Below are 286,394 nucleotides of genomic sequence, written 5' to 3'. Positions count from 1 at the left end.
GGGAAAAAAACCCATAAAAATGTTGTGTAGCTACACAGAAAAAAAAAAAAAGAAAAAAGCATCAGAAGAGGGGACTTTAGTACCTTACTCTACATAGATGATGCTATCACTAGAAAGGGCAATGCAAATGAACTCTCCAAGCTGTGCTCCTTCAGGGAACAGCCCCCACACTGCCTCCAAAGGGGCCTCCACGGAGGCTCCAGGGTTCATGCAGGATTTGTTGTGGGAATACCTATTTGAATTCCTGCGGGGCAGGGGCTGCCGGGGGCCGCGGGAGGAGGGTCGGGCCCTGCTGCCGCCAGCTGTGGGAGGCGGTGCCCTGCGGGAGCAGCCGAGGCGCAGAGCCTGGATCAGTCTGCTCCAGGAGTGTGATGGCTCCCGGAGTGACTAAGGCATCATCGTGACAAACCAGGCACTGCTTTGGGAAAGACTCTGCCCAACGGGAATGTACTTTTTCCAGATATTTTTCACACTGACCATCTTTTGTTTCACAAGCAGTTTAGAGATTACCAGGATTACATCTTGGCTGACTGCATGTTGGGGATTACAATGTTAGAAATTAATTGTCTAGGGTTAAGTTTAATCGTAACTTGCTTTCAGTTTAGCATGAGTGGGTCCTGCTGGAGAGCTAAGCAGGGGAGTAAACAGAGAAAGACTGGGTATCTTCAGATAAGAGCTGAGATCTTGAAGGGCCCCAGGATGGAAGATAAGAACAATTATGGCTTGCCCACGTGGACATGGAGAAAGAATTCCATGAGGTGTTAGAAGACTCCAGACCATAAACCACCATTGGGCACAGGAAGATCAGGTGCACAGACTGTGGGATATAAGGGCCCAGGAATTTCTTGGTTTGGGATTCTTCTCCAGAGGCACCACCTCAAGCTGAAAGAAACCAATTCTGGCTCAGAACCCAGGGTCAAAACTCTTCCTTAACATTGCAAATCTTTGGAGGTGACGCAGTTCACAGCTGAGCACCTGGACAAAGTCTTTGCACCTGTGGACAGCAGGAGATCTGGCATACAGATGTGTTTTAGATTCTTGTTGGTGTGGCTGGCGTGGAGTACTCAATTCTGAAAGCAGAAGCTCCTTGAAGCTTAAGGGACACCAGATACCAGTGTGGGAGCTGTGGGTTGTGTACAATGACTCAGGAGAGTTTTACCAAACAGTACAAGCTGTAGAGCACATCAGGCTCTTCCACCAGTGCATGTGGAGGACTGGGACAGGGAGGAGGAGGAGGGTAACTTGGATTACTTTGTGTTACTTTGCCTTGACTGAGGCTGCATTCTAACATCGGAGAACATGGTGTGATTCTGGGCTTGTAGCTGATTGTGGTAAAGACCTAGAAATACAGTTTCACCATAATCCACTGACAGCTGGAAATGCCTGTTATGAAGGAGACACAGCCATCATCTGTCCTGGTCACTGAGTTCTAGAGGGCCTGTTCTGCAGTGCTGATTCAGTTGAACTCAAAGGCTTTTATGCCTTAGTGCCTTTTATGTTGACAAAAGAAAGGAGACCTCTTTCTTGACTGTATAGAATCCAGTAAAAGGACCTCCAGTTTGAATTGAGTGTCACATGAAGTTGTGAAGGGGATTTTAAATGTCCATCATGGGAAAACCACCCTGGAGAACTGTGTGTTAGAGTGTGAAACCAGAGGCGTAACAGCGCAGACATCAGCCAAGCTATTAATGAAAAACTCAGATCTGTGTGATTCCAGGGGTGCTGGTATGGAAATACATCCAGGTAGTGCATGCACTCTGTTGAGCAATGCCGCAAGAAGGGAATACTTATAGACAACTTCTTAGATGAGTATTATGACATTTTCCAAGGTAACCATGGTCAACAATGCAATCCACAATAATAAAGGATATAGCGTGTTCCTGGTCAGATCAGTGATGGTCTCTGACATAAAGGATGTTTCAAGCAGCCAGAACAAAAGGGATCACAGCCCACCCAGTCGGGGGATGGCCAACCTGTGTAGAGGCTTCAGGCATGAACAACTACCTGAATGCACAGGAGAGAGCTGACATTTCTGAGCAAACTGAAAGCAACTACGAAGTTGCAAATTAACTTGGGGCTACTTCTACAAAGAAGAGCCAGAAGAAGTGAAAAGAGATGACTGAGTCTTCTCCCAAAAAGCAGATCTTGTTGTGCTATGGAAATATTATTTCTTCCTGCTTTACTGTATGCCGCTCCAGCTCTGCTGTTTCCCAGCCTTTCCTACAGAACCTCAGCCGCAATCCTCCAGCTCCGGCTGCCTATCCCACCCTTTCTCCAGCTCCTTCCCCTCCCCGTCCCGCCGCGCCCGGGGGCGGGAGGCAGCAGCTGCCGCCTGTGCGGCGCTCGGCAGCCCGGGCCAGCCGCCCCTCCTTCCCCCGGGCTGCTCCGGAGCAGCCGGCACGTAGCGGCTCGGCCGGGAGAGCGACCGAGAGACGCTGCGGCGGCCTAAGTGCTTGCAGATGTGCAACTGCATCGGGCTGGGGTCACGGCGGCCAGCAGGGTTTGGGGAGGGGGTTTTGCTCAGCAGGGCGGCGGCAGCTTTAGGACAGAATGAGTTAGGTTGGAAAAGACTTCTGAGATCGAGCCCTGTCAAACAGGACCTTGTCAACTAGACCACGGCACTAAGTGCCATGTACAGTCTTCCTTCAGCACCTCCAGGGATGGTGACTCCACCACCTCCCTGGGCAGTCCATTCCAGTGCCTAATCACCTTTTCTGTGAGGAAATTCTTCCTAATGTGCAGCCTAAACTCCCTACAGCACAGCTTAAGGCCATGTTCTCGCTTGCGCTGTCACTGGTTCCCTGGGAGCAGAGCCCGAAGCCCAGCTAGCTGCACCCTCCTGTCAAAAAATTGTAGAGTGATAAGTCCCCCCTAAGCCTCATCTTCTCCAGGCTAAACACCCATAAGCTGCCTCAGCTGTTTCTCATAAAACTTGTGCTCCAGACCCTTCACCAGCTCTGGTCTCTTCTTTGACCCTCTAGCCACCGTAATAGCCTTCCCGAACTGAGGGGCCCAGAACTGGGCACAGCACTCCAGGTGTGCTCAGCACAGGGGGACGATCCCTGGTCCTGCTGGCCACACGATTCCTGACAGAGGCCAGAATGCCCCCGGCCTTCTCGCCCACCTGGGCACTCCCTGCTGACTCGTGCTCAGACGGCCGCTCCCCGCGGGCTGTGAGGCATCACCCCGCCCCCAGCACGCGGGTTCCTGGCTCTGGCTGCGAGACCCGGGGCTGGCGGCCGGGCCCGAACAGGAAATGCCACAGGCCTTGCTAATGGAGTGCTGAGGCCTCCTGTCACCCCGCGGGGCGCAGCTCCGGGGCTCCCTGGCCCTGAAGGAAGTGGCGCCTGACGGCAGGGAGAGCCTGGACCGAGGCGGCCAACGCTCGCTCTCCCCTCCCCCGCCAGGGCTCCCCGCGGGCTGCAGCGCGGCCAGGTCTGAACCTGTTCCCGCCGGAACCCGTGGCCGGGAGCCCAGACACACCGCGGCGTCTTGGCTGCGATTTGAAATCGGGGCGGCCCCGCCTCGCCCCCGCCCCCGCCTCCCTCAGCCTCTCACGGCCGAGGGGCAGGGCCAGGCTGCCATGGCAACCCCACAGCCTTCGGGGGCGGAGCCCGAGGGCGGGACAGGCGGGCGCTGTAGCCAATCGCAGCGGCGAATGGCGCCTGCAGCGCCTGGCGGCAGCCAATAGCAGCCGCCGTCGCTCCCTGGTGGGCGCGGTCTCCGGGAAGGCCCGCCCCCGGCGGACGCGGGTCCCTTTGTGGCCTTTGACAATAAGATGGCGGGCGGGGGGAGGCGGGGCCAGTTGGCCCCGCCCGTTCTTCAGGCTCGGAGTGGACGGTGAGGCGGGAGCCGAGCGGGAGATCGTGCGCGGGCGTGCGCCGGCGACAGCAGTGACAAGGCGGTGAGTACGATGGGCTGGGTCGGGCTGGGCTGGGTCGGATCCGCGGGAAGCCGGTGCCGGCGGAACCCGTGGAAGGGACGGGATCGATTCAAAATGGCGGCGAGAGCGCGGGGGATGAGTAACCGCCGGGAGCGCTGAGGGGGCCGGGGCGGCGGGACTGGGGACCCGTTCCGCACCTCGGTCCCTCCCGCAGCCGCGCTCCCTCAGCGTCCGCGCCTTTCCCGGGCGCTCCGCTGCCCTCCCACTGCCGGGGAGCTCCCCCTCGCTCCCCGCCCCGGTCCCGCCTCTCCCCCCGGCTCTGCGGGCTCCCCCTGCCCAGCGCTCCCGGCCCCCACCTGCGTGTCCCGGAGCTCCTGCCCCATCTGCTCAGCCTGCCGCCCTTCCTTCCCCGGGTGCTGGGACCCCTTCCCAAATCTCTCGGATGCCGGAGAGGTGCCTGCCAGCCCCCTACGCCCTGGGGGTGGGCAGACCTCAGTGCTTCACAGGGCCCTTTGTTCCAGTGTGAATAGCGATGCTTCTGGCCTTACCATCCCTGTGCTGCGACTGCATCCCACCTTGTACCTCGACACCACCACATGGGCAAACGTGCATGGCTAAAGAGGAGGAGTAGCTCTCTTCCCGTCTTTTTCTCCGCTGTTACACAGAGCTATGGTTCCTTCCCACGGTTCTTAGAAAAGCCAGTGTTGGAGTGGAGAGGATTAGTGTTAGTAGAGGGGAGATACGGCCCCTTCTTGCCTTCCCGTGCTTGCCATCATCACTGTACTTACGGCTGTACAAAAAGCAGCACCGTGCTTCACTGAACCTCCAGCACTGGCCTAGGTACGTCTTGTCTGCTTTCTCCTAAAGATAAGCACTGCTGAAATTCCCTATCTTCTCTGTTAGCCCAGTTAGTGGGAAGCAGCTTTTTTCCCTTAAGTACTTAACTATATCTTTGGTGGGATATCACTACGAGTGTAAATTGAGTATGAACCTGGAATGTCTTAAGTTGATGCTCTAATAAGAATTGGATCAAATTTCAAGCACCTTTTTTGTAAAGCAGACTGGGAATTTGTTGATCCTACAAGCAAAACTTGTGATAAATTACATAATCTGTGCTATTATTTATTTAAAAAAGCAAAATAACAAAACCCACAAAGCTCCTTTTCCCTGAGTGCACTGTGCTGCAGCTAGCTGCTGTCTCCTTGACAACTTTTCTTTTTGCATAGCTGTTTCAAACAGCAGTTTAGTTGAATACACGAAGTTTGGGCTCATGACACTGAGGTAGCAGAGGAAGAAAGGAGATGATGTAGCTCATCCAGATGCTGCCTCTTGGATGGAGAAAGGTGCTGCTTGAAATTATCAGGGGATTTTGAACACCTTGACTCTGAAGCACCAAAAAAGGTTTTGCACAATGGCTAATGCATTATACTAGCAGAGGTCCACGTGGTTTGGTTATTGACCTAGGGAAGAACCTGGAATCACATGCAGCAGGTTTTGCACATTATTATATTGCATGGGAAAACTTTCCCTCTGTAGTATGTAAATAGATAATAGATTACAGACTGGCTTGGCCTGCCACCATCCCCTATCATTTAGGCTGTGGATGTGATAATGGCTCTTTCACCAACAGCGACGGTCCCCTCCTGTATTGTCCAATGTCTTGGCAGGCAAACAGCCACAGCCTCTCCTTCTAAAATTGTCAGATGTACCAAATATCAATTTGTTTTTCTCATGACTGCACCATCTTTACCTGTAGTTCTTGGCAGGGGGTTGGGGGGGGATGTTTGGTGTTGGATGTTTGTTTATGCCCTTGTCACCTACCCTTCAATAAAGTAGAAATTTTGGGATTCAAATAGTTACCAGACACAGGCTCTCAAAGAGATTACTTTTCATTTACAGAATATGTTCAATGTGTACCTGGGGAGCAAAAACTTCTGAACTTTTACAGTGTCATAAAGTGTTTGCCAGAAATAAGAGATAGTTTATTGACTTGATAGGGAGTCTGACTGAAGTTGTAGTTCAGATGCCTTGAGACGCTGTTTCTAAAGCTGCTGTGAGCTCAGTCCATTAAAAAGAGACTATGAGTTGTTTGAAATACAGTTTCCATGACATAACATCATTTAGTTTGGATATCTGGGATCAAGTCAAAAGCTTTTGGCTTGAGAATGTTAAAGGTGTTTTTTTTCTCCCATTGTAGTATTTTAACGAGTATGCAGCTTCTTGAGGAAAAACATGTTTTCTGCTGTCCCACCCCCAAGTGCTTTGTCATCCACCTTCTTCTCCCTTCATTTGAGAACAAGCAATCTTGAAAAATTGTTTATCACTACACAAAACCAAAAATAAGATCAGATGTCCATGTGCATCCTCTTAATTTGTTTCTTTTCCAGGTATGCATTTCAGTTGCAGACACAGAACTGTCTTGTACTGCACAGACATGTCTAGAAAAGTATCTGAATTGTTTCCATAGTTTATTATAAAAGTTTTTATAGCCTGTTGGAACAACATTCTTTTTCATTTCAGTAGTTAAGGGAATTGTTGCATGTGATGGGAATTTGTATTTGAGATACCAAATCTTATTATGATTTAAATGGGTTTTAAAAACTCAGCCTTTATTGTTAAAGCAGTTTAATTACTGTCATTACTTTCATTATTGTCATCTTGCTAAGTAAAAATTAGTCATAAAGTTTCTATGCTGGTAAAGGAAAATTCTCTCTCATGTTTTGCTGTGTTAGAGTTTTGTGTTTGTGCCACCTCATTTTCTCTAGATGCTACAGAGATATACATGGGTTTGTACAAAAAGTGAAAACTATAGTTTTGTAATAAAATTGCTTTCATTACCTTTTGTTTGTGTACACTTTAATGCTCATATGAAAGATTTTTGTTTGCTCTTTAAGTGGCAGAGCTGTAGCCATAAGGCAAATGCTGGTCCAAAGGTCAGGGCAGTAGCCTAGGACCTGGAATTAAACTGGCATTTTCCTCCTGCTGCAGATTCTGGGGGTATTGTTGGCCAAATCACATTTGTGCTCTAACTGTGCATTGGGTTTAATGGTACTATTCATGTTTGTGGGAATGATGCTCACATCCTACAGGACAGAGATACTGAAGGAAAACTGCCTTGTTCTGCATGTCCTGTCCCTGCCTGACATCCTGCTTGCTTCCCTGTGCTTGGCAGGTGGTGCTGTCACTTGTACTGCATGGACTCTTGCTCAGTAGCATGGGAGAAGAGGCAGGACTGCATCAGACACCATTCCTGGTATGTCACTTTTTGCTTCTTAAATGAAACCCTGACCTGGTACTCTGTGCAAGAACAGGATGGCAAAAAACTGGACTGGCTTTATGATGTAAGATACTAATTGAAAGCAAGTGTTAGAAAAAAATCCAGTGAATGCTGTGAAAGGTTTATCTTTAAGAGTAGATAAATGTTTTTCCTCTGCTTCTAGGGGCCCAAGTGTGTGTGATGTATTCTTTTTTCTTCTTATTTTCAAGTTTTCTCCTGTGCTCTGTTCTCTTGGTGTGCCTTAGAAATGCCAAATTATAGATGTATGAAAACCAGGTTAACATTTAATTGAAGTTTTAATTACTCTTCACAAGAATGTAAGTTGAAATAAAAGAAGCTTCAAACTCTGCACAGTGTTTAATGTTTGATGATGTAATCATACATGATTTGTAAACAGTCCCAAAAGTTTCTAGAGGTTGTTTCACAAGGGGGAGGAAGGGTATGTCCAGAAATTACTGCACATAGAAGTGTAGGAAAGATTAAATAGGATATCCTCTGATAGGAAGTTTGCAGGAATGTCTGAAAATCTGGGAAAGGAACTATAGAGCAACAACAATATCAAGTATTTAAAAGGAGTAATGGAAATATGTTGGGTTTCAGGATAAAATTTCAGAAGCAACATCCAAAGTATTTAATACATAGCTAATCCATGGATAGCTTTTAAGAAGTTATGAAAAATGACTGCAAGACCAGGTTTATTCTGTATTGTAGTCTCTGCACATTATGATTTCTAAAGAGTTTTGTACCTTCACTGCAAAGAAATCTTTTAAGAGTTGGCAAATCCCACTGAAGGTTATTTCATGGATATATACAGCAATGTTACAAGTGTTGTTCAGTGTCAGACCAAGTGTTTATCTAGCTACTGTGCTATCCCCAGGTTTTCACAGTAGATAAGCATGTAATGTATTTTGAAAGGAACAGTGTTGTTGCCCTTTGGTGGATTTTTGGTGTCTCTGAAAAAGCTGAGAGAAAATTCCTTGAAAATACGTGGAATGTACCGTAGCAACCAGGAAAGCAAGGCAGAGTTTAAGGCTTATCAAGGAAGATGGGAGATTATATAGAAAGACACTGCAATAGTATTTTGGTTTTATTAACTTGTAGTTGAAAAACTGTTTTGTTTGGGTCACTACCTTGAAAAAAAGCCCCAAATATTGGGCAAACAGAAATTCTAAGGACAGAAGACTTAGAAGGAAAACAAGGAAGATGCATAAATGTAAAGATCAGGTATCAGCTTTCATTTGCAGCCCACTTTTTATAAGACTTAAAGAGGTGCTATATACTGCATTAAAAAATACTTTGTATTCCAAGAGACCACCTGCAATATTTGCATGGGGCACTGTTGTCAAAATTAGTGCAGTTCAGAAGAGCTGAGGCTGGTACTTGAGAGGGTACCCCTTGTGTAATTCAGCAAGTGATTTTAGGTGTGAATACTGAATATCCTGCATGCACTCTGTGGATTTTTAGCTGGTGAACCCAAGCTATGAATACAGGAATTTTCCTGTCTTACAGTCAGTGGGAAAGGAGTACAGAAGCCCATACAGAGGATGACTGGGACTGTCCTTACTGCACTTGCCCAGTTCTTATTGGAATTACTCATTTCACTTACTCACCTAAGGAAGGGAACCAGAAGGACTGCCTTGGGCACCTCTGCTCAATGGCTCAAGTTACATGGAACAAATCTAGATATTGCTGTCTTTGTAGCCAAATAAGCTAATCTTTTCACATGTGCTGCCCATGGTTTTTTTTTCATGTTACTGTGTTAGGCATATTAATGTTCTGGAGGGATGAAATCTTTTAAAGATGGTGTGCCAGGTTGTATTTTTATTTCCAAAATCAGAGGTTAAGCATGCCAGTAGAAACTCTACTGGCAGAGAGGAATGAGGAGAAACTGCCTGTGTAGTAGAGTAGGGGAAATGCAGCAGGTGAGATGTTTGCTTCTGTGCGAGGCAGCAGCTCCTGGGTTGCCTCAAGTGTGGAGCTCAATGGGAGCTTTCTCCAGTGCCATGCCTTGTGGGAGCCAGGAGCTGGGAGCCCCTGCCCTCTCTGATGCCTTGTGGGAGCCAGGAGCTCCAGCCCTCTCTGATACCTTGTGGACCTGCTCACCCCTGGTTCCTGACCCCTGTTGTACCACACTGGCCATTCTAGAACATGGTATGACAATTCTGATGTTTCTTTTTAATAAAAGATTAAAGTTCACTGTTCTCTTTTTTTAGTACCATTTTTTTCCTCCTCCCTCTTGAACTGTTTATATTGTACATGATTTTTTTTTATTTGTTTCGGTTTTATGACAGGACACAATGTTTGTGCGAGGATTAAAGAGAAAATGTTTTGATGGTGAAGAAGATATTGAAGGCACTCTGGCTGGTATTAAGGCTATTCCTTCCTACAATCTGCAGCGGCAGTCACTCCTAGACATGTCCTTGGTTAAACTTCAGCTGTGTCACATGCTGGTGGAACCCAACCTTTGTCGTTCGGTGCTCATCGCCAACACGGTACGGCAGATCCAGGAGGAGATGACTCAAGATGGGACTTGGCAGATGATAAATACACAGAGCACAGGGCAGGCGTCCCTGGATCGTCTCATTTCCACAGATATCCTCTGTCGTTCATCTAGGGATCACCAAGCTGAGGGAAAGCACGGGCCAGCCTATGGTACCTTCAATAAAGACTTTGAGAATGACCAGGCACATGATCATTCAGAAACTATGTCAACAGCCCCTGCAGTGCAGACACCAAGAAACCTGCAGAGCAACGTGTGGGAAATGGAGAGTCCACAAGAAAATAAAGGAAACTTTCAAAAATCTTTAGATCAAATATTTGAGACACTGGAGAATAAAAGTCCTAATACTGTTGAAGATCTGTTTTCAGAAGTTGACAATTCTTATTATGATCTTGATACTATGTTAACTGGCATGATGAGCAACACAAAAACGGGACACTGTGATAGTCTTGAAACATTTTCTTCTCCAACAAATACAGCTTCTAATAATTGTAAATCTGATCTTAATGACCTTGATCATATTGTGGAAATCCTTGTTGAATCCTGAAACTCCTTGTGTGGAGGTAAAGATCTGTTAATGGGAAGAAAAGACTGGAGAGAGCAATTTCCACAGTTGGTTCTATCAAATCTGCACGAGTATTTTACAAATATCTATATATTATATAGATACATATATTAAGAAGCACTTCATATTGCAAAATAGTGTTAACTCTTAAAGTTAACCTGCAACTTGTAGTGTAATAATCTGATTTATTGTCCACTGAACTGTAAGTACATATGGTAAATGTTTCTATGTTGGGGGTCACAGGCTCTTGAAATTGGATTCCTTTTACCAATTTGTTTTAGCCTTTGATGGAGGATATCCTCAGGGAGAGGGATTCTCTTATCTTCTTACACTTCTCCCATAAAAATGGTAATAAACAGAAGAGAGAATAAGTTGGATAACTGGTTTCCTGTTCCCTCCAGTTTCCACTTTGTTACATGACAAAACTCCTACCACACCTGCTGCTTCTGTGTTAAGTCCCTACATGGCTCTTAAAGAGCAGTATGCAATAGTTCTTGTTATCCTTGCTAGCTTCTTCTGGGTTTTGCTACAATTTTTACTTCAAAAATAGTTTTAAAGTGTTTATTGGTGTTTAGATTTTTCCAGGTATTTTCCTAAAATATATTTTTTACTACAGATGTTATGTCAGCTGCTAACTTAGTAACTTTTGATCATATCTGCAGTTGATGTATTTTTTGCAAGATTTTCAAAAAGGGATGTTTTTTTACCATGAGCTACTCAATGTAGTTCAGTAAAGTGTATGTAAATGTAAATATGCAATTTTATACTTTGCATTAAAATGTAAGAGCTGTTTTCATGATTCTGTTTTATAGAGTAGTACTTTACTAAATTGAGAATTGTACATCTATGCTTTTCATACTCCACATATTTGAGTATCATTATAGGAAGATCTTTGATCTAGCTAGACACAATTACATTTAATTCATTTCAGACCATACTTTTTTGTTAACTACAAACCTAAATGATGCAGGTTTTTATTTATGTGTATTTATATGTAAATGTCATCAAGTGAATTGTTTATCATTGAAGTCTACCATCAAATATTTGTTTATATGGGATAACTATCTTGCACTAATTACTACAAAAAGTGTTATTAGTGGCCTTTAAGTCTCACTGGTTGGTATGTCATGATGTCTTGTCATAATTAATATGCTCCACTCTTACCAAGGGTTTCCTCTTGGCTTTTTTAATAACAAAAAATGTAATACAACATGGGATGGTGGTCTTTTCTTCCAGCACATTTGGTTTAGAGTGTATCTAACTAATCTTCTTTCTAGGAGACTTTTTTTGGGGGAAAGGGATAATTTGAGTATAGCCTGTGATTTCATTATAAAACAACAAATGTTTCCCATCAGAAGCTGCTACTGGGGAAAAGCCCCAAGCTAGCAGGGTGTAGGGAAGGGGGGAAAGATGGATTGGTTTCTAGAATATGTGGGCCATGGCTGTGCCAGGGGAAGACATCTGTCAGTAACAAGTTGTTTTCTGTAGATCTGAGCCAAGCCAGCTGCTGAAGAAGAAAAGAGAACCTTGCTGTGTGTGACAGGCTCTGCCTTGCCATGAGTGACCTCACCTACAATGCCGATTCTCAAACCTGAAAGGGGATTGGAGGTGCCAAAGGGGTGTTAGAACATCTGAGTATCACTTCAAGAATAAGGAGACCACTGAGCTTACCTGCTCTAGAATCATCTGCTTTGAGGAAAGATATCATTTAGCTAAATTTTGCAAACTCAACAGTTGAATGTGTATTGGCTCCATCTTCTGAAACCATGCACTTAGTGTGAGTCTTCAGTGAACTAGATGTTTCCTTGTATTAAATTTGGCATAAGGTAACTTGTAGTTGCTGTAATTAAACTTTGATTAATAACTTCATATTAAAGGAAGAAATAGCAAATAGGCACTTGCAAGTTCAGTCTGTAGGATACAGCTGGACCACAGAGAAGCCCATGCCTTAACTGAGAGATCACTTATAGGCAATAAATGCTGATTCAGCGGGATCCAAATACAGATAAAAACTGTCATATCTCACAGTGAAAAAAAAGCTGGCTTATGGGGTAGTGTTTGTTGTAGTACAGAAATTCTTACAAAAATTATAAATCTGCAGGTAATTTTTCTTGATGCTTTTCTGTGTGTGAACCACAGAAGTGGAAAGCAGATGCCTTAGGGTAAAACAAAACCAGTTTCAGTTTTATAAAGGGAACATCAGCATTGATTGGAATAATTAAATATCTTCTGTTCCTCTGGGAAACTTTTCCAAAACTGCTCTGAACTGTGTTGAAAACCCACAAGTTTGAGCAACTCTGTGTGTTCCACCCTGCCCTCATACCCTCTATTTTCATTAAATGTGCATTTTCATGTTAAGATATTTTAAAAATGCTCTTCCCCACCTCCTTAGTGTGCATCAGTCTACAAGTTACAGACAGGAATCAGAATAAGTTGTTCATAACTGTTAAACTGTGTATGTCAAGTGCACATGTGTGTATTTATAACCTGGGAGCATTCCTTTACTGAGGAAGCTGTGCCTACTAAAAACAATTTATAGAGTCCACTTGGCTTAACAGGAAAGCTGTTAGGTAAGCAGGCGTTTGTGGAGTTAAGCATTTAAACAGAAATATATATCCTGTTTTATTACATTCTTAAAACTTATGCCAAATCTTATGTCAAATCAGGCTCTTACAAGCCTGATACCTTGGCTCAGCAGGGTTAAGAATTGGTATTGCTGAAACTTGCACAGTCACCATGCAGAACTGTTGGGTGCCTGCAACTGGTCTGACTTTGCAGAGACCAGTCTGTAAAATCAGCTTGTCTCCCTATTGCTTTAATAATGTGTCTCACTCTAATTCAGCTTCTCCTGGTTAATAAAAAAAAAAAAAAAAAAGAAGCTTTATTTTTTTAACTGCTATTCTCATTTCTTTAGTGAGCTGTTACAACAAATGGTGAGAGACAATATTTGCTGCTGGGGATTTTCTTAATTTCTACATGTAAATGGGAAATTTAAAGGACATAGCTTCTGTAATTAGGAAGGGCTTCTGACAGATTTTGCTACCACTCCCAGCAGCCTTTTTCCTCTCGTGCTCTTAGGGAAGAGTTGTGGAGCTTGCACAGCATCAGGGCCATGTCAGACAGGGCTGTTGGTGTGCTGATGGCACTGGGCTGTGGAGCTGCAGCACAGCAAGCACTGTCAGGCACACAGCTCATATCCAATCTGCTTCCTTTGCAGCTAGCACTGAGTATCTGTGCCCTTCTTCTGTGCCTGGGGTTTTATTTCTCCTTTTCCCTTGCCAGAAAATCAGAGGTCAGGCACAAGAAGTGCAAGGATCCAGGCTGCTGTAACAATGGCTTGTCTGCTTATTGCTTCTCTGTTCCTGTGGTGTTTGTTAGTTTCTTTTAACCCCCTCTCTCTGTGCAGCTCTGGAAGTTTGCCTAGCAGAAAACATCACCTGTCTCTACAACCAGAGCTGTATTTGCCTAAAGAACAAATTTGGTCAGTAAAGAGAGAATCAGTGTTTGAATTTAAAAAGCACCTTTCCTGAGCAGACTGCCTTGGAGGCACAGCAGTGAAGGGTTTCAGCCTGGAGCAGGTGAGAGATTCACACACGAGCTGAGCCTTCAGACTCACCAGGAATTACCTGTTCTCAAAGCTGTCCTTAGACTTTTTTGAAGTCTTGGGTATGTCTGGGCTACTTTAGTAAGCATTTTAAAAGGCATTATTGTAAATTGACTGAGAGTATAGTTTAATATTGTAATTATCAGACCATCATGGATTTTTTTGTGTCTCAGAATATTGATTTGTGTGACTGCTTTACAGTCTTGCAGCTTATTCCATATTCCCTTATAGGTAAATGAACTGTCAAAAGCTAGAATGAAAAAAAAAACCCAAGACTTTTGCTTTCTGACATCCATAAGACAAATAAAAATGCTTTCAAAAATTACTTTTGTTCAAAGTGAAAATATGCTTGTGTTTCAAGCCTGGGATGTGGTCCCATATGCAAAAAAAACCCCATGACTGATGATGACAAATTTTGTTTGCTCATCAGTTCTTATATGAGTGTTATTTCACACTCTGACTAATACTAAGAGTACAAAGCCACCAAGTTTCAAAGAAATTAAATAAACATCTTGGGAACATGCACATTTTTGTCAATCTGGCTTATTAAATACAAGGTTTTGCAAGGATTGTCTGAACTTATTTTGGTGTCTCTTGCAAAGCTGACAGCTAAGATAAGTTTTCCTACTTTTTTCCCAAGGAGTTTTCATGGAGAGATGAAATCCCATTGAATAATTTGTCAGGAAAGAGACTTATTTGAGATGTTTGTAAAAAATCTTTTGTTTTGAAAAAAAAACTAGTGAAAAATACAAAAACTTCATTACTTGACATGATTTTCTTAAGTTTGTATGGCAGCTCTTAAAAAACCCAATAATTATTCATTTGCTTAGCCAACATTGCCCCAAAAGGAGTGGTTTATGACCTGAAGAATTATTGAGGTAAATGTCCATGCATGACAAACATGTCAACAGGAAAACCTAATGCCAGCAGCTGCTTTGCATTGCTAGGGAAACATTTGAGTAATTTCAACTGGCATCTTTTTAGGGAAGAGTAATTGAAGGTACAGGTGATTACATGACTGCTTGCAAAACCAGAATTAAACAGAAATTGTGTCCCCATGTATGCTGTGTTTGGAAGTCCCCATGGAGCTCCCCATGGAGTGGGAAGTGCAAGGATGTACTGCAGTAGTAAAATGCTGCAGCAAAGGAAATAGTATATACTAGTTTTCATGTTCCATTCACAGACAAGATTTGGAGAGGAAATCAAGAAAAAGTAACTTCAGCCTGGAGTTGTACAAGCTGACAAAACAGGACTTCCAAAGGAAAGAGTGGGTATGTTGATAAAAAAACTCTAAACTCAAAAGAGTTTAACATGTAAAAGAAAAAAAACCCAGTACTTGTAACAAATTCACTTTTCTGTGTTTGAAATCATTACTGAGAAAAAGGCTAGACATGGAAAGCACTGGGTGTTTGCATTATTTTGTGTCCAGTGAACTGACTGAAGTTTAAGACAAAATTGTTGAATGGTTAATTATTTAAATTGAAGCTTGGTACCACCATTTGCTTTTTTGCCTCTGCTTTGTTTGAAGGGTATAGGGGGAAAGTGCTTTTTCTTGTAAATTGTGATTCTTTTGACAACAGAGAACACTGGCTAATTTCCTATCTAAGAAATATTCAATAAGGTGTTGTTAGGTTTTGTAATAAGCATCTTGTGTCATGGCCTTTCTAATAAACTTGAGTAGGTGTAGGAATAGTTTGCTCACAGAGGCTTTACACCAAGAAGAGGTGGTAAAACTAACCAGGGTTTGGTGCAGTGTGCTCTGCCTTTCTCACTCCCCTGTGGAAGGCTGGCATTACAGGATCATTCTGCCATTCAGCTTTAGAACAGCTCTTTCATTTCGATCAAATCCATCAGATCTCACAGTCACTACATTTTTAGAATGTTTCCAAGCGTGGAGATATCAGAAGAAAACAGCATTCTGTACTGATAACCAGTAATCCAGATAAGGGAGAGATAAGCTTCCAGGCATGAGACCAGCTTCAATTAGAGCTCATACCTTAGACACAGAGTAATTAATTACAGGCATAAATCCATAGGAAAGCAGACTTCATTAGTTCTTGTGTTCCTGAACTGTGTTTTGGAATAGATGCCGAGTGTGAAGGTAAGAAGCAGTAGCAAACCCCCAGCATTCCTTTCAGATGAGTTATATGGAGATCTTGATTGGTTTGGGGGTTGTGTTTTTCCCTGGTTTATGTGAAATTTGCTGCAAAAGCAAATATGCTGCTCGTGAGAATGGCATCCTGGCCTGCTGCAGTGAGTATAGTCATACTGAAAGGCCGTGTTTAAAGCTCTAAAAAATCATATGCAATCCTTGGTTTGCCTCAAGGTTAGTTCAATTCAAAATGGGAGAGCATTAGACTCCTAGAACATGACCTCATTTGAGAATGTAAGCACTTTTTAAAGGAAGATTTTTGTAAAGAAAGACCTTGTATGTGAGCTCAGCCCTCTGAATTCTTCACTGTGTGAGACAAGCATGGCTCCTCTAGCACAGGAGACATTAAATATTGCCAAGCTAAACGAGGTTCCAGTTCTTTTATGTGAATCCCACTGTTTACACAAGCAAAAAGTGACCAAACCCTTTGCAAATAATCACCATATTTTGTGTCACTTATATTAACTTCTTCAGCTCTTAAGCCATGAATCCAAAGTTCTGATGCATGCATTGAAACAACTCCGGGTTCTTTTTTTCTGTAGCTCTTGTCAGATCATGCTTGAAACAACTGACCTTTCTAGAAACTCCCACTGTAGAAGGCACATTCAGTCTTTTCTATTGCACAGAACAAAAACTGCTTACAGAACAGCTGACCACCTCAGGTTAATCACTCAAGCAAGAGTGAGTAGAGCAGGGAGACCAGTGTTGGTGCTCTCTGGAAGGTCTGCTGGACTGGAGGAGAATTGCTGTACCAGAGGCTCAAGCACTGAGCTGGAGAGGGAGAATTGTCCAGGACTGTCCTGGTGCTGCAGGGATGCCCAGAGGTCACAGACTTTTGGCCAGCAGGCATCAAGTCTGCAAAACCTAATCTTGGTTCAAGGTCTGGGGACACTTTGGTGGTACTGCTAGTTAAACTATCCCTTTGTATTCTGCATTAGACATAATGATTCCAGATCCATCCCTTCTGCACCAGCTCCCTTTGTAGGCCTGTCCTGTGTCTATTCCTTGGAGATAATCCCCAGCAGATGGCAGGGGTCTGTCCTGGTGCCACACTCCTGGCTGTCCCTGGTTGACTTCAGCAGACAGAAGAATCCTGAACATCTCAGAGTTACTCCTCCACTTAAGCCACAGTGTGTGGTGGGAAGGAAGGGATCTGGGGGAGGTGTTTGGTCCACTCCACCCCCTCAGTGCTGACACTGGTCCTGCACTTACCCTTGGTGCAGCAGATGGACCATGGGGGTCGGGGTGTCACCCCCAGCTCCGGCAGCGTGTCAAGAAGGATTCATTAGTGCTCCTCATGGCAGCACTCGCTCCCTTCTGTGCTCCCTGACCCCCAGCAGCGAGGTCAGAGCACAGCTGTGCCTGGGGAATTGGGGACACCATGCTGCAGAAGAGAGGTGGCCTGGAGAGACGATGTCCCTGTCCTCAGCAAGGGACACCTCACCCGCGGGGGGTCACCCTGGCTTTCTGTCTCTCCACCCTTCGCCCTCATAGCACACTCCTACCCCGAGTGCCCATCAGGAGACACAAGGGTTAAAATCTGTAGGACCTGAGGGTTTAAAAGAAAAAAATCTCCTTTGCTGAATAATCACAAAAAGCAGCGGATCTTTCCTCGAAGTTGTAATGTATCTCCACCAGAAAACTGTAAATGTTTCTGCAGTATTTACGAGACCGACATGGAAGCTTGTGTGTGAGCTTGGTCTGTGCTCGCTGTCCATGTAGGAACCCGTCTGTGCAAATGTCCTCGAGTTTTGTTTGGTTTTAATGTCCTAGAGATTGCCTCTTCCAGAGATGGGTTTAGATCAAGCAGCTTTCAGAGGATGCATCAGGTAACCAACCCATGGCGGGTTCGACAAAGGACCAAAATCAATCTTTACAAATACTTCAGTGTCAGATTTTGAAATCTGGTTCGTACAAACGCTCGTGCCAATGTAACTTGATTACGCAAATGCCCGTGAAAAGCAAATATGAGGTTTGAGCACGGCTAAAACCACCTCCTCTTTGAAGGGAAAAAAAAAATCAAGTGAATATTCATAGGCGAATTGTGCAATGTTTGACGTAGCTCTAGGGCTGGTCGGAGACGTGTGCGCCTGGTTTCCCAACAGGCCTGGCACCGGGGCGTTGTAGGAACGCCGCTCGGTAGAGGCCCTGGGCGTGCCTTTCACTGAAATTCGGTAGTTTTGGTCACAGACGGACTGCGAGTTTATACAAAAAAAAAAAAGGAGGGGAGGAGCGGGGGTGGTTGTGGGCTTGGGTGCGGGCTGGCCGGTGGCTCCGCGGTGGTTTCACGGCGGCAGCGGCGGGCGGAGCAGCGCGGTGCGGGCCGAGCTGAGCCGAGCCCGGCGCGGCCGCTCCGCCATCCCCGGCAGCGCGGGCGGGGCCGCCTCCGGAGCGCCGCGCCGGGAACGCGGGACTCGGCGGCGCCCGCGCCCCCATTGGTCGAGCCCGCCGGGAGGCCCCGCCCTCCCGGCTCTTCCGGCTCTCTCATTGGGCGCCGCCGCGGGACCAGCCGTGGCCCCGCCCTCCCGGCTGGCCGGCCAGTCAGAAAATGGTTGCCGGGCAGGTTGAAAGGGCCGCCGGCCAATGGAAGGGCGGGCAGCTGGCGCGCGCGGCTCACGCAGCGCCCCCCCGCGGGAGCCGCGGGCGGAGGGAAGGGCGGAGCGGAGGCTGCCGGGGCCCGGCGGGGGTGGCGCTGCCTCCGCCTCCTCCCGGCCCGAGTCCCAGCCCCGGCGAAGGGAGGGAGCGCTGCCGGCCGCGAACGAACGGGGCTTCCTCCGCTCCCAGGTGGGGCGCCGGGCGGGAGGCGGCGGGAGGGCGCGGGGCTGGCAGCCGCGGGCAGGGGGAGGGCGGCAGCGGTCGCGGGGTGACGGCGGGGCACGGCGGGAGGCCGAGGCGGGGGCGGCGGGAGCCCCGACGGCGCGGGGGGGGGCCCTGCCGGTGAGGGGCGGAGGGGCAGCCGGCGGTGCGGAGGGAGAGGAGGGGACGGCGGGGACAGGTGGAGCGCACGGCGGGCCCCGGGGCGGTGCGGGGCGGACAGACGGCGGCCCCGGGGAGCCGGGCTGGGCGCGGGGGCAGAGCGGCGCCGGGTGCGGGTGCGGCCCCGGGGAGCCGGGCTGGGCGCGGGAGGAGCGGCCGGAGCGCGGGCGGCGGTGGAAGTTGTTCGCGCAGTTATAATTAGCCCGGCCGGGGTCCGAGCGAGCCGGGCGGAGGGAGGAAGGGGGAGGAGTGTAACTTTTCGCAGCTCGGGAAGCCCAAGGTTGTCTCTGGTTACCGCTGCCCACGGCCGCGGCGGGGGCGGGACGGCCGCAGGAAGCACCGACGCTCCTTCCACAAAGGCCAAATGGTGGCAGGAGCCGCGGGAGGGCGGCAGGAAAGCGCTCCCCCTGAATCCCGGGCGCTCCATCCTGGCTCTCCTGATCGCTGCCGCTCCGTGCTTGCGACTCATGGATAAGCTGCATTTTTAATAGCAGGTTTTGCTGGGTTTAATAAACGTGTGTTAGTCTGGGCTACGAGCAGGTGGATGGGACTGGAGGAGCGTAAGATTGGTCGCTGTGCATATTGCAGATTGAGCTCGCGAATAGGTGCAGTTAATAATTTCTGCCCTAGTTAGGCCTGGAATTTTTCGAACTGTGTTGGAATGCTCGTTTCTAAAAGCATAGGTGGGGGCCTTATGCAGTAGTTTTCCACTTTATTTTTTGATGTGGCTAAAATTCCATAGTTCGGGCAGTTAACTGTAATGTGGGAAATTCCATTAACATTTAAATGATGCTGTAATTTCAAAATTCTAAAGTGACCCCTAAACACGTACTAGAAAGGGAAGACAGAAAGTCATCCACTAGAGATATAATTCATAATGATTTGCAGCTACTCTGTCTTCTATAGTTGTTTTTTTTTTCCTAACAGATTGTAAAAATTACACCTAATAACCTTACATTTTGTACTTCTTCCTGACACTTAACCCAGTGTGCCTAGAAATCATACAGGGCAAAAGTCAAAACCTCCACAGTTACTTCTGCAGGAATCCTTTGAAGTATCTAATAAAGAAATTAAATTTGAAAACTTCTTGACTTCATCTCCTTCTAGCAAAATATTGGACTTCTAAACCACAAGTAACAGTTCTATTTTTTTTATCCAGTGCTTCTAATTCTGTTGGGTTTGGGGTTTTTTACCTAAGGTGCTGAAATCTAAAACTTTTCAAGATGTTGTCTTGCTTGTTAGCGTTGTGAAGTTGTTTTAGCATTAAAGAATCCTAAAACTCTAAAACATGTGTTTTTATATTTAGTGTATAGAAAATGCAGTGACTGCACACATCTCCCTGTGACCTAACAAGTACACTTAAATGAACGTCAATAGTGACCACCTGAAGTCCTGCTGTTTCAGAGCAAATAGGTTATGAATCTTCATTTATCTCCTTATTTGAGTTTCTTTATTTTGTAATTATTTACAGATAGCGTGGATATCATTATACTGGGAAAGAAGTCAGCTTCGAGGAGGAGGAGGAGGGAGATGTTAATGTGTTTGTTGCTGTGGGTTAGGTTTGGCTTGCTGAGGTCACGGGCGTTTTACTGCTGTTTTACTGCATTTTTACAGTTCCGAGGTTCTGTAAGCGGAGGAGCCCTTTGCTAGCATCAGGCTATGAGTTGCTATGTAAGATGAACTGTAGGCGTTTACTTGCCCGTCTGTCTGAATGTAAGACTGCCTTTCACTATGTATTATTTTAAGATTTGTGCAATAATGTGTGAACTCTGGGTTTTTGCTCACCAAGGGCTGTGTTGTGCAGCCAGTGCTGATCCTTGCTCCTGCGGTGCATTTGTGATTTGAGGTTTGCCGTAGCTGGGTCGGGTGTCTGTGTGTGTGATGTGCACAAACTGGCATGTCACATCCACTGCTGCCTGCAGGCTCTTAGCCCCTGCAAGGCCTTCCATCCTTGGAATTTGTACACTGTTTGGTGCTCCGGGTGGAGGTGAGACCTCAAGAGCATGGATCCTGCGATTCCCTCCACGTTTCCCAGCCTAGCCCACAGTTTACTGTCCCTTCAGCCTTTTCACGTTTCCCAGTTACCAATGCCTTGAGCTAATCATGATTTAATCCATGTAGTCTCTGGCCATACTGCAGATGTTGCTATGTCAGGGAGTTTGATGGAACTGCTGCCACATTGAACATTAGACACAATCACAGGACTCCTTGTCATCTGCCTCCTCATACTGGTTTTGTGTATGCTGAAAAAGAAGAAAGTTGGAGAATTAAATAAAAATCTAACTTCTTTTGCAGCCTGTAAGCATTACGGGATAATTGTGAAATGTAGTTCTTCACAATGCACGGTATTCTCTCTCCTGATTATGTAATTTTGGAGATGATTGCAGTTGTAAATTGGTGTTCAATAACCGTAGGAAGTAGCAGTGCAAGTCCTTATCCTAAAGCCTAATGCTCAGAGGATCAGCATTCTGCAATACTCATTTACAAAATATAATTTCCACATTTTATGTGTTCACAGGTAAAACTGTTAGGTCCTCTTATTTCAGTGTATTTGTGAATTTTAGGGGGTTTAACCCACATTTATCTGCTTTAATAGAATTTACCACAAATAATTTAAAAATTTGTATTGAATTGTGTGCTTAATGCTTCTAGTTAAAAAAATTAAAAACCACGACATGGTAATTAAATACTCTGATTTTGGTTTTTTTTTTTTTTTCCTCTTAAGTTGCCTCATCCTACCTCGGTGGATGGCTTGGCCTCTGGGATAGCTCAAAGCTCTTGGATGACCACGCTTTATGCAAAATCCAGAATCTTCCTGCCTGGACTCCTCTCTGTTTTCTAAGGGTAACTACTTTGTATGTTTTTATGAAATTGTATCTTATGCCTAGGACATGTTCTGGTAATGGGCTGCAGATGTTATATGTGGATTAGAATGGTAAACTGAAATATGTCTTTTAAAAATGAGATATATAATATAAAGTGAGGTAAAAACTTTGGTTTGAGTATTCTGAATTTCCTTTACTATTTTTTCCTTGATAAGGAGGGAATTATTACAATGCAATAAAACATTGCTTTAAGATCACATTCTTATTGGAAATTACTTAACTGAGATGTCACTCTTATGGTAAGATCCACTGTTCAGCTGCTAAAATTGAGTGTTGCAGTTCTGCCTTGTGAGAAGGTGGCACTTTGGATACTGAAGTAAAGTTGTATACTACAAGAGAAAATTCAATGATTTCTGATATGGTTATTGAAAGAATAAATGCACAGTCTTCTGTCAGGAAAAGAGCTTTTTTCTTGTTTGCTTTCACTGTTAGATCCAGTTTTTTCTGTTAAAAGTATGGGCATGCCAATTTTTAACATTTAATAAGCTGTAACTTCCTTTATTAGCAGATCTTTTAGATCACTGTAGCCCTAAAAGGTGTGTCAGTGTTATGTAGGGGAATGCATCTAGTATCTCTGTTGGAGGCAAATGTGGGATTGAGAACTGTTAGTTGACTAGAACAAGCTGTGAACAGGTCTGGCATTGCATTTACAGCTCGAATGATCCTTTGTTTCTCCAGTGAAATGCTTTGGTGGAACCATGGTGGTTTGGTTCTTCTTGTTTCCTTTATGAGTCTTAGGTTCTCATTTAATTATAGTTTAGTTTTACTATGGGAGTTTCTAGGTTTAGTAACCCTTGATTATGTATTAGCTTTTGCCAGCTACTATTGATTCTTAGTTTAAATTATTCCAGGCCTTTCTTCCACTTAAAAAAAAAAATCCACCCAGAATCCCTGAAAAAACCTTCCTAAACACACTCCCATTGAAAATATACACATGAGATTTATTAATAAATGTGGAACAAGATACACAAGTGACAGGCAAGAGTGATAGGGGTTTAGTTTGGGGTTTTTTATGGGTGGAAGTTTCTCTCTACTGAGCACTGGAACCCACTTGTTGTAGCTGTGGAAGGTACAGATCCTAACAGAGTTCCTTTTTCAGAGTGAAATGCCATGCTCTGAAACTCAGCTGCCACAGTTTGTAAACCAAAGCTCTTATCAGTGCTTTGTGAAATGAAATGAGAGTAAGGAACTTAGAAAGATGTCCTTAAGTGCAGGAATTTTCCAGATCCCAGTAGACATAACATAAACAGGTTGTTTTGGGGGTTTTCAGACTAACTTTTAAATCAAAGTAAAACGCCTTTCCAAGTGCTTCCTGAACATCATTTCAGCTCCTAAAATATTTGTGTATGATACAGGTTTATTTTCTACTTCCACACATAGTGAAGTAGCATTAAAGAATCCTAAAAACTCTAAAATGTGTGTTTTTATATTCAGTGTATAGAAAATGCAGTGAAAGACAGTGGGAACATTATTAATTCCAGAATAATTCTGTACTAAACTCAGTCTTCCTCTCATTCCTTTCCTGTACCTAATGAATGCTATTCAGGCCAGTCTGACTTTCAAAATGTGGGGAAATCCTTAGGTGTGGGGTTTTTTTCTGTTTTGTTTGCAGAGTTGTTGTGTGTGTGTTTGTTTTGGGGTTGTTTGTTATTTTTGCTGGGGTTTCTTGAGTCTGAACAGTAGCCTGTCTTGGTTCTGTGTTCCAGTTCTTTGTACCAGACTGTGGGTGTGTTACAGGTCAGGATTTGTTGACCAAAAAGTTGACATTAAGTCTTCTGTCTTTGAGCAGCCATTTTCTGGTGATTTGACTGCTGTGGAGAAGCTGTTGCATAGGAGTTTAGGTATGGGAGTGAGCTGGTAGGACTGCACTCCTCCCTGTATGCACACTTTTAGTCACTTGTGCCTTCTCCAGCAGTTACTCATCTTGGCTAAACTGGGGCAGGGCTGAGGGGGATGGGGAGGCAATGGATTTAAGCACACTTCTGGACGTTTGGAAGCATCTTCAGGTCTAAACTTTTTCCGTTTGGTGTTTCCTAAGGCATTTAGTCCTTCCCTCATTGCTCAGGGTAACAGGCAAGATGTAGTGTGGGGATCTCCAGCTCAGAGATGTTCTGTGTGCTCTGACAGCTTACACTGTTATGTAAGGCATGTCCAAGTGATCAGCACTAAGCCTGGATGGAAGGAAGGGATTTGTGCTGTGTCTGTTAACTGCACCTTCAGCCTTTCCATTTCCTTGTGCACTTTCTACTATGTAAAATACCAATAGCCAGTCCAGCACTTGATTAAAACTGCTTGTGAAGTTGTGTTGCCTAAAAATGTGTGTCAGGTAGGGGAAGGATTATCATTAAAAATAGTGTACAGCATACATCAAATAATTCTGGGGAACAGCTGTAACTGTTGGGGTGTTTGTCTTCCTTTGCACTTCTGCAGATGGATGTGTGCTTGTGAGATGTGTCCATGGAGAGAGGGGAAAGCAGAGCACCAGTTTGTCAGCCAGCCTTGGTCAGTCCCTAACACTGATCTACAGCCCAGAGAGTCTGTCTGTCTTTACCCTTACATGGTTTCTATAGTTACAAGACAAAGGAGACTTTGAAAGGGAATTGCCCAAATTACAATAGCAAGGAATCTCTTAATTTTGATTTTAATACCTAAGTTGCATTACTGCAAACTGGACAGGCAGCTTTCACTCATGAGGTGCTTACACACCTGCAGAGCTGGTAGTTTTGTCCTGTAAGAAAAAGTAGTATTTCAAAATTTGAGGCAGTCTTGTTCTGAAAAATACAGCAGTGTGGCTGTAGAGAAAGGATCAAGCAAGTTTGAATTTAGTAATACTCTAAAAAGAAAAGCCATAAGGTACCACTGTGAATTCAGTTATCTTTACCTGGATCGTAAAGGCCAGGTACAAGGCCAGATACTTTATTGATGATCTTGCTATTTAAACATATTTAGTGGTAAATAAATAACTGTTGTGTAGTTTAATACAGAGCATGAGAAGTTTGTGTTCAGACAATATTAACCGTGGCACTTGTGTTTCATACTCTCATTTTTAAGCTCTTCCCTACTGAAAAATAAAACTCTGTGAGGTCCTAAGTTCTAAACATTGTTTAACTTTTTAGTTCTCCTTCATATTCCAAAAAAGTTTTTTAAGTAGTAGTTTGCTCAGCTAGAAGTAATTGAGGGCTTTCACATTGCTTTATTCCTTGAGAGTGTTCCCAGCTGTACTTCAGCCGTGTGTCAGTGGCAGCTGCACTGTCAGGCCGTGTGACAGATGGAGCTGAAATGGTGGCACGGGCCCTGCATTGTCCACAACACGTTGCAATGTGAATTTTTCTTGGTAGCCTGGAATGTTTCTCCTGAGTAGCTGTGCCCTGACCAGGCCTGTTTGTTTGGTATGGTGTGGATTTACCAACCAGGGATGTGATTCCTCCCTCCCAAGTTTTTTCAAACCCTGGTATGGTGTAGGATTACAGTGCTTGGATGCTTCTTCCCATCCTAGCAGGGAGGAGTTGCAATGAAATGTCCTCCATGGAGGACTGGAAGGAACTGAGGAACATGCTGAATTTCTGTGTAGACTCCATTGTAGTTCAGTGATGTGAATAGATGGTTTGGTACTCCCAAATACTGAGTTCACTTGCTTCCTTTTCTCTCTATCTGAAAAATTATTTTCATTAAAAAAGCATTCTGCCATAAATGGGCTGTGGCTCAGTTTGCATTACTATAATGGGAGAGGATGAGAAGATGCCAGGAAAAAAGTTGAGATGTGTTGCTCCTTATTGTTTCTGTGTTTTTCATGACAAAAGATTTTAAAATAGATCATCTGAACAGAAAAAAAAATTGTTGTGGAACTTTTTCAAGTTCAAGAAGAGGGTGACTTAAGTTTGCTGCTTTTATAATTGAACAGCTATGTGAGGACCTTACATTTGAAGTTGGCATAAACTTTTCATTTTTATTTCGTTTATTTACTTACAAATCACAGAGTTATCAGATTGGCACATTCCAAAATCCTGTTAGTTGACCCAGTTTTGTGAGATGTGAGTAGGTTCCTGGAATTAAGCTGGAGTGAGGAGAGTGCAGTTTTTGAAGACTTTGCTTTGGTGTGCCCAGATTGTGCTGCTCTGAGCTGATGGAAGGGCTGACACTGCTCCTCTCTGATCAGCAACTGGAGGTTTGTGTGTGCACGGCTGCTTGTTTGCCTCACCACCAGAAATTGAAGTGGGATAAGCATTGCATAATTAAATAATGCCATCAGCATCTTCTGCTGCAAAGTAATGCTGTGAAAGAGAGCATCTGACTCTGAATTTTGGGTTTGGGATGAGGTGTCAATGGCAGTGCTACAGCAGAACAAGGTACTTAAAAATACACAGAAGTGTGTTAAGGATCTGATCCAATCAGAAATTCTTGTGTTAGAAAGTAAAGCAAAAGGCCTGATAAAATGTAGATTAGCTGCTAACAAAGGGGCTTTGTGTCTTTTGTAGGTCAGCAGCTGAGTGTGTTTGACAAGAACTGAAATTTAATGTCTCCTGTAGCAACCATGACACTAGTCATTTTAAAATCCACTGTACCACTGGTACTCTGGTTTTTATTAGCCTTTTACAAATTTTTGTGTAACCTCTGAAGTCATCTTGCTCCTGGAGGGGAGAGTAGAGGATCCTTACTGTTAGGCAATAAATCAGTGTTAGGCAGAATTTCTAAAATGTAAGGTAGTACTATGTTTGTTTATTTTAAAAACACATCTTGAGAGTGGGGAGTATGTTAAGTAGAAACATTTTAAAGTTGGGGCAAATAGTGTTTCTTGCACTTCGTTTTCATAGTCAAGTGCTGTTGTACTCAAGCATTTTTTCATGTTTGTAAAATGCTCTGGGACAAATTTTATGAAGGAAATTAATGGAATTAAAAAGGGGGTGTCTGCCTATAGGAGCATGAAGTATTTAGTCTAACAAGACTACTGTTTGAATTGAAAAGTAAAACACATGATATTAAGTTGTTTCTGTGAAATTATACATCCTTGCATATCATAGTCTGCTTGCTCTTTAAGCTTGCTTACAGAATTTAAATACTAGCACATTTTTGAGATGTTAGGAATTAACATCATTTTTATAATTCAAAGAGATAAGAATAGTATGTCCTGTGTGTCTAACAAAGTATAAATGTGTATTTTAAAAATATATTAAGAGCAGTAAATTATCAAAACCAAGCATTCTGAATGTGTGATATGTCAGAATTGCTGTTTCCTGTGTGGTCATATCTTCATTCCCTTATGGGTGTAAATTTTGGTCGGTTTAATTAATTGAGAGAAAAACAAACAAACCCCACTAGTGTGCAGTGTATGGGAATGATGGTGCTTAGTGAATGAAGAGCTGTTTTGTTGCATAACTTTTGTTCTTACAGTGATGCTGTGAGGTAATGCTTGAGGTAGTACACAACATTTAAGTGCTACTTGAATGGAGAGTTCTCAATTTTATTGTGAGTTTATGATTTGCATAAATTGTTTCCACTACGACAGTCAGTATATTTAGCTGTAGTCTACTTGTACCACATAAATGTGATTTTCCATAGATTGTGTCAAAAATTAGCAGTTACTGACATTATTGTGAATAGTTTGAGGATCCTTGACACACACACACACACACACACACATACACACACTGCCTCCCCAGAATGCTTTTATATTTTGTGCCTGAACTTTGTATCCATATTTGTTCTGATTTTGTTGTAATGGAGCGCTCAGTACTGGCTGAGTCTGTTTACTCTTAATGGGGTGCTGGAGTGGGAGAGGGATACATGATCAGTGTGGGATGATGACCCAGGTGAACAGGTACACCACTTCCAGACACCTTCTGGTTTTCAAAGAGATTCAGCTCGTGCTGTGGCACTTCAGCAGAAAACTTTGGAGAAAATCAGGGTTCCAAAGTTAAAAAGTTGCAGAGGTGGTAAGATTGCAAGTAATTAAAGTTTGTTGCTGTTTCAAGAGTGACTGTGCTGAAGATAGACCAGGCTACTCCCTACTAAGTAAAAATGCAGTCCTAGGACAAGTTGAATTTTATCCAGGTATGTCCTTAAAAGAGCAGAAAGTGTTTACTATTGAGAAGTGTGACACCTAAAGCCCTGCAGCAGCTGTTTTCTCTCATGTGTCTTGCTGAGGAGGATGCACTGCTTGCTTGCTTTCTGTTCCTCCAGAGGAGCAGAGTTCTCCAAAGCCTTGTCTGGGCAGATGGGCATAGCCATGGAGCCCTGCAGATCTGGAGAAACCCTGAAAGTAAAAGAGGCTTTCTCCTGCTGCCTCCTCCTTGTCCCCAAAAGTCCAGCAAGAGGCGAGCAGCTGGCAGCTGCAGCCATCAGCTGAGCTGTTGCTGGCAGCACCCAGTGCTCACATGAAAAGGAAGTTGGGAGGCCCTCAGCAGCATGCAGGGTCTGGATCATTGTGCATGAAGGATCTGCCCTTAATCTGCCACTGGTGTCTAATTTATGATTGCTTCATTTTTTTAATAGTTTAGGAACAAGGTGTCTGTATTCATGGACACTTTAGGATGTGTGTAACTAAGATTTTACCAGTGTTTTCTGTGCAGAGTACACTCCTTTTATGTGTTTATATGAGTGATTGCATAGGGCTTGTTGTCCCTAATAAAACTCTTTAGACTTGGGATGGTAATTGCAAAGTACCCAAGCAGGTATTTGTTTGGATTTTAGATCTGTGTGTCCAGTTTTTTTTTACCACATTGTTCTAGACCTACTGTATTTCAGTGCAAGAGCACACAAAGCAGAATGAAAGCAACTAAATTCTATTTTTTTTCCTTCCCAAATGCTGTTTGATAGCTTCCTGCCTGATGTTCTTAGTGTGAAGTCAGTGGCAGGTTGTGAACCCATTGTCTCTCTGTGAGCTCAGTGGCCCAGCCAGATTTCCTCCCACATTTAACCAAATTACCAAGATGTGGAATGGATATAAGGATCCCATGGAAGGCCCTGATGTTGGTCTTGCTGTAAAACAATTTTGGGTCACCAAAGAAAAAAAGAGAAGAATCAGCCCTACATAGTTCTGTGTGTATGTATGTTCTCAGAGATGTTAGAGCAAGACATTAGAATGGCTTAATGAGATCAAAATGGGTGTTGAAAACTAGCTTGAAATCTTACCTGCTGTACCCAAGAATGAACTTTAACATAGAAATTATGAAATATTCTGTAGTTTGATCCTTAATACAAGCATCTATTTTATTTCATGTGGACAGTCAGATATACTTAGAAGTATATAGCTTTATAAAAAAAGGGTTAGTATATTTCTTCCACGTTTTCTGTTTAGGAAGAAAGTTGCCATGAAACAATATAGCTGGAAAGTGCATGTTTTCAGTGGAAGTACTATTACCTCTTGATGTTCTGTGACATCAAAAGTCTGAGCTAACCAGTCCATTGTACACTAGAGACTTTTCAGAATTGTCTGTTGGGCCTGCCCAAGGTTAACTCAGGATTTTTGTCTTGCAGGTTCATGTTGGGGAGAGGCCTAAAGCGCAAGCTGAGTGACTATGAGGAGAGCATGGCTGGTCTCTCGAGTGCCTTTGACTCCAGTCGAGGTCTGTCCTACCCCCTCAAGAGGCAGCTGGTGCTCAACATGTGCCTCACCAAGCTGCAGACGTACAAAATGCTGGTGGAGCCCAACCTGCACCGCTCCGTGCTCATCGCCAACACCGTGCGCCAGATCCAGGAGGAGATGAGGCAGGAGAGCAGCCAGCAGCCAGTGAGCATCTGCCCTGGCATTGCTCCTGCTGCTCACAGCTACCCAGGGATGGAGGCCCCTGGCATCTCCCTGCAGCTGCCTGCAGGGGTTGGTCAGCAGGAGTCCCACTGCTGTGAGCTGCGCTCCGTGGAGGACCCCATTGAGAGCAGCCTGCTGATCGTGTCAGATGATGACATGTCATCTGCTATTTCATCTATTCTGAAGGATTTAGACTTTGTAGAAGATATCAGCCCACCTACTTGTCTGGTTCCTACTGGAGATGACCAGCCAAAGTTTCCAGAAAATACTGGTCTGAAACTAGAAGATGACAGACAGGATTTGAAGGGAGCTGAATGTGTGTTTGGTTCCTTTGAGATTTCAAATTCAACCAGTTACTTGAAGGATTTGGCAATAGATGACATTTTTGAAGATATTGACACTTCAATGTATGATTCAGACTTCTGTTGCCCTCCCCTGATGCCGCCCAGATCACCATCTCTTGCTACAGAAGAACCATTGAAAACCTTCCCATCTTGTAATTCTTCTTCAGCAAACAACATTCAGATATGCAGAACAGATCTGAGTGAGTTGGACCACATCATGGAAATTCTCGTTGGATCCTGATACTTGTTTTACCCAAAGATACTTTTAGACTGCCACTTGCATTTGGTTTCAGGATAAAAGCCACTGGAATAGTTGTAAAGAATTCTTTTAAAAGCAAACTAAATAATAATTTGTCCATAGTAGAATTTTCTAAATAATTCCAAAACTCATAAACCAAAAAAGTGGCAGATTTTAAAAAAGAAAAAAATTATTTATCAGAACTGTGCAATCATCATTTTCCTTCCAGGGTGTATGTGGAACAATGGGCACATACCCTCATCACCCCTCATGCCTCTTTCAATAAACTTTTTTATGTGCAATTTTTAATTTGACAGAAGAATTTACATGCAAAGCAAATTTCATATGAGGTGATCTTTTACAAAGCCTCCACTTTATTTTTAATATCAGAGTCTATGCCAAGCTGGCATCTGTCAAGTTGCAGAGTTAGATTGCGTGGATTGCAGACACGTTCTTAGAGATGGGTATATTTTAAAAATGAGACACGCTTTGCTTTCTTTTGGTCAGAAAAACAGATCAAGACACTTACCAACAAAGTCTCTTGCATTTTCTAAAGCATTCAGAACTATTTATTTTTGTAAATTTTATAGTCTTTCTACATTTTACTACGTTATTTCATCATAGTTCAAATATAATGGACTTCTAGTTGGATGTGTTTAGCACTACCTCTGAGCTGAAATGCTTTAACTCTTTCCAGTGCTTCATCTGAGACTGCAAATCTTTTTGTTTCTGTTTCTGTCTGGGGGAAAGTACTTCTAACTCATTAAGTTGATCCTTTGACAGTGACCTAGCTGATTTGTGAAATCAAGGGTATTCAATGTTTAAAAACTTTTAAGTATTTACAAATTAATTTATATGTAGATTGTGCAATTTAACATTTTTCTGTCAGTATTATGTGCTTAGATTTTGAATAATCTTGGCGTTCTTTAAATTAAAATTTACTGTGTACAGGTAGCTTTTTATTCTCTTTTGGAAAACACTGTCCTTCAACCCTGCTTTCACTACAGATTTTAAGATGATTTTTTTTATGTGCAATATTATTTAAAGAGATACACATTTTTATACCTGGCATTGGTGAGAAGAAACGCTTCAAACTTAAAACCTCTAGCACCTTTGGAGGATACTCACTCGGCCAACATTTCTGCATCCTTTGAGAAGCCAAGCTGAGAGCACTGAGAACACATCACCCTGTGCTGGGACAGCCCTGGGGACCCACCCAGTGCTGGGGGCTCTGGGCTTTATCTGGTTTTCCATCAGGCAGGTTGGGTTCTGTGTTTCAGCCTGGACTGAGGTCTAGATCGATCCCTGCTGTCGTCTTCTGAGTTTCACACTTGCACATTGCTTTTCAGTTTGGATTTTGTTTTTATTTTTTCCTTCTTTTTTTTTTTTAATTATAAAACTTTTACTTTGTTCTTGAAAGCTGCAGCACCTATCTTGGAAACTTGCAGTTGTAAAACCTTATCTATGGTTTGTTGTATTTTTTGGGGTTTTGTTGTTCTGCTGAGACTTTTTATGAGTGGAGTGTCGGCAGAGGGGAAAAAATGTTGCCAGTGTGTTGCATCTCACAGAAGTTGAAATCCTGGCCCTGTTGAAGGGGCTAGGGTGTCACCTGGTATTTCTAGTCTTAACTGATGCTGTGGCACACCTGCCTTGTGCAGAGATCTCCATTTTTTACTGTGACTCTCTTGGTTAACAGTTAGCTGCCGACAGAATTTGGTATCCCAGGCCAATGGAGAACCATTTCAGGTCACATCCTCGCAGCCATCTGGGTTGTTCAGCAACTGAAGGGTATAAATGTATTTATATGCATATATTGTATTGATTCTAATATAAAACTTCTGATCTAAAGCATTTTGAATTGCTGGATAAAGGGATTTGTTTGAAGAGTGTATAACTAGTTGTTGAAGAGGTACAGCTTCAGAATGTACACAGATTGTGCATTGTGTATAGACTACTCTGGCTTTTCCTCAGCCTCTACTTTTGTATTAAAAATATGACTGAATAAATCCTTGAAATATTAAGGGCCTTCTGCACTGTGATGAAACAGAGATGCGGTTAAAAATGTCTTTAAATTCAGTGGTGAGGGATAAAATAAAAAGACTGCATCTAATCTCTTTTTGCATTTGAAAATATGGAATGTTACTATGCAGTAAAGATATTTTGGTATGAAAATTGTATCATATAGCAAATAGTGAACACTTAATAAATCCACTTACCTTGCAGTCTCTACAGAAACGGAAGAGAAGACAACTTGCTTTTCAACATTTATGTACTAAAGTTTTTTGTATACTGCAGCAAAAGATTTAATTGTTGGTAGATCTTTTATCAACAATTCAAAATGCAATTTTTGTACAAGTCCTGGCTACAGAGCTCTGTTTCTAATTGGTTGCTTGTGTCACAGTGCCAAGACCATGAGCTGGTGTGTAATGCAGTTCGGTTATGTTTGGAATTATGTGCAAAGGGAAGTTTAATTTTTAAATATGCACAAATTAATTTTAAAATCCTTCCATGTAAAATGAAGTTAGAGGCTAGTTGTGGTGGACCTATTTATTGTATGTTTGGAAATAAAAGCCACAGTTTTGCATTTAAACCAGTTATATTTTGGAGCCTTTGGTGTGTGACTGTTTTAAAAACAAAGCATAAAAAAATCTATGGCACCCTGCCACCTTTTCTTTGGTCTTTCACTCACAAAGATATAGCATTTTTCCAAGGCATTTGAATCTTTTTTCCTTCTCCATATTCCTCCTCTCCCCCATCCTTTGTCCCTAGAAATAATAAACACCTTACAAACCTGTACAGAAATAATTACCCATCCCAGGCCCCATAACAGGGTTCCACATGAGGTTTCCGCGTACCCTCAAGGATGGATTCCTTTAGGGAAGCACCACAGCTTGAGCTGGGTGCCTCCAAAGAGGGACTGTGAACACTGCAATTCCTGGGCAGTTATGCCTATAACAATAATAATTCAGATTTTTAATAAGGTCTGGGGGTCTTCATGGTGTTTGCTCCTCCATTGCTTGGTGGTCATTGCCTTACACAGCATCTCATCCTCCCAGTTTGGTGTGGGATCTCAGCACCTCAGGACGGAGGTGCAGAGTGGCCAAGACCACCCTTGGGGGGCTCGGGAGTCCTGGAATGTTGCCAGAAGTGTCTGGTGGCTGCACTTTGATCCTACACAGGATATGACGCCTGTATGAGGATGGGAGGATTTCACTGGGTAAATGGTGAAGGGATAAGTTAATTAGAGTGTAAGACACAGGGTTTAGGATTTACAGGGGGGTCTAAAGAAGTAAGATGGAGGAATTGGGGCGTGTCCTGTTCTTCTTCTTCTTCTTCTTGGCCTCCACCTTCTGTGGTGATGGTGGCACTTTGGGATTGGTTATTACTAAAAGTGCACTGGTTAATAAGGGTAAAAGGTATTGGGGAAAAATTATAAATATTGTATATGTAACTTGGAGTATAAAGATAGGTGACCGCCCCGGGGGCTCGCAGTGTGCTCATGGCTGGCTGCTGTGCAGACCTCTGTCGGGCCAAGAGAAAATCTTTTAGATAAACAATTAATAAACACCGAGACCGAGAAAAGATCTGGAGCCTCTTCTCATCCTTTGAAGCGCGGGCTGTCCAAGGCCACCCCGGGCCTTTCCAGGTCACCCAAACAGAAAAAAACGGGCAGTTTGGAATTTGGAATCTTCTAATAATGTTACACTCATTTACCACAATCCATAGGTTCTTTCTACTTCAGCTATTAATACCTAAGCTGCAGCTTTGCTCTGGTTCTAAGTTTTCACTGAAAAGCACTACACCCTCACAAAGGGGTTTGTCATCAAAGCAGGGATGGCCCACAGGGCGTTTTCCAGCTGGTGGGGCAGGGGCATTCCTGCTGGGAACAGGTGACACAGGGTTTTGGCACTGAGCTGTCCTCTGGGCTCTGTCTCCAGTGCCCTGTGAGGGTCCCCAGCCCCTGCAGCTCTTGTGTCCCTTCAGGGGCTGCTGTGCCTCAGAGCAAGTGTCACATTCAGGTGTCCTTGACACATACAGTGGTGGCTCTTCAGACCTGTGTGCTTCTCAGGCTGGACCAAAGCCCTGCCTCTCTGGGCTGGTGAAGGGCTGCTTGTAAAATCAAACCAGCAGCTCCAGGTTTAGACTTTTCCTCTAAAAAACTCCTCCTCTATCCTCTTCCTGTTGCAGACCTCTAAAATGAGATCCTGACCCTTCTGCAATGAACTTTTAAGGTTTGAACTGAAGCAGAATCACCACTTCCCCTCATTTTTAAGTGTTTACAGACGAACCTCTTTATGTGCCATGCCAAGAATTACATCAAGTTCCCTCCATTTTAAGGGAATAAAGGTTTATATCATCATAGAGATTGAGGCATAACTTCCACTGATGAGACTGCCCTGGGTGCTGCTTACAGAATTGCCCTTCCCTTTGCCATGGAGCTGCTGACCACAGTGTGCAAAGCCCAGGTGTAGAAGGAGCTGCACGCAAATCCAGTGCTGTGCCCACCAGTGCCATCAGCTCCTGGAGTGACTCATTGCTGAGGAAGCTGCTGTGGATGCTGCAGCACAGAGCTGAGCCTGTGCCTGTGGAGCAGAAAACGCTGCCTTTAAGAAAAATATTTGTGGAGCTTTCAGTGGTGTAGGCTTTCATACATTGATTTTAGCCACGCTGAAAGGTCTGAACTTAAGGCATTCAGAGCAGCACAGCTCAGGGCAGAGCTGCCTCAAAGAGCTGCTGGGCAGGGCTGGGTGCTGCCCAGGTGCTCTGTCCAGTTCTGTGATCTGTCTGCTGGAAGGCACACTTTAAAAAACTAATTTTCCAGCACAATCAACAATAAAATACACAAAATTAAATAGCTTACCCATTAGTTCTGTTAGGAAGATGAGTTATAAATTAGCAGCAAAACTAATTTTGAGCTGCTCAAAATCAGTGTTAGAAGTGAGGCATTAAGCCCTGAAGTGTGTCTGTAGAAAAAGTAGAAGTTTGGGGAAGCTGGAGGACTTTTGGCATTTCAGGATTTGCCCAGCATTCACAGGAATCTCGCCTTGATTGAAAAAAGCAAAAAATGTTGCAACTTCATTCCATACATTTTTCCCTCATCAGGGCCTGCTTATCCCACCCAGCCGAGCTCCAAGCCAGGCCGGCTGTGCTCTGGCATCCAAGCTGTGCTGTGGGAGGCAACTTAGGAGCTTCTCAGACATATTTCAGTAGAAGGAGCAAAAAGTTTTTCTTTTTGAATCTTCCAGAGGGGATCTGGAAAGTTAAACTTGGATCCACAGGGAAATTTGGGAGTTCACAATTAATTTGCAGGTAGATCAGTTTTAGCCAAATTCCTTTTGCTGTCTTACCTGGAGTAGGCATATTCCAGGAAGTCCCATTTTTTAAACTATTAAAGATGATCTTCATTATTAAAAAATACCAGAGTGCTTTTAAGTTCTGCAATGACCTTGCATGTTGAAAAAAAATCTTTAGAATATTTATTTTTTTGTTTTTCACTCCATCTTCTGTATATGCAACTAATGGTGGGCTTATAGTATGGTTAGAAATCATCCTGGAGTCTGACTGTCCCCCCTCTTTTTCTTTACTCTTTTAAAAATTATTATAACTAATGAAATTCCACATTTTATAATGTGCACTGAGAAATTTTCAGTATTTGAACTACAATGAAGTTGGTTTGAGGGTTTTTTTTTCCTAAAGAATGTTTACAGCATTTCTTCCACAAAGGAATTTGTAATTTCAGTAATTACACTGCTGATTAGAACTTTGGAAAACTTTGTTCTGTGGGTATATTTTCTTTCTCATCCCAGCAGAAGAAGGAGGCATTCCTGTCCAAAACTCCTCTCATTGTCACCTTTTTAAAATCCTAAGTAAATGTCAGGAGCCTGCAGTGTTTGCTTTCCACAAACAGAGAGTACAGTGACACGTTCAGTTCATCAGAACTTGGGATGATGTCACAGCTGAGAGCTCAGAACTCAGGTTAGAAATGGTGAAAATTGGAGCTTTAAACATGCTGAGGTACAAAGTGATATTAACTCTGCGTGCCACTTCCAGAGCACAGACACTGGGTGCCCCTGGTGTCCCCTTTGGGGACACGGCGTGTGCTGGCACTTAGGGGACACAATGAGTGCTGGCACTCTGGGGACACGGTGTGTGTGCTGGGACCTTTGAGGACACAGCCTGAGCTGGCACTTTGGGGACACTGTGTGTGCTGGTATTTAGGGGACATGGTGTGTTCTGGCACTTTGAGGACACAGCTTGTGCTGGCACTCTGGGGACATGGAGTGTGCTGGCACTCTGGGGACATGGTGTGTGCTGGGACCTTTGAGGACATGAAGTGTGCTGGCACTTTGAGGACACAGCCTGAGCTGGCACTCTGGGGACACTGTGTGTGCTGGCCTTTGGTGACACAGGCAGTGCTGGCACTCTGGGGACACAGCCTGAGCTGGCACTCTGGGGACACAGGCAGTGCTGTCCCATTGGTGACACAGCCCGAGCTGTCCCTTAGGTGACACAGGCAGTTCTGGCCCTTGGTGACACAGGCAATGCTGCCCTTGGTGATACAGGCAGTGCTGTCCCTTAGGTGACACAGGCAGTGCTGGCACCCGGGCAGGCTGCCAGGCCAGCAGCAGGGACAGCGGCAGGGCCAGCAGAGGGACAGCAGCAGTGACAGCAGCAGTGACAGCAGCAATGACAGCAGCAGTGACAGCGGCAGGGCCAGCAGCAGTGACGGCAGGGACAGCGGCAGTGACAGCAGGGACAGCGGCAGGGACAGCAGTGACAGCGGCAGGGACAGCAGGGACAGCGGCAGGGACAGCAGTGACAGCAGGGACAGCAGGGACAGCGGCAGTGACAGCGGCAGGGACAGCAGTGACAGCAGGGACAGCAGGGACAGCGGTGACAGCAGTGACAGCGGCAGGGACAGCAGTGACAGCGGCAGGGACAGCAGGGACAGCGGCAGGGACAGCAGTGACAGCAGGGACAGCAGGGACAGCGGCAGGGACAGCGGCAGGGACAGCAGTGACAGCAGGGACAGCAGGGACAGCAGGAAGTGACTCAGGGCGTGAGCGGGCGCTGCTGGCTCAGAGGCGCTTCCGGCACCCCTCGTTTCCCCGGGAGCCGCGGGAGGCAGGGCTGTGTTTGTACCATGAATGTGCCTGAAAGTCTTGGCTACCCTTTGGTTTGTGTCCCTGATCTCTTGTCACTTGAGACAGTCCGGGTTTGTCTTTGTGGGTACCCCCAATGTGCCGGTCGTGTCCCAATTCCCACGGGGCCTGGAGGGTTGCCAGAACTGCCCAACCTTGAAGCTGAATTGAATTACTTTGCCATTCAAATTTTGCCAGTCTTTTCCCCAGGAACGGTGAATTTGTTCATCTCAGATTGGAAATGAGTTACAAAGCCCCTCGGTGGTCTAATGCAGCCAGTGCTGACAGGTAGTGAGGGCTCAGGTGGCCCAAAGCACCTGCCCAAAAGGAAAAGACCTGGAAAGTGGAGCCCAGCACCTTTGGAACCCCAGTAGTTCATTTCCCTGCTGAATCACAAGGGCTGAACCCTTTTTTTCCCCATTCTGTACCTTGGACAGGCTGTAAAATCTGCTAATCTGAGGGGAAGATGACGTATTCACCCTTCTCCCAGAGCAACAGTGCCCAACAGTTTTCCATCCATTCATCCAGTGCTCACAAAAGCAAAGGCAGAGTTGAAAGCCCAGAGAAAAGAGGGCTCTGATGCATCAGTGAATGTTTTACACACTACAAGTTGCCCCCTAAAGCCCCTCTGCATGCCCCTGCTTGTCTGAAGGCATAAAAATGGGATTTTAATCTTATAATTGATTTTAATAATGTTTATTACTAACCTCAACTATTCACTCACCATTTACTGGCAATTTAACATTTTGTGAGTTTATGACTACTAATTAAACCTATTTAATACATGTTTATGAGCTCTAAAAGAATATAAAGGAAACTGAAAATTAATTCAAATCTAGGGTTAACTGAAAAAGTTAATCCTGTTCTGGTATCCAGATGGAGTTTCTAGTTTGGCATTGCAGGACTCCCTCCAGGGCCAGGGGAGCTGCAGAGCCACTTTAAAGAGCATTTTTCCAAATGCCCTGCTCCATCTACTGAGTAAGCAGGACAGAGTTCACCCCATGCTAATAGCACTGAGGTATCATCAGCATTACTGAAGTTATTACAGCAACTGTGATGTCACTGCTGAACAGTTTACTAGATTAAGGGTTGAAGTCTGCCAGTGCTTTATAGCATTCTTAATTCTAAGAACTGAATATGCACATCATTAAATAATTAACTGACTTAGTTTTGGAACACCCAACTTTGTTCCCCGTTTTCAACACATAAAATATCAGCTGCCATGCTTAGCATCTCTTTAAAACAAAAAGCCATATAAAATCTCCATATTCAGAATGGCCAGAGCAGCAAATAGATCAGTAACTTGTGTAAAAGTTACTGCCAATGAATAAATAAAGCTGTTGCAGTTGGCAGGGAACCAGCAGGGATTCTCCTGAGTGACAGTGAAGCGCATCCCCTGCGGCACCAGGCATGCAGGAAGATGGGCAACACTTGAAAGTTTCCATAAAATCTTAAAAGGGCAGGAATTTACACCATTATTCACGTCCTGAACTGCACCACTGCTGAGCTTTTACAAGCAGGGTGTGCATGGTGTAAGTGTGGCTGGATGAATCCATGTCCTGTGACAATCAGCTTCAAAAAGCTTCAAAAGGTGATTTATTTCAGCCAGAAATCCATCCCAGAATGAAGCATTCTGCTGCCTCCAGCCCTATCACCACAGCAGGCTTCACCAGACAGAAATTAAAACGCTTTTATTCTAAACCCCACTGAAAGTCCCCAAATGAAGAACATTTCTCTCGTTGGCTCTTCTCGTTACAGCCAGCAGTGGCAAAGCCACAGCTCTCAGCTGATCCACACTGGAGCAATATGAGGAGAGATGGGGGAAAGGCACATTACAACACACCTGAGACTTGGGAAAGAAGGTTTTTGATTGAAGATTAAGGCCTGGAAGGTCAGTAGTTCAGGAGGGTCCACCAGAGTTATCTCCAACCCTGGCTGCAGCTGCAGCATTTACTGTAAGAAACACCACTCTGCAGCAAAACGTAGCAGGGCAAAATTACAAAATTTGACTTCTCAACTAAACAGGAGAAATATCTTCTAATAAGGTGGCCTTATGTCCCTCAAATACAGCAATATGTCACTTTGCTAAAGAGTGTCTGTAGTCTATAGTACCAAGTCAGTAACAAAATGAAGGCAAACTGCATTCAGTTCAAAAAAAAAAAAAGAAAAAAATGCATTTAGTTCAACAAACATCACTACTGAAAAATTTCATTTTTAGGTTGTGTGTAGAAAAAATCTGCTTTTTCCTTGGGATTGTTATATACTGTGTATTTTCATTTGATGATGTGGTCTTCAAAAAGAGATTACAGGTGAAAAGGTGACCATGTCTGGAGTCCGGTGACACAGAAAGCTGAGTGAAAAAGAAAAACTTAGTTAATTTTTTCCATCCTATAGGAGGTTAATCACTTTGCATATGCTAACCTAATTTTTATACATTTTCACTAAAATAATATTTTAAAATTTTATTTGAATTTTTTTAGAGGAAAAAAAGGACATAAATATGAAGATAAATGGAAAACATCCCATTGTAAGATTTGACTTTCTTTAAATTAGAAATAGCAACATATGGTTTTTAATGAATTTTTCTTTGAGACACCAAGCTGCAGGGTTTGTTCTTTCCTTTACAAGGCTATCCCAGAAAAATATTGTCCTTTTACCTTAACTTTGTACCACAATTCTTTATTCTTTTGTTCCTTCTTCATCTACCTCAAACCTCTTCTCCTTTGTCTAAACCCTGTTCCTGTATTTTACACATTTCCAATGTGATTCAGCCACTGTGATCCCCCCATCATGTACTCACTGAGGAAAGAAGAACTGAATTGTGAAGGAATGAGCTGGACAGTCCTTTTAAGTTTTATTTCTGAATTCTCCAGTCTATCATTTCCTATGTACCAGGTTCCCAGACCAGTTATACACCCTGACTGTCCAAGGCAGTAAATAGAATAAAACAGAGCAATGAAAATGTGTCTCAAACTATCTGTCTCCACAACAGCTGCTCAGTTTTATTCTGCACTGAGGAAGGGACCTTGGGTTGAGTATATTCCTCCAAAACACCTTGCTAAAAAACAAAGTGAGGTGACTGAGGTGTTTTGGAGAATGGCACAATTTTCCTTCCAGCTTGCATTGCTACAGCAAGAAACACACAAGTGCCAAGGTATCTTTTCTGAAAAAGTCAGAGAGGTTTCAAAGACCAAAATCCAACTCCACATCCAAAAGTTTTTCCAGCACCAAGCCATTCCATGAGAACAGGTGCTGGAAGAGCAGGGAGGAGCATGCTGAACACACTCTGTGGTTCTCTGGAGTTCTCACTTCCAGAGCAATCCTTACCTTGGTCTGGATCAATGCTTTGCAGTCATTAACACTGAATCCATCAAACCTAAAGTCCTCATTATCTTTGACATTTGATTCTTCAAAAATATCAGTCTGGTTCTCTGAAAAGTCCTAAAAAAACCATAATTTACATTTTATTTATTAATTTGTTTATGCATTTCTCTCTGATTTCAATGCATACAACTTAAAGAGGTTTCCCTCAAATAACAACTACTAAATTTTACTTTTTGAAGCTGTATTTTTTCATGTGTCTCCCTTTTCATTAAAACAACTTTATGCCAGAACCAGTTCTACAGATGATGCCTTACATTTCACCTTTTGTATTTTTCAGACTCTGTACTGCATTAGTGCATAACTCTGAACTCTGTATAGAATGCTAGCAAGCTTTCTTCACATTTTGGTCAGACTAAACAATCCTTTTAGGCCTGAGAAACAAGGTCATCAACACAGCCTCAGGCCCAAAAAATATAAACAAAAGTAAACCGGGGAGAGAAACAAACTGGGGGAATGTGACTTCATTACCTGAAGCCAAAATTGGAAAATTAACCTCTGATATGCAAACACACCAAACTTACATCCATCTGAGAAAACTGGTGACTGCTGTCCATCTTGGGTGCAGCCTCTGCAAGGCTTTGCACTGCCCAACGAGTATCTTTTGAAAGTATTTCAATAAATACCAACTTTATTCTCTAACTCTGTCTAGCCTCTGCTCCAGGTAGCTCCTCAAGGCATCACCTACACACATGAATTTGTGACTTCAATTAATAAAAAAGCCATTTCCAATTAGTATTAGCCTTAATTAGCACCAAAGCATTGCTGAGAAATGCCTCTTAATCAGTAATGTTAAAAGCAATACAGTTTTCCAGAAATAGATAAGAATGATGCAAGTTTAAGCTACCTGAAGAAAGGAACAGAATGGGAGTTTAGCTATGTTAGGGAAATGTCTCCAACTTTCTCCCTGTTAAATTACAATTCTACGAAGTGACTTTTTAAAAAGCAAAATAGGTGTCCACCTTCAGCACCCTCCTTCTGCTTGCATATAACTTGCATGAAAAGTCAAATACTCCCCTGAAATCATTACCTTGCCAACCCCATGCTTCAGCATTCAAATAATCAATTGAAATAGTTACTTCTGAAAATTACGTGTGACTAATGAATCCCAGCTAAAAAACTGAATTCCAAACCATCCCTGACACCTGTGCCTTCTCAAAACAAGAGATTGTCAAACAGAGACATTTCTATTTGAGATCTTTCAACACTGCTGGTTTGGTTTCAATCCAATTTGTAACACACTCTCCCTCAAGCCTCACAAAACCAGAGGAATAATGTGAGGAAAGGGGAAGCTGAACACACTTTCAGTTTCTTCACAGTAAATTCATCCAACAATTACTGTAACAGCCTCTCTAATTCAGACCTGATTTTCACTTAACAGAAAGTGAATACAGATATTAGAGGCTGACAGTTTTCTCACACTCTGAGCAAAAAAAGTAAACAATCCTGCTGCCCACACACCAGGGAGCTGATTCTCCATCTCTACCACCTGAAAGCTGCTTCTCCATCTCTACCAAAGCTAATAACAGGGAACTGTGCTGGGCAGACTTCACTAAAGACAATTAAAGTGTGATCCTGCACACTTTCATAGTTACTTACACATGAAGGTGAGAAAACCCTAAGCTATTGTCTTAAAAAGCTCCCTGATAAAAGAAAACAACCTTGTGACTCACCCAGATCTGGTCCCTCCTGCATCTGCATGTCCTGCTCACAGAAGATCAGATTCCCAGCCCAGTGTTTATGCTGGCAGAATGGAAAACCATTGTTCAATTACCTTTTGATTTGCATCTACTCCAAGAACGCTCAGGAGGTTTTCTTGGCAATGGGATTTACTCCAGGGATGTCTTGAGCTGGGGGTGTTATCAGAGTCCCTGAGTGCTCTCCATACATTTCCAGAATCCATGCTAGGGAACAAAACACACTTTGAGGTTTCCAGTGAACATATGCAACAGGTATTTTCACTACACACAGCTGTATACTAACCTTCATCTGACAAGCAAATTGTCTTAAAACTCTTTTGCACTTGTCGAAGCTGCCAGCCCAGGGCACTAATGAGCTGGCATGACAATTAGTGGGGGCAGTAAGTCAGCAGAAGTGTTTGTTTGTGCTCCTCAGATAAGAGGGGCAGGAGAAGCACATCCCAGAGACTGCCACATGCCAAGGGCTCACAGGCTTCAGCTGTTTCTGTGAAATGTGGGCAGGGTTCAGCCCTGTCAGCTCTGCACTTTGCCTTCTCTGTCTCTCGAGCCTTTCTCCATCCCACAGGTGACACTTCACCTGTCCCACTAAACAAGGCAAAGGCACTCACTGCTGAAACAGAGAGGAGAGAGCTCCCCTGACATGGTTCTTTGCATTCTTACACTGCATTCATCACATATAAAAATTCAGCTGGGCTTTACTTAGTTTGCAGTTGTCATTGGACTTAGTTACTCATCACAGTAGATTAGGAAATTTTTGGTTTTACCTGTTTTTACCTAATAGTGCAGTCCCCTTTACAATTATGTTTCTCCACAAGTTTGATGCTGATTAAAATATAACACATATGCAGGGAACTTGGCTGAAAGAGTGCCCACATTAAAAGTTTTACCTACATTTCTTCTGAGTCTTAGGACATTTCTCAAGTAGAGGCTGACACTCCTTTCTAGACACAAAGCCTCCAAGTTATGAAAAAATAACTGCAACCCTGTTCAGTAACTACAATACTGCTCTGAAGCTGCTGATCCTTAAAAAAACATGTAACAGAGCTAGAAGTGTTCCAGCTGGTGCTAGAGAAAGCTCAGCTAATGATACTAATTGCTATTAACATAGCCCAGGAAAAAGCCAGATGCAGCACAGATTCTGAAGCACATCTGGTTAAACATGAGAAGAAGTTACCAACTGGGAAAACTGAGAGGGGAGGAAAAGAAAAAGCAAGTTGTTAGTGGAAGCAGCAGCCTCCAGTGATGAAGAAATAAGTGGGATGTGCTGTAAAGAAAGGACAAGCAAACAGGAAGAACAGGCTGCCTGTTGGGTTCTGGCATTCCAGAGGCTTAGTCATAATGAGGCACACCAACAGCAGGAAAAGCCCTAAGCAGGAATTTGTAATTTTGATATATTCCCTTCATTGTTTTCCAATGGCTAAGACACCATCCACTTCCTTTAACAACGCTCCACAAAACTGGTGAGATCTATACACTGAAGGCACAGTACTAAAAAGATTTTTAAGTGCACCACTGATTTCTAAATTATGAAACAAACAGTGTAATTGATGAGGAACTTTTTCTTTCCTTTTTGTTTTAAACTGTTAATCTAAACTCATTACCAAAGCTGATTCTTCAAAAGTTCAGGAATCCAAACATCTTCATTACTTGCATCAAGAACTTGCTCTAAGCTTCTTATGCACTCTCTGGACTGTGGCACAAAGACTTCTGGAAAGCCCAACTTGAATATCTCCTCATAGCTGTGGTCTTCCTAGAAAAAAAAGAGATTTTTATTACATACATCATACAAGCCATCCCTATAGTTCATGAAGGACCTAGTCCAAAGACTACAATAATTCTAGAGATTGTCTTCTTGGTTTTAGAATTACTATTACTATTGCTATTACTATTAATAGTAGAGGGACTGAGCTTATATTTCAGTGTTTTGAGTATTTTGAGTACTTAGAATTAGAGGAAGCGAGAGTCCCAGAGTTTCTGATGAACCTTAGTCTTTAACTTCCCAACATTTTGGTCACAGACTTGCATATTTAACACTTGGGACTCCTCCTTCTGCTCATCTAATTCAGTCCAGGTCAAATCTGATGTATCAGTTCAACAGCTTCTTTTGCCAACTCAGTATTCAAACACTCCTAATGCAAATGTAACACACCTGCCAAATGCTACAGTTACCAATAAATACTTGTACTCTGCAAGTCTGCAAAAAAGATGGGGTGAGGGTGTTTCTATATCCTTGCATTTGCACCAAACCTTTTCCAGGCTATGTTAAAAAGCAGAGCCAGATTTAAACCCTTGTTCCTCCTCAAGCAGTGATGAGCAGGTTTGGAGGAATGGCCACAGAACAGGAGGGATCCAGACAGGCTGAGTGGAAGTAAGCACTAGTGAGTGGGGTTATCTGACAACCAAGAAATACATATACAAGGGAAAACATGCATAATTTACATCCTATCCTAGGGGCATGCCATCTGCTTTGGAAGCTGTATCCTTTTATTCCTTCAAGCAAGGAATTACTGCAATTTTCCAAATAGAAGCAAATTAATTGACTTCACCACCCTGCTCAGGGACTGCAATGCAGGAGCAGTAACACTGTGTGCAAACTCAAGAATGGAACCAGTCACTTTGGGGGTTTTGCGCAGCAATCAACAATTTAGTCTGAAAACCCTAAGCATGGATACTCCATATTTTTATAGTTTCATTTAATTGTAATTTGAACAGCTGAAATATTTCCACAGTGTCATTACACTGAACTCAGACAGGTGGGGTGAATACTGAGAGTGTATGGATTTAATCTAAGGATAAATGGGCAAAATCAACAGAGCTGGTAGAGCTTCTGCACCTCTGACCATGCTTCAAGGAACAGAATCTGTGCCCCACGCTGCTCCCTCCTAAGTAAGGCCTTGCTAAAATCCTTCCTGATGATTCACTGCTGGGACATTCAGACACTCCTGGGTAAATTCCTCTGAATCTTGCCCAAAGTGTCACAATGCTTTCAATCAAGTTGTAAATTATTTACAAACAGGGATACAACATGGAGGATCCTGATGGATGCTCAAGAAGCAGAGCTCTGTGAAGTAACACTTGCTAAAGCATGTATGGTGAAGGGAAAAAACCAAACAACTTCCAGGTAGGCACCAAAAGTGAAGTGGGATGGGAGGCAGGGAAAAGCCAGGCAGGTGCTCTTGGCTTTGGGATGGGGGGAGTTACAGCCCCAGGGAGGCACTGAGGGCAGCTCAGCTCTGCCTCAGTTTCAGCAGCTCCCTGGAGCCCTGGTGCTGCTCCAACACACATACAAGTCTCTGACTTATAGTTTAGCCAAGACAGATAAGAGATTTTTTTATCACCTTTATTACTGTCTATTTCAGTGAGTGTTTCTGCAACAAAGTTTGGGTATATTCCCATTTATCTTGTGGCTTTGTACTGATTATAAAAAAATCAATGTACAAAGTTCACATCGGTACTTTCTGAACAAATCCTCTATATCGTATTATATCAAAATGCCCCATGGCTTAAACACACGCACCAGTCCCTCTCTCTAAGGCCAGTGCTTAAAGAGCACATGAAAAATCCTCAAAGTGTTCAATCCTGTAGGGAAAATACTCAGCTACTGCAAGGAAATTAATGATTGTTTCCATCTTAAAGCACATGATTCTGATCCCAGATGATGTAATTTAATTAACTGAAGCAATAAATACTCAAGGTCAGACCTCTGACCTGAGATGATTTCCAGAGGTCCCTTCCAACCCACCTGGCCTTTTTTCTATTGATCATACAGAAGCCAGAGTCCCAGTCCAAAGATTTTATGATCTCAAACTAACAATGCAAAAAGCACAAGGATAAAGGACAAGCTACACATATATTCTACACTCCAAGGGATACCCAGCATCTCTGTGGTTCTTTCTCTACCTTGAGATGAGAAAAGACAACTTGAAACTCTAAGCATAGTTAACATATTTAACTCATACTGGACATTTCCTTCTGCCTTTAACAAATGCAAAGTAAAGAAAAGGCAAAAAAAAAAAGAAAAGTAAGATTAAGATCTACTGCTTTTGGAAAGAAACCAAGCAACCTGCTATATTCCATTTCAGCTGCAGTCATTACAATATTCTCTTTCTCCAACAGAAGGGTTCTTGTCTGCCCCTTCCAGCATTACAAAACATTTGAATTCTCTGTTTGTGCACACCAATAACCAGGTATTTTGTGTATCTACATTCAATCAGTGTGGGCAGTTTTTCCCACCTGCATCTTTGTGTTTTTACTAGTAACAGCTCTGCAACAAGTAAAATTCCTAGGCAAAGGGCATGAAATCCTGGCTCCAGGAAAGTCTCAGTTCCCTATGCACACTAAAATTCACCCAACAGACTACAAGCAGTAAGTTATTACAGCTACAGATTAACCCCATGGAAGTCTTAGCTGATTGTTCTCTCTTTTCAAATGCCGTCATTTAGGATGAAAGTAGTAAGAACAAGGAGATTTTGTTCTGTATTAATATGTTCTTTCTGCCCTTTTGTAACTTCCCTTCTCTTTGCTGATGCATGTTTGGTCCACATGGAAACACATTTAACTCCAACAATATATAACCCTTTACCTGAATTTTTTTTGTGCTGATAAGAATTCATTGCATTACCTACTCAAAATTTTAGCTCTAACATTGTAAGAGTGAATGTTATATCCTATGCTAAAATATGAATTATATTATTTCTACTAATAAGTCTTGTGTGTCACCATCAGACTAAAATTCCAGAAAAACTGTTGATATTGTTCAGGGAGTATACTAAATAACAAAAATGTATTGGTTTTGCCAGTTTCTGACTCAATGGTATGTGGGTTTACTTCAATAAGTAATACTTCAATTCTGTGAGACAACTCACAGAATTTCTGTCCACCCCGCTTTTGTCACCCACCTTCCCCATTTGTTGTTTCTTCTGCTCTTTCTTGTCTAAATTCTACACTGCATGTCCTTCAGGGCAAGGTTCATGGTGCCTACGTGCTTCCCTGCCTATGTGCCTACTTATTCCTGGTGCCTGGAAGCAAAATAGTGCATTACATTCTTTAAAGCAGCACAGCTTAAGTATTTGTCAAACACCGCACAGAAGTTGCTTTTGTTCCACTCGAGGTAGCTGGACAATTTCTCTGCATGTGCAGATTACCATGTACAGAGAAGACAGACACAGACCCGGAGGTGTGGGAAGCAGAAACACAAACACAAATTTCTGGTTTTTGGTTGACACGTACCTCACTGAGAGAGCCCGAAGCCTCCTGCTTGCCATGGCACAGAGATGGCTCCGCACACCCGTGGGCAGCAGAAATGGAAACGCTGCAGCCTCCTCTGCTCAGCCCCACATCGGCTCCCCGAGTTACTGCTGAATTCACCAAAACTTCAAGGTTATCACTGGATATCTCTGATTTGTCTAAGGGCTCTGTGAAGCCTTCAAAATCACCCCAGGAACCGCTGGGTTCTGAGGGACTAAAGCTGCTCTCGGGAAACTCCTCGCAACTTCTCCCTTCGCTGTTGGCTGCAGGGAGGCTTTGCTGCGTTGCTTCAAAATTAACAATTTCTTCATTGCTTGTCCTTTCATTCCAGCTACAGCCATTTTCATGGAGAGACACTCCACCTGCCCCAGCTGCCAGGTCTTTTGGAGGCTCACAGTGTGGTGTGTCTGCGTCACCAAGACTTTCTACCACCGACAAGTTCTGCATCTTTGTCCAAGAGGGGAAAAAAATAATTTGTTGAAATCTGTACTGCAAAAAGGTTACTGAAGTTCAGCTGCATCAGAAATATGAGTGTTTCCAAAACAAAATCAAATTCTTCATTTCACTCCAAAGAATAACAGCACTGCTGAAAGAAAACAGGATGTCCTTCAGCCTCTCCTCCAGCACTCGGCATGTGCAGTTATTCGGCCTCACTTTCTGTGCAGAGTATTAAGCCTGCAAAGAAAGGATTATAAATAAATACCTCTGTGATAAGGCCTGTGTAGGAATAAAGATAGCTGATAAGGTAGGAGAAAGAATGCCTGCGTTAAAACAAACACATTCCAGCATTATCCACTGAAAATTGCTGTAGGCAAAATTATTTAAAATTTACACAGAACTATCTGCCCAGACCACAAGAAAGCCATTAAATTAGTGAACAATACCCAGCCAATACATAACAGAAGTCGCTGGATTATTAACTCAGAACTGACTGAGCACACTGGAGACAAACTCAAATAACTACAGTCAGCATCCAACACTTTAAAAATATTTTCTGTGACTACTTCATCCACCTCGTGTAAACTCAAATAATGCAAACTCAAGTAATGCAAACTCAAATAATGCTATTTCTGCCGGCATGGGCTGCCCCATCCCAACAACTAGAATCCTGTAAAAATACAGTATTTCCAGCTATGTAGGTAACTAAGGCAGATCTAATAAATTCAGTTTGGCATCTGTAAACGATACAGACCGTGCTGCATTGGCCATGTTAGATTAACCCCATCTCCTCAAGCATTTTCCCGAGCTGGTTTGGGGGGCGGGTTAAAAAGCACTCACTAAGCGCTCCTCTCCCAACCTGCCGCGGTGTTTAACAGACCCGAATGCGTGGTTTTCACCCGGTTTCCTTCGGAGGCGGGCCGGGCACGGAGCAGGGGTGCGGCCGGTCCCTGGCCTGCCCCAGGGACACGCTGGAGTCCGGGAGCGACAGGGCGGGGGATGCGCGTCTGGCGGCGGCTGCTCCGCCCGCGGTGTCACCGGAGCGGGAAGGGAGGTGACACCTGTGCGGGCAGGGAGCTGTCACCTGTACAAGCAGGGAGGTGACACCTGTGCGGGCAGGGAGCTGTCACCTGTACAAGCAGGGAGGTGACACCTGTGCGGGCAGGGAGGTGTCACCGGTGCAGGTAGAGAGATGTCACCGGTGCGGGCAGGGAGATGTCGCCTGTGCAAGCCGGGGGGTGTCCCCTGTGCAGGCACGGAGCAGCCTCTCCCCGAGCAGCCTCTCCACAGCCGCCCGCAGGTCGCCAGGGGCGGGCCGAGGTGTGCGGGGCGGGCGGCGGGGCCGGCACCGCCCGGGGACAGCCGAGCCCTCCCTCGGTGCCTCCCTGCCCGTGGAGGAGGCTCAGCGCAACCTCCGCGCCCGCTGTCTGTCTGGCTGTCTGTCTGTCCGCCCTCGCTCCCCACCCACCGGCGCCTCTCCGCGCTCGTCCCGGGCCTCGCTCGCAGCCGCATCCTCGGGTTACAGCCCCGGAAGAGGCCGGGGGTCAAACTGGGCTGTGAAAAGCTGCCCTCAGCTTCTTGCTGCAGCCTGGCAGGCTAAGGAAGCGCCGTTTGATTGTAGTCGTTCCTGTAGGCCTTTCACTTGAGACTAGCTAAAATTCCCACGTAGCTGGAAAGTTCCAGGATTTTAAAATAGTGACAATCAGTCCACCCATTAACAGAACCTCAGGATTAAGCAGTAGGAGCTAACAACAACTCTCTTCCTCCCTCTCTTCTTTTGCTCCCCAAGGTATTTGGGTGTCTCTGCTGAGGCTTGATCTCTCCCGACAGGTAAAGCCAGAAGCTGTGGGCGCAGGGCTGTACACAGGTCACCTCACAGCCTGGTGACCATCCCATCCCATCCCATCCCATCCCATCCCATCCCATCCCATCCCATCCCATCCCATCCCATCCCATCCCATCCCATCCCACCCCATCCCATCCCATGCTGGCTGGCTGCTCCCAGGCCTGGGGCTCAGAGGGAATGACACCAACAAAACTCCCCAGCTCCCTGTCCTCAGGCTGGGTTAAATATCTGGGCAGTCCCAAGGAGCAGGGGACAGTTGTAAAAGCAAGGAAAGGGGTTTTCTGGAGCAAGGCCCAAAGTAAAAAGCTTTTTCGAGGCACTACAGTTCCTATGTTTTCCAGCCCGGACACAGACACATGCACTCCTCCCACGCATCTGACTCTCATTCCAGGCTCTGGTGCTTTATCCGAGGGCAAGAGGCCGCATTTGGGAGCCATGCCCAGACGCAGAGCCAAAGAAACTTTATTGGCAACTGTCTGAAAGGGTTTTTTAATGTGTTTTCTTTCTGCTCCGGAGCGGTTCCTGCCCTCCCGCGGCAGCTCAGGATGTCGGACCGGCCCGGCGGGGCTGACTCAGCCCGAGCGCCGACCCCGCCGGGGCCGCGGGCACTCAGGGCTCTCCCTCCCTGTTCCAGGGAAATCAACATTTTCTTGCAGGGACTGGGATTGTTTTGCTCGGCTTTACGCTTTCACCTGTGTCTTCTGGAAAGAAAGGCCACCAAGAGGCGGCACACAGGCTGAGGTGATGCTCTCCTCCACAGCGCTCAGCACCCGGGGGTGCGCTCACCTGTCCTGTGTCACCTGTCCTGTGTTACCTGTCCCATGGGGCTCCATCTCACCTGTCCTGTGTCACCTGTCCCATGGGGCCCCATCTCACCTGTCCTGTGTCACCTGTCCTGTGTCACCTGTCCCATGGGGCCCCATCTCACCTGTCCTGTGTCACCTGTCCCATATCACCTGTCCTGTGTCACCTGTCCCGTGGGGCCCCATCTCACCTGCCCTGTGTCACCTGTCCCATATCACCTGTCCCATATCACCTGTCCTGTGTCACCTGTCCTGTGTCACCTGTCCCTCTCACCTGTCCTGTGTCACCTGTCCCATGGAGATCCATTTCACCTGTTCTATTTCACCTGTCCCATCTTACCTGTCCCATCTTACCTGTCCCATGGAGCTCCATTTCACCTGTTCCATCTCACCTGTCTCATCTCACCTGTCTCACCTTTGCAGGGATCTTCAGGTGCTGATCGGCACCAGCACCCTGTGTGGGTTCTGCAAACCCTGCAGGTTCAAGGTGTGTCTGCAGCACAGCGAGGAGCTCTGGCAGAGCTGGGCATTTTCAGAAGCTGCCACAGGCCTCTGACATCAGAATGTGGGAATAGAAGGAAACGCCAGCTCCTTCTTGCCAGGGGAACATCAGGAACTCTGAAGGGCTGGCCAGGTAACGCTGCTGTCTGCTCTCCCCAGAACACCTCAGAACCCACCTGGGAAAACCCAGTTGCCAGCCCTGGGTCCCTGCAGGGAGCAATTGGCTGCAGCATCTGCTGGGTGTAACCATGCTGCCTCCTGCTCCCAGGCAAATGCTGCTGAAAGCGCACACAGACACAAGAAAAACCTGCACTGGTGTGGTCTGGGGAGGTTTTCACTTCAAAAGGGGTCGGTGTGAAGTAGAGATGTCCTGCAAAGGGGATCTCACCTGCCCTGGTCTGAGTTCAGCCTCTGGGCTCAGCTGAGTGTGTGACAGCTGCTCCTGGATCACCAGCTCCTGTTTAAATGACACTGGGTTAAGTTAAAAACATCAACACAGTTGGATTAAGAATTTTCCCCTCTGAAGTACAGTGGGATAAAATTCCTGTTATCTGTTTGGGGGAAAAAAAAGAATTTTACAGTTTTGTCAGACCAGGCCTTGTGCATAATTACTGTATTAAATCAATATTTTCTTTTTGAACTATCACCATGGGGGTTTGGTTTATTCTTTTTGGTTATTTTTGTTTTTAATAACTCAGTCCTTATTTAAAAGGTAAAGAGGTCAAAAGCTTCAGACATTGACTATAAGCTTATATTTAGCTTTATTTTCTTTTTATGCATCTACCAGAGCAGAACATCATTACTCAAAAATTCACCAATGCAAACAACTGAATTGACTGAACACTGGTCTTTAACTATTATTACTGCTCCTCTCAGCATTCCTGCTGGAAAATCATTAGAGTTTAGTACACATACTCTAGAATTACTCTATTTTTCTTTTTATCCTTTAGAAAAATACCAATTTGCAGTGGAAAAAACTCAACATAATAACTGAAAATTGTTTACTTTCTGGTCAAATCAGCACCATGCTGCTGTATTACAATTTTGTGTTTGCTTATGAAAGACCTGGTCCTGGATTACTGAATTGTGTGGCTCCCTTGTAAATGACCAGAATTGGTTTTTTATGGATTGCTTTTTCCTTCATTCATTTTTTCTTTTGGAAAAAAATATAAGCCAGAGATAGCTTTGTATGCAGAATTTTCAGATTTGTTTGGGTTTACTTCATTGAAGTTTTAAACAACATTAACTTGCTATTTAAAGGACTGAAATATTTTCTTTAATTTGTATTAAATACTTGGATGTCTTTTCTTGTAAAAAATAATACATTTAGCTGAACTGACATAAAATGTCACTTAGAAAATAGAAGCAAACCTGTTTTCAGAAGGAAATAAATTATTTTGAATTACTCAGAATGGCATTTCAGTAAATGAGCTGCCTTTTCAGTTAGTGATTGGGGTTTTTTTCATCCTGAGTACCCCAATTTTAGAATGTAGGGTGTCACCAATTCTTTTATTTCCATGATAATACAGAATGCTCCACTTATTGAAAATCCACTGCAGAGGTCAGGTCTAAATACTGATTTAATTGACTACCTGGGGCTTACATTTGAAGATGGGCTTAATTTTTCCACTGAAGTCCCTCCTGGAGGCACAGAGGGTTTGCCATACCTTCTCCCCTCTTTGCTTTGCTGCTGGTGCGGATGGTTGGAAAGGTTGGTGAATCCATCCTCTTCTTCCTGATTCTCACATGAGGAGAGCGGATCTTTGGGGCACACCTTTCCCCTCCCCAGTGCAGGGTTTGGATTCCCGTTTTCCCTGTGGAATACTGCCCTGTGTGCCATCCCAGTGTGGTGGGAGCCTCTGGCAGGATGGAGCCACCTGCAGCTCTCAGCAGTGCCTGGGCTGAGAGACGATCCAGGATTTTTCCAACAGCAGATGGCAGCTCTCCCTTGTCTCTCTCTCGTGCACACAGCACATCTGTCAGTGCTCCTGAGCAGGGGAAGTTATCAATCCCCTCCTCACCCCACTCTGTAAAGGCACTGGAGCACCTGCTTTGTGTGCTGACCACACACGATCCATCCCACAGGAGCCCTTCACTGATGGGCTGTCATGCAGAAGAGATAAAGAAAGTGACACCCTGCGTAGCAGGTGGAAGGTGTACTTTACATCCTTCTCTTTTTGTCTCAGATGTGAAGAATATGGGAGCTGTAGTCCACCTCTGATCAATCAGGGCCCACCTCTGAAAAAGCAAGATATCCAAGAGGCATCAGTGCCCTGTGTTCAGTGGCTGCCTTTCTGTGGATGTTTGCCCACACTGTGGCTCCAAAGCAAAGCTCACACTTGCTTTGACAGTTACCCTGGTTCTCAGAGTGATTTTGGGGAGCACAAACTGGAGAAAGGCAGTGAAAACCCTGTTCCACCCTGGCACTTAATGGAAACATCATCTGCCAAATCCAGTGGGCAGCACCACTTCAGGATCTTCCAGCAATTCATACAGCACATGTGCTGAAAGAAGACTCTCAAAGCAGTCTTGTGGGACTCTCAGAGCTCCCACAAGATCCCAAAGTGGGTTTTGTGCCTATATGAAAAAGGGAAGTGCCACAAGCACCTTCCTGTTGGCCAGCATTTGGCTGCCTTCCACTCTGCCACCAGTGACACTGCTGATTTGAAATTCTTTCCTCTCTTCAGCTGCTTTCCCTTCTGTTGTCAGTCCCACTTGCTGAACCTCTCAATTATTTTATCAGATTTTTTTTTTACTATCTATTTGCCAACTGTTCTCTCTTCTGCCTTCAGCCTCCTGCAAACCCAGAGAGCTGAGGCTTGGGCCCCTGATGGAAGTGCTGGTGCTTTTTATCCAGTGAGCAGGACATGAGAGGGACAAAGCTTCCTGGGTAGCAGGATAATGTGCTGGTAGAAGCAGGAGATTGCTGATGTTATGGCTGTATGAGAGCACTGGCCAGCAACAGATTTCAGAGAATAAAGGTGATCCTCTTGAAGTTCCATTACACTGCACTGAGGGCACAGCAGACACTCAGCTGCTATGAGAGCACAACACAGCTCACATGGACTCTGTCACCATGCTGGGGGACCTGGGGAAGTGACAGTGCTTTGATGTGGCTCCAGGGTGCTATTCCTGGATGCCACAGAAGATTCCTTCAAGGCCACACTGAAACCTCCAGCTCCTGCTTCTCTTAATGCTGTGTTCCTTTTCCTACTTCAATTTCTCTTGCTTTGAGTGTAGTCAAAGCAGAAAAACTAGGAGCATGTATTCTTCCATGGTCCCTTTTCTGGACACAGGAAAGTGGGCCCTACACACCCTGAACCTGCTACCTAAGCCACATCTCCAAGAAGGGGGTTGTTTAGGTGTAAGACAGTGGGGTGTGGTACCACACTTGGATTGTATTCAATGCTTCACACCCACCTACCTATACCTGCTCCTCTATTAAAATTTCCCACTAAGCTGCTCTTCTGTGCTGTTTTTTCTGCTGATCTTTCAAAATCACCACATTTCTATATGAAGTCTCTGCTGCCCACGGAGGTTTTTCAGGTACACAGACATTAATTCACTGGGAGCATGCTTGGCAATTTCTGCCAGTCCCCTGCATGCCCTGTAAGCCGAGCCGCGATCGCTGCGGCCTGCAGCTCACTAATCCTCTGTTTTAATGCCTGATTAGGTCCTAAATCCATCATTGTGAGAGAGATGTGGCTGTGGGGAGGGCAGGAGGATTTCATCCTCTCAGCTGAGAGTTAAGCTGCTGGAGGCTCACCAGCCTGGTGCTGTACCAGTGTATTAATTAGCTTGCCTGGAAATTTCGTCAGTGCTGCTCAGTGAGGTTGCGGGAAGGTCACACAATCCATTAGAAGTGCTGTGCTTCAACCTGAAGTCATTACATTTGACACTTAGCAAATCTCTAGGAAAAAAACGAGTCAAACAAAGCATTAGCATAAAAAAATATTTAAAAAACTCAAGTCCCCACTTCAAGCAGCATGTGAAAGAACACAAAATCATGATAATTAGCATCTTTGTAGCTCCTTAATTACAAGGATCTTGCTTCTTCATTCTGCAAGTGAGCTCTGAAGGGGCTGTAAGCTTGGTGCACTAGTGGCCATCACTGCACTTTGCATGGGGGAAACATCACCACTGCCTTGCATGGGGAAAACACCATTAAAGATGGTTTAAGTTATCTTCCCCTAAAAGAAGACACAAAGTCCCTGATGGATGTCTCCATGTCCCAAACCCTATGAAATTAAATTGCCAGTAAAGGTGTCATTTTATTGCTTAATATGCAGCACTGCAGTATGAATGAAAAATACATGCCATCCTCCCAGGCTGAGAGGAGTAGCCAATACCCCAGAGGGCTGTGCAGCCCTCCAGAAAGACCCCAACAGGTTGGAGAGATGGGCAGAGAAGAAATTCAACAAATGCTAATTTACTATTTTATGATACTATATTATATTAAAAAAAATACTAAACTAACTATACTGGAGAATACAGAAAGGATACTTACAGAATGCTAAAAAGATTAAAATGAAAACTTGTGACTCTTTCCAGAGCCCCAACACAGCTCGGCCCTGATTGGTCATTGAGTCAAAACAATTCACAGAAACCCAATGAAACAATCACCTGTTGGTAAACAATCTCCAAACACATTCCACATGTGAGCACAACACAGGAGAAGCAAATGAGATAAGAATTTGTTTTCCTTTTTCTCTGAGGCTTCTCTGCTTGCCAGGAGAAAATCCTGGGCAAAGGGATTTTTCAGAAAATATGATGTGACACTATGGATCAAGAATCAACATGCAAAACTGATGTATGGGAAACTCCACCCAAACATGAGGAAAAACTTCTTTACTTCCAGTGGCCATGCTCTGGAACAGATGCCCAGAGAAGGTGAGGAGTCTCTCTCAATGAAAATATTCAAGAACCATCTGGATGCAATCCTGTGCCATGTGCTCTGGGATGGTCTTGCTTGAGCAGGGAGGTTGGACCAAAATACCCTATGTGGTCTCTTCCAATCTTACCCATTTTGTGATTCTGTGATCCTTGCAAGAAAAAACAAAACAAAACAAAACAAAACAAAAACGTGGAATTAAATAGCAAAAAAGACAGAATTTGTTTGAATTTTCCATATATGTGTAAGACAGTCACCTGCCTGCCCTTCTTACCAGAGAGTGCCACCTCTCCAGTAAAGCAGTATGGCTGCAGTACAGACAGTGGGCAAGGGCTTAGCTGTCACATAAAACAGGTGACAATTTTTAATCTGAACTGCCTCCTGTACTCCCAAACCCCTGCTCTGCCTGCTTATGCCCCTGGGAGGTGGGAATGTGCCATCTGAAACAGAGCTGGGAGAGCTGGCATGCGTGTCCCGGGGCTGGGACAGGTGACAGATGGCAGCTGGTGAAGCTGCAGTAAGTCCATCACGTTGGAATGCAGGTGAGCCCAAAGCAGCCAGGCAGGCTGCCACAGAACCATCAAATCATAAAACATCCTGAAATAAATAGAACCACAATGATCACTGAGTCCAGCTCCTGTCCTGGGCACAGGACAACCCCAGGAATGAAATCCTGCGTGCCTGGGAATGCTGGAAGGGTCTGTGGGAACAAATCCTTCTCTCCCACCTTTGCTACAAACATTCTTCATGTCACCTTGTCCATCCCTTCCCCTCACAGCTGTGGTACACAGTGCGTACCACACCACAATCATTTTAGAGCTGTGCCTGCATCATATGGACTGCATTAAAAACTTACTCAAGCCCTTCCTTGAGCTGTGTTTCCAGATGCTCTTTGCAGCATGCAGTTCATAAGCAGTCAGGCTTTAGCCTTGTTTTGTCTGTATTGCACGTGGTAAAATGAAATACAATCAAACTGGATCACAAGGTAGCTGTTTTTGCAAAGAGAAAACTGTTTAAAGCTGTTTAAAACAGTTTAAAGCTCCAAGGCTGGAGCTGACAGTCAGGAGCTGGCTGGGGAAAAGCGGCTGCTCCCCACTCCTGTTGGGAACACCAGAAATGCAGGGCAGGACAATTCACAGCAAAATCAAAGGAGGGCAGAGGAGGGAGCACAGCCAGTCCCTCCTGCGCTGAGGAGCTATCACAGCTCCAGCTGGAAGAGGGCAGCACGTGTTTTATTTAATGTTTTGTATCACTCCACGCTGAGGCCGCATTTCTGAGAGCAAAACAAATGGGCAGCAAAAGCAGGGAACCTCTGCTGCAGCACCTGTGCCTGGCCTGGAAATTCAAAGTTTGGGTCTAGATCCAAACTCTCCCCAGGTGCCTACGGACCTGCATTTTAAGTTTTAGATTTTGTTCATTTCTATTTATGCTAAAAAAAAAACACCAAAGAGAAAAGGCTTAGCATGCATCTATTAGCAGCTGGCCTCAGCTTTTTATGCTATTGTAAATGAGGTCAGCAGGGCTCTGCAGAATATTATCATAAGGTTACAATTAGCAATGAGACTTATGCCACACACATTTTACATTAAAGGAAGCAGTTGCAGTAAAAGGCTGTTCAATTCAGACATCAAAGCACACGGTTCATGTCAATTAATAATACAGCAAAATATAAACTTGAGATGCACAGACACACCAATAGTTCATTTTTTAAAAGAAACAGCATTTGCTGAGAAGTTCAATCACACTTTATATTAATTTTCCATTTTTGAATATTGTATTAAAGTGCATACATTTATTATTAGCTTGAGTACAGATATGATTTACAAGGGTATGAATGTGTCAGGGAAAATCAGAAGTTATACATGTGTAAGAACATGTCAAGAAAAGGCATTTTGTTAAATAAAATGCTTTTTCAAAGTAAATCTAGTAAGCCATTAAATTTTATGAAATACTTAACCATAAACTAGCCTGTCAGTCTATTTACCAGTTGCTCTTTTCCTATAACCCATTTAGATGTGCTGTTTAGGAGTGGAACCTTGCAGAATAAGGTGACTAGAACACTTCAGATTTTTGAGTTTATTGCTAACACCTGGATGCTGTTCTCCCTACAGCCAGTGAGATCAGTTCACTAGCTATAAGTGGAAAAAAGATTGGGTCCTCTCTTTTAAAATAATGTCACCAAGGCTTCCATATTTAAATAAATTTATATGGAAGAGATGGCTGGCAAAAATATTGAGAATACAGGGAAGACTGAGCTGAATATATTGTGGTAAGGTTAGTATTTTAGATCTTTGCCTTGTTTAATTTTTAATGTATTCATTTTGCATTTCTATACAGCATCTTTCAACACTGGAAGAACTGGGCTAAATTTAGTTCCAGTTAATGGGAGCTCCTTACTGAGCAAGTGAGGGCTGTGAATTCATTTGACAAGATCTGCATGAAGGGCTGTGGCAGCACAAAGCAACTTCCAGAGAGCCCCAAGGAGAGGCTTGGAAGTCAGTGACATTAGATGAGAAATGCAGGCAGTCTGGATCAGGGGGGCTGCAGGGGCCCTTCCCAGCCACAGCCAGCTCCAGGCTGCTGTTTTCCAGGCTGGAGCCTCGTGGAGGACAGCAGTGCAATTTTCCTCAGCCCCCCCGTTGAGACTGATGGTGGATTTTGTGTGTGTGTGTTACAGCATCCTGTTTTCCACACTACCCCAGTGGGATGAATTGTGGCAAGAAAACCTCATTGCAGGACTGCTGAGTATTGGAAGTGCTATGGCAAGAGAAAAGCAGCAAAGAGGAGCCTGTAACATAGCAAAAAGCATCCCAGGTGGTTCCACAGGCTGAAAACAATCCTCAGACACGATTCTGTGAGGGAAATGTTGGCACTGCGAGGGAAATGCCAATGGTGCAAGGGAAATCCCAGCTTAACCATGGAGCCCTGGTGGTGGGAGCTCTTGGATCCTCTTGTCCTGTGAGCCACACGCCAAAATCTGCTGCTCTTAGGTGACAAGCATCCAAAGAGCTGGATCCAGCAGCCATCCCTCCATCCCTCCATCCTGCTGATACCCTGAACAAGGCTTGCTCACTGCTGGGCACACTGGTTGGCTCAGCTGGAGCCTGTTTTTGCTCTCCACACTGCGGATTTTGCTAACCCAGAAGAGCCTGATCTGCAGTTCTGGAGGGGGTCTGTGCTCCATCTGCTCAGCAGCAGCATGAGCTGCTGGGGGATCACCACTGGTGCAGATTGCTGTGATCTGCTGCCCAGGTGTCGCCCAGCTCTGCACAGGGACACAGCCCAGCCATGCCCTGTGTCCCTCAGTGTCATTCCACCCTGAGGATGGGCTGCAAGAGGGAGGCTCTTGCCCTTCTCACCCACTGGCATGAGGGTAAAAACATGAATTACCCATCACTTACCTCTCTTCTCAAACTTAACAGTCCATGAGATGGCTGTACAGCCACGGGCATAAATAAAAGCTTTGCACCTCACTCCTCAGACAGCCACAGCAGCAGCCTGACATTGGGAGTACTCTGTGTAAGGCACTTGTCTCTTTCTTGGTTTTGCTGTTATTTTTATCCTGTTCTTTTACTGCATCTCAAAACAATCTGCAGAGTCTTAGCTAATTTGGCTTCATTTACTGCAAGGATTTCGACAATCAGTAAACCAGACCAAAGTACTGTTCTAAATGTCTGGTGTATAACGTGGATAGTCTTGAATCAATTACAGTCAGCAGAAATTGTGTGTGTACAAAAGTGAAGCCTGGTTCTAGCACTAAACCCCTTTCTATCTCTATGTTTTTCCCAGGAACTTTCCAGGAAGTTTCCAGTTTCCAGGAAGAAACTTTCTCAACAAGACACAGAATCCATGATTTTACACTCTGCTTTCTAGAACCATAAAATCATACAATAACCACAGAAACTCCTGACACTATAAAAAACAAGGCTCAGCAAGAGCCTTGAGAATACTCTGTCTGCTCTGTAGCTACAGAGCTGTTCCTCATGTGTTTCAGTAAAACCCTTCCTTCATTTGCTCAGATTTTTCTACTAGCATAATCACAAGTTTGGAATAGTTTAAATCAGGAAAAAGATTTGCAAAGTCCATCCTAAAATATTCTTCCCTTCTCTTAGGCAGCAATTTGCTGTAATACAACATATGAAATAATTGCATTATAGGATAAATTCACATCAAACATCAGTTGTTCCAATTGATCCAACAGTTTTCCCCAATTAATCTTTCTGTAATATAAAAATTAATCAAGTAATTTTATAGATTTCCAAGGTGAGCTTCTGAATTAATTAATCCAGGTTTTTATATTTCTGAGGTGGATTTATAGTGCTAAAGAGTAGGTGTGTGTGTCAGTTTAAATAATCAGACTAAATTATTCACAGTGTATACATAAAGTTGCAAAATATTAATCCTAAAGAAAACACCTTAGAAGAATATTTAATGATTATTTTCCTATTATTTGAGCAGTTTTGAAAGGCATTTTTCATGGGTACAGGGTGTCAAGTAAGAAATATTATGGTGTTTTGCCTTTGGGAGGGATTGTGCTCTTATTTTCCAGCTTGTGAGAGGCCTGGGGTGAAATGTCCAAGCTGTTCTGGCTGTCACAGCCACAGAATTCCACTCTGAAGTGTGCAAAGATTCCCTCTGAGCTGTTCCTCCCATTACAAGTTCTCTTCAAATAACAGAAACAGCTTGAGGAACCCTCCAGCTGCAGGGCCATGCAATGCTGCCTTGGACAAGCTGCAGAAGAGGACAGGAGCAGAGGAGGAATGAAATCCAGCTGATGTGCTTGGACTGGGGAAATTCCGAATTCCGCGCCCCGAATTTCGCGGATTTGCTTTAATCAGTCCCGAGCTCTGCTCAGCTGAGCTGTCCTAAATCCTGGTGTAAGCAACGTGAGAGGTGTTTGGTAAGGCTGAGAAAAGGAAGGCTTGTTTGCCTGGGCTCTTTCCATAGGCAAGGCAGAGAGAAAAAGGCTTTTCCAGGAGGACAGCTGGGGCTGTGGGTGCACTGAATCGATCTCAGGAACAGATGCTGAAAGAGCAATGTCTCCTCCTCCAGTCTGTCTGCTCCCTCCAGCTTGCTCTCACACTCACCAGGCTCTCCCACCAGCCAGATCAGCTTTCTAACTCTGAAGAACAAGATTCCCTGTTTTTCTGCTGGGTTTGCTGCCAGGGTGTGGCTGAGCTGGCCATGGGGTGACCTGGCCTTCTCTAGGCAGGGCTCATATCTCAGGGTGATGAGCAGTGCTTTGAGTCACTGAGCATCTTCACAGAACTCTCACTTACAGGGCATCACCATAATTCTGCATTACATGTATGTACCTCTAGCTAGCAACATCTTTATTCACCATAATTCTGCAATACATGGATGTAATTTTAGTCAGCAATATCTTTATTCACCATAATTCTGCATAACATGTATGTACCTCTAGCTAGCAATATCTTTATTCACCATAATTCTGCATTACATGTATGTACCTCTAGTTAGCAATATCTTTATTCACCATAATTCTGCATTACATGTATGTACCTCTGCCCATCAATATCTTCATTCGCCATAATTCTGCATTACATGCATGTACCTCATCCATCAATATCTTTATATATTTATCAATGTGTATATATGTTTAAATTCTTACCATAAAGACACACACACCTCCCATATTTGCCTAAGAAGGGGTTACATAAATGCATAAAAAAACTACATTGAGGAGCAGTTTGTTTAAAAAGTGTTGCTATGGCTGCAGGGGCTTTTGTGTACAGCTACTTAAAACATGGGCTTGTGCAGGATGAAGTGACAGACAGATTTGTATTTTTGTGTGGTCAGACTGCCACTGGCTCAGCTCTGCTTGCTGGTTATAACCAGGGGCAGCATCCCTCTGATGTCCTGGGTGAGCAAGGCTGGAGCTCAGCACTCAGCTCTCTTCAGGCAGCTGTGAGTCAAGCAACTGCTCTGGAGCTGTTTGTTTGCTTGAGAAAGGAGGTGGATGTGTGTCATTTCCTTGCCTGGACACATGAGCATCATTTTCCTTTCTCTTTTTTTTTTTTTTTTTTCTGTTTTGTTGGGGGGTTTTTGTGTTTTGTTTTGTTTTGTTTTTTAATGAGACAGCAAATCACTTGCTGCAACACAAACTGCATCAGAGGGCTGAGGCTTCTGAGCATGAAAAGACTGAAGGGACTGAATTTTTAACGGGTCTTCATCTGAAATCCTAAAAATTCCAAGAAGCATCTGAAATGTCAGGGCACTTAAAATTGTTGTCCTTGGATTACACAAGGGTAAAGCAGTCAGAGAGCTTATCAAATCATGAAACTTAACTTGTGAAATGTGGGAGCAGAGTGTGGGGCTGAAGGAACTGCAGCAGAAGTGAGTTCAAGGAAGAGCAAGTGAGTGCTTGGCAGACCTGGAAGGAATATTGTCCATCTCTATGGATGGTTCAGCCTGAGCCATTCTGTGACTCTGTCCCTCAGCTTCCCCAGGAATCAACAGGCAAATGCTGTGTGCAGCAAACAGACCCCAATCCTGTGAGGCCCTCTCTGGTATTTCACATCAGATCTGCCAAAAATGTCTGCCAAAAGTCAATTTGCAATTGTTTCTATAGCTGTGTCTTTATAACGGGGCCATTAATTATCCTCCATGTTGTTTATGAAACAGTTGCAGTGATTTTCAGATTTGGCCTGTCCATGCTGACATCTGTGCTCCAGAGGTGCATGCACCGTCCTCTGCTGCCTCTGAGCTCCACCTGGGCACAGTCTTGCTCAGTTGAGCTCTCTGGAGCTGCAGATCCTCCCCCAGCAATCACAGCAGACCAGGGCCTGAAGGTTTTGCTCCAGGAATTTCAGACATGACACATGCCCAAGCTTCTCATTTAAGAGACAGGGATAGGGAGATCAGGATCATACTTGGCTGGTTTGGCTAGAAAGTACCTTTCTATCTACGAGAAAGATTCTGTCTGCCATCACAGCCTTTATAACCTGAAATGCTGATTACATTTCTATGGGAGAGAGCCTGTGCCCATAGCTGTGCCAGCACTGCCATACCTGCTATCCACCATCAGGTGGAAATACTCAAGAGAAATAAAGAAAATGCGTCAATCATTATCTGGGAGGAAGCGTAACAGAAACAGAACAACTCCCAAGGGGCCTTGGTACGCTGTGAGGTAAACACAGCACATCCTTAAAAAAATGTGTGAGTCTGTAGTCTGAGCTAAATGATCATTCTCTGTGAGCAAACAGGACAAGGCCTGGATCTGAGCACTGCATCAGGCCATCCTGTTCATTAGGCTGCTGATGGACACATGGCACACTTGTCTGCCCATGTTCAGAGTTTCCAGGGCCAGCATTTCTCCCTAGACCCTCCTTGGTCTAAGCCACCATGTCCTCAAAGGGAATGTCTCTCCCAGCTTCCCCCTGAGAGGTTTGTCAGGAAGAGAGCAAGTGAAAATGCTGATATTAAGGTAATGCCTTCAGAGTCAGGAATCCTGTAGTATAAACCTTGTTCCTGTTCACCTGCTCGTGCAGATGATTTTCAGATGTAGGGCATGAACAGTCCCAGAAAGGGTTAAAAATCAGGCTGGAAGTCACTCAGACTGTCCCAAACCTTAGTCACAGACTGGTGCTGGCTGCCCCCTGCCTTCAATGCTCTGAATATTCCTCATGCAAGAGTGCACACACCTCCTTCCTCAGCATGATGCTGTCACATATTTTGAAAGACAAGAGTGGATTTTATTCCTAAGAAAAAGCCCCAGAGGGGGCTGAGGCCCTCTCTTGACAGGGTGCAGAATATGGGTCCTAAATGGATAAAGGCCCAGGCTAACAGCTCCATAAGGTGCTTCATTACTGCATGGGGATGAAGTTTATGCAGTTATTTCTTCTCTTCCCCCAGCAACCTGGTGATCCTGAGCAGCACAGGGAGGACCTGCTCCTTGTCTGAGGAGCCCAAGCCCCCAGCACTGATGGTGGGTTTCTCTGTGAGCTGTGGGGTTACTCTGCTGTGGTAATGACACACTGCCACCAGCTCCTGAGCTTGCAGTGCTGCAGGGATGCTGACAGGGCTGGCTGGGTGCAGCCAACACAAACCACAGGTCTGCAGCCCAAACCAAAGTGTGTTGTGCAAACTTAGTGGGAAATGACACAATTTACACACAAAGCACTGTTTGAGCACAAGGAGGAGTTGTTGGGCACTGACTGAGCAAACACACCACTGCTGGCTCATCTCTGTGCTGGTGTTCACAGGGGTCCCAGGATGAGGGAAGAGATGAGGATCTGACTCCATGTTTCAGAAGGTTTGATTTATTATTTTATTATATATATTATATTAAAACTATACTAAAAGAATAGAAGAAAGGATTTCATCAGAAGGTTAGATGAGAATAGAAAAGGAATGATAACAAAGGCTTGTGTCTGACTGAGACAGTCTGGACAGCTGGGCTGTGATTGGCCATTAATTAGAAACAACCAACATGGAACAATCACAGATCCACCTGTTGCATTCCACAGCAGCAGATAATAATTGTTTACATTTTGTTCCTGAGGCTTCTTAGCTTCTCAGGAGAAAAAATCCTAAGGAAAGGATTTTTCATACAACATGTCTGTGACTCATCTCTTTGGCCCATCAGCTCCTCTGTTGGTTACTGAGATGTTAAATGCCCATTGGAAGAGCTGGAGCTCCTGAATATTGCCTTTGTTACCCTGAAGCCAGGGTAGGAAGAAGAAGATCACCAAGCACTTGCCTGTTTGTGTCTCACATGTGCCTGAGAAACACACACCAGGCTCTATGTTTATGGTTTATGTTGCATTATTGGTTTATGTTGCACTATTGTACCACTCACAGTGACATTACACTATTCCAAGCAGGCAGTATTTTGCAAAAATCAATAACCATGTTCATTAACAATGGCTAAAACCTTCACAGACATGTTTTGTCCCAGAGATATCAAAGTACTTGGCAAGCGTAGCATAGGAATAATTCATGCTCCTATATTCTTGTATTAACTTACTGGAAATATTTATGTAGAAGAAGGAATAGGAACATTTGCTTATTTCCTACCAATGGCAACAGAAAAGATGAGTGAACTTGTGTGGTTTCTTTTCAGTAAAGACCTAGCACTCCTGGCTTGACTGGATGCAATGCTGGCAATCCATTTAATTCTCTTCTTTGCTCTAATTTCTGTGAGACAAGGCTCCTCCTGGGTCTGTATTTCTGTGCTTTTGATACCCTGCTGGATTAGATTCACTGAGTTAAGGGAGGTGGCTCAAGATCCCTATCTTCACATTTGGCATTGTGCTAGAGCAATCAGAAGGAAGAACTGTACCAGTGTAGAGAGAAGTCTGTGTATAAAGGCAGAATTAATGAAACTGCTCCAGAATCTTCCACAAGTGTGTGACACCATCTCATTTCCTCTTACCCACCTGTGTAACCTTTAATTCTTTAATTTTACTCCACTGGTATCACAACAGGAGTTCTTAGAGATTGGAATGTCAATGAAACAAGCAGGCTATGATGTATAAGTGAGACATTTGTGATGGTGAAATATTGGCCACTTCTGCTGAATCCCCAAATCATCATTCAGTAGATCCTGAAATCTGGGCCAGACAAAATTGTTTCTTGTGCACGTTTCAGATAAAATGACTGGGCACAGCACACAGAACTATGAACACAGAAGAGAACTGAAAGGAATAATAGATGAGAAATCACAGAAACATTAAAAAATTCATTGGAAGGGACCCCTAGCTGTCATCTAGTTCAGGTTTTTCCTCAAAGCAGGGCCAACTATATGGGTTTCTGTGGACCTTGTCTAGGTTTTCACTGTCTTCCAGGATGGAGATTTCCCATCCTCTGCCTTGCCCAGTGCTTGTCAGTGCTCCTAGCAATTCTCATTAGCAGGTGAGCTTCTCACTCTCCTGCTTTTGTCCATTGTGTTTTTCCTATTGCTGTGCACCTCCAGGAAAAGCCTGACTGCATCTTCCAGTACCCTGCCACAAGGCAGCTGAAGAGAGCAGGAAAATCACCCTCAGCTTTTGCTTTTTAGGGCTGAACAAGCCCAGTTCCCTGAGTCCCTCCCTGTACATCATGTTCTCCAGATTCCCACCCATCCTCTCTGCTGAACCCTCTCATTTTTAGGCCTTTTTGAATCAAGGATAAACAAGTCCAGCTGGGCAGTGACCCACTGTCCAAATTGTGCCCTACTAGAGAGAAGAACAACAGCACTGAGGTTATCGGGGCATTGTCAGAGCTCTCTGGGCTCCAAAACATTCCTCCAGAACCAGCAATTTCTAAAACACAGCAGCCTCTGGATCCAAAGGGCTCGTGAGTGTGGCTGCCAAAGTAGTTCTTAATTTCTGCTCATTGCAGTTATTGCTACAGGAACATTGCTGGCAAAACATTTTCTCCTGGAGTCTTTCTGGAGCACCTGCTTCACTCCCCATGTGTGCAGGCAACAGCCAGGACAGATGCTCAGGGAGAGAAAGAGCTGAAACCCCAAAGCTCACAGAGCTGACGCCCTTTATCACAAAAGAGGCCACCCAAGTTCTTGTTTTAAGCGAGGAGGCAGGAAAAAGTCTTTGAAGAAGAAGCAGCTTCCTTAAAGTGTTTAATGAAACTCTTTCCACAGAGAATATTAAAAATGCATGGGTGGAGTGAGAGAGAAAGAATTCTTATTTATGTATAAAGTTACACATGGAGACAATGTCCAAAATTACTGAAAAAAAAAGGGGTCTGTGTGTCTCTGTTTTCCTGAGTTTTGACAGCATGTGTTTAGTATTATGGCTAGTCCATTATAGGAGCCAAAGTTAACATCTTCCAAAGCATAAGGGGTTTTTTAAAGCTCAGTTAAATTCTAGCACTTCAAACCTACTTAAACATGGCAAAATAAAAATCTCTGGAAAGTCTTTATTTAGTTTTCTGTAGTCGAAACAATTATGCAATTGGATAAGCAACCAAGTCAGTTCAAATTTGTGAAATGCTGCATTACAGGGCAGGATGAATTACATTTGATCCTGGAGAAAAAAGCAATATAAGAAATGTAGTGGGGTTTTTTTCCCCATTAAGAAAGGACAGACACACAGGTCTAGTCTAAAAGGGTTTTGCTGTAGCTTGAGGAAGCAAACCTAGAGATTTAATGGGATGATGCATCATGAGCATCTCCCAGCACAGAGCTGCCACAGGACAGCTGGTGGCTGCAGAGGGGAGCTTTGGAGGCTGTGCACAGCTCTGGCACCCCAGTGCACAACATTCCAGTCACTGAGGGTGCTCTCTCTGGGTTTTATGTGCCCACAGTGCACATATAATGCACTGTGTTGGAGTGAGCAGGCTCTGGAGGCAGCAAAGGGGAGACAGGAGAAGTTTGTGCCTCCCCATCCTCTTTTCAAGCAACTCAACCATCAGATCAGCAAGATGGTAAAGCACATATGTGCTTCCCAAATGGCTTAAGCCGCTTTACAAAAACCTCATTTTGTTTGCTGAATAAGTGTTTCCACTTTTAAGAAGATCTCTTTAAACCAAGCTGCTGGGAGCTGGGAGCTTCAACTCCCTGAAGGGTGGCTGTGGTGAGCTGGGGGTCGGTCTCTTTCTCCGGGCAACAACAGACAGAACAAGAGGACACAGTCTCAAGCTGCGCCAAGGGAGATACAGGCTAGAATTAAGGAGGAAGCTTTTCACAGAAAGAGTGGTCAAGTACTGGAATCATCTACCCAGGGAGGTGGTGGAGTCACTATCCCTCGATGTGTTTAAAAAAAGACTGGATGTGGCACTTGGTGCCATGATCTAGCTGAGGTGTTAGAACATGGGTTGGACTCGATGATCTTAAAGGTCTCTTCCAACCTAGAAATTCTGGCATTCTGTGATTCTGTGAGTGTGGATGTTCTGTCAGGGGCTTTCTGTGGAGCTGCTGGTAGGAACAGCGTAAAAAGGAAGGATGTAGAACTGTTGTTTTAAGGAGTATTTCTTATGTAGGAAAGGGCAGAAAGCTAAAAGGGATGATATTTCCCAAAAAGTAAGTCCTGTAGGGGGACACAGTATGGGTAAATGAAGGTGGTGTAGAATGTAATCTTGTCCCCCAACAAGCTGCAGCTGAACCAATTACCAAAGATTAGGAGCAGGCCTGATCTTAACAGGCCACACCTGTAGCAAATAAGAACAAGTGGTATAAAAGTGTGGATTGGTGGGATGTGGAGTCAGATGATTGCTGCAAGGACCAAGAAGAGTCAGCGCTCAGAGGAATTGCTTACAGAACACATTGAGGAGGTATGAAACTCTGGTGGTATGGAATCCTTCCACTATAATGATAGTAGAACTCTTGCTATATAAGATAACAAGTCCTCCCATGTGGTCTCCCTGCTGCTGGCCCCAGCTCTGAGCTGGCTGGCCATGGGACATCCTTGCTGTGGTGCTGTGCTGTCAGGGCTGCCCCTGAGGCACACTGGAACAGCAGGGCATGGGCAGGCTCATCTCCTGCTGCTTCTGCCAGGACCAGATTGTCTGCTATGGTCTTCAGTCCAGGATTAACAGATTTGGATTCTTTTTCAGGTAGTAATTGCCTAAGCAGATGTAATACTGCTATGTATTGTTGTCACTGGGTGCATCTTAAGCAATTTTCTTGTCTTAGGGTTTTAAAGACAGAGGTCAGGACAGTGCAGCACTTCATAATGCCCAGAGAAGGGGACCACTGAAAGCAAGAGCTGTGATCCCTTCCAGAAGTCAGCTCTGGCAGGACAAGAAAAGCACAAAGCTGGTGGAGTTTCTCACCTCGTTCCTCCCTCGTCCAAGGACAGTTAATTCCATATGGTTTAAAGCAGGGAAATTGAACAAGAAGCAAAAAAGCCCCTTAATTAAAACCTGAGAGATTCAGCACAGACTCCATGCCACCCGATGTCAGCCAGAGCTTCCATCCATCCTCAATTTCCTGCAATTTGTTTCATCTCACCAAAACAGTGAGTAACAAATCACCTTCTCAGATAGCACAGAGAGATGATAGCCATAATTCCAACAGCAATTGGAAACAAAATGTTATGGAGGGCTCCTTGGGTAAAGAGCAGCCCAAGCACAAAGATGAATTCTGGTGGTTTCTTACATGAGCAGAGCAGTTCAGTTTTTTAAGCCAGCAGAATGAGGAAAGCACTGAATTGCTAGCTTGATTGATAGTGGCATTGTCCAGGCTGCCAAGTATTTAGCAGCTGATAGCTACTTTGTACAGCTTCTTTTATCTGACTGATCCAGTATATTTTCCAGACTTTAAGGGGAAAACATGGCCCGATCCAATTTCTGTATTTTCAGAGAACTGACAGAAGAGACAAGCCCAATTAAACACGGGCACATCTTTTTTCTTCACCTAAGGCCAGGAGAACACAAATCACAGGAAAAGCCATGAATTTTCAGTGCTTTTAGGGCTGGATGGATCAGGTAATCCCCATCCAGCGAGCCAAGGAAAAGAAAGGAGAACAAGTTTTCCTGCAGATCATCCCTGCAATGGCACAGAGCCATTGTCACAGAGTCATGTCTTCTGTCACAGAGTCACCTCACTGGAGTGTTTGCTTGGTTCCCAGCTTTGGCCCCTGAGTTTTACTGGTTCACAGCTTCCTTGCCATTACAGTCTCTCCACCTCACTCTCTAAGTGAAACTCAGAAAGGAAATATTTTTGACAGCCTGCCTGCTCTGCAGGGGTGTTTGGGTTGGTACAATATTAGCTGCTTTCTCACTTTGAAGTATTATAATATTATTAATCTTGCTTTTACCTGGCCACCATTCTCCAGTGTTGCTCAAACTTTGCAGTAGGACCTTGGATACACTTAGGTGCAGTTCCCTTAGGAGGACAAAAGCAGCAGTTTTGTAATTGTCACTGTTTCTCCAGCCCTGTTACAAATCCCCCCATTCCCCAGGCAGGCAGACACAACCTCAGATTTAAAAGCCTTACAAGATACTGTAGATTTGATTAAGTAGGTTAAATAGACACAAAGATGAAATTTGCAGAGGCCTTCCTGAGAGGCTGCTCAGTGGATGGGAACAAGGGCCTCCTCACTAATTTCATCACTTGAACCTCTCTGTGTTTCATCAGGCAGAGATGCTGGAGGGAAACCAAGTTATCCAAAACTGCTGTGAGGGTCCTGTGAGTGCTCTCCAACACTGAGCTCCTACATGGATTTAGGTAACCTATTATAAATCACTTATTTAAGTTCCAAAACAACCTCTCCTTCCTTCACTGGCTTCTTAGAAGAGCACAAAGCAGCAAAACCAGCTGGACTCTGGCCCTTGGTTGAGTTCTCTGCCTTTCCCCGTCCCAGTAAAACCCCAAGGATGTGACAAAACCAGCACTCCTCACTGTGACTGTGCTCCCTAGAGCCTTTCTCAGCCTGGAAGCAAAGCAGATGAGCAGTGGATTTATTCCATACAAGAGGCACACACACATCTCTCACCCACAGCAGACCCCTCCCAGCAATCTCCCCCATAGGCAAGCCATCAATACAACCACAACTTCTTCCACAAATAAGCTTGTGTTGCTAAATATAAATGCCTGCTAGGTCAGGAAGTCCTCTGACAGTTCTCTCTGACGGAGACAAGAAGCAGATTCCTGGGGGAAGAGGTAGGAAATGCAGCACATACTGAGTTACCTGTTCCCTGCTTTACCATTCCAGCCTAGATCCCTGCAACCAGTGCTGTGGGGACTGGGAATTGCAGGGAACATCTGAATTATCTTATTCAAGAGCTCTCAATGGACTTCTTCTCCCTGAGTTTGTTGAAACCTGTGCAGGCTTTTGTCCTCCACAACATCCTGCAGCAATGAGTCACGACTCAGTTATGCATTGTGTGAACAAGTGCTTCCCCTTGTTTATTCTAAAATAAATCTGCTACTTGCTCTTTTCACTGGACACCCTTCAGTTCTCATGTATAACAAATAATGCCCTGTTGTTCCTCAACCACCTTCTCTTTGTGACTGTAAAACCCTCTTAATTTTCTCCCCTTTAATAATTCCTCATGTTCTTCTCATTTATTGCTATTTTTGCTTTATTGCTATTGAGTGCCCCAATGCCAGGAATCCAACAAGGCCAGTGTTCTCAAATGCAATCCAATATTTTCTGCCTGACCTAATAATGATCTTTATGAAGTGGATCAATTACTTCATGACCCAAAGGCAAAAGTACCCATGAAAAGTTTAAAAAATCCCCTTGTGCATCACTTTAGGATGATGTAACCTGCAGGAAGATACCACTCAGCTACTTCAAAATGCACCAATTCTTGTACCCAACCCATTTTGTTACAGTTAGTTTAGACAGCAAAACTGAGCTCAGCTGGGTGAATCTCTTGAGCATTGACAGAACTGTCTCCTGGCTAAAAAACCCCAACACCTTGATTTTGTTTTGTACAATAATATATCCTTGCCAATATTAGTCCAAAGTACAGCTCAGCAGCATTCAAAGGAGATAATTGATGCCCAGTTCTCACCAACTTGACTCTGCTTGTCTTTGAGTCACACAAATGTAAGATGTTGCATGTTTGAGGTGTGGAAATGCTGCTGAAAGCAGACATGCCTTCAGGTGGTAACAGGAGCATCCTTTGGCTCAAGGGTTTGCTGAAATAATGGAATGAACCTCAAACAACACCTAAAGTGGTTTTGGGCTGTACAAAATTAGCTAATTGTCCAACACAGGGCAAGGAATTTTTATTAGAACAAGCAAATGCTTGCCATTTTTATTGGCATCTTGTGACCACTAAATAAACTGGGACACTCTTCTTGCCAAACAGCTTGACAATGCAATCTGAAATGAGTATGAGACACAGGACTGACCCCATAGCATGATAAAAAGGAAGGTTATGCCAAAGAAATCTGACAGATGTGCAGAAGAACTGTCTGCCCACAATGCCCCCTATGAGGCAGCTGTTTTAACAAAACTGGTTTTGCACACTGATTAATGTTACAGCCAGGCAGATGAAATCACATGTGTGAAATATGAAAATATTAAAATGTTATGAATAGTGGTAGCTGTAGATGAGCCCTTAAATAGTGTCAGAGGTCAGGCAGTGTAAAGTAATCTCCTAACCCTGATGGCCAGAGACTGACAGACTCCAGGCTTGAAGTTTGGTAATGGAATGTATTCTACATAAGTGATGGATTGAGGTTACATTTCAGCAGCCAGGTCACAGCAGGAAGATAAGGAGATCCAAGGGAATCTGTTACTCATCATGGGTTTATCTCACTGAACCACAGTGTTTTACTCCTAATTTACACCAGTGCAGAGCTGAGCTGAAGGAGCTCACTGCTGCATGAGTGGCTCTGTGAAGAAAGTGTGATGTGCTCCACTAGCTAGGCCAACACTGAGTGTTTCTTATGCCAATGTGGGGATTCTCCATGGGGGAACATTTGATACAGGGCTGGAAGGAGGTGCCCAAACAGGTCTTGTGCTCCAAACAACATGAGCTGTAATATTAAAGTGTCACAGACTGACCTATGGCTATGAAAAAAAATCTGTGATGAACCTAGAACTCTAACTCTTCAGCAATGGAAAAAGATGCCATATTGATGTTCCTTCTGCCATAGAGAGATCCCTTAATTCACTGCCCTGGAAAACTGCTGCCATCAGGGGGTTTGGTTGTTATTTTCTCCCCCTACCTTCTTTGGTGGAGAAAGTAATTTTTCTTCTTTCTGAGTTTGGAAGTTTATGGCCTTTGAGCCCTGTCTGCACATGGAGCAGTTCAGGGTCAGCTCCTGGGTGAGGAAGGGGTCCAAGCAAGGGATGCCAGCAGGGTGGCTCTGGAGAGCATCACTGCAAACATTTCTGAAGGACACTGAAGATTGCTGCTGCTTTGTCTGGTGTAGAGTCCTGGCTGCCAATGCGGATGAGCTCTCCTGCAAGAACCAAGGGGATGGTAGGGAGCTGTCAGACAACCCTGCTCTACAGCTGCCAGCCCTTGTTCTTTCAGAGAAAAAATGGGGCCTTTCCCTTGTCACCGTCATATTTTCTGAAAAATCCCTTTGCCCAGCATCCTTCTCCTTGGAAGCTGAGAAGCCTCAGAGAAAAAGGAAAACAATTATCTGAGTTGCTTCTCCTGTGTTTTGCTGCTTTGGAATGTGTTTGGACATTGTTTACCCACAGGTGGTTGCTTCATTGGTTTCATGGGAATTGTTTTGACTCATTGACCAATCAGTGCCAAGCTGTGTCGAGGCTCTGGAAGGAGTCATGAGTTTTCATTATTATAGTTTTAGCCTTCTGTCTGTATCCTTTCTCTATTCTTTAGTATAGTTTTAGTATAGTATTCTTTAATATTATATCATATCATAAAATAATAAATTAGCCTTCTAAGAACAGGGAGTCAGAACCATTCCTTCCTGCCACAGGCCACCCCAGAAATATAACATTCCCTTAATTCCTTCTTTCCCTTCTCCTTGTCTGTCTCTCCTAATTCACCATGCTGGTGGGCAAACTTAGTTTGGTGTGGGTAGAGTTAATTTTCTCTGTAGTATCCTGTCTGCTTGTGTTCAACCCTGCTTGCCCGCCAGGGCTGAGACATGGGAAAGGGAAAACCTGCAGTTCCTCTGGCCTCTGCACCCCCACACCCCTTCCAGATCCTCTGGGAGGTTCTGACATCTCCATCTCACTGCTGGATGAAGGTCCTGCTGTGGGGTGGGATAAGGCATCCCATGCCTTCAACTTAATGGGATAAAGAGCAGGGATGCACGGAGAAGGCTTCAAGAGGCTCATTTTTAAGTTTTTTTTCTAGGACTTCCACTGGTATTCACATTCTCTGAACAGAGAGAAACATAATTCTCTCTCCCAGGATTTTTCCTGGGAAGGCAGTGAGAAGCACAGAGAGAAGAAGAGAAAACAATTCTTATCTCTATTCACTACGCCTGTTGTTTTGCACATGTGGAATGCGTTACGGAGATTGTTTATCCAAAGTGATTTATCAATTAGGATTGTTTTCTTTCCTTAGCCAATTGGGTCAAAGCTGAGTCCTGACTGTCTCAGACAGCCACGGGTTTTTCTTCAGTATCTCTTTAGTATAATTTTAGTACAGTATTAATGTAATACAGTATAGTGTTAATAAAGCAATTGTTCAGCCTTCTGAATCATGGAGTCAGAACACATTTTTCCCTAGCTAGAAGATCACCTGCTTCCACAATACTCTCCTAAATAAGGCAAGTGCTGGCTGAGAGCCCTGCTCCACATGGGAGCTGAGATCTTGTGCTAAAACGGGATGGGAAAGCTTTCACCAGGCTGCACTAAGAGTATTTTCTTCACTTTTGAAAAGCAACCGACCTGTGCAGTTTTGTCGCTGGTGGTGTGGGAAGAACAGCCCTCCAGGGGGAGAAAACTTGGACAAACTGGCCCCAAACAGTCAGCACAGGCTGATGGTCAGCTGAAGAGCAGCTCCACAGGGCTTTTTACCCCCCATAATTCTGCAGTGGGATGGAGGGGTGGCAGGGTAATGACCAACTTTGCCATTACACTTGCCAGCATTTCCCCAAGGGATCATGTGCTCCCTCATGGAGGCAGCTACACCCAAACCACCGCAGGGCTGCACTGGCCAGGATTTAGGTGCATCCTGGATATGATCAGTATTGGGATTGGGTGCACAGCCCCAGAGAGCCAGGGAGAAGGAGGGTGCTGCACCTCCAGCCAGGTCTGTGCAGACAAGGTGGCCCCACAAACAGCCCCAGTGGTACCCACACAGATTATGGTGAGCTCCCACAAGATCAGATTCCATCCCTGCAGCCTGACACTGTCATCCTGCTTGCTTGTTTACCCTTTCCCTATAAATCCCAAAGGCAGAGCAGGGAAACATACTTTTTTCTGGTATGGCCATGCCTGTGTGCTTTTTGAGTAAGCTGACACAGTTCCAGCCTGAGCTTTTTCCATTCTAATGGCTTCAGGTTTAATCATAAAGCACTGCTATAAATAATGGATTGTGAGAGACAACCTCTTCCAGTAAATCCTGCTGTGTCTGCTTGTGTTTGGATGCTGCATTATGCCAAAGTCAGTGCTCAGGAGCTGCTCATGTGGAGAGGGAGGGGGGGAGGCATTCAGCTCTTTGTTGGGTGATGATTGAGGGGCAGTGCTGGGGTGTCTGGTTTGATCCTCAGAGTGCTCTGGGATAAACCTTGGGCAAAACCAAGTCCAGTAGGAGCTGGATCAGACAGCTGTGTGCTTGATTCATAGTGTAAAGGGGATTTCAATTGTTGATGGATTCACCTGCAATCTCTGGCAAAGGGGTCATTTGACTGCCAGACAAGCAGGAATATTGCAGGGAACTTCAGTCATGGATCAAAGATATCTCCTTCCACTATTACAATGTATTCACAGGGATTTCAGGTGGGATCTGCTAAATGCACAGTGAAAATGTTCATAGTGCTTGTGCAGCTGGAGCACACCACTCCTCAGCACCAGGGTGCACAGGATCAACAGCTGGAGCTTGTCCTTGCTGGGAAATGTCTATTATTAAACCAGCTTCTCTCTGAACGCAGCATCATGATTAGATAAGACCTGAATCAAATTAAACACAACTCAGAAAATATAGATGGGATTTACATGGCCTCCTTTGAGCAGTACCCCGAGTTTTGATGGATTTAATGTCAAAACTCCTGTGCAATGGGGACACATCTTACCGTTCCCAGTAAGTATTACCAAAGAGCTGAAACAAGAGGAGCTCAGCTTGGCAAGACTTGTGTGATGCTGGTGACAAAGAGTGAACCCCAGACACTGTGCAGGGACCCAGAATGAGCACAGGGTGGGCAGGCTATAGGGCTGGGAGCTGCATAGCTGGGCTGTAGCAGTGCTGTTCCTGCAGGAGCATCTCCCAGGGAGGCTGGGCTGTGCAAAGGCAGTGCCTGTCCTGGGGCTCCCTGCTCCCTTCTCAGTGCTGTGTGCTGTTCTGTTCCACCCTGCCAGCCTGCCTGGCTCCCTCACACCCCACTGCACACAAATGCCCCCAATCTCCTCTCCAAAAGCAGCTCAGTGCAGGGCCTCACTCCAAAGGTTTGCTTTTACATCACCCCCACACAGCTAGCCATGGATAATTGGATAAAGTACTGGAATGCTCTTCCCAGGGAGGTGGTGGAATCATCATCTCTGGATGTGTTTAAAAAAGACTGGACATGGCACTTGGTGCTATAGGCTAGTTGAGGTGTTAGGGCCTAGGTTGGACTTGATCTTAGAGGTCTCTTCCAACCTCATCATTCTGTGATTCCGTGAATTACTGTCAGTGGGCACACAGCACTTTACAAGCCCACCCAGAAATGGATGTATTGGGAAGTCCTGCTGCTCACCAACCTGTTTTAATGACAGCAAATGGCTCTAATGAAATGGCTCTAATGTGAACAACCACACGCTGGCTCTGGGCTGATTCATCACAGCTCCTGAGCTCTCTGTGCCCTGCATGGCTGAGGGCAGCATCACCCCCAGCAGTTCACAGACCCTTTGTTAGTGGGAGGTGCAGCCTGGACCATCCTGCTACTCAGTATTGGATTATCCTGGACCATCCTGCTGCTCAGCATTGGACCATCCTGCTGCTATGTCCAGACTGGGCTGGAGCCACGGGCAATGCCCCAGCCCTGCAGGGCAAGGAATATCTTATATTTCCAAACATCCCATATCCCACCTCCTTGCGTCAGACCAGCCCACACCCAGGAACATTGTGTGTTACAGGAATCTGGATGGCAAATTATGGTCAGAACCTGAAGTGTTGTCAGTGAGAAGTGCTTTTGAAATAAGAGATTACTTTTCCAATACCACAAGAGCTATGGTTGTTCATTAACTTGCTCAGCATTCTCAATTTGCAAACAAATCCTTATTCCATTTTGATGCAGAATGAAACATTTCCTGATGTTTCACATTTCTCACTTGTTTAGATTTTTTGTGGCTGCTCCTCCTCCTCCTCTGCTTTTCCATCCTGAGTCCTCCAATCTGGCACTGATGGAACTTGGAGAGGAAGAAAATAAATAAAGAGAACCATTCTATTCTTGTGTTGAAACATGGTTTTACTAGAGATTCAAAGAATTCCTAGGAGAGTGGGAAGGCAAATTTTAAGTTTATAAGTTTTTAAGTTGTTGTAATCACCTTCTGACTAGGACTGCTCCTATTTCCCCCAGCTTCCAGAGCCAGAGCCTTGCTGATCCAGCACTCCTGAGCCTGCTGAGGCTGCTGCAGTGTCCCACACTCCTGCCTGCAGCATCTCAGCCTCCAGCCAAGACTGGGAGTGCTGCAGACCCCAGCATTGAACATTTCAAAGGGCTCCTCTTGCCTTGGAGACACACTGTGCAAATATTCTCCACTTAAAGCGAGTTCTTGGCCTGGCCCTGAAATATTGAGTGGTTGTGGCAGAGAAGGAGCCTGTGATGGGTGATCAATTAGAGATGCTAAACATGCTGTCAATGACTGTTCCAGGAAATAGAAATTTTTTTTTGAGTCATTTTTATGTGAGAACATGAGGAGGGTAATTAGAAAAGCTAACAAGTGTATTCACTTGGAATGAATAACATCTCACTGAGACACACAGGCTTCCCATTAGCAGTGGGACAGAGACATCCTGGAACCCAGATTTAAGAAATGGATGAAGAATAACAAATGCTGGTGATGTAACTGCTGAAAATCAGATTTTTCAAGACATCATTCACCTGTTAGGCTGCTCCTGAGGTGCACACATGTTTGGGATGGCATTTTATTCCCAAATCAAACTATTCTGGTCTCAGAGAGACTAGAGCCTCAGCTGGTTCAAATCAGCCATATCCCCATCTCCACCCAAAGCCAAGGGAGTGAAGGTATTTACACCTGTGGAGTATTCCTCAAGAGGTTTATGGAATGATCTTAGGGAGGGCAGAGAGCTGAGAAAGGGCTGTGCAAGAGGAAAGAGCTTCTGACCTGCTGTCCTGACCCTGAAAGTTGTAGTTTGAGAAAAACATTCGTATTAATTTTGTTTATCTCTGTCTATTTTCCCAGCACCAAGAAACAGCAGTTTCATAATGGGCCTCTGAGCCTCATTAAACTTTCCAGGGGTGTCTGTATCTCCCCTCATCCAATTTCAAGAGCCTCAGACCTTTCCTGAGGGCACAGCCACCTCCTGGAGGTACCTCCTTGCCAATCCCTCAGCCTCTGGAAAACAGGGTGTCCTCACTGCTGCAACCAGTGAGCCTGGGCTGGCAGCAGCATCCAGCAGCAAGGATAGAGTGGGACAGCATTGCCAGCAGCTCACTTGGTCCTAGGGGTGAGGAGAAAAGGCAGAGCCCACCCACCCAGGGCTGCCTGCAGGACACAATTGCCCCTGGGCTGCATCCCACAGGGCCTGGTGGGCTGCTCATCTGTGTATTTCTGTGTTAAGTAAGTTGGGGAATTTGTCAGTGATTGCCACAGTGAAAGCAAGTCAGAAATGATGTGATGTAATGCTCAGACAAATTAAATTATGTAATATTATCCCAGGGAGATTTTCTCTTCTGATTACCCCTAAACACTCTTGCCCTTATCCTGTCAGCCTCTCTCTGGATTCTTCTCTTGCCTCTAGGCCACGTTTTCCTTCAGTCCCTCATTGTGCCACGTGTGCTGCCTGTGTCCTTCACCCTGGCCCTGCTCTGTGCCATCTTCCACACCAGCCCTTCCCCAGGAGCATCATCTCCAAGGTGTGCTCTTCCATTAATCCATTTATCCAGACCCACGTGCCATTCCTCACTCTTGCTGTGCTTCTCACATGCTTTCCTTCCCTCACCTCTATCCCAGATGTCTTTTCTAACTTACAATTCTATGATTCCATGGTTCCTGTGCCCTTGGATGAGCTGAGTGCCCAACCCAACCTCTCCAAACTTTTCATCACAATTAGGCAGCAACAAAGCTCCAGAGATGGAAGTTCTGGATCTCTTTGGTGAGAACCAAGGCTCTTGTGGGCAGGAGCACAGGAGAAGCTGAGGGAGCTGCAGAGCTGCTCCTGGCCAGAGTGGGGCTGTGAGTGGAGCAGCAGGGAGGTTTTCTGCTTGGGGTCATGCCTGCAAAGTGTGCTTCACTCACCCTCCCACTTCCAGGCACTTTGGCTTTGAGGTAGTTGTGATAATTTCCTCTTTATTTTATTTTATTCATGCTGCCACACTTATAACATATATACCCCACTTGGATCAGAGCCTGCTGCCTGCTGGACATGATCCACCCATAGCACACACTCAGAAATGCTAGAGGAAGGTAATAACAACATAAATGTCTTTTTCATCAGTGGTGCTGGGAGTGCTCCATGGGACATGCCAGGACAGTATCCTCTCCATGAAGGGGAAGCTGAGACTGTTAAGGGTCTTGTCCAAAGTCAGGATTCCAGGGATCCTACACTCCTCCTTGTTGCAGGTCTTTAAACAAAGCGGTATGAAACACCTTTTCCTCAATTCTCACCTCCCCAGAATAACAAGAACCACTTTGAAGTGCCAGGGCACATTTCACACATTGCCTGCTGAGAGTCTGCAGCCACCCTCCCTTCTGGCCTGGGACCAGGGGATTGTTCCAGGCTGCAGAGAGACTGAGCACGGACAAAAGCCTCTGGCACGGACACACGAGGGTTATTGCAGTTTCAAAAGCCCATATGTGAGTTCTGTTGGCACAATCTGGGCAGGAAATTTCACTAACATGCCAACTTTTCTTTGTAACTTCATCTCTCCTGACAGTGTATGCATGACTCATTCAGACATATCTGTACTCCATACTTCTCCCATTCCTTTTTAATTTATTTGAACTATGTCTCACTCTACTTTCTTCCAGAGAATGCCCTGTCATCTCACCAGTACATGGGGAAAAAATGTGACTGTTTTTAAGAATAAAGGGAAAAAAATAGTATTTTATACTAGTATAATTTTATACTAGTGTATATATATTATATACTAGTATACTAATATATATAATATATAATAGTATATTATATGTATTATTATACTAATTATATATATTAGTATACCATTACTAATATATATAATATATATACTACTATACTAATATATACTATATATATAGTATTATATGTATATATATTATATGTAAATTATATGTATATGTATAACATATATGTTATATGACACTATACTAATATATACTATATATATAGTATTATATGTATAGTATATATAATATATATACTATATCTATTAGTATAATAATAGTATCAGTCCTTTTTTTATTGTATTATGATGACTGAAATCATCAACAACAACCTTCAAGTCAAGGATCACAAAACCAATCAGGTTGGAAAAGACTGACACAGTCAAGCCCTCTATCTCTTTTACATACAAATATACAGATATTCATATATACATATATATACACACCCAATTATTCATTACAGTCCCTTCTTTCATATCTTCCTTTTCCTAATAAACACATCTGTATTTTACACCTTTTGGTTCACACTGTGCTTTAGGCATGTATTTCTGTTCTCTTAGGCTCTGGAGCTGTACAGATGAGTGCTGGCTGTGGAGTGTGTTACAGCCAGGCAGTTATTAGCAGTAAATTAGGCAAGGATGAATTCTTCACCCACACATTTCTTGCAGCAATCCAGATCTGCTTATCTCCCTGGTATGATGATGTGGCAGAGCCCAGGGTGAGCCCTGGCTGTGTCTGTCTGCAGGGCTGAGAGCAGCGGCCCAAAGTGGCCAGGAGGGATCTCAGAATGTCCCAGATCACAAATGGGACATCAATTTGGACAGGGGAAGCCCCAAGAGGTCTCAGCAGGGACAGTCACTCCAGAGGTGTTTTATTTACAGCTAGAGAAGTGGCTAAAGGTGCACAAGCCTTCCATGGCAGTGTCTTGTCTGGCTGATTGCCAGAGACAGAAAGTTTTGCCATAATAGTAATTAGCATCTATTGCCTAATGGCATTTCTTTTGGAGGTGGATGTTGTCTAGGATTTTGCAGGGTTTGGAAAAAGGAATTACAGCTCCTAAATACCCAGCTTAGCCCCTGCTATCAGAAAGATACCAGATCATCTGACCAAGCCTGGGCATGGAGCTGGGCCAAGGGGATTGAGGTGCAGTACCTAGAGATAACTTTCTGCCTTCTTCTAGCCAAGACAGCTCCTGACTCAGTTTCCCCATCTGTAAAGCAGTGCTAATTATATGCTTACTCCCTTTGTGAAATGCTTTGAAGCCTACTCATAGTATGTGTTACCTACAGGGCTGGTAATAGCTATTATAATGAAGTTAAAATCAAATTATATATAAATATTAAATTGTATTTTTATACATATATATAATTTGCATATACATAATAATTAAATTATAATTAAAAATTATATTAATTTTTTTCATTACTTCAGACAACATACACAACAGTTCCCAGTAAGACAGAAGATTGTAAGTTTGTTCAGTATAGAGAAAAAATGCAATTAATTTCAAGATGGAGTTTTAGTGCAAGCAAACCAACAAAGAAAAGACTAAATTAAAGAAAAAGTATCAAGGGATTCCAGGGTTGTTTGTACTTTACAGAGCATTTAAGTAATTTAAGCAGAGGTGCTTTTCAATATTGTTTTGACAATTACATAAAAGTAGAAGTAACAGAGTTCCATTCTCTGCATCCAACCTGGAGATCCAGATCTGGTTTTGTCCATTTTTTGTCTGTTTTTTCTACTTAAGCTCAGCATTAGTAATTCATAATTCAGACAGATGTGTTGACATTTTGTGAAACTGGCAAAAGGTTTGATTCTTCCTTAATTTAAGTGGCTGTTGGCTGCCAGTCAGAGGGAGCATTGCTCTTTCCCACTGGTTTGCAGTATGAGACCAGTTCAAGCTTTGCATTAATTTGAAAGCTCTTTCCTAAAACTCTAAATTCCAGTAGTTGTTCAATTTAATAAGAAAAAGCTGAACTGACATGTAAGACAGGTTGATTTATTTGTGACTCAAATTGTCTGGGAACATGATCTCCAAAAAAGAAAAAGAAAAACATTAAAATAATGAAGCAATGTCAGATGCAGGACACAGTTCTCAGGCTGAAGATGGAGTGAGTTGCATTTCCAATTTACCAACACATCAGTCACCTCTGTTTCAGAGGAACTGTGACATTAAATGAGCTTTTCTTCCTAACAGGGCACTGGACGTATTACAAAAATTTGGGTTAGAACCAGAAATGCATTTATCTGCTTAATGCTTAATTTCCATTAGTTTCAGTCAGAATGCAACTTTTGCTTAAAATGTTCAACTCTCTTAATTTTTTTTTCTTTTTTTTTTTTTAATTGCTCTGGCAAGTTCACCAAATCCCACCCTCCAGTGGGCACCTTCACCAAATCCCACCCTCCAGTGGGCACCTTCCCTTCCAAGCCCAGCAAGCCAGTGAAGTGCCACAGTCAGTACTAACAGATTGTGGGACTCCCTTTTTGCAGTCACCCCCTAAATTATGTCCCTTAGCAGTGAGTTATCTAAACCCAGACCCCACCACGATGCCCCTCCAGCTCTGTGGGCCTGGGATTTGTGCAGGAATTGGGCACAGTGAACGCTGTGCTGACCATGCTGAGGTCTCTCTGAAATGAAAGCTCTGCAGTTTGTGCCACCCAGGCTCCAGGGCTGAGCCCTTCCCACCTGCTGGATGGCACCTAAAGGGCCTGGGCAGCGGCAGCAGTGCACAAAAAGCCTTCTCCAAGAGCAGACAGAGAGAGCTCAGCTGGGCTTAGCTGCAGCTCTCACGAGTTATTTGGAGAACACTTGCCATGTTTATAGAGATGCTCACCTGCCTTCCCATGCCTCTCATTTTGTGTTCAAGAGGTGCTGTGAAATCACACCAGGTCTGATCTCTCAATAAAGACAACACAGTTCCCACAGTCACAGCCTGGAGGTTGCTGCTCCTGCAGGAGAAGCTCCTGACATGTTTTGTCTGTTTGTGCTGAGCCAGCAATCCCCACTGCTCTGTGCTATGTGATTAAATAAATTACTGCTCTGTGGAAACTGTGCCTGCTGCACATCTCCAGCTCAGCAGCTGGGGGAAAACTGGGGCTGATTTAGGTTATCTGCTGCGAGGAGATAAAGCAGCCCCTGCACTTCTCCTGTAGGCATGAAAGCTTTGCCACCACCTGTAGTTTATTTCTACTGTGTTGTGGTTGAAGGTGTGTTAGCCCCAAATCAAAGCTGGAACTCTGCTGTGGATGCTGCAGAGAAAGCAGCAGTCCCAATGTATCTAAACAAGCAAGAAAGTCATCAGGAGCAAGGCAGGGCTGCACAGGCTGGGCCTTGAGGCTGCACTGCTGCAAGGTCCCTGGCAGGCACTGACCTAATTCAGTGGGAATCTGTACCTGCATGCGCAAGAGGAACCTCAGTCTGAGCAATGTCACAGACATCTTTTATAAAAAATCCTTTCCTTAGGATTTTTCCTCCTGAGAAGCTGAGAGGCCTCAGGAACAAAATGTAAACATTGATTATCTGCTGCTGTGGAATGCAACAGGTGCATCTGTGATTGGTCTCATGTGGTTGTTTCTAATTAATGGCCAATCACAGTCAGCTGGCTTGGACTGTCTGTCTGAGACAAGCTTTTGTTATCATTCTTTCTTTCCTATTCTATTCTTAGCTAGCCTTCTGATGAAACCTTTACTTCTATTCTTTTAGTATAGTTTTAATGTAATATATATCATAAAGTAATAAATCAAGCCTTCTGAAACATGGAGTCAGATCCTCGTCTCTTCCCCAATCCAAAAACCCCTGTGAAAACCGTCACAGAGCAACTTGCTGAAGATCACACAGGAAACCTGGGATGAAGCTAGGAACTGATAGAAAATGCCACATTGTTGGTCAGTGCCTGGACCACAGGGCAATTACCTGACAGTGTTCTTTATTGTGCTTTTAGAGCAATTTCACAGTCGCCCAAGAAAGAGGCAGAGGGTTTGGTCTGGCAACTTTGCTCTGCAAGAATTTTCCTTTTAAGACCTAAAGGTTCCTTCTTTCTCTTACCCCTGAGGGTATGTTGGTAGCCATTAAGCCCGAGTGCTTCCAAGCTGTAATTTCCAGAAATATAGGTAACTAATTTTGCCCTGAGTTGCTTTTTCCTAGCAATAGGTGCTGTTGGAGAGTTTTGAAATGGCTCAGGTCAGACCAACTTCACTGGGGGAGAAGGCAAGGAGCCTCTTGGGAGATCTGAAGAGCCTCTGGGTTGAGAGAGGACTTTTTGAAGAATAAGCAGAGATTTTTCTCCATAGAGAAAGAGAGTGAGCAGGCAGGAGTCATACTGCAGCAAGAGACAGTTGGTAATAACAACTGATGTTTGTGCTTTGTCCTGTTAAAACCTGGTTTATTTTGCTGAAACTCAGTAGGAAACATCACTTTGGAGTTTCTCAGCTCCAAGGGAGCCCTTCACAGTGCCACCAGGCCACTCAAGATGAGTCTTAGAGCTCACCAGGTGTTCCTTTAAGACAGAGAGAGGTTTTGCAAGAACTGGGAGAAATCAAGATTTAGCATGCGAGATAAAGGTGGAAGCTGCTTTAATTATAGATCCAGAGCACGTTGCATTAAGGATTGCTCAATGATGAGATGACCACTCAGTCCCCACATAACCTCATTAAAGACTGATAGGCTTGTCTCTTAAATTGTGCTTTTCCCTATGCCAGATCTTAAATGGTTCCCTCCCGGTAATGCAGCTGCACCTTTAGCAGACCTTCAGCTTTTTTTAGGGTATTGAAGATGCATGAAAAAATGGATCTGCAATGCTTCAAATCTTGGATCTTAAATGCTGACTGCTTGGCCTGGCCTGGGGAGCAGCTGCTGGGCTTCTAAAGGTGAAGTTAACCAAATGCCAGGATGTTTTTAGCAGCCAAGCCTGGTGAGTAACCAGCCTGGTGAGTGCCACACTGGCAGCTCTGTGTGCTCAAAGCTTGGATTGTGCCTCACGTCTGCATTGCAGCTTGCACTTATTTCCCTGGATCTCTCAAGATCTGCAGAGTCCTCTGTGGTGGCTGTGAAAGGACCACAGGGGATGTGAACCCACCAGGACACACAGAAAACTCCAGGGGATGCAGGAGAAGTGATGGAGACTCACCCCCAAACAGCGCCTGGGTGTTTCTGGCTAATTCTCACTCATTTTGAAATTAGTTTAGGATGTTTCCTATAGGAGGAAAACTGTCTTTCTGTTTTCCTCCTGTAGTTTCCTGTAGGAGGAAAACAGTCTTATGCATCCAGGACACTCTCCAGAGTCAATGCCACCTTTTCCATAGATTCCTCCTGTGACTTCAGACAGATAAACTACCCTTTCTCTGCCCTTTTCTCAGAAAAAATGAGAATAACAAAATTTGCCTATGATTTGTCTCCCTCCAAAGCTAAGCCAAGAACACCTCAGCTGAGGTCAATGGATTTGCAAGGATGTAAAAGCAGGATGTGAAACAAACAGTGTTCAGTCACAAGTCTACTGAGGTTTGAGGTGTCCCTGGCTGTTTCTACACCTCACTGCATGATGTGTATGTAATACTTGGTACACTGTGTCACAATCTCAGCTGGAGTCATTAGATGATTCTCTCCTGTAATTAATAAACACTGTTGTCTAAATATGACATGCAACATTTCTAACAGCAGAGTATTTTTCATCTGAGAGTCTTAAAACACTCAGAACAAACACTGATTTCTGCTTTAGAAATATGTGCTTTTCACTGATCTCATGGAAATAAAACAGCCCTTCCCCTTGTCTCTCAATCTAGAGAACACAGGGTAAAAAAGCATTTCTATGTCTTTGCATTCCTGCCAAAGTGATTATCAGCGTCTTTAACAATTACAGTATTCTGAAGTGAATCATCAGCCCACATCTCATCTGAGCATCTATTTTTTCCCCATAATCTGCTTTTAGAGGGGCTTTTAACTGCACCAGATTTTTCTTTCCCATTAAAATGCTGTCTGGATGACTAGAAAATAGAATAGCCAGTCCTCACTGCTTAGTTTCCATAGTGAATGTCTGGAGCAAAGGGCTGTGGGATTATTCAATTACTGCAATAATGGCCTTTGACCTGCTAAAAACAATCCAGAAGACAGAATTCATATATTGGATTATTTTTAACATTAATCATATTCTATTTAGAAATCACAGTAGAGCAGCTAGGCTTGAAGAGAAACTGTAAACTACTTGTGTATACTTTATTGAAGTGGTGAAAATTTTTATGCTGCATAGTTGTACCAGTGATGCCTCCAGGGATCTTCCTCCCCTCCCCACATTTCTGTACTTTGCTAAATGTGCTTCAGGCTGCAATGCCTCCTCCCTGAGCAGTGCATTAATATATACAGTGACTGGTGTGATGTGAGCACTCTGTGTCGACATTAAATTGCAGATAAAGAAATGTTCTTGATCCTGAAACTGCAGAAGAGAGGGAAAGCAACAACACCTAACCCTTGAGCCCAAACTGGGCATTTCCATCAGCTACAGGAAGAGAGAACAGACTGAAACAAGTGTCCCCCCCTTAACTGTGCCCCCTGTCCACGTGTCATAACCCTCCCCACAACTCCCCTTTTTGCAAGATATTACTTTGGAAAAGAGTGAATCTCTGCCCTGGACAAACTCCAGGGAAAACCAACACATGTGTGATCTCTAGACATGCTCCCTGATGTCCTGAGCCACTGACTGATGCCACAGCACAGCCATGGAAGGAGGAAACACACAGGGCTGGAAAAGGAGATCTATGGGGCCATAAATCAGGATTGGGTTTTAAATTCAAGTACCAGTTGAAAAACACTGATTATTCCTGCAACCCAACACAGGATCAGATGCCCTTGCTGAAATTTGGGGAGGTTTTCATTGGCACCAGAGCTACACCCATAGCAAGGACACACTGAGGACACTGGCAATACAAACAAACATCTGAAAAAGGAATTCACACAGCAGTAACACTGGCAACACACAGCTTCCCACCCACAAAACACATCTGCTTGGAAACCTGCTGGCTGCAAGGGAGAATCACTCCTTATCAGGAGCACCATGGCTGTTTCAAACAGCTTCATCCTCTGTGGGAAGCAGTAGATTTGTGTTTTGGCATGGAGGCAGTGGTGCCATGGGCACTAATCTCACAAGGGAGACACTCCCAGTTTGTGTGCTCCATGCTGAGGAGCTCCCACTGTGCTGTAACCATCCCACAGTGTGTTTATCACTGAGAAGGGACTGGTCCTGCTGGGCTGATGGAGATGAGGGGATGGGAGCCCCTTCCCTGCAGTGAGATCTCCCTCCTGCCAGGTCTGCTCATCCCACAGCACCAAACCCTCCCTGTGCCTCTGCTCCTGCACCACCAGGACTCTGCAGGGGCTGATGTGGAGCTGCTTCTGTCTCATACCAACAATATTCCCAGTGAAACCTCCCTTTCAGCAGCATGTTTACTGCAGACACACAGCAAAATGAAAACTTTGCTGGTACAAAGGGAGCTCAGCCATGGGGCTCCTGAACTACGAGGTGTGGGCAAACCCTGCAAATTGCCACTACAGAGCAGTGGCTGCTTTGTGATGTTGTGATTCTGTGCCTGTGCCTTTACACTGGGGCCAAGCACAGTCCATGCTCACTCTGTCCTGGCTCTGCCAGGGCTGGATGACTTTCAGAAATCCCTTTTTTTTTTGATGGTGCTGTGATAAAATTTGAGAGGATGAAGAAAAAAATATTACTTTTTTTCCCTACATGTAAACTAGTGATTTCCTAACATAGGCATGGTGAATAAATCAGGTATGTGCTCACTCTGACAGCAGGATTGTGGCACCCCGTGACAGTCAGTTATAAATGGCAGAAATTCACACTGGGCAAAAATCAGAAATAATTGTCAGAGCAGGTGGCATGAATGTGCTGAGGGGAAAATCAGATGTTACAAATAAACTGGTACCTGGAGGGAGAGGGGTTCTTAAAGGGGTTCTTTAAAGCTCAGTTCTTCTCTGAGAGCCCTCCAGGTCCCTTCCAGACCACTGGGAGCTTCACTGCTGCCTCCTGCTTGGCAGGAATGTGTGTGCACACACGTGTGCTTCTGTGTGTGGGGCCAAGGTGCACAGAACTGTTGTCATTATAGTGCAAGGGTTCTATTGTCATTACATTGCAACAGTTCCATATTGCTAGAGTTTTGCACATCCTTGATATTTTCTTGTAGGCAGCTCCTCCAGGCACTGACTCTTCCTCATCCTCACAGCAGTCAACTGACTCCAGCTCCCCCAAGCCAACCAATCCACTCTTTTATAACACTCTGCTTATTGGCTACAGGTGTGGCCTGTTAACATCAGGCCTGCTCCTAATATTTAATAATTAACACAGCTGCAACTCTTTAGGGGATAGGATTACTTTCTATACTACCTCTATTTACTTATGTTCTATCCCCCTACACATAACACTGCCCTGGCTTATCAGCCAGCCTCTGCTGATAAGGCTCTGTCTGAGAGCAAGGAGGTCTGTGTGGGGGAAAGATTCACCTGATCTGAGGCAACAGCTGCAACGATTTCAGGTTTTGCAAAAGCTGTTTAAGCTTTACCTCCCTGAAATGCAATGTAAAAGCAAATCTAAAGCCCACCACAGTGCACTGCAAGGACAGACTCCAGGGCAGGAAGCGTGAAAGGGAATCTGGAACTGCACATCCCTGCCTGAGGAACTGCCCCACGGGTGTCAGGGGTGCAAGGAATGAGAAAAGCAGCTGGCACTCAGTGCCACTGGCAGCTGGGACAAAGGGAGTGCTGCAGATCCCTGGCTCAGCTGGTGTTGCTCCTAAACACCTCCCTCTGCACAAGGGGTGATGGGGTTGGTGCAAACCAGGGCTGTGCTCCAAGGGGAGCAGACAACAATCACAAATTGGAGCCTTCCAGCCCTCCCCAATATTTACAAGCTGTCCCTCCATCCACATGCTGCTTTCCAAACTCAGCCTGAAAATGGGGCTTCTGTCTGCAGGCTGCCACAGGCCAGGCCTGAGCTGCTGAGCACCACCAACCTGATAGAAAACAGGTTCATGGCTGGCTGGATGTGTCCATTTAAAGGGATGGCAAACCACTGTGAGTTGCCATCACTTGATGGCAAAAAACTCTTTGTTTTGGGGCAGGGGAGTTCCAGAGCCCTGCCTTGGAGCAATGACCTTGCAGCAGCACTGCTGAGCTTTTGGCCATCCAGCTGCTGGAAATGGCACGCAGGAACCTGGAAAGAAATCCATGGGATTTCTTCAAGATGGGAGAGGTACAGACAGGTTATGAAAAAGCCAAGCAAGCACACACTAGCACAGGTTTCTGTAAAAGCAGGGAGAGCTAACCCGCTTCACTATGGAAGTGCTGCTTTTGGTAGGGCTCTAATTGGGGATTTTTATTCAGCGTTGACTCTCTTTTATCAACTCCTTGTCTGCATGAGGTTCTTTTAGACACGGTAAAATGAGATTCATATTACCACATTCCTGCTCCTCCAGGCATTTTCACATCCCTTTTCCCCTCTGCAGATGAAAAGCAGTGCAGCAATAAGTGGCATTTCTGTGGAATATGCTGCCTCCAGACACAGACTGCATGCACAATTACTTCTCCCTATGGGAAAAGCAAGGTGACTGAAGATGTAATGATAACAGCACCTTGCCTTTGCTAGGCTGCTTTGGTCCTGGAGGATCTCACAGATTTCCAGAAAACCTTATCCTGAAGCAATAAATCATGTGAACGAGGCAAAACATTTCTGAGATTATTTTTTTAAAACACAAACATCCGGTCATACATGGACAAAGCCCAAGAGGTTCTGTCAGATGTCTCCTGTGACAGCTCTGCATAAAAAGAGGGAGAGAGAGTGAAAAATACCCATGGGATAAGAATACACCCAAACATTCTGTATTTTCCTTAAAAACTGAATCTCTTACCTGTGTTTCCTGCAGGTAGGGATTACTTTACCCCCTCTGAGTGGAGCTGGGCACAACCCAGAGATTTGGAATAAAAATATTTTATTTCTTCAGTGGCTGCAAGGGATTGGAGTCATACCCATCTAGCTGTGGGAAGACCTGAATGCCCATCTCAGCTCCCAAAAACCCCTTATCCCAAGTATCCTATAGCCTGGAGATCAGGGAAATACTCTGTTAAGAGAGGTGTTTGCATTGTACCATGTTGAGAGGGGCTTAGGAATGTCTTCTCTATCCATAAGTACAAGATCTCTGAGATCAGCTGGAGCCACATCCCTCCAAGTTCACGTTCTCAGGGCACAGGCAGACCTGCAGCAGCCCAGAAAGAGAAATTACAGAAAGAGAAATACCTGACAGCAGGGATCATGTTAGGCAAGCCTTGAATGCAAGTGGCATTGCACTTTTGAATGTCTCCATTTCCTTTCCTGACTTAGCTTAAAGACAGGTGATGTCAAATGGGTGCTTTGCAGTCAAATAGCACATTTAGTGCCTGGGATATTCCATGTGAGCAGTTTTAGCTGCAATAATTCAGAAAACATCATAGGCCTGACCACCCAAGCCACTGACCCAATGTAGTTTTTTTAGGAGTGAGCTGTAAAGCACAGTAGGAGGATTTAAGAAAACTTTTGGTGATCTGGCTCTCTTTAAATAATACAATAAATGCAGAGGGCCTGTGAGGGACTATACTTCACAGGCAACTGGAGTTTCTGACCACTGGCTGGCAGTGACAGGACTCACTAACAGACATGCAGAGACACCACATGAAAATTCTGCCATTGACAGAGCTGCAGGTCTGAGAGTTTGATCTCACCCTGTGCTGGTGGGAAACTTTACTTCCATCACCTAGCTCTCAGCCAGATTTAAATTTCACTTGGTTTTAACCAGACCATTCCTGAGATGGGCTTTGGTTGGTGAAACGTCACTTCCTGAGACAATGTGAAGTGAGAAAGCAAAACTTAGAAGGTAAGGCAAGATGATTTTGCTTGTTTGCTGTAAGTAGATGGTTTTGCAGGCATGACTAGGAAAGTCTTCCCAAAATCTGCTTTCCTAAGCTCTCCAATGTGCTCTCTGCTGGCTGGCTCACAGACACTTTGCTGGCTCGGTAATGAGCTGTTATAAGTGAGACTCCTGTAAATCAGATGACTCTGGAGTCATTTGATGCTTATATTTGGCCTGCTGAGTCACAAGGACAGGGGTTACATCATGTCAAGCTAATCATGCAAAATAAATTACAGATAGAGCAGAGCTCTGGGGTGTGCTCAGGGTGGCCCTGGGATGGGGAGCTGGGCAGGCACCATCCTGCCCTTACCCCATTGTCACCATTGGAGGGGCTCTGTCCCTCACTTCTGCTCCTGGCACAAGTCTTCCTCCTCCTCCTCTGGTAGGAATATCTCCTTTGAACAGCATTCACAGCAGACCTCTAGAAGGCCCCACCAGATAAGCTCTGGTCACACACCCAGGTTCATTGCAAGGTCAGACAGGGCGTCCCAGCACAGCCTTACACAGAGGATAATTTTTCTTTAAAACAGAAAAGCCAAATAATTTTATTTTCCAGCATAGTGTTCCCTCTAACAGCCCATCCCTGACCCTGCCTGTTGGCTGTACACTGAGCCATGGTTCCTCCCTGAGCTTCCTCCTCTTCTGCACCTTCTTCTCCCAGAGTGGTCCCAGCCTTGCACCCTCTCCTCATCTTCACACCCATGCGCTGGCACTTACCCACTGATAGATGCTAGGCAAACTTAAGACTTCCTAAAGAAAACAGCCTTCATTGAAGGGATTAATGCAGGAGGGAGTATTGGAGCTGCTGTTAAATGCTGCCCTGTACCCACCTCTCCCATCTTTGTACCTTTGGCTGCTCAGAGCTCACACCAAAACCACAGAGACGGGCAGAGTGGTAAACAGACATATTAACACCTTTATTTTTTTTCATAGGGGTGCAGCAGTTCAGAAGAAAGAGCATTTCACTCCATTAGGCTTAGGGTAGTCCTGCATCATGAAACAACTCAAAAAACCTGCAAGCTGAACCAGTACAAAAATCCCATAAGCTCACCAAGAAGCAGTGTTTGGATAATGGTACTCTCCTATTCCCCAGTGAAATATTTTGCAAGTTACCTCTCACAGGTCACTCTTTTTCCTTCAGGTTGTAGAAAGCAAAAAAACCTCAGCACATGCATCAAGGAAAAAATGATGACTTTGATGGTTTAGCAGTCAAGGCACTCACCTAGAAGAAAGGGTACTCTGCTCCAGAAAACCACTTCCTTTTTTTTATGTGCTAAATATTTAATGCAAAATGTACAACAAGGTTTGGCAGCCACCTGCTTACCCTGACCACTAAATCACAGTTGGTGCCTCTCTATCTGATCAGAGTCTGAGCTTCTTGCTGCACAGCAGAGCCATTTTCAGGAAATGTGATGGGAATTCCCACAGCTCCCACTGGAATACCTGGTGAGCAAGTGTGGATTTGAATCCCATTACTCAGCAAATCTGGCTCCCCCAATTCCTGAACCACAGCTCCAGATTCTGTGTAGTCACTGAAAAGGAGGAATGGGTTAATTCAGATGGAAAAGATTCAGCTCTGGTGAGGTCTGGGCAAGGTGGTGTGTCTGCACCTGCCTTCAGGAGGGGGTCCTGGTGGTGGATCCCACCTGGCTGTTGGTGTCTCCTTGCAATCCTGGAAGGGACACTGGCCCCACTGAGGCACAAGTGCTCAGGTAACACCCTGGAATGGGTGGTGGCACTCCTGGGGCAATGCCAGCCACTGACAGTGAGAAGAAACCAGTGAATGTGCCACTGCAGGTGGGCAGCAGGAGCAGGCAGAGGGCAGGGGGCCAGCAGACCCTGCTGGCTGCTGGAGAGGGCTCTGCTCCAGCCCAGAGTCTCTGGCTGAGCATTCACCGTCTCTGCAAGGCACAGTGCTGTGCTGAGCCACCCCCAGCTCCCACAGAGCAGCAGGGGGTTGGTTATTCCTCAGGGAGTGCATTATCTCTGATGGAACTGCAGCTCCCCTCCCTCCCACCAGCTCTTAGCTCTCCTCCAGCCACACACATTTCAGTTATGTGACCATTTTCTGTTTGGGATCACATTTTTGTTCACACACAGAGTATTTTCCTAGGGAGACCAGTTCAAGAGCATCACACATTTGATTTTTGTCCCTGTTTTCTGGAAAACAGCACAGCCTGCTTGGCAGTGTCAGGCTATCCAGGGAGAACAGCCCTCCCTGTGAGCCCTCACAGCTGGCCTGTTTTCAGAGGTGATGCTGTGCAGATCATGGCCTCTGTTAACATGGGAATGATAACTGATCCCAAATTTTATGGCAGGTGAAGAGCAGTGGCTGCAGCTGAGTGAAAGCTTTTATATAGTTGAGCTTGATCTACCTCACTCAGAAATTTTCAGGTACATTTTAATGAAACTTTCAAAGTTATTTTAATAGAACCCTAACTAAGAGTAAGTCCTTGTGTTCTGGTGGCATGGCTGTCCCACCCCTGTGCCTGGCTGAAACTGGGAATCCCTGAGGCAGCAGCCTGAGTCACTCTCATGCTTTCCCTTCACAGAGGTGCCACACATATGAAATAAATAGCAGCAACTTCCTGCCTTGTTGAGGACCAGGTTGAAACCCCAGCAGGCAACTCAGAACTGGCTCCCTCCTCAGAACTTGCTCTTCCTGCCCTCCTCTGTGAGAAAAAAGGGCAAAAAATCCCACAGCCATGACCAGACCCCTCCATGGTGGAAGAGGGAGTACCTGGGGCACAGCTCTCACTGCCAGGAAGAGTAGAGTGAAACCTCCTTCAGGCTTTGTCCTCTTTTGAGCAGGGACAAAACCACTCCCTGCATCCCTTGGCTGCCCTGGGTTGGTGTGCAGCACAAGCAAGCAGGAGGGTGAAGCCCCTCACTCACAGAGAGCAGCCACAGCTCCTGCCTCACTCCCTGGGCTCTGGGTGTCGGGAGATCTATTTGGTCACAGTGACCCCTAGAAAAGTTGGAAAGTCTCTTTTCCCAGCCCAGCGCTTGAAGAAGGAGTCAGAGCTCTTCATTTCTCGGTCTCAAGATTGTTTATTGTTCCTTATGTATAAAATTCTTTCTCCTGCCCTGCCGAGGCCCATTCAGCAGGACAGTTCCAGGCACTCTGCCTGCCCCCAGGGAAGGGTTATGTCTTTATACTAAAAACTACATGTACAATGTTTACAATTACTTCCCAATACCTATCACCTATGTTAGACAGTGAGCTTCTACTCTAAATCAATCCAAAAGTGCCAACATCACAGCAGAAGATGGAGGCCAAGAAGAAAGGCTGGACACACCCAGTTCCCTCCATCTTGTCCCCTGAACCCCCATACCAAAAACCCCAAAATCTACTTTTCCACGCCGGGATAACTTCACTATTATTCTACCTAAACTGTTGTGACTTGCTGATCTTCATGTAAGGTTGGTAACTTGCTCCACGGGTCATAATCAAACCCACAGGTGTTTTGGGCTCTGTACCAGGGTCTCCGAGCTCCCTGGCAGGGGTCTTGGCCATCCTGGGCTGCCAGAGGGATGTTCTGGCTCCCCACATCTGGGAAGTTGAGCTTTGGTGTGCTCAGATGTCTGATCCTGCTGGAGTCACAGCCCTCTCCACTGTGACAGAGCCTGCTGAGCTGACAGCAAACAGCTCAGCTGGATGTGATGGAAGCTGCAACACCAATATGGTCCTGCAGCCTCCTGTGTGCCAGTGTGACAGCACTGTCCCTCCTCTGTCCCCAGGCAGAGCTACCGTGCAATGTGAAAGTGCTCTGGTCTTGGGAGGAGAACACCATGTACCCCTTGATCTCCCAAGGACAAGTAACTCTGTCTGCTGCTGCCTGTGGGGACCAGCAGGGCCTGTCTTGGCAGCCCTCACGTGTTGTTCAGGGCAGGTTTCCTGCACAGATCCAGGAGCTGGAGGACAGCCACAAGTAGGAAGGAGATGAACACGCCCTCTCAGGAAATGATAAAGGGACAGAGCAAATGCTTTTGTTTGTGAAACAGCATCATTTGGAGCACCATGAGAGCCTCCTTCCAGAGGCAAAGGCAAAGTGTGGAAATCACAAGCAGCTCCTAACCCCAGGTGTCACCGGGTGAGCTGTGCAAGTCAGCTAACACTAGAAAGGATCTTAGTGCATTCTCACTTCTGAATGATGGCCCCTTTGGAAATCCCACTGATAAGGAGGGTGGTCCACTTGTTATGAACTCATCTCTGTAAAAGGATTTTCTTTGTCAAAAAGCCAGCATTGAGGAAGCAGGGGAATGATCCTGGCATGGAGGAAGCTGAGAGAATGAGAGAGCAGATGCAACACAGGCTGATGGAGTGGGAGGCACTGCTCAGGTGACACACAAGTCTGCAGGAGACAGAGAAGACCCACAGCAAAGATGGACTGGGCAGATTTCAGCACTGGGACAACACATGGAACCCTAGAGTTAAAAAGGCCTCTTTCATGTGGGAGATTGTTTTGCAGGGATGAGTCATGAAAGACTCACATCAGGCAGCAAGCTCTGGAGCAGCTTCTGGCAACACAGAAAGGAGAGATGCCCACCAGCCAAAGCCTTCTGCCAGCCTGGCCAGAGCCCAGTTCACACACTTTGCTGCTGGGTTGAGGGGTGTTTTCATGCAGGGCACAGTGCCTCTTTCCTATTCCCTGGGGCAGCCAATGCTCCCAGGACTCTCACACAGCGAGAGGGCACCTTCAGGCACCTTCTCAGGACATAGAGGGAATTCCTCTTCATCTTCTCACCTTCCAGAAGTGTCCTGCAAACACGGAGCTACTCCATGCAAAGTCAGGTGGCCTCTCCTCAGCTTTGCTCTCTGACAAAAGGGTGGCTTGGACATGATCTCCAGGGAAGAGTCTATGGTTACAGATTCCAGGTGCTTCTGCAGCTCAGAGCCAAGTGTCTGCATCTCTTTGCTACTCTCCTTGCCATTTTCTTCAGGCTAACTTAGGGGATTTGCTCCTTGTTGGCCTTGGGGAATCCCACTTTTACATGCTGAGTTCTCCCAGAATCTGCACAGGATTCCAATCAGAACCGGATAGAGAAATGTAAGGGGTAAAGTCCTGAAATACTCAGCCCTGCAGCCTCTAAAATCCTTTCTATCTGGGCACTGCATCTCATCTGGGTGGTTTTTTCCCTGGTTAATGGAGGAGCACTGATCTGACCATTGTGCAGGAAAAGGCTTTCCTGCACTGGTATTTTCTCTTCATCTGGGAAGAGGAAATTGAGAAACAGAGTTATGGAAAATGAGCAGATTTTAGGCAACCAATACCTCTTCATAGCCCAAGGAATGTAATTTTGAAAAATGTGTCCTTGTAAAAGGGAAAAATTTTCTGTAATTGGTTTTCTGGTACTCAAATGGTTGAAACAGAAAGAGATAAATGAACTGTCCTCATAACTGGACAAATCAGGGTATGCAGATACTTTCTTGTAAAAATGAAAGCTTTTATATAGTTGAGGTTGATATATCTCAGAAATCTTCAGACACATTTGAATGAAACTTTCAAAGTTATTTTGATAGAATCTTAACTAAGAGTATTTTTGGGTAAAACACCGAGATATTACACCTGACTGTCTCAAACAGGAAGTGTGAAAGCAAGTGTGTTTTACTAGGAACATCTGTACTGCACTTTAGCATTGCTATAGTGTGATGAGAGTGCAGAAGACTTAATCTGGCCCAAGTTTTTCTCACTGAGAATCTCTTCTGCCCAAGCCTTGATCTCTGCCTAGAGACTTATCAGGAGGAGGCTAAAATCAGACAGCAGAGAGGCGACTCTTCTGGAAGGTACAAAGAGCATTAGTAGAAATTATCCAGGAAAAAAGAAAAAAGGGGAATTTAGGCAATTTGGGCACATAGGGTCCAGCAGCAAAAGCCAATGTCTTTACAAATAATGATCATGAATGGATCAGTCTCTACAGATCCTCACAGTCCTCAGTCAGCCTGAGACAGATGCTGACCTATATTGAGACATCCGGTGCCTAAATAGCTTTGAACAGCTGGTCAGTAGAGCTTGGCCAAAAGAACAGCTGAGTCAGGACAGCAAAACATGGCCCTACAGAAATTCACTGGGCACTGCATATTTTCCTCCTTCCCTGCCCCATGGGTGTACCAGTGCATGCTCACTTACATGCACCAAATACACATTTAAAAAAGAGAAGAAATGGCCATGACAAGATCCTTTACAGTCTCAGGAATTCCTGAGTCTGCCCTTAGTCCAGCAAAATGGTGTGGTCCCAAGTTACTAAAGGAAAAGATATCACAGACATATTTAAAAGGGAGGGATGGGCCTGGGAGGCTGAAGTTGAGAAGGGTATTATTATTTTTTATTTCAGGCAAAACATTTTAATATTTTTTATCTAATTTTTCCCATGTACAATTATTAGCTCTGCTTGCCTGTAGGAACAATTTCAGACAACTTCTAAACTTGCTTCTAAGTTCTCTGTTCTGTTCTTGCTGTACTGCTTAAAAGTACATGGCAGGACATGGCAGGAATGAGTGACACCCATTTGGCTCCAGGGAACCTTGCTGTCTGACTTTCCCACTTCATTTGTGCCAGAAAAGGTTTGTGCATCTGAGATGAGAGCAGATTTTTACCTTGGGGGAGTGATGAGCTGAATGTTACTGTTGGAGGAGATTGTGCAACTCAGCAGATACCAGATCACAAAAGTGAAGTGGGAAAAGTCACTGGAACTGGTCCATGTCACGTAGACTAAAACCTCCAATCATCTAAAGTTATGTAAAACACTCTAGGAAAAAAAGCACAGAGTCACATAAAGAAAACAAGAGACTTGGTAATTCAGGAGATGTTGCAGGACCTTGAAGATCTCAAATAGCTGAACTGGCCAGAGTATAAATCCAAGCAGAAGACATCTGGCAAATAAGAATGGGCACACTTCAGGAGGCCATGGAAGGGGAGAGGGAAGGCTGAGGAGGGACTAGCTGAGCCTCCTGTTGGACATGGAAATGTGAACATGTTTCCCAGGGCAATGCATCTCCCCTATGATCCCAACAGATCTCAGTGGGAAAACATCCTGCCACCCATTTTCCATAACTGCCCATGCAGTGGCAGCTCCACCTGACCAATAACCAACCACTGAGGGTCAATGGTAAAGAATATGAAGACACTGAGAGCAAGAAAGAAGGGAATGAAGAGAGAGGAATCTGGCCCCTCAAAACAGCAAGTGTATTAATTTGGATGTAGAGTGCACACGCTGGGATGCACGTAGGAATCGAGGCTGGGAGATTGATGCACAACCTGGAAAGTTCCAGTGCAGAGTGACAGCGACATCCATGCCCATGGGGACAAGGGGGCTGCTCCCAGCTCAGCAATGTGCTGCTGCAGAGCAGCTGAAGGGCTGGGCAGGCACTGCAGGCACACACAACCAGCCCCACTGGGAGCAGATGCCGGGGCTGAGCTGCCTTCCCCAGCTCCCAGCTTCAAAGGCACGAGCTCTGCTCCCCATGTTCTGTGCAAGAATTTGAGGATCAGGGAGGCATTCAGCCTCATTAACCTTTCAGTGGTATGGAAACTGCAGGGCAAAAGGACAGCTGGAATTCTCCCTCTTGTACACACTGACCCAGGGCACAGCCATCTGAACACGTGGGTGTGGTGGGACATGGTGAGGGCTGACATTCTGAGGAACTGCTCAGGATACAGCATCCTTCCAGAGAAGGCCACAGAACAGATTAGAGGGCTGGAGCACCTGTCCTACAAACTCAGGAGTTGCTCAGCCTGGAGAAGAGAAGGCTCCAGAGAGACCTTACAGAAACTTCCAGAGCTCCAAGAGAGCTGGAGAGTGACTTTTTACAAGGACATGGGACAAAGGGGAAAGGTTTCAAACTAAAAGATTAGATATTAAGAAGGGGTTTTTGCAATGAAGCTGGTGAAATACAGGTTGCCCAGAGAGACAGCAGGTGCCTCACCCCTGGAAGTGTTCAAGGTCAGGTTGGGAGGTGCTTTGAACAACCTGGTCTATTTGAAGATGTCCCTGCTTACTAAAGGGGGGTTGCACTATATGACCTTTAAAGAGCCTTTCCAACCCAAACTATTCTGTGATACCTGTAGGAAGTATATTGCTAGCCCCTTCTTTCTGGCAGTATTCATATTTTTGGCAAGTCTGTGGTGTTATTGTGAGAATCGAGGAGATGGGGTCTGTGCCCTGAGCCCACCCTGCCATTGTGCTCCTGCAAGGCTGCCCTCCTCCAGCACCACAGAGGGAACAAGGTGTGCCAGGCCAGAGCCATAAATCCCACTGGAGGAGTCCCACCTGTGAAATGAAATGGGTCACACGTCCAGAGGAGGGAGTTTCTAACAAGAAGCCCAGTGAGGTGTTGCTATCCAGGAAGGACAGACAGGACAGAAACACAAGGTCATTTGAAGAGCCATCTTCACTTGTGCTGCACTGTTTGGATGAGCTGAACTGCAAGGGAAACGAGTAATTAAAAAAAAACCAAGGAGGAATGAATGCAGAAAAAGAAATCTCTGAACAATTTTGGTATACCTATTATTTGAATTGTCAAGATCCAGAACAGATGTGTTGACTCAGCTTTAACAATGTCAAAGTGCAGGTTCAGCTGTCCAGAAATGTAGGCAAGTTGTGCTCTCTGAGACAACCAGGATATGCTGCCTTGCCTCTGCTGGCCTCTCTGGAAGGGGACAGGTTTGTCCTGGGTCCTGGGTCGGATCTGCCAGCCCTGTGCAGATGCCATGGGGCCCTAAGGTACCCAGGATGGGCATCAGGTACCTTTGTGTACAGAAGAAAATGGAGAAACTGGACAGAATTCATCCTCCAGGCTCCTTGAGCAGTAATGGAGAGGTGTGTGTGTCTGCAACACCCATCTCTAGAGGAGTCTCCCTTCAGAGTTACATTTCTCTTTCCAGACACTATTAAAAAATCCTTGAAAATAAACTTGCAATGGTAATGTCCCCCTTGAAAAGCTAAAGACATTTCAGTTACTCTCTTCCTTAGTCATGCAAACATATCTCACTTTTGGGTCTTTGTAGACTCAGCTGGAAACAAAGAGCCCAGAAATACCACACCACAACACTCTGGCAGCCAATGACTGCCTTGCTCTGGGACATTGCTGTATTGGTGGCCTGGTCCCACTCAGCCTGGTCCACTGAAGGGACACAGAGCAGCAAGGTGAACAGCACATGGAAAAAGGCTCTCAGACAGGCAGTGTTCCCAAAACCACTCGTACCAGGGACTGCTCCTCCCTCACCACAAATTTTCTGGGCTACGAAATGTCACAAGAAAGGTCTGGTATTGTCTTTTTATCTTATTTTTGTTCACAGCCCCTGAGGGAGCATTAGCACTTTGCAATTGCTTTGCCTGTTCTTCTGTCATCTGTGGATATTTCCATGACACACTTGCCCTGAGGCCATCAGACTCAGCTGCCAGCCCTGGGGGCATCTCCACCTGGCTGAACTAACGAGCAATGCAGGGAGGACATTTTCAGAGGACAAGAGGCTTGGATTTTACAGGGAAAGGGCGTGATCAGAAAACTGTAGCATTAGCCCCGTTCCCAGGTTGAAATGCTTGCAGAGGGCAGCAGGAAGGCTGGGAAGAGCCCAGGGAGCACAGGCTGAGCTGTGGCCGGCAGGTCTCTGTGGTTGCGCAGTTCTAAATCTTTGGTCCTTTCTGTCAGCACCCAAGACCTTGTTTCAGCACAGACTGTGGTGACATCTGGGCCATGGGCAAGCAGCTCCTGATTTATGGCCATTTCCTTCAGGAAGGGGCTCTCACTTTCCCTTCATCTGCATTTGTGAAGACTGATAGAATGCATTCAGCAAGCAAGAGACACAGAGCTTTCTTAATGGTGTCAAGAAAGGATGTTTTCCAGATCCAATGAAGCTCCATGTTTATGTCTCTGGTTCTTCTGTGGTGAATCCAAACCCTCACCCTTGCAGAGCAAGCTGAGAACTGAACCCAGACCACCTGCATGCCAGGAGGGTGCTCTATGGACTGGCGTGTTATGAGAAAAGTGGGCACCACCCAATAACCACGGCAGCTGGAGAAACCCAGACCTGCTACCGTGGATAAATTAAGCTCCAAGAATACCTAACAAAGCATCTCTGGAGATGCAGCAGCTCAGCAGGCTCAGGAATCCATTTGGACTGAATTTTTCCTGCAGAGCAGCCCCCTCTGGGCCTGTGTGGGAGAGATGCAATCTCTTGGGAAACAGAACCAAGGTCCATCCAGAGGATGTTTGTGTTTAGCACAAGGAGCAGCCCAAGCAGAGCTGGGGTGCCTGGCAGCACAGTGCTGGACTCATTTCTGCACATGTCATGCTTCAAGCTCTGAAACCTCATTTCAATCTAGTCCCCAGTTATGGATCTCCTCCATAGGCCCTGCCCTTCTGCTCCCTGTGCTGGACAGTGACACATTGGTGAATTCCTTATCCTGCCCACTTTCTGCATTCTGCAGGAATTCACTACTGATACCAGAAGCAAAAATAAAGCCAACCAAAAATATCTGCCCCAAGAGGTATTTTGGCTTTCTAGGTGCAAACATATGGCTGAAATGAGTAAATAGGGAGATCTTCCAGCTGAGTTGTTCTCTTGTGTGTGCGTGCACATGTGCTTGTGTCTGCATTTTTACTTGAACTGTTGTCATCTTCACTAAATATTTTACTATGCTCAAAAGCATGTCTTTAAAGGGCTTTCAGCAGCAGGGAAGAGCACATGGATTTTTTTTATTCCTCTACTGCACTAAGAATAATTCACTTGTCAGATACCACACTGCTCTCCTGATCAGCTGGTTCTGCAAATAGAGAGAAACCACATCCTATGCACACAGAGAATCCCTGAGTCACCACTCTGCCTTCTGATCCATCTTCTCCATGTTTGAGCCAGGACAAGCTGGGGCCTTGGACTGGCTCTGCTGCTCAAGGATTTATGCCATCAGGTACAGTTAGCACAATATAAAGGTTAGAGACACAATTAACAAAGTATGGTTGGATTACTACAGTCCTTTGGCTGCAACGGGACACAGCATGGAGCTTTTATTCTGTAGATATCTAAAGCTGTGGGAGCTGAACCCTGGCCTCAGAGGCCCACAGACCTGACTTCTGGTGGAGTCCCCTCTCCTGTGATCTTTGAGACACCAAATCTCCACAGAGCTGGTGGGGCCAAGCTAACTGGAGTCATGGGGATTGTGCTCCTCAGGACAAACCAATGGCTCGGCATAGTCTAAGCTGGATGCCAAGCAGTACAGCCACACTCTTGCCTTCCTTGCTCTAAATTCCAAGGAAGCCAACTCTGGCATGAAGCCTTGAAGTCCCTTCTCACCTTGTGCGCTTCACCAATACCACTGCAACACTCACAGCCAGAAAACAGGGATGATGGTACAGACACATTCACATTTAGCAGCACTGCTCTATTGGCTCACACTGGCTGCTCTCATCTCTCCTCAGCCTCCACTGGGATAGGGGAACTTTCCTGTTGATCTCAGTGGGCACTGGATCAGACCCAGTGCACATTCTTGCACAGCAGCTGGTTTTGGCCCCAGGCTGGTGATATGTGGAATGGGCAGCATGATTTTCCTGTTTTTTAAAGATTACTAATGAAATGTCTGAGCATTATAGTAAGTTCAACACAGGAAGTCTACGTATAATTCATATAATTTATATCTTGCTCTTTTTCTTTTTGGTGATGGTAAGTATCTGGCCGTGAATACAAGTTTGTTTCAAAGATGTGTCCCAAACCCCTTCTTCTGATGAGTGTCCAGGGTTTAAGAATGTAATTTTAAACAGATCAGTGGGATTCCCTTCTGCTGATTTTGGGGTGGGGGATGTGGTGAGGGGTTGCATCAGATCTTGCTCACAGGGAGAGGAAAATCCCAGGGTGTGCTCACCTTCCTTGCCTGCTCCCCTGCATCTCCTCAGGGAGGATGCAGAGCACTCCCAGCCCCATGCAGGGCTCTCCCAGCCCCATGCCCTGGCTCTCCCCGTGCCCAGGAGCCTGCTGGGCTCTCCTGGCAGCGTGGCCTCTCCGCTGGGGCCCGGGGAGTGCAGCAGCCAATCGGGCAGCCCTCATCAATCTCCCTGAGTGTGCTCAGACTCTGCGAGGAACATCCTCACTCACCACTCCTCTTCCCTCTCTGCAATGACCTGAACTCCAGCTCTGCAAGCAGTGAGGCATAATGCAATGCAGGGCAGCCCGGAATAATCTGGTTGGCATCCAAGGATGTATATTCACTGAGAGGCTGGGGAGTGTGTCAGCAGTCAGTTGCAGTCTAGCTGCACTTTTCCTGCAGCACAGAATCACAAAGTCTCCGTCTCCTCCTCTGGATTGGGACTGATTCTGCACCGGGATCCTCTGAAAAGACAAAGTTTTCCTCTCTTGTTATTGCTCTACCACCACAATCTACCAAGATGTGTGACTGCTTTCATCTAGTTCTTCCTAACTGGCAAGGATCTCCAGCCAGTGGTGGGCTTACGTTTTCTATACTTTTCTGTATTCTGCTTCTGCTTCCCTGCGCTCCGCTCGCTGCGGCTCAGCCTCCCCGGCAAGCCCTGCAGCTGCTGGGGTGTGGCTTTCCCTGATGCTGCATGAATCAGATAAGGAAAAATAGAGTTAAGAAAAGCCTGTCCTTACCTCCTCTAAACTTTCCTGCACATGTCGAAGCTATGCTTAAAGAAGCCTTTGACTTTGTAAACAAATTAAATTCAAGCTGTGTCTAAATGACCTCTTTCGGGTTGCATGCCTTAATTCACGAGCTTGCCCTTCATTTCTCAGAGTAGCAGGATTCCTGCATGATCCACCCGGCATTTACAATGGCTAAAGCTGTGCTGTGCAGTGTATGTTTGCAAATTCAACGTGTCCTGTGCTCTGTATTCGGCACTCTGGAAGAAGGGATTGTTTTCCTGGGTTTCCCTGCAGAGCAGGGGGAAATTAGCAATTTTTTTTTTTTTAAAGGGGAAAAGATACACATTTTAATATAAAATATTGCTGAAGCAGAACAGTGGTGACTGGAGGAATGAGTCTAAAGAGTAATGCAAAACAGTGCTTAGCTGGCAGAAGAGTATCAATAAATTACAAATCTGCTCTTTAGTTTATGCAGAGATTGACCTGTTTTAAAACAAGCAACTTGTAGTCCTAAAGTTGTGCCTACAAAAATGGCAGGAATCTGAAATTTCTACAGTATCTTTTTCTCCCTAAAATATACAAAAAACTATGTTTACCTTCATTCTGCAATAAATTTCCTCTATTTATTCTGGTAGAAGTTATAATCTACAAAACACAGTCTGTAAGATTTTGATAGTCTAAACGTGGAGCACTTTTTTTTTTCTTTAAATGCCTGATTATTTCTGTTCTCTTTTGTAAATAGTTTAGGATTATATTTTCCGTAACAATGGAAAGTCAGAAATTGCTTGTAAAACTCTGAGTCCTACTATTGCCTAAGTTGACTTGTTGGAATCAAGGAGACAAATCAAGGAATAACTCATATCTCTCCACCCAACAAGAGATACATTCTGACTCTCTGCTGGTTACCTGGTGATTAGATAAACCAACTGAATCACTAGAAAGTTATAGCAAATATTTTAGGACTACACTTTGACAGTGTTTAAATATGATTTATTCAAAATATATTTGACATAGTTTTGGTGAAAATATTGTCTTTTATAAATGTGACTTTTCCAGTAGTAGCATTTTCCTAATGTTTGTCTGCCTGCACAAATTTACTTGTTTAGCAAACAAACTAGTTTTGTGGTTCTTACTACTCTTTCTGTTTACCACATCAGAGACATTCTTGGGACTTCTAAGTGCTACCTAATAGAAACAAATACAACCAGAGCACTGACAGAGCACTCCACTAAGCCAGGCTTTCCTCACCGATTAATGTTTGGGTTGGTTTTTTTCAGGCTTTTTTTTTTTTGGCTAAGGAAATAAAATTCCCCCATGCTATGAACCTGGGTTGTTACGTCCATGGTGGCAGTTTTCTGATGGTGTGAAAGGATTCTGTTGGTGTGTAAGAGCAGCATCTCCTGCATGGGTTCATGCCATGGTACCAACCAGCTCCTGGTGCCCGGGAGGTGCCAAGCAGGATCAGGGCCATGGCACCTACAACAAGATCTGTGCAGGGAAGGGATGCAGCAGGGAAAGGTGGCTGGATGTGAAATCTTTCCAAACAGTTTTTTTTTGGAAATGCTTTCCAAACAGTTATTGCTGATGTTTCCCGACAATGGGTTATCGACAATGGGTTATCGACAATGGGTTATCGTCCGCAGAGCTCAGGGCGTGGCGGGGAGAAGCAGCTCTGTTTGTCTCAGACAGGTAGGCTGGCTGGCTGCCCAGGCATGTGATACGGGCTTGAGAAAGGAGTATCAGCGTGGCGATGAGGCAGGATCATCTGAGCAAGGGTGGGGGAAACCACACCATGAATCCCACATCAAGCAGAGCGTATTAAATGCCTCGTTTCCTCCCCAGCATGGAAGGGAGGCTGGCTAAAAATAGGCTGGTTTTGTAAGCTCCTGTCTCTGCTGGCTATATTCACTGCTCCTGCTTTAGCTGACTGTCATGATGACACAGGTGAGAAACAGATAAACACAAATGCGCCAGTTTTCTTTATTAGCCAGGCAAGAACAGGCATGCACTTGGATCTGACATCTGGAGGAGGCTGGGAGTGTTTTGCTGCTGTTGATGAACATGTTTTTCACAGATAATTTTTGAGTCATAACAACAAATAAGTAGGAGAAGAGAACATGTCTATCAGCAAACTGTGGCAATTGGCCAAATCCTAAAATATAGAGGTCCTTCTAACATAAATGTTTTCTAAACCTTTTCTTCACCTTGTTTTGGGGCATGATCTAAATCCCCAGGAACTAATGGCTGTAAAAGACTCCATTCACTAAGACACTGAAGCAAGAGTGTATGGCCTCCTAATTGCCACCAGACTGGAGCAAGGCTCAAAATAAAACACGTACCTTAGTCCTTTGCTGAATGGACACCTGGACCCCAACATTGCTGCTTCTCAGGTGCCATGCTGATCTTTGCACTGTGTGGGATAACACAGCTGAGATCCTGAGATCAGCTGGAGCAGTAGAAGTCCCTGGTCAGGGCTCCACTGCAAGCTGTGACATCCAGAGAAACACTACAAGTACATTGACATCCCTTCTCCTCTGTTCTTGTCTGCCATGCCAAAGGCTGTGTGTCCACTCCACCGTACGAGCTGCTGAATATGGTCCACAGATTTTGAGGATCTAAACCAAAATGCCAGCTCAGTTGCACTTTTTCTTAGAAATATTATCTCAAAATGTTTGACTATGAGCTGCAATAGCATCTATTCCAGGCCCATCAAGAGACAGAGATAAAAAAATCCTGTAGAAGCCAGACTCCCAGCTTGGGTGAGGAACACCCACCCTGGCTCTCAGGAGAAGATCTGACTTGACACACCAACCTATTTAATTTTCCCCCCTTTTACTTCATTCAGTGAGGACATTGCTAGAATGACAAGCAGTTTCAGTTTCAGCAGACACTCACTCTCTGCACAGTAATGCTTCCCAATATCTACTCTTGTTCTACCCATGGTGACACCAAAATAACTGTGGTGCCAGCACAGACTGAAAGGGAATCTGATTCATCTGGCTCTGGCAGAGAGCTCCCTGCCAGCATCATGAATCAGGCTCAGTAAATTGCATCCCTCTGGCTTCTCTCGGTCTTCCCTCCCTCCTGACTCATCTTCTTCCCTCCAGAGTTTATATTTTTAGTTATTAGTTTCACACTTCTATTTCCAATGGCTACGCACGGGCTTGTTGGTGACTTATGAGCACAAGTGGAAAAGAAACATCGGCATGACAGAGCCCCACAGGCAACAAGGCTTTCTTTGTCCATGCCCTGTGCAATGAAGGGTTTGCTGTTCTCCATCAAGCTGCAAGAAATGGGGATGGTATGTACCCGCCAGAGGCACAGCACATTGTGTTTGCCACAGCTCCTGATTCATGTGAGGAACGGACATACCCCAGCAGCAAACCAAAACCAGCTGAAAAATGTTGATTTTTCTTTACTGCTGCATTTCAAAACTTCAAGAAGGAAGATCAACAGGCATCTCAAGTCTGCTTTGGTAGTGTGCTCCTCCCTGGGCACTAAAGCGTGGTGCATTTCACCCAGCAGTTTGGGCACCATCTGTTTCTGTCCAAGGCTTCTGGCTGCAGCAGCCTCTTTTGCAGGGCTCTCGTTACTGTGTGAGAGGTGGAAGAATGTGAGCAAAGACCAGGGGAGAGCCCTCACGAGCCAGGGCCTCCAGGGCTGCTGCTATTGCTCCGTGTTCTGCCACCACCGGAGATAAATGACACCCTTGGTTTGAGGTGGGGGCTCGCTGCCAAGACAAACACTCAAACAATCAGCCAGGCTGGGCTTGTCTGCACAGAGGAGTGGCTGCAGAACAGCTCTGGATCCAAGCTTGCAGCACGCATGGTCGCCAGTGCCAGTGCCCTGTGCAGATGGACATTATGTTTTCCTCCTTTCCGTGTTCCCATGGCACAGGGCAGTGCACCCTTGTCCCAGCCACAATGCCATCCCCAGCACATCTGTCCTACAGTGTCTGCCAGAGCAGCCACCACGGGTAACCTGGGTGCCTGGGGCTGCATTACTGAGCAGTGAGATATCCCCATGGGGTTTTGGTTGGCAGTGAGGCTGTAGGAGGGTTATTTTTTATTTTCTCCCTGGTCTAACTAAGAGCACACCTTTGGGGTTGATGTGGCAGTGCAGGGGGTGCAGAGAAGGGATAATAAGGTTAATCAGGACCTCCTAGAGCCAGTGTTGATGTGTAAGAAAAGGCACATGGAGCCTGGCCAGCCCATGCTAGAGTGCATTCACTGTAGGAAACTCAGGGCCCCAAACTCTCAAACACCAAAGGAATAACTATTTCTCAAGGATACACCCCTGCCTTTATGGCAACACAGACAATTACATAACTGTGTCCAGTCATGAGACACAGATGAGTTTGAAAATGCCAATAAGGTTCCAATTTTTCTAGCCTTAAGCCTCTGTACTTATTAGTAGTAGATACTACAACTAAATAGTAGTGTCTGTGTACCAAAACTTGCTGGCATAATATTTTGTGTTGAAGCATCTTGAGGGCCATGAGAGTTGCACAAGTGTAACCTTTCATTCCTGTTTCTGCAGTAGTTTGTTCCCCTGCTAACCCTGCCAGCCCTGTGCTTGCACAGAGCCTCACCATGAGGAGAGCAGCCAGGTCTGAGGTTGCACTAATTAGTCCTGGCTGGCCTTCCAGTTTTCTTTAGTACATATTACCATTAGATTTCTATCAGTGTATCTTCCTCTGTCAGCACAGGCTGTACAAAAAAAAAAAAAAAATCTATCTAGTTGTTAGAATTAATGTGGGAGAAATATTAGTAAATTAATGCTAGCAAATTAATTGTAAATTACACAGGTGGATTACACATACACTCTTCTACCTGCATTTAGAATACATAGAATACATAAGAGACAAGAAACAAAAACTGTTTCATCTGTCTTTCAGTGTCATGGGGCTCTCCATCTCACCTCAATACAAACTTTTCTTAATGAAACACACAGCTGGGATGGACCAGCAGACTAATCCTGTGTGAGAACATGATGCATGCACGGGCCAAGAAAATTAAAGGAAACAGCCCTACCACCTTCACCCTTTTTTAGGGCACAAAAGGCAGATGCACTGCACGATCTGGGAAGTTTTCCAGGCTTCTATTTTTTTTTTAAGTTCATGACACACAGCATGAAGCAGAATCCTTTAAGCTACTGTGGCATCAGATGTGTTTCAGGAGAGGTGCTGGGAATGAGGGTGAATGCAGAACAGATCAGGTTCTCCACACTTTTGTTTTCAAGGTCTGGTTTGTGTTGTGGCTAAAGCTGTGTGTTTAGCTTGGACTGACAACCAACATCAGTAAATCCCTTTGGGACTCAGCAATAGCATGAAAGGGAAAATCTATCCCCAAATCCTGAGGGACTGGAAGCTTGCTGCCATGGGCTGGAAGGGGAAATGTGATAGCCCCAGTGAAGCCAGTGCCATATGGAGTGGCTTGTCACAGACATCTATATTTCCTCTGACCCTATTCAACAAAACATCAACCCCAAATTTGACACAAGTGTGGCATGGGAAAGATTCAGCACCCATTCTGTGGCACCCATTTCCCCAGTGGGATCAACATTCTGGTAAGACACAGACAAGAGACAAGGACTTTTTATTTTCTTCACTCCTATTGCTGATTTTAAGCCAGTAAAATCCATGTGCGGTTTCACCACAGAGCCAGGGGGAACTCTTCATGTGTGCCTCTGAGAACATTGCTGTCTTCTTAGTGCCTCACCCTGCAAATGATAACCCTTGTTTTTATTGGGCTCCTACAGTTAATTAATGGCTGAAAAGCATCCGGAGAAGGTTGAAGTAGGTAAATGATGCAACTTAACTCCCAGTCTGATGATTGGTATCACTGTTCCCAGACTACAGTCTCTCTTTGATATTGGAAACAACGGCGAGAAAGGTGCTGATGATGGTGACATTGGGTTTGGCTCTGGCTCCTGGAAGGTGCAGTCATCTCATATCTTATGATCCCAATTACACCAGCAGATTTACTCTGGATTCACACCAGTGTAACTGGAAAAGGGAGCTGGACCACAAAAAGCTTTAGTAAATGGGGATTGCAGCTATGATTAGAAAAACAAAAAGGATTACAAGAAGGTATGGAAAAAGATGGGAAAGGTGGGTCAGCATGGATCTGGATCTGAAGTTGTTGTAGAGAACAGAGAAATTTGTGATCTGGCCCAACAGTCAGCATATCTGAGCCTCCAACAGCTGTTCTCTGTATTACACAGAAGGGCCAACAATATCATGAGAAGAGAGAAGCACATGAGGAAGAGCAGGAGAAAATATGAGATCTGGAAAGAGCCACACAGATCCCACCCATCATCAGAAAGGCAGCAGTGACATTAAAGGGAGGAGGAAGAAAACAGCCTAAGAAAGCTTTGCCATGAATGATCATTAAATGATGTCAAGCAACCTATAAACAGTCTCAGGAAAAGCTAAATAGCAAAACTTTTTTCTTTCACTCCCTCTCCCTTTGTGTCCTCCCCTAATCCAGAGTGACCTTAGGAAAACAGCACAATAAGCTGGGCCCCACCTAATTTGGACTGAGGGTAACTCACCTCCTCCCTACCCTATTTCTAGTTCTTTGCTTGACTTGTGTCATGTTTGTCTCTTGCACTCTGATCTCTGGTATGTGCCACAGCAGGAGAAGTAGGAAAGGAGAGATGTTAACCTTTCCCTTGAGAAGCAAAACATGACTGGTGTGAGGGTGAACACAGTGCCTTTTCTTGGCCACTGAATAAGGCAAGCAGAGAAAAAAATGCCCTTTGCATGTGTCTATCCTGATTTCCAAAGGGGAAAAACAAATAATATTCTCTCATAAAGGAGAATATACTTCTCGCCACCATCAATCCTGCAATTAAACTGAACTTTAGCAAAATATTTGCTGGGTTATGTAATAGGGGCGGATTACAACAGGCTGCCACATGGAAACTGCAGCTTTAACCCCTGGACAAACTGCCTTGTGGTAGGTAAAGATAAGTGACATCATGGAGCTGTAGGAACAGTCAAGCTCAGACAAACCTTTAAAATACAATTTGATGGTCCATCTGATAGAACAACTCCAAATATCTCAGGCTGCTTTTCTTCCTGATTTTCTTGCCTATACACGGCCTTTCTGTCTTTCTGCTGTCTCTCCCTCTGAGCAGTGTCAGAGCAGCTCCCCCATTGCCCAGGTGCCTCTTTCTCAGGCTCCTCACTCTTTATGGCTGCTGAGGATGCCCTGGAGGTGTTCCTTTGCACCAGTGTGTTCATTTGTCATCCTTTCTATGTCACAGCCATCCCTCCTGCAGGTGTTGGTGGCTTCCCCTCTGTCACCTGAGCCCAGTGATGTGTGCCAGGACCAGGAGCACAGATGTGGCAGTTTTGGCTGCAGGGCACTGCAGATAACAAGGTACAAACCCTATTGTGATACAGACCCCAAGCCTCTGTGTCTTTTCTGATGTTCTGCGCATCAGCTGGATGAACCTGACACAGGCAGAGACCACCTTCCCTCCCCAGCACACCTCCAGCACAGGCTTTGAAGTCTCTCTAGGTCTGACCAGCTATTATTTGGGCAGCACTTACAAACTGGAGAAGCAGAGCATTGTAGCTAATTAGCCGAGCCAGAAAGGCACAAAGGACGCTTGAAACAGAAGAGAAAGCAAACAAAGCCTTGGCGAGGACTCAAAGGCGAGGCAGGCTGGCTGCAATTCCCGCTCAGCGCAGAGAGGCTCCTCAGGAGGGCTCACAGCGCCATGGGCCAGGGGAGCACCCTTTGGGCAGGGCTCACACCATGTGAGGCGGGGTTTGGAGCCAAAGCCGCCCCTGCTGGCCCCACCCAGGGGCCTGGGTGCATGAATGACCCAAAGCACCTCATCCATCCCAGCAGGGACACTGTCAGCAGGACACAGCACCAAAACCTGTCCGCGGCTTCCAGGTAGGAGCTCCCCTCTTGCAGCCCATCCTGCTTTGCCTCCCCTGCCTTGCTGCTCATGGGTGTGAGGAGAGGCACCTGGTGCCCTCAAGAAGATGAAGTTTCTGGCTTCTCTGAGCACACACACCACATCAAGACTTTCTACCTGCATGTTAAGGTTCTTCTCTCTCTTTTCCCCGGCTGCTGGGGTTTGAAAATCTTGTTGGATGTGTGCTAAGGTGATAAACTGGTTTTATTTCCTTTCTGCCTCGTATTGCTGTCATGACAAGCAGAGAAAAGTAGGATACCCCCTACCCTGACAGAGCAACCAACATGCTACTGGGGCATGTACATTTGCTTTCTTTACAAATGCCTGCAAAACAGAGAGTGGCAAGGAGCTTCTTGAAATGGTTATGCATCATTGAACTTAACTGGCACTGACCCAGACCCCCAGATGGGAGAAGAGGAGCTTTTTCTAAGCCCTTCCCACATTCTTGTGCAAATAGAAAGGATGAATGATCACCATCCCCTGTGCCAGACAGTTTTCTGGGCCAAATTCACACACAAGGGTAGGAAAGCCAAGGGGAACTGAAACTGGTGAAGCTCTCCTTTCCTTCCGCTGCTCACAGTGACTGCATTTCATATGTTCAAATCCTTCTGGGATTGCTTGGACTGACTTTGTGTAATTATTTTCATCCTTGGATTAAATAGGCCAAATATGTAAGCTGGATCTCAACTTGCTGAGATCTTACTTTACACCATATTTTGTCCCTCTGGCATATATATTACACAGCAGCAGATTGCATTTAAGTAGTTTTTTCAGAATAAAAGTCTGTCTTTGCTTGAGGGTGTAATTTTTCTTGTAATTCTTGCTGTTCTGTCTTGTATGGATACTTCAAAGGATCATGGAAAGGTCCTAAACCAGGCATCTACCCATACTGGCTTTCAGTGCACTCAGTCTGGCTGACACCTCTCCAGACTTGGAGCATGCACAGATTTCTCAGCCTAGAGGTTAGGGGGAAGGTGTGACTTGATGCAAAAACCTGCAACTACACCCTTATTTCTACCAACTGTGCTTGTCCTTCATTGCTTGTGATCACTGATGAGAAGGGCAAACTCATGGATGTGCCTAAACTTGAGGGGAGCCTTGTTTTCAGAATGAGTAGACAATGATGCTTTTTGAAATTAAAGACAAAAGGATCCAAGGGGCTATGGGACCCCCAGGCAGGAGCAGTGCCTTTGAAATCAGCTTTTAATTGCCTTGTGAGATGCCAGTAGGCACAGGAGAAAGAGTGGCCATTCAGTCTGTCATGCTATGGGAGGTCCTGAGTGCCTCCTGTCCAGATGGACAAAGTATTAATGCATTATAAAACATTCAGGGTGTTCCATCTGTCACCAGGTCAGGGTCAGCAGGTACAGCCAAAATTAAAACCAGCATTTTTGATGTGCACCACCTTTCTTTCTGCTGGCAAAGTGCCACCTTAAAAAAAGTTTAAATCTTTAATGAGTGAAAATTACTTGCTCAGCAGTCAGGGATTTCCAGGGAAATAACAATAGTTTTGAAATCAGCAGCTGTGGGTGGTGGTTTGTTCAGTCAGTCCTAACTTTTTCTTTGAACATTTGGGGTCTGAAATGGGAATTGTGGTGTTTGGCCATCACTGGATACACCTTGGCTAAAAATCTTACCACCCAATTACTTCATCTACTATTAGGGGATGCTCAAAATCTTCCTCTGGGCTCTTCCCCATGAACCTGTGTGCTAAAGGATTTGTGAAATGCAGTTGTGGTGAGCAGAAAATGCATGAGGAGCAAATCCTAGCTGTGAGGACTGTTTCCCACTAGACCCATCTCTCCAACACTCCCTTCCTCCCTGTTCCACACATTAAATTCCAGCTTCTTCTCTATTGCTGGCATCTGTCTCTAAGAGCTCTGGAGGTTTCCACCACACTTCTTGTTCAGTCCAGGTGAAGATGTGCTCTCCTTGGCTGAGCCTTGACCAGGTCCACCTTGTACCTGAGCTCAATCCCTCCAGCCTGCCACAGTTCTTGCCTGCTGTCTCCCCTTTCCACCTCCACCATCTGCAGGATTGATCCCAAGCAGAGGCTGATGTGCTGCCATCTCCCCTGCCCCAAGGGATGGGTGTTCCTGGCAAGGACATGTTCTGTCCAGAAACAGTGAAGTTTTTGGGGGCAAACAAGCAGGGCAATTGAGTTAAGAAAACACTGCCATGGTTGGGAAGGAAGGGCTGCCTCAGGCTCCTGTCTGTCTCGTGTTGGCTCTCTCTGAAGCACACACCCGGTGTTCTCTGCATCTTGGCCCTGCACTGTTCTGCTCTGCTGAGTTCCTGGTTGGTTTGTTCTTCATAAAGTGGCTGTTTCTTCATATTAATGGGTGGCCTTGCTGGAAGACTGTAGCTAACATCTGGCAGGGTGACTTTCCTTTTTGCAGCTCCCTGGATGACGACTGTGGGCCTTGAGCTGCAGATTCCCAAACCTGTTCTGGTTCATAGGCATCCCAGGGCTGCTCTGCAGTGCTGCTCTGTTCCAGCTTGCTCCCTACTAAAAAAGCCATAATCTCCTTGAGATTAAAAACGTGTGAACTAAGAAAATAGAAGATTCGTGCTGTACCTGATGTCTTTCCCAAGATGTCCTTAAGGTCTCACCAAGACTTCTCCTCTGTGCAGTTACTGAGAACCAGTTCATCCCTGCTCTCACTCCTTTGCCTCACAACCTTGGGTCCTCCCCTCTCCAGGTTTACTGGAGGGTTAGGTGGGTGCTAAGATAAATCTTCAAAGCTGTTGCTTGCATCTGCACCCTCCCTCCTGCCTCCATATCAGTGCAGGGAGGTTGGTTTGCAGCTTGGTTGAGATTTAGGCATTTCTGAGGCTGTAAATAAAACACTGTGTGCGATATCCAGGTCGTCTGGATTTGCTGAATTTGCACTGGGCTCATGCTGCTGTTTAACAGTGAATTGGCTGCCCTGCCTCATCTCTTCCTGAGTATCATGACTCACACTAGAAAACTCCTCTTGGGTTTCTAATGGCTTTATTATGGGGTATGCACATGCAACATCTTTTTGATGGTCTCAGAGTTTGTGAGATGTGGCCAGATTTTTACAGAGACCACACACAATATGATAATAAAACTGACTAATTGGGCATTTGGGATGTTTCACTCCTTCATTCCTTTACCAGTTTTAAAGTTTCATTTTGTTGATTGGGGACTTCGTGTTGCCTCCAAGGGCTTCTTGTTTTCTGTGGTGCATGTTCAGTTTGGAGATGGTTAATGGGTCCTTCATTTCTCACCAAAGGATCTGTAAGAAAGGAATAAGTTCAAAATCCAGGAGAGGAAATTAATTATTTTCCCAAGAGAAAAAAAATCTATTTTTCTTAGAGTGAGAATTTTATATCTGAATATAAACTGTGTTTCATTGGCTTTTCCCTGTTGAAATTTCAGCAGAACGATGAGAGAAACTTTTCAGCAAGTAGTGAGAGAATAATCAGAACACACAATCTGCAGCATTTCTGTTGTGATTCCTTGGCAAAATGGACTACAAAAATATTCTAATGCAGGGAAAGAATAGTCCTAGGCCACAGCATTATTCCATATATCCAGAATTAGTCTTGGAGCTGAAAATGATGGAAGCAAGGTGAGCAGAAAGGTGTTTCTGAGGGGGGAAAGCTGAGCACCCTTCTGCAATGTGCCCAGCCCTTGCAGCTCCTTGTGCAGCTCTGCAGGAAGCAGGGGAGTGCTGTTCATGTTTCTTACTGAAGTCCCCAATGAGAAGGGCTCAGAAAAGAGAGGGAATGAGAAACCCTCTGGACCCAGCATAGCTGCACATGAGAGGGAATACAAACCAAATCAAATCTGGTTTAATTGCTGTTATTTGGGTTTGCGTGCTAAGCAAAATCTGCTCTGCTCCCTTATCCCCCTGCTCACAAGGGAAGAACAGAATTCCACCTCCCTCTGCCATCTGTGGGAGCTGAAAAGCACCTGGGCAAGCAGACAGGGTGAAGGCTCACCCATGGTGCACGTGCTGTGCCCGGGCATTTTTCAGAACCAACAGAAAGACAAATGTTGTAAATGAGCTAAATTATGAGATAAATTATTATAATTCTGCAGAACTACAGGCCTAACCCAGTGAGGCTCGTTTTCCACGCAGCATGAATCACTTGCTGGGTATTTGTGCTCACCAGATTCACGTTTTGGTTTCACTCCTCTGGCTCTCCTCACACGGGTGGGTGATGGATTTTTTGTAACACACCTGTGGTATCAGTGATCTGTGACATCCCTTCAGACAGCTCTCAGAGCACCACAGCCTGTCCTGGGCAGCCACGTGGCATTTCCACAATGAAACAGGAGGGGATGGATGCCAGCCTGGCAGCCTCTCGCCTCTGCCACCCAAAATAGCGCTCAGAGCTGAGTCACCAGGGAGCTGGAGCAACAACGGGTGATTCCTTTATTCCTCTAACAGGGACAGCACTCAGCTGTGCTAACAATTACACATGGAAATGGGCTCCAGGCAGTAGTTTATCACTCTGAGCCCTGTCATTGCCCTAAGCAAAAGAAAAAGGCAGCCCGAGGACTGACCCTGTGCTGTTTTCCCTGCAGGACCTGTGCTGTCAAACTCAGCATCCTTCTCATTCATGGTGCTGCTTACAGGATAACTTGCTTCTCTTCTTGTATCCAAAAACCTTCAGTAAGGACTAACAAATCACACTTAAGCAGGTGACGCTTGCAGTTCTGCTTTTCTGTTTCCCTGTCACACCTTCTCCTTTGTCATGTATTTGTTGAATATTTGGAAAAGGAATCGTTTCCTGAAACCAGGATTTAGATTATGCAAATACGTAGAGCCAGTGCTGTTTAACTGAACTACTCTCTACATAGGAAGCCAGCAGCAGCAGCAGAAGGTGGTGAATCATGTGGCTGTGTAGTGGGAAATTGGAAGCCTCCACAGAGCTGCTTGTGAGGTGTCACATGTGTTTGTGTCCTGAGTCACTCGCGTTACTCAGAGTCACGGGCTGGGACCTGGCACATGGGTATGCCCGGGCAAGAGCCCAGGCCAGGCAGGATCCTGCAGCTGCCAGAGGGCCTTGCAGGGAGCTCAGGACCCTGTGGGCAGGAAGGATCACCTGAGTGATACCCTGAGGAAAACTACAGCCTCTGTTTGAGTTCCTTGAGCAAGAACTGAACAGTGGCTAAAAAAGGCATTTTAAAAATTCTTCACTCACTTCTGTCTTAACCATTCATCCACAGGAATACCCATTTCACATAAAGGAACTTCTAAGGACCCTTTTTCCTATTTTTTAAAAATGAAGGTGTTTAAACTAAGCTAACATAATTAAGCTGGCCAAGCATGAGGTAGAAAAGAGAAGAGCTACATCCCCTCTCCCTTCTTTTTTTCCTCTTCTATTTTGTCACTGGTCAATCCAGGTACTTCTTGGGATTCTTTTAATTAATAACATAACTTCTTATTTGAATCAAGACAAAGAAAAAGCTAAACTATCAGTAATTCTTTACTTAGATTTTCAAATCCTTTCATGAACACTGTATAAAAATCTTCAAGATTCAGTTCTACTCCTGCTCCCCAAATACATTCAATGCCTTTTTTAAAAGGAAAAATAAAACTAAAATACTTTCATTATTTATGAGCAAACAAAGACTGAAGACACAAGCACTTGTGTGAGATAACAGATTGTGGAAGAACAGGACTCACTGCTGGCAGTGTTCAGTTTGCTGTGATCTCAGAATAAATGCTCTTCTCTGCTCCTGACCCATTTTGGGCTCTTTCTTCTCAGCCTACATTTACAAGGTTTTCATCAGCAACTGAGAGCACTTCTGCTGCCAAAACTCCACAATATATATAATGTCTCCCTTTAAAAAAAAATGTGAGCTATTCTCTCTCTCTTCATTGATTTCTATCTATTGGCAACTGCAGCCAGAACCAATATAGCACTCTGTGCTGTGCAAGACTGAACAGTGACCTTGTTTACCATTAGCATCACTGAAAATTAGGAGGAATTAATTATTACACACTGGGTTTCTCCACCCAGCCAAGTGGCTGGCAGCTGAACCCAAAGGCACCAGTGCAGGGTGGGGAAAGGTCTCTTAGGGCTCCTTCCTCCCCCCAGAAGTGCTGCCTCATAGCTGAGGGCTTCAGCAGAACCCAAAGGAATCCTATCCATACTTATCAAACTGATTTTCTCTGCCAGGAGCATCAATCAATGTTTAAATTCAATTTCTGGATGCGTATTGAGGAGTCTGGCAGTTTCAGTAACATTTTACCTTTCTCTGGCAGTGACTGGTGAAAGAGATGACATGATGGATTTCTCACCCCCGTCTGAGGCAGGTTGCTTTTGTTTTCCTCTGCTCTTCAGAGGGAGAAAGTCAGGAATGAAGCATTAAAGGGCTCAACATTGCTGCCATTAAAAGCCACAGGCAATACTATAGCTGACTTCAATGACAGTAAATGAATGAAATAAAAATATACATGTGCCATGACCCTTAAAGCTCAAAGATTTCATTCCAGCTATAGGAACTGCACAGAACAAAGCCAGTGAATCACAAATGCATTGTGGAGGGAGCACTCCTTTCCTTACTCCCTCTTGGCTGCTGTTTCCGTGAGTTTTCCTTTCTGGGACACCAGTGAGCCAGTTCAGCTGAGTAAGCTGAAGTGCAGAAGTCAGATAACTGTGCTGATTATCTGATTTTACTTGCCTTGTACTTCTGGCATTCCCCTTTCCAAGGGAAGGCCTTTTTTGTGATGGGATGTAGGGCTTTGAGGTGAATTTTGTGTTGTTGGAAAATCAGTCTTAGCTCTGTGAGGAAGCAGGAGACTTACAAACCCCAGATGGAATTAACCTAATGTATTTCCATCTCTCACTGATGTTGTTTACACAGTGCAAGCCAGTCCAGAGTGGTGAATGGTATATTTAAAACGAGGCCCTCTAACATTTGGATCCACCCCATCACTCAACTTAACAGACACTTGATACCAATCGCGTGACTCACTTCATTAAGAAATAAACCCTGCTGTGTTGCTGACATCCTGCAGCAAACACTGAGCCCCATTGTCATCTGCTGAGTCCTCGCTGTGTCCCAGCCCACGCCCTGAAGATGCACACCGAGTCTCAGCAGCTCTGAGCCTGTTTTTCCACGGCGCTGTGTGCCAGCCACAGGCACACACAGCATCCCCTGTGTGTGTGAAATCCCCTCCCTTCATCCCCAGCCTCCCTCTGCGCCCCTGCAACACAGGGGCAAAACAGGGTGAGCATTCATCACCTGGAGGAAAACTGGTTGTTGTATTAGCGAGACAGGAGCTGGTGCTTGCTTGGTCCCCGTTTGAGGGAGTTTCTCCTGTTTTTCTCACTCACCTGGGCTTCTTGCTGCTTGTCAAAGGCAGCATCTGCCAGCTGGTGCGCACCTGGCAGGGCACAGAAACAGGTGCAGGTAACCCAGTAACAGGTGCTATTCCAGAGGGTTTAGGTTAAAACACTGCTAAAAAAGAAAAATCTGTAAGAAATACAGACGTCTAGAGCCACTGCCAGCAAACAGCTCTTTCCTGACTGGGGCTGTGTGGCACAGCCAGGTGCCCAGGTGAGCATTTACAACCTTCCATCGCCCAGAGCAGGGTTAGGGACCCAGAGCCAGAAAAAAGGGATTATTTCAGTGCAGATCCCAATTACTCCTTCCACAAACGTGCTAATCACTGGTGACCCCCTCTAAATGCCATGGAAACCCCAGGGCACAGAGTGAGATCATCTGCCAGGACTCCTTTATTTTAAGATCTTTGTTTAAGAACTGTTCTAAGGCTTTGGAGAGAAAGACAACAAGGGAGGGTTCACCGAAGCATTTCCTCGGCTGGGATTCCATAAACCACGCGGGCACCCACAGAATGAGGAGTTTATGCCATTCCATACAGGGACTGGTAAAAAGGAAAAGGGAAAAAACCCCAGCCTCTAGAGAAGCATCTGAAATGTGTTTTGCTATAGTAGATGAAAAGTTCTGCTCTTTTTTCTCTGATTTAATAATTATACTTGGCTTTTATTGATGTCTGGTTTTTATACGAGATCTTTTTATATTATTCCATATCGGTGGCAATATCCTTCAGCTTCCAATTTGATAGGGAAAAGTGTCTTGATCAAATATAACAAATGTCATACAGATGCTTAAAAGTACTTCAGAAATATCTAACTCAGTAAGGGATTGAAAACGGAGAGTTTGTGAATGTTGTATCCAGTCCTTTGACAGTCCTTAGGGCGTTTTCTTCCCTGGATTTCGAAACGACAAAATTTACTGACTTTGTAATATCCAGAAGTACCAAAACTGTGGAAATAAAAGTGCTTAAGGCAGCGTAATGACATTGCAGAAAGAGAAACAGTTTGTTTCAAATAGGTTTTTTTCCAGGTGCTTGAGCATAACCACCTAGCACAAACAGGTCATTCACGGCAAATTAACACCTATCTTTCCAGCTTGAAGAGCTGCTTTTGTTTTCCTCCTGTCGGCCATTTGTCACTAATATTCACTTTTCAAGGAGGAGCACAGGTCTGCTTTTAACACATGACAGGTTTTGAAATAGTAAAATAATAAAGGTTCATGCTCAGTCAGCTCTGAATTCCATTTGAGTGGGGAACTGAGAGCAGCAGAGTTGGGAACGAGATGATTGTGGGGAGCATGGAGTAATTATATATACTATATACAATATAGTATATATATTTATATATATTTATGAAACTATTACATATAGTATTATATATAATACTGACTTTTAATTAAAGCCCTCTGCAGCACAGGCTGGAGATGGATGTGCAGCTCAGGCCAGGGGGTGACAAGCCTGCAGGTGGTGGCTTTGTCCCCTCTGAATGATGTGACAGCCACTGGCAGGGCAGGAGGGCAGCGGCTCCAGGGATGCCCTGGGTTTTGTGTGATCTTTGCCAATTCCAGCAGTTTTCCCCCAGGTCTGCAGCCTCGGCTGCGTTGCCCCTTGCTCTGCCTGGCTCCTGCTTTTCTGTTTCGTTCTGTCCAAGCTATTTTGGCTGCAGAAGGTCAAAGCCAGCACTGTCAGGGCCAGTGGAAATGCACTTGGGGGACAAAGAGAGATGGAGCATATGCCTGAGGACAAAATAAATCAGTTTCCCCTTTCTTCTCCTCCTGGTAGTGAAAGGAGTGCTCTTGGAAATGTCTCATTTTGTTTCATTTCTAAATAATGCTTTCTCTGTGGTTGTTGTTGGGGTTTTTTGTTTATGCTGGTTGTAGATCTGCATTTTTAGGCTCCTTTTATTTTTATTTTTTCCCTATCAGCAACAATATTAACCACCAAGTGAAAAAAAACATGTATTTAGGATCCTGGAAGAGAATATTTGAATTTCTGAAAAGGTTCAACCCTTCCCTGGGTTTGTTTGGGCTATTTTGCCATGAATTTGGATTCAGCCAAACTCCAGCCCTGGATACCTGGAGTTGACATTTGTTTACCTTCACAAAGCAGAAACCTCTTTCTATACAAAATATTATCAGTTGCATCTTGGCGTCAGTGCAGGAAGCAGGTAGTGCTGGTAGAACTTGCCACAGGCAGGTAGACACTGGAGCTTCTTTTGAGTAAATTCTCAGATGAAAAGACCAAACTATTTGGAGGACAGACTTCAGTTAAGTTACAAGACACATGAATGACACCCATTCACTTTTTTGGGGGGGGAACTCATCTGAATTGAGTAACTTCAGAAAGAGGTCTTTGAGTCCAACCCTGAGGTTTCTTAAAAGAGGCAGTGATGGAACCTCATTTCCATACCTGGCTCTCTTTCTCTGTGAGGCTGCATGTCCATTTGCAAATGGAAGAGTTTTATGCAAAAAATGTTGAAGCAAATCAATCAAATTAATGTCTTATGTGTTGCAAAAGGGAAGAAATGCAGAGGAAGTTTGTGTGGCTGCCTTAAATACCTTTTCAGTTCAAACTAACTGACTGTGAAATAGATAAATATATGCATTCCTGTGTCCTAACAAAATGCAGTCATGGGAGACAAAGCATGGGAGATGTCTAAATTGATGATTAATGTTACATTTTTCTTCCTCTGGGCTAGAACTGAGAGTTGGTGGCCAGATGCTTCCCCCCATTCATTCTTCTCATTGCCAGTCTGATGTTCAGTTCCATCCACTCTTCTGCATCTTGAGTTCACATTGATCTTATCTCTCCCTTCCTTTTTCTTTTTCCTGTGGTTCATTCTCTTAGCAGCCTATCTTATCTCTCTCTTTCAGCTGGAGGTCCTCAATTTTTTAACTCCTTTCTGAATTGTGCAGACAAGTTTGCTTTCTCTAGCTGATCTCTGCAACCCAGTCTTATCTACTTATGGAAATTCATGGCTTCATAATTTTACCCCAAATATCTGAAGATTCATAATTGTTAAAAAGGAAAAACAATAGAAATTATCACCCTTGCATCCTCCACATTAAACGACAAGGATTTGTGTTCCAGAGCATGCTTTGCTACAATTTCATGGAACATGCTGCCTCTCTCTCTTTGGGTCAAAGAAAACACGTGAACATCCCCGTTGTTTTTAATCTCATTTCTCAACTACTATTAAAGCAGCACACCCTGATGGATAAATCTAACATGAGTCCATGCACAGGGCAGGGTGTGAGTAGCACTAATAAAATAAAGCTTGTGTCATTCAGCTGTGTGTTTGCAGATTTACCTGTGAGCAGAGTAGAGAAAACAACGTTGAGAAAACAAGAGGGAAGTTGAGAAATGGGGTTAGATACAGGACAGAGAAATGTGAGATACAATGGTGCTTCCTGGCAAGGCAGTTGAGCAGAAAGGAATATTTTTTAATATTGCTGCAGCATAACTCAAAGAGCTTTATCTTTTAATATTTAGATGTCTGTCAAGAAGAGTAAACACAAGGGCTGTTTGGAGTGTTCTCACTGAATAACTCATGCTGGAATCACTTGGTGAATTGGGAATTTATTGATCTGATAGCATTTTTTCAATGGCTCAGTAGACAAACAGTGGATTTGATAAATATTTAAAAATAAACCAAGTGAGCATTATGAATTCCTGTCAGTCAAATGATGTTGAAATAATTTGACAGTCCCAGAACAGCACCACATTGGCTGAAAAGAGGGGAGATTTGGGGTTTGAAGTTGTGTGGGGATAAATCTCTGACACGGCAGTTGTCTTCAGTGGAGTCACAGCTGCAGGGAGTGCTCAGACATCCAGACTTACACCTTCAGTTCCGAGATGAAACTGGAAAAAAGCCACTGACAGTGAACGTAGATTTCCCAATACCATGAAAACCAACAGAGTCATTTCTTCCAGGTTTATGGAAAAACAGTTGGCTTCTCTCAGCTTAGCCAGGGGTTTGTCTCATGTGGGCTTTAAAAATTCTTAAGAGATCGAAACAACGCCCATCCATATATTCAGCAAGGACAGCTGAAATGCAGCACGGGCTGGGGATGGAGCACACTGCAGCTGCTGCTGCCACCCCACAGCCTGTCCCTTTGTCCCTGCTGGAGCGCTGCTGCTGGCACCACCCGCCCTGGAGCTGGGAGTCACATTGCTGCATCTCCCCACATCAATCCGCGATGTAGGCTGGGCTTCTTGTTTGCGTGTCTGTTTCTAAAAATGTGTCTTGTTTGTTCGTCAGGATGTTGTAGAAAAGGCTGGACCTTGGTATGGTCCTAAAGACAGTGCACAGAAATAGGGATGGCAGCAGAGCCTGAGCCAGCTCTTAGCAAGGTCTTGTTCCCATTCTCAGCCGCCTCAGTTCTCTCTGCTGCTGTTGACTGCACCTCAGGAGGCCCTTATTGCTTCTGGCACCTCCATCCTGGAGGTAGTTCCAGGACATCTTGCTTGGAACACAGAACCATGGAATGGTTTGGGTTGGAAGGGACCTTAAAGTCCATCCAGTTCCAAGCCCCCACCATGGGCAGGGACACCTTCCACTAGATCAGGTTGCTCCAAACCCCACCCAGCCTGGCCTTCAACACTTTGGGATGCCACCTTCTCACTTCCCCTGTGCTAACACTGTCCCATTGCCTCATCTTCCTCCTTCCCAGCTTTACCACCCTGCCGTTTTTAAAACCTCTGCTTTTAACTCTTTATGTGGGTGCCACACTCACAAAATGACAGAGGTTGTGTATGAACTGCATACTGCTTCACAACATATTTATATTAATTATATATGATTATAGATATAGTATACAATCACACAGTATATGTGATTATATATTATTTATTTTGTATATACAATAGAATCCCATAATAGACACAATTTCTGAAGTGTTATTCAGTTCATGTGCTGAAAAACTGTGTATATTAATTAGATAAAATTGCATATAGTATTTCTAAATTAAGTTATGTCTGTGATCTGTAATTAATATATAATGTATAATTAGATGTAATAATATACTTTAATTGCACAAGTTAAATAATTGGCTTTACTATAAATACTGTAGATGTGTGACCCTGTTTTCATAAAATGCCTGTTCAGCACCCACATAGGATGGCATCAGAGATACACACTCAGTTCTCCCTCTCAGATTTTCAAATACCCTCTGTGGAAACCAAGTGAGCCCATTCCAAACTTGGGCCCAGAAACCCAAGATCTGCAGAATTTCAGGTGTCAAAACCTATCCAGAGCCAACAGCATAAAACCCCCCAGCACAGCATCTGCCTGGACACGAAACCAGGCTGCTCTGTAAGCACAGGGGTTCTCCTTCTCCTTTGGCTGGAGTGTTTTTCACCTGCTCTGGGGTGTTGGCAAAGCAGCCCGAGCAATTGCAGGGCACTCCCAGGGCTACTTACGTGTTGTTTGTATTTTACACCCTCTCTCACCTCACCCCTATTTGACAGAATGCAAACCAGCAGCCAGATGCTTCTGTGAAACACGGAAACCAGGGCTGAAATCTCTCGCTGTGACTTCTTAAAGCTCCAGGGAGGAGGAGTCAAAGGATCAGTGGAATTCCTGGGAGAGGGAGGAATCAGCTGTATTGCAAATTTCTTTCCTTTACATGGGATGTGTCATGGTTTGACGCTGGCGTATCTGTCTTCAGTAGCTACACCAGGTGCCAATATTCAAATATGAGTACCGATTAATTTGACCACAGCATCCCAAAAAACTCACTTCTTTTTCAAAGCAAGACACTGTGAAATAGAAGCAGGTGAGAGGAGGGGCTGGGGATTATAACAAACCTGGGTTTGCTGATTTTAAGCAGCTTCCCTCAAGTGTAGAGTATCAGCATACGTTGAACGCAGCACTAAGCACTGGCACTGCCACCTTGCCAGCCACCATAGTGCTTCTTCCCTTGGTCTAAGCACTGTCAGCTCAGCATTCTGGGGGCTTTCGGAAAGAACCAAACAGCTGATAAAAGTGACAAGAAAAAAAGAACTTAGAGAGGGCACTGGGAGAGCCTCGAAGCCCCTTTGAGCCGCGCTGTTGTGACAGGCTGCATCATGCGTGTGTGCACGCCTGCACGAGAATTTACTAATACGCACAACGCTAATTACCCAGCTATGTCCCGGAGCAAGGCTGGGAATGAATTTCAGGAAAAGAGATGTTTGTTTTGCGCGGGCGCCCACATCCCATATACTCCCAGCGCCGCGGAAATCGCCCCGCATCTCCGCCCTGCGAGCAGCAGAGCCGGGAGCGGACCCGGAGCTCACGGAGCCCCCTGTGCCCGCATCCCTCAGCACCCCCCGACATGGAAAGCCTGTCCAGCACCCAGCCCAGGCTCTGTGCCCTGCTCCCGCCCCGGCTGAAGGCGTACAGCTGTTGCCCGAGCAGAGAAAGGGATTGGGTTTCACAGGCTGTGTAATCCGCGACAGCGCGCTCCCTGCCCTGGGGAGAGCGGCGAGCCTCGCCCCGGCTCAGCCATCCCCTTTCTGCCCGTGAGCAACGCCCCGGTCGACATAGAAGGAAAATTGTTTGCTGAATTTCTGCACAGCCCTCCTTCCAATCGCTGGAGAGAGAGGGGGAGTGAGAAAGAGAGAGAGTTTAAGGCAGGCTCTGCACTGGTGTTCTGGGCTATTTCAACTTCAGGGCAACTTTAGAGAACTTCAGTTATTTTTGGTAAGTTTTTTTCTTTCAACCCAAACGTCTCTCTCTCTCTCTTTCTTTCTTTCTATGAAATCTCTCGTGCAGATTGCAAAAGTTTGCAGTAGATGATGGGTGTTTAAAAATGCAGAGAGATGTGGGTGTGAGCATTTCGTGTCCTTTGGTACAGAAACCGGACTTTACAGTTGTAAAGACACAGTGTTCCCAGCTGCTGTACTTGATAAGTGAAACCTGAAAATGTTGTGTGTTAAATGACACTGCTGGGGAAAAGTATGCCCAGAGCTTCCACCAAGGTGCATCTCACCTGGTGTAAACCTTTGCCCCTTTGCTGTGTATGGGAAGAGGTGAGATCAGGGATGAACACAGGGATGTGTTCACCCTGTTAAAAAGTTTCTGATCCACGTTTTCACACAGGGGGTTTCCAGCCTCTAAGCCTCCCAAAGCTTTCAGAGGGATGTTGGTTCTTAGTGTATACACACCCCTCCATTCAGTAATCTCGATTCCAGATCGTGCATGTTGTTTTTCTTACTTCCTCTGTCTGTGTACTTAACCCATCGGGACGATCTCAGAGATAGTGAAACTCTTTTGTAGTGCAAAGAGCCAATCCCAATAGTTGCAATGAATTTCAGGGTGCAAAGAGCCATGTTCTTACAGTGAGCTTGATTTCTGATGAATATGAGTTTTCTGTTATTTGTTCTTATCCTAAATAAGAGTTTGGATTTCATAGTATCTCTGCTCCTATAAGAGGAATACTATTTCTACTATATCGCAATAGATACTATTTGCACTACATAAATATACTGACTTGGCATTAGAATCTCTGAATGTTCGTGGAATTTGAGATTAAGATTAACCTTGAAGCATTCAAAAAGCAGATCCTTGTCAGTAGAAGTTGGGTACTGGAAGTGCTCACTGCAAGGCTGCTGAGGCTAGTTCATAAAGTGCTGGGAAATACACAGGGAAAAATGATTCTGTCCACCTGTCTAGGTTCATCCATGTACCCTGATACCTTTCTGCACATGTGAATACAGATGCTCAGAAGTAGAACTTGTATCTGTAACCACCTGTAGAGAAAATGAAAAGTCCGTTCTCTCAAAACTTTAATGAAAAGAGAGAAAGCATTACTCATATGAGACAAAAGACCAAAAGTCATTGCCAAAACAAAACAAAAGCATTATTCTTTATAATTTATGACACAAAGAGCACAGAAGTTTGGAAGATGACTTGTAAGAGACACTGTATGATCACCTGTTGCATGTATGAGGGAAAAGGTCTAAGTGTTGCCTCGCTCTTGCTTTTACTATAATAAAAATGACAAATTTTGCAGATCTAAGCAAATCAGAAGTAAACCAGCTTACAACAGCCAATTTACTTCCAAAATCTATCCTAACATAGGTCAAAAATCCAGCATTAAAAAAATGTCAGATGTCTAACGGCACGGGAAAACCTCTAACATCTCAGGATTTATTGGGTTTTATCAGCCATGTTTAAAAATGATAAGCGTGACTGGAACTTTTAATTGCAGAAAGTGTATAACAATGGAGTTAACAATAACTCTTCAGCAATAAACTGAAAACTATAAATCTGCTCCAGGCGCTCCGCGGTGCTGACACGCTCCGCGATGGCCGCAGCTTTTCTGTGCAAGCATGTAGATTTGTTAGCTAAAACTGCATTTTACTATCTTTGGTGTGGCACTCTCGTAAAGTAAACTCTACTATTAGATTATGAGGCTTGTGTAAATCTCTGACTGAAGTCAGTTTGACTCTAGTCAGTGCTCGTAAGCAATGCATTGGGGATGGCTGCCTTCCAAGCTGCTCTGCAGCGGGTGTTAATGGCTTTGCAGTCGGACGGGGCAGCGGGAACTTCTGGCAGTGGCTGGCCAGGGGTTTGGAGATGGCACGTAGTCCCTGCTTTTAATTGTCTTGGACTCTCCGTCTGTGTTCACAAAACTATGAGGTCAACGTGCCTCTATTTGCTTTTGGCTGTACTTGAAGCTCATCATTGAAACAAAATCCAGCAGTCTGTAACGCGTGGTTATTGGGAATAGCTGCAATCTGAGTTAACCTCCTGTTGACTTCAGGGGTGCAGTGCCCTGTGCTTGGACACACCTTTCTGCAGGAAGCCACACCATGAACTTCACAGGTGTTTCACTTAATGTTGTCACTGTGAGTGGAGGGACAATGTAAACCCCATCGGGGTCTGACTGAGATGTCACGAAGCCACAGGAATGTGGATTTGAAGGTTTGAATCTCCAGATATACTCAGAGATTTGGGTTGTTTTTATTCCTCAAGTTTTCTGCTTGGGCAAAGAAATAATTTCATCCTGTAAAACACTGAGGGATTAGAACAAGATTTTTTCCAGGATTCCTCACATTCAGAGACCTAAATAATTAGAATACAAGGCAGTGTATTTGAAAGGTGTGAAAGCTTTTAATCTGAGTAAATATTTGAGTAAATAGAGTCAATCTAATTTTTTACATCTAGCTGTTTTTGCGTTCCATAATGTTGCTTACATTTGGAAACAGGAAAATATGCCCTGAAAAAACCCAGCGTTTCCTTCTCTGGAGAAACATCTCACTGTGTTTGTGGGCTCTGTATTGCAGGTACAATGCTAGCTGCAATCTGGTTCCCATGAACCAGTAAGGCTGAGAAAAGCCTCACCCTTAACCTTGTTTGGAGTGAGGAGGGGACCTGGCCCTCTGCGCCAGCACAGGCAGACCCAGCAAGGCCAAGCACTTGCTCTCAGGCAGATTGCCACGTCCCTGACCCCCAGTGCACCAACAAACTGTTTTCCTGACAACACCAGCTAACAACTGCTGCCTTCTCTGCTTCCCTTAGGTGTAACATCCCAGCAGGCTTTTCCCCCCACAGCCAAGTGGCAGAGCAGGGCTGAGTGATGAAGGAGACTCAGCTCCCGGTGGAGCTAAGATTAAACCCAACCAAAACTAGTTTGCCATCTCTCCACATGCTGGAGGAATCCCTCCTTGTGTCAGGGAGGGTCTTTTGGGTGACCCACAGCTGTGCCTAGCCCCAGTGTGGGAGGGTTATGCCTGCTCCAAGGAAAATTTGCTAAATTCACGTGTTTGCTCGTTTCGCTCCGGATTTCAGAGTCAAGGCTGGAATTCATTATTTTGTATTGGAAAACAAAACCTCAGGCTAGGAGAGGACTGTGCTAAATACTTCCTACCAACATGTTTACTTCCTGAAAGGGGACTATAGGTAGCCAAATATCTGAAAGTAACCACTGACTTATTGTAGAGTAAGTCTGCAGTTTTCTGTCAGAGAAGGGGATGACCAAATGTGTAGTCCAGAAATGAAAATAGTGAGTCCAGAGTGAAACAAGTCAGAATATGCTACGGGTGCTATGGCATGTAAGTAATAAATAGGCCAGGATAATTGACAGAGGACCCATCAGTAAGGGACAGCAGCTCTGCAAGGGAGAGAGTCCCAGGCCATGGTAACTGCCCAAATCCCAGTAAAATTCCATGGAGCAGGAATGCAAGTGCCTGAAGAAGAGCAGGCACCAAGTCTTCTTCATCTGCCTAATAAAGATAGCAGTGTCTTCAGGGGACAGAATTATCTGTTTTTCAGAAACACAAACAAGGAGATAAGGTTTATATGATTTCCAAGCTTGCTGATAAATACTCGAGGCTCCAAAGCCACAGGAGCTGCTCTTCACTGCTGGGCAAATGTTGTTTCTTCTCTGTAGTTAAGAGAACAAACACTACTTGATTTTGATAGCAGTGCTCTGTACCTGACTTTCATAGAGTCAGAGGAGCAGCCCTCTGATTTTAAATACCTTTTACCTGCCCACTGACCTCCCAGGTCTCTCCCCTTGAGCAGTGGTGTGTTTGCAGCCCCAGCCAGCCAGCACTGAAAAGCAAAGGTTTCAAGCTGCACACACTTGTTCCCATTTCCACAAATCCTAGCTAAACAGTCTAATAAACTGTTACAGATATAAAATATTCCACCTTGAAGTGCATCCTGAAAGTTCCCATATTTTATTAGTGCAGGCATCCCCACTTTTCCCAGGATTCCCATACTCCATACCAGCCATAGGAAGCAAATGTCATCAGGTTTCCACAGGTCCTCTCTTCATTTACTTGCTGTGTGATTTACTCCAGTTCCTGGACCTTTGACTGTCAGCCAGGCACAGTGCTCTGCTTTTCCCTCAAGTAAACACATGCAGGAACTTTTCTTTCCTTTTCCTCACATCACTCTTTTTTTAATCCAAAGAATTTGTCTCAGCACTGCTACTTGGAGGAGTGAATTCCAAAATGGGAATTTTTGCCTGAGTAGAAGAAACTCAAAGGGCATGCAAGCAGGAGCAAAAATTATTAAAGTTAGCATATGGGATAGGAACTTTTCCACACAGCAGGAGTGGCTTTAACTGATGCTTGCATTGTATTCTGAAGGGGAAAATGGCTCGGTGGCACTAGGCATCATTATCTTGAAAATTAGTTAGAGGTTAGTTAGCTTTTGGTGAACCTCAAAGGAGTTAGCAGCTCTCCTCAGATCAGAAGATCAGATAAGCATCCAAAAGATTGGGTTTGATTTTTTTTTTTATTTGCTTGAAAACTGAGTATGGTGGTATTAGGTCAAAGATTGGGCTTTATGGTCTTGGAGGTCTTTTCCACATTTAAAGATCCTGTGATTCTGTGTGTGTGAGTTTATGGGAGGGTCTGTAAGAGATGAAGATCTGTGAAACTATCATGAGAAAGTTGGTGGTTTCAATTGCTGATGCTTCCTGATATGAGCTGAGCTTCCCCTATCCCTGCTTCTACAATCAGCTGAAAGCAAATAATTTACAAGAACACAAAAATGTCATTAAACATTCCCCAAATATTTTCATATATGTCAGAGCTGATCTGATTTATGCTTCAGTGAAAGGTTGCATTGATTTTTATATGAACTGTGTCCTCACACTCCTTAGGGCTGGCTTTTTCACATAATGGGCTTGATTATGAGAAAAAAAATTGTTTGCAGAATGAATAGCTCAGTGCCCAAAGAGTGAGTGAGAACTCATTTTGGAGGCAAACTGGGCATTTTCACATGAGAATGACTACATGCAGCACTTGGTGAAGCCATCTTGCTACTCAGGCTTCCCATGAACAGTGATGGGTGCTGTGTGCTTAGGTTTTGCTGTCAGGATCCTTTTGGGGGCATGTCTCAGACTAGAAAATGATTGACCATGTAAGAGGTGTAAAACAGACTCTTCACACACAGGTATTTATGAGGGGACATTCCAGTGATCCACAGAGCTGGATGGAGGCAGGGCCCCCACAGGTCTGCTGTGAAAGGAATAAATTCAGTAATGGCACTGTGATCTTATATCTGTATTTGGATTATATGTTCACAGGGGATTTAACCACTGCTTCAGTCAGTCTAAAAGCAATCTGTGAATGAAAGGGTTGGGATAGAGATAGCAGGAGAAATCATGTTTTTCTTCTTAAAATTATCCTTCCTCAGAGATTAAAAGGAAGCTTTTGGATAACTGTACTGGGTTATGCCAGGAAAGCTCATCACAGGGATTAGTGCATTAACTACATAATTATAATGTATACATTGCATGCTTCACCAACCAAATACATAAACCTTATTTAGTCTAAATAAACCTTAAAGCCCAAAGAATAAGTCTAGCACTTTCAGATAAGCTCAGGCATGAATGTAATCTCTCCTTAATATACCATCTTTTTTCTTAGAAAGAAAACAGTGTGCTCAGCGCATGTGACAGCAAATCATCTCTGGGTCTCATGGTGAGGAGATCAGAGCAGCCATCAGGAGTCCCTGAGGAGCCCAGGCAAACTGTCCACAGCAGCATTTTCCTGGGAGCTCTGCCCAGTGCTTCCCCCTCCTTCTCTCCCTTTCTCACTTTGTCTGCTTTTCTCCCATGGATAAACAGCCCCAGTCCTGCAGAACCCCTCGCACCCCAACCACATGGCCAGTCTCAGGCCCTGGGACCCTTCCCAGAGATCTGGATCATCATTTCCCTGCTGCTGCTGCTGCTGCTGAGCCCAGCAGGACTGGGAGTGTGCAGGGTGTGTGGGTGCCTGAGGTGTTCCTGTTCAGAAGTCAGGCTGCTCAGAGGGTTTCGGCAAATGCAGCATCCCAGACAGGCAGGATCTCTGCTGCAGCAGGTAGGGAGAATCTGGCAGCAGAAATGTATTTGGAGGGCAGCAGTGTGTTGTCATTCTGGGGCCAGCATGAGCACATATGTCAGCAGCCTTTACTGGAAGGTGATCTTGTAGTCAAGCCACAAGCTGCAGAGCATGTTGTCACACAAATTCAGAGCTGCCCGTCTCTTGATTAGGAAGGTGCTGCAGTCCCTCTCTGTCAGTAGAACCATGGCTTTTCCAGGAGAGCAGTGCCTGGTGCAGGGCAGGGAGGGCTGTGGCAGGCAGCTGGCAGAGCAGAGGGGTGGTGGCTCTGCAGGGTGGGTGGTTGCAGGCAGGCAAAAGGTGCAAGGCAGCAGGGGCATTGGGGGCACTCAGCACTGCAGGTGCTCTAAACAGAGAGGGTGAAGCACCTGAGTCAGATTAACTTGTTGGATGAGGACCATATTTGATAGCATGGCTTGGAAAAGAAAACCTGTGGAAAAAAATCTGATTTCTTACTTTCAGTTTTTAGAGCTTTTTTCCCCCACAAAGGAATGTTTAACTTCATACAGCACTCATGTAGGAAGACAGTGACAGGCCAAACTTGAAGTCCTTTGCAGCTGGTATCTCTGGGATCAGTCTGCTTGGCAGAGGCAATGTTAAGGGAAGATACCTTGGCACAAGGACAGGTCTGGGAGCAGGGGAGCCCCAGCACACCCCCTACCCCAGGCTGCTGCCTCAGCAAGGCTGCCCAAAGGTGCCTGTGATGGAGTCAAGGACAACCCCAGAGCAGGGACAGAAGCAAATGCCATGGAAAGAAAACCAGTGATGTTGGATTATTTTTCAAGAGCACTGAGACAGCAGCCAGCAGGGCCACACACAGACACATCCAGCCACAGGCCAGTGAAAACCAGTGTGGGTGAGACAGCCTCATGCAGCAAAATCCCATGTGGGCAACCACAGCATTTTCCAGCCCAGGAGAAAGACCTTGTAGGAGTTATATCAGATGCTGGTGCCCCAGAGCTGTGTTGCACATCAGCAACAAGACACACTGCAGTGTGTTTGGGGTGTCTCTGCTGACCACTGCCCCCATCATTCTCAGCTCTGCTTCATTAATTTATTTGCCCTCCTGTGTGTCTGGGGCTTGTTGCTGTTCACATTCAGTCCCTGGCCTGCTCTGAAGGAGGGGGATTGGAGTCAGCAGATCTCCACTCTGAAGGAGGGGGAATGGAGTCAGCAGATCTCCACCCTGGTGTTTGATAGGGAAGCGGCGCTTTTGCAATGATCCCCCAAGTTGTGACATGCACTGGAAACTGGTCCTCTGCCAGCTGTCCTCTGTGCAGGGAGCTGCAGCTGAGGTCAGGTGCTGCATGAACACCTCTGCACTATCACTCTGTTGTTTCATGGCCTGGGCTGACGAAGTTTGGGCTGACAACAGCACACACAGATACAGCCCATGGAGCTGGGGCTTTCATTTGCACCAGAACAGAGGGAGGGCAAAAGAGCCATGAAAACCCATCATGAATGTTTCCCCTCCCCACAAATCCTCCTCTTTCAAATGCCCAGTAAGGGATCTAGGGGGGAGGGAAAACCATCATCCTCTAATCCAGAACAGGAGCTGGCTGTCATACCACCACAAACAGGCCACGCCAACTCCTCCACTAACTCTGCTCTTGTGAGGAGACAGAGATGGACTGTGATAAGGTTTTGGCTCTCAGACACACTTGGAACCATGGGGAAGGCCAGCCAGAGCCTGTGCATCCAGGGGAATTGCTAAATCAGCACTGACAGATTGCAGCAAGGAGCAATGTCCTTGACCTGGCTGCAATAGCTCTGAGGAGCAGCAGTGAGAGCTTCCTGCTTCACAGGGACTTTGCAGGCAGCAGTGGCTCTGGCAGGAGCACAGGCTCAAATCTGTGAAACTAACTGTTGTTGCACAAAAATGGCACAACCCAGCCATGTTTGTCAAGACCTATTCTTCATTTGTTGCTGCTGCAGTCTCAGGGCAGGTTAAGGTCCCCACTGTGTTAGGTGATACACAGTGTCCTGCCCAGGTGTGCCTTGGAGGATTTGGAAGGTTTGTGTCACACAGGTTGAGCAAAATTGAGGTGAGAGTAATGAGGAAACAGCAGAAACAGTTCTACAGAGAAAGAAGGGAGGCTCTTTCAAGGTGCATTTTTGTGTGTTTCGTTGTCTAGAAGATCTCAGAAAATGTTGATGGCAGTAAACCCCTGCTGCTGGAGCAGAGCTGTGGATGCAGTTACCCAGCAGTGGCTTCATGCAGAGTGCTCATGGTGGAGGCTCCTGGTACAAAAGCATCTAAGAAGATCATGAGCTCTTTGACCTTGCCATGTGTGGGATCTCCAGCTGCTCTTCTGCAGAGGAGCAGGAGGCTGCTCCTCTCTGACAGGAGACCTGCATGCAGAATCTGGTTGGCATTTGTTTTCCAGTCAGGAGAAATGAGGGAGTTCAGTGTTTCAGGCAACCTGCAGCTGCTGGAGTTTTTGTTCCCACTGTCATGCCCCTTGAGTTTTTGGGTGAGAGGGGGATGCAACATGAAATGCTGCATTTCTTTTTCAGGATGCAACATGAAATGCTGCATTTCTTTTTAACTTCTGTCCAGCTCCCCTGAAGTTCCTTCAGTAGGCAGAGCAGCATGTTGGAAGTGGAGTTATAGCAACAGCAGCACAACACCTACAACCCCAGTTGGATTTGTATGATGACAGGTAGGAAAAATGGAATGGCATTCACCTTGAGGGTGAGAAAACAGGCAAGTGAGAGTGTGTTTAACTGCTCAGAGATGTGGACTTACCTTGGGCTGACAGCAGTGAGGATATTTTGCTGACAGGACATGACGTATTTGATGGAAATGAGATTTACATTGCTTTTGGAAAACGCATCAACATGGCCTACCATACAGACACCATAGATAGCTTAATGAGCAATTTTTAAATATTTGGACATTCTGTTCACAAAATAAATTGATGGGAACATTAATTAACATTAATTAGCTGTCAGTCTTTTGGCAGACCTGAGTGGCTTCAATGAAAGAAATATCCTGACAGACTTTACTACCTTTCAATGAAATAAAAAGATATGGAAGCTTGTCTTAAATTTATACTTAAAAAAAGCATCCTGTAGCTTTTTTGGGGATTTTTGTTTTGTTTAGTTTTGGTTTGTTTTGTTTTTTAATAGTAGTAGCTCAGTTTATTCACTGCTTGGTTAAGTTGCTGTCATGGTTTAACCCCAGATGTCAGCTCAGCCCCACAGAGCCATTCACTCACTCCCTCCCTCAGTGGAATGGGGAGAGAATAGGAAGAGTAAAAGTGAAAAAACTTGTGGGCTGAGATAGTAACAGTTTAATAGACAAAACAAAATCCACACACAAAAGCAAAACAAAACAAGGAATTAATTCACAGTTTCCCATTGGCAGGCAGGTGTTCAGCCATCCCCAGGAAATCAGGATTGTATCACAGGCACTGGGGAGGACAAATGCCAACTCTGAATGTGTCCTTCCTCCTCCTTCTTCTTCCCCCAGCTCTATATTCCGTATGGTCTGGAATATCCTTTGGGTCAGTTGGGGTCAGCTGTCCCAGCTGTGCCCCCTCCCAGCTCCTTTTGCACCCCCACTCTGCTCAATGGTGAGGAGCAGAAAAATCCTTGACTCTGTGGAAGCACTGCTCAGCAATAACAAAAACATCCCTGAATTATCAACACTGTTTCCAGCACAAATCCAAAACACAGCCCCATACCAGCTACTATGAAAAAAAATTAACTCTGCCTCAGCCAAAACCATCACAGTTAGAAAAACTGTGGTTTTGTAATTAGTGGTTCTTTGCAAAATCATGAAATATATATATGTATGCACAATGCCTATCTATATAAAAGTAGTATGTGCTTAAATGAGTTTTGCACTGATGGGCTCCTTGGCAAAGAAATCACTTTTAGTTGTCCATTAGGGCTGGATTCAATAGAAATTTTGGCTGACTTTACTGCAAGCCTTGGAAACCATTGGAATATTCAAGACTTAGGCAGTCAGATGCCTGCTTTAATTTCTATTGACAAAGGAAAAGGAGGGATGAGTAAATGTAAAACATTTCCTTCCAGCTAAGAGAGGCAGCATGGTGCAGGGAGGAGGTGGAATCCAGCACATCTGGGTTGAATTTATTGCTGGCTCTGCTGCCAACTTGCTTTGTGACTTTGAGCAAGTAATTTTTTATTTTTTTTTCACTTTGCTGTCTTACTTTCTGCAGTGTGGGGAGAGCTCACCAAGTTTCACGTGGTGCTTTGGGCAGGTGGAGGTGCTTCCTTGGTGACCGTGACCAAGGTGGGGCAGTTGCCAGGCTGGCAGATTAGTGAGTGCCAGGCAGTGCTGTCTGTGTGACAGAGGGTGCAAGGGGGAGCTGTGCCTTTTGAGGGAAAGATGTTCATGAAGTAGCACCCTGCCTGCACAAACGTGTCCGTAAGTGCCAGTAACCAGTGCCTCCTACATCACAGAGTAATTTGGAGCTGAAGCTGGGTTGGCAACCTCTGTCTGTGGGTCTCCTATTTCATTTTCTACAGCACTCCCAGGGAAGAGCAATTGCTTTGGGGCTAAATCACAGAGAATGAAGTGGCTGTTTTTAAATGGTCTCTGTATTTGTGCTTCCTGCACCCAAAGCTGTTTTCACGTTCTCAGTGTGGAGGAAAGAAGGCTGGCAGCTTCAATTTTTTTTTTCTTTTTCATAAGATGCATTTTGTGCCAAATGTGAAGAACTGAAAAAGCATGTGAAAGCCAAGAGAGAGTCATATATGGCCCTCTGTGTGCCACCACGACCGTGGTCCAGCAGTGATACTTGGGCTATTCCCAGAAAATTCCTGCCTATCTCTTATTTGCCTTTGTTTCTCATTTTATACAGCACTGATGTCTTAGTTCTGCTTGCTGCATCCACCAGTGGAGCTCATGGCTAATCTACAAAATCCTTGCATTTTTTTCTCTAAGCATTTACTCTTACAAGGTTGCAGGTGTGATTGCTATGAGCAGTGATGTGTGCTCTGCTGGATTTTGCAAGATGAAATCAAAGCTGACCTCAGCCCATATCACAATCTGAATTATAAGATTAATGCAATGCAACATGCCATGTATCAGTGGGGCCAAGTGATGTCTTGCTTGAGTAGGCAGAGAATGAAATAGCGGTACTTCAGGATTTGATTCTGTGGCATTAGATGATCAGCAGGTATTATGTAAGTCCTACTGATTTTTATAAACTTCCATTTATGGCTTATGATATGTCCTTATGTTCCCACTGGTGGGTCAAGATGTCTTTCATGAAACCTTTTGGAAATACCTGGAACATGAGAACTTGGGCAGATTTATCTCTCCACAAAGTTGTACAGGAACTCAAGACTCTGTTGAGTAGCATGCAGATGATGGAAGAACTTGTCAGGAATAGTGGTCATCATGTGCCTTTATGCACTGTACAAATCTGAGAATAAAGATGCGATATTCAAGTCTAGAGACAGAATGATTATTAAAATCAATAGAAAACATTGTTGGGAACTGATGTCATCTATGCACTCTACTGCAATATTCCCCTTTATTATTTTTAACCTACAAAGGAGAAAGGTTATTAAGAATAACATGGTAACACAAGTATAACATTTTCCTGACATACTGTAGCTTTGTTATAAGCTATCCTGGTTTAGGTGTCCCTTCAACTGCTCTGTTTTTCTCTCCTCTGCAGGGTACATAATGCATTCTTCTTCTCACAGTAACATACTTGGCAACTAGAATCAGTCAGTTGCAGTGGGGTGCAGGACACCTGGGTTCAGCCTCAGCCTGGGTGGGTGATGCAGCCACATCCCCTCTGTGTGTCCAGCCCCCTCCTCCTTTGCCTCTCTCTGTTAGTTTAACAGAAAGCCCTTTGGGGCCAGCACCGCTCTCCATTGTGTATTTGTACAGCATAATGAGGTGTCAGTCTTGGGGCAGGCTCTTGGAAACTACCAAAGCATAAATGCTAATAAAAATTAATTAAGTGAATACCCGTGTCCTAGGTGTCAAGGCAGGGTGTAAAAATGATCTCCAGTAAAGTGGTCTGAGTGTTTTAAAGTGTGATAGAAAGCTTCTCCAGATTTCAGAGGCTTAAATCCATCTCTTAGCATGCAGCCAGGACTTCCCGCAAAGTTCTCTAGTCCTGCACAGACAACTTTGTGAAGTGAAAGCTGGATATGAATTGCTGTGGGTTAAAGGCAGTTATTCCCACAGTTCCCATTCCCTAATGTTTTCCACTTATGATGTTCTTCTCCCTTAATGTTCATAGTAACTTGTGCCAAAAAAGGTGTTTCCTATCATGTTCTCCTCACATTGTGTGTTGTGGTTTAGGGATTTTTTTAATTCCATATTTTCAATCCCCAGAGAGCTAAGGTTAGTCATAAACATGCTTTTGGCTATCAGATTAATGTGTGGTTTGCTATAGCAACAAACAAAAGCATTAGTCAGAAACTGGCATGAAGCTATAAACACATATTTTTTTGTGATATTACCCAGAGTTAGCTGAATTTATCTGGTACACTGTTGCCACACAACTGCATTGTATTTAGACTATAATCCTGGTTGAATAGGAACATCGTAGAAAACCCAAATAATACATTATGGAGAAATAAGCAAATCTTTTAAGTGATGTTGTTAACTGTCTGAAGATCATGGCCAGATTCTGGTGTTGCACTGTTATAAATTCAGACGAACACCTTCAGGACACAAATTTAGATCAGAGGCTAAAATCTGAATCCGTATCTATGGAATAAAAGGAAAATTATAATTTAAAGAAAAATCTTGTTTTTCCTTTGCTGTTTTCACCTCCATAATTCTACAGCAGCAAAATGATTAGAGGTAGGTGTTACCAGATTGCAGTAGGTGGTGTAAATCCACTGGCAGCACTCCTGGAGCACACCGTGTGCAGCATGGCAGGGAGGGAGCCCTGCTGAGGACAGTGTCTGTCTGTCTGTCTGTGCCTGCACAGCGCTGGGAAGGTGCAGTCTGTGCAGAGCTGGTGTCTGTCCAGCCAGGCTGGGCACAGGAGGAGTGGCTGGTGCAGCAGCTCCTGGCTTCCCTGGGGAGCTGGTTGGGTTTGTAAGGCGAGCACTGAAATCCCACAGCTCCCAGTCCCCGAGCCAGCTGGTTTAAAGGTTGCCCTGGAGGCTCTACAGAAGTGGTGATTTTTGCCTAGGCAGAGTAGGCACATTCCTGCCTTATTCCAACCATTTCTCTTCTCATCCCTGCACCTTTTCAGGAACATGAGCCCTGCTCTGTTTTGACAGCTGCATTTAATAAAAAACATATGCATGAAAAATGTGTTTTCCAGTATTCCTGAGCTGGCACTGCTCTGCAAGGAGAACTTAAACTTCCCTAGAAATTGTTCAGATACATTTTCAGACCCCTCTCTTTGAAGGTGCATGTGTGAAGTGGTCATGACCTTCCCTGCTGCAGAGGTGTGCAGAGTGGCATAGCTGTAATATCCACACCTGCCCAAGTGATAAGAGCAGCAAACCCATCAGAACCTCCTTGTACCAACCACTCTAGAAGTTGTTCACAGGGCCAGTGGATAAACCTGCAGCAACATGTATTTTGCACATGTGTGCTTTAGCCCTCTGAGAACTGGCTTTAGAAGTTCAGGGATCAGGAACAAACCCAGCATTGGCTACGCTGCGTTCCATAAGCAAAGAGTTTTTTCCTTAACCAACCCCCTAGCAGAAGGGCATGCCCCAGTAGATCCTACATTTCAACCCTCACTCTGTGCTTTGCTTAGTGTTCTTGAATCTGGATCCTACACACTTGGGACCCTGGCCCAGGTGTATTTTCAGAATCTTTTGAGATAAGTTTTCCACAGTAGATTTCCCTGATGCAGAAGTGTAGAAGGACCTGTTTTTCAGTTAGCAGGACTTCAGAAGGCTTTGAGCAACCTGGTCTAGTGAAAGGTGCCTCTGTCCATGGCAGGGGGTAGGAATGAGATGATCTTTAAGGTCCTTTCTAAACCATTCAATTATTCCATGATTCTGTGACTTACTCTGGGCTTATGTGTGGGTTTGTCCTTGCCCTTTTCTCCTGTGTCTCCTTTTGCATCAAGCCCTGCGCTTGATTTCTCTGAAAAGAAGAGCTCTGGGTATTTTAAGGTCAGCAAAGTGCCTTTCTTATACTCTGTTTTGGTCAAATGGGGGCAGATCTTCTTCATAAGTGTTCAAAGGGGATTAAGTAGTGTTCAAAGTATTTGCAATGAAGAAAGAAACAAATTCTGCTCTCAGTGTAGTCGCAGAATTCTGTCAACACTGCCCCAACACCACTATATAAAGCAAATATTTCAGTCTCTGCTAAAACCCTCTAACATCTCAGTCCATGGAGGACTTTGGGACTGCAGCATTTAAAAATGTCACAGTAAGATGGTGGTGGAGCCTTTTGTTTTAGACGGGATAATTTCACGGTAGCAATCGTTTTCCTTTTCTGGCATTATTGACTGTAAGCTGTGCATAGTGCAAGGAATGCAAATCCACCTTCCTCAGGAGAGGGCGGTGGTCTCTGTGCTGCACACAGAGCTCACAGGGAGCTGAACCAGACAGCAGAGTCCTCATGGGGCCATAGGACCGGGCAGGGGGCAAGACAGCACAGGTAGTAAAACACCATTGGTTTAAAAATACTCTTTGCAAAGAAAAAAAAAAATACTTAAAAATACTTAATACTTAAAAAATATTAAAAATACTCTTTGCAGAAAACCCTACAGATGGACTGAAGGGCACCTCCAGGTGCCTCCCATTCTTTCCTTTTGCTCAAACTCTTCACAGTTCCACAAATCAAGGTGCTCATTGCTGTTTTTCAGAGTGGGGACAAGCCACTGGATTGTCCTTCTGTTGCACAGATTTAAATGACTGAAGAAGCCACCTTGCAGCAGATCTCAAAAACTGTAACTGAAGCTCCAGGATCTTCCTTTTCCTTATACTTTGTATTGGTACAAAGCTCTTTTATTTCAGTGGAGTTCTTGATCTGGCTGAAGAACAAAATGTAATTTACTCTCCCTTATGAATTAGTCTGAATTTAGCACAGCTGTTTATCAATAAAAACCTTACCATGTGCCTCCAAAAAGAATGCCTCCTGTTTTAACTGAGTTACAAGATGCTTAACCTGAGTGTGAACAGACCATTATGATAGAGCTGCTCATTTCCATTAGATATCATTATTTTTGTATTACAGAGAAGCTCTGGATGTTTGGAAATGCTATGAATCAATGTTAGGGCTGATAATCAAATCCAAATTCCTCTTAGTGCTTTCAAACAACTCCACCCATCTCAATTCATTCAGCAGTTACTACATGGATGACCCACAGTGCAGTTACTTTCTTGCTATTTTAGTCTTTACCCAGAAAGAAATCCAGAACTGCACTAATGAGTCTTGAAAGAAATGGTTTCTCCCTATCGTTTATACTTGCGCCTGTGAAACCTAAAACTGAAAGCTGCTTCCTTAATGAAACTGTGTTTCCCTCTAATCTATTAAGCAAGCATTTTGATTTGTTATTTTTGGGTGCTAGGAGGTACAGAAATGGAAAATCAGTACTGAACCATTTAAAAACCACATGCAAAGATTCAGTTTTATTTTTTTCAAAAATATAATGCAACAAAAGTTTGTCAGGGTCAGTTTTTCCTTCTGTAAATTAATTTGCACTTAAAATTCCAATACCTTTCAGTCTTACATAATTATTTTTAATTTCAAGCAATGAAGATTAAGGTAACAGATTTAATTTGTTAAAGAAGACATGTATCGAATGATATATTTAGAAAATGCTGGGGCAAGGTATACATCTATTAGGTAAAGGTGTTCCAAAAAGAGGTAAAAACCAATGGGCTGAAATCACCAGACAACATTTTCAAAAAGAATTTGGTATGTCACCAACTCAATTATTTTGAAATCTGACCTTTTGGTGACTGAAACCCAAGTTTATAGTCCATTTATTCAGGTTTGAATTACACTGATCTGGGCAGAACTAAGCTAATTTATTTATTTATCTGACTCAATGGATTAGTTTGTCTGTAAATGAGATTTTACGCTTTTGTAAACCCACAGTCTGCATCCAGAAATTCTCTCCACTTTTAAAGAGAATCTCCTACCACACAAAAACAAGGAAAAGTGAGCTGTGCCAAATGCTATTTTGCTACTGTCAGTGTTTATTGACAGAAAAGATTTTTATCTTAACAAAGTGAGGGAACTGTTAACTTTATCTTTGATGTAAAATATTTTCCCATAATAATTTTCTGTCACCTTTATCCTGTATCTCTTGTATTACATATACATTAAGGAATTTAAAAGCTTAAAAAATATTTTCTTCTGTAGTGATATACATCCAAACAAGTTGCCCAGGGAATTTTCTCTCGAGCTGAAAACCTGTTTCCAGAGGCAGATATTTATATAAAAGCCCCCATAAAAGGTTGTGGGAAAACTACCAGGTTTTTTTCTGCATTCCTGTTTTGAGAAGGGCTGTGCCCAGCATACCAAAGGGACAGCCAAAGTAGCATCACTCCATTAATATTGCTGTATTTGGGCACTTGATTGTGCACTGAATTTTATCAGTTGGGTAACAAGAAATAAAAGTCTTCTAGACCTTTGAGGCCATAAGGATCACAGTACAAACTCTCTCTATATATGTATGTATGTATGTGTTCATATTTATCTCAATACAAACATTTTACTGAGCATTGATTCTGATTGGGATGTTTTTTAAGCAAAGGGTTTGAAGAGCATTTTTAGCAGTTTGGGCTACAATGTCTGTTTCTAATTTGGAGTGTTAAGTGCCATTTACACAAAGCCTGCATCAGTTTCTTTGGGCTTTTTGCAAACTGTTAGCAGTTCCTCTATTCTTATCTTAAGACCTATTCTTACAGAACAAATGTGCTTTCTACCAAAACCACTGAGAATTAGCATCTTTCTTCAGTGTGTCAATACTGGGCTACCTTAAGAGACAGCTTGGTGTTACAACCCCTTCTTCTTAGGAATAACGACTCTGTGGCCAGAGAAATTGAGTCTCGGGGCTGCCAATCAGGCCTACGCAGGCAGAGAGATCATTTTCCATAAATGCATTCATTTGATTCATTTATACATCTGAGCAGGGCTGTGCTTTGGCAGTGGAACCGGCAATCTGCTCTGGTAGAAGCCTGAATTCTTGGAAGGGTGAATCAGAGAGGAGCAGGAATGTGGCAAAGTTAATTTTTGTGATCCTTATGGGCCTTGTCTGCAATAGGCACCCACCTGCCTGTGCTTCTGGGTGAGCCATGGTAGGAGCTGAGTTCACAGCTGTCCAACAGGGAAGGGAGCAGGAATCAACTCCTTGCTCTGAGAGGAAGGCAGATGTGCTGTGCATTTCCTTCCCAAGTCCAGTTTGTTGTATAGGTGAAGGGGTTTCTTTCAGAGGGGAGAAAAAGGCAAGATTTCAATAATCAATATACTGGATAATGAAATAGCTGCAGAGTAGTTCCCACCAGGGTTTCTGAAGCTGATAAGCAAGTGAGAGCTCTTCATTTGCAACACATTCCTGAAACCCTTCTTGAAACTCGCATCATCCAGATGGGCAGTGACACTCCAGGAAATTTTATCTGGGTATCCATACAACTGTTTACTATTTACTGTTTATCCATACAACTACTTTACATTTATTCGCACAGTAGCGAATCAATTGCAAGTAAAACCAGTATATCCCAGGAGATAAAACTGTTGAGGATCAGAGTGGATTACACCAGTCTTTATTGCTTTATTTGGCTATGAATTGCTAACTTACTTTCTGTCCAAAAGGGTGGTAAGCAATTTTGGTTCAGTCCAGGAGTTTGGGCACAAATAGCAACAATTGCTAAAAAGTTATTCTCTTCTCTTATCATCTTTGTGAGAACTGGCCCTGCAATCCTGGAAAAATAATAATTAGAATTATCCTGATTCATAATTATTCCATTATCACAATATTATGTAAGAAAACACTGTATGAATTCATGCAGGAAGTAAAGCACAGACTGGAAACCCATTCTGTCACATGAACCTGAGAGAGAGGAAAACTCCTGCCTAACACATGAAGGACAGAGACACGGGGCAGGAAGTTACACCTGCCCTCCATGCAAACAGACTAAATCTAGAGATGATACAAAATCTGTGCTTCTGAGACAGAACCATGGCCTGGGGGAAGCAGCACCAAACCCACTCATGTGGGTACCATGAGCATTTGCCTTTTTCACTCATGTTTTAGCTAGGAAGAGGAGGGACAGACCAGGAGAGGCAGATACAGCTAACAACCACTGCTGTCTGCTTTTGCTGTCTCTTTTGGACATCCCTCTATTCATGTTCTTGCAATAAACTTTGGTTAAGAGCTTATTTTCGAACTCTCTGTTACTTGTAGGAAAGGTTATTCTGTTTCAGTAAGAGGTGAAATATTAGACTAATGAAATACTTTCGCTAATATTTTATCCTTGTAACAGAAGAGTTATGTGGATCTGGCCAAACTACATTTCCTATATAGCCAAGTAACCAATATATGATGATAGCTAGATGAAAGCCATTAACTCAGGATCTGCTAAATTTCAGTTTGACAGCTGGAAAAAAAAAGTCCCCTGTGCTTTTCATGTTAAAATATGACTCAAACTGAGAAGGTCTGTGCAGAGCCCCACCAGAGTGATTTATTTTCACATTCTGAATTATTCTGTGCTTTCTATTAAGTTTATCTTTACCATCAGAGAAAAGGTAGACTACTGCAAGAATTGAGAACTTCTTTATTCAGCCTTCCTAAAGTTTTGCTCCTATTGTGAAGTGTGAGCAGGAATGCTTTTAATACTTTTAAATCTGTGGGCAGGGCTTATCAATAAACACACACTCATGGGAAAGCCATTCACTCTTCTTTTCATCTGGGGGCTGTTAGTTTTTGGTTTTATGGTAGTGTTTATATAATTTCTTAGTTGCCAGTGCTCTTACACATCTTTCCTGGTATTAGTCAACCTGTAGAAAATGCTCTATAAAATCCTACAGAGCTCAGTATGGTCTGCAAGGAGCCTTAATTCCCGAGACATTTCCCTGCTTGGGTGTACTTTGCAGAGCAAAGTACTGTTCCTTTTGATAAAAACAAGTGTTAACTTCGTGGACAATCCTCTGGCTGGGCAAGGAGACTCATGATTGTAACTCACATATATATAATGTCTTCAAAAGGTTTTGAGATGAAATGATTTGAAGGCTTTTAATGAAGTACTCTAACAGCCAACAAGGGCAGCTTAACATACCAAGGCAATGAATCAAAACATCTTGTTCATGCCTTGAATGGAAGGAAACTATTCACACACGTTGGTTATTTGGGAGTAGCTGCTCCTTTAGCACGCCTGTGCCCCTGCTTTCGGCTCGCAGGTCGGAGCTGCATTCATCACAGCCCAAGTATGCAGCCCCGGGACAGAGTGCAGCCAAGGGGCATTGCCAGACCTGAGCAAAACAAAGGCAGGAGTGTAGCTTGAACACCGGCCCAGCTGGTTCTGATAGCATCCCGCTGATAACGAGGCCTGTTAAACTCCTTCAGCAGCAAAATCTTTATCTTCATTCCTCAGAGCAGCCCTTTGTCTTCATCCCACAGAAATTTCAGGGCTTGCTGGGGAGAGTCCCACTGGCAGCACAGAGCAGAGGGGAAGCACTAAAGGAGGGGTGCTGATGCTCACTTTAACACCTTTTTTTGAGGCAAAACAGCTGCTTTTGCACTGTGGCAGCGTTCCGTGCAGAGCTGACGGGCTGGTTCTTCCAGGTGGAGCTGCTGCATGCCCCGCTGTGTCTCTGGCAGCAGTTCAAGTGAAGTAACACGGCATTCCAGCCATGGAGGGGCATTCCATGGAAGGCTGGGAGAGGCAGCTCTCCGTGACAGTGCCCGCATCCACGGCCAGGGAGCCTGCACCAATAGAATGACAGCCGAGTGTCCCCATCCGTGGCCATGGAGCTGCCCCATAGAGTGACAGCCGAGTGTCCCCATCCATGGCCATGGAGCTGCCCCATAGAGTGACAGCCGAGTGTCCCCATCCATGGCCATGGAGCTGCCCCATAGAGTGACAGCCGAGTGTCCCCATCCATGGCCATGGAGCTGCCCCATAGAGTGACAGCCGGGTGTCCCCATCCATGGCCATGGAGCCTGCTGGATAGAGTGACAGCCGGGTGTCCCCATCCGTGGCCATGGAGCATGCCTGGATAAAGTGACAGCCGAACATTCCTGCTGGGCTCCAGCCGTGCCCTGGAGCCCTGCCCAGCAGTTGCTGTAACTCAGTCCATGGGATCTTGCAGGACAATGGAATGAATCCAGGTCTCTGGAATGCACTAGGAAATCTCTGTAGAAGATGAACCTCTTGATTTTTTTTTGCTGGTGGTTTTCCCCAGCATCGCTGGAGCTGTTGACTAGAAGTGCCACAAACCTTCTGGAGGTCATGGTGGAGCCTGCACAGGCTGTGCAAGATCCTGTGCTATAACCATGTTTAAACCTCATGGCAGCTTCCTTTAGGAACAAGCACATGCATAGCAAGGTTCATTTGCAGACACTTTCAGATTCTTATCTTTGCAGCTGATGCTTGCAGGATCATTTCCCTCCAGCATTACTTGCTTGGGAGTCAGGTGAGCTTACCTATCTGAAAAAGTGCTCTTGAGAGGCCGAGATTAATGTCAGGCATGTGCATAGTGTTCCTGTTATCAAGTGCTTTCCTGAACTGGGACCTGCGATTTAAAACATTCTAAGTATTCTAAGTATTCCCTATTTCAACTACAAGAAGTGAATCAGAAGGAGCTGCAGGACCTCACGGCAGCACTGCTCAGGAGCTGTGAGAGCTCTGAGGGAGGAAAAGGAATCCCAGTAATTGTGATACCTGCAGGAGAGGGAGAACAAGCTGTGGGGGGGAAAGTCAGGCACACCATCCATCTGGAGAGAGGGATGTGGTTTTGAAAACAAGAGACTTTCTGGAGAAATGCATTATCAGTTACCTGCCATTTGTACATGAGGAGTAACAGCCCTGTGTGACAGGGTGCCGGGGGGCAGAGGGACAGACAGACCTGCAGATACAGGGGCTGATGGCTGCAGGAGGAGAGCTCTGGTACGGGAGCCAGCTGAAGCTGTCCCTGACAGCAGCCATGCACAGCTTTGTTTACAGCAAGGCATAAGCCCATGAGGGAGCACCATGAAAACTGCTAACCTACATGTATGCATTCTTTAGTGGGTCAAACACAGTGCCAACAACGACAATGACATTAAAATATTACTGCTGTGGTTTGTCTTGCAATTATTCATTCCTCCTTCTCCTTATTAATAATGCAAATGAGGTTAGGTGTCCAGAGCATGCTTTGCACTGTCAGAAAAGACCTGATCTAAAGATGTCCCAGCCTTGCACACGTGTCAAGGTATGAGTTTTCTAAGTGGCTATGGACTCAGAGTTATTTCCACAACACTGCACAAACAGAACTGTTGGTTTCTTGTCACAGCTTAGAAATTGTAATTAGCAAATGCCAAAACCCTCATAAAGAAAAGGCATAGGTTGTGTTATTGTTAATAACAATAAGTGAGTGATCAAAGCATAAAAGTTCTCAGCTGTGGAGAGATATTAATAATGGATCAGGTTTCTGTCTGTTAAGAGAAATTATTTGTTGAAGTAATGTTGAAGTTGATGCAAGGAAAAGTGATATGCTTAAAGATGAGAGAGCAGAGCACCTAACTTCACTATTCATATGCAAATATGACTTTAGTACAAAATCTTAAAAAGCAAAAAGCCCAAATCTAAGAACTGCAGAAAAAGGGCTATAGTCTGGAAGCAGAGAAGTTAGGATGATCAGCAAAAGACATTTTTGTTTCTTTTATTAACATCTCCGGTATTTTCATGTACTATTTTATTTTTAAGTATATAGATCACAGAAATTTTATATACCAGTGTTCCAATTAAAACTAGGTTTCTCTTTATACAATACATTAAAGCACATTTGATTTAAAATCAATGACACTGTCTTACTTGGAGTTCATTGTATTGTATCAAATGTGATTTTGGAGACTGTTGCCCAATGAACAGTGCCTCTTTTTACTTTTTTCCTTCTGGTTTTGCCCAAACAGTCCATCTGGGTTGCTAGGCTGAAGATAAAATAATTTTTAAAAAATTGCATTTCAAAAAGCAGATACACATTTCAGTCATATGATATGAAAATGATCCAGCCTATATAACTCCTACTGCTTACTTTGAAAAAATTCCCTTGTTCTGAAGTCAGTCCAGTAGCTATTAGAAGTAGTCACTGATGTAAATTCCATCTTGTTTATGAAAACATTTTGAACAAAGCATTGATTGTCCAGGGTCCATAAAAAAAAGCTAAAATCTATAAAATGTTGGCATTGCTACTATTCAGGGCATGAGAATGACATGCATATAAATCATAGTTTATTGGCACAGGCTTTTCTACTCAGAAAGAAGGCTTTGCTGAAAATGTACTGCAATGCCGCTCTTTTATAGATTTCTTTTGAAAGTGTTCTGAATCAGGAAATAATCAGAAGCAAATCTTAGTTTACAGTGGGAATCAAGGGCACAGGGAGTCTTTTATGACGTGGGTTAGCTATCATAGAGGGGCAGCCTAGGCAGAGTTTGGGGAAATCAGGGTGGATGAAAAAGCCTCAGTGTGAAGCTTTGGGAGGGAAGGTCATTTGTGTGTCTGATGCCCCTCCATGCAGTCTCGCCCACCTCTCTGTTAGCCCTGGGGACAGTAATATGTTGGTTGAATTTTTTCAGGAAAAGGCGCTACTATCACAGTTTAGGAGAGGTGCTGTACTTGCATTGCTCCAGTTCCAGACAATTAAAGTGTCACTGAAGCTACATCAGAGTAAAACAAGAGTAAACCAGCCTCAGAAGTCCCACAGATGATTCTTTCCTGTTTCTTTTCCAGTAGCAGAATTATTGGCAGCCACCAGGGATCAATGCTGTAGTTACCACTGGAGTGCTGCACTGAAGAGCAAACACTCCAGCAATCCAAGCAATTTGCTGTTAAGTCATTCTGCTGGACTGCAGGGCTTGTGGGTGGGATTCTCCCAAGGGAAAAATATGGCAATGCCACAAGACTTAGTCCTTACTATTTCTTGGAATTTTAGTAACAGCCATAAAATTTATTGTTGGCACCTGAATCTTTAGAAGCGCTAGGCAAATTAAACAATCGAGCATCAATCCTGCAGCTCTTCTCCTCATATGATGCTTATTAAAATACATTTGGTGAAGTGCTTCATGAATGGATTCCAGAATTTTCAAGCAGAAATGCTTAAAATCAGGTTTATAACTCCATGTCTAAATTTTTTATATGGTTTGCTGTTTTTTCAGTTATTTAGAGCTTCTGAAGACTAAAAATGCTAGAGCTTTTGAAAAAAAATCAAGCTAAATTTCAGGCAGGTCAATAATCTGAGCTAAAATGAGCATTAAGACCATTTTCTAGAATTTGCCAGAATGGTCTATTGTAGGTGTCAGGACTAGTGCTGTGAAGGCTAAAGGATGAATGATCTGGCAGCCCTGATGTGTTTTGGGTTGATCCTAATTCCCTGGGGCTGGAATGCTGCAGGAGAACTGATTATGATGCTGTACATATGGCTAATGTGGATTGCCTTTTATTTTATCAAGTTTGGAAGCCTGACCCAGAGATTGTTAGAGGATAGTCCCACTGGAAGCACACTGTTTCCATCCACCTTAACAAAGTGGTCCATCGCTGATGACTGGGGCATAACTCTTGCAAAACTTTGCCTGTACTATATAATTTCATCTTCAAAAAAAATCGAGGAAGAAGTAAATGTAGATCAGAAAACTATGAGGAGTGACCAGCAAAATTCCAGCCACTTTAACAAAAGCTTGGCAATGTGTGTAAGTCAGTGATTGCAGACATGACTAAGTTGTGCCATCTTGTCTGCACACAGAGTGTGTAATGTCCAGAAATCTTGTGTTCCAGCCCAAGGATTCTCCATTTGAGACAGACAATGAGTTGCACAGTTCTTCTTGTCAGTTGTTTTCTCCAGTTTTTGAGCATATTTTTAAGCCAGAGGATCAGTTTGGGAGAGCCAAAGCTATGTATAGTAATGGCAGCTGCAGAACTGAGAGTTGGGGAGCTAGACAGCCTGATGGCTTGGAAAAAACAAGCATGGAGACAGGAAAGAGACACAGTTATTGGGACAAGGACTTGGGCATGTGTGTGAATAGCTGGTGCATTAGGGAATATGTAGTTCAGCCACACTGTCCTCTACTGGTTAAAGCTGGATCTCTGCAAATGTTCTAATTCATGCTGTTTTCATTCTTTGGTGCCCAATTTAAAGCGTTTCAAGGGGATCATACTTTCAAACAGCCCATCTCCTTCACCTCTGTGTGCCCTCAATACTTTTAAAAAGTAAGAAAACAGCATCTTTTGTACTGTCAAGGTTCATGATATTTACTCTCCTGTTCTTAAGACCTTTGTCAGAAGTGAGGAAGGGTTTCAATATGGGGAATTTCAATCAATTTAATCCATTGTGAATTAGCAAACTGTTAATTACTGATTCTGCTATTTTAAATAATAAAACAATTCAGGGAGAAACACTTCAGATTCCCTCTGTACGCCTCTCCTTCCCCTTTTCTGGTCTCCAGTCCCTCCAAGCTTTCATTGTGGGCTACGCTCAATCCCTCTGGAAAGGTGGAGGCTGGTGCAGAAGACAGGGGTCAGCAGATGGTCGATGTTTTTCTTTTTCTAAAGATATCAGAAATACTCATATCCAGAAATGTAAAGGCTTTTGTGAAAGACAAAACCCCCCCCAGCTTGGAGAAAATGTGGAATTAGAGGTAAACCAGATTATAAACCCTGCCCATGGCTAGTAGGGAGAACTAGATGATCTTTAAGGTCCCTTCCAAACCACACCATTCTGTGATGCTGGGAATCTAAATTAAGGCAGGCCTTTCCAGTGGCTTGTGCACAGCCCTGCTGCTGCAGGGGATTTCAGCTTGCCAGCTGACTGCTCTGTGCTCTGTGTGGATCGTGAGGCACCAACAACCACAACCTGTGTGCTGCTTTCAGGTTCGGGACGACAGCTGAGACCGGCCGAGGCCCCGGGAGATGCTGATGCCGATGCAGATGCAGAGGAGGAAGATTCTGTGAGTTTCTTAGAGTTGAATTTTTCTGTGATGACAGTTTGACAGAGTGGGATCTTAAATATTTTGTTTATGGCTAGGTCTTTCTGGTGGTTTTCCTTCCCATTAAAAATGTTGTATTTTTGCTTGGGACTGTCCTGCCAGCTCAAAAGCCAGAAAGATGTTTCAGTGTAAAGGCATCTGCTCTTTGCCATGGCTCATTGGCATAAGTTTGCTACCAAGACTTAGCAAACTATTACATGGCTGTTAACTACAGTAACATTTCTTTAAGGATTTAGACAGTTTAGGTTCCCTATTGTCTGACTGGAGAAGGAAGAATGCCAATTGCTTGTCAGCAGAAATTCCTGCTGGGACTTTTGCTTGCTTATAGAGGGCAATAAAGTTTGAAGCCATTGGATGCAAAGTTTAGGTATGGAAATACAGCCGGGAAGGGATTTTTTTTTAAACTTTTTCAGTTATTGCTAATTGATCTGTCTGTTTTCGGTCTGTTCAGTCTGCAGATACACACAATACATAAATAAAATCAAAATAAGCTTACCACTGTGTTTTGTCTCTCAGAACTCTGTCCCTTGTGGGTTTGAGTGCTTTAACATGAGAACTGTATTTGTTCTTGACCTAAAAAAAGTTATTGGCTATTTTTTATCCACCATCACTAATGAAAGATTTTTACTCAGAAGGACACTATGGATAGCTAGAGAAACAGTCCTAAAAATGAGTCACTGTTTAATGGTGGGTGTTCCTTTATCACTGCTCGTGTCTTTTCCACAGGTTACTGAAGTGGCAGTAGAAGACATTCGTCCAAGGCCACAAGGATCCTCTCCAGTTTATGAGTATCCCGAAGAAGAAGACTATTTAAAGGCAAGATAATTAATTTTCATGCAGGCATGGCTTTATCAAGTTGATTCAAGAGGCTTTAGCTCCCACAATGCCATAGAATGGGACATTGCTGCAGCCACATTGTCTTCCTGTCCCCACCAAAACTGCATCTCTGTTAATTGATGGATTTATTTTGTGCGGGTCTTCCTGACCATGTTCTTGTTTCTTGGCAAGAAAATGCATTTGACTTAATTCTGTAAAGGACACAAGACAGAGAGCATAAAGAAATTGTAGTGTTTTTCCTGTTAGAATTTTTGGCTTGAACCTAATTAATAAGTATTTCAAAATTACCTGTACCTCTTGGTTATTCAAAGTTAGAGATTTAATTAGTCAGCCATGTTAAGTCGGCAACAGTTTAAAATTCATGCCGAAGCTGAATAAGTAAAAAAATTTATGTTTACAAAATTGAAAGATGAACAATATACTACATTAGGACACAGAAAGACTTCCAATATCTTAAGACATTTGGTCTCTGACCAAATGCAAATTTTGTTACAATGGTCTCTGATTTAATGCAAATTTTGGTACAATGAAGGGAGGCCTTGGCATCTAATTTACTGCTGGGATTAGTATAGTTAAATAATTCATGTTGTACATGGCTCTTGATCCTGAATTTGCTCTGTGCCATTAAAGTCAGCCTCATTTCTTGCTCTAAACCAGGAATTTTAACTGACTTTTGTTGTACTTAAGATCGCCGTGGCTTCTGAACTTGAAATAATTCAAAATTGTTTTTCAGCCTCAAGAAGAAAACAAAAAACATTCTACAGATAAATCAAAGCAGAGTCATCCACAGGTCAGTCTAAAAGCACTCTGTAGCTTTAGGTATGAGCCTTGTAAATAGTAAAGTTTGTTAAAACACACAGACATGAATGGGAGGACAGAAGGAAGGACAAATGGGCAAAGAGTCACTTTGGACTTGTTTTGATCAGGAACTTCATGAATGGCCAAGTTGTGGCACGGGCAGGAACATTGATTTGTCCTATTTGTGGTCCTTCCATAATTCTTTTTAGAATTCTTTCTTTAGCCTTCTCTGATTTGAGTGCAGTACAGCATTAGCTCTTATTTTGACTTTTTTCTTTTCGGCCCATTGACTTTGAGTGGTTAACATCTTCACAAGAAAATACAGTCTTTCAGCCCTAAAAGTTTCCATATGTTTCACATTTTAAAATTATAACCTATTTTCCCTATGACCCTGATTTAGCTTAACCCTAACACACGTGCTTAACTGTAATTTAGAACAGAATCAAACCCACACTAAGTATGTCCTCAATTTTGGATAATCTTTCTTGAGCTATTGAAAATATACCTGAGGAGATTAAATTTTTTATTGTAGAACAACTTAGAACCCTTTAATGCAAATTAATAAAAATTATAAATTCACGTATTTTTCTGTCTCTAGGAGACAATGGAAGTGACCCTGAAAACAGAAGTGGAAGCTGGAGCTAGTGGTTTTAGTGTAAAAGGTGGAGGAAATGAAGGAATATTTATTAAAAAAGTACTTAAGGAATCTCCTGCTTCAAAAATATTTAGTCTTAAAGAAGGTAAAGTCTGATTTTTAATTTTTTTAAAATTTTATTCTGCATCTTTAAATAATGAGAATTGTAGCTGTGTGATCTGCCATCTCTTTAGGTATCAGAAATAGTAGATTTTAAACCAACTAATGTTATCTATGAGCTTAACCTGTCCATATAAATAATTTCTAAGATCACTTGCTTGAACAATAATGAAATGTGATGTTTTTTGTATACCATCGAAAAACATCAGTTTTCACTGGAACAGTGGAAAAGATACATAGAAAGTAGTATATACAAAACTAAAATGGAAAAAAAAAAGATAAGAAAACACAAAGTAATTAAAATTATGTATTATTCCACTTGCAGGTGATCAGCTTCTAAGTGCTACAATATTTTTTGATAATATCAAATATGAAGATGCACTCAAGATTCTTCAATATTCCGAGCCATACAGAGTCCAATTCAGCCTCAAAAGAAAAATTTCCGTGCATGAAGATCTGGAACACTCTACAGCCCAGCACAAAAAGGAAAGGATAGGCCAGGTACATTTCTGATTAGTTTACAAAGTTTGGGTAACATACTATAGTAATGTGCTCTGTGGAAATAGATCATAAAACAAATGCTTGTGTCTTCTTATGACTTACACATGTGTTTAAAGTTACTAGCATGAATATTCATTATTTTAAAAAATCCCACACAATATTTGCAGCTTTTTAAATATCTTGAGTGAGACTATGGATTTTATATAAATCCACAATCTTGTTTTAAGTGGTGAAAATATTCTTTAATGAGTCAGCATTTTTTAATTGTTGATTGTCCACTGATGGAACAGACTTGGGCAATCTCTGTAATACTTATAATAAGTATGTTCCAAAATGTAAAATATCAGTAAAAATTTTAATTCAAAGCTTCTTTGTAAGATTTTTCTATTAAAAAAAAATCTGTGTCTAACCACTGATATTTTGACAGACCTCTTCATAGGTTTCCATCAACTTAAAGATCATATTTTCTTCATATACATATACCTATACATATAGATAAATACTATATATAACATATATTTGTACAGGGATAGATAGATAGATAGATAGATAGATAGATAGATAGATAGATAGATAGATAGATACCTGCATACATACATACAGAAACCACTGTTTACTGTAATATTTTGAAAGGAATATCTTCAGAAATCCATAAATTACACTCCATTTGTTTGATGTAATTTCTGACTGACATTGCATATTTTTATAATCTTCAGGATTTTTTTATATAACAAGTAGATACTAGTAATAAAAAGAACATTTTTCTACATGTTTTAAGGTATGTTTTTTATTTTCTGTTGCACCTATATTTAGGTTACTGCTAATCTTCTGAATACTATTTGTTCTTTTAGGAAAATGAGATCAGTGAGAGTATTCCTGAAGAAACACTGCAAGTTTCAGGAAAATCCATTTCAGAAGAAGACAGGGAAACATTAATTGTAAGCCAAAGAGTAGGAAGAAGTAAGAGACCTAAAAAAGATAGATTATCATGGCCAAAATTTCAGTCAATCAAAAATAAAAAGATATTGAGGCACAGAAGATCTCATAGTACATCAGATGCATATGAGCCTGCTTTGCAGGATATTTCCCCTACAAGCACTGACACAGAGTCTCAATTTCCACAAGAGGTCCATACCAAAGAGAAAAAAGGAGGCCAAAGGAAGCTGAAGTTCCCTAGCATTGGATTCAGAATGCACAGGTCCAAACCAGAACCACAAGAGAAGCAAAAAAAAGAAATAAAAACGACACTGATCTCCGAAAGAGAAAAAATGCATAACTATGATATCAGCCTGGAAAATCCCGAAATTTTAACTGTTGAATATACCACATCTCCTGCTTATGAAATGAAGACAGGGGAGGGACATGAAACTTTAACAAAAGACTTAAAAGAAATTAAAAATGGCATTCCATCTCATGTAAAACAATGCCCTGAAGTTGAAATAAGCATTAAAAAAGACAAGGAAGCATCATCAAAATTTAATGTACCTGAAGTACCAGACATAACAACAGAGATACCAAAGCCTAGTTTAGAAACTGCTGATCTGAAAGTGAGCCCAACTAAAAAATCACCACAAGCCTCATCAAAATCCCGAAAAAAGAAACAGAAGGGAACAGCAGATAAAAAAGATGGAGAAAGTGGAATTAACATAGACTTGATGGGTCACAGTACTAAAGGAACTGTACAGGTAAAAGGCCTAGAAATTGGCACTGCTAAAGAATTACAGACATCTGAAACACTGGAAACAGGAGAAAAACAAGCAGAAGAAGACACACAAATACTAAAAATTCAGAAAATAAATTATGGAATTTCAGTGCTCAAAAGAAAAGAGACACAGACTGACATTACCAAACAGGGAAGAGATGTTCCACAGTCAGTACCAGAAAAAACAGCTGATATGACTTCAGAGGACAGCAGGAATTTCAATGTGAAAACTAGTTTGCCAGATGCACAAACAGAAGTATCTACTTGGAAAATACAAATGCCATCATTCAAAGTGGCCAAAGCACCTAAAACAGACATGAAAATAACAAGAGAAGAAAGCAAAGAGGACACAGAAGATAGGATAAAAAAGGAAAGCATGGAGGAAGATGCCATGCCCGCAAATGACAAATCCTTAAACATAGAAATTGAAATGAAGAGAGGAGAAAAAGATATAGAGGGGAAAGAAAGCAAATTCAGATTGCCGAAGTTAAAATTCCCTACATTTACCTGGTCAAATACCAAGGAAGAAACAGCCATACTTGAAGCACAGATAACTGACAGGGAAGCACAAGTGCAAATGCTGGAAAATGAAGGAGGACTTCGAGTAAGTGGATCACCAGAAAAAATTACGTTTCCAAGTATTCAAACACAAATAGGAATATCCATAGGAAACAAAGATGAAAACAATATAGTAAAAAAACCTGAAGGCGACATGCCAAGTCCGAAAAAACCAACCATAAAATCTTCGCAAATGGTAATAAAACCTGAAGATACAAAAGGAAAAATAGAGATTTCAAAACCAGATATTGAAAAAGATAACTGGGAATTAGATAAAAAATCAAAACCTGAAATTTCAGAAATCACACCACCTAAAATCAAAGCTCCCAAGGTGGACGTCACTCTGCCCTCCGTCGATGTCACTCTTCCACAAGCCAGTGTCGACCTGCAGGCGCCCGAGGCCAGCCTTAGTCTTGAAGGAGAAGCCAAAGTGCCAGAGAAGGAGGTCACCAAGACCAAGGACGGCAAGTTCAAGATGCCCAAGTTCGGCATGCCTTCCTTTGGCTGGTCCAGCAGCAGAGAGGCCAAGGGCACCGTGGCCGCCGAGGTGGACGTCAGCCTCCCGGAGCCTCAGGTGACGGTGCCTTCCGGAACCGCCGAAGTGGAGGTGACCCTGCCCGCGGCCGATATCCACGCGCCCGGTGTGGAGGTGACCGTGGAGACGGGCATGGTAGCAGCAGAGGGTGAGAAAGGCCGATTCAAGATGCCCGACGTCAAGATGCCCAGCGTCAAGCTGCCCAAAGTCAAAGCTCCCCAAGCACAGGTCAGCCTGCCCAAGGCCGAGGTCTCGCTGCCCAAAGGCCTGGAGGGCGAAGTCGCCCTGCAGGGCCCCGAGGCCGAAGCCAGCCTGGAGGTGGCCGCTGGCAAAGCGGAGGGCGGCGGCATGAAAATACACATGCCCAAAGTCAAGGTGCCCAGCGTGGTCTTCTCCAAGCCCACCATCAAGTCTCCCAAACTGGAGGCAGACGTCAGCCTCCCGCAGGCAGAGCTCAAGGCCACCGACATCACTGTCACGGCCCCCGATGTCAAGCTGCCTTCCGTTGAAGGCTCCCTCGAGCTCCAGGCGCCCGACGTAGATGTCAAAGCTCCCTCCGCCGAGGGCAAGCTGGAGCTGGAAGGCACGGGCCTGAAAGGCAAGCTCAAGATGCCCAAATTTGACAAGCCCAAATTCACAGTCTCCTCCCCCAAGGCCGAGGTGCCCACAGCCGAGGTCAGCCTGCCCAGCGCTGAGGTTGAGCTGCCGTCGGCCACCGTGACGGCCTCAACCGAGGGCACTGGCGTGAAGCTGGAGAAGCCCTCCCTCAAGATGCCCAAAGCTGACATCAAAGCTCCCAAGGTGGACGTCACTCTGCCCTCCGTCGATGTCACTCTTCCACAAGCCAGCGTCGACCTGCAGGCGCCCGAGGCCAGCCTTAGTCTTGAAGGAGAAGCCAAAGTGCCAGAGAAGGAGGTCACCAAGACCAAGGACGGCAAGTTCAAGATGCCCAAGTTCGGCATGCCTTCCTTTGGCTGGTCTAGCAGCAGAGAGGCCAAGGGCACCGTGGCCGCCGAGGTGGACGTCAGCCTCCCGGAGCCTCAGGTGACGGTGCCTTCCGGAACCGCCGAAGTGGAGGTGACCCTACCCGCGGCCGATATCCAAGCGCCCGGTGTGGAGGTGACCGTGGAGACGGGCACGGTAGCAGCAGAGGGTGAGAAAGGCCGATTCAAGATGCCCGACGTCAAGATGCCCAGCGTCAAGCTGCCCAAAGTCAAAGCTCCCCAAGCACAGGTCAGCCTGCCCAAGGCCGAGGTCTCGCTGCCCAAAGGCCTGGAGGGCGAAGTCGCCCTGCAGGGCCCCGAGGCCGAAGCCAGCCTGGAGGTGGCCGCTGGCAAAGCGGAGGGCAGCGGCATGAAAATACACATGCCCAAAGTCAAGGTGCCCAGCGTGGTCTTCTCCAAGCCCACCATCAAGTCTCCCAAACTGGAGGCAGACGTCAGCCTCCCGCAGGCAGAGCTCAAGGCCACCGACATCACTGTCACGGCCCCCGATGTCAAGCTGCCCTCCGTTGAAGGCTCCCTCGAGCTCCAGGCGCCCGACGTAGATGTCAAAGCTCCCTCCGCCGAGGGCAAGCTGGAGCTGGAAGGCACGGGCCTGAAAGGCAAGCTCAAGATGCCCAAATTTGACAAGCCCAAATTCACAGTCTCCTCCCCCAAGGCCGAGGTGCCCACAGCCGAGGTCAGCCTGCCCAGCGCTGAGGTTGAGCTGCCGTCGGCCACCGTGACGGCCTCAACCGAGGGCACTGGCGTGAAGCTGGAGAAGCCCTCCCTCAAGATGCCCAAAGCTGACATCAAAGCTCCCAAGGTGGACGTCACTCTGCCCTCCGTCGATGTCACTCTTCCACAAGCCAGCGTCGACCTGCAGGCGCCCGAGGCCAGCCTTAGTCTTGAAGGAGAAGCCAAAGTGCCAGAGAAGGAGGTCACCAAGACCAAGGACGGCAAGTTCAAGATGCCCAAGTTCGGCATGCCTTCCTTTGGCTGGTCCAGCAGCAGAGAGGCCAAGGGCACCGTGGCCGCCGAGGTGGACGTCAGCCTCCCGGAGCCTCAGGTGACGGTGCCTTCCGGAACCGCCGAAGTGGAGGTGACCCTGCCCGCGGCCGATATCCAAGCGCCCGGTGTGGAGGTGACCGTGGAGACGGGCACGGTAGCAGCAGAGGGTGAGAAAGGCCGATTCAAGATGCCCGACGTCAAGATGCCCAGCGTCAAGCTGCCCAAAGTCAAAGCTCCCCAGGCACAGGTCAGCCTGCCCAAGGCCGAGGTCTCGCTGCCCAAAGGCCTGGAGGGCGAAGTCGCCCTGCAGGGCCCCGAGGCCGAAGCCAGCCTGGAGGTGGCCGCTGGCAAAGCGGAGGGCAGCGGCATGAAAATACACATGCCCAAAGTCAAGGTGCCCAGCGTGGTCTTCTCCAAGCCCACCATCAAGTCTCCCAAACTGGAGGCAGACGTCAGCCTCCCGCAGGCAGAGCTCAAGGCCACCGACATCACTGTCACGGCCCCCGATGTCAAGCTGCCCTCCGTTGAAGGCTCCCTCGAGCTCCAGGCGCCCGACGTAGATGTCAAAGCTCCCTCCGCCGAGGGCAAGCTGGAGCTGGAAGGCATGGGCCTGAAAGGCAAGCTCAAGATGCCCAAATTTGACAAGCCCAAATTCACAGTCTCCTCCCCCAAGGCCGAGGTGCCCACAGCCGAGGTCAGCCTGCCCAGCGCTGAGGTTGAGCTGCCGTCGGCCACCGTGACGGCCTCAACCGAGGGCACTGGCGTGAAGCTGGAGAAGCCCTCCCTCAAGATGCCCAAAGCTGACATCAAAGCTCCCAAGGTGGACGTCACTCTGCCCTCCGTCGATGTCACTCTTCCACAAGCCAGCGTCGACCTGCAGGCGCCCGAGGCCAGCCTTAGTCTTGAAGGAGAAGCCAAAGTGCCAGAGAAGGAGGTCACCAAGACCAAGGACGGCAAGTTCAAGATGCCCAAGTTCGGCATGCCTTCCTTTGGCTGGTCCAGCAGCAGAGAGGCCAAGGGCACCGTGGCCGCCGAGGTGGACGTCAGCCTCCCGGAGCCTCAGGTGACGGTGCCTTCCGGAACCGCCGAAGTGGAGGTGACCCTGCCCGCGGCCGATATCCAAGCGCCCGGTGTGGAGGTGACCGTGGAGACGGGCACGGTAGCAGCAGAGGGTGAGAAAGGCCGATTCAAGATGCCCGACGTCAAGATGCCCAGCGTCAAGCTGCCCAAAGTCAAAGCTCCCCAGGCACAGGTCAGCCTGCCCAAGGCCGAGGTCTCGCTGCCCAAAGGCCTGGAGGGCGAAGTCGCCCTGCAGGGCCCCGAGGCCGAAGCCAGCCTGGAGGTGGCCGCTGGCAAAGCGGAGGGCGGCGGCATGAAAATACACATGCCCAAAGTCAAGGTGCCCAGCGTGGTCTTCTCCAAGCCCACCATCAAGTCTCCCAAACTGGAGGCAGACGTCAGCCTCCCGCAGGCAGAGCTCAAGGCCACCGACATCACTGTCACGGCCCCCGATGTCAAGCTGCCCTCCGTTGAAGGCTCCCTCGAGCTCCAGGCGCCCGACGTAGATGTCAAAGCTCCCTCCGCCGAGGGCAAGCTGGAGCTGGAAGGCACGGGCCTGAAAGGCAAGCTCAAGATGCCCAAATTTGACAAGCCCAAATTCACAGTCTCCTCCCCCAAGGCCGAGGTGCCCACAGCCGAGGTCAGCCTGCCCAGCGCTGAGGTTGAGCTGCCGTCGGCCACCGTGACGGCCTCAACCGAGGGCACTGGCGTGAAGCTGGAGAAGCCCTCCCTCAAGATGCCCAAAGCTGACATCAAAGCTCCCAAGGTGGACGTCACTCTGCCCTCCGTCGATGTCACTCTTCCACAAGCCAGCGTCGACCTGCAGGCGCCCGAGGCCAGCCTTAGTCTTGAAGGAGAAGCCAAAGTGCCAGAGAAGGAGGTCACCAAGACCAAGGACGGCAAGTTCAAGATGCCCAAGTTCGGCATGCCTTCCTTTGGCTGGTCCAGCAGCAGAGAGGCCAAGGGCACCGTGGCCGCCGAGGTGGACGTCAGCCTCCCGGAGCCTCAGGTGACGGTGCCTTCCGGAACCGCCGAAGTGGAGGTGACCCTGCCCGCGGCCGATATCCAAGCGCCCGGTGTGGAGGTGACCGTGGAGACGGGCACGGTAGCAGCAGAGGGTGAGAAAGGCCGATTCAAGATGCCCGACGTCAAGATGCCCAGCGTCAAGCTGCCCAAAGTCAAAGCTCCCCAGGCACAGGTCAGCCTGCCCAAGGCCGAGGTCTCGCTGCCCAAAGGCCTGGAGGGCGAAGTCGCCCTGCAGGGCCCCGAGGCCGAAGCCAGCCTGGAGGTGGCCGCTGGCAAAGCGGAGGGCGGCGGCATGAAAATACACATGCCCAAAGTCAAGGTGCCCAGCGTGGTCTTCTCCAAGCCCACCATCAAGTCTCCCAAACTGGAGGCAGACGTCAGCCTCCCGCAGGCAGAGCTCAAGGCCACCGACATCACTGTCACGGCCCCCGATGTCAAGCTGCCCTCCGTTGAAGGCTCCCTCGAGCTCCAGGCGCCCGACGTAGATGTCAAAGCTCCCTCCGCCGAGGGCAAGCTGGAGCTGGAAGGCACGGGCCTGAAAGGCAAGCTCAAGATGCCCAAATTTGACAAGCCCAAATTCACAGTCTCCTCCCCCAAGGCCGAGGTGCCCACAGCCGAGGTCAGCCTGCCCAGCGCTGAGGTTGAGCTGCCGTCGGCCACCGTGACGGCCTCAACCGAGGGCACTGGCGTGAAGCTGGAGAAGCCCTCCCTCAAGATGCCCAAAGCTGACATCAAAGCTCCCAAGGTGGACGTCACTCTGCCCTCCGTCGATGTCACTCTTCCACAAGCCAGCGTCGACCTGCAGGCGCCCGAGGCCAGCCTTAGTCTTGAAGGAGAAGCCAAAGTGCCAGAGAAGGAGGTCACCAAGACCAAGGACGGCAAGTTCAAGATGCCCAAGTTCGGCATGCCTTCCTTTGGCTGGTCCAGCAGCAGAGAGGCCAAGGGCACCGTGGCCGCCGAGGTGGACGTCAGCCTCCCGGAGCCTCAGGTGACGGTGCCTTCCGGAACCGCCGAAGTGGAGGTGACCCTGCCCGCGGCCGATATCCAAGCGCCCGGTGTGGAGGTGACCGTGGAGACGGGCACGGTAGCAGCAGAGGGTGAGAAAGGCCGATTCAAGATGCCCGACGTCAAGATGCCCAGCGTCAAGCTGCCCAAAGTCAAAGCTCCCCAGGCACAGGTCAGCCTGCCCAAGGCCGAGGTCTCGCTGCCCAAAGGCCTGGAGGGCGAAGTCGCCCTGCAGGGCCCCGAGGCCGAAGCCAGCCTGGAGGTGGCCGCTGGCAAAGCGGAGGGCGGCGGCATGAAAATACACATGCCCAAAGTCAAGGTGCCCAGCGTGGTCTTCTCCAAGCCCACCATCAAGTCTCCCAAACTGGAGGCAGACGTCAGCCTCCCGCAGGCAGAGCTCAAGGCCACCGACATCACTGTCACGGCCCCCGATGTCAAGCTGCCCTCCGTTGAAGGCTCCCTCGAGCTCCAGGCGCCCGACGTAGATGTCAAAGCTCCCTCCGCCGAGGGCAAGCTGGAGCTGGAAGGCACGGGCCTGAAAGGCAAGCTCAAGATGCCCAAATTTGACAAGCCCAAATTCACAGTCTCCTCCCCCAAGGCCGAGGTGCCCACAGCCGAGGTCAGCCTGCCCAGCGCTGAGGTTGAGCTGCCGTCGGCCACCGTGACGGCCTCAACCGAGGGCACTGGCGTGAAGCTGGAGAAGCCCTCCCTCAAGATGCCCAAAGCTGACATCAAAGCTCCCAAGGTGGACGTCACTCTGCCCTCCGTCGATGTCACTCTTCCACAAGCCAGCGTCGACCTGCAGGCGCCCGAGGCCAGCCTTAGTCTTGAAGGAGAAGCCAAAGTGCCAGAGAAGGAGGTCACCAAGACCAAGGACGGCAAGTTCAAGATGCCCAAGTTCGGCATGCCTTCCTTTGGCTGGTCCAGCAGCAGAGAGGCCAAGGGCACCGTGGCCGCCGAGGTGGACGTCAGCCTCCCGGAGCCTCAGGTGACGGTGCCTTCCGGAACCGCCGAAGTGGAGGTGACCCTGCCCGCGGCCGATATCCAAGCGCCCGGTGTGGAGGTGACCGTGGAGACGGGCACGGTAGCAGCAGAGGGTGAGAAAGGCCGATTCAAGATGCCCGACGTCAAGATGCCCAGCGTCAAGCTGCCCAAAGTCAAAGCTCCCCAGGCACAGGTCAGCCTGCCCAAGGCCGAGGTCTCGCTGCCCAAAGGCCTGGAGGGCGAAGTCGCCCTGCAGGGCCCCGAGGCCGAAGCCAGCCTGGAGGTGGCCGCTGGCAAAGCGGAGGGCGGCGGCATGAAAATACACATGCCCAAAGTCAAGGTGCCCAGCGTGGTCTTCTCCAAGCCCACCATCAAGTCTCCCAAACTGGAGGCAGACGTCAGCCTCCCGCAGGCAGAGCTCAAGGCCACCGACATCACTGTCACGGCCCCCGATGTCAAGCTGCCCTCCGTTGAAGGCTCCCTCGAGCTCCAGGCGCCCGACGTAGATGTCAAAGCTCCCTCCGCCGAGGGCAAGCTGGAGCTGGAAGGCACGGGCCTGAAAGGCAAGCTCAAGATGCCCAAATTTGACAAGCCCAAATTCACAGTCTCCTCCCCCAAGGCCGAGGTGCCCACAGCCGAGGTCAGCCTGCCCAGCGCTGAGGTTGAGCTGCCGTCGGCCACCGTGACGGCCTCAACCGAGGGCACTGGCGTGAAGCTGGAGAAGCCCTCCCTCAAGATGCCCAAAGCTGACATCAAAGCTCCCAAGGTGGACGTCACTCTGCCCTCCGTCGATGTCACTCTTCCACAAGCCAGCGTCGACCTGCAGGCGCCCGAGGCCAGCCTTAGTCTTGAAGGAGAAGCCAAAGTGCCAGAGAAGGAGGTCACCAAGACCAAGGACGGCAAGTTCAAGATGCCCAAGTTCGGCATGCCTTCCTTTGGCTGGTCCAGCAGCAGAGAGGCCAAGGGCACCGTGGCCGCCGAGGTGGACGTCAGCCTCCCGGAGCCTCAGGTGACGGTGCCTTCCGGAACCGCCGAAGTGGAGGTGACCCTGCCCGCGGCCGATATCCAAGCGCCCGGTGTGGAGGTGACCGTGGAGACGGGCACGGTAGCAGCAGAGGGTGAGAAAGGCCGATTCAAGATGCCCGACGTCAAGATGCCCAGCGTCAAGCTGCCCAAAGTCAAAGCTCCCCAGGCACAGGTCAGCCTGCCCAAGGCCGAGGTCTCGCTGCCCAAAGGCCTGGAGGGCGAAGTCGCCCTGCAGGGCCCCGAGGCCGAAGCCAGCCTGGAGGTGGCCGCTGGCAAAGCGGAGGGCGGCGGCATGAAAATACACATGCCCAAAGTCAAGGTGCCCAGCGTGGTCTTCTCCAAGCCCACCATCAAGTCTCCCAAACTGGAGGCAGACGTCAGCCTCCCGCAGGCAGAGCTCAAGGCCACCGACATCACTGTCACGGCCCCCGATGTCAAGCTGCCCTCCGTTGAAGGCTCCCTCGAGCTCCAGGCGCCCGACGTAGATGTCAAAGCTCCCTCCGCCGAGGGCAAGCTGGAGCTGGAAGGCACGGGCCTGAAAGGCAAGCTCAAGATGCCCAAATTTGACAAGCCCAAATTCACAGTCTCCTCCCCCAAGGCCGAGGTGCCCACAGCCGAGGTCAGCCTGCCCAGCGCTGAGGTTGAGCTGCCGTCGGCCACCGTGACGGCCTCAACCGAGGGCACTGGCGTGAAGCTGGAGAAGCCCTCCCTCAAGATGCCCAAAGCTGACATCAAAGCTCCCAAGGTGGACGTCACTCTGCCCTCCGTCGATGTCACTCTTCCACAAGCCAGCGTCGACCTGCAGGCGCCCGAGGCCAGCCTTAGTCTTGAAGGAGAAGCCAAAGTGCCAGAGAAGGAGGTCACCAAGACCAAGGACGGCAAGTTCAAGATGCCCAAGTTCGGCATGCCTTCCTTTGGCTGGTCCAGCAGCAGAGAGGCCAAGGGCACCGTGGCCGCCGAGGTGGACGTCAGCCTCCCGGAGCCTCAGGTGACGGTGCCTTCCGGAACCGCCGAAGTGGAGGTGACCCTGCCCGCGGCCGATATCCAAGCGCCCGGTGTGGAGGTGACCGTGGAGACGGGCACGGTAGCAGCAGAGGGTGAGAAAGGCCGATTCAAGATGCCCGACGTCAAGATGCCCAGCGTCAAGCTGCCCAAAGTCAAAGCTCCCCAGGCACAGGTCAGCCTGCCCAAGGCCGAGGTCTCGCTGCCCAAAGGCCTGGAGGGCGAAGTCGCCCTGCAGGGCCCCGAGGCCGAAGCCAGCCTGGAGGTGGCCGCTGGCAAAGCGGAGGGCGGCGGCATGAAAATACACATGCCCAAAGTCAAGGTGCCCAGCGTGGTCTTCTCCAAGCCCACCATCAAGTCTCCCAAACTGGAGGCAGACGTCAGCCTCCCGCAGGCAGAGCTCAAGGCCACCGACATCACTGTCACGGCCCCCGATGTCAAGCTGCCCTCCGTTGAAGGCTCCCTCGAGCTCCAGGCGCCCGACGTAGATGTCAAAGCTCCCTCCGCCGAGGGCAAGCTGGAGCTGGAAGGCACGGGCCTGAAAGGCAAGCTCAAGATGCCCAAATTTGACAAGCCCAAATTCACAGTCTCCTCCCCCAAGGCCGAGGTGCCCACAGCCGAGGTCAGCCTGCCCAGCGCTGAGGTTGAGCTGCCGTCGGCCACCGTGACGGCCTCAACCGAGGGCACTGGCGTGAAGCTGGAGAAGCCCTCCCTCAAGATGCCCAAAGCTGACATCAAAGCTCCCAAGGTGGACGTCACTCTGCCCTCCGTCGATGTCACTCTTCCACAAGCCAGCGTCGACCTGCAGGCGCCCGAGGCCAGCCTTAGTCTTGAAGGAGAAGCCAAAGTGCCAGAGAAGGAGGTCACCAAGACCAAGGACGGCAAGTTCAAGATGCCCAAGTTCGGCATGCCTTCCTTTGGCTGGTCCAGCAGCAGAGAGGCCAAGGGCACCGTGGCCGCCGAGGTGGACGTCAGCCTCCCGGAGCCTCAGGTGACGGTGCCTTCCGGAACCGCCGAAGTGGAGGTGACCCTGCCCGCGGCCGATATCCAAGCGCCCGGTGTGGAGGTGACCGTGGAGACGGGCACGGTAGCAGCAGAGGGTGAGAAAGGCCGATTCAAGATGCCCGACGTCAAGATGCCCAGCGTCAAGCTGCCCAAAGTCAAAGCTCCCCAGGCACAGGTCAGCCTGCCCAAGGCCGAGGTCTCGCTGCCCAAAGGCCTGGAGGGCGAAGTCGCCCTGCAGGGCCCCGAGGCCGAAGCCAGCCTGGAGGTGGCCACTGGCAAAGCGGAGGGCGGCGGCATGAAAATACACATGCCCAAAGTCAAGGTGCCCAGCGTGGTCTTCTCCAAGCCCACCATCAAGTCTCCCAAACTGGAGGCAGACGTCAGCCTCCCGCAGGCAGAGCTCAAGGCCACCGACATCACTGTCACGGCCCCCGATGTCAAGCTGCCCTCCGTTGAAGGCTCCCTCGAGCTCCAGGCGCCCGACGTAGATGTCAAAGCTCCCTCCGCCGAGGGCAAGCTGGAGCTGGAAGGCACGGGCCTGAAAGGCAAGCTCAAGATGCCCAAATTTGACAAGCCCAAATTCACAGTCTCCTCCCCCAAGGCCGAGGTGCCCACAGCCGAGGTCAGCCTGCCCAGCGCTGAGGTTGAGCTGCCGTCGGCCACCGTGACGGCCTCAACCGAGGGCACTGGCGTGAAGCTGGAGAAGCCCTCCCTCAAGATGCCCAAAGCTGACATCAAAGCTCCCAAGGTGGACGTCACTCTGCCCTCCGTCGATGTCACTCTTCCACAAGCCAGCGTCGACCTGCAGGCGCCCGAGGCCAGCCTTAATCTTGAAGGAGAAGCCAAAGTGCCAGAGAAGGAGGTCACCAAGACCAAGGACGGCAAGTTCAAGATGCCCAAGTTCGGCATGCCTTCCTTTGGCTGGTCCAGCAGCAGAGAGGCCAAGGGCACCGTGGCCGCCGAGGTGGACGTCAGCCTCCCGGAGCCTCAGGTGACGGTGCCTTCCGGAACCGCCGAAGTGGAGGTGACCCTGCCCGCGGCCGATATCCAAGCGCCCGGTGTGGAGGTGACCGTGGAGACGGGCACGGTAGCAGCAGAGGGTGAGAAAGGCCGATTCAAGATGCCCGACGTCAAGATGCCCAGCGTCAAGCTGCCCAAAGTCAAAGCTCCCCAGGCACAGGTCAGCCTGCCCAAGGCCGAGGTCTCGCTGCCCAAAGGCCTGGAGGGCGAAGTCGCCCTGCAGGGCCCCGAGGCCGAAGCCAGCCTGGAGGTGGCCGCTGGCAAAGCGGAGGGCAGCGGCATGAAAATACACATGCCCAAAGTCAAGGTGCCCAGCGTGGTCTTCTCCAAGCCCACCATCAAGTCTCCCAAACTGGAGGCAGACGTCAGCCTCCCGCAGGCAGAGCTCAAGGCCACCGACATCACTGTCACGGCCCCCGATGTCAAGCTGCCCTCCGTTGAAGGCTCCCTCGAGCTCCAGGCGCCCGACGTAGATGTCAAAGCTCCCTCCGCCGAGGGCAAGCTGGAGCTGGAAGGCACGGGCCTGAAAGGCAAGCTCAAGATGCCCAAATTTGACAAGCCCAAATTCACAGTCTCCTCCCCCAAGGCCGAGGTGCCCACAGCCGAGGTCAGCCTGCCCAGCGCTGAGGTTGAGCTGCCGTCGGCCACCGTGACGGCCTCAACCGAGGGCACTGGCGTGAAGCTGGAGAAGCCCTCCCTCAAGATGCCCAAAGCTGACATCAAAGCTCCCAAGGTGGACGTCACTCTGCCCTCCGTCGATGTCACTCTTCCACAAGCCAGCGTCGACCTGCAGGCGCCCGAGGCCAGCCTTAGTCTTGAAGGAGAAGCCAAAGTGCCAGAGAAGGAGGTCACCAAGACCAAGGACGGCAAGTTCAAGATGCCCAAGTTCGGCATGCCTTCCTTTGGCTGGTCTAGCAGCAGAGAGGCCAAGGGCACCGTGGCCGCCGAGGTGGACGTCAGCCTCCCGGAGCCTCAGGTGACGGTGCCTTCCGGAACCGCCGAAGTGGAGGTGACCCTGCCCGCGGCCGATATCCAAGCGCCCGGTGTGGAGGTGACCGTGGAGACGGGCACGGTAGCAGCAGAGGGTGAGAAAGGCCGATTCAAGATGCCCGACGTCAAGATGCCCAGCGTCAAGCTGCCCAAAGTCAAAGCTCCCCAGGCACAGGTCAGCCTGCCCAAGGCCGAGGTCTCGCTGCCCAAAGGCCTGGAGGGCGAAGTCGCCCTGCAGGGCCCCGAGGCCGAAGCCAGCCTGGAGGTGGCCGCTGGCAAAGCGGAGGGCGGCGGCATGAAAATACACATGCCCAAAGTCAAGGTGCCCAGCGTGGTCTTCTCCAAGCCCACCATCAAGTCTCCCAAACTGGAGGCAGACGTCAGCCTCCCGCAGGCAGAGCTCAAGGCCACCGACATCACTGTCACGGCCCCCGATGTCAAGCTGCCCTCCGTTGAAGGCTCCCTCGAGCTCCAGGCGCCCGACGTAGATGTCAAAGCTCCCTCCGCCGAGGGCAAGCTGGAGCTGGAAGGCACGGGCCTGAAAGGCAAGCTCAAGATGCCCAAATTTGACAAGCCCAAATTCACAGTCTCCTCCCCCAAGGCCGAGGTGCCCACAGCCGAGGTCAGCCTGCCCAGCGCTGAGGTTGAGCTGCCGTCGGCCACCGTGATGGCCTCAACCGAGGGCACTGGCGTGAAGCTGGAGAAGCCCTCCCTCAAGATGCCCAAAGCTGACATCAAAGCTCCCAAGGTGGACGTCATTCTGCCCTCCGTCGATGTCACTCTTCCACAAGCCAGCGTCGACCTGCAGGCGCCCGAGGCCAGCCTTAGTCTTGAAGGAGAAGCCAAAGTGCCAGAGAAGGAGGTCACCAAGACCAAGGACGGCAAGTTCAAGATGCCCAAGTTCGGCATGCCTTCCTTTGGCTGGTCTAGCAGCAGAGAGGCCAAGGGAACCGTGGCCGCCGAGGTGGACGTCAGCCTCCCGGAGCCTCAGGTGACGGTGCCTTCCGGAACCGCCGAAGTGGAGGTGACCCTGCCCGCGGCCGATATCCAAGCGCCCGGTGTGGAGGTGACCGTGGAGACGGGCACGGTAGCAGCAGAGGGTGAGAAAGGCCGATTCAAGATGCCCGACGTCAAGATGCCCAGCGTCAAGCTGCCCAAAGTCAAAGCTCCCCAGGCACAGGTCAGCCTGCCCAAGGCCGAGGTCTCGCTGCCCAAAGGCCTGGAGGGCGAAGTCGCCCTGCAGGGCCCCGAGGCCGAAGCCAGCCTGGAGGTGGCCGCTGGCAAAGCGGAGGGCGGCGGCATGAAAATACACATGCCCAAAGTCAAGGTGCCCAGCGTGGTCTTCTCCAAGCCCACCATCAAGTCTCCCAAACTGGAGGCAGACGTCAGCCTCCCGCAGGCAGAGCTCAAGGCCACCGACATCACTGTCACGGCCCCCGATGTCAAGCTGCCCTCCGTTGAAGGCTCCCTCGAGCTCCAGGCGCCCGACGTAGATGTCAAAGCTCCCTCCGCCGAGGGCAAGCTGGAGCTGGAAGGCACGGGCCTGAAAGGCAAGCTCAAGATGCCCAAATTTGACAAGCCCAAATTCACAGTCTCCTCCCCCAAGGCCGAGGTGCCCACAGCCGAGGTCAGCCTGCCCAGCGCTGAGGTTGAGCTGCCGTCGGCCACCGTGACGGCCTCAACCGAGGGCACTGGCGTGAAGCTGGAGAAGCCCTCCCTCAAGATGCCCAAAGCTGACATCAAAGCTCCCAAGGTGGACGTCACTCTGCCCTCCGTCGATGTCACTCTTCCACAAGCCAGCGTCGACCTGCAGGCGCCCGAGGCCAGCCTTAGTCTTGAAGGAGAAGCCAAAGTGCCAGAGAAGGAGGTCACCAAGACCAAGGACGGCAAGTTCAAGATGCCCAAGTTCGGCATGCCTTCCTTTGGCTGGTCTAGCAGCAGAGAGGCCAAGGGCACCGTGGCCGCCGAGGTGGACGTCAGCCTCCCGGAGCCTCAGGTGACGGTGCCTTCCGGAACCGCCGAAGTGGAGGTGACCCTGCCCGCGGCCGATATCCAAGCGCCCGGTGTGGAGGTGACCGTGGAGACGGGCACGGTAGCAGCAGAGGGTGAGAAAGGCCGATTCAAGATGCCCGACGTCAAGATGCCCAGCGTCAAGCTGCCCAAAGTCAAAGCTCCCCAAGCACAGGTCAGCCTGCCCAAGGCCGAGGTCTCGCTGCCCAAAGGCCTGGAGGGCGAAGTCGCCCTGCAGGGCCCCGAGGCCGAAGCCAGCCTGGAGGTGGCCGCTGGCAAAGCGGAGGGCGGCGGCATGAAAATACACATGCCCGAAGTCAAGGTGCCCAGCGTGGTCTTCTCCAAGCCCACCATCAAGTCTCCCAAACTGGAGGCAGACGTCAGCCTCCCGCAGGCAGAGCTCAAGGCCACCGACATCACTGTCACGGCCCCCGATGTCAAGCTGCCTTCCGTTGAAGGCTCCCTCGAGCTCCAGGCGCCCGACGTAGATGTCAAAGCTCCCTCCGCCGAGGGCAAGCTGGAGCTGGAAGGCACGGGCCTGAAAGGCAAGCTCAAGATGCCCAAATTTGACAAGCCCAAATTCACAGTCTCCTCCCCCAAGGCCGAGGTGCCCACAGCCGAGGTCAGCCTGCCCAGCGCTGAGGTTGAGCTGCCGTCGGCCACCGTGACGGCCTCAACCGAGGGCACTGGCGTGAAGCTGGAGATGCCCTCCCTCAAGATGCCCAAAGCTGACATCAAAGCTCCCAAGGTGGATGTCACTCTTCCACAAGCCAGCGTCGACCTGCAGGCGCCCGAGGCCAGCCTTAGTCTTGAAGGAGAAGCCAGAGTGCCAGAGAAGGAGGTCACCAAGACCAAGGACGGCAAGTTCAAGATGCCCAAGTTCGGCATGCCTTCCTTTGGCTGGTCCAGCAGCAGAGAGGCCAAGGGCACCGTGGCCGCCGAGGTGGACGTCAGCCTCCCGGAGCCTCAATTGACATTGCCCTCGGGACCCGCCCTCCTGGATGTATCATTTTCTGAGTCTGAGATCGAAGCACCAAGGTTTGATGTTGCCCTAGATTCTTCTTCTTATAAAGAGGTGGAAGCTGGTAAATCTAAAACTTCTCTGTTTAAAATGCCTAAAATTTCTCTTTCTAAAAGTTTCAAACCTCATGCACAAAGCCAATCTGGATATGATGTTTCTGTTTCTGAAACTCTTTTTTATCCTTCAACTGAGGAAGTGTCTTCTGTTCCTTCTGAGAGTGTTGAACCTAAATGTTTTTCTGATGTTAAGGGGGAGGGAGCATCTAAAAGTGCTAAATTCAGAGTTCCTAGCATTGGTTTCTCTAAGTCTGAAGTGACTTCATCTAAAATTGATCTGGAGTCCTCATTACAAAAGGGGGATACTACTCTTACTAAATACCAAATTAATTTAACCAAATCAGAATCAAAAATAGCACCTCTTGCTGATGAAAATCTTTCAGATTTTGAAATTTTAAATGAAGATTGGTCTGAGGAACAAGGAGGTTTAAAGCTAGAGAGCAAAACCACATCTGCTGAAATATCTTTGGTTGACACAGAGGTCACAGTTAAAATTCCTAGATTCCGAAAACCAAAATTCAGAATTCGATCTAAGGGAAAAGCATCTGAAAGTGACATTGGTTCCAATGTGGAAAGTGAAATTTCCAAGGGAAGGATAACATCTGATATGACTGGTCCTGATATTGAAAAACCAGCTCAAATATCTGATGCCCATCTTGGTGTAAAGGTACATAAGCCTTCACTTGAAGTTGTTCTGGATGCACCAACAATGGATCCAAATCTCTCACCCGTGGAGGTTACCTTGCCAAACTTAGAAGCAGAAATCCATGGCCCAGATTTAGAGTGCAAGGCAGAACAGGAAGTAGTTACAGGAGAAAAGAGCACTGAGGAGAAAGAAAACAAATTTAAATCATCAAAATTGAAACTGCCTTCATTTAGGTGGTCCCCAAAGAGAGAAGCTATCGCTCCTTCTCATGTTGAGGAACATCTGGAAGGACCCACTTTGTCTGGAGACATGGGATCTGAATTAACTTTTCCTACTCCTGAGAATCAATACCTTCATGAAGAATTTGACACAACAGAAAAAGATGGTGAAAAGGCCAAAACCAAGAAGTCCCAATTTACCATGCCAAAGATCTCATTCCCTAAAATTAAGGGCCACAAAGTACAGGTCTCTCTGCCTGTAGTGGAAACTGATGTTTCTGGACCCAAACAAGAAAAAGAAGGTGTTTTTATTCAGAAATCTGAGAAAGAAAGTAGTGGAGAAGTTGCAGGACTGGGAATAAAAGTGCCTAAAGTTACAGTCCCAACTTCAGAATTTTCCAAACCAGAAGCCAAAGCTCCCAAAATAGAGATGGATATTAGCATGCCTACAGGTGAGGTCAAAGTTCCTACCTGTGAAGGAGATGATCTGACACTGAAATCAGCTGCTGCTAGTGCCAGCCTCCCCACCTCAGAGATTAAGTTGATACCTGAAGGTTCACTTGAGGTGAAGAGTCCTGACATAAGTGTTGAAAGAACATCAAGTGAAATTGCTGTGGGTGATGTAGAGATAAAAGCTGGAGGTTCTGAAGGGAAAACAAAAATGTCTAAATTCCAAATGCCAAAGGTAGGAATTACACTTTCTAAAGGGAAAGGGTCAGAAAAGGATGTTGGCCAATCCAAATCAGAAGTCACAGTTCCCCAACTAAAAGCAACAGTAGAAATATCTGACATTGCTGTTGAAGGACCAGACTTGAAGGTAGAATGTGGCACAGGAACAAGGACTTACAGTCCTGAAGCCAAAATTACCAAAACTGACAGTAAGACATCAGAGGCTGATGTTCACCTTCCATCAGCTGACATTCCTATTCCAAAAACAGACAGTGATATTCAGGATTCAGATGCAGCAGTAAAGATCAAGGGGGAAATAAAGCAAGATGGAGATGGAGAAGAGAAAGAAGGACATTTCAAAATGCCCAAATTCAAACTTCCATCCTTCAGTTGGTCACCAAAGAAGGAAGCAAGTGTTAAATCTGATTCTGAAGCAAATTTGGAAGACCAAAAGCTTGCTGTCATGTCAAGCAGAATAGACACGGAAGTGAAAGAATCTGCAACTGATGATCAAGGTAGTGGGCCAGACCTTGATCTGGAAATACCTGCAGGAAAAGTTGAACAAAAAAGTCCAGTTAAAAAGCCTCAATTTGTCATGCCTAAAATTTCACTCTCCAAGATCAAGGTTCCAAAATCTCAAAAAGTTGAAGCTGATGCTACTCTTCCTAAAAGAGAAATAGAGGGTGATGATTCTATTAAGATACCTGATATAGAAAAATGTCATTCTGAAGGGACTGATGAAGGAGCACAAATCAATATAAAACTGGCTGACACTATGGTTCACACTCTGGAGTTTTCCAGAGTAGAAACTGAGGCCTCTAAAACTGAAATAACAGTCAGCTCAGCAAAGATTGATGCTTCTTTAACTCCCTCAGAGGGGAGTTTTCAACAGGTTGACTTAAAAATAAGTTCTACCAATGAATATAACATTCAAAAAACAGGTACTAAGCTCCCCAAAGGAGAAGCTTCAGTTGATTTGAAGAGCCCTGATATATTAACAGAAAGCTCATCAGTTGTGGATGGAAGAAAAGTGAAACTGGAAGGTCCTGAAGGGAAGATTAAAATGCCCAGATTCCAGAAGGGAAAGTTTGGAATCTCCCGAACAAAAGGGAAAGTCTCAGAGACAGAGATCAGCTCTCCAAAAATAGAAGCTGAGCTACCCCAACTAAGAACAACAAACGAAATTGCTGACATTGCTGTGGGAGTTCCAGCATCAGAACTTATATCTGTCATGTCAGATCCTGGAGTAGTTGATGGTAAGATAAAAACACCCCAAGCTCTGACAGGTGGCATTGAAGATGCAAAGGTAGACATAAGCACCAAACCAAAGACAGAAGGGGTTAGTGAGAGTCTTGAGGAGAAGGAAATCAAATTAAAAGAACATGAAATAAAAGCTGAAGAAGTTCAGACTGAAGAACATCAAGGATGGTTTAAAATGCCCAAATTCAGAATACCTGGATTTGGCAGGTCATCCTTAAAGGAAAAGAAAAGTGATGCCGATATTGAAAGAAGTATGGAAAAAGCTCAGGCAACTATTCCTTCTGCTAAAGTACAAACTGAAACAAGTGCTCCTGAAAATACCTTCTCATTACCACATGCAGTTGCTGAAATAACTATTGGAAAAGAAGGGATTCAAAAATTAGAAGATTCTGTGAAGAGTTCTAATATTAGCTTGCCAAAGATTGAAGGAGATATTTCATTATCCACAGAAAGAACAGACAGTAGAATGAGTATTCCAAAAACTGAAACTTATGCAGACGTAGTTAAGCGCAGTGCTGAAGGACATACTTCAGAAATCACAGTGTCTGCAGCAGAATTGTCTAAATCATACCCAAGCACTTCAGAAACTGACAAAGACAAGAGTTCAACACATAGATTTCCTACGTGTACTCTGACATCTCCAGAGCATAAAGGCAAATCACAGGATATAAATGTCCCAAAGGTAGAAAGTTCCATGAGGTTAGAGACATCAGGGGTAGGATGCAAGCCGTCATCAGCTGAAATTACTCTGGATGCAACACAGAAGAGAATAGATGTTAATCTTCCAAAGGAAGAGCTAGATATTCAAAACAAAGAGGCAGCAATTAAAAAAGGAAAGATAAAGGAGGAGGTGAAAATCACAGGAAAAGACGGTGAAGAAAGTCAATTAAAAAGGACTACGTGTGAATGGTCTACAGGAAAAGGATCAGAAGATGGTACTTATGTTACTGCTAAGCTGGAAGATCTAAAGGTGGAAGTTCCAACATTGAAGACAGATGTAAAAATTACTGGAGTAGATCCTGAAATGAAATTTCGAGTGAAGAGTGTTGAAAAGGATGTGTCTGCAGGAGTGGAAGTGCAAGTAGAAGACAGAGCAGAAACAAGTAAAATAAAAGCATACAAGTTTAAGATTCCAAGGTTTGGAATGTTGCATTCTGAAATCAAGGGGTTTGAAGATGATACCAATTTGCCAAAGTCAGAAGCTGATTCAGCACCTGAAAGTGAAAGAGGCACAGCAGAAATGCACTTACAAAAACTAGAAGGATCAATTGGCCTGAAAAGTCCAGGTCTAGATTGTATAGAAGCGTCTGCCAGAGTAACAGGGGAAACAGTGGACCAAACGCAGGGTCTTCCAGAAGTAAGTGTAAGAATTCCCAAACTAAAAATACCAAGATTCACTTTCAGAACTCCCCCAATTGAGGCTGATGTTTTACTGTCAAAAGTAGTAACAGATCCAAAGGGATCTAGTACTGACATTGAAATAGTGCAACTGCAAGCAAGCTCTGCTATCCCTGAAGAAACAGCAGGAGCTGTAGAGCGGGGTATTCAAAAAGCAAAAAGCAAAATTATGACACTGACTGAACCTGACATTAAAACAGCCCAAATGACAGCTACCATAGAGTCCTCCCTTTCAAGTGCAGGGCAAGACATTCATTGGTCTTACATAGAGGGCCAAGAAGTAAGTGAAAAAGTAGAACCTGAACACGTTACTATTGAGCGGTGTGAGATTTACACTACTGAAATAGTGAAAGAGTCAGAGATTCTGTCATCAGAGGTCAGAACTGCTACTTTGGGATTCTCGTTGCTCAAGGCCAAGTTGCCTGAATCTCACAGTGATTTAGATGTGCAGGTTCAGCAGCCATCTCCAACAGGAGATGCATTAGTGAGAAAACCTACAGGTGCTGGTGAAAGCTTTGGAGTAGCAGCACAGGGAAGTGGCAGTGCTGAGCTTAAACTATCTGACAAACCACACCATGGGTCTGAAGAATCTAGAGGAAAAGTAAGTCTGTCAAAGTTAAAAACATCTGCTGCTGAAGTAAAGGGTTCCAGTAAACTTGATGAGAGTTTTCCTGGTAAATCACCAGAGGGAATAACTGAAGCTCCTGACTCTGAAGAAGAAGATGTAGTTGAAGCAGTGGAAGGTGAAGAAAAAGACATAACCAATGAGAAAGAAAAGACTGATAGTAAAAGATCTCCTGGAAGATTTAAATTTTGGCTTCCAAGTATTGGCTTTTCATCTTCTGGGGATGAAACAAGCATAGATGCAAAAGCAGAAATAAAAAAATCAGTTCCAGAAGATGTGAAACCCGCTGACACATCAGATGATTCCTCTAAGCAGGCTGAAAAAGCTGGATGGTTTAGATTTCCCAAGCTTGGTTTCACATCTCCTTCCAAAAAGGCTAAGTCTGTTGACAAAGAAGAGGTGGGTCATAAAGAGGGGACACTCTCGGATGAAGATAGCCCAACAGATAAGCCAGATGTGTTTTTTGATGCACAAGAAAGCTTATCACCTAAAGAAATAGGAGAAGGTGAAAAAGCTGAAATTGATGGGGCCTCATCTATTGTGACATCTTCAGCAAGAACTGAACTAATCTTGTTGGAGGAAGAAAAAGATAGTAAATCTAATATTGTTGGAGATACAGCCAAATGAAGGTTGTATTTTCTCAATCCTCAATGAAAACAAAATCATCCACAGAAAAGAATGTTTTCCTAATTTTCTACTTACTGAAAATTAAAAGCCAAGGTTGGTATTCATGTAAATACTTGAACAAATTTTCAAGTACATGGATGTACTAGATTGTACACTAATAAAAATGATTTTTTCATATCTGCCCCAAGGGCAACAATTATGACAGGTGTAGATGAGCCCATAGGTTGAGCAAAGTCTGAGTAGATACCAGAACCATGAAAGTAAATCATTGAAAGGCTCAACGATACCAAGAGACTTGTTAAAGAGGCTTCTCAAAACACATCAGTTAGGTTTAGATTACACATTATTTCCAGAATGGGCTCTAAACTAGTATTATGAGAACTATACTTACCTGTTTAGATTTTGGAACTTTCTGATCTACTTTTGCTTTGTTATTAAAATATTTTTCTTTATTTCAGCTAAGGTAGTATGTATATTCCACAAACATTTTAAAATATAAAATAAAAATGAAATATTAGTGTAGAGAGACTAATGCTTTGCCTCTTCCTCTCTTTTCATTCTTTTATTATTGTGGCACGTCATATTTAGCCTTACAATAATTAAAAAAAAAAGAACAGCAAAAACCAACAGAATAATTTCAAGACCAAAAAACATGTAACTAAATCATGTTTGTAAGATACCAAAATAAAACATGCTTACAAAGAATATTATTCAAATGTGGATAAATAAATTTTAATGTATATACTTATGGGATAGTGAAATGCTTAGAAAGATCTGCCACACTGGTGGAATTGCCTCAGAGATTTTCTGGGAAAGGAGGTGTATATAATTATTTGCTCCTTTGTTTATATTAACGCTTCTCTCAAGTGCACTATGAAAACCAGGGTGTGTATGTGACAGCCTTCACATGTACCATTAAAGCACTGTCTGTATTCTTAATTCACAATAAACTCACTATATGAATAATAACTTGAGTGGCGTGAGTTACTGACATTTCTCATTTGGAAAATCCCAGCTTAAATTTGTAAAAGTTTGCATGTACTTAATGACAGCACAGTTCCTTAATGTAAGGGTAATGGAGACTTTTCACTCAAAGTTGAATCATAGAATGTGTTGGGTCAGAAGGAACCTGTCAGGATCCTTGAATCCCACTCCTGGCCCTGCACAGGACACCCCAATGCTCCCTCCATGTGTGTGAGAGCATTGTACAAAGGCTGCTTGAACTCTGTCATGCTTGGGGCTGTGACCGCTGCCCTGGGGAGTCTGTCCCAGTGCTCAAACACCCTTTGGGTGAAAAACCTTTTCCTAACATCCATCCTAAATCCCTCATGACTCAGCTCCAGCCATTTCCTCAGGTCTTTTCACTGGCCATGAGAATGAAGAGGTTGGCACCTGCCCCTCTGCTTCCCCTCATGAGGATTTGAAGGCCACACTGAGCTCTCCCCTCAGTCTCCTCCAGGCTGGACAGACCAAGTGACTTCAGCCACTCCTCCTCATACAGCTTCCCCTCCAGACCCTTCACCATCCCTGTGGCCTCCTTTGGACTCTCTCTAATGCCTTTATTTTTATTGTGGCACCCAAAACTGCTCACAGGACTCCAGACAAGGCTGCCCCAGCACAGAGCAGAGCAGGACAATCCCCTCAAATACAAAAACATTTTCCTGGGAGACTTTACTCACTAGTTCCCTGAGCAACATGAAGTCAGCTCTCCTCCTGTCCAGAGTTGAAGTTTTGCTATTCCTTTTCCTCCTTTGAGATTTTAATTTCTCTGTGGCCTCTTTGGCCAAGATGGCTGCAATTACCACTTCACTCACAAGATCCTGTCTCCAGAATGACAAGGGCAGACGTGCTTCATTATAGTTATGTTAAGGGGACAGAAGGAACCTTAAAGATCATCCATCTAACCCCCTGCCATGGGCAGGGATGCCTTCCACTGGCCCAGCTTGCTCAGATCCCAGTCCAGCCTGGCCTTGAACACTGACAGGGATGGGGCAGCTGCAGCTGCTCTGGGCAACCTGTGCCGGGGCCTCAGCAGCATCACAGTAAAGAATTTTTCCTCATATCTTATCTAACCCTGTTTCACTTAAAAGACATTTAGAATAGAACAGAACATGATAGAATAGTTAATTGAAAGGGGCCCACAATGATCATTCAGTCCAATTGCTCAACCACTTAAGGGATGATCAAAACATGGAAAAAACATTGAGGTTATTAAGGGCATTGTCCAAATGCTTGTGGCATTGAACACTTCTCAGGACAAGCCTGGTTTAGTGTTTGACCTCTCTCTTGGTAAGGAAATATTTCCTAGTGTCGAGTTTGAACCTCCCCATATGCAACTTTGAACTATTCCCACACATCCCAACACTGGATACCAGGAAGAAGGAACCAGCACCTCCCTCTCCACTTCCTCTGTTCAGGAAGCCGCACCACCACAATCCACCCTGCAACTAAAGCTGACTTTTCTGGGCCTCTGCAGAGAGCAGAGGTCTGTGAGTCAGTGCCCATGGCCCAAGAGCTATCCCCTAAGGATTGTGGAGATATTAATGACTGTCAAGACATTAAGTGCATAAATGGTAGATGAAATGGTTTCCCAGTACCTGGATTAAAGCAATAAAGGTATGTTTTATCTGTAACAACAGGGAAAGGAAAATCGTGGTTAATGGCAGGAAAAAATGTGAACAGATAATACTAAAGTTTTGGAACAAGCTGGTGTCTGAGGTGACTTTGTGGTCATGTCAGTACTAATAATCCATGGAGCCAGCTGAGTTCTGTCTTGCTGTCACCTGTATTGCTGTTGTAGCACTGTAGGCACAAGGCACAGCACCAAACCAAGAGCTTCCAGAGGTGAGCAATGCAGCAGCTCCTCCTGAAAGCCACTGCAGTAAAGCAGAGCCAATTCTCACACCTTGTGCTCCCTCATCACACAGGTACCTGAGGTAAGCATGCTCAAGAGCCAAAACAATGACTTTTTCTAGACATGAATAAACCAATACTGGCAAAAATCTAAATAATCTACAGTCAGACTAGAAAATTACAAAGTATCTTGAGCCAGAAGGGACTCACAAAGTCCAGCTCCTGACTCTACATAGTACAACCCCAAGAATCACACATCTCCAAGAGTGTAGTTCAAATGCTTCTTAATGTGACAACTTTCCTGGGGAGCCTTTCCACTGCCCAACCACCCTCTGGGTTAAGAACCTTTTTCCAATAGCCAATCTGCCCAAAGATGATGCTAATAAATGCCACTGGAGGACCCAGGATACATTTGGTACAGTCCTTAGCTTGGAGAAATCACAATCTAAACAAAAGAGATAAGTAAGAGATTAATGGATAAGGACTGTTATTAACCCTGTTTCATAAATAGAAAAGAATTGAGACTCAAAGCCTGGTTATAACTTACATGTCTAGTAGAAAACAAATAAATAAGAATCAAGGTGTGAACGGGCTTCAAAAGTCTCACAAGAAACCAGGGAAATACTCCCAAGTTCCTCTTAGATCCAGTTCATTGTATTAATTGTAAACTCCCCTCTCACCTTCCCATATGTAGAGGAAAACCAACAGTGAAGTCAGTAGAGAAAATAGAAGAGCACTCTCCCTAAGAGTCCATTTTTCTTTTATAAGCCAAACTTTAACCCAACCTGAGGTTAATATGGCCATAAGAGAAATTCTGCCACCTTATCCAGAAACTCTGTCCCACTGAACAACGAATCCAGCACTGTCAGATTTGAGCTCCCGAGTAGGAGAGAAGTTTTCTTCTTCCTCCTGCAATATCTAGCCCTGCCAAAACAGAAAACACAGCTTGGAGTGCCATCTAGAGGAGTGTGCTCCTCTACCGGAAACTGTTTTGTTGGTTGAAGATGAAACGTCTCACAAAGATTTTCAGGCTCGCTGTTGTTAGGAAATGGGGGGTGAGAGCGCAAAAAGCACCTGCATGTTCCTCAATATTTTGGCACGTATGTGAATACTCCCAAAATTTCAATGATATCTGTACACGTAATGACATGTCTTAAAAAATCTGCCGCAGTAACAAGAACATTGATTTGTAATGATGGATAAAATACTCCAAGGAATCTTGGAAATGTCTGAAGAGGTAGCTGAGGAGCAGCCTGGAAACCAAAAATCAGAACATCGATGGGAGTCATCTCTGAAAGTCCTTATTTGTGTGTGATTTTTGTGTCTGCACAGCCCTGGCAAGGCTCATGGAGCTCCAGCCCAGTGTCACTCGCAGCTGGAGCACGAGCCCTGCTCTCCTTTCCTGTCCCCTCAGGAAGGCACCCCGGGCAGAGCTGTGGTGGATGCGGATACCAGGCACCAGATGGCTCAGGCTGTGGTCCCTGGGTGACTGCAGCAGGCAGGGCAGCCCAGAGACACAGCACTGCTCAGGGCCAGCACCAGGGCAGCCCAGATGGAGCAAGGAGCCTCTCCAAGCACTGCCCACAGTGCAGGTGGGATGCCCCAGCCACAACAGCACCCATGGAGCAGCTTTGCCCTGCTCCCCATCCTGTTTGCTGCACAGGACTGACACACAGACATCCAAACACTCCCAGACTCTTCAGGTTCCACGGCAGCTGAGTTGGAAACTGGCCACAAAGTTAAATCCCAGGCATTTATCTCTAGCAGCTAGCCTCAACACTTAGAAACAGGTAATCTCAAATTTCTTCAACCAACATTAATCGCTGTCTCTAATTTCTAAATGCCTTTAAAAATCTGCCCTTCCTATTGTGGGTGATGATTATACATGGCTAAAAAGTTAAGGTGGCCAGGAGTTTTTAAAAAATATTTCAACACATGTAAGCAAACACTGTTAATGGAACTTTTAGGTTGAAATATATAGTTTCTAAAGATAAAATAGCAGAGCAATAATGATCTGTGTCTCTGATGTTTGCTTTAATGTCAGACAGCTTGTCATACATTGTATGCATTTCATTAACTCTGCAATGAGGTAATCACACCAAAAAATCAAACATCACACACTGACTGGTGGTTTTGCAGGTAGAGTCAACCATCAGAAATTCTCATGCCACCAGTGTGGATGCCACAAGGAAGTGATTTCTCTGACAAAGACAAAAAGAAGAGAGTTCCTTGATTTGCATGTGAACAAGATTCAAATACATTTTTTTGTTTCTATTTTAAGTGCACATTTCAATTCACTTCAGGTCTAATCCCATTTACAGTCTTTCTGTCCCTGCACATCTTCCAGATTCACCGCATATTGGGAATTCCAGTCTCGCTCAAAAAGATCTTTCATCTGTTCCTGGACAGGTTGTTGCCTTCTTTGCAGGTTGGTTGAATCCTGTTTGATAATTAGTCCCACACCAGCTGTATCAGTGAAGTAGTTTTCTGACCAATTGGAAGTCCCTGTGCAATGGAAAAGCAGCTGATTAGAAAACATTCATTTCCCAGTGTTCTGTTTGATCTCTGGGCTTTGTTGATTTGCTCTATGACTGCAAATCTCATTAGGACCAACGAGGCAGCAAAAATCAGGTCACCTCCTTCTTATGCCAGACCTCAGGTTTTGAAAACTTGCTATTAACTGCAACCCTGAAGGTTCATAACCTTCTGATTCATTACAGCCTGTGACAGAATGCACAAATCCACTCAAAAACATGGCAATAAAGTGCAATATTTGAGTAGTAAGAGAAGTAAAAGTAAGAGAAGTAAAAGCCAGTGTTTGACATGGGTTTCAGTGTTTGAAGAAAAAAGTCTGTAATTTACTTAATTCTCTTAACTTGTTAAAGGAAAACAAAAGAAGAAACGACTCCTGATCAATAAACCCTTGGGAGCTGTTCTGAGCTTGACACGCAAAGCCTGCTTCTAAACCAGGCAAAGCTGGAAATCCAGCTGCAGACATTGTCTGGGGCTCTCTCCAAATCAGGCACTGTGAACAATGCACACTCTATCACTTACACACTTGCCCTCGTGATCGCCTTAGCCAGAAAAATCTGCCAATTCCAGAAGGTGCTTAGGCGTGAAAACAAATCATCTGCATATCTGCCTTCAAGTATAAAACAGGTTATTGAAGTACTAAAGGCAACTGGAGCTGTGAACCCTCAGCCAGTTGGAAGATGAGGCTATTTACTGGAGTGTATTGCTGGGAGGTTGAGCTGGCTGAAGTGACAGAGCACTTTCACGTCTCCTTTTTTGAGGGTTCCTAATAAAAGAATGAAATGTAAACACCATCCTGGCTTTCAGGAATGGCACACAGTTGACATTACTGTTTTCTCATTTCCTTTCCTAGAATTCTGTTCAACAAACAGCGCATGGAATTAATTCCTCCCAGCAGTTTCCTCTTTATTAAAGCACTGTAATGTTATGGACTGGAGCACCAGCTATCCCTATGTCACTGTGAGCACACAGGCTGTGAAATCCCCGCTGTGCTTGTCACAGGCTGTGCACTCAGCCTTGTCACACTCTGCTCCTGATGGTTCACAGTCACATGAAGTAATCTCTTACTAAACCTGACCTACATTATTTTCTCCCCTTCATATCTGTTCTCCTTTACCTAGGACAGACTTTGCTTTATATGGCAAAATGAAGTATTTTTGGTATTGCAGCTGGTCCTATCTCAGCCTCAGTCCAGTAGATCTGGGGATACTGGAAATATTTGGAATAATGGAATACATACCGATGTAGGCTACTTTATCAGTGACCATGTACTTGTTGTGATTCACTCTCCCATGAGGAATGTTTGTGTGATTGAGAACAGGAACAATGAAGAGTTTCTGGAGGTAGAGGAATAAAAATTTTAACACAAATACTAGAGTGAAGAACAGACATCATGATTGGACAGTGCATGTTTTCTATAGTTTCAAAGAATGGAAGAGTGTGGGAAGAACAAAAGAGAACATACTGCATTCTGTTATTGAATAGACCACAGAAGAGATCTTACTCCTATCCAAGAAAACTAGCAAATAATTCTTCCACAATACATAAAACTGGATAAGCAATTAAGATCAGATACAGAAAATGTTTGCCTCACAATGTTCCATTAGTGACACAGCTATTATCATTACAGGGCAGACAATTAAATGCAGTTTTAAGCAGCTGTTTAATAGATTGCATTTACCACTGATTGCTGCTCTTATTTTGTGTGAGAATGGGCTGATCACAGACACAAGGGGTACTGTAGGCAACTATAATGCCTAACTTTTTGTGTTAACTCTTACCAAAATCTACATTTTCCTTTCTATTTTTTTTTCTGAAACCCACTCCTCCTTCTGTGGTATTTCTCTGTTGTGATTACTGCATCAAGTTGGGAGCATCCACACCATCCCCACTCCACCTGATGCATTCCAGCCTAATGCCTATGGCCTGTGTGCAATATTTAGTGTTCAATAACAGATCTATCTGTATAGGCACACAGTAGAGCTCTCAGTTTAAAAAAAATGGTATCAATTAGACCAACTTCACATGTTCCATGCAGGAAAAGGTCTCTGAGAGGAGCACTAAGTTATCATATAAACTGTTATTGTCACAGTGCTCAGCAAAAGCAGCTGCCTGGATAATGTCTCAAGTGCCACAGCCAGGCACATACCTGATATCACTAGTAGCTTGAAATAGCTGCTTCCTCAAAGATTTTATATTGGGCCTTATTTTCACAAAAACAGGAAGCAGTCACTGCAAAACCAGACAACCAGCTTCTCTAGAAGAAGCTCGTTCTCAGAAACCAGTGTGGGGCCATATCCTCCAGCTGCCTGTCCAAAATCAGGGTTTTGTTTCATACCACGTCGACGCTGATGTGGGCGTGTGGGTTGTCGAGGGCACGCAGGGACCTGAGGTAGTGGAGCATGGCTGGGTCTGTGTAGGCCCAGCAGCTGACCAGGAGCCGGACCCGCACTCGGTGGTTGAAAGCTGCACGTCTCAGGGCATTGTCAATGGCTGGCCAGTACCTGCAGAAAAGGAGGTAAAAAGGGATGTTTTTTAAAAACAGTTCACTAGAAAGCTGTGAAGTTAAACTGAGACTAGGAGTGATGATGCACAGATGGGGTTTTTGATCTCTAGTAAGTGAAGTACTCATGGCTTCCCTGGAGGTACAAACGAGGTTTCTGCCTTCTACCAAGTCTGTTCTTTTCACAGAACGTGCTTTGAGACCTCCAGACCCTGCCAAATTGGGGTGAAATTCATCCAAAAGTTTAAAGTTTGGTAAAGTGCACCTACACAGATACACAGGGTGGTGCCACCATCCTTATCTCCTTAGGAAACTGAAGGTAACAATAGCAACTCCAGGGTAAAGACAGTTCATACAGCAGAGTAAAAGGGCAGTGCAGAGCCCAGAGCAAAGTCTAAGAACCATTTTGCAGAATATGGCTTTTTCAGACCCCTGGAGACTGTTTCCAGTATCTGCAGTGGTCCTGTGCCATCAGCCAGCATGGGCAGGCTCCATCCCTCCCTGTTCTCCTTGTGTGTGCCCAAGGTAATAGACACAGCTGTGCCCTGAACGTGGGAAAATCCATTTTCCTGACCCTTGTGTTGGCTGTAGCTGTGGGGAACATCTTTAACATCCTTCACCCAGCTGCACAACACTAAGAGCTGGACAATGTGCATCCCAGGGCTGGTAACTCCAAACACCCACATGGCATTTTCACTGCACAGATCCTAACAAATGCTGCACAGAGGGAGAGGGGCATGTTTAGTATAGATTGGAGGGCTGATAACAGAGAGAGATCCAGCATTTGCTCACAGTCCCATGAGCAATGATGAATTAATTTGCCTAACTTAACCCTTTTGGTCTTATGTACAAAGGCCTGAATTCTCTGATCCTCCCCTGTGCATCGTCCTATCGCAATCAATGGCCTGGCCACGTGCTCTGAGGCTCAGGCTTGACTTACAAAACCTGAAAAGCTTGGAAAATCATGCTATTTGAAATGCAATTTTTGAATGGTTTCAATTTTTAAAATATATCAGTTTCTAGTTGATTAACACTCAGGCATTAGACAGCAGCTTTGTTTCCTCTGCCTCAGCTGCTGGAGGAACCTAACCTGAACTAATCAGCTTCAATTCATGGCACTACAGCTGGTTGCTGTGGAGATAACCCGAGGCCCTGGGCCACTTTCCCTGGGCCTTTCAAACCCTTGTTTGCATCTGATCAGCCCAAGATGTCACAAACTGTGGATTAAGCCTTCAGATGAAGAATAAGGAGTATTAATGCACTCAGTCCTAAGGGGGAAAAGAGACTTTCTGGGAACTTACTCCCAGAAAGATGAGTGGGTTCTCAGAAGATGAGAAACCCAGAGACTCAATGGTATTACATATAAACTGCAAATCCTCTGAGATGCTGGATTTATTAAAGATATCCTCCAAGTAGAGGCTAGTCTCGATTTTGTTTCTTGGACAGTAGAATTATCTGCCTCTCTCTATTATCCTAAAATCTTCCCCTAACACACCTATGCCTCAGCTGAACAACAGAGGCTTTACAGAGTTGTGGCAGAGGGACACGATGCATGATATCATTCTGGCTGAATGGCAGCCTAGAGCTTACCCTATTCAACAAGACATCTTGTACATAATTCTTTCACTTGAACTTCTTTCTCAGCTCATTTAGCTGGTTGGAATGGAAAACTCAGAAAAGTTGTAAGCAGATAATTCAGAGCACTTGGTTGCACATAAACATCCCAATTCAAGCATATCTAAGAGGATTTTGGAGTCTTAGTGCTGCTGTGTAACTTTCTGTGCTGCTCAGGTTTGGGTTCTGTGCAGAGCCTGCGCAGTTCTGCTGAGCCTTGGGCAGTCTCTGGACCAGGGCAGTGGTTCAGGCTCAAGGCCAGGCTGGATGGGGCTTTGAGCAGCCTGGTCTAGTGGAAAGGGTCCCTGCCCATGGCACAGGAGGGGAGGAATGAGATGTTCTGTAGCCCAAACCATTCTATGATTCTGTGATTACTCCAGATCACCATTATCACCTTATCTCTGAAGCTGCTGCTGGAACTTAGATGGAATTATTAAAAACAAAACAAAAACCCCAAACAGCAACCAAAAAAACCCCCTCAACAACAGCAACAATAAAACACCAACCCCCAAACAAACAAAAAACCCAGAAGTTTCTTTAGAGACTGTTTCAGCTCTCACTGCAAAGGTCAGGAGAGTCAAGAACCACCCTCTATACTATTGGTCAAGTGCATCAAGCAAGAAATAGAGCAGGAAGTCAAGACTCTTCACAAGTAAAGGACAGCAAGAAAGAAAAACGGGAGCAAGAAAGGAGAGCACAGCAATGTTTTCTCTGAAAAATCTGATGTCAGATAAATTTCTGGTGTTCCCTTTCCTCTCTCAATTCATAAAGCTGCTGTGTTGAATTTTGGAGGATGCTGGACCTGACTGTCCCTAGTGTGACATGTCACAGCTTTTCTGCTGTGTGTAGAGCACAGGAGGCTGCTCCAGAGCACTAGCAAAGCACACAGGTGTTGGTAATCATCCTTCCTGCAGCATCAGGACTGGAATCACAGAATCCTGGAATTGTCAGGTTCTGGAAAAGACCTTTAAGGTCATCAAGTCCAACTCTCAGCCCAGCAGCAGCACCATGTTCACCACTAAACCATGTACTCAAGTGCCATAGCCACAGAATTTTTAAACACTTTCAGGGATGGTGGCTCCACCACTTCCCTGAGTAGCCTGTTCCAATATCTGACAACCCTTTCCGTGAATTTCTTTATCCTAATATCCAATCTAAACCTCCCCTGGCACAACTTGAGGCTGTTTCCTCTCACCCTGTCCCTTGGTATGTGGGAGGCACAGTCTATGAATGCAGAGCAAAGCCTCTCTCCATTCTGAATATTTTCATCGCAGAAGGAGGGGAATAATATGTTTTTTTTTTTTTTTCTTTAAATAGTACAAGTAGCTGGTTTGCTCAGGATTGAAATTGTACCTTTTTGGTTGAATAAAACGGCTGGTAGGGAAATATTCCATAACAGAAACATAGACAAACTCCTGTGCCTGGCTGATGATACTGAGTATAGCATGGAGGTCACGGGTGCGACCTTCTGGGCAAAATGCTGGAGGAGAAGCCTGGAAAAAAAAAAAAGAAAATATGTAGATCAGTGATTTTTTTTTTTTTTTAATCTCAGACTCCTTTGTGTTTAGATCTGTCTGCTTTTCACTAAAATATCACAAAGCACTTGAGATGGATCACCATCTTTCCTCATGCCTTCCATATCTGGCTGGGTCAGATATTTATTGATGTATTGAGCCTACTGGTGATTAAAAGAGACCTGCACACTGTTCCTGCCATACAATTTGACAGCTTCTGCTGAGTTTATCCCTATCCTTTGAACATCCCAGAGAAACCTAAGGAACAAATTATTATCCACCTGGAACACAAGCAGGACTGCTGAAGAAACTTTCCTGCTCAATCCTTAAACACTTTACAATCTGTCGTGTTATTTTCAAACATACTTACAGAAAAATAGGTTTTTGTCAAGATTCCATTAAATTCTACTTCCAGAGGATGATGCTTGTTAATGTGGGTTGAGTAATTAAGAGGCCAAGGGGCTGGGATGGTAGCATTAGGATATCCAACATCCCAGTAGGTACTAAATGTTTTCCAGAGGTCTTGGGCCAAGCAGCTGCAGTTATACATCACAGCACCAAACTCCTTCACCTGCAAAGAGAGCAAGCCATGTCACAGCCCCAGAAGGAGCCACCTCCAGGGGTTTCCGTAGCGGGATAGAATACAAGAAAATAAAGGTAGTACAGAAAGTAATCTTACTCCTAAAGAGCTGCAACTGGGCTAATTATTAAAGATTAGGAGCAGGCCTGATTTTAACAGGCCACAACTGTAGCCAATAAGAAGAAGAGTGCTATAAAAGAATGGGTTTGTTGGTTGAGGGGGGAACTGGAGTCACCTGGCTACTGTGAGAAGAAGGAAGAGTTGGTGCTTAGAGGAGATGCCCATGAGAAACACCAAGGAGGTACAAAGCTCTTGCATTAAGAGGACAACAATATGGAACCTTTGCAATGTAATGACGACAGGTTTCTTTGCTGTTTCTTCTGGTCTTACAATGTTTTACATCATTATGATTTTTCTCTATCTGCTAGGATGTGAGTTTTCCCTCGGACTTCTGAATATAGAGCAGCAGATGTTACCTGAGATAAAGATCTCCAGTCCATGTTTGCGCTACCAATATATACGTGTTTCATGTCTACTATCCAGAATTTGCTATGCAACACTCCTCCTGTCAAATGTCCAAAATCAATCTTTTTCACATGAGCCCCTGAAGAAAGAGAGGGGAAAAAAGAGTTTAATACAGCACAGAGGTGGTTCCTCAACAGCCAGAACACATCTGCATGTCTGGCTCTTGCAGGCAGTAGCAACTACCAAAATTCACAAGCACTCATTTCTGGGAATCCAGTAACTTGAAAAAACAATATGCTAAATGTGAACTTTCAGAAGATCCTAAAGAGCACAGAAAAAAAGCATGAACTAGTGAGCAGATGGTGCTTGTCCTGTGAACCCTTGTAAGCACTACATCAGAACAGGCCTTGGAAACCAGGTTTCCCACAGATGCCTTTTTGCAATACAGCAGCTGTGAGTGGATCACTGAAGGGAAATAATTACCTTTTTCCTCTAAAATCTCAAGGTCCCTTGATTTTGTAGCCAGAGTTGGTGAGCTTGCTGCAATATACAAAGAGACATTCTGTGCAAGTAACCTCTCAAACCTCTGCAGAATATCTTCACCCTGTGTAGGGGGACACAGTATGGGAAATGTAGAATGTAATCTTATCCCCCAATGAGTTGCAGCTGGAACCCATTACTAAAGATTAGGAGCAGGCCTGATGATAACAGGCAACACCTGTAGCCAATAAGAACAAGTGGCATAAAAGAGTGAATTGGTGGGAAGAGGAGGGAGAGAAGCTAGAGGAGTCAGATGGCTGCTGCAAGGACCAAGACTCCCTAAGTCAGTGCTTAGAGGAGATGCCTGCGAGAAACATCAAGGTATGAAACTCTAGTGCTATGGAATCCTTGCATCATAATGATAAAAGAACTCATGATATATAAGACAACATATAATGATAATAGAACTGTTATAATGTATATGACAACAACCCTGTGTGTGAATTATTTTTTATATTTTGTTACAGAAGGTGTAGTAAGAGATATGCAAGGACAATGTTACTAATGGGTACTTCCTTTGAAGAACCCCAGCACAAGGAAGGTCAGAAATTTCACTTATTTCAGCCTAACTTGACTAAAGGAGGAAAGTTGGAGTCTTGCTTAAAAAAAGCATGGGAAACCTTCCTGGATGTGCAGGAGGAGTTAAGCAATGTCTGGGAGACAGACCACATAGCCAGTCTGTCTGTCCTCTACCACATGGACATGAGGAAAAACAACCACAGACATGCTTGCTGCTGATTTTACCTTACCTGCTTGGAAGAGGAATCATTGACACCAATATCCTTCCCAGTGAGAGACCAGTAGTAAGAAGCCACGTACACTTTTTCCTGGGCTAGATCAAGCAGTTTTGTCCAGGCTTGGTACAAGGGTTTGGCTGCAGTGCTGTTTATCTCGAAGGGTAAGTCATATGGAACATTTTCCACAAGTTCAAAGCTGCAATGGCAATTTTGTGTTGTGAAGCAAGTGGCTGTGACCCCAGCAGGACACCAAGGACCTGTCAGGCTGCACATTTGGCCATGCTGGGTGCCAGCCTCCACAGCAAACAAGAGGAGCTGGACAAACAGGCTGGCAGTGCTCCCTACCCCTAGTTTTTGTAGCCAGGTTTATATTGCTGTACAGTGACCTCCCAAATTCAGCAGAATAGTTTCTCAGTAGCCATTCTGAGATTTTCATTTTACCCTGCCTAAGATGTGGAGAAAATCAAGCCCCCCATAGCTGGATGTTGCTAGGGCACCCTCTTCACCCTCTCCCAGCACAGACATTCCCTGCCCCTCCAGCCTCTGAGAAAGGCTGCTCTGCCAGCTGTTGACACTGCTGCCACAAAAGGAGGGTGGGCAGAGGAGGAATGGAGCTGGGATGAACGTTACAGGCACAGAACTGGGAGCAGAGCTGTGACATTGCACCTCACAGCAGGCAGCTGCCAATTACCCAGTGCGTAAGCAGCACCCCCAAATTAGCACTCCTCCCAAATTAGTGGTGCTTCATCACTTATGATACAGTGAGAAGAGAATAAAACCCATGCTGATATTATCAGTACTGTAGCTATTTCTCCCTCTGGTGATGACTTCTCCATGTGCCATCTACCTGACTCACCTGCAGGAGTCATTGCATCTGTTGGTGGCTTCTGGGATATCCCCATAGAGTCCTTCTTCCTCTGGGAGATCTCTGTACAGTCCTTCCTCCTCCACATTTCTGTAAATGCTGACAATTGCTGCTTTTTCTCCGTTACCATCAGCTGTGCTGTCCATGCTCAGGAAGTAAAAAGCCATCAGGACCAGACCAAGAGTCAGAATTGCCCCCAAGATTTGAAACTGGAACAGAACCCACAGAGGAGAAGATTTAAGTGAACACCAAGGCATTGATGCACCAGCTCACGGATGACTACCTGTGCAGGTGAATAAATCACAATCTTGGAATGGGAGATCTGCTTGCAGCTACTCCAGACAATGTTCTCAGGTGCAGCACTGAAAGTGAGGAACCGTTCAAGGTCTGCTTGAACAGGGCCCTGAGCAGCCTGATCTAATTGAAGATGGCCCTTCCTCTGCAGGGGATTTGGATTAGATGAGCTTTAAAAGGTCCCTTTAAACTCAAATGAGGTGCAGTGAGAAGGACCAGAAGTTGCCAAGATTTTACACATTGAAACCCCAAAATCAGGGAATAAAGGTAAACAAAGAGACAGGAGAATAAATTAAGGAAATAAAATGCTAAAAAAAACAAAAGAGAAAATTCTGAAACTAAGTGAAAACAATAAAAGGCAATAGGATGACACAATGTGCAGGGAAATGGACCAAAGCTTGCCCAGTTGATCCTCATTGAAATGGCAAGATTTCATTCCCTTCCTAAAATTTCATGAAATCTTGAAATCAGAGAATCAAGTGGAACAAACACTCTGGAGAGGAGATATGATCAAATACAGTGCAATTAGGGGAAAAAAAAACATTTTGAATGGTGTTGGTTTATGTTTAGTTCCATTTTCTAGTTTAATTTTTTTGTGCCAACATATCAATCCCTTGTTTTTTTTCCAAGATTTTGTGATTAATTTGACATTGATCAGCTTTATTTTAGCACAGGACCAATGGATGCTCAACAAAATTTCTACCAAAATCAAAATAAGGAAATTTCTAACACAAGATTAGCTGTGGCTAATCTAAGCCAAGCATTACCATAAAAAGGAAGTTTGTGTTGTCAGGGGAGAAAAAACAGTTCAGAAAGTATCAGCGGCAGAAAGACATTTTGTGGTTTCTGAACACGTTCTGGTTTTGTCTTAAACCTCCCTTAATTGAAACTACAAAAATCTAATTTATCCATGTGCACAGTATTCCCAAGTCATTTTAGTGTGGTGAGTTAGTTTCATTTCCCTTTTGCTGCGCTTTCAATTTTTATCCTGAATGTAGATGGAAAAAAACAAAAAGTAGCCTGGCTACCTGCTAGCTTCAGCTCTGCAGTCCAGCCACTCACATGCTGAAAATTTTAGCACCAGGCTCTAAATGCTGCCCTGTACTGAGCAGGAAAAGACAACCAGGCACACATGCAGATCTATTTCCCCCCAGTAATTGTCATGGCTGGCTCCCCATGGCAATTTGGGGGAGCTGGAACCATCCAGCAGCCTCTGATAGGCACCACGGAATTCAGAGCTGAGCTTCTGAGCCTCCAGGCAGGAGAATTGAGTCTGGGGGTGGTCCTGAGGCAGCAGTCATAAATCTGAGCTCCCAAAAGGGCACATGGGGAAACCACGCAGAAACCACTTGCCTCTGAAAGTTTCAGTTTCTGTGTGGATAAAGCTGCTTGCTTTTAATCTTCTCTGCTTTTCTCAAAATCTACAGTGCTGACATAGATTTCAGGCATTGATTTGAATAAAATAATCATCTTTAGGCTATCTACTTAAATTTTTGCCCTCTGGCTTTTTCTCCACCCTACCACAAAAAAAAAAAAAAACAAAAATCTCACCTACTTTTAACAGTTCCACATTTCATCACATGAACCTGTTAGCAAGACAGGTTTCAGAAGTTATTTCTAAGATAAGAAATCTATTTTGCAGTCACATCATGGCTGTCACCATGCTGTGCACTGTGATGTCCAGGTACTCTGGGCATCTGAATAAATGAATACATGAATAAACACTGTGCCAGAGGTGGAAGTGAGGCTGTTTGTATGACTGTGGTTTCCTTGTCCTGAGCCAGACAGCGCTGCAGGATTTATCTCCACATTGCTCCCTCTGGGCAAGGTTTGATCAGTCTACCGGATAAATCAATGAGGGTTTTGTCACTCACTTGTTTACAAATGGGATTGAAACCTACACAGTTTTCTAAAATGGCCAATAAAATAATTCTCAACCTGTAATTTCTTTTCAGAAATGTCAGCACCATCTCAGCCCTTGTAAGCAAATGTGGTGCATCCCAATAATTACCGTTTTGACGTCTTTTTGATTGTTCACGCCTAATTTCATGTTGGAGGACTCATCAAACATCAGGGATGTTTTTAATGCTTTTTTCACGATCTGAAAAACAGAAATGTATGCAAGGGGAAAAATAAAGCTTTATGACAACATTTGTGTACAGCCAATTACAGACAAAAAGTGCAGGTTAGTGCCACTGCTTTACACAGTGCTCTGAGATTTGAGCATGGATCTGTGCATCATCCTCCTGTATTATGGCTCTTGAGTGACATTAACAGATTCCAAAGTGACAGAGAGACATGTCCCCACTGTTTTCCTCCAGCGCTCTCTACAGACAAAAATCCCTGCAGTAATTAATGTGTAAACAGCTGCATCACTGCCTCTTGCAGCCATCCTTCAACACCCACTTTTGTCCTGTTGCAAGAGAACATGTTTGCCAACAAGCAGTAATTAAATGCAGAAGCAGTGGGTGATGGTGTGCAGAGCATCAGCCTCATCCTGCATGTGACTCTGTCAGGCTTCTGCTCTCTTCCTCTGCCTGTTGTCTTCAATGCCAGCATCTCTTCCAGAAGTGACTCTGTTAAGGGGACAGGGACCTGTCCCCTTAACAGAAATACAAACTTGAAATTTTGTTTGTATTTCAAACAGGAGAGTTTGAAATACAAACTCTCCTGTTGCAGTCATCACTCTAGAAAATAAGTTTTCTTTTCTTTCTCAGGCAGTATTTCTCCAATCTTTTGTTACCACCAGCAGAGGCAACCATAAGAGCAAATACCAAATATGCCAATATGACAGCAGATGGCCAGACAGGGGGAGCTGGCACTTGCCTATTTTACCTCCTCAAAAACTTGACACATGCCCAGTGGGTCATGAATCATCCCTGCATTGGCAGAGGTGAATTTACACAGCAGTAGCCTGATGACACTTTTCATTCTGAGAAGCAAGAAGCAGATCCTGGGGTGGAGCAGATCTCAGAAGGTTCCACCAGATGACACCTCCACCTGTCCAGTCCCTGCATGCCTGTTCTGACCCCCAAACCCCTGGGTTTTTGTGGCCTGGAGGATGAACCTGCTGCAGCAGTTCTGGGTGTGGAGTTGCTCTGTGTGTGGCCACACTCAAACAAGGTTTATGTAGGAAGGATCCTGCCAGGCTTGTCCCATCCACCTTGCCATATGTCACAGCTGTTGTCACCTGAACTGGGTGGGCTCACAGTGTCTGCCCTCCCCCAGCAGCAAAGCAGCATGGCCACACACATTCCCTGCTGCTTCCAGCTCCTGCCCACTCCTCCTTTCTGTATGGGTGCTGTGGCTGCATGGAGCAGGCAGGGGTTGGACACAGCCCCAAAGGCTTCCTCAAGTCACTGGAACTGGTGGGGCTGAACCAAAGAGGTGGAGGATGGACAGGAAGACAAGGGAAGAGGGTCTGAAACAGACTTGGGGAATGCAGAGAGGGATGTGGAAAGGGAGGGCCACAGGAGAGAATGACAAAGATGGAAAAGGTGGGGAGGGAAGAAAAGGTACAAACACTCCTGCTTAAAAGCATCCTGGAGCTGCATAGAAGAAAGCCCTGCTTCCATTTCAGGACCTGCTTGTTGTTATCAGCTGCAATCACTGAGCAGGGCCCACTTCCCAAAGCAGTTTTACTCACACTTTTCACTGTCACTTCCTTTTGCTGCCCCAGGCTCAGCTGCAAGCTCTTCCACTAGAAATAGTTACAAATGCTGGCAGGTAAACATCCACTCTCCCAGCCTTGGAGAAATGGAGTGGCTGCCAGCAGTGAAGGACAGTTGGCCATTCCCACAGCTCTGAAATCCCAGTTCATGTTTTCAGCACAGAATAAAGACCCACTGTCTTACCCCAAAGAGCTGACAGCCCAAACAGATGGGGGATATAACCCCACACAGAGAAAGGTGTGACAGCAACACACATGAGAGGAAGTGGTCCCATTGCAACCCAGAAATCTTAGTGGGTGGAGAGGGAAGAGAAGCAAGAGTGAAGATGTGAAAGAGCTGGGTAGAAAGTGAGGTAGAGGTATTTTAAAGGAGGAGAAGAAAGGTTTCTGACAAACAGCAGCAGCCCTTCAGGCTGGGCCAGGAGAGCCCACTGAGGCTGCAGGTCACACTGCACAGCTTGTGGCTTTGGCACAGCTGTCCCAATTAGCTGGGCTTGCCAGGAACAAGCACCAGGAGTGCTTCTCATCCCAGGACTGGAGCTGAGAGGTGTAGAGGTGTCCCTCTGGCTCCCTTGTCCCTCTGGCTCCCAAAGCCCCATGTGGTGACCCAGGCAGTGTCTTGGTAGGAAACTGCAGGTGTCAGTGCTATGAGAGCCACGTGATGGCCTCAGATGGATGGAGCTTACCAGAAACAACTTGTTTCACTTCTCTTTTTCAGCAACAATTACAAAATGTCTTCCAAAAGCAGCGTTTTTCTTAAAATACGAAGGTGAACAGATTTTGTATGTGCTGTGACAGAATCATCTACCATTCTGTTCAAACAAAGCACTTCCTGATGTTTTTGACTAGTGATGGGTTGAAGTCCCACCTGCTGTACAGAAGTTGTGAGAACTCCTCTAAAACAGTTTTATTTTCAAGAAGGGAAACATCACAGAAACAACCAGAATTCTTAAGAATAATATTGTAGCTAGTCACCAATTAATTACAGCTCCCTCAAAGTTTTCAGGGCTTTGCCAGCTGCCAGTTTCAATGACTGAATGAAGTTCATCCAAGAGCAATAAATATAAGCGCTATTAGCATTGCTGCACAGGCTGGGGCACCAGCTGATGCCACTCTGCGGAGTACCCACAGGACACTGCTGTTTGTAACATTAAGGTTGCTTTGTCTTTGCCTCTGAAATACCTCTTGGAACTTTTCTCCACCAGCCAGAAATTCTGTCAGACTTTGAATTCCAAACAGAACAATGTGATTTTTCACTGTACCAAATCCTCCCCAGGAGCTGTCTGAAGTTCCTCAGATGAACAAGATGCATTCATCTCTCCATGGCCACCCCCCAGCTCCCTCAAGATGAAGACAAAGGCACTTACCATCCTGGAAGGTCTCCTCCTGTGTGGATGTCCCCCTGAATTCTGATGTTACTCCCAGCCTTGTGTACAAAAGGCAACACTCATGCTCTGTCAGCACATTTGTTTAGGGTTCTTCTGGTTTTTTCCCCTCCTGCTGTAGATCACTTCCTCTTAGACACTGAGTCTCACAATGTGTACTGACAGGGTACTGAGTTATCCTCCAGTTGTTGTGACCCAGTTCTTAAACTCTGGGTCCTGATCTTCACATGTTTGCCATAACTTGCTCTGTTGGATGGCACAGCTCCCACTCAGTGGTGGAAAGTCAGAGTCCACATCAGCATGAGAAGACACTGCTTGGAAGGGCTGCTCAGCTTTGGTGCTGTTAGAAGCCCAAACATGGCTCTATTTTCACTGCACTATTCTTAACCAGAAACTTCATTTTAGGCAAACAAACCCTCCAAAACAAACTCTCTACAAAGTTTTTTTTTTTTTTTTTGAGAGCACAGTCGTGGTTGGACAAGCACAAGGGAGCAAAGCAGCTCCTTTGAGACAATGCAGCCCTCATCTTGAACATGTGGCATTTGGAATTTGCAGTGATGCTGTTCAGGGGTTATATCTGACACTGAGTTTGGGCCAGCTTCTAAGAAATTATGCCTTCTATAAAAATCCAAAGGTTGCACCTCAGCCAACACAAATCCTTCTGTGAAGGAATGCGGCTGTTTTCCTCCAGGCAGCCTCTTGTTCCTACTGAACCCAAGGATGCATTTCCCCAGTGCAGTACCAGAGGAAGGATGCTGTAGGGAGTCAGTGGAGACAGCTTGGAACACAAGGCTTTAGCACACCTTGTACTAAGCTGCTGAAGAGGGAAAAAATAAGGGGCCAGAGGATAGGTCTGGTACAACAGAAAGAGGGCTTTCCATGGAAAACTGCAAGTGCCATGAGTCCTCTGCTTCCCTCGAGACCAAAACATAAGTGTGAACTCAAAGAAGCCCAAAAAGTAATTAGTGGAGCAAATAGGACACCTCTCTGCCCAGCCACCTCGCTCCTGAATTTACTGCTGTGCACAGGTCACTTACCATGGGAGCCATCCCAAATCCCTGGATTTACAACAGGACTTAAAAACAAAGCAAAGGCTGCTGCTGTCCCTGTAGATCCGTGTCACAGACATCTTTTATGAGAAATCCTTTCCTTAGGATTTTTCCTCCTGAGAAGCTGAGAGGCCTCAGGAACAAAATGTAAACATTGATTATCTGCTGCTGTGGAATGCAACAGGTGCATCTGTGATTGGTCTCATGTTGGCTGTTTCCAATTAATGGCCAATCACAGTCAGCTGGCTCAGACAGAGAGTCCAGGCCACAAACCTTTGGTATCATCATTTCCTATTTTATTCTTAGCTAGCCTTCTGAAGAAATCCTTTCTTCTATTATTTTAGTATAGTTTTAATGTAATATGTATCATAAAATAATAAATCAAGCCTTCTGAAACATGGAGTCAGATCCTCGTCTCTTCCTTCAACCTGAGACCCCTGTGAACACCGTGACAAATCTGAGTTACCAGAAAGCTGGAGGCAGGATCTGCAGCCACTGAAAAGAGCTCCAGAAAGCCACCCCTGCCAAAGGCCCAAATCACCCCCAGGAAGTGTCCCTGGCCCTGAGATGACTTCAGAGGCTGAGCATTCCAAACAAATATTTCAGCTAAGCTCCTGCTTGTGTGCAGGACTGAAATCCTGGCATGAGCTGTGTCAGATAAGTCACAAAAGCTCCCACTGACTTTGGGATCAAACCACACAGGGCAGCAGCACCTTTTTACCAAGTTCAGGATTTATCATTTATCTCTCCAATATCACAAGTTCAGTTTAAGAGGGTTGTATCAGAGGAAGAGCAGCTCCCAGGAAAATGAATGCTCTGCATTTCCCCTCTTTGTCAGCTTTCTAGCCACTTGCAGCACTGATAAATTCCACTGTCCTCCACTCCAGCTTGCGAAATCCCGGTTTCCTTCTCCTCTGACCTCACATAGAAGCCCACCCATTCTGCATTTCTGATCTTGCCAGCAGTGTTGTAGCTGTGACAGCTTCAGGATGGAAGAGGGTTTATGGGTAGAATATGGTTCTGTTTGACCAATTCATGCAGCTGGGGGGAGGAAAGAAAACAAAAATAGCAAGTTTTAGAGCAAACAGGAAATTTTATTTCTTCTTCCTCTTCCCCATCTCTCAGACAAGGCTCCTTCTACCAGTTGCTCTGGCTGACTTGCCACCATCCCACACAGAATAAATGCACCTCTTGCTCTATGGTTGGGTGGCACTCTGTGCTTAACATAATCCCTCTAAAAATCATGCCTGGACTTCCAGTTTGCTACAGGGTGCATTAAAAAATACAGTGGAGGAGCTTTTTCTGCCTGTGTGGGAGGTTTGCTAAGAAGAAACTGCCAGTTTAATGCATCCTCATCTCTGAGAGCTAATTATAGACAAAAACATCAGAACCACTGCAGAGATTACTACAAAACTCCACTTTCTGTTTCATGGGAACGAGGCTGGGCTCCAAATACCAACTGCTGACAGAAGGATGGAAGGCAGGAGTAGTCAAGGTCTGAAAAGAAAATGCTCTATTTATACTTTGTGCCAGAAGATTGTATACTTAAATTAGCTGGGGAAGGGGGGGTGGGGAACCAAAAGGAATTATTTCAGGTTTAGAACTGGGAAGTGATTCAGCTGACAAGCCATGGGAAAACTTCAAAGTCTAAATAAAATTGTGATTTGTTTGGAAGTATTTATGAAGATTTACTCAGTTTTCACTTTTTAAAATATTCAGTAAATTCACCAAGATATCTGATCATGGACTTGAAATATTTAACTTGAAATATATAACTTATGTGGAATAATTTTATTCAGCCTAAAATTAAATACTCTATGCCTGCCAGCCATGTTTTGTTTAGAAAAAAATTTCAGGAGAAACAAGTAAAGCTGTGATTCATATAGCACAAGAGAGTGCAGAGTCCTTTGCTGTCTCAGTCTTGCCACTCATCTTTTGCAGCACTCACCCTCCAGTCACACCTGGGAAAGATGACTTGCAGGTGTTAGGAAAATACTTCAGTGTGTGCTGTGTTGAATGTATTTTCTATTATAAAAATTATACTCCTCTTATCTCTGTGGTTATTGCTGTTGCTGAAACAAAACCTCACCCAGAACTCTGGATCTCCTGTTTGGGAGTGTCTGTAGGTGCCAGGTGGATGCTGTATTTTGTGGGTTTTGGTAGGTGTTTTCCTTCCTGTGATTTGAATGTTGACAGAAGCATTTAGTGTTGAACAAACCCTTTCTGGCACCAACTCTTTTGGCAAGTACAATATTTCCAGTATTTTCTGTTCAGAGGAGAGAAGGGCTTAATCAGGGTAGAGTCCTAATGAGTGCTACTGTCTTATTGTTCTTGGCTTCTCTTGCTCAGCCCACATCTATCACAGAGCTCAGGAACCAACCCACTGCAGTAACACCTTTTCTAGGTAACTGCACAGGGGAGTGTGCAGGTGCTCAGAGTCTTTGCAGGGTTGCATCCAAATGGCTGCACCCCACTGAGGAAAGCAGCACCCCTGCATGCTCACTCAACCAGCCCCATCTCACCAGCTGAGACCAACAGGGCTTTGCTCTTTGTTGGGGAAGATGAAACAGGAAAGCCTTATAAATATGATTGTCTGGCAAAAGATTTTGAGAATATGAAAACAATAAGCGAGATTGAAATGAAAGCAAGCTTTGAGATACCTCAGTTACTGAACAACTGGAAAACAATGGTGTGGCCAGCCGAAGGTAATCCGCTTTTGATGAAACAACACCCTCTGCTTGGCAGAAGGGGTCCAAAGAGGAGTTTCTAGGGTTTAAAATGTAATACAGTATGGTAATGTAATGATTCTTATAGGCTGTATGTAAATGCTATAGGATTTGTATATTGTACTAGATTGGTGAGAATTAAAATATTCAACACAGAAGAAGATTTATTGTATTGTAACGGGAACCTCTCTCTCTTATTCCTTTTACTCTCTTACCCTTTTTTACTCCCTTACACTCTCACTCTCTCACCCTCTCATCCTCTCTCCCCCTCTCTTCTCTCTTTGCTGCTCTGAGCTGTGGCTGGCAGCTCCCAGCAGGGCCCTGCACCCAGGCCCTCTGCAATGAACCCCAAATCCCAGCAGGGCCCTGCACTTGGCCCTCTGCAATAAACCCCAAGTTCCTGACCTGGCTGCAGAGATCTCTCGTCTCCATCCAGCCCAACAGTGCTACCCCCCCGATGCTCCTACAGCTTTTCAAAGCCCAAGGATGTCCTTGCTGTCCTGGCTCTCCCACATCACATCTGCAGAACCCAGCAGATGAGGCTCTACTGCTGGATCTTCACACAACATCCAAAAAAAACCACCTGTCTCCTCCAAAGAATGAAAAGCTTTGTTCTGAGGAAGGATACTGAAACCCTGCTCAAGGCCAAGTGCTCTGGTGTTCCCTGCTGTGCACATGTGGAAAATCAGGCTGTATTTCCCAAAGCAGCTGAGGATGTTGGAGAGCCAGGCTTGCAGCTGAAGGCTCAGCAGGAAGATGCACAGAGGAGATCATTACTTTTCCCATCTATCCTTTATTTTTCAATTCTAGCAGCTTTCATTATGTTGCAAATAGTTTTGGCTACAGTTCCATCGCCTCTTATGTTTATTCAGTCAAACAGTTAAAAATTAATGAAGTGGGTGCACTATTGATTTCAAAAGGGCCCTTTGCACAGCATCCCAACTCAAACACTGCTCCATACTGTCAGGGAAGCCTGGGGAGAGGCAATATTGTCAGTGTGCAATGCAGCCCTGCATTGTAGGCAACACAGAAACCTCTGCAGACACAGCACACAAAGCTGCAGAAGGCTTTTTAAGAGAGACATAAGATTTATTGGTTATTTAAACACAAAATCCCTCCCCAAAACTTTTCAATGTAAAAGATTTCTTTTTACAAGTATCTAATGGAAAGGTAACCAGGAGATGGAAGATCTCCCAGTGATTCTAGTTAGGGACTAATATTTTCTTCCTCATTCTGTTTTAGTTATTGCTGGCAAGCAATGCCATGTTTTCATCAGCTGCATGTGTTCTGCTTCCTACAGGAGCTGTGCTAATGCAGAGTCCCACGTGGCACCAGGCAGGCTGGGGGAGGCTGAAGGCAGTGCAGAGAAGGAGGAATTAACATTATTTCTAAAGTGCCAGGAAGGATGCAAAGCTCAGAGAGAACTGCAGGAGGGAAGGAGGGCACTGGTGGAATGAAGGAAAACATCAAAAGCTATTTCACAGACACATAAGCTATATATATATATCTAAAAAAAAAAATAAAAAATAAGCCTAATAATGTATCTGCAATCACATACCTCCTGGGGAATGATCACTTCCAGGCTGGATTCAACCACCATGTTAATCATGGCAATGACACATAACAGCACTAAAAATTAAATAAAGTATCACCATACAATACTACCTTCATGTGAAAGGGACTTAGGGACTTAAACCAGAGGTTCTGGGGGAATAAGGCGACTCCTGCTCTTTGGAGAGGGATCTGCCCAGCCATAGGTTTCACAGGACTGATCCAGTCGTGCTCTGAGTCTCCAGTTGTTGACAATTCTGTCATTTTACTGCACTTAACACCAGTGAGAACAGGCAGTTGAGACAATCCATCCGCCAAACACACATCCTCCTCCAAATTAATGCACAAAATGCAGCATCACTGTCACATGATAAAAGAATGATTTATTAGAGCAACTTTATGATAAAATTATATAAAATAACAATTTGGTTTTTTAAAGACATCCACAATATCACCTTGAAACAAAATGTACAGATACTGCCTATAATCCAAACAAAAATAAATTACCGTTCAAAAAAAAAACACAACAAACCAAAAGTGGAAAGAAATCAGGGCAGAAGAAACAAATCAAAATTATACACAGCATTTCAAGAGGGCGTGGAAAAGAGAAAGTCATTAATTGATTCAAGTTATACAAACGTGTTTCAGCTTTACTCTCAGACAGCTCAGCTTGCATTTGTGTTGCATGCAAATGGAATGATCCAGTGAACAGTTCAGAACAGCAGAATCAGCAGCATAACAACAGCAGAGAGTGAAATAGGCACAATTCAGCACGGGGCACATTGAAAGTGAACAGGTAGTTCTGTCTGGTCTTTGCAAAAGTTATACACATTTACCAACTTCAAAAATAGCTAGTGTGATCTGCAAAACAAGAAAAAACTAGTAGAGTCTTGCACTTAAATACTTTACACACCTTTTTATCTTTTTCTTTTTGTCTCCTTTTTTGTCAGTAGGCTGTATGTAAACATTCCACTAATTGTACCTTTACTAAAATACTCAAAGATGATGCAGAGGTTCTTTCCTCCTGGAGCATGACCACAACATGACACCACCACAGATCCAGCTGGGTCCTCGCTCCCAAAGCTCCTACACACCCTCACAGGAATTTACATTCACCCCATCAGAACAGAGTAACAGGATTTTACATTTGAAAGCGTCGAACTGAAAAGTTTTCAAGTATAGTGGAAGAGCTGAGGGCTGGGATTTTGGAAGGTGCTCAGGGCATCAAGCACCCAAAGCGTATGGAAACCCCAAAAGGACCTGAGCACTTGCTTCCCCCAAGACTTCAAAAACCCCACCCTTGGTTACATTGCTTTAGTCAAACACAAAACACACAAAAGCAGTGGCTCAGGAGTGACACACAGGGCAGTGCCAGCCCTGCCAAGCTCAGTGCAGGGCCCATCCCCAGCTCACAGGAGCAGCAGGAATCTCATGCACTGACCCTGGGCCCCCCAGATACACCACTACACATGGGGCAGGCTCACACTGGAGTCACACAGGCATGGTTCCATGGCTGCATACAGTACTGCTTGTAAGAACCAACAATCAGCAAAGGAGTGGATAGCTCTTTGGCTTATCTGGAGCAGACAAGTGCAAACCACAGTACGGCAGAAGCAGTGAACACAAGAGAAAATATGTTGCGTTTCATCGTTGACTAGCAAAACCTTTTCAAATGCAAAGATCCAAGAATGAGCATTGTGTCAGGACACAGAAGCATTTTACAGTTTGGCTGAGTCCCAAATAAAACAGATCAAGCTGTGCATCCTCCCTGCCTTCACACACTCATTTCCAAATTATCAAGAGACACTGATTGTTGCATCCTCATTAGTCACTTGAAGAGGTACTGTATTTTGCAGGTTGATTTAATTGATGCAAGGTGTCTGTGGGCTTGCTCTCTTCTAGTTCAGAACAGAGCAACCAAGGGAGAAAAATCCCTCCCTGATGTGTTCAAGAATCAAAGAAGAACCAAGCAATTTTCAAGTGAAAGTAAACAGAAGTCCCATCAAGGACACATTGCAGAGAAACAGAATCCACTTGCGCATAGCCATGAAGATGTGGAAATAACAAATAATCAGAGAAGTCAGATTTAGGTCTTAGTAATTCACTTGTTTCTACAGCAAAACTGAAACTAACAGCAACACCTTATCTGTGAAGGTCCTTTGACTCCTAGTGAGTTGGGGTAGCACCTGGTCAGTTCAAACCCTAACTAAGAAGGGCTTGAAAAATTGTGTTTCATATGTCAGGAATGATACCACCACTTATGATATTCACTAAGGACACAGTCAGGTATTTCAAGAAAAGACAGATCAGAATCAACAACTGAATTAACACATTCAGATAGTGCATATATTACAGGCAGAACAACATCAAGGGCAAATTCTTTTTATTCTGCATTCATCTATGTGAAATCCAGCAGATTTCTTCATGGAAGGGCATCTCCACACAAGCAGATGAGCTTATAGCCTACTGGAAATCTTGGAAGGATATCTGCACCTACTATTTACCAGCCAGCATCTTGCAGGCTCAAAAATAAACTAATGACATGTTGACATACTCCCATTTTGGGACTGATCCTGTCTCTGCTGAAATTGATTAAATTTCCTGGTTCCACCAGGAAAGCAATCACCTTCCTCACTAGTAAGGTTAAACACTTTGTGAGCATCCCTATTTATTTAAATTATTTTAACAGGTTCCCACAGTTACAACATCCTAGCAGAAAAGCTCAGGTAACTACTGAAGCTAACTAAGGAATCCACTACTCACCCCAAAATATAGAGTCAGCACACAAGAAGCAGTCAAGCTTGGGAAACCATTTTCACTGGTTAAATTACATACTGTATGAGGGCAAAGTGGAACTCATCTGCTCACCTTTCCCAGTAAATGTATCCTCCACAGCTACAAAAGAATTTCTTTACCTGATTATTATTTGCTGACCTGGAAGAATGAAAAAGGAATCGATACAAGACAGAAAAAACTGGGAGCAAACACATCTGGAAGAGATCCCCTCAAAACCAAAATTTTTGCTCTTAAAGCAAGAAAAATTGCTTAGTGTTTTGCAGTTTAACACAAAGACAGAATATAAACCCCAACTTTTGTTAAATAAGAAATTGCTCAAACAACTGTACACAATCCTTAGTGTTTCTAGGATTATAATGGACCAAAAATTAAATCCAGAGACAAAAATCCCAAACGTACCTATACAAGTGCTTGACACTGTTGAACAGTTTCTGAGGAACACCACAATGGTGGCCTTCACAAGCACTTTTGCATTGAAAAAAAATTCTTAACAGAACTAGCCATAAAGGTGGAGCTACATTGAAGCCATTATTTTTTCAGTGCTGTCAAGTGATTGCACTAGTTCACAGCAACTGTGTAATTGAGTTTATTCCACGAGCCATTGGAACAGATGGTTTTCTTTGCAATTGGGTAATTGCAAACATCTTAGTCTTTGGCCCAGCCAAGAGCATTTGTAGCTCATTATGAAAAGACTGTATATTTAAATTAAAAAAGAAAAGCAGCTTAAAGACAGCATTTGTACCAAAATCATGAAAATTTGGCAAGCTAAATTGTAAAATATAACTTTTTTTACCTACCCCAGACTTTGGGTCTGAAAGATAATCAAAAATAGTAGGTGTATCGGTAGTCTTTACATTCATACCATTATTAACTTTTATACTTTCCCAAGAGAAAAAAAAAAAGGGTTTATTCTGTCTTGTTTTGGTTTTTGGACTGAAAAACAGATGCACAACTTCAGTGTGGCTTCTTTTTTATGATTGCTGAAAGGAAATCTTACACAACTGCAAGTAAGGGTTTCTCTCAGAAACCCACGATATTGCACAATTGTTCTGTTGGATTTGCAAGTTGATTCCAACAGAGTTGTAATGCTTCACTTGTACACTTCAAAAAAATTCAACCAAATAAAACCCAAACAAATATAGTACCAAAAAGGTGTGGGGTTTTTTTTTTTTTTTTTTCAAATTGATACTCATTACAACTTAATAGTTATAAACAGGCCAATGCAAGAGCACTTTAGCCTCAGCAGTATTGAATGGAAAATATGCAAAGCCTGTTTTCTTATGGCACACTGGAAGAATAAATAAATGAATAATTTAGTAAAAATCAGTTTGCCTCTGTGCTGAGTATGTGCTGCTCCACAGTGCTAGTCTTGTTTAAAAGGCATACACAGACTTTCCATTCACCCTCACAGCATAGATTTTTCTTTTTTGTGCAACATGTTAGCAATCTAAAGAACTGCTCCACACAAACTGTCCACAAACCACTCATACACAATACTAATGCAACAGTAGATTACAGTATAACAGCAATACAAAATATTGTATCAGATCACATATTTCTCTCCATCTGGAATGAAATTTGAATCTTGCAAGCTAGAAGACCCACAGTTCGATTTCTGAGCGTAGTTCCTCATCTGTGGTAGGGACAAAGTCTCCAGTGTGGACCCAGAATTGTTAGCAGTCCTGACTTTAGTGGCTGTAGATTGTTTAGCAGCAGAAGATGCTTTGTTACTGGCAACTATATCCAAGTTTCCAGTAGGGTCAATGATGGCGTTTATGACTAGGAAAAATAAAAAAGAGACATAAACACATTAGCAGCAGTCAACAAAGTTTCCAAACAGAAGTTTGCTACCCTCATTTTGAAAGCAGTAGAACTGTAAGCAGTACTTTTGTTCATCTTAGTCAGGTTTGCTCATTAATACCTTCAGGTCTAAACAGCTTTAACAAGCAAAACCTCTCCCAGACTCAAGAGATGTGGACTCTCAACTTTCTGGTTAATTTGGAAAAGACAAACTAGAGCAGCCAAATGGCAAGCTTTTAGCAGGAGCCCAAAATGATGCCTAGGTATTTTTACATGTCTTTATTACGCTTTTAAATGATGCAAGAGCTTGTCTTGTTTTTCCTAGTGCAGAGATCTATGTGCAAAATTCAAGTCCAAAAAGCACAGCTTTACTGGCTGAAAGAGCTGCTAAATATTATTTCATCAGAACAGTCCTGCACCATTTTATCTTATGGGAATATGCTAATTACCACAAACAAAGCATTTCCATAGCAACAGTTTCTACATTTCAATAGTAAAAAATTTTCCTAAAAACAGGCAGTATAAGATAAATCTACTGTTAATTCCCTATGCATTCAGCAGACAGCACTGTGGTAACAGCCTGAACTTCTGCATCCTTTCCCAGCTTTCACTGACAAATCAGGCCAACAATACTTTATTTTGTGCAACTCTACTGGCATTTGAGAGACAACAGGAACATTTTAGATGACCAACCTTCAAGCTGTTTTTGAACTCGCCTGAGCTCCTTCAGGATAGAACTGATTTCCTAGAAACAAAAGCATCAGAATGGAAAATTAAGCAACAAAGTACTCGACTGACACAGGAATCAAGTCTTACTGCTTCTGCATTATCTGATCAAGAAGATTCAAGGTCAGGCCCAACCTTGCTCATTTAGTAGAAAAGCTGCATTGAGAGGCATTTGGTCAGTGCACAGGGAGCCTGCTCTGCACTGTGCCACCAAGTGCTGCTACAGCATTTTCATATTCATAGCCACAGGGGCTTTTATGAAATGCTACACCTGTACAAACACTCCTCCTTAATATGAAATACACAAAGATGTTTATAAACTCAACTCCTACACCAGACAGGGTATTTGGCCACATTTATACTGCTGCACAGGTCTAGCACGAGCTTGTTTAGCATTAATCATATTCACTGGGTCCACTACTGCCCTTAAATCCTTACTGACAATCCCCTTCAAGGACAATGAAAGACCATGAGAGCACATGCACCATCTTGAGAGGCTGAATCACCTGAGTGAATGGACCCTGAGGTGGATTTTTACTGCCCTAATATCAAACAGTTCCAGGTGAAGAAAACAAACATTCATGAGAAACACCTGCCTGCAACTGAAGCTGTGGAACCACATGACAGGTGACTCTTTGGTAAATGTTTAAATGAGGCCCAATGACCCTGAACTTCAACATCTGCTAAGAAACCCAGGCTGTGAAGATCATTTGCAAAGGAACTGGGAAAGGGTTTGGTGAAACAAAACCACAGAAGGAACTCACTCTGTGACACTTCAAACAATAACAAAATCCAGCAGTTCAACAGATGAAAATAGACCAGATATTCCAGAAATTGATTTGAGAAGGGTCAGAGATTGTTGGTTTGGTTTCTTACAAAGCTTTCATCGATCAAGTCTTTAGTATTTGACTTGTTTGCATGGACTTACTTTGTTTGATGTTTTCAGAATTGGCACTTCATTTTCTGAATTGATTTTGGCCTCCATTTCCTCCCAGGTCCTTTCTGAGTTTTGAAACAGAATCCTGTAATACAAAAAGTAGAGCAGATCTTAAAATTGCCATCAAAAAACTGCTTGTTTAAAAGACTTAATTACCACAAGATGTGGCAACAAAAGAGATTAGTGGATTAGCAGCTGGATAAAGCTCCTTTCAGCTGATTTAGGAACAATCCAAAGTCCTTCCCTCTGATGTCTCTAGAGCAACAACAAACTTTGAAAAGATTTCACAAGTTCGGTAACATATTGCATATTTACAAGAGCCTTGTAAAAAGAGACAATCCACCAGTTTTCTGCTGTATCTTCTGCACAGGCAGCATTTCAAAGTCAAGGCATCAACAGGCAAATCCAGCATTAAAATTCCAAAGGCCAAAGATATGAGGAAAAGTGATAGCAAACAATCATATTACCTCTGGTTCACTGCACACACACTATTTCCTACATGTAGATTCCCTGCATCTTGATTACAGAACTTTCCAAGACAACAGTACAATATCTTCCACAAGTAGCAATTCAACAAACTCACCAGCAAGTCAATATTTCAGGCCAGAGACAAGAAGTTACTTACTTCATTTTTTCAGCGAGGTTTTCTGTATTTTCACGGATTGTATGTGATAACTGGGACACTGGGTTCAACATCAGATTGTCAAAGATTACCTAAAATATGAGGACATATTGGAGAACTTTTAGCAAAAGCAGCATATTACAAAACAGGAATTTTTTGTACAGTAAATCATCTCCATTGAAACACCTTTGTTTGTATGGATGATACTTGAAGTTCACGGGAGATTAAGATGATGTGTGGCTTTATTGCAGCACTTTGGCAAAACAGTTAATACCAACTTGTTCAGACTTTTGCTAGAGACAGAACTGTTTGCAGTAACATAAGCATTTAAGCATTGCTGAAAGAACAGCACTTAATACTTTCCACACACACAAAAAAAAAAAAAACCCAAAAGTCAAATCAGAATGCAAGAAGCCCCACAAACAGTTGAAACTACCTAATATGACACATATAAGTTCAAATCACCTTCACAGGCAGGAATCCCACCGTGTTACATTCTGCTTTATTAAAAGTAACAACAAAATACTATCAAATCCCAAATATTCAAGTCCTGTGGCTTAGCAGAGCCTCCAGACTTCTGCCAGGAAAGCCCACACCAAGCTGGGGGCACTCTGAAGCTGCACCCTTTATCCAGCCTTGGCACTTCTCTACAGGAGAGGAAGGAATTGCTTCCAAGCAGTCACAGGGCAGGATCAGCTCCAGTGGCTCAGCCCACAGTCCCTATATGTGCCTGTGTGAGTCACACTCCACCTCCAGAGTGGCTGTGCTGGAGCCAGCTCTGCCCCCCTGCCTCCCTGAAGCCTCTGCCCAGCTCTTCCTTCCCACCACAGCAGGCAGGAGCAACAGCCAGTGCTGGATCAGCAGCTTTCTCCTCCTCCTCCTGCTGGCACCATCACCCCTCTACACCCCTCATCCCAACACCATCCCCAGCCTCCAGTGCAGGCCAGGCTTTCCCAGCCTTTAGCATCACCCCTGTGATTTGCAGGTCACCCTGCATGTAACATGGGAGGGAGCAATGCTCAGACTGCAGGCCAGCTGTGCCACCAGTCACACACCCCTCCCAAGGTCCAGATCCTGCCACTGCTGCTCCATGAGCAGCTCTAACCAGGATGCCAGCTGCAGAACAGTGACATTAAACTATCAGTGCTTCAGATTTCAAAGTTGATATGTTTGAGTTCTTCTCTAAGACAGCAGTGAAACAGCCTAAGGCAGCTCTGACACTGAATGTATGCTCCCAAAAACAGGTGATGCAGCCTCAGGTTTTACTGGCATTTTACACAAGAGAGGAAACTTCCAGTCACTACTGGCAAGATGGGTGGTTCTGTTCCTCTTTTTTCTTTTTAAACACTGTTTCTATACCCACACATCAGGGCTGCTGAGAAGTGTGGGTTTGGGGTGTTTCTGAGCAGCCTCCTTTGGCAGCTTGCAAAGAACAAGGTGACATACAGCAGCTTAAAACCATGTCATATATAAAGTAAAGAAAAAGGTGGCCTGCCTCCTCACGGTTTCTTGTCCTTGTTTTTCTTGAGGGATCCTCTTCTCTATTATCATTCATATTTTGGTCAAAATCCTTCAGTTCCACTGATCCCGGAGGCACTTTCTGGTAGTTCAGACTTGCTTCTGGAATGTGCTGCACCAACTTGGAAATAATGAGTAATGAGTCATTAAAAATTAGTAGGGAAAGCAGGCTCACAGGCACTCACTGCAGGTATTACAGATTTAGAGGAACACTGATTCATTTAAGTCTTGTTCAGACAGGTATGGGCTTGTAAGCAAATTATTAGACCCCAATCCTGCAAGTGCCTGCCCACTGGAGTCATACCACAAAACTCTGTGGGGCTATTCTACTTTAAAATTTTGAGTCTTGAGCATGTACGGAAAAGTAAATCTTTGTCTTTTTTGAATTTAGCTAAAACTCAAAAGGACCCTGTTTTCCCATATCTTATGTCTTAATATATCAATGCAACATTAAAGACACACTCAAATTAATCAGAAACTATTTAGTAACACATGAAAGAGATGAAAAAGCAATACAAAACCACTAAAAAAGCAAATAATTAACAGGAAAAACAGAAATGACAACACAGTTACTCTTGTTGGGTTTACTGACAAAAACTTTAAAAGAAGGGGAAGAAAATAACAGTGACAAGACAGATACAAAAATAATGGGATGGAAAGTGCACCTGAGATGGATATGCCAGCCGAAAAGATCTACGAGCAATCTGTGTTAAAACAGAAACAAAGAGATCAATGCTAGTGAATGACTGTGACAGCAAGTATCAAAGAGAACACAGGGTTTGGGGTTATTTGGGGTTGACATTCCCAAAAGCACATTCCTGAGGACCAGCACTTGGTGCCTACCCTCCATCATGCACTGAAGCCCATGGAGATCCTGGTCAGCATCCAGTTCTGCTGAGGTGGCCTCAGGCAGATTCCCAGTTATCCAAACTGGACTGTGCTGAGTGAAATCCAGAGTGCTCTGGGAAAGGGATGAACACCCAGCCCAAGAGGCTCTTTGGTTGGCAAAGCACACAGCTCCTTGTGAGGAAACTGTGTGCCATCCAAGGGCCAGGCCCCCCACACTATGCAGCAGCACTTGGGTTATACACAGGCAGCAGGTGTGAGATATTATAGCACAGGGGCAGAACAGCCAAAATATTTAGCTAATAAGCTTCCTTTCATCAAGTGCAGAAACAGTAAGTTAGGCTGATTGGAGCAGTAAAAGTGTCAGAAGGGAATGAGATATTCCTACAGTGAGCAGGTCTTGGCCCAACCAGCTGAAAACAAGGCAAGGACAGCACCTGCTCCACCATCCCAGGAGATTCTGTGCATGACCTGTTCTGTTCTCACATTTTCTCTTCCATCACACCCATAAGCATTTCCTCTTGTCGTACCAACACTCATACTGAGTACATTACACAACTTAACAAACTTAATCAGGCTCTTTAGTTTTTGTTACATCGTTATCAACTTTTTTAAAAAGACCTGCCAAAAGAATGTTATGCAGGGCTAAAATTTGCAGAAATAGCCAGTGATTTGGGATGACCCAACTCTGACTGTGTTTGCAGCAGCTGAGGTTTAAGTTTGATGGCTGAGCTCTGCAGAAAGCTGGGTCTGCAAAACCTACACACCCACAATGCAAGGCATCCCAAACAACCCAAGACTTTGGTAAACAGGAAATATTAAGGTTTCATCCTTGCTGAACTCTTTTGTTCTGTTGTTTGTTTTTTTGTTTTTTTTAAGTTTGCTTAATTTGTAGCAGTACTCAGCTCTGTATGCCAAGAATCTATCTTATCATAAACTATACAGCTGAGCCTAGAAAAACAAAACCACCCCAAACATACACTGGGGAAATGGAAAGCCTCCTTTGCAAACATCCAGCAAGCCAGCACTGAACCTGACAGAACAGAAGCTGAAGAATAAGGTTTAAATCTAAGGCTCCACCGTAACTTATCAGAGGATACTCCTCATTTAAACTTTAACCAAGCTTCTTAATGAAACTAATTTAAAAAGCAGTTCATTTGAGGCTGAGAAATGCCAACCACACACTGGTCCCAAATGATGTTTCTGGTACAGCATTAAACACTCAAAAGTGATTCCAGTATCAGTACTTATTTTTCCTGCGTTTTCCCCCACTTTTTTGGAATAGATATAAATATTTAGTACTAAAATGCAGAAAGACATACAACACTGCATAAGCCATTGCAGCATAAGAGACACCCACACACAGAAACTTTTTCTTATTCACATAATTCCTTCTATCATCAGATCTTTCAATATATTACTATTATAACCATGGTAGCTATTCCTCATCACTATGTCCTTTCCTAGAATATTTAATATAAAGTTGTTTGACAAACACTCACAAAATTCACAATGCTTAGCATCACAAAAAGTGATCTTCAGAAATTTCCCAGCAGCTTCTCTGCATTAAGCCAGAATTATTAATTCAGCACAGTTTCAACAACACAGACTGGGGGAAGCAGGCATGGCAGTGCACTGGGGCTGAATCTGGTCCAGTGCCAAAGATGAGGTGTCTGTTTACTAAACTCACATCAGTTTATACTGTTGGCATTCATAACAAGACCCCCAAGCTGCACTCTTTAGGATTGAAAGCTATTCAGGATCTGGCTCCACATCTCAGCATCGCCAGCAGAAAGCCCTGCTGATGGAACCTGTTCCTGGCTATCAATCATGTCAGGCAGCAACACCAATGCACTTTGGCATTTTGGGTGTACTCAAATGGGCTGCCAGATGCTGGCCCTGCTGAAACCATGCTGATATCCACTCCTGCTCAGAGGAAGCCTCATTAGAAGCCTTTAGAGTGTTTTCAGCCACTACCTGAACACACCAAAGGCTATGGCTCCTGATCTGTCTTCACTGATTACTATCAGTGCTTCGTCCTTCACAACACTGTAAGATCTCAAAAACTGCTCTGGCAGTGGACACTGCCAGGAGTTCCCCACAGTGTGACAGTCCTGAATTTGCTCTCCTGACTGCTGTGAGGGACTGGCTGGCATGTCCCACACAGCAGGACTGCAAAGTCACATAGAAATCCTCATCCAGGTCTGAGCAACCTGGGTTTGTGATTCTTGCTATTCATCACCACACATTGGAGCCTGTCATTTTGCATAGAGCAGAAACACTGTTTTCCAGGTGTCCCCCTCTAGCTGCAGGGAACATCCCTCCGTATGAGCTGAGTTATAGTTGAACCCTTCAGTGGCACCCCAAAAAAAAAAGCAGAGATGCTGCTCTTCCTCCCCTACTTTCCTGTAAGCAAGTGGGAGCCCAGTAAAATGTTTCATTTGCAAGTCACAAGCACAGTAGGCATGTCACCTTTACTGCTTGAAAAGAACAATACAAAAGGCAGCTTGGCAGGCGTGGCACTTGCAAGGAAACAAAGCAATAAAACACTTTATCTTAGAGCCTGCAGTTATTGTGAAACATTTGTGCACTTTGGCTCCAAAAGGCCCCAGGACAAACCCCTCCCTGGGCAGGCTGCAGCTGATCTCAGTTTAGCACAACCACAGCCACACTCGCCTGATCTTCTGGTTATTTCCCTAAACTTCTCCTTGATCTAGTGCTGATCACAGCAGGATCACAGGGCCTCCAAGGACCCTCTTGGCAGAGTAACAGGCTTGGTCGCAGCTTTGAACCCTGCCTAGGATGGGTCTGCAATTCTCACAACAGTCAAAGACAACAGGGGGCCAGGGGAACCATCTGAGCAGCAGAGAGCTGTGTATTTTTTAAGCCCACACTGGTGGTACACAGGAGGGAATTTGGATTTAAACAGTAGCAAAGGCAATTTTGCTTCAGCATCTGAAGCCTCCTGGTGACCTTGCAGCCAAATTTGAGCTGAGCTGGTCCCTGTGCTACAGCACTGGTGAAACAAATTAAGAAATTGCCTCTCCTTCCCAGCCTAGTGTGGACAAACTGAGCTGAGCAGTTTGGGAGGAAGCCACAGCTTCACAGAAGGGCTGGGGGACAGCACTTCCCAAGCTACCTGCCTGCCTCCCTGCCCAGCTCCCAGAGTCCTTGCCCTCCTCCATCGATACTCAGATGGAGGGAAGGGATTCCAGCAACACCTGCACAGCATTCCAACAGTCCTGGCAGAAAGGACACAGCAGAACACAAAAACACAGCTGACACAGAGAGTGCAGCCAGCACACACGGTCAGTGCCTTGTGTGAAACAAAGAGGAAGGCTCTGGCTCCCCGGCACAGCAGCACAACACATCCTCTCCCTCCTGTTCCTCAGATGCAAATTTCAGGGACCAGCATCCAAACAGAAGCCTTGGGAAATTGTATGATTCTGGCTGTGGCAGAGAGGAGAAAATATAGAGCACCCTAAATAGGCTGCAGTTGGTCTTTCTGGTGGTGCTTTTTAGGAGGACAAGGAATGAAGGTTTTCAGTGCTGCAGTTGGTCTTTCTAGTGGTGCTTTTTAGGAGTACAAGGAATAAAGGTTTTTCGGTGCTGCAGCAATTGGGGATACTGCCCTGGTCTCCCATGTCCCAGGCACTCACTAACACCGAGGGGCAGAGATGCCAGTGATCCCACCTTACCTCCTCTCTGGCAGATATGGTGGAAGCTGGAGTGTTGGGCACAGAGCTGAGGCAGGGGCTGGGTCCTGTCCCCGAGGAGCTCTGCGAGTCCCCATCTCCAGCAACGTCGTGAATCTCCCGAGCAAGGATGGCCACATCCTTCACCAAGGTCTGGCTGAGCCTGAAGCACAGGCAACGAAGCAGAACCATCAGCACACAGAATGCAACACGCCTCACGTTCATAACATATAAAAAAGGAGCCACAAAAGGTTTGTGGGAGGTATAATCTCCGCAGAGGCTAGGGCAAGCAGGGCTTTTTGGGCTGCCTTGGCAGGGTGCTGAGGAATGTGCTAGCTGCATAAAAAGTTGATCTCCTTCCCTCCTGAATCCAGCTTCAAAGTGGAGAACTGATATAAAGCAAATTCTAGTGACTACACATTGCCAGAAAGTAGAGACAATCCATAAAAAAAAATTATGCTATTGCTCCCCCACCCATTCACTCTACTTCTTTCTCTTGTTTGTTTGTTTTCTTACACAGTACAGTTAATTTTTCTTCCTGGGTCTTGTTTTCCATTAAAAAGTACATACAGGGGAAAAAACTTTTTTTTTTTTTTTTACTAAAAGAAAAAAACCTCAATTCCTCTTGCATTTTCCTTGTGGTCTGTACACTGAAAATCACAATATGCCTCCACATTCTCCACAAGAGATGAAGGATTATGAAGATAAGCATAGCATACATTAGAAGGATCTGGTTTTCAGAAACCGAATCTTGAAACTTCAAGCTCCTTGACAGGTGTCCAGTTAACACTCAGTGTTGGCAGGACCCTGCTCTATCTACTCTAGAGCTCAAAAACAGTTCCTAAGTCTCTGGATTATTTGTAGTACAGCTTTAAAAAACCCCTTCAGACCAGAAGTAGCTGTTGTGGTAATTTTAAAAGAAAACTTCCATGAGGAAAGATAATCTTATAGCTAGTCAAATTCATTTGGAACAACTGTCTTCTTTTAATGAAAAAAAACTAAAACAGCCTACCAAAAAAACCCCCAAAACACCCCACCCAACAAAAAACCCCCATGTTATTATGGAATATTCCAAATTGGAAGGCACCCACAAGGAAAACAAGCAATGTGATAAAACTGTCAGTTCATCAAAACATTTCCTTGGAAAGAAAATGCACAGTTGAACTAAAAAAATGCAGACTGAGCTGCCTGCACAAGGTAACCCCTCTCTGTGCTGGTTTGGATATAGCTGTCACCAAACACTTCCATTATGTGACTCACTACTGTAAACAAGTGGCATTTTCCCTTTTAACTCTCCCTGACTCCTCTAAACCCCTCCCAGTTAATTCGGGAGCAGCAAGGGAAACCAGAGCTGCAATTAGCAGGCAGACTCTGTGACAGAGCCCTGCTCAGTGCAGCGCCAGACGAGGCTGACGCAACCGTGTATTTATAGCTGCTGAGAGCCCCAGCTCCCCGGTGCTGGGAGTGCTGCTGGGAGGGAAGCCGGCATCTCACACACACACACACACACACACACACACACTGTGCAGCACAGGTAAAGCAGCCTGCTTTAAAGGCTGACACGCTTTCTAGCAGCTTGACAGCAACTTTCAGCAAGAAAAGCCCTTTCGAGGTGAGTGTGGCAGCGGCGAGGGCGATGTGGCCAAAAGCAGACACAGGGCAGCTTCCTCAGGCAAAAGTATTTCAAGTATGGCCAGTACAATGGAAGACCAGTATTTCTGGAAAGTTGGCATAACACAGTTGCATATTAGAGATGACAAACCTCAAATGCCACTGTTTAAAAAAAGAATCTATTTGCTTTATTGCTGAAGCCCTCCAGGCAACCAACAGACCACCAGTACACAGTAAGCACCGTATCCAGGGACATCAAGCTAAGCAACGATTCATTTATATACAAGGTCTAGACAGGCTCAGATTCAGTTGTGCCACGCAAAAGAGGTTTCTGCCCTGCAGCTATTTCTTACTGCTCTCTGACCAGCTTCGGGCAAAGCAGCTTCAACAGTTTACATATCCAGTCTTTGCTAATCCATTTGACTTCCTCTGCAGAGAATTAAGAGAGTTCACACCAACCACACCATACACACACACACACACACACACACACACACTGTGACTTCCAGCAGAGAGCAGAGTTATGAAGGTATAAACAATTAGACTTCCCACAGCTTGAACAAGAAACAAACCAAGAGACAATGCCCTGCACCATGGCCTTTTGTAGATACAAGGTACAAGCAGCACATCCAGGCTGTAAAGGCTCATGAAACCCTTCCAAGTCAATGTTCATATATAAAGGATATGTGGGCACACAAACAACACTACCCCCACACCTGGGTTTGATTTCAACACCAAGAAGAAAACAACCCGTTTTCAACTCGTGGGTTAACAGATAAAGCCCCACCTCACCTGGCAATTTCTGCTATCTCTGCTGTTTGCGCAATGAAGCCGTAGGGGTCAGGGTTGTCATCAAAATCTTCATCCTCATCCGTTTCTCTGCCGTTGTGCTTCTGCCTGCCCAGCCCAGAGCCACGCATCCTCGGTGTTTGTGTGGCTGTTGAAGTATGGGAGCGTTTGTGTTTAGGGGAGCTGTGATTTGAGCCATATTCCTCCTCCGAAGTGGAAGTGTAATCTGAACCCTGTGGTCTCCGCCTTGATGCTTATAAAAAATGAATTGGTTTCAGACCGAGGACAGTAGTCAAAAGTAACCACAAAAGGCTGAAAGGTAACACAAAACTAGCCCAAGAGCATAAGGAAAGTCGAGTTTCTGTGCAGATCTTAAGTTAAAATACCACATTTTCTGAGCTTATTTCAAAGTCGAGCCCCTCTATGGCTCCCATTCACTGTACAAATTTGGAGTGGAAAATTCCAATGGAAAATCATAATGACTGTGTTAATGCCTCCACTGTAGTAAATTACTACCACAGACTTGGCTTTCCATGCACAGAAGCTCTGTGTGTAAGTAGCACACATTTCAGACTCCTCATAGTCCCACAGAAGTCCTTTTCTGAAGAGAGCCCAATTTTCAAGCCTGCAGATACCTTTCTAATTAGCTTCAAGTACAAGCAGAAGGAGGGGTTTTGGAGTGAAGAGTAGACTGTTGGTGCTTGGTGTTATTTGCAAGAGTCCACACCCCATGCTCACCTCCTGCCTCACAATTCACCATTAATGACACTCTACAAGAAAGTGTTCACAGTCAGGACTGGCTCCAAGCCCTGGAGCCACGTGGTAGCTGCTCACTTTTCCCAACTTGTTCTGCAGATCTGTAGACACCCAGGTCTTCCTTGCATGGGAAATGTCAAGGTGTCCTTGTTTGAAAACTGGGCTCTCAATGTTTGCTGCCTCACTATACTCTCTACAGGTACTGCTTCATTCCCTTCTGTCCACCCCTGGAGAATGAAGACCCACCAAACACAGAACCAGACAAGTTATTTAGAATTACAACACCGAAAAACTTCACTGTGTTACCAAGACAATCCTAACACTGAAACACTACCTGTGAACTAAGTCAGCATCATACACCATACAAACAAAACCAGCTAATTTGGTGTGTAAGATGCAGGTAGAAGCTATAGATAATTACTGTATAGTGAAAGAATTCCTAGACATTGCTATCTCACCCATAGCTATAACAATGCCTTGGCTTAGGATATTTATATATATATATATATAAAATAAAAATAAATTTGCTCATATTCAATTCACAGAATTGTATCTCTTTTTTAAATGCAGTTTTAGAATCAAGAGGTCACCCTGTCACTGAACGGCAATTTTAAAATGATGAGACTCATTTTCCATCTCTGTACACCAAGGGAAATCAGAATCAGCTCCCTCAGTATCATCTAAATTACCCTGAGTAAACAAATTGTGTACACAGAGGAGCATGGGAGACAAGCCTTTAGCTCTCAGAACTGGTAACTTGGGTAATTCTGATCTTATCTGTGACTTTCACAGAAAGCTACTTCAGATGGCCCAACAATATACTGGCATTTCTTGTCTCATGGGCAGACAGTTCATGCTGTTCCTCCACAGTGAGATTAACTTTCTCTCACTGGGAGAGTTGGAACTCCTGTGGTTAACTAAACACTAAGAACCCCTGGAATAAATCAGCAACATCTGCCTCCCTATCCCCTAGGCCTCACACTCAAAGCTTTCAAGGGTTGTTGTATTGTGCTAAAAAAAGTCTTGATGGCACAGTGCAACAGTCCAGTTTCACAACATGTCACTCTGGCTGCAGGAAGGGAGTTCTAGCTGCTGATTTGCTATGTCTACAACAGCATTAGTACAGGAGCATGGATCACACAACAGCAAGCACAATGAAGCTCGAAATACACCAGCATGTACTCAGAGCTTGCACAAGGTTCACAATCCTATCAAAGAATTAGGAGGTTAGTATTTTAAGAGTGACTAATTCAGAGGAAAGATTAGCATCATCTGCTGCAACTATGGACAAGGAAAGGTGTTAGCATGCTGCTACAGAGGTGTGGAAATCAAAAACCAATTCATTTAAATAAAGAACTGGCCAACACTTATCATTTCTCTCTGAATGATTTGAAGCCTGTGGTCCAAAGGCAGAGGGAGTGCAAAGAGCACCTCCTGTTTGGAAAACTGACCACATTATCTTGATTTAAATTTGTTTATCAGCATTAACAAGAAGTTAATAATAGCATCATCTCAAAAAAGGCAAGAGCAGAGACTGTACATACTGTTTTAGCTTAATCACATTCTGATTTACATGCATATACAAGTGTGTAAGGAAAAAAATCACTAAAATTAAAGGTGAAGCTGAATGTACTAAAACAATCCAAAACAAGCAGCAAATAACATTTTTAGCATGCAATAAAAATTAATACTGCAAGGGGGATAAATACTCAGCTGTATGAAAATATATTAAAGGACACATCCAGAACTCCAAGACCCCTTACAAAAACATGAAACTGCTGAAAATAGGATTCTACTGAGAAATCCAGCCAAAGGGGTTCTTCCTGTCCCTCTGGCTACCAATCATTCCTAAAATCCTAAGCAAACACATTTGCTTTGCCACATCTGTTGCATGTCAAGGACTACAGGCATTGTCCTGAACTTAAACCAAAGGTTTCAGGAACAATTTCCCATAATTAATTACCACCCCAAAGTTGTCATCTGAATTGTCCCCACCTCTTAATTGAAGGCTGATTTCAATATGACAAATGCTGATTTTTCAAGGGTCTATTGAGTGCTCAACTATAGGGCAATGTAATTCCTACATTCCTACCTCTGCCTCATGGGAACCCCAACTGTGAACCTGCCTTAGCTGTGGCAAAAGTCAATGAAAATACATAGAAGTGTCAATCTCATGAGGTAATCAACATGCAGTGTCTAGCTCTGTATTTATATTTTCAGGACAACAAGGGAACAGCTTTCACAACACAGGGACATATTTTTTTTCTTCAGTTTCAGATGCCTTCAAACTTGCCACCTTGGACATCAGCTGTCACCAACACCATTATAAGCTCTCTAGGAGAAAACTTTGAATTTTACAAGTAAAAGAGATCAGAATTTTTTGCAGCACTAGAAAGGCATTAAATTCTATCTTTTAAAAAAAATATGGGCAACTGTCAAATGGCAACTGGTTGTTCAAAAAACAAACCACTGGAGTAGCTATTTGGAGTATTCTCACAGACATAACCACAATACCATCTCACTGAGTATGAGAGTGCTCTGCTGTCTCCAAATCCACATGAAATCTCAACATCTGTGCTGCTCATAAATGCAGACTTTTGTACTCACCAAGGCAGCACCTCTACTACTGCGATATTTATCCCCGGCAACTACGTGCAGCCTGTAGGTCAGAAACAGGGGAAGAGGGGAGAAACATAAAGCAGAAGCACTTACAGGATGACGAGGAGGAATACTTGACACTGCTTGAACGAGTCCTGCTGAAAGGCTGCTTGGCAGAGGCAGCAGCTGCTGTTTTCCTGGCCGCAGCTCTCACCTCCGACACGCCCGTCTTGCGATAGGACTCGGCGCTGCGGCCCGAAAAGCCCGTCCTCGCCTGTGCCGTCTCTGAGTCACTGGGCACTGTGAATGATCCTGCCCGTTTCCTGGGCATGGCCAGGATGTCCAGCCGGGACAGCTTCTTTGTCTCCGTGGGCTGCCTGGTGCCCTGAGCAGTGGCATCCGAGTTGGAGGCTGCTTTGTCAGCATCCACACACTCGTTGTCCGAAGCATCTCCCAGCCGGGCGCGGCGCAGCTTTGAGGCCCTCGTGGGCCGGGGGGTGGATAAACTGTTGGACCGGGTGAGAACCTGCTGGATTTTCTGCACGTTTGAGGTTGTTTTGCTCTGGTCCTCCTTGGTGGGCTGAGTGAAAGGTTTCCTCCTGGGAACAGGCCGGGTTACCGAGTGCTCGTGGTCAGACACAACCGCATCTGGGACTGGCAGGTAGGGCGAGTTCGAACTTCTCTCGTCGTCTGTGAAGTCAAGTGACCCTCGAGTCCCAGCGCTCCGCTTCATCTGGAAGCGTTTGGTGGCCTCTGCTCGGTTGGGTGCCTCTGGTGCTTGTGTTTTCTGCTTCTCTGTCAGCCTGTCCCGAGCGCTGGGCTGCCCACACTGGTCCTGGATGGATGGTGTGGAGGAAGATTTCTCCTTCTGCAAGCTCACAACCGCTTTGCGTTTCGGGGCACTTGCTGGGATGTTTTTGCCGCTCACCAAGCTGACTGTGCTGGCTGTGTCTACATCTGAGTCCCCTGACAAAGAGTCCTCCAGCTGACCAGCAGTTTCTGACGATTCCAGCTGTTGGCTTTGACCAAGCAATTTGGCTTCCAGCGCTGCCAAGGCAGTTTCAGTGTCCTTAAGCAGAAGATGAGTGTCCTGACCAAAGTCCATACGAGTTGACCGAAGAGCCTCTAAATCTTTAAGCAGAGGGTGACTTGAAATATGTGGGAGTTTATTCTGAGGAACACCACTGCTTGATTTATCTTTGGTAAAACTTTCCTGTCTAACAAAAGATGCCGTTTCCTTTCCTGACATGTTTTCTTGATCTTGAGGAAGACTCTGATGAAGGGAAATGACAACTTTTCCAGCCGTGTTTATATAAGCACTGACATCTTTGACCGGTGGCTTTCCAGAAACTGGTGTGCCAGCACACTTGAAGGAAAACTCCGGATCCTTGCTGTCCTTGTCTGCTCGAGCATGGGATATACTCATGGAGAGCTTGGAGGGAACCTCTGCATCATTGCTGTCATCACCAATGTAGAAGGAGGTAGAAACTGGCTCACTCACAGCTCTCACGTGAGAGATCCGGGTGGCTCCTGGCTGCCGACTCTCTGATCTATTGTCTTCCCTCATCTGCTCTAGCATTTTGCTGTTCTCTTTGTATTTCTTGCCTTTTTCTGTGCTGAAGCCATCGTCAGATCTGCTGGCATCGCTGAGGCTATCCGGATCCAGGTCCTCCTGGATGAAGAGGTGGCTGTTGGAATCGCCACAGGCTTCCACGCAGCCATCCTTCACGATGGTTCTCTTGGTAACCTCTGAATAGGACTCCTGGCACACCAGGACTGTGGGAGTGGGGCTGTCTGATTTATCACTTGGAGGGAGCTGGGGAAGAAGGCGCCTTGTTCTCGAGGGCACAGAGTTTTCTGGTTCTCCAGGTTTTGGGAGCACCCCACTTTCTGAAGAGACTTAAGAGGAAAAGAATCAATTAGTGTAAAACTGTGCGATTTATTTGTTTCTTTGTTTAGGAAGAGATTGATCTTGTAAAATGCAAGTCCACAAAAGCACTCACAAGGTGTGCTTAGAACTAAGGTCTTATGTAATCTGAACATCAGCAGGGCCTGGTTGGTGCCTGCTCTCTCAGGTTTATCAATACAGACATTAAACTTGATTCCTTTGCTGAATCACACTGCTCAATACCTTCCCTTCTCAAGGTAGTATGTCAGATTCATTCTCCCATGATATACCTCTCAGTACAAGCACTATGGAGTATAATGACATCGCTGGCATCTAGCATCAATCAGGCCACAGGAATGAGATGAAAAGCCATCAGACATCAGTGATGCAGTGTTTTAAGTGCCATTCTAAACAACATTGCCCATTTGACTAAATAGACTGTGTTTTTCACAGTACAAGTTCTCCTACACTCATATCCCAGAGCAAAGTCCCAGGAGAAAGACTCTGTGATAATCAAGAGGCTCTGAATTAGAGCTCCCTGCCCCAGCTTGTGTGGGCTTATCAGCAGCAACACTAACACTCCATAGAAAGAGTGTTCCTGCTTCTCCCATGCTTCTGGCCAGGCCTCCATATCTGATAACACCTTTAAATACCAGGATCACTGGTTATTTGGCTATGGTAATATTACAAGTCCTCCAGGAGTTAGGTATCCTACATGGTGTGAAAACAGTAGCAATGATCTCTGAAACAAAGATTCCTTCTAATCTTTAGTTCCTTCTAATCTTTTAGCTGTCGATGGCAAGAAGGTATGACAAGTAATCACAAGCAAAAAAATGTTGAAAACATTTGCAAAAGCCAACAAAGTGCTTTTCTCCTTTTCCCACACACCAAGAGGACCACAGGGTCTGTAAGGTGTCTTCCAAGTTAGGAAGCTGGAGGTTATCAGACTCCCATTGTTTCTCCCCTACCACATCTAGTTTTCTATGCTGATCTCCACCCTTTAAATTGGCCACTCAACAGCAAATCCCAGAACAGCCTAAATTCTCAGCACAGCCAGACACAGGAGAAGCATCCTAAAATATGCAAGTCAGGAACTAACTCCAAGGCTATGTGCAAAGGGCTCTCATCTGGCATCACACGGCAGTCTAAGGAACCACAGCTTGGGGCTGGTTAACACCCAAAGCCCTTACAAGCTTTCTCCTTCCCAGGTTCCCCTTAGTCATGTCAAACCTAACATTTAAGAACCTCTTGAATAAATCCAAAATGCAAAGCAGAGGCTCTCTCTATCTTCAGTCCACTGGGAACTACTCACTCTGTGCTTCTCATCTCCAACTACTAAAACAGCTAAAACAGAAAACAAGCACAGCCAGATGCAGAGACGCCCTTAATTTCTGCTTTTCCGATCATCCTGGTTTAGATTCAGATACCCTCAAACCACAGTGCTGGATGAGACTTACCTACACTTCCATCACCCGGCCCAGAGGCAAATCCAGAGTCAGAGTAACTGTCCGCAAGGCTCGCCCACCTTGACACCCACTTCTGACTCCCCTGAGCTGCTGCAGACATCTACAACAAGGTGGGGAAAATGAGGTCAGAAAGAGGGGTTTGGACACAAAATCCTAGCCACAAAATCTCTCCTCTCTCGCAGAATCACTCGGTCTGTTTAAAATAGAAATCAAGCTACACATCACAATTACATGCAGACAGAAAGCCCATCTACACCTCCACCATCCCAGGAAATCCACCTGGACTGCTCATACCTGTGCCTCAGCCTGAGACCCATTCACAGCTTTTGAGGAAAGAGCCTGGAGCAAGGGTGACTTCTGACTAGTGCCGTTTTCACTGATTAGATGCTGAGAACTGGCGTCATCTTTTTCACCTGTAATTACTGGTCTAAAGGTTGAAGAGATTCTGGAAAATTCAGGCGATTCTAGAACGCCAAAAACCTGAAAAGATGTTTGCATGGGATTATTAAAATGCAAGGAAACAGAAAAACATTAGCCAAAATCTATGAAAATCTGTGAAACACTAGTCACACACAAACTATGATGCCAAGGAGCCAGAAACACTTGCCAATGCTTCCATGCAAACTATGTAAATGATTTTCTTCTGCACTCCATAGCAGCAGCTTTAAATATACATAATCATAGAATTCCACTCACACCCACCTTTCCTCTCTCCCTCATTATTTAGGGGTGTTGCCTTTAACAGCAGGCAACTTTCACTGAAAAGGAGTCCCTTTTCAGCCCAGAGAAATTTAGGATGAGTGTTGGAAAAGCTATTTACCAGCCCATTCATGAAGATTTAGTCAGAGAAAATGGGAAAGCTCCATCCCCAGTGCCTTTCATAGACTGTGGCTGAGTGGGCTGAGCAAAGCAGCCCCGCACTGCCACAAGGAACTGGGACAGGATGCACCTCTGAGATGGATGAGTGTTTGAGCCTGTTTCACAGATTCCCCCTGAAGATAAACAGGCCTTCTATGAGAGGTGACCAAGACTCTTGCCTCAGAAGGGCTTGCTCCTCTCACTTGACTGCAAGAAGTTCAGAGGAAGATAACAACACAGAGAGTGCCTTGGCTGTGTGGAGATGGCCATAAAGATCTCCACTCTCACTGCTGTTTAGAAAAGTCCTTGCAGTGGTGGAGGAATAAAGAACAGAAACACCTTAGAACCTAGTCCAGAATTCATTTTCTTTCGTCCTGGACAGAAGCACTGAGGTTCAGTTATCAGCTGTTTCACAAGTGGCAGGTCTGCACTGCACCAAGTCTATGGCCCAGTTGGGCCAGAAGCTGGCCAGTTTGCCAGTTACATGGCTGCCAAGACTACTCCCCAGAAACACTTGTATTTTTGTGGCATTTTCCCTCATATTTCCCCACCAGAACAATTAGTCATCTATTGTCAGGACTAGGACCTTGCTGTGACCTAAATGCCATGCCCTGAAAGCTTCCAATCACATTTCAAACAAGATGGAAGGAACAAATGTAATCAAAAACAAAAGAGAGAAGCTAGATCCAGACTCATAAACACTGTATACAAAGCTCTAAAGCCAGGTTCAATTAAGGCTTCCTTTAAACCTTGCCATCCTCCTGACTACATTTCACTAAATCTTCATAACAACCTGCCAGTTTTGTTTTCATAATAGACCGCAGATGAGAGTTAAACCTGAAAATCAGCCAAACTTTCATTTGCCCTGCGGTTGGTTAGTTGGGTGGGTTCTTCTTAAGCCTTCCTCATCTCTGGAGTTTATTTTTTATGCAATCATTCACACTGCAAAATCCAAACAAGTACAGATCCATCTGGGTTTGCCTCTGCCCTAGATCACACCCTTTGCTATCTCAGCCAGCTGCCGCTTGCCCTGACAGCAAGCACTGCCTTTCTAATCAGGCACAGCCAAATACAGAAACATCTGCCACTAAGGCTTGTAAGCACCAGCCCTTGGCATTTCCTGTGGCCTACCATGGGATGATGCATCAGTCATGGGCTGCAGCTCCCATCTTTATAACAGTGGGCAGGAGGTGATACAATGCCAAGGCAGAGGCTGGGGAGCAGTCCTAGAGAGCAGAGCTGCTCCCAGCCACAGCTGTCAGCAGGATCAGCCTGATCTTTATTCAGGTGTTGCCTTTCCTCTAAACAGATGGCAAATCCATTCTTTCCCTTTTGCTTCCAAATTCCATTTTTTAAGCAAGCAGCTCTCTGCTGTGGGCATATTTTGCCTTCTTTTACTCTGCAGTTTTTTGTTTGTTTGTAATTTTGTTGTTTTGATGGGATTTCTTAAAGACAAGCATCACTGTTCATTGAGGCCTACCCTTAGCACACATCACCCAGGATGATTTTCCACCCCCAACTATAATGCCCTGCTGCACTCAATTGCATCCCTTCATGATAGCAGTTAATTAAGCCCTCCAAGCCTTCAGCCCTCAGCTCACTGGCCAAGCACAGAAAAGCAGCATTTACCTGATCTATCATTTTTCGCGCTTCCTCCACCTCTTTGTCCTGCGACTCTGTCTCAATGGTGTACGTGCCCGTCTCACTTACACTGTCCTCCTCATCATTCCTCCTGCCCTGGGCAGACTTCACCTCTGGAGGTGGAGCAGAGGCAGGCTCTGGTTCCGAGGATATAACCACACGTGGAGCTGTGGGCATGGGCACAGGGGCTGCTTTCTCGGTGTTTGGCTTCCCAGACTGAGCAGTCTCACGCAAGTACTCAGCCATAAAATCCTGAGCCATTTTCGACTTCCTCCCAACGCTCCCATAACTTTTGACTCTGGGAGCACAGGAGGACGAAGAGCTGATACGATCCTCCGTCTTATCCCTCTTGAAGGAGCTGGCTCTTTGGGTCCCGCAGGAGCTGTTGCTGGCTTTGCCCGCCTGGGCTGTGAGGTGGGACGGCGGCGCTGAATTTCCCGGCTTCTCCGCCGGCAGCGCGTTCTTGCGCTTTTCCACCTTGCTCTTCATGCCCGGATCCGTGTCGCTCTGGGATGAGTGGGCGCTGTGCGTGAAGGACTGGGAGCGCTTCTTGCGCGGCGTGTCCTCGAAGAACTCGATGACGAAGGCCTGCTTGTTGTGCAGCATCTCGTGGGGGTCGCGCCTCATCTGGCGCTGCAGCCTCGTCTGCTCCGCGGGGCGTTCCCCGCCCGCCGCCGGCGGCTCCTTCTCCGCCTTGGGGTCTTCGGTGTCGCTCTGCGTCCCGTCCTCGTGCCTGTTGCCTGGAAACAAGGTATGTAGATTTGACCTCCGTACTCTCAGAGGTTGTGAGCCTGTCATAACCTCCCAGATGAAATTTGTAATTTCAGTTACAAGGAAAGCATTCTGTAAGATTAAAAAACTCCAAAGACATCTGTGTGGTACAGGGATTACACCCCAGCACAAGAAATAAAGAGAAGGCAGCTCTCTCCTGACCCCACTTTTCACCACTGGTTGGCTACCAAGTTAATTATTTATTTTAAAAGAATTCAAGAAGCACTTTCAACCTCATGGATTTCTGATTTTTTCTGATTCTGGTGGTGATTGGTTTACATACCTAATGTTTTGTTTCTTTACTTTTTCAATTCAAATAAAAAAGATGAGATTATTTTGCCATTCTATCCAATTACTGTAGTCCAAGACCACCTCACTGGGTTTTCTCTTTTACAGAGCAGAAATATCTCTGCAGGATCAGGAAATAAAACCCTCACAGTGCATACCATGAAACCAAATCCCCACGATGAAAGACCAGACAGATCACTGCATTACAAGTACATGCATCTCTGAGCACCCAAGTCACCCTCCTCTACAAGGGGAAATAAACCAGAGGCTAACAGAAAAGTGGATTTGCAGGATTCTTTACTCTTCTTGGAGATTTAAGAATCACACCATGACACCCCCATGAGTTACACCATCCTATCAGCAGCCAAGCAAAGGTTAAATCATTAGTTAAGAGCTCACTAAGCTTAAACTAAGTTTATAAATATTTTCATTTATGTTAGCAACAACCATCTTTACAACTGTCTCTATGTATCAGTGCCTGCCTGTCTCTCAGCACCTTAGCTCAGGACTCTCAGAAAGTAAGTTGAAGTAACCAAAAGTCAAAATTAAAACAAAAAGTTAAAAGTAAAACAAAAACAAACCTTTTTTTGGAGAAGGAAACAGGTGTGAAGGCACACAACACGATTCAGTCAACGACCAGGAACCTGTCATCGGGAGAACGGGGAAAGAGGTCTCTGCGCTCTAGACTGTAATATGTAGCAAGATATACTGGCTAAAACACCACGTGTTTGAAGCAAAACTGCTCAAACCAACTTGGCAAGTTCTCCAGACTCATGGGTGAAGACCATTTATTACATCAAGTTAACTGCAAAAGATTAGAATTTAATGCAAGGTCCATTCAACCCAGGAGTCAATTCTATGAAGAGTTTGCTAATACACTGATGAAGAAAGCCAGCAAACTTTGCATTGTGCCCTGAGGGCTGATAAGCTTCACCCTTGGAAGGGAAAGTTCTTAAATTAAAGGTCTTGACTAAGAGCTCTGATGGATGCAAAACGGTGAGGACACAAGGAAAACATGCACCATGCTCACAGATGCCCCAGCAGAACATCATGCACATCCCCTCAAGCTGCTAAGACCTGAACATCCAGTAGTCTTGATACTGGTCTTTACATTCACCACATTGCTGCTGGAAGTGAATAAATGCTACTTAGATAGCCCCAATGGAGGGCATTTCTGATCCTGGAGACCCAAACCTGGTAGGCAGCCAGCAGCAGCCTCCAAGACACCTTCAACATTAGCCCTGCCAGAAGAACACGTTGCACAGCTATCATAGATAAATGACACCTGCCAAAGCAGAGGAGGATCAACTCCTCAGGCCATCAGCACTCCATGTTTTAATCAAATGTCCAGTGTTGATTTCTTTATATGCAAATTTTGCCCTGAATTACCTCAGCTTCTTTCCATGCCTTATGGACTGTAGAGAGGCAAATGCAGCCAGTCTCTAGTGCTCCTGTGCATCACAACAGCAACAGCTGCCCAGTGCTCTAGTTTTCTCCAAGAGGAAGAGCAAAACCACTGAAGCACATTTCTATCCCTGACAATGTTCTCCAATAAGTCAACAAAAATCAGTATGACAACAACATAAAAAATCCCAGCACAAACCCTTTCATCACACAGTCACAGTACACTGAAAATAAGACCCTAAATAACGAAACAGGGCACCTCAATGCGGTTCCTTATTGGGAAGAACTAGAACCAAGCAATGGCCAACAAAGTAGTTCAATTTCCATACCATGTGAAACCCTATAGCTGAATAGAAGACCTTTATGATCCTACAAGGCTCCCAAAAAATATGCACCAAAACCAGCAATTTGGAGGTGTAATACATAAAACTCTTCATATTATGATGAGTTTTCGGTTTTTTTTTTTTGCAAGAAGGTCAAAGCAAATATTCCTTAAGAGAAGACAAGGTCTAGCTCTTATTTAAGTAGGAACTCAAGCACAAGTAGGTCTGGTAGCCTTCAATTTGACTACATCAGCTCAAGGTGCAGTTCAAAACAATAGCTCTTCCAGAAGCAAGGCAGTGAGAATGCAGGAATCAATGGTCTCCTCCAAGCTGTTCAGTGGATGGCCAAGAGAGACACCCAAGCAACCATAAATCTTGCAGAACGTATTTCCAAGTTGCATCAGAATCATGTAAGTCCCACAAGCTGCTCTAAGAACTGAGCTCCAAACTTCACTTCAGATCTTTGAAAATCCCCCAAGAATTCCTCACAAGTCAGACACTTAACAAGACAGAGGTTCACTAAATCTGATGTTTTTGAACAGAGCAGGATTTCAGAAAAGCATTGGGTTAGAAGAAACCTTTTCCTACAAGCACAACAATTTCCTCTACTAGGGATCAGTGTATCCCAACTCTCAGTATTGTCTCTGTCAGCATTTTCTGTCATCCAACCAACTAGCTCTGGCCATTACCAGATGATCACACTTAAGGCAGCAGGATGATCATGCTCAGACTCCTGTGGACTACAGTTAAAAAGAAAAGCCATTCCATCAGCTAGGAGAAGCCAAGAGAACCAAATTCACTGAAATATCTGTGTTTATCAGCCTGCCTGACCATACAGAAATTATTTTGGACATTTAAAAACCAAAATCTTTTTTTTAACCAATTACTGCTGAGCTGGCATTATAGATGCAGAGGAGTCACATTAGTGTCCCCAAGCCAACATCACACATCACTTCAGGGCTGGGTGAAGAGCATGCTGGATGCATTCAAAATATCAACAGTCATTAAAGTAATATTCTTCATCTTGCAAATTTGGAGCAGAGATAATTAAGTCCAGTTCTCCCTGACAGGAGAATGGTTTTCATATTTTATGATGAAAGGCTGTATTTTGCATGGCCAACAGAGAGCTATGTCCACATGACAAGACATTCACTCACCTTTGAGCGTCCTTACATGAATTGGCAGGTCACTCTTGGTACTGTAAACATCATCTCCTGCAGACTGCCTTCTCATCAGGCTTGGGTCATTCTGGACAAGCCAGTCAGCCACTTTGCTCTCTGCCGACATCATTTCTGTGTGAGCTGGCTCCTTACTGTAGGGTCTTCTCTGTCTGAGTGAAAATTTTGTTACATGGTCTTTTATCTTTATTTTACCAGGTGTACCATCATCAAATTCAATGGTGAAAGAGGCATGACTCTGTACCACAGGGGCTACCACAGCATCAACATCTTTTGTTGGGATCTCATGGACCTGTGTTTCTGGAGATTTTGATGGCTGCTGAAATTCTTTAGTTGGAATCTCAAAGTAACTTGGCTCTCTCCGGAAAGCAAACACAGATTGTTCTTGGGCATCTCTGTAAGTAGAAATATTCCCATTCATTTCCTCTTCATGTTGGGTTATCTCTTTTGATCTCTCTACAAAAGTGGGGGAAAAAAAAGGATAAAATAACATTTTTTCAGTACTATTTAATTCACTTGTTTCAACTTCTTGGAAGGGCTACTAATCACAACCCCTCTCTGCTAGAGAATAGATACACTGTGTGGGAATTGAAATAAAACAGTTCTTTGTGCAGTAGAGCACATGCTTGATGGAAACATCAGGTTTAATGCACAAGTGAAAACAAGATGCCTCTTCCATACACGCAGATTGACAACAGGAGTGTTAAGACCAAATGGCTCCCAAGGATGATGAGGTGAGAAACAGATACAGGTACACAACTAACTAAAACAAACTTAGTTATTTACTCCACAACTGCTGTTTCTAATGGTCAAATGTTTTAGGGAAAACATTTTAATTCCCCCTTATTCCAGTTTCAGCAGCTGTAACCTACACACAAGAGCGTGCAAATACAAGCACAAAAAAAGAAGTAGTTATTACAAGTCTTGAAACAGGATGGCTTCAAACAGTAAATATCAAAAGTGTGCCAAAATTTTGCATCCCATATCTTCTCCCACCACACCTCACCCTCCATTACCTGAGTAATGCTCCTCTTGCCTTCTCTCCTCCTTGTTGTTTGCATCATCTTCCCCCCACCAGGAGGGCTGCCCATAGAGAGGGGTGCGGTAAGTATTCGTTTCTAGGAAGAGGATAAGCAAATATTTTAACACAGAAAATACAAATTTACCAGGTTCAATTGCACAGCAAAAGGGAGAAAACAGCAGGGCCAGGTGAGACCATGAACCTGCTACACCACAGCTATAACAATGGCAAATTATACATAATAATATGTTCAGGCTTTTCTTTGTTTCACCCTTTTTTCCTTTTTACATTCTATTGCAAGATACTAACTTCACCTCCTTTCATTGTCTTTCACAGCTGTGTTTCCCAGATACTGGCTTTTGTCCCTTTCTTGCCTTACTATACACAATAAGGAGAAGATTTTTGGCAGGACAGACTACAAAACACTAACCACAAAACTGTCTTCAACTCACCTGCAATTCAGGTGAAATCTTTTTTCCTCACCTTAATTGGGAAGATTTTAGCTCTACCCTTTTTTGTCCCGCCATGTCCTTGGATGTGTCCAGGCTAGGGATTTTTTGCACTATTTACCACTCCCACTGTAAGCGACACGCATTCCACAACAGGAAATTCTTGAAGCATTACAAACTTAGGAAAAATAGTAAAACCATCTCCTAACACTTTCATAAAGAAGTAGTAAACTCTTGCTCTCTACAGCTTATTTACAGTAAACCAAATGAGTTGCTTTGCATAGTCATTGTAGGACAGAGGTTTTTCTCATGGAGAATTTCCTCTAGAAGAGCCAGGATTACATTATTTCTCTGTTCAGTGAGCACTCACTGCAAGATCAGGGCTTCACTGCAACAACCGGCACTCACTCAGTGGAGCTGATCCACTGCTCCTCGTTCTGTATCCCATAAAACAAGGCTGTGTTATGGCAGTGCCTTGGGCTGCTGCTGTTTATGCAACAAACAAAAAGAATACACCGAATTTGCCTGTGGTACAGTTAATACTACAGTTTTTTCATAGTTCAAGAGAAGCAAATAAAGTTGCTTTTGTTCTTTCATCTAGAGGGGATAGAAACACCAGGATAGGTCAGGGGCTGAGGTTAAGATCCAGCTTTGTTAGGCTGTTTCTGCCTCTGCTCACAGCAGCTGCAGCTGGCCACGTCTTGAAACCCTGGCTCCAGCTCCAGAGCCTTAGCTGGGCTTCTACTGCCAGCTGCTGCTCAGCTTGTGGCTTTCAAGCCACACACTGCTCTGTGCAAAGCAGCCCTCAAACAGCCCTGCAATTTTGCATTCTCTGATTTAGTAGGGACATGACAGAAAGCAGTTGTTTGCATAAGGGAAGTCAGGGGAGGAAGGGGCATTAAATAACTCAAATTGAAAAAGCAGCCTGATTTTATGCTGTTGTTTCTAAAGCTACACAGATCCAGTGGCCACTTCAGATATTTTTGTCCTAGGATCATTCCAGATATATAAGCTCATACACTGACAGTCCACAGGCAAAAATTTTGCTTTACAGATGCAGCCCACAGGCCTTTTCTAGAGATCTTCTTCATGTTTCTAAGATAACCACACAGCCTCCCTTCTCACTGAGGATCAAAAGAGGCTGAAAGTATTGCTCTCCTCCCTGCCTAGAGTGCATGGAAGATAAACCATGTTTCTATTATGTGGGCGGCCTTTGAAAGTTCAAAGGAGGAAGCATTTCTCACCATGATAAATTGGAATTGCCAAGCAATGTGTTTCATAACTGATGGGTAAACCACTCATGGCAGAAGGGGAAAAAATAATAAAAAACCTATTCACAAGGTTGTCAGTGAACTCTAGTCCAGTGCAGGGTTTGGTTTCTCCTAGGCTCAGAGCTGCTGTCACACAGCCTAACAGAAACCTACCATCCTCTTTTCATGCTCTAACTTGCCCACTAGACCCCACCCCACCCAGGCAGGATCTGCTCCACCAGTGTCAGGCACTTTGGGCACACCATGGATTATTACCCTGTGGCTTGCAGTACAGACCTTAGGGTTGATGGCCAAGAGGCAGCTATCTGGGGGAAGCCAGGGGAGGGATATCAGCACTTCAACACAAATCCATTAGCAAGAGCCACTGATGTCTGAGGTAATTTGTGCCTAAAGGGATCAACTACCCCATAGATGAAATGCAAAGACCACCTGCACTCCACTGCTGCAAAAGCAGCACCTTTCCCAAGCACTGTGCTGTTACTGCTTGCATCTTGCAAGGAGTTGCAGCTCATTAACAGCTCATGTCTCCAGCACATCCCAGCCCCAAAGGGATCCCAAAGGCCCCCTAGTCCAGAAGATGCCAGTGATCTATTCCAAGACAATTGTGTCCAGAGGGGCAGAAGAGAGCTAAGAGAGCTCACACCCCACCTGCAGGACAGAAGTCTTCCCAGAAACTGCTCTAAGATCGGTGTCCTATCCGAATACAAACAGACCTTAAAAAAAAAGCTCCTGCCTTTGCTGGCCAGGAGCTTTTCTACTACAGGGAAAAGACAGCCAGAGGAATAAGTCAGACTTTTGGTCAAACCTCTTCTGTTGATGAGGAACTTTGGGATTACAACTGAAGCTGAAGGGAGAAAAGAAAGGATTTATAAAGAATAATGATCCAGTTCCTCTGCTGTCTCAAATTTCCCTGGGCTCTAATGGGAAATTACCCTAACTGCCCCTCTGACAAAAGCTAGCACAAAGTCAAAACCCCAGGGCAGCTCTAGGAGCACCTAAAAAGAGTGTTCCAGGATGGCCAGAGTGCACAGATCCGGGGCCCTCAGGTGGAAGATGCTGCACTGCACAGCAGCAGCAGGTTCCTCATGCCCCATGACACAGAGCTCACATGGCACCACCTGCAATGCCTGTTACAGCATCTGTGACAAAGTTGCACATTTGTGTGTGTGGCATTTCACTCCTTTCCTCTCCCAACCTGCACAATGAACAGGAACTTCATTTAAAACTGCAAAAATCACAAGTGGAAAGCTGAGGAGTCAGTATCTTGCTATTCAGGGGCACTTTCAATATTTTAAGAGCAATTAATATTTCCCCTGAGCATTCATATTAATTTCCATTTTGAGTAACACTGTCAAGTGACACAGTCAGTGTCATTCTTGGCTATTGCTGAAAGCAGACAGATCCTGAACCAGAGTAAAATTTCTCTGACTTCAGAAGAGTATTGTGGTTTAACCCCAGCCAGCAGCCAAGCTCCACACAGCCACTCACTCAGTCTACCACCAGTGGGATCAGAGAAAGAAACAGAACGATAAAAGGTAGAATAGTCATAGATTGAGATACAGAGATTTTAGTAAGAAAAGCAAAAGCCATGCACAGAAGCAAAGCCAAACAAGGAGCTCCTTCACCACTTCCCATGGGCAGGCAGGTGCTCAGCCATCTCCAGGAAATCAGGACTCCATTACATGTAACAGTGACTTGGGAAGACAAACATCACTCCAAACATCCCCTCCCATTTCCTCCTTCTTCTATACATTATATACTGAGCATGTGGTATGATCTGGACTATCCCTGTGGTCCCTTTGGGTCACCTGTCCTGGCTGTGTCCCCTCCCAGGCAGCCCCAATCTCCTCTCCAGCGTGGCAGTACAGAGAGCAGAAAGGGCCTTGGCTCTGTGTAAGCCCTGCTCAGCAATAACAAAAACATCTCTGTATTAACAACTCTGTGTTCTGCAAAAATCCAAAACACAGCTCCATACCAGCCACTGGGAAGAGAATTAACTCTACCCCAGCCAAAACCAGCACAAAGAGCTGCATGAATTTGCTGCCCTGCTCATGTCAGAAGCTTCTGTCCCTTCTAATTTGCCAGCACAACTGACACCTCTCCCAGCTTCAGCTCTAACACAACAATATTGTAGAAAAAGGGGAGGGGAGGGGGGAAAAGCACGAGGGGAAGGCAGATAAACAGATGGCTGTGACAGAAGTGGGCCAGGGAGCAGCTACACATGCAGTTGTGCCAGCGGGCTTTGCTCCTCACCAGCTGGGATCCATTTTAGGTAGCAACCTGAACCTGGACCTGCAGCATGCAGAGCAGCATGTCTGCCTGTGTCCTGAGACATGCAAAGCACCCTGAAGCCACCTCCTGTCTGCTCTGTTTTAGTGTAAGATGGATGCTCTTGCAAGAGCAGAGAAACTCTGGGCTTGCTCAAGTCAGCAGTGAGGGGAGGAACACCAATGAAAATGAGCTGCTCAGTCATTTTAATGACATGAGACTTCCTCCAATTGATGGCAGCTCGTTACCACCTCTCTCCGCTCCGTGCCAGGCTGCCCAGATGGTGCCAATTCATTTAGACATATTTCTTGGCTCATCAATTCAGGCAGGCAGCCCGAAAACCATCCTTTTAGATAACTGAATTGAGGTCAGCACAAGCATTCAGCCAGACAAATACTGAGCTACCAGCGATGCTGTAATGCAGGGAAGACCACTGACATACACGTGTTCTGCTCCTGGATTTCAGTCTTTGGGGCAGTCACTCAAAAGGAAAAATGAAGGCTGTTTTAGCACAGAACAAGGGAAGTCCATTTGCTTAACAGTCTGAAAAACTGTGGCCTGTTAAATTAATACAGAACTATTGATCATCTGAAGGAGAGGCACCAAAAGAGAGAATGAGACATGCCAATACAAAGGGTGCATTTATGGAGAAGTGAATCACACAGAACACAAGGCCACAACCAGAAATGCACTCCAGGTGATGAAAGGCAAAGGAGAAAAACTGTGTTAAAGCTGCTTTCCATCATCAAGCAGGAAGAAGAGCTTTCAAGACAAGCACACAGCTCCCACCAAACAGAGGGGTCGGATTTCCCTTGAAGGTGTCCTCTGTGGTCAGGACAGGACTGAGCACTGTGCTTTGCCTGAATCTTCACAAAACTTCACAATCATGAGAGAGACAGTCAGCAACAGCAAATTTCTTTGCTCACAGAAGCACACACAGCTTTGAAGCTCGCTACTGCAAGTCATAACAAAAGCATAAGAAATCCAGCTTCCTTTAAGTCAAACTGTTTTTGATTCATTATTAATAACAATAATGTCCATCTCTAGAAGATGCAGAGTAGGTTTCTTACAGCAGAGGCCTTGGGGAAAAAAAAAAAAAAAGTTTAAAATGCTGTAGCTAGATCATAATTCCTAACATCTCTGCTTTTTCACTCCTCTCCAAAATAGAGGATTCAGACCTAGCAGGAATAATCATTAAGCAGTTCTCTGACTCTTTGCTACACAATTTATTTCCTGTGTGCATGGTTAATCTGGGCCCTGGTCTTTTGTACCTACTGTGAACATACATCCCAGGGACTATCAAATCAGGCTGATGATCACAAATGTACTTGTATCAATTACATGGTCAAACCTTAAACATGCTGCAGTTGCCACCACTCTAGTTCAGGCAAAAAAGCAGATATAACACCACTCCCTTAAATTAAAGGCTAGGGCAGAGCTGTGTGTCTAAATAGCTATTGCCATGATCTCATGGGGAAAGTAGCCAAAGACCATGGAAACCACTTCACAGCTGGGCACAGCTCCACTGCCTCCATCCATGCTGCCTGCTGACCTCAGCCCTGGACATCAGCAAGATTTTCAAGTTGTCCACTCTGCTGAGAGGACTTAACTAATGACATGGACGCTGACCTGGTGAGCAAACCTATTTCACAGCTAGGAGAAGCTCCTGCAATTGGTCCCACTCCTGCAAGTGATGATGCCCATTTCCCTGCAAGCAGCCTCCACCCCTGGAAACTCAGGCCTGCAGCAGTTATTCAGAGGTTAGTCATCAGATTCAGGATTACCCAGTCCCATCAGGCTGTGGCAGCTTTGAAAAAACAAAAAATTAAGATCAGCCTAGGATTTAACCATGTGCTGAGAACAGAAGACCACAAAGCAGCTTATCTCATCAAGTACCTCAACTCAGGTAGCAACAGATGGGAATAGGGATTGTGACTGTCTTGAAATCTACTCAGTTCAAGGCTCTACCTGGCTTCCTGATAACTTAAGGCTTTAGACATGAGAGCTAATAGCTATTTTTAGCATTAACTAGCTGAGCTGTGGACACTTTTATTCATATCCATCTCCAAGCTACAGAATTAACCAAGCTTCTTGCTTCAAACATTTCACAGTCTGATTATTTTCTGCTTACAGGCAACATACACCCAAAAGCTGCAAGTTCAACAAAATAAAGACTGAACTGACTGTTTCCCATTCACTCCCCTGGATCTCTTTATCCTCAGCCCCTCACCTCCTCCCATTTCTAAGCAGCTCTAATTGTTCACATTGTTTTGCTAAACCTCTTCCCTGAAAGCTTGCATTCCCTCTGCCTCTTTTCCACCCGGGCCCTGGGAACCGATCCTTCTAAAGGCTTTTGTCAGCCCAGACCTTGCTTTAATTAGTCAATGCAAATTCCTAAATACCTACAGGCTTAGCAAAACAGCTCTTTCCCTAAAGCCTCTTTCTGCTGCCACTAAGCAAGCCCACTCCCCTTAAGAACACTACAACTCTTCTTTTCACTAATCATTTCAAATTGCTGCCAGTCCTCCCAGCAGCCCAGGAGAAACAGTGCCTGTGTGCAGCCGAGGACAAGGTGAATTAGTCACCTCGCAGATGAGAAAGGGATCCACTGATCATTCTGCTCACGTGACAGAGAGGCTTTTGGGAGAGCCAGGGACTGGTTTAATGCTCAGGCCCTTGTTTCCACAGGTTTCAGTCCCATCCAGCAAAATACTTCAAACAAAAAGTCCTGATTTCCTCTATAGTTCAGGGGGGTTAGCAGCACTTCACAGATTTTTTTTAGCTCTGCCCATCAGTCCCACTGCACGTGACATACTTCAGTGCTGTTATCCCCAGCAAGAACACAGAGCCCGTTTTGCCTCAGACCTCTGGTCTGTGCCCACTGAAAATGACAGAAACAAAATGCAGGTCTGCAAATCACAGGGCAGAGAAACGGGTCACCTTGCTGAGGAGTCACTCAACGTCCTGGCTTTGAAGGTGTTCCAAATATCCACTGCTTATGCTATGTAGGTTAAAATCAATGAGAGTGTATTTTGGAAGGTGGCAAGAATAAAAAACTGAGTGTTCATGGAACCAGGCAGCAGCAAACACAAAGTGGTTCCAGTTACTGGCAAAGCTTTCCAAGAGCCTCCTGCCCCTTGAAAGGCAGTGGAGAGCTCTTCCCCCGGTGGGGTTCACCTCTTCTCACCCTCCCCAGTGTCACACCTCATCATCCACAATTCCATCCCTTTACATTCACACTTGTCGGGCTCAGTCCCAAACACAGCCGCAGCCAAAGCAACACAAAGAAAGGTTTTCTGGTGCAGAAAATGGGAGTGCTTCCCCACACAGCTGGAGGCAGCCAAGAGACCAGGGAGGAACATTTCACAGTTTTAGCGCACGGTGCCAGCTTAGGGGGATTTTCATTAGGACAATACATGGGAGATGATGGTCAGTCAACCCACTCCAATTAGTTATCATGAAGCCTTAACAGATCTACCCAAAGTTGTACACTTTTCTAGAAAGCTGCCATACCTGTCTCTAGGCAAACTCACTCAAGATGTTTACCTCACTCTTTTGCTTGCCATCCCCTTCCCTCCATTCTCCTCTCTGATTCTTTCTCCAACAGAGTGGGCAACTCCCCCTGCTAAACCCTAAAGCCTTCCAATTGCTCTGCCATCCTGAAGCCACAAAACCACCACTGGCAGTCATGTCACCAGTATGCTTCAGAACCATATTTGCTCCTCCCATGCACCAGCAAGCTCCAGAAAACCATGAACTGACCAGAACTGGGCAGAGAGACCTGTCAGGACAGCACACACAGGAGGCAGAATTTGGGTGAAATGGGTGAGACAAGATTGCTGGGAAGGTCCTGGCAAACCATAATGGGAAACACAGAGGAACCAAATTTGACAAAGGATCTCTGAAGGCAGGCAGCAGTTGTTAACAAAATGGAGGAGAGAAGGAATTTCTCTAATAGAAAAAGTTTGAAGCCGGGGAACAGTGAACCTGAAGCAAACACCTCTCAGTTTGGCAGTCAGCTTCAATCCCACATGTTGGCACGTTAGGAAACACAGCCATTTAAAACCATCCAGGGCTTTGTGAAAGAAATGGCTTGCTGCTTCTTTGCCTGCCAGCACCATGCCACAGCAGCTATACATTTCTACTCTGAGTCACCCTCTGTTCAAACACCAGCTCACGATTAGGAAATTAAAAATAGACCAGACAGGTGCCAGAGAACTTACCAAACCTGCTCTGCCCACAGGTTTTCCAGAACACACACAGCGACAAGGCATGTAGGAGCCATCACACCAGCTGAATTTTTTTTGAGACTGAATCTCCAAAAACCCAGAGTCTGGAATAATCCAGGAGTTTAGAAAGATGATCCTTCCAGAACTGCTCCCAAATGCAACCCACAAGACTCTACTGTCAGAATCATAACCCAGCACAGGGCTCCAGCTGCACTTTGCTCAGAATCCAGATGAACTGGTTCCCAAGCAGGTACCTGTAATTGCTTTCCTCTCTCCTTTCTCCAGCTTGGCTTGTGGGGACTCTGTGTAGACGCTGTGCTCCATGGGCTGCTCCGCCCTCTTCATGGCCGGGCCTTTGTAGTTCATCTGCAGCTGGCTGGTGTACTTCTCATGCTGCAGAGGCACAAACAGCACTGAAAACCTCTGCCCCACCAACAGATCACCCAAATCTCCACTGCAGCTGTGCCCTTCAACAAAAAGCATGCACACCTGGGAAGAAGCTACAGAACAGAAGTACCCCATTTGGAAGCCATTAAGTGAGAATTCTAGTACATAAGAAGGTCACTGTGACTTAGCTCTGCAAAACAACTAATTAGAAAATCCTTTAAAAACTAGACTGAGAAGAATCAGAGCTCAGGCTATTCTCCACTCAGGATTCAAATCCTGAAATCTCCTTTGTTCTTAAAGGAATGTTATAAATTATTTCAGGGCACCCATCTGCATTATCTCAGTTTTTCAGCAAAGGCAATTGGAATCTATTTTAATTATTTTTTCCAAACCCTCTCCCCAACTAGGAAAGTGATTCTATCTTAAAACAGGTTCCATATTAACACAGTAAATCAGCTATTTAGAAGCTGGTTTATTACAAGTAAATTAACAAAAGGGTGAACCCATCCAGATTATCCCTGAGTAAGTTCAGTGAATCATTTGCCCAATTCTAGCTGTTAAATTTCCTATTCTTGCCAAGTCCTAAACATGGAACCAGGGCTAGGAAGGCAGAATCTGCTAGCCAAGAGCTGATGCATAGCACTGATAGCCCGGTCCCACAGCTGAACATTACAGCTTCCTTGCCCAGAGGGGGTTGCTTTTCTGCCTTAGATAAAGGCTTATTCTGCCTTGAATATTTCTTACCTGCTACTGAACCGTGTTTTAAAAACACCTCACTCCTAAGAGGACTGACTGCTCAGTAAGTAAAAATTGGGAGCTTGAAGGCAAAAATGATACCCATGAATAAATTAAGCAAACTTCAGCCTGACTGAGGAGGTGTGGTAGAACTGGCATAAGTCACCGTGCTCAGAAAAAGACATCTGTGCTCCACTTCTGGGAAGAAAAATGTTCTGCTGTGCTTCACCCACAAGTTCATGCGCTGGTTATTCTTTAACATGTTGCAGCTTTAAGTAACCTTTTTTTTTCTTGGCAGTTATGAACATACAGAATTTGATCTACATGTTAGCACAGGGATAGGAGATCAGAGTTGAGATAACTGGGAAATGTATCTCTCCTCAAAGGAGGGTTTCATTAAGTCCAAATCCAAGGAGAGCCTCACATTTTGAAACATTTCACTGCCATAAAGAGTATTTTAATATTTCACTCTGACTGACTATTACTAGAGTACTTAAAGTTTTTTTTTTTTAAAGTGCACTGCACCCACCCACTCTTACCTTTAATGCTTCTTCTGGGACTTTGTGTTGAATTTGTTCCAGGACATACATATTCGAATGTACAGAAAATTCATTAAGGAAAATACAAAGGACTTGAACGGACAAAGAAATTTAATGTTTAGTCACAGAAAAGAAAACAGGATCATAAAACCAGAAAGTCTTAAAATACACAGGGTAATAAAAGTTGTCTGTGCTGCAGCCCAGCTGGTCTTTGCTGTGCACAATCACATTTGCTGGGCAGATCTAGGACAGCTGAGGGGCAGCAGACATGGGGACCTGAGCAGGAAAAACCTGGAGGAGCACCAGCAACTCTGTGCAGGACCTGGGGGAGCAGCCAGAGCCCCAGCTCAGCTCACACCCTGATCCTCTCCACCTGGCTGGTGGCTTCAGACAGACCACTGAGCATCCCGGCCAAGATGGGCCAGTCTCCCATGCTGGATAAGGCAGCAGCAGAGTTCAGATCCTTGCTCAAACCCTTGGGACTATGGTGCTCTCTTGCCCTGGCAAGGCCTTTCAGTCACTGCAGTTTTCTAGATGAAAAGTAAATCAGGTCATGAGCTGCTGTGACCTCTTAGGGAGGGAGGCATTCACATGGCTGAGCCCAGGCAATAATCCTCAGCAATGCTGTATTAAAAAAAAAAAAAAAAAAAAAAAAAAAAAAAAAAAAAAAAAGCTGGCATCTGGAATGTCATCATGAACAACCCAATTAACACAGCAGAAAGCAAAGAGGAGGAAAAAGGAAAGATGGAAAATGTTAGACTAAAAATAAACCCAGTGATACTGGCCTAGCGGGGGAACTCTGCACAGGCTGTAAGTGAAACTGTAAATGGAAAAGAGAAATGCTCTCATGCAATGGGACACAGTGACTCCAAGACCTCAGGAGATGCTGCCATCCACACCAGGCTGACTGCAGTGTGCACAGAAACCTCTGCTAAACAGAGTGGCACCAAAACAGCAAAGCAGAGAAAGACCTTATAGCTGCCATAGGCACAGTACATCTCATGAAGTTTACTCTAAAACCTACAGTCTTTAAAATTTTCTGTTGAGGGCAATAAATTCTACAGCTCATAAGTATAATCATTCATTTCACTTGAATATCCATTAAAGGGTGCAAGACTATATACTTAAACTCAGCTGCTCCTTGCTGAGAGTTGTTTTCTGTAAAAAAATTTAAACTGGTATTGTAGCCATTAAAACCCACCCATGCTCCAGGCACTGATTTTTGCCTTCCCAGGACTGGAGTTCACAGCAAGTCTTTTGTGCATTTCCTCACACACCAAGAGACCAGAACATACACAAGCAGCTACATTAAAAAACCAAACATTTGCAAAGTCAAGGAAAGCTTCAACTGAGGTTGCCTGTAAAAGATTTCATCACATGTGCAGCAAGACACCACCTTTAATGACAGGATCCCAGAGGAGAGTGACCAAGACCCAAATTATGATCCATGGCCCAGAAAAATCTCTTTTCCTGCAGATCCAGAATGGCACACACAAGTTTAAGCAATCCTGGTGGGAACAGTGAGTGCTCCTGCACTGTCACTGCTGAGAGCTGAAGTACCAGATCCCTGGGAGACCAGCAAGGCTAAAGGTTTGGAGGATTTCAAGGGCTAAAGCATGGCCAAGCAAAATGGATTATCATGGGGACAGCAAAAGGTGGAAGAATGTGGCCTTGGGGTCAAGGATGCACAAGAGTTTTCCAGCCAAACATTTTCCCCCACCAAATGGTAAAACTTAGTCTCTGCCTCTATTCTTAGAAATGTCTGGACTGTTTTAATTGACATCTCTCCAGAAAAGAAAAAAAAAACCCTGGAGAAGACACTTGCTACTTCTAAATTCAGCTTGAGTGGGCAAAGTTTGGCAGATAGAAGCAACTGAAAAAAAAAAGTGAAAAAAGTATTAGATTACATAAAAGACAGCAATAGGAACCTCTACTTATCTCTACTGCTCTTCAGGCTCAGAAAGGCATGTCAACATCTATTCTTATAGCCAGCCATACTGTCACATCAGGGTAAAAAAGCAAAGGGATGAAAGCAAAGGTGTTTTAGCAGACACTGGCAGGATTTGTGGTCTGTAAATAAAGCAATAACTGCAACCTAGCTTCCCTTGCTAGAGGTGAAACGTGCAATTGCTAAAGATTTACTCCTGCATTTTATGGCAGAACTAATTTACACAGGCTAACTTTAATCAGTACACAGTCAAGGTCTGGCCACAAGCTCCACAGCTAGATGTTGAAGGCTGAAGGCTGAAAATTGTCTGAAAGAAAGCATCTGGGTGAAATGACAAATAAAACAAGGTAAATTGAATGAAAAAAATATAGGAAGATATTAGTTCATACAAAAATATATGATCTGTGTTTGCTCCCAGCTGGTACCACCCAAATAAAAAGAAAAAAACCACAACTCTTCCTTAGGAGGAGACTGAAGAGGCATTTCCACAGTCAGCACTGCCAGTGCAGAGCCTGATCCAAAGTCCAGGCATCTGAAAAAGCACCCTTACTCAGGAGACACAATTAGCCCTGGTACCTCTCCGTGCAGCCAGCAGCACAAAACCCAAGCAGAGCCTGGGTCCCCATCCTCTCCAGAAAGGATATCGTAGCCAAAGCGAATGACATCGTTCAGTTTCAGGGTGATGTACTTCTGGTCAGGAATCCTCACATCATTGACAAAGGTCTGCAGGACAGAAACACACAAATGGGCTTGGACTGAGGGTACCAGGGTGGTGGATCTCAGAGGGATGGTGCTCCTGGAGGGCATCCATGTCCACACCCTAACTCAGAGTGTGCCAGCACCAAGGCAGGAGCTAGGAGCTAAGTTCCCTGGAAAAACCAACACCAGCAAGCAGCTCCCATGGGCAAGTCAGAGCACCCCAATTATGCTTCAAAGCAAGGTGCTGTGAAGGGACCTTTAGGGAGATTTCTTTTGCACCAACTGCAAATGCAATTTCAGTCCCTGACCTGAGCAGGTAAATGAGGTGCCTGAAGTTAAGAACTTCAAATGCTCTTGGTTCTCCTACACCCATCTCAACCAGCAAACGGTTGCAACTCATGCCCTTAATTACTGAGCTAGGAATCAGCTTTCTGCTGGATGGCAAACAAGACTGGTGTCAGCCCCAAGGCCTGATAATTTAACAAGCAAAGCCTATCACAGAGGAAGGGGAAATGAAAATGCACAGAGAAATGGGAAAAAAATTTGAAGCAGCATCACCATGAGACCTGCAGCCACGCTGTCCGAGATAACCGAACCCCTCGTGCTAAAATTTCAGCCACCCCTTTTCCCATGCTCCAGGCAGTTAACTGAGGCTGAAAGGAACTAACATCCTTCTAAAGGTGCAAGACATGTATTTCACAGCTGTGAATAAATGTCTTTGATGTCTGTGCTTCCTGAGGGGACCCACTATGAAAAAATTCTGCCAGACCAACTGAGGATCAAATCAAGCATGCATGGAAATCTTTCACAAATAAACTCATGTGCCTTTGCAATGACCTGGGCCAAACAAAAATAAGAAGGGGCTGAAGAAGCCCCAGAGAGCTGATGGGGATTAGCTCTCCCACAGAAGGATTTGAGGCAGTCAGACACCAAGAGTTACCCTACTTGGCAAGGTGGGATTCACCCAGCTTCTCAGCCCCAGCAGCAGGTTCCTGGTCTTTGTGCCATTAATGCAAATGCAGCTGAGGAAACAAAATTAAACTACAAAATGAATTTACATGTTTTCATGACTGCAGCACAGTCTTTTCCTTCTGTCTTCTCACCTCAGCCAAGCCAAACATGCATGATAAGACCTAGTATTAACCACAGAGGAAAAATAAATGGTAGAGCAGACAACAGCCCCCAGATTCCTGGCAATTTACAGAAGAGCTGGGAAACAGGCCTGTAATTTCAGAATAAAAACAGTGAAGCTAGTTAAAATGCACAGAATTCCAATTTGCATTAAAGTTTTTAATATTTAAAAAACCCACAACAGTCACATCTGGAACAAGAATAATTGTTTGCTGAATTTTCTTAAAAAAAGTCTGCAAGAACCCATTTTGATAGTTAACTATTTGTCCATGTTTACTTGAGATAAAGTAACTTCAGTAAAATTTTTGGATTTTGGATAAAAATGCTACCCTTTAAAACAAAAACCTCTGAATAGAGACAACAGAATTACCTGAACATTATAATAAAAACAATATAAAACACTTTGACAATTAATATAAACCAGATTATCCAGCAAAGCCATATAATGCATTGCTGACTACTCAAATACAAAACAAAAGGAAATTCTGAAAATGGATTTAAAATCAAGGTCCTCAAAAGTGATTTCTTTAGTTTCAGGGGGGAAACCAAAACAAGGTTTTGTGACAATGTTCAAATAAAGGTATGTTTCTTGCATGCAAAATTTGGTTTGGCCACAACAGACTTTTTCAACAGAAGTGTTTGATCAGCTGCAGAAGACAGGCACTGCTGTAACTCCCTTTTACTCCACTGCCTCTCTAAGCATAAGGCTACTATTAAAATGATGTTAATTCTTATGCTTCAGCATGTGAAGATAGAACATAATTAGTAGTACAAGTCCTCCCTCCCTTGCTAGCAGAATCTTTAGCTGCTATTTTGCTACCATGAGTTAAATACCACAGCTTTTGAACCAGGGATCCAGCTAGAGTCCAGACCAGTTACTGGAAATATTCCCATTTCGGCAGGGCTCCATGCCTTCAGCTATTAGGCTGAGAAGGATTAGCACTCATTCTTGCTGTGTTCAGATGCCAGAGCAGGCAGAATGGTTGAGGGCTGCTTTAGCCACTGTTTTTGTACAAGTTTCTGGGCTCATCTTGTGGTTTTGTGGCTGTGATGGTGGAGGGCTTCTATGTCCAAAACAATGAAACAATGGCTGCAGTAAAACCCCCACTGAGAAGACAATTATGTGAATCTAGCTTAGGCCTGCTCCAGCAGAGGAACAGTTCCACTTGTATGAAGAAACCACCAAAACAGAGGCATGCTATGACATTTGGACATCTTTAACAACAGTGTTGTATTTAAGTATCACGGAATTTGGGTGTCTAACACCACTGCATAAATTAAACCAAAGCAAGGGTTAAGATTCAGTCAAGCTCAGTTCCTTCTGTGCTCACAGTATTCCTCGGTCTTCATGCAAACCAGGTTCAAGGCAGGCAAAAAAGCAATTTTTATTATTAAAAAAAAAAAAAAAAAAAAAAAAAAAAAAGAGGTGGTTTTAAGTAGTTTCTCCCCAATGAAATTAAATGTCTCATCACCCCATAAATCACTCCATGCACTGACAATGAAACCACCAAAAGGTCACCCTGCTCATGCTGAACAGCTGCTCCAGAATCTCCACCAGTTTAAAGTTAACATCCCAAACACGAAACTGAATTTATTTCCTCCCCTTTTGCAAGAGGCTTTATAATTGTGTGAGCCCTGAAGCATTCTGCAAGGACACCAGCAGAGAGGAAAAAAGCAATACAACATTCACCAAAGCTTTCCCCTCCCAAGATGAGATGCTACACGACCTCCACCTCAGGCCTTGCAAATAATGATGCGTGTTTGGCTTAACTCGTGCCAACAGCTGCAGTGACCCAAAAGGGTCTGAGAGCAGGATTGAGTGAGCACATGAGAGCCTGCAGACTCAGCACAGCACCAGGCCAGCCCTGCCAGCTGCAGCTTTGGTACTTACCCCGTTTAAGCTGCCGAGATCCTTCACCCAGTGCTCATCCTTGTCCTTGTCATAGTTGATGACGGCGTGCTGCTTATCCACGCTGCGGGACTGGCAATGGGAGCACAAAACGAGACACTGGTCACCAGAGCAACACTGAGACATCAAACTGCCCTCATGGGGGTAGGAGGACAGCAGGGAAAGCAGGGAGGATTAAATACTATTTACTGCTCTAAATAATGGAAGGATAAGCTGTAAATGCTTCCATGGCTGTTTGCAGAGTTTGAAGACAATACGCTGTTTTCACGGAGAAGGGAAAAGAAAAAGTATTTTAAAAAATTGCTGAAGGCTGTCAAGACTATGCCACAATTTCAATAAATTATATCAATACACACTGAACAAAATCAGTCAAACTGAAAGCCTGGGGGCCAGGATCTGAGCCAGCATGAGCTAGAAGATCTTAATTTTTCAACTGCTGAGGCCAACGGCCTCAACACTAGGGATGCTCCTACTTGGGATCATTTCTTCCTACTTTTCAAAGAGAAAAAAAAATCATTCTCTTGAGTTACAAACCAAACTTGTTCCCAAAAATTTATACTGTTCCCAAAAATTTATACTGTTCCCAGGATTATGTCCTGGAATTGATTTAAATTTTAGGATGTGTTCCAAGCTAGAGAGAGGTTAGTAAACCAGGAATGAGAAAGAAAGCAACCCCAAGAAAATTTAAATTGTAAACTGGGTTTGAGTACACTGAACTTAACAGTGATCTAGTGCCACTGGCTTTGTCACAATGCACAAGTAATGCACCTTATCTTCAAAACAGAGTGTGACACTTGAGCAGGCATCATGTCAGACTTCTGAAAGAAGTGCTAGGACAAGAACTACGAATAATTTTGAAATATGGTGTGTTACAGCTATAAAGACACCAGACTGTCTGTTTTTAGACCTGCTGCCTCTCATAACTTGAATCCTTGCTGCAGTTGACCTCAGACAGACACTGGAAGCAGTCACCCCATCAGCACATACACACAGCACTGAGACCTCCCTGGTACCTCAGGCCAGGAGAGGGGAGAGCAGGGAGACCAGCCAGGCTCCAAGTCAGCTAATCCTCATCCTCCTGGGCACCAACCAACAAGTTCTTGCTGGAAGTCCTTTCCTTTTGCCAAGTATAGACACACAGACACACTGGTTTCCACAGCACCGCTCCCAGCAAGCCATTATCTGGCTTCTTACAAGCATGCAGAGGCAAAGATTGTTTCAGGCAATTCCTTGGTGAAAACAAAAGAGGCTTTTTTCACACAAACTGCTACTATTTGCAGGAATTTCTTCTGGCCCTGCCAATGTCAAGCGCATGGGAAGTACCACGACACCTGAGAAATGGGATCTCCTTCCCCTGCAGAGCATCCATCAGCCCAGGAGACACATCCTCCAGAATAACCCTCAAGTACCAATATGAGGCAGGCACATACCTGGCCAGAAGATTACCCTTCCACCTTGCAACGTCCCTCACACTACTCATGACATGTCACCCCAAGCAGAGGCAGTGAGGACAGGGGCAAGTGACTCCAGCTCCCTCACTAACACAGTTATCCACATGCTGCTGGACTGCCAAGGAAACACTTCATGCTTTGCTGCCCAACTGATGCTGCTCATGCAGCAATCACCCCCCAAAGACACAAACAGAGGTGGGACAGGCAGAGACAATGTGGCTGGGGACACCCCACCTGTGCCTCTGCTATGCTGAGCACTAAACAGGAGAAGCAACACAGAGGGGCACACACAAACCCCTCACCCCCATGCCATCCCCACACTAGCTGTCTGAGCCTGACCTCACGGCAGGGCAGATTTTAAGCATTTGCAGTGAAGGCACTGCTTCTCTCTCCTATTATCCACACCAAGTGCAGCTCCTGAGTCCATTTTCAGAGACTCAAGTGGCTGTGGCAGGTGTGTGCAGTGCAAGGTAGGGATGGTCCAGGTGAGCACAGCTGAGGGACACTGCCCAGGCCCTGCTGGCCCCGAGGACAGCAGTGTCTCCAGGCGCAGCCTCAGGTACCACAGCAGCTGATGCTCCACAAGCTGGGGTTGTTCCTGATCTGTCACATGATCCTTCAAAACCTTTGGAGGGATGTGAGCCCAGAGCCTGTCCCCACAGCAGTCTGGCTGTTTGAGCACTGTATGGACAGGGCTCCTGGAGGGATCACCACACCTCACCTACACAGCAGAGTGTCACAGACATCTTTTCATTAAAATCCTTTCGTTAGGATTTTTCCTGCTGAAGCTGAGAAGTTTCAGCAACAAAGTGTAAACAATGGTTATCTGCTGCTGTGGAATGCAACAGGTGGATCCGTGTTTGGTCTTCTGTGGATGTTTGGATTTACTGACCACTCACAGCAGAGCTGGGTCTTGCTCTCTGCTGAGACACAGACCTTTGTTATTTATTGTTTTCTATCCTTAGCTAGTCTTCTGAGAACTTTTCTTTCTATTTCTTTTTAGTATAGTAATAATGTAATATATATATATATATATATATATATATATTACAAAATAATATATCAAGCCTTCTGAACATGGATTCAGCATTCTCGTCTCTCTCACACCCTGAAGACCCTTGTGACCACTGTCACAGCAGAGGGCGATGACCATCCCCTGTCCCTATCCATGGGCATTTGTGTGCTGTGCTTCATGCCACTGGAGTCAAAGACAACCACGCACAGGCAACCATGCAAAGCCTGCCCAGCACAGACGTGGTCTGTCACCCCTGTGATCCCTCTGCTGCTCAAAATTGTGGATGCCACTGTTCCCAATGAGATACAAGGGAATGCTGATAAACTGGTGCAGCAGTGTTTGCTTTAGCTTTTTACAGCACATCATGGAGGCTCATTTAAAGATTAACAGATTCTAAAGGCAGAACAAACCATTCAGCTCCCTTCCAAGGGCAGAAAGGTTTCCAGCCCAAAAAGTTAACCCAGACAAAAATTGGGGCAGATCTGGTATCTGACTTTAAATGGATCACAGGTCACTTAAAAAGAAGTTTATTTCTGGGAACCAGCTGTCTCCAAAAAATTCAATTTGCCCTGCATCTGACCCTGGTGTAACTGAGCACAGCCCTTGGTCTGCTGTTCTACAACAGCTGACTTCAGCCACTCAGGGGTCCCCAATCAGATGGGGGTCATCTCAGGGGAGCAGACATGTATTCCTGCAACATGATATTCCCCTCCATAAATGCAGAAAGAGGTCACCAAAGGAACCAATTTATGCCACCCTGTTTTCCAAGGAAGTTTCAGCTGTGTTCAAGAAAGCCTAGGGCAAAAACAGTCAAAACAACATGCAAAATCTGACCCACAGTCTTCATCCAACCTCTCAGCATCTCTTTAAGAGCACATCAGGAACAAGGCAAACTGTTATGCATATTGCACTTCTGTGAAATTTCATGCTTTTGTGGAGAAGAGAGGAATTTTCTTAGTTTTGTTTACGTTAAGCCAGCGAACATCACAGGAACTGGCAGCAGGAGTTCCTAGGGGCCTGTCTCCAAGGAAACTCAAAGTAACTAAAATCACACCTTATTTATTTTGATGCAGACTTGCCAAAGGTCACTCTTACTTGAGAACTGAGGTGTGGTTTATTTCAACATCAGTCACATTTAACATAAACTGCTCTTGTGTGCAGTGCCAGCAGCAACTCAGCGGCTGACGGTGCTCAGAGAGGAGCAGGCTCCCTCAATCCCACTTCCCAAGAGGAGACTAACCAGTTTCCATGCTGGCAACAGCTGAGAGCCCAGGGACAGTCACTTCAGCCCAGCAGGCCAGTGGTTTCTAAGGAGTGACCTGCTGAATCACAGAAACTGATTTAAGAAGCCTGAGTCAACACATTACGGAGCTGCCCATGGGTGCAGAGCTCCCAGCCATCTGCAACTTCACTGGAAAGATTTTAGGCATCTATAAATTGAAAGACTGCAATTAAGTTCACTGAGTCACTAACATAAGAGGACTTCTAGCCTAAATGCACACGTGCACCAAATACTGAGTCTTGCTTAATGATCAGCCATGACCTCTACAACCAAAGGCAAGACTGGTCTGTCAGGAGTAGACAAACACAGAGGTCCAAAATAAAAAAAAACCCAACAGAATTTCCAATAAAGTGTTAATAAGAAACCTCAGTTACTTATATCCAGATGTCAACAGCAAAAAATAACCAGTACATCCTTGCAGTTAATCTGTTTCACCAGAAAAGCACTTGTGATAGGGAGAGCAGCAGTCCTGAGCTATGGGTGAGAGATGCAAACAACCAAACCAGAGCTGGAGTAGCTCAGGGGAGGTTGAGAAGGGGAAAAAAAAGGAAGGGAGGTATTATTCTCTTAAGCAGTGGTGATCTTCAAGCAAGAAACAAGGCTACACTCCAAGAGGCTGGACATGAAGGAAGCACATAGCATTCTCACCATGTCCCAACACCAGACCTGTTATCAAATGAAAACAACTCTCAGGAAAACACGTGTGCTTTTCTGATTAGGAATATTTACACTTCTCTGCAGGGAAAACATGGGCACTGATTTGTTACTACACTCAGCTCTCATCCAGGGCTGGAATTTCCAGACATTCAAATCACTTCCTAATATAAGGTTGTGTTGCTCTTCTGTCATACTACCTACCATGCATCATGTTTTAAATACCTAGCAGACAAAATGCACACACAGCATATAACTGAGGATGGAGGTACTTTATATTTAGCTCTTCCTTCTTCCATGATCATGTTAAGCAGATGGTACAAAACACAGGAATGGTACCTGGGGGTCTGCCAGCCCCACAGTGGTACCAACACCTTGGATCATCAGTTTCCAATCAGCCATAAAAGCAGGCAGCTCACTTGTGATTCTCAAAACTGCACACATCATCAAATCAGCTTCAAATGCATGCAGGAATCTCCACAGAGGCACTAATCACACTGTGGCTACGTGTGCTGCACACACCCTACAGCTTTGTGTTTGGGGAAGGGTCTGATGCAGAGAACAGGGATCTCAGGATGAAAGCATGAGCTGCAGAGATGCCAAGCAAAATCCACAAGGCACAAAGACCTGCTCAGGAAGGCAGGAGGAGAAATAGAGCCAGACAGCCTGTGCTTCCCCACAGGGCCAGGGAGCAGACTCAGCTCAGCTGTCTGTGCAGATACAGATGCTACTTTTTTCTCAGGAGAATTACCATGGGTGAAAACCTACCGGTTGGGGTTGAGATTTGGACCTCAGCCCTGCCAGTGCCGCGAGGCATCGTGGCACTGGAGATAAAATAAACAAATATGAGCCGTTTCCCTGTTCCTCACTGCAGTCTGCTGTGCACTTCTGGCACAGAGTAACTGCAGCGTTCTGGTGGCAGCATGCAATAAAACAGTTGCTCAAATACTTTCCATAGAGAACAGGTTACATTTCTGCCAGTACTGTGCTCTGCACAAGTGTCCCAGTAAGGAAATATAAACCTCTGCTGGTGTCCCACTTTAGAATGGAGACAGACAAAACCAAATTAAAAAACAAAACAAAACAAAACAAAACCCCAAAACAAACAAAAAACCTAACAACAACTACAAAAAAAACCAAACAACCCAACAAAACAACAACAAAAATCAGTTTCCAGGCACGCTGGCCTGAAATGTGAATTTTGCTCATCAAAAGTAAACATATGCTGGATAACATTTAATGACAGATGTGAACACCTCTTTCAGGAGGGGTGTTGGGTCACAGATGGGTCCTTCTCTTTCACCACAAAGCATTTCACAGCGTTGTGTGCACTGGCTGCTCCAGTACTTTTCCAGAATATCAGTGAATGCTCCATCCTGCCCCAGGCTGGTTGCAAGTGTGTCACCCCTGTGGCAGCCTGATGGCTCCCAGGGGCAGGTGCTGCCAGCTTCTAATGACTCTGCCTAAGCAGACAAATCTCTTCAGCAAGTGCAGCCACCTCATCCTGGGGCTGGACTCTCTTTACAGCTCCCAGGCTGCAGAGGCTCCTGCCCTCGGCTCTGCTGCAGCCGAAATCATGGGCTTTGCAGATCTGTGGCTGAACCAGGGCTGAGTATTCAAGCAAAAAATAAGGCACTGAACAAAGAGAGAAATCCTCCAGGAAAATGAAACTGTAATCCCCACAGCTTGGCAAAGGGATTTGGAGGCTGGCACGGTTCCCATAAAAACTTAACCCGTTATTTTGGGATAAAATGGGTTTTTGCTCGCTGGTTCCCCATCCCCAAAGTGAAGTGGTTCAGGTGACCCAGGGTCAGATCCTGACCACAGGCAGGGAGCATGCTGCCCACAGATGCCCTGGCTTTTCCTTTGTTTTACATGGCCACCCAGGAGGAATGGAAAAGCGTCATTTTAGGTGGGACATAAGCCTGAATTTTTATAGTGCAGCTGAGCTGCTACTGCCTGGATCAGGATCTCATGCAAGGAAGATACATCTCCCTTTTTTCCCTGCCCACTCCAGAGCGGGACAAACCCTCTCTTGGCAGTCCAGGCTTCCAGCACCTTGCCAGCTGCATGAAGCCCTCTGAACCCTAATAACCTCCTGCCTTCAGTGCCACCATCACCTCTCTCCCTACCCTGCCTCCAGCAATGAACTCCCCTCCCAGGTCTGCCAGTCTTGATATGCCTCCAGCCTCCTACACCCAAGTGCCACCAGGCATCATAACCTCCTCCCATCAACTGCACATTAACAGAACACAATGGGACAAGGAAGAGCCAAAACAACAACTCTAGGCCTGGAAATACAGGATGTGCATCCTTCCTCCCACAGCTGCTGTCTCAGCACCTGGAAACACTACCTGTCAAAAAGCAGCACCTTCCCAAGGCTAGATCCATTCCCTTCTGAAAGACACTTACTTCCTTTGTAACACCTAATGAATTACTCTTGGCAATTCCCAACACCCAGGGACTAACTTAGGTGCCTGTTCACACCCTCTAGATAACTGCAGCAAAACAGCACAGGTAGGGCATCTCCCCATCCCAACTACAGCCTCCCACTTCCACCCTACACTGCGATGGGGAAGGAGGTCCAGACACAAAAACCAGCAGAGAATCCTCATGGTTTCTTCTGGGAGCTCCCAGTGCTGGAAATACATGAGCAATGGAGGGATACAACTTCTGTACTGTGGTGAATCCACCTAGAAGGATCAGGAAGAAGATCATCTACCAAGTTCTCACCATCTGCTTCTTCCCAGCATAACGCTGTAGACAACCACACCTATTCACCCTTGTTTATGTATGCACTTCCTAAACTACACAGGAGAGACATGATATTATCAAGTATGGCCCAGGGAAGGCAGGATACATCAGGTCAATGAAACCTTAATTTGACCAGATGTCACACACAGGCAGGGCTCATCTTTGCACTCTGTTATTTGTGGAGCACGCCGTGCACCCTGCATACCAGACACAGAACAGATCCTGCGGGGAAAAATACCCGGGAACGGCACAATAACAGATTGCATCTTCAGGCCTGTGTACACAGGGGCAGAGCACCCTTACACAGCCAGCCTTCACACTAGTGTGTTGTAACTGCTCTGCAGTTATAAACACTTGACTTAGCAGCCATAAGAACGCTCCTTCAGTGCCTAGAATGCTTGTAATTCCCTGTCTTTTTGACAAAGATGGAAACGCAGAATTGTTACTTTTGTGTGATTCACCACAATGAACTTATGTGTCCAGCTCACAAGGCCCTACACCTGAACTGACTAATTGGTATCATAAGCAGCACTGGTCCCATCTGGAGCAGTGACAGATGCTTGGCTAGGAGCTTTCACAGCTCTCTTCTGACACCAGAATAATAAATAGCAAGTCTTGACCCATCTCAGGCCTAAGGGCGATGCTGCTCAGCAGCCACATCCTGTAATGCCCGTTTTGCCCACACTGAGAGGCTTCTGCCCTATGTGCACCACCCTCTCCACTTCTCCAGGCCCTGCTGCTCCTCCTCTCACTCTGCACAAACAGAATCCTCACTTGTACTTGTACTTCTTCACTTGGCCAAATCTTCATCACTTGGTGAAGCTCTGTAGACTAGAAATCCAACCACTAGATGCAAAGATCTGACCTGTGGCTTCCTGAAACACAGGTAAAGAGGTTGAGCAAGCTTTGTGGAAGTATCATTGCACTCTTGGCTTGTTCTTGCCCTTTCCTTGACAGCTGCTTTGACCACTGAGCCAGGATGCCAGGTTAGGTGTACCCTGATCTAATCCGGCACAGCCTTGTGAATACCTGCACCCAGTTACTCTTTACCCACCTGTGACACTTCTCCACTTCATCCCCTCCTTCAATCTCACTCCCAGATGAAATTACTTAAGGCAATGCTATCAAATAAGTCCCTGCTGGCCACATTCAAACTCCAGATTTTATTCAAAGGTTTGGAACTTGGTCAAAGCCGCTCGATGTGGGCAAAAAAACAACAAACCCACCACCTCCAACTTAGTCATTCACTCTTGAAAATCTTCACTGACCCAGCTCTACTACAATGCCAGAACTTCAAAGAACAGGCTACATATTCTTTTAAATAATTGACCTGAAGAAAACAGCATTTTTCTCAGAGTTGCTCACAGCAAAGACCAAAGAAGGGAGATAAATTATTGCATCCAGAACACACTGCATAAAACAGATGCCTGGAAAATAAACTCTCGTCCCAAACAGCTACAAAGTTTAGCAGAGTTATAAGCAATTGCAAACAGTGTCTCCTGATAGGAAATGTCAGGCTGTCTCAAAAGGCATATAGGATAAAGGCACAAAACAGAAAGCACCATGCTGCCTGCACCGACTCCTGCTATAACTCACACTCATGTACAAACTCACATGCCCAGAGCATCACTCTAGAGGGAGGGAAATAATCAGGGGAGCACTGGTTAAACATTTCTATTTCCCAAATTTTCCAGTAAACATCACTCTCAAACAAAACCAGGGAAATCATGACACTGCTTTTCATTCTGTAAATATTTACTTTTAGCAAAAATGCAAAAAAATGTTTTGTTTAGGAGCAGCAGGGAATGTTTTAATGGTTAAGTGACATTTTTGAGTTAGCAAAATGTTTGTCCCCTGAGTACCTATCACATTAAGCAAGTTATCAAAGCTGATAAAAATGGCAGCTTCATTTTCCAAAAGAAGGATGTTGGAGGAGGGGAAAATTATTTTCTTTAGGATGGTCCCAAAATTATTTTATTTTTGATTTAAAAAAAAAGCAGATCTTTTTAGAACATTACTTCCTACCACCCCTAAGTTTCACATTAAAAACCCACAGCAGTGCAAGTTAGTGAAGGTCCAGATTTCCACACTCCTGCAGTTTGCTGACTGTTACCTGAAGGAAGCAGCAAGGCTGTTGAAGAAATCAAGCATTTTTCTTAGAAAAAGGGCAGAATTGAGCTCTTGGCTCTGGTAGCAACACTGCATGCCAAGCTACATCTCCACTTCATGGCATTTTCACCCATGCATTAACATTCAAACCCAATGTAAATCTAGCATTTACTTGTGCTAGAAGCTTTAGAGAGCTGCAAAAACATTTAAAATATTTCTAATCCTCTTAGTAGGTATAGAAGATATCAAGGTAGATTATGTTTCCTCACTATCAGACCTACTTTAAGATTAAAGACTTTGGGTTTCTTCACCTCTTTGTTAATCAGAAAGCAAATCCACTACTTGTATTAAGAAATAAGAAAACCAGACAAAACTAAAGCTTAATTGCTTGGTGACAAATCCATCCTTTTTTGCTGTTTTAGAGATCTGATACCTTGAGACAGTACATTCCAAGAAAATATCAATATATAAGACACTTCTAAAACAGTAAATTGAGAAAGGAAAGACTGCAGATCTCCAGGACAAGAATTATCTCTGTGTTGTGTGTTTGAGCACCATGCTACACGTGGTCTCAACAGGGAACCACAAACCATATCACTGTGAAATCAATGAGCAGTAACAGCCTTAGAGATGAAAAAACACTGACCAGGTCACCCAGTCACTGCCAGTGTGTCCCCAGCTGTGCACTTTAAAGGATTAAATGCCAGTATCTTGAAATATATATGGAAAATAACCATGCAGTGAATATACAGTTTCAGGGTCAGTACCACAGAAATACTACAAGGTGCAAACAACTGCCACAAGAGCTCTGTCCATCTGCTCTGATAACTGCCCTTCCTTCTTAAGCTTCCCCCAAGACAAATGATTGTGCCAGTCTGCACAATCATTTTGTGACATGGACAGTCACAGTAGGGAAAAAGTCTATTTTTAGATCTCATTCTCCATCTGCTCACATACAATTCTGCTTGGATATGAAGTCTCTCTGCTCAGTTTCTCTTCTGCACTCAGTCTTACTACAAACATCTCATTTGGAGCCCCAGGTAGCTCTGGAAAACATCTTCATAAACAAATGGCTAGGAAAAGAATGTGCTGTGCTGTTCAAAACAAGACCTTACATGTGAGCCTAGAAAAAGCTTTATTACTGGAGATAGCAGACCAGTATGTATATAAAGGGTCACATGTAGCTCACCCCATGAACACAAGCTGCTGGCTTTTATAGACAATCCAGAGCCTTCACTCTGGTGAAACAATGGAAACCTCTTTTAATACCACCACCACCTATGAACCCCCAGATACAACCATTTCACAGATATTCCTGGCTCCCCCAAGAATCTCAATTCATTTACCTTGTAGAAAAGTGCATGGCACTTGTGAGGAAGAGCCTCACAAGGCTGGGTACTCCACAAGCAACACTGACAAGCCAGCTCAGGCTTGCAAAGAAGCATGAAATAGTCTGGTTGGTATGGAGTGGCTCACAATCCATGACATCCAGTTAACCCCACAAGCAACCAGAGAAACAAGCTGTGCATTTTAAGCAGAACAGGTATTTGGGTACTTTTATTTTAGAGTGCACAGCCTGAGACATGGCTGTCAGAGTACTGAAAGCTGACAGTAAGAAAAATGCACAACAACCCTCAAGTTTCTTCATAAGATATTAAGATGGGCAGCCTAAAAACTCAGACCATTTCTGGAAACCAGGGCCACTGTGTGTTTTCTCCCTCCAAGTCATGAGAGAAGATGCCAATCAGGTTCCTGAGCAGCCAAACGCAGATGTTCAGCAAATATCAGGACATTTTAAATGTCTCACCTTTACATGCCTCAGCAGCCAGACATGTAGAAACATGAAATAAGAGATAGTGTGATTCATGGGAGAACCCAAACAAATGATGTGCTCTGGAACAGGAGTCCCAGCCCTACCACTGCAGCACAGCTTTGCACTCACTGCCAGCATGCAGAGCAGGACAAACACTGCAAGCTCTCCTCTTGTGGACACTGACACTTTACTACAGCTAGACAGCACCTTGTCCTTCAACCACACCTTGTACAAGAACTTCTACCTCTCTAAACAGGCCTCCTACTGACATATCATACAAAATCCCTGCAGCAACTACAAACACAGCCTCCTACATCAGCACAGCATTTAGGGCATACCTGTGATCAGGTCAGCAGTGGAAATTATGAGGAGGGAGTCTCCATTGTGCAGGCAGCTTCCTAATTTTGCCACCTTCACAAAGGGGCAAAAGGGGGACAGGCAGGTGCAATAGAACATTTTTTGTGCACTTAAGTACTCATGGCATGGGTTTAGCAGAATCACTAATTTAATTCTGAGCTTCTACAAATTCCTGAGCTAAACTGCTCCTGTCAAAAGCTCTTTGCAAGATTGCAGCCCCATTCGTCTGGAGTGACATCTACTACATTATGCTGTCAAACACCAGACCATAGCCAACACTTCAGACATGCTGGATCAGGTCCAGCACAGACACATGCTGGTATGGAAAGTACTAACAGAAGCTGAAAGTTTGCCCAAGTAACACAATTACTTTGGGAAGAGGTCACCAGCCTACTCAGCCTACCAAAACATCAGTGTTTTCTACTATGATAAAAACACCTGAGAAATACCAGCATAAATAATTTAATCAAACTTAAAGGGAAAAACAGGTAAACAAAAAACCCTGCCTGCATTCAAATCACATGTAAACAGCACATGTGTTAAAAGCTAAAAAAAGCCAGCAGCATAATCACAGATCAGGACAGAATGGAATGTCTTTGTTTACGGCTTCTAGTAGCATCAAGACAGTTAATCTATTTGATTAATCTCCCACCACTACAGATCCTATCCATCTGATGACATGGCAATTTGAAAACCACACTTGTGCTGTCACAAACATGAAGTCTTCACGGGGAACACAGACTCAGGATAAAAAGAGGAGGTTCCTTTTAAAAGGTGTCACTTGAAAGCATCAAATATCTCTACAGATCCCCAGCATTACATACACATCTACTGCATCTTCAGAAGAAATAATTACAAAAAAAATAAAGCCACGTTACCTGGAGCATCAGTTCACAGTCATCTCTCCCAACAAATATCATCTCCCGAGGGAGCCGATGGCGAATGCCAGTGCTGCTCACCAAGAACCACGAAGTCACGCTCATTTTGGCGCTTGGCACTTAACCTTTATACATCCTAAACACAAAAAAACCCACAAGACACAGTTAGCTATTAATGAAGTGTGCAAGTACAAGAGTGTGTATCTGCCATTCCCAAATTTCCCTCTACCATGGGACCCAACTCTGCCTCATGCACTTGTGCTCCTATCTTAAATCTCTGGTGACAACAAGCAGTCGTGAAGCATCTGCCAGGACCTACTGCCCATGCGTAGGAGCTCTGCAGCCCTGGAAATACTCCCATGGCAAAGCAAGACTAAGGATCTGCAGAAAGGATTGTTTAAAAACTTGAAGCATCCAGCTTGAATCCAATGAATGAAATTATGAAATATGGTGGAGGGGAAAAAAGAGAAAACAACAAAGATCTCCTTTCCAGAACATTTCCAGAACATTTCCTCACCACTACCACAGTGCTACACAGCCTGAGCCTCCCCCATCACCAGAGACGTGGACCAGCACATCAGTGAGGTGACATAACGTGGCTCCTCTAACCTTTCTCAGCGCATTCCCAGGAGCGCTTACACCAGCGCTAGGAGGGAGGAGACCAACCTCCCCATTGCTCATCCCACTTCCACACTGATGTAAGTTGGGAGCCGCAAATCCTTCCTTCCTTCCTTCCTCCCCCGCTGCACGGCCGCTCCAAACACCGACCCGCTCTGCGGCCCCAGGTCGGGGAGCCCAGGCTGCGATGGGTTCCCAGCGGGGCTCGGTGCGGAGGGGCGGCATTGCTGAGCGGCGTGCGGCACTCACCGGCCGCTCTCCCGGCCACACCTGTTTGTTGTCGCTGCTCCTGCGGCCTCCCCGCCTGCCTCTCCCACAACATCCCATTTTCCCCTGCCTGGCTGAAGGAAGGAGCATGCACAGCACACGCCAGGCTCTCGCCTTCCCCTCACCCACCTCCCGGGCTCCCAGCTGCATTCCTAAGCGCACCGGGGGAAGGAGATCTCCATTTTCCCCGGGCTGCGCGGCGCTGCCCGGCCCGACCGCCGCCTCAGCAGCCTCAGCGGCCTCGGGCGCTCAGGTGGGGATGGGTGCCCTCCGCGGGGACCGGGCACAGCCCGCACGGCCCCCGCCGCCTCCCCGCCGCTCCGGGAGCCGCCGCTCCGCGCTGCCGCGCCCGTGTCACTACATACGAGCGGCCCCACACACCGCGGCCCCGACAAAGCGCCCGGGAAGGGGAGCTGGGAGCCGCCGGCACAGCCCTTTGTGTGCCGGCCCCGCGGCCCCCCGGCCCCTGCCCGCCCGCCCGTCCGTCCTACCTGCTGCGGCCCTCGGCGCGGCGGCAGCCGGGCACCGCGCCCCGCCAGCCGGCTCTGCCTGCCCCGCGGGCCGCTCCCGGCGCCCGCCCCGCTCCGCCCCCGCGCCGCAGGTTCCCGACGTCAGGAGGCGGCTCCAGCCCTGCCGGGCCCGGCCGGGGGAGGCGGCGGTGCCGCCGCGGGTCCCGCACCCGGCCCGAGGGGCACCTGGGCGGAAGGTGCTGGCCTGGCTTTGGGTCGTGTCATCGCTGCAGGGACACAACTGTGGCTTGGGTGGGGTTGGAAGGGGCCGTAAAGGTCATTTACCTTAAAGGTCATCTGCCTTAAAGGTCATTACCTTGCCACCGTGAGCGGGGATGCCAACCACCAGACCAGGTTGCTCAAAGGCGTATCCAGCCTGGCATTGAACATCTCCAGGGATGGGGCATCCACAGCTTCTCCAGGAAGCCTGTGCCAGTGCCGTGCCCTGGTTCAGGGCTGTCGGAGGGGCTCAGTGAATGCCAGCAGAGCCTCTGGCACTTCGCTGAGCAGGGCAGCCATCCTTGACCTGGGAAAGTCCAACATGCAGGCTTGGTGCCATGGGACTGGAGATGCTGCCTCTGTGAGACACTGGGACCAGACCCAACACCAGCCCAAGGGAGGTCCAGCACCAGCCTCTTCTCCCACTCAAGTCCCAGCACCAGCTGCTTCTCCAGCCCAAATCCCAGCCCAGCCTCTCCAGCCACCCAAGTGAGCCTCAGCACCAGTCTCTCTCGCTCTCCAGCAGGCTGCAGGTTGGCATCCATCTCCACATACCCTCCTAACTCTTGCAGGGCAGTACCTAAATGCAGTGGGCAGGACTGAGGTAATCTTGAGCATCTAACCATGGAATAAGAGCTCGAAATGGGTGCTGGGAAGGACACACCATTTTATGAGTTCTTTTCAGTTGTAGGTAACTAGAAAATTCTGAAGAACAGTAAGTGCAGCGAGTGATGATAACTTTTTCTCCCATTGTGAGGAGCCCTGCATATCATGGCAAAGCTTTCTCAAGAGAGCCCCAGCTGCTGCAGATGTCAGTGGAGCTGCAAAGAGCAGAGGCTGAACACTGGTTCTCTGCCTCCAGCTGACACAGGCTGCTAAAGGAAGACTATAGGAACACACCAAGTTCATAGTGATGTTTCCCCAGGCTGATATTCCAGCTGGAAAGACAGCTTTGCTTTTGTATTCTTTACAGTTGAGTTTGAGAATTGTTTCTCAGTCACCTGCAAGAACTTTTGGTCTGTTCAGTGTTGTGTACATTGGAATTTTGGCTCAGGATGTAATCTCAATAAAGTCTGATGGCATGGAAACCACAGTTCTGGCACACCACTTGCAGGGGTGGCCCTTTAGCCACATCACTTTGTGGGCTCACTCCTGATTTATGCTTTTGCTGCAAGGCTGAGGACCAGGAAGGGCAAAGTGAACTGCAGCAGGAGGGAAGGAAAACAGCATTTCTTCCTTTTCCTCCTCTTTCTGAGAGTAGGACTTTGTTATTATTTAATTAATGGTATTATTGCCTTCCTTAAATCAACATTTGACTTCTTTCTTGGCAGATACGTCATGCCCCAGAGTGATTTCAGGGTATCATTATCTTCAAAGTCTTGGAAGCTGGCTGAGCTGCAGCATCTGTGTTTTATTGAAGTGCTCTTGGTCTCTGCTTGGAGCAGAGCACCACACCCTTGCAGCATGCCATGTCCCTCAGACACCAGGCAGGAGGATGGAGGGAGCAGCTGCCGCTGCCAGGGCACTTTGAAGGCTTTTATGCTGAGTGCTGACATGAAGTAATAGAAATCCTTTATAAATAAAAATGGGTTTCTGCCCTATTTTGCCAGCTCATCCCGTCATTGAATGATGTTTTATTATTGATTTAACTGACCTGTAGCTTAAATTTTTATATATATTATTCACTTGTTTCTGAACTACGTCTCTTTACTGGAGAGGCTGCTCTATGAACTGATCTGTAGAGCATCTCTAAACTCCTCAAAGGAAGTAGGATAATTTACTTCTTTATACAAGCCTGCCATCTAGGCAAATCTTTGTTATAAGTTGCTATAAAAAGGTTTGTGTTTGCTTTAGTCTCTTTTTAAGCCCAGTTTTACCATGCATTTATCCATGTGTATTTATTTGAGCAGTCAGTCAGAACTTCAGTGTTTATAGGGAAGGAAAAAAGTCCCTGTTCCCACCACATGTCTTCCGACCTGGCTGAAGATGAAGTTTGGGCCAATACCCTGGGCCTGGCTGAATGCTGCATTGCAGCCTCTTTATTTTACTCCAGTGATCTAAAAGGAATAAAAAAGATAATTAGTGATGTCTTTCCTTGTCCTCTCTCCTCACCCCTCCAAAAAGAGTGTGTGGGCAGCATATCCTGGTGCTACACTGTCATCTTTAAATCACACTCAGAGCATGTGTCCATGGGGAAAACAAGCTGTTGCACTGCTGTACTTTGAGTTTTACATTTTTTTTTCATATTGAAACAAGCCCTTTTGGCAGGCAGTGAGGCCCTTGGGCTGCTCAACCCCCCAGGCTAGCCAAACACACAACTGTCTTGGAAAATAGAACCCCATAAAAATGACATAAAAGCACTTCTTCCTGCTGGGAGGAGGAAAGGCCAGGGAAAGTCCTCACAAAGTTGGGTGTAGCAGCAGCACCATGTGCTCACACTAAATTTGGGGCAAATGTTTATCATGTAATTCTCTCTACATTCATCTACAGCATTGTTACCTTCAGCTACAGGGGACATGCTCACAGCTGTGTTAGCCTTCATGGCCCACGTGGCAGGAGCTTCACTGCTCTGTATGTTGTGCAGATGCAGAGTAATGACCAGAGTAATGTCCCAGAGCATTCATATTCCCCCTAAACAAGGAAATTGAGGGCAAGGTAAAATGTCCAGGCAAAAGAATAACAGGTCACAGGGCAATCTGTACCCAGAGCTGTTGAATCAGGTCCTCAGCTCCACTGAAATACTTTGTCTGACATCCTGAACCCACAGCTTGGAGCAGAACCACTTTAGATCCCTGCTTCAAAACAAAGATCCCACCATCCCCAGAGGAGCTGAGCTAAATCAAGTTCTTGCTGGCAGGCTCTGATGTGAAGGAGATTTTTGACAGAGTTGCCTAACAAGAGCTGCATCTTGCTGCAGAGGAGGCTTCTGTTCCAGAGCAATCCCAGCCTGATCCAGGTGTCCTGTTTGGCCTCCCCTCTGAAGGGCAGTTTCCCTGTCCATGAGCTAGATATAAACATGGTGAGCACCTTGTAAATGAAGGCGTGCAGGACTGCTAAGTGAACATGGCCTGATTAACTCTTTGCAGGCTGGCTGAAATCCAGTGTGCACAGCTATGCACACACATTCATGAGTGCAAGCGCAGCTCGTGAATTCCTGACTGCTTTGCATCCAAGGGCTGTAGAAGTAGTTGTCAGTCACTGTTCCCTGAGATTATTTCATTTGTTCTTTGTTAACTCACTTTGAGAAGCATCAGCAGAGGTTCACAAGTAGGTCACGCAGGGTTTCTTAACCACTTCTTCATTCAAATGGATTCCGCTCCTCAGTGATTACTTTCTTTCCCAGAAAACCAAAATTGGAACCATGCCAGCTCTTTGAGCCCTGCTGCAGGGAGATGTGTGCCTGCAGCATTCTCACTTCAGGTCAGGATTTCTGCCTGGATTTTTGCTGTAACCAGGAAAGATCTGTGGGCTGTCACAAGAGAATGCTGCAGGTCTGGACCTGTGTACTCCACACAGCTAATGGTGCTGTTGGCTGCCAGCAGAAAGGGCAGCACTGAGCCCTTTCCTATGGAGCCTGAAACCAAAGCTTTTCATCACTGGTTCTGAGTATCAGCATGAGCTGGATCAGCATAAAATGCAAATAATCCCCCTTCTGAATATACACCTTCTAAATGTCAATTCAAAAATATTTCCCTTGATTTTTGTTTGGTTTTTTTGCTTGTTTGTTAGTTTCTTGCTGATTGATGATTTTTAAATGACTAAAAATAATTATTTTTAAATGGATGTTTATCTTAATTTTAGTTAGCTTGGTGTAGGAACCTTGCTTGTTGAGTTTGCACCAACAAAAGCAATCTGCCCCTCCTCTCTGTCTAAGCACCAATCCTTCACTCTGCCCAGTACCTCAGCTGTGCTGGTTGCCAACATTCCCCTCTCCTGTATAGCCAGGAACAGGCCCCAACCCTGCCCAGTCAACTGGAAAACAATAAGACCATTCATGTGCATGGTTATTCCCTGGCATAAATGTTTGCAGAGATACAGTCTGACTGGGACAGGCTTCTGTCGTTTGGATGGTTCTACAAGATGGCTTTTTGCAATATTTGTGTTTTTAACCTGTTTATTAACCAGCTATAGGGACAGATCCTTAGCTGGAGTGTGGTAGCATTGCCCAAAACAGCTTTAGTTTGGCATCTTTGTTTTACACAAACAAAGCTGGAGAATTTTTCTTGTATTTTTTTTACCCACAGCATAGTCCTACATACCATGATGAAATTTAATTTTACTACTATGGAATTTACTAAAATAAAACCCCATTTGTGTTAAAACTTCTTTTCAGAATGTGCAGTATGGCCTTCTCCAGTGATCCTCTTTTATTCCCCAGCTAACCCACAAAAAATATCCTATTTTTATTATGGAGAGGAATCTGTACAACTATTTTTAATTTATGACCCTCATAACTTGTGGCAGGGGAGCAGGAAGAATTATCAGTGCAATAAAAGAATGGAGCTGGTTTAGTGTGAGCATTGTCAGAATGTCTCATCTAGGATCTGTGTGGTATAAAACTTCACTGAAAGAATTAAAACATACGCTTAAGTGAGCTCGTTTTAGGGGGGTTTAATTAGTAAAAGCTTGGCAATGCTGATGTCGTGCTGTCTGATGAGATTAGGTCAGATTATACATAGTTGTGTGGTGTGGCATCTTAAATGGGAATCACCTTATGGCAAGTCAGAGCCATTTCAATATCACATTTAAAGAAATAGCTTCTCAGGGAAAGTTGATTGGTTTCATAAGAGAAGCAGCAGGGTTTTGAGGCCTCCTGTGTGGGAGAATGGGAACAACAGGCAGCCTGAGATTGTCTCTATTTCAGGGGTTTTTTCCCTCTTATTCGTTCAATTAATTTTCATATATGTGTGTATTTCTTAAGAGAAAGGCTGCAAGCCTACTTGAACAGAAAAATGATTTCACATGGCCTGGAGAACCCAACACAACACACATGGCCAGAGGGCTGTACTTTGCCCTCCCAACCATGAACAAATTCTTTCTCCTCTTCCTCTGTGGTTGTTATTACAATGCTAAGGCAGGAATATTTGGTTGAATACCAGAAATGCAGGATTTCCTTGAGCAGTTTTGCTGCAGTAACCTCCTCTATTTATTTTCCTTCCTCTTCCCTAGTACTCCAGTCATGCACTTGCACATTTTCAGACCTGGCCCAAGCTTTATTTTGCAAGTACATTCATTGCAGACTCTGTTCCATGCAGGTGATCCTTTGCTACCCTTTCCCAAGGATCCACGTAGTCAGAAGACTCTTAATAAAATTTCTCCCATTGGTTCAATTTTCTGCATTTTTAGGAAAATCCTCTTCATATTTTGTTCAGTGGGGCTGTTTGATTAAAATTCATGAGGATTATAAAAATCTTAGTTCAAAATGAAATTTAGGTTTACACCAAAGAAAACCAACATTGTTATTCAACAGGATCTCACTGATTTATGAACTATTGAAGGTTGCTCCTTGCCTAAGAGACTTGTTAAGATAAGACTTGGAGACTCAGCAATGGGTAAATGAGAACTTCTGGAAAAGAAGTCATTCCTGTATGATTTGAGCAAATTCATGCATTTTACTGGATAAACTTATTTTATATAAACTTATTTTGCTGATGTTATAAAGAACATTTTAGGTAACAGTAAAGTTTCATCTCTAAAGCAATCATTATTATTGTCTCTGTAAACAAGTGTTTGCTCTGCTGACTGACACTAGATCATCTGTTTTAATGAAAATGTCAATTCTGCTTGAAACTATCTTCTTGGTTTTTTGCATTATCATTTTTGCCTGCAAGATGAAAACTTTTATGAAATATTTAATAGGTATATGTAAAAAAAAATATAGTTCCCTTTAAGTTGAAGAATATGTCTGAAGAATATCCAGTGTAGTGGCAAAGGCCTTTCAGGAAGAGAAGGTTCATAATTTGCTGCCCTGCAGGGAATAATTTATTGAATCACTTGGAGATTCACATATTTTCTGCCATGTGAAGTTAAAACCATTCTGCACTGGGTTGATCTTTAGTGATGCTCTTTCTTCACTTGAGAAGGGTGGAAGAATGCTGTGAATGTGGAAGAAAAGGTCAGCAGTGTCAGGAGGAGCCAGCCCACTTTGATGGGGTCAACTGTAGGGGCAGCTTTGGTAATTTATAGCACACAAGCCATCAGCTGGAGATTTATATGCTTGTTAGGCATTTTATGAGAGCTCATCAGAATAATATTTATTTCTTTTGGGAAAACAGTTGTATTACCAGCACCACTGGAGAATAAAAGCCACGAGCAGGAGACCAACAGAGCAGTATTTTTGAGATGTAGTAGTGGCTTCATTACATGCTGGTTCTTAAAAGCTTCAGGATACTTTAGAATAATCTTCTTTAGTCAGCAGGTGCATGAACTGCCATGTGTTCCACATTCATTAAACCATCTTAAAACCCTGAAAAAAAATGCACATTTACTGACTGCACACACATAGCTCAGTGCAGGGTTTGTGAGTAGAAGCTCCATTCATTTCAGGTAAACAGAGTGATCATGACTGAAACAAACTCTCAGGTAAGCTGGGCACAGATCTCTGTGTCAGTGCAACACTCCTGGCAAGGCTCAGGTTCCTGGATATTTCCATGGTGGTGAAATTAATTCCCAAAAATGAGTTGTGGGAGGTTGAGAGAGTTGATTGAGGAAGGCTAAGTGACATTTGAACAAAAAAGAGAGGTACCACAGTCTTGATTATCTGCCAAGCATGAAGAAACTCTTCACTTCCTAAACACACAGGCTGCTTTGTTTAAATTGTCCAGAAGAGACTCAGAATGCCTCTCACCTCTACTAAGTTTCCCCACCCTTGCACAATTTTTTTGAGATTAATAAAATTCTGGGCCCTTTCAATAGCTCTGCCTATAGGATGGTGCTTGCTGGGGGATAATGGCACCATACAACTCCCTTTGTTAATAATCAGCTTCAGTGTTTGGGGTTGAATTGCATGTTCTGCAGGAAAAGTTTTAGCAGAAACATCTCTGAACTGACCACATCTGGCCACTGCAGGCAGAAGAACCATGTTGTAGCTTTCTGGCCAGATCTAATATCAGGGGGTGCAGGAGCTCTCAGAGGAGGGTCCAGTCACCAGCTCTGACGGATGCCTCTCCTTTTCCTGTGGCAGAGCAGATTTGTGCAGGTTTCTCCTTTTTTCAAAGACCTTTGCAGTGGTTCCAGAGAGAAAAGGAGGTAGATAACACCAGCAAGCAAGGATTTTCTCCAGGAAAAAACAGTGACTGCCACACCAGTCAGTGCTGGTCACACCTGCCCACAGGCTGGGTGCTTAGGGATGAGAACAGATTATACTGCTAAATCTCACTAAAGGATTTTAGCCATCTTTTTTTTTTTTTTTTTGTCCTGGGACATGCAGAATAGGCTCTGCATCACATCAGTGGGCTCAACACAGCCCATCCCCATCTCAGTCATGCCTACCCTCACCCTGCCTTTGCCACTAGCTGCTACAGGTCAGATTTCTGCTCTTGGGATCTTGAGGAAACATCCTAGAGCTTTACCCTTACACATCATGAGTTAAATTTAAATGCTGAAACATTCATTAGCACTGTATTTTATCTTAATTTCTCATTCATTCCCGAGGGTTACTTTCCCCACTCTATAAGAGGCATTTCTCAGTAGCTGGGCCTGCATATGCATCAGTTTAAACACACGATGGAGAACAGAGGAGCCAGCACAGCAGAGAAATGCCATGAAGAGGTTCTCCAAGTGGTGTGGTTGGGACAGGGTGGTCAGCAAAACTCAAGTGCAAAAGAAAATGCAAGGAGAACAAGAAAAATCCTGTGACAGTACACACAGGTCTTGTAGGAGACTGAGAGGCAGCAACAATGGGTGGGACATAAGAATTGTCCCACTTTACCGCTTTGCCTCTTTGCCAAGTAGACTGCAACCATTTTTAATCAGGGACTGTCTTAAATAATGTTTTTGTACTACGCATTGAGCTTCTCAGCACTCCTCTAGTATAAATAATCATTCAACAGAAGCTGGTGTATACCTGGCAAGGCTGTAAATCAGATCTCTTTAAGAGCCAAGGTAAATCAGAGATAATGTCTTACAGGAGTTTATCTAAGACAATAAACTGAGGAGGGGAGAGAATTGGTGAAAATAGTTAAGGCTGATGACATGGTCTATAATTTCATTAAGGCTGATGACATGGTCTATAATTTCTTTCTTTGTTGGACTGGTAATAGCTGAGAAAAATGATCACATTTATAACAAGTTGTCTTATTAGTGCAAGGAGAAGATGAAAAGGAAATCCTGCAGTGTGTGGTTTGACTGGTCCTGTGATGTGTTGTTGAGCCATAAGCTGATTGCTGGGGACACGTCTGGACAAGAAGAGGAGCTGAGGTTAACACACTCTGCAGAGAGCTCTGACAGTGCCCTCTGAGCTCAGCAAACCCTATGCAAATGTCTTTTGCAAGTCTTTCAAGGGAGGGAAATCAGCAATACAATACTGTACTGTGACACAAAAGGACTTTCGAAACTTCCAGTTAATACTTGAAAGCATTTTGAACTCTGCCTAGAGCGTTGGCCAATAATTTGCCAGGTTACTTTGTTCCACCCTGCAGGATAAAGGATCATGCAAAAGTATGGCTTAGACTTCCTTGCCCCTATGGATCTGCCTTTGCAAACAGAAATGGGCGCAAGGAATGGCATTTCCTGCTTTAAGTAAAAAAAAATAAAAAATAAAAACCTTCCACACCAACCAACCATCCATCAAAAAAAAAAAAAAAAAAAACCACCAAAGTACCCAAACCCCAACCAACCCTCCCAAATAGCTATAGTTTAAAACGTTTTATATTTCCTTACAGAAAAGGGGGATGCAGTTGGACGACCAGAGGGACTGTGTCAGTCCTAGTGCCCACTGAGCCCTTTGCACAGGGAATAGCAGGAGAGCTTTTGTGCTGGTGGGGAGCTCTCACAGCAGCAGGAGCTTGAGCCCAGGAGTGCCCAGGAGGAGAGAAGTGTCCCTGATGTAACAGAACCCACAGGAAGGTGTTTCAGTCCCTGCACAGCCCTAGCCACAGGTTAGTCACAGACTTGGATGACAACAGTGATGTCACTGGCCATTGGGCACTTCTTACAGTGCACTTTTGGAGCTCTCTGCCATTTCTGTGCTGTCACAGTTAAGCAATTTTCTTCCCTCTCTGAGCTACAGCTGGTTAATTTTTTTAAACATTAGAAACGCTTAGAAAGGATTGCACATAGAGGCCAGCTTTTAAAAACATTATATGAAAGGTGCTTGCTGTGGGAAAATAAATTTAAGAATGGCATTGGCTTAATAAAAGTACCATGCTGCCTTTCAGACTAATTTAAAACTTGAATTGTAGCCATTTTTAGCTTTAACAAAATCAATAAGGCCAATTGGTATGCTGTGTCAGTCATTGCCTGTTTTAATATTTTAAGTAATTTTGGCAGCCAATAGCATCTGGGGAGTTGAGTTCTGCCCTGAAGATCCTCTAGGATTTTAGTGGGATTTTCATATTGCTGCAGTCTTGAACAATCAAGTCCTAAATCGGTCACAAGTGCATTAAATAGAACAGGGCAATAAGCTGGCATTTGCCTCTGGTTTACATTTAAGATGATGCTCACTTCAAAAACACTTGAACCACGTGGTGGAAATGGTAAAATTGTTGATGATGATGTGAAAAGGACTGAGGTGTTCAATAAATATTTTTGTTCTGAATTTGGAAACAAGAAGAATCATGCACAAATGTCATGAGGACAATGCACTTTCCATCCCATTAGTAACCAAGGAGGCTATTAAACAGCATTACTAGAGATAAACATTATTACCTTAACAGGTCCAGGCAACTGTCATCTTCAGAACTGAAATGAATTGGCTCAAAGGATCTTTGACCCACTCCCACTTAATCTTGGAGGACTGCAAATGTTTTAGAGGACTGGTGAAATGCTGCATTTTGGGTAAATTATTAAAAAAATCACTAGGGCAGTGTAAGTAATTCTAAGCCATCCAGCCAGCCATTCTGGGCAAAGTAAGGAGATATTATTATAGAAGTCAGCAATAAAGAATGTCGGTGGATATAGTAGGGGTCAGCACAATTTACAGGAAAAAGGCTTGTGAAAGAAGCTTCATTTTGTCTTTTCCATAAATTATTTGCCTGGTTGATAACAGCTTTAAACTGATATAAAATAATTGCCTTTTGCAGATTGCTTTATTGTTTGCAATAATTATCACAGTAAGTGATAGCATTAAGGCAGGTGAATTAAGTGACAACTTGGCAAGTCTTAAGTGAAATACAGGCCTCAGTAAAGACTTGGCAAGAAGCAGAATGAACCAGGTTTGGATACTGCAGCCAGCATCACCCTGCTGCTTGTTCTAAGGTGTGTGGTTTGTGTAAAACTGACTCCTGCTAAAAACAGGGGATGTCTTGGTTTGTAGGGGTGCCAGCTGAAGCCAGTTTTGTACCACTGCCTTCCCTGCTACTGGCTATTAAAAATACCATTGTATAACTGGGCTGCAGCTGTTCCCCCAGGGTTTAGGAAATGCAGAGTGGTGCAGGACAGGAGCTCAGCCCTGGGGGCTCTCTCTGGGCGGTGGCAGAAGGGATGAGAGCTGGTCAGACAGAGAAGCAAGCTGATCTGAACTGCTCCACTCTTGAGCCCATGCAGAGCCCCCAGATATCCCTGCAACCCTCTCAGCTCAGGAAATCCCTTTCTGGCTGGGTTTGGGTCATGTCCTCCTGTGCATTGCTCTGGAAACTTCCCAGCCCTCTGTGCCTCTCCATGGACCCACCAGAGTGCAGGAGGCTCGGCACCTGGGATTCTGGTTTTCAGTCATTTAGCACATCTGAGTGTGTGGCATTCACATTCTCTGAACGTGATTCCTTCGCCCAGGGTTCTTCTCTTGGGAAGCTGAGAAGCCTCAAAGAAAAGAAAAACAATTCTTATCTCATTTGCTTCTCCTGTGTTGTGCTCATGTGGAATGTGTTTGGAGATTGTTTACCCACAGGTGATTGTTTGATTGGATCCTGGTGTGAGTTGTTTTGACTCATTGGCCAACTGGGGCCAAGCTGTATCAGAACTCTGGAAAGTCATGAGTTTTCATTATTATTTTTTAGCATTCAGTATATTTTCTGTATTCTTTAGTATAGTATGGTATAGTATTCTTTAATATAATATAGTATAATAAAGTAATAAATAAGCCTTCTGATAACATGGAGTCTTCCTCATCATTCCTTTCTTCATCAGTGGCCGTGCATTTACAATATGAATATTTACAATTCAGGACATATTCATCTGTGCCCTAAATACTTTTCTTAGTGTAAGAATAAAAAGCCGAGAAGTAAACCTGAAGATGCTGACAGCTTTACACAGCACAGTTTCACATCCTTGAGAACACACACTCCAAATTCCTCTTCTGAGGAGGAAGAAGGGCAGGAAAATCTTTGAACACTCTCATCTAGTAGGAACAGATCCCTCAAAATCTCTTTATGTTAGCTGAGGCTGTGACCACGTCCATTTATTCAGCTCTGTGTAATTATTGCTCTTGCCTTTTGGTGATTATTTTACTATCCACGAAGAATTATAAAGCCATTAACCTGGAAGAGAAAAAGACAAAAGCCTGGGCATGTGAGAAAGACTTTGAACACCAAATTCATTCACCAGCTAGAAACAAAAGTGCGTGTTCAGAAAGTTAATTAACAAAAAGTCTGTCTCAAGGCAACTTCTGCTTACTACTAATGGATATCATGAAAATTCATAAACTCACTGCTCCCAGTGGGAGGATTTGCTGACTGGAGACTGCTGTGTGGGACCACATCTCTCTTTTCCTTTGTGATGGGAAGGTGGGGGATGGCCAGAAAAGCCCCTCATCCATGTGCAGGGATAAATTCCTGATGAGTTGAGCAAGGAAAGCTTTCACAGGGTGTGTTGTTGTCTGTCAGGAACACACATCACCCTGTGCTCAGAGAAAGGTTTAAACTGCAGCCTTTGCTATTTGAAGAAAAACTGAAAGTTCTTGACCCAGAATCAGCACTGCCAGCTGCAGTTGAGGCAGCACTTCCACTTTGCTCCAGATGTGAAGCAGGAAGGTCCAGACTGCAGGAGCTCAGGGACCTGTTCCCACTGAGGGCAGCCATGGGCAGGCAGAGCCTGTGTGTGGTGAGACCCAGGAGCTCACAGGTGCTCTGGAAAGTGATGGCTTTCCTATTGATGGCTGTATCCTGTGCCTCCCTGGCCACAAAGTGAATTCCTGGAGGAAAATGCAAAAATCCCAACTTGCCCTGGGTGCAGCCTGGCTGCCAGAGCCTCCCTGAGGTGTGTGTGGTTTCCCTCTTCTAAACAGCTTTTTGTGAGTCTGCCCAGCCTCTCCTTAAACTCACAATCATTTTTATCACTGCAATATCAATTGCACCAAAGGGATATAAGGCACATGGGGCCATGTCCTGCCTTCCTTCACCAGGGCACAACAGGCTCCCTGATACCAGCAGAGGCAGAGGGGATTTAGGACATTGTATTGGAAGGGCTCAGTGCATTTGGAAGCTGCACAGAGTTATAGATCAGCTTGCACAGAGTTTTTCTTCAGGCCCCTCTGCAATTACTGTGATTTCTTGGCTCTGATCTTTAGTGATTCACCTGAGTGGAGTCATGCACAAGGCAGTGACTCTGGAGGGCTTCCCACCACAATTGGTGTGCTCAGCAAGTCCATCAGCTGAATACAAGGGTTCTTGCAACTGCTAAGCCTTCTGGGGTAGGGGGGAAAAGACTTAGAAGAGATTAAGTAATTGCCTGCAGTAATCAGAACCATAGATTTTACAAGTCAGTCTTGGCTCAGTTGCTGGAGAAAAGCAGCTTCTGGACTTGGAGGGAGATGGCATAGCTAGAAGGCTGGTTTTGGGAGACAGGACTGGGTGTTGGGAGGGTAGGATGGATTTCCTAAAAATGGCAGAAGCCAAAGAGCCAAAAAGTAACACAGAATTGGCTTCAGAGGCTATCTTCCTGCAGCAGACATGGGGCAAATAGTATAGGCTGGGTGAATGACTAAAAGCCTGGTTAGAAAGACAGAAGAGAAGGCAGAGAGACACCATGAGGCACCAGGGGCAGCATCACTGGGGTCTAGGGAGGAACCTAGCAGTCAGTCAGGAACCACAGCATTCCTCAGCACCCAATCCAGTGCTCATTCCAACCAGGAGCTAAGCTGCTGCTCTTTTCAGCAGGGCATGATGAACTGGGAAGGAAGGTGAAAGGCTTTGCATAATTTCAGCAACACCTCCCCTCACCACTGCCATGCAGCAGTTCTGCTATCCAGAGGATTATTAAGAGGGGTTTTATCCACCAAATGACACACCATGTGGCCCCACCTGTGTCTGTTCATGCTCTCTGTTTGTTGCAGTGCTTGTACTGTCCATACCATCCCTCTGAGGCCATTGCCAGCACAAACTGGACGTTGCTGGTGTGCTCTCAAGGTGGGATTGCAGTAGGTTACTCAGAGGACACAGGAGCAAGGCAGGGCAGGAAGTGAGCAATCAGCCCTGCATGCCCATGGGCAGATGTCCACACAGACATTTCAACAACCCCAGCTGCAGAAGGGAGGGCATCAGTCAACAAAACTTGTCAACCTGCAATTCAGCACCTTGAATGGGCAAAATCCTTGGTGGCATTAACATTTCTGGTTTGATTTTCAAGATCTGTGCTGCTTCAACTTGTTTATCTCATGTTTAGCCCTATGATCTGATTAAATCACAAGTCAGCAAAAGTAGTAAGCTCAAAATTTTGGGGTAAGCCCAGCAGTTCTCTTTAAGGTGTTAGAGTAGAATGGGATAGTTCCAGTTGGAGGGGATCTGCAATGATTATCCTGTCCAGCATCAAAATTTACATCAATAAAAAGCTGTGCCTGTTCTCAAAGCTACCTGTCCTGTCTGGTAGATATGCCCAGTTCCTCCCACAGAGGACCAGACTGAGCAGAACACCCCAGGTGAAGTCTCACCCACCTCTGTTCTATGGCCTTTGTCCTGCCTTCTGTCTGCTGGAAATCCATCCCCACCTGTTCCATGCTAGGAGTGAGCACACCCCTGTCAAGGCCATGGCAGCTGCTGGATCTCAGTCCTGCTCTCAGTGGAGGCACTGATGTGTTCTCCTTCCCAGTCATTCCCCAGTCTTGATGGCAGAAACTCTGTTGTTACTCCATGAGCTCATGCTCACAGCAAATGAATTTCCTCCATTTCTCCTCCTTTTTCCATCTGGGCTCTACTGGGACACCCCATCTCCCCTGTACTGGCAATGATTTTCCAGTCTTCTTGTGGAATGTCTCCAGCAGTTTCCTCCAAGGAAGCTGCTACTCCCTCCCCCCTGCTACTCACATTGCCCTGGCCAGTTTCTTACCTCACCACATTTCTACCACTTCCCATCTGAGGGCATAATTTCCCAAATTGTAATTTATCAATTGCTCTGCAGAGCCAGGCAAGTAGTGGATGGATGCAGCAGATCTTATCTGGAAGATCAGTTCTCTTATCAAAGGAAGCTAACAGGTTAGGCTGGCATGGTGGACTTTGGGTAAGCTCTCTTGGATCTTATCTCATTTTCTGTTTGCTCCCGTGTTGGATAAGTACAACAATTCCCTTATCCCTTCAAAGCTTCTTCCAAAGCCTTTCATCCCACTGAGGTGAGATTACTCCAACCTGTGTCTGTCCTGATCTCACCCTTCCTCTCTGCTTCTTCCAAATTTGTGCACAGATGGAGTATGTGACATGTCCTACTATGTGAGCTTCTCCAGGTCAGAGCATGTGTGGTTTCACTGCAAGCTTTTAGCAACCAGAAACAACCAAAAACAACACAAACATCCTATAGCAGGATGGTTCCAGCACTTCAATAAGGAGAGGAAAGATGAGGGATCAGGGAGTGTAGGGACACCACAAGGGCTAGCAGTTTTAAACTGAAGGAGAGGCAGATTTAGATTAAATATCAGCAAGAAATTCTTTACTGTGAGGGTGGTGAGGCCCTGGCACAGGTTGCTCAGAAAAGTTGTGAGTTCCCCATCCCTGGGGGTGTTCAAAGCCAGGCTGAGCAACTTGGTCTGGTGGAAAGTGTCCCTGCCCATGGCAAGGGGTTTGGAACTGGATGATCTTTAAGGTCATTCCAACCCAAACCAGTCTGTGATTCTGTGATTCTGAGGTGCAGCAAAGTGGGGAAGGAAAGAGCGGCCTCATTTCTCCTGTCTCATTTCTCCTGTTCAGGCTTTGGAAGGTAACACTCTGTCATTGGCCATGTGTCCACCCACCTGCAATAATTATACAGCTCCCCATCATCTTTTAGAAGCACACTCAGCGTAATTAGTTTATCCCCTCCTGAGGCAGTGAAATTAAACTTGTTTTTTCCATTTTACAGCACAAAAAATAAGGCACCGGGGGACTAGATCTGTGTCATATAATACCATAATAGCATAAATACACATAATAGCCATGTAATGATTATTTTAAAATCTTTAGTCACACTCTTCATTATTTATCCAGCTTCCTATCTACTGGAGATCCATCCCTTACACCCTAGGAGTGGAGAATGGCAACTGCTGGATCTCAGTTAATGGAAGCACACTTTTTACAGTGCACTGGAAATCAAAATGTGGTTTTGGTTGCTCAGTGCACAAAAATTGCTTACTGTTACCACAAATATAAAGTAGATTTTCACAGAATAAGAAAAAAAAAAACCAAAACCCAGAGCCTCAAAGGTGATTTCACTTACCTTTTTTAGCAAAATACATTTGCCCTTACAGAAACTACTGTAATTTTAAAGTGCATAATACACATTTTAAATTATTTTAAGGTATCTGCCTACAGCAAATCTTTCATTTTTTTATATACCTGTCCACATTTAACATGATGAAATGGTTGGCACTTGGTTTCACAGGCTCAGCCCATGGGGTTTTGGTGCTGTCACCTCCTCCTGGAGAGGGGCCAAGCATCCCTGTCTGTGTTTGCATTCCCTCCCTCCTGCTGCCTTTCACCACCACCTTGGAGCTGCGTTTTCCCTGCTCTGCTCCCCGGTGCAGTTTTTGGAGGCGAGGTGTGAGTATTCCCTTCCATCCACACTAGAGGATGCTCTTGGGTCAGCAGTGAGAGGCGAGCGCTTCTCTCCCTCCTCAATCCGCTCAGCTTCGAGGCTCACCGGGTATTCCGAGGCTTAGCCAAGGCTTAGGAGGCGTTTCGAGGCTTAAAAAGATAAGAAGAAAACGTTCACACGTACAAAAGTGTAATGCAGGTGACAAAGTAGCGACAAAAACTACTTACACTGCTTTTGCAATGCTATTACTGCTCAATATACATTTAAAACCAGCATGCAGGCAGGCAGGGACTTTGATAAGGCAAATAATTGTTTGCTGGTTGTTGTTGGGTTTTTTTTTCAGTCACCTATTTGTGATACATGATGTGGGACATAAGAGAAGGCTCCGGGGAGACGCTCCAGTATCTAAAGGAGAATTCAGGCCAGCTGGAGAGGGGCAAGTAGTGGCTGGACAAGGGGAATGGCTTTAGACTGAAAGAGGGCAGGTGTAGATGAGATATTAGGAAGAAAATTGTCACTGTGGGAGTGGTGAGGCCCTGGCACAGGTTGGCCAGAGCAGCTGTGGCTGCCCCATCCCTGGGAGTGCTCCAGGCCAGGCTGGATGGGGCTCTGAGCAGCCTGGTCTGGTGGAAGTGTCCCTGCCCATGGAGGGGGTTTGGAAATGGATGATCTTTAAAATCCCTTCCAACCCAAACCATTCTGTGATTCTGTGATTTTTACAGCAAATTAAAGGACACTTATAAATCTTCATGTCTCTTTATCATAGAAAACAAGGAAGGAAATGAGGAAATTGGGGTTGTTATGCGTTTCCCCAGCACTGTGCAGATGCACCCACCCCACCACAGCACCCATCTCCCAGCAGGCTCAGTGAATATTCTGAATTTCAGCCCCTCCCACTGGAACAAGGGAATTTCTGCAGATCTTTGTGTTTGTACCGAACACTTGTTTATAATGGCAATAGTCTCTTGTTTTGCCATGGTTTTATTTTTCTGGTTTGATAGATTTCCTCTAAAATCCCCCTTTTCTGCAAACTACCTCATTTTTCAGGATGAAACTCATTGTGGCAAACAGGAACAAATCCGGTCAAACAAAATACCTGGATGCATGTTGAGACTGTCCAGTGAGATCCAAACTAATAATAAAAATGGATTTTAAATGAAGGGCTTGATATTTCAGGGGAAGTTGGAAAACCCAGGGGGGGACTTTTTTGGTTTTTAAAAATGGTCCTGGCATTCTCAAAACAAAAGTGAAAGAAAACCCAACCATTCAAAAGCACATTAATTTCAACACAATGTGACTACAGGAGGCTGTGCCCATCAGAACTATACTGAAACTCCAGCTCAGGTGGCTCTTCAGGGGCCCAGCACCTGCAAGGCTGCAGCCAGGAGAAACCTTGCCCAGGAAGAAGGCTTCCTCCAGCCTTCAGCCTTCCAGCCCATCCAGAGAGTTTATTTCATACACAAAACTTCCTGTGGTTTGCTCCTGAGTGCAGGGAAGGAGCATTTTGACCTCTCCCACAGCACAAAGTCACCCATCAGCTGGAGGGATGAGGAAAGCCACTAATGCCTTTGCTGCCCACATATGAAATCATCCAGCCCCAAAGTGCTGGTGTGGCCCCAAGGAGGAAGGTAACAAACTGTACCACTGCTGAAACTCCTCTGGTGGGGAAGTTTGGGCTGCTGGGTGAGCTGGTGGTGGGTGGGAGAAGCAATTATGAAAGCAGGTTAACAGCATAACTGGTAATTGTGATGCTCACACTTGGGGCTGACTGCAGGTTGCACTTCAAGACCTTGCTGCAGGCCAGAGAGCATCTTAATCACTCAGATTGAAGCTAAAACTCTTTCTCTGAACTCCAGACCCCTCATTCAAATTTGAACCTTTTTCCTTAGAAAATCTGCTTTCCATATAAATCCCCAGACACCCTTTCCTCTCCCCAAAGACATGTGAAATGTTTGGCCTAAGCAGCTCCATGTGGTAACAAATCCCAAAGGCTAATTGTGTGGAAAAGCATTTCCTTTCATCAGATTTAAATTTTCTGCCTTTTAGCATCGACTGCACCCTTTTTCTTGCATCATGGGAAAGCAATGTTTAATGCACAGGGCTGGAAAGAGCCCAAGACCACCGAGTCGATGCATGAAGGCCAGTGGGCTGCCAGCAGCTTTGAACAACTGCTGATCATCACCACCACCACCAAATTCCAAACAGATTACCCAAAAAAGGCCAAGGCCAAATCCCTATTTCTAGGCTAGAAAAACAGATTCTTCCAACTGTTGTTATGGTGAGGAATTCAGCTCATTTGCAGATGACAGGCAGAGCGGAGCTGTCACTCAGGCAGGGGAGAACACCCAGGGCTTGGGAAGTTGTACCTTTCTCCTCTGTTTTGCCTGGCTAGTTGCTAACATTGCAAGCAGCTTTTGAGAAGAAAATGCCAAATCAATCCTCTATTATTTTGAAACAAAGCAGAAGTTATTCTGACTTGCCTGAGCAGCATCTCTGGGGAGGGAGATGCTCGGTTCAGAGGAAGTTTTATGAAGAGCTGCTGAGAGAGCTGGGAGTGTTTAGCCTAGATGAAAAGATGCTCAGGGGAGAACTTATCAGTCTCTACAACTTTCAGAAAGGACTCAGGTGAGAGTCAGCCTTTTCTCCCAGGCAGCCAGTGACTGGATGAGAAGAATTGGCCTGAGGCTGCACCAGGGGAGGTTCAGGTTGGACATCAGGAAGAAGTTTTTACTGAAAGGATGGTTAAGCATTGCAATGGGCTGCCCAGGGAGGTGGGGAAGTCACCATCCCTGAAATGCCTGGATGTGGCACTCAGTGCCATGGTGATGTTGGGTTAAAGGCTGGACTCCATGACCCTGGAGGTCTTTCCCACCCTTGATGGTTCTGTGGCTCTGGGATGTCTTGGCGACATCAAGAGGTTTCCTCCTTCATCCCCAACTTTACCTTGTCCTCCTGAGCATCTGCAGGGCTCCTGGGAAGTCTCCTGCCTTTGCATGAGGGGTTCTGTATTCAGAGGCACTGAATTTGCCCCTGCTGGGAGAGGACCCAGGTTTGGCTGGAGCAGGCTGAGGATGCCCTGGCACCTCCCTTGCAGCCCAGCCACTCCCACCAGGGATGAAATAACCAGCTGATAATCCTAATGAAATTGCAATTAAAAATTAGGCATCACCACCCAAATCCTTTGCTGTAACAATGTGTAGGGCAAGCTTACAGCAGATCAGTTGGCAGCTCTCAGCTATCCCCTATCCATGTGCATAAACTCCACTTTTAAAACACAGCTGTTCCTGTAACCTGCATCCTGAGGTAAATCAGCACTGCTTTGCTCCCTTCTCTGAGAAGATGTGCTGTGCAGGGGGCAAATGCTCATCAGAGGCAAGAAAGCTCTGGGGTAAATCTCCTTTTATTGTCTGTAGATGTAAGCAGAGGGCTGTAAAGAAGTCAGCTCAGAAAATAACCTAGCTCAGAAAACACATGAAAAAGTGTTTGGGGACGTTATCTGAAGGGCAGCAGCCTGCCTAAGGCTCAAATCTTCCTCCATTTAAATCAATAAACATGAATTTCAGCTAAACTGCTTAGCAGAGATTTCTTCCTAGATCCTTCTTTCAAAATATTTGAGTGAAAAAAAGTATGATTATTGTTTTGTGGCCAAGAAAATGTAACCAGGTTATTCGAGTGGAAATAGCATCACTTGTATCACCAAGGGGAAAATCTCAAAGTTGGGGTTGAGGCAGAAATATGAATATGCCATTTTGGGGAAAAGCTAGAAAATACACATTTGACTCTACAATATAGCCAAACATAGGAATAAGTAAATTTGGAAAGTCAGAGTTCTGAGGGTTTTTTTTAAGTTTCAGATGGGTTTTTTTGCTATTCCTGTTTGAAAATTGCTAAATTACAGTTTTGAATACGATCTCCTTAATAACTGGTCTGATTTCCTCAAACAAAATTCATCTAGGTTAAAAAAAACACCTCACCATTTACTTTATCCATCCTCACAGTCATCTCTGATTTTAAAAAGCTTCCACACTAAGTTCAACATGAACATCTCTTCTGTGCACATCCTACACACAGTTGGATGGGCTGGTTTGTGTGTTCATCACCTCAGCAGTTAACATTTTGCTTAAAAGCAATTTGCCTAAAGAACTCTGGAACAGCCACATTTATTGCCTGCTGTACCCAGGCCTCAGAGCAAGGTCTGTTTGCATTCACATGTCGTTAAAGGCAATATTGACAAATTAATGAAAGGTACCAGTGGAAAAAGGCATCAAACACTTGACAATAATGCAGGGACAATTTTACATTGAAATAGAAGTTTCAATTTAAAATTGAAAAGGAGCTGCTCTACTCCAAAGAAGCAGAGAAGGAAGAGGAAGCAGCAGCAAAAATGCAGACAAATGCTAAGGCAGCCTCTACATGCAGAGGGGGAGATGGGGGAAGAAACTGAGCTACAGGTTCTGTTTGTTGTCAGATAAAACCAGCAGAAGACACACAGATAATTTTCCCATCCCAGTTTATTTCCCTTTCTTTATGCTTATGATGCACATACAGATTAACACAATTTTAAACAAATCCTGAACTCTCACAGATAGTTTGGTGGGAAAAAATAAAGATAAGGGTATGAAACCGAAATATTTATACAATTGGTTTCTTTAGGAGGGTGGAGGTGATTTTGCTGTGTTTCTCTCTAACAAAGAGTCAGATTGACATTATTTTTACCTCAAAGGGTAAAAGCTTGGTTTAACAAAGCTTGAAGCAGGGGCAGAACCCACATTCTGACAGCATTCATCTCTGAGGTACCTTCAAAATAATTTCCTTCTGCTTTTTTTGTTGTCTTCCCACTCCCTTTCCCCAACTGCTTTCTATTAAGGGGTCTGTGCTCATGGCATCCCCCTAATGGGGGTGGAAGGGCTCCAAAAACCCTCTAAAAACCCTCTGTCCCTTCTGTGCTGGACTGGGACAGTGCCTTTGATTTAGTTCAGTTTGTTGCACAGTTTTGCATGCTCAGATGATGGAAAATTGCACAACAGGCTGAGTTTGATTTTTTTTAAAAGGGATTGAGAGGTGACATGGAAAACAACACGTCAAGAATCCTCTGTGACCCAGGTTTCCTCTCCCACATCCCACGCTGCAAATGTTTCATATCCTCGATTCGGTTTCTGGGTCGCTCTGGCGCCGCTCCCAGCCCCAGCCCCGAGGAGCTCAGCAGGAACCAGACCCTGCTCCGTCCATCACCCACCCTGCCGAGGCTCCCCAGCCCCACAGGGCTGGGCTGGGAAGGGCTTTCAGCTGGGTGTGCAGCACCAGGCACCAAGGGCACCCTGCTGCAGGCTATAGCAGAGCTCTCCTCCATCTCACAGGACACAAGATCTCACCCAAACATTGTTTTCTGTTCTCTCTTCTAGGGAGAGATGGCAGTACTGCAGAAGTGACTCCAGCAATACTGGCTCTACCACAGCCAAGAGAAAAACCCTTTGTGCTCTTTACCCCTCAAACTCTGGGTAATATTTGCAGTGCTGCCCTCAATGCATTAGCAAAGATGTTCCCTCACATCCACTGCTTGCCAAAAAGCAAGTAAATTTAACTCAGTGATTCAATTCAAGGCAGTTTGAATCATCTCCATCCCTGGCTATGGGTCTCCACACACTGCATCCAGCCACCCATGCTTTAATAAAGACTTAAAACTAGACCTGGAGTAACACACCTGGTCCCAGCTAAGCAGAGACCCGGCAGGGACCACCTCAGCCAGGTGTGCAGTGCAGGTGGTTTCCTGATGCACCTCCAGGTGGTGGTGGCTGGGTGCTCCTGCTCTCCTGGAGCCTGTGGCTGGGAGGGGGCACTGGAGATGCTCTGGCAGTGCCAGTGCTCCTGCCCTGCCTGGGCTTAGGTGCGGACAAACAGAGGATCAATAATTCATCAACTAAAAGGCAGACTTCTATTACAGCAGATGTTTCTCCGAATGTTTGACACTGCCCATTAACTCACCCTTTAATTTTAATTGCTTAACTAATGGCAGTGTTCAAGGTTAAATGAGCTTAAATCTTTATTCTTCTCTTGTGCTGCTTAATATAAAGATACCATTGGACTAACAGGGAAAAGGGAGGGAGAAGGAACCAAACCAAGTAACACCTTTGACCAGACACAAAGAGGCAGCCAGTTCATCCTCCATGTGCCTGCCTAGGGATAGACCCAGCACTTGGACATGGTTTTCTCTGAAGCACAGAAATGATGGAAGGATCCCTCAGGCTGAAGGAATCTGTGGGTTTGTAAAGCCAGGCTGGACCAGAGTGAGGAATGAGGTGTCTTGGGGCGAGCATCCTTCCTGAAGCCAACAGAGAGAGGGATTCCTGCTCAGGGAGGGGAGAACTGTTTGAACATGCTGTTTAGGTACCCTCCAAAGCAAGAATTCAGCTTATCAAAGTAATTTAGGTTTGTCAGTCGTGGAAGTGATGGCCTGGCATGGCTGGGCTCCTATGCTTCCTCCTTTAAATATTTACAGCCCATGGGAAGAGTGCAGTTTCCTGGCCATCAGGGCAGGAGCTCTGAGGAAAAGATTACCATGGATTTCAGCTCTACAGCTTGGATCCCTTTAGGAATGAGCAATGTGGGCACTGCTAAGGCCATGAACTAAGTGTGCTCTGTCCCCCACCCGCTCCCCATCCCAGGCACAGGGATGTCCCCACAGCAGTTCCTCCCTGCCAGAACCAGTCCCTTCAAGTCACACCAGAGGAAAACAAAAGGATGCATCCTGGAGAGGTCACATCACCAGGCAGGAGGCTTTTCCTCAGCTCAAGCAGGCTCAAAGATACCTTTGGCATCATATCTCTTGACCTAATTCAAGAATGTGTGGCACCATTTTTCTAGCAAGGCCCATGGATTTAGTTTGGATAGTTCAGATCTACCCCTAAAAAATAAATTACCAGTGTTAGTAGGCTCTCAAGACCAGAGCCAGCACTCCTCAGCCCAGTGAGCAGCAGCACCACAGCACCTCCATGCCTGGAGAGGGACTTGATACACATGGTTGAGAAAAACACTTTATTTTCTGTACCTTACCACACTAAGGACATGACGGAAGGAAAGTGGAGGCAGGCAGAAGAGTAAGCTTTTTTTCCCCAGCATAGAAAAGGAAGTACACCTCTTTCCTTTCTGGCTTGCTTTCCTTCCTTTTGTCCCTCTCTCAAGAGGTGAAGGAGCAGAGATTAATGCATTCCATTTTCCTAGTTGTTCTTTTCCCTCAGGATATGTTGGTCCAGGTAATTCTTGTCCATTTTGTGAACAATTTGGAGACTGAAAGATGAGCCAGCCCCATGCCAGGGGTAGGGCCTCATCTCTGCTTTGCTGGTGTAAATCTGGCCCAATTCAGCCATTACAGACAAACCAGGCTCTAACACTGTGTTTCTACTGCGATTTTGTAGAATTCTTTTGGTAACACCTCTCAGTCAGATCCAGGAAACCAAATCCCTTGTTTTTGTCTGGGAAACATTGAAGGTCATTTGGGATGGGGCTCTGATCAATCTTACCTAGCTGAAGATCAGATAAAAGGGCACATAGCAATAGGAAAAACAGGAGGTGTGGTTTTAAGCTGACAGAGGACAGGTTTAGATTAGATATTGGGGAGAAATCCTTTACTGTGAGGGCCGTGAAGCATTGGCACAGGCTGCCCAGAGAAATTGAGGCTGCCCCATCCCTGGGAGTGTTCAAGGATGGGTTCTGACTAACCTGGTCTGGCAGAAGGTGCCCCAGCCAATGGCAGTGGGGTTGGAACTCCATGATCTTTAAGGTCCCTTCCAACCTCAACCATTCTCTCATGCTATGACAATGTCCCTGCTCATTGATGGAGGGTTGGACTGAACGATCTTTAAAGTTACCTTCCAACACAAACTATTCTATGATTTCCCAAGGAGGTTATAACCAGCTGCTTCACTGTCATTGTGTATCAGCCTTGGCTATGATTATGCCCAGGGCTGGTTGTCCATGTGGGAAGAGGGAAAACCATTAAAGGACATCAGCCCATCCCCTGTTGCCACCATCAACGTTACACCACACCTGTCAAGATCAGGGCTGGCCATGGTTAAACATTCCTCTGTGCCCCATGGACAGTTTAACATGAGATGCTCCCTCCTTCCTGACAAAGTCTCTCCTGCTACAAACCACTACCAAGGAAGACAAAAACCCGTGGCCTTCCAATTCTGCGTGCAGCAGGAACGCTTCCCAGCCCTTCTTCTCAGCTAAGCTATCACAAAGTGGAACAACCCTCTTTAGCTCATTTTCTAAACGGAAAAGTTCTTAGTTTAACTTGCCTTTTTTTTTCTTTTTTTTTTCCTCTCTCCCCCAAGCAGGCTTACAAGGACATCCACTCATTTGATTTTGGCTCTGTCTCAGCAGCGTTCGGTAGTGACAACCATCAATCCTGCCAGACAGCCGATGGCACAGACTGCGGAGTGGGCGATCTCCGTTCCTGTGCAGCTCCTGTGCTGCAGCGTGCCTTGGGCAGGGCTGGGCTGGCGGGCAGCCAGGCGCTCGCCATCCTCCTCCTCCTCCTGCCACCCCCCCAGGTGTCTGTGCAGAGCAAGGTGCCGGGGCTGCGCTGCCAATTCCGCGGCGCCAACCGTGCCAGTCCTGCAAATAGACGCGGCAGCGCGGAGCTGCTAATCCTACACGCTGCAGCGTTGCAAAGTTCAACACACAGAGGAGGCTTTTTTTTTAATTCCTCCTCTCCCCACCACGCCACCAAGTTCAGCCTGAGTAGTACTAAGCTTAAGTTTAAGCTTAACACTTGGGTGCAGCCCATTTTTTGGCAGGGAGGGGGAAGGTTGCACCAAGCAGCGGCGATGTCAAGGGCTGGTTGCTGGCTGGCCCCTGCCCTCCGGTGAATATTGGGTTTCTGAATGCAGAAGTGAGAGTTTCATTCTTTGTTCTTGAACTCATTCTTTCCATCCCAAGGGCCAGTGGAATGTAATCCCTCCAGATGCTAGCACCTCTGAGGAAATTGTAATATAGCAGCTATGCCTTGTAAGTGGCTTATTCGTACGTGGAGAAAATAATAGTAATATCCTTGGGGGATGGTTTTTAAACAGTGCACAGTGACACAATCCAAGGGACAGGTGGGATTTACTTTAGCTGAAGTCTGTTCCCAAAACCACTCATTTTCAAGAGCACCAGCAGAACTGGCATTTTGTCTTTTAACTCCTATTTTGTTTAAACGCTTTTAAACACTTTCTGTTTAAAACCATCAGTGCTTCCTTCCTGGGGAGGGAGTCAATGCTTTTAGGGTTACTGTAAATAATCAGTCAGCTGGGCAAATTATCCTGTCCACTGGCACTAACAGATTCCACGAGCTACCAGGAACTTAACAAGCTTTTTTCCCCTCTCCCTATCGTTATAATAAAACAAAGATTTGACAGAAGACCCTCTTTGCAGCAAAGTAAAAGAAATGCCTGGTGGATGGAGATTCCAAGGAGCATTCTCAGAACTCTCATTGACCAACTCTGAATTAAGAGGTTTGTCAAAAAGAAAAGGCACACAAGAGAACAAGGGAGCCCGAAGAGCCAACTGACAGATTACCACACGACAAAACTAAAAGGGAACTCCAAACCCTGCCAGTGTGGCTGCCCACAGAGTCTGCCAAGAGCCAGATGCTGCCACAGGGATAATATCCTCCAGGGTTGGGGAGCCAGGCACTTCCCAGCCTTCTGAGCTGAGAACAAGGGGATGTGGGGCAGCTGTGCGCCCCAAGCCCATCATTTCTACATGAAAAAGCCTCAAGAAGAATAGGCAGGTGGGAACTTTTCAGAGGAAAAAAAAAATATAAAGAAGAAAAACAAACCCACCAGGGTATCTGCTTCTTACCCAGAAACTCCATTGGGAAAAATAAATAAATAAAAGCTGGGGGAGAAAAAATTGGAGTCCTTCTGGGTAGTGCTTTTCCTCCTGATGCAAAGCAAACTGCCACTGGCAGCAGGGGGAGAGCAAACAGGTCAGGCAGGGGAAGGAATGACACATAGCCAGGGAATAAGCAGCACACTTTGCAGAATTAGGAACCAAAGGCACATATTCAGGGGGCCAGCACTCACCCTGCTCCAAGCAGACTTTTATTAGCAACCAATCCCCATGGTCTGCTGAGAGAGATTCTGCCGAGAAAAGGGCGAGTTAACACAGACACGTCGGTAAAGTTAGCATTACCCTCGAATGGAAGCGGCACAAACACAAAATGTTTGTTTCGCTGCTACTGTGCAGCATCTGCTGCCAGCGCCTCGCTCATCCCTCGGGGTTTCGAAGTACAGGGGAAGGAGGGAGAGGCTCGCAGGTACCGGCTCTGCTCAGACACCCGAGCCCGCTCAGCAGCCTCCGATTGCCAAAATTCTGCTCCACCGAGCCGGAGTTTGCCCCCAGCCCCGGCTGAGCCTCCAGGATGCACCAGCAACC

General features: G+C 45.2%; 6 protein-coding genes, 1 long non-coding RNA gene and 1 pseudogene across 17 annotated transcripts; 5 read left to right on the top strand and 3 right to left on the bottom strand.

Annotated features, from left to right (window-relative positions):
* Positions 1-121: 121 nt before the first annotated feature.
* Positions 122-2,109, top strand: LOC132074878 (SHC SH2 domain-binding protein 1-like; annotated as a pseudogene).
* A 1,690-nt stretch (positions 2,110-3,799) lies between these two features.
* On the top strand, positions 3,800-11,435 carry CDCA4 (cell division cycle associated 4). Of its 3 annotated transcripts, none has more exons than XM_059475113.1 (3): positions 3,800-3,904; positions 7,056-7,136; positions 9,452-11,435. In XM_059475113.1, exons 2-3 carry the CDS (start codon positions 7,098-7,100, stop codon positions 10,205-10,207), a joined length of 795 nt encoding a protein of 264 aa, XP_059331096.1. In that variant the 5' UTR covers positions 3,800-3,904; positions 7,056-7,097; the 3' UTR covers positions 10,208-11,435. The 3 variants fall into 3 exon arrangements, with proteins under 3 accessions (XP_059331096.1, XP_059331097.1, XP_059331098.1); XM_059475114.1 differs by lacking the exon at positions 3,800-3,904 and adding an exon at positions 4,577-4,723; XM_059475115.1 differs by lacking the exon at positions 3,800-3,904 and adding an exon at positions 5,865-6,270.
* Positions 11,436-18,709: 7,274 nt separating this feature from the next.
* Positions 18,710-32,830, top strand: LOC132074409 (SERTA domain-containing protein 2-like). Of its 3 annotated transcripts, XM_059474217.1 has the most exons (4): positions 19,148-20,370; positions 20,572-20,670; positions 21,683-21,801; positions 29,316-32,830. In XM_059474217.1, exon 4 carries the CDS (start codon positions 29,320-29,322, stop codon positions 30,169-30,171), a length of 852 nt encoding a protein of 283 aa, XP_059330200.1. In that variant the 5' UTR covers positions 19,148-20,370; positions 20,572-20,670; positions 21,683-21,801; positions 29,316-29,319; the 3' UTR covers positions 30,172-32,830. The 3 variants fall into 3 exon arrangements, with proteins under 3 accessions (XP_059330199.1, XP_059330200.1, XP_059330202.1); XM_059474216.1 differs by lacking the exons at positions 19,148-20,370; positions 20,572-20,670 and adding an exon at positions 18,710-18,765; XM_059474219.1 differs by lacking the exon at positions 20,572-20,670.
* Positions 32,831-38,986: 6,156 nt separating this feature from the next.
* On the bottom strand, positions 38,987-49,105 carry CLBA1 (clathrin binding box of aftiphilin containing 1). 2 transcript variants are annotated; one of them, XM_059474720.1, is made up of 6 exons: positions 48,831-49,105; positions 47,621-48,313; positions 43,993-44,141; positions 42,466-42,595; positions 40,638-40,751; positions 38,987-39,660 (listed from the first exon to the last, which is right to left on the bottom strand). In XM_059474720.1, exons 2-6 carry the CDS (start codon positions 48,083-48,085, stop codon positions 39,493-39,495), a joined length of 1,026 nt encoding a protein of 341 aa, XP_059330703.1. In that variant the 5' UTR covers positions 48,086-48,313; positions 48,831-49,105; the 3' UTR covers positions 38,987-39,492. The 2 variants fall into 2 exon arrangements, with proteins under 2 accessions (XP_059330703.1, XP_059330704.1); XM_059474721.1 differs by having other exon boundaries at positions 48,917-48,999.
* A 19,206-nt stretch (positions 49,106-68,311) lies between these two features.
* LOC132074721 (uncharacterized) lies at positions 68,312-71,360 on the top strand. Its single transcript, XR_009418641.1, has 2 exons — positions 68,312-68,633; positions 68,713-71,360. It is a non-coding gene; the product is annotated as an uncharacterized LOC132074721 (long non-coding RNA).
* A 53,821-nt stretch (positions 71,361-125,181) lies between these two features.
* Positions 125,182-176,951, top strand: LOC132074752 (protein AHNAK2-like). Of its 2 annotated transcripts, none has more exons than XM_059474742.1 (7): positions 125,182-125,412; positions 150,544-150,620; positions 151,386-151,475; positions 152,230-152,286; positions 152,893-153,034; positions 153,374-153,549; positions 154,401-176,951. In XM_059474742.1, exons 5-7 carry the CDS (start codon positions 152,899-152,901, stop codon positions 175,980-175,982), a joined length of 21,894 nt encoding a protein of 7,297 aa, XP_059330725.1. In that variant the 5' UTR covers positions 125,182-125,412; positions 150,544-150,620; positions 151,386-151,475; positions 152,230-152,286; positions 152,893-152,898; the 3' UTR covers positions 175,983-176,951. The 2 variants fall into 2 exon arrangements, with proteins under 2 accessions (XP_059330725.1, XP_059330724.1); XM_059474741.1 differs by lacking the exon at positions 125,182-125,412 and adding an exon at positions 134,111-134,218.
* A 3,894-nt stretch (positions 176,952-180,845) lies between these two features.
* Positions 180,846-195,668, bottom strand: PLD4 (phospholipase D family member 4). The gene is made up of 11 exons (XM_059474097.1): positions 195,517-195,668; positions 192,491-192,580; positions 190,177-190,394; positions 189,333-189,516; positions 188,527-188,647; positions 188,055-188,182; positions 187,369-187,569; positions 186,838-186,977; positions 183,706-183,871; positions 182,608-182,704; positions 180,846-181,340 (listed from the first exon to the last, which is right to left on the bottom strand). Exons 1-11 carry the CDS (start codon positions 195,517-195,519, stop codon positions 181,141-181,143), a joined length of 1,548 nt encoding a protein of 515 aa, XP_059330080.1. The 5' UTR covers positions 195,520-195,668; the 3' UTR covers positions 180,846-181,140.
* A 7,569-nt stretch (positions 195,669-203,237) lies between these two features.
* Positions 203,238-259,674, bottom strand: CEP170B (centrosomal protein 170B). Of its 5 annotated transcripts, none has more exons than XM_059474022.1 (21): positions 259,647-259,674; positions 258,271-258,406; positions 245,940-246,029; positions 242,863-242,941; positions 240,271-240,329; positions 238,864-239,002; positions 230,388-230,489; positions 229,351-229,827; positions 227,048-227,110; positions 225,396-226,147; positions 223,203-223,388; positions 222,900-223,008; positions 219,669-221,453; positions 216,204-216,453; positions 213,804-213,963; positions 209,925-209,963; positions 209,237-209,380; positions 207,745-207,833; positions 207,111-207,204; positions 206,150-206,201; positions 203,238-205,435 (listed from the first exon to the last, which is right to left on the bottom strand). In XM_059474022.1, the coding sequence occupies exons 2-21, from the start codon at positions 258,373-258,375 to the stop codon at positions 205,200-205,202; spliced, it is 5,010 nt and encodes a 1,669-aa protein (XP_059330005.1). In that variant the 5' UTR covers positions 258,376-258,406; positions 259,647-259,674; the 3' UTR covers positions 203,238-205,199. The 5 variants fall into 5 exon arrangements, with proteins under 5 accessions (XP_059330005.1, XP_059330008.1, XP_059330007.1 ...); XM_059474025.1 differs by having other exon boundaries at positions 216,204-216,348; XM_059474024.1 differs by lacking the exon at positions 259,647-259,674 and adding an exon at positions 253,888-253,988 and having other exon boundaries at positions 258,271-258,302.
* Between the last annotated feature and the right edge of the window lie 26,720 nt (positions 259,675-286,394).

The sequence above is a fragment of the Ammospiza nelsoni genome, chromosome 6, assembly GCF_027579445.1.
Source record: "Ammospiza nelsoni isolate bAmmNel1 chromosome 6, bAmmNel1.pri, whole genome shotgun sequence".
NCBI classification, from domain to species: Eukaryota; Metazoa; Chordata; class Aves; order Passeriformes; family Passerellidae; genus Ammospiza; species Ammospiza nelsoni.
The sequence above is the reverse complement of the archived record's forward strand: the minus strand, read 5'-3'. Positions and strand labels throughout refer to the sequence as shown.

What these genes read in the sequence shown, in the direction of transcription:
- CEP170B (XM_059474022.1), bottom strand. Translation starts at nt 258,375, where the DNA reads ATGAGCGTGACTTCGTGGTTCTTGGTGAGCAGCACTGGCATTCGCCAT. An exon ending in TCATGTAAGGACGCTCAAAG is followed by an intron (nt 227,111 to 229,350) that starts GTGAGTGAATGT and finishes TCCCGATGACAG; the next exon opens with GTTCCTGGTCGTTGACTGAA. An exon ending in AACCTCGCTGAAAAAATGAA is followed by an intron (nt 207,205 to 207,744) that starts GTAAGTAACTTC and finishes TTTGTATTACAG; the next exon opens with GATTCTGTTTCAAAACTCAG.
- LOC132074752 (XM_059474741.1), top strand. An exon ending in AAGAAGAAGACTATTTAAAG is followed by an intron (nt 151,476 to 152,229) that starts GCAAGATAATTA and finishes ATTGTTTTTCAG; the next exon opens with CCTCAAGAAGAAAACAAAAA. An exon ending in CAAAGCAGAGTCATCCACAG is followed by an intron (nt 152,287 to 152,892) that starts GTCAGTCTAAAA and finishes TTCTGTCTCTAG; the next exon opens with GAGACAATGGAAGTGACCCT.
- PLD4 (XM_059474097.1), bottom strand. An exon ending in ATCAAAAAGACGTCAAAACG is followed by an intron (nt 190,395 to 192,490) that starts GTAATTATTGGG and finishes GTTCTGTTCCAG; the next exon opens with TTTCAAATCTTGGGGGCAAT. An exon ending in TGACAAAAACCTATTTTTCT is followed by an intron (nt 186,978 to 187,368) that starts GTAAGTATGTTT and finishes TTTTTTTTCCAG; the next exon opens with GCTTCTCCTCCAGCATTTTG.
- CLBA1 (XM_059474720.1), bottom strand. Translation starts at nt 48,085, where the DNA reads ATGCAGAACTTGTCGGTGGTAGAAAGTCTTGGTGACGCAGACACACCA. An exon ending in CTTTTGAAGAATCAGCTTTG is followed by an intron (nt 42,596 to 43,992) that starts GTAATGAGTTTA and finishes TTTGTTCCCTAG; the next exon opens with CATGGATTCTGGAAATGTAT. An exon ending in AAGCATTGATCCAGACCAAG is followed by an intron (nt 39,661 to 40,637) that starts GTAAGGATTGCT and finishes TTTTTCACTCAG; the next exon opens with CTTTCTGTGTCACCGGACTC.
- CDCA4 (XM_059475113.1), top strand. Translation starts at nt 7,098, where the DNA reads ATGGGAGAAGAGGCAGGACTGCATCAGACACCATTCCTG. An exon ending in TGCATCAGACACCATTCCTG is followed by an intron (nt 7,137 to 9,451) that starts GTATGTCACTTT and finishes GTTTTATGACAG; the next exon opens with GACACAATGTTTGTGCGAGG.
- LOC132074409 (XM_059474216.1), top strand. Translation starts at nt 29,320, where the DNA reads ATGTTGGGGAGAGGCCTAAAGCGCAAGCTGAGTGACTATGAGGAGAGC.